The sequence below is a fragment of the Drosophila hydei genome, unplaced genomic scaffold (genome assembly GCF_003285905.1).
Source record: "Drosophila hydei strain 15085-1641.00,03,60 unplaced genomic scaffold, DhydRS2 tig00000339-arrow-arrow-pilon, whole genome shotgun sequence".
NCBI lineage: Eukaryota > Metazoa > Arthropoda > Insecta > Diptera > Drosophilidae > Drosophila > Drosophila hydei.
In genome coordinates, this window is record NW_022045712.1 from 443,425 (window position 1) to 682,500 (window position 239,076).

The 239,076-nt window shown below is 41.7% G+C and overlaps 24 protein-coding genes across 40 annotated transcripts; 12 read left to right on the forward strand and 12 right to left on the reverse strand.

Moving 5' to 3' along the window:
* Positions 1 to 54,194: 54,194 nt before the first annotated feature.
* On the forward strand, positions 54,195 to 101,431 carry LOC111596742 (paired box protein Pax-6; the record flags this gene model as incomplete). The annotated part of the gene is made up of 7 exons (XM_030224029.1): positions 54,195 to 54,342; positions 54,427 to 54,941; positions 63,885 to 63,932; positions 72,740 to 72,972; positions 98,270 to 98,444; positions 100,151 to 100,865; positions 101,278 to 101,431. Coding segments are annotated over exons 1-7 (1,902 nt in total), but the record flags the coding sequence as incomplete, so codon positions are not given.
* Positions 101,432 to 102,211: 780 nt separating this feature from the next.
* On the reverse strand, positions 102,212 to 103,506 carry LOC111596806. The gene has a single exon (XM_023311167.2). It carries the CDS (start codon positions 103,281 to 103,283, stop codon positions 102,396 to 102,398), a length of 888 nt encoding a protein of 295 aa, XP_023166935.2. The 5' UTR covers positions 103,284 to 103,506; the 3' UTR covers positions 102,212 to 102,395.
* A 930-nt stretch (positions 103,507 to 104,436) lies between these two features.
* On the reverse strand, positions 104,437 to 106,526 carry LOC111596798 (N-chimaerin). The gene is made up of 4 exons (XM_023311159.2): positions 106,308 to 106,526; positions 105,102 to 106,250; positions 104,935 to 105,040; positions 104,437 to 104,873 (listed from the first exon to the last, which is right to left on the reverse strand). The coding sequence occupies exons 1-4, from the start codon at positions 106,390 to 106,392 to the stop codon at positions 104,696 to 104,698; spliced, it is 1,518 nt and encodes a 505-aa protein (XP_023166927.1). The 5' UTR covers positions 106,393 to 106,526; the 3' UTR covers positions 104,437 to 104,695.
* Positions 106,527 to 107,052: 526 nt separating this feature from the next.
* LOC111596788 (myosin-2 essential light chain) lies at positions 107,053 to 109,794 on the reverse strand. 2 transcript variants are annotated; one of them, XM_023311141.2, is made up of 3 exons: positions 109,691 to 109,794; positions 109,566 to 109,593; positions 107,057 to 108,047 (listed from the first exon to the last, which is right to left on the reverse strand). In XM_023311141.2, the coding sequence occupies exons 1-3, from the start codon at positions 109,691 to 109,693 to the stop codon at positions 107,635 to 107,637; spliced, it is 444 nt and encodes a 147-aa protein (XP_023166909.1). In that variant the 5' UTR covers positions 109,694 to 109,794; the 3' UTR covers positions 107,057 to 107,634. The 2 variants fall into 2 exon arrangements, with proteins under 2 accessions (XP_023166908.2, XP_023166909.1); XM_023311140.2 differs by lacking the exons at positions 109,566 to 109,593; positions 109,691 to 109,794 and adding an exon at positions 108,133 to 108,219 and having other exon boundaries at positions 107,053 to 108,047.
* Positions 109,795 to 110,466: 672 nt separating this feature from the next.
* On the reverse strand, positions 110,467 to 114,623 carry LOC111596761 (protein will die slowly). 3 transcript variants are annotated; one of them, XM_023311109.2, is made up of 4 exons: positions 114,545 to 114,623; positions 111,481 to 111,786; positions 110,787 to 111,412; positions 110,467 to 110,720 (listed from the first exon to the last, which is right to left on the reverse strand). In XM_023311109.2, exons 2-4 carry the CDS (start codon positions 111,740 to 111,742, stop codon positions 110,532 to 110,534), a joined length of 1,077 nt encoding a protein of 358 aa, XP_023166877.1. In that variant the 5' UTR covers positions 111,743 to 111,786; positions 114,545 to 114,623; the 3' UTR covers positions 110,467 to 110,531. The 3 variants fall into 3 exon arrangements, with proteins under 3 accessions (XP_023166877.1, XP_023166875.1, XP_023166878.1); XM_023311107.2 differs by lacking the exon at positions 114,545 to 114,623 and adding an exon at positions 112,112 to 112,289; XM_023311110.2 differs by lacking the exon at positions 114,545 to 114,623 and adding an exon at positions 111,885 to 112,035.
* A 146-nt stretch (positions 114,624 to 114,769) lies between these two features.
* Positions 114,770 to 118,314, forward strand: LOC111596763 (alpha-tocopherol transfer protein-like). The gene is made up of 5 exons (XM_023311112.2): positions 114,770 to 114,880; positions 116,403 to 116,562; positions 116,857 to 116,938; positions 117,024 to 117,451; positions 117,512 to 118,314. Exons 1-5 carry the CDS (start codon positions 114,784 to 114,786, stop codon positions 117,630 to 117,632), a joined length of 888 nt encoding a protein of 295 aa, XP_023166880.1. The 5' UTR covers positions 114,770 to 114,783; the 3' UTR covers positions 117,633 to 118,314.
* Positions 118,315 to 118,821: 507 nt separating this feature from the next.
* On the forward strand, positions 118,822 to 121,517 carry LOC111596762 (cytochrome P450 4ae1). The gene is made up of 5 exons (XM_023311111.2): positions 118,822 to 118,902; positions 119,338 to 119,518; positions 119,581 to 120,049; positions 120,118 to 120,632; positions 120,690 to 121,517. Exons 1-5 carry the CDS (start codon positions 118,900 to 118,902, stop codon positions 121,052 to 121,054), a joined length of 1,533 nt encoding a protein of 510 aa, XP_023166879.2. The 5' UTR covers positions 118,822 to 118,899; the 3' UTR covers positions 121,055 to 121,517.
* Positions 121,518 to 123,676: 2,159 nt separating this feature from the next.
* Positions 123,677 to 137,654, reverse strand: LOC111596760 (circadian locomoter output cycles protein kaput). Of its 2 annotated transcripts, XM_023311105.2 has the most exons (9): positions 137,118 to 137,654; positions 132,785 to 133,690; positions 127,069 to 127,232; positions 126,376 to 126,733; positions 125,935 to 126,127; positions 125,075 to 125,306; positions 124,113 to 125,018; positions 123,889 to 124,028; positions 123,677 to 123,819 (listed from the first exon to the last, which is right to left on the reverse strand). In XM_023311105.2, exons 2-9 carry the CDS (start codon positions 133,672 to 133,674, stop codon positions 123,688 to 123,690), a joined length of 3,015 nt encoding a protein of 1,004 aa, XP_023166873.2. In that variant the 5' UTR covers positions 133,675 to 133,690; positions 137,118 to 137,654; the 3' UTR covers positions 123,677 to 123,687. The 2 variants fall into 2 exon arrangements, with proteins under 2 accessions (XP_023166873.2, XP_023166874.2); XM_023311106.2 differs by lacking the exons at positions 132,785 to 133,690; positions 137,118 to 137,654 and adding an exon at positions 127,417 to 127,439.
* A 6,767-nt stretch (positions 137,655 to 144,421) lies between these two features.
* Positions 144,422 to 147,597, reverse strand: LOC111596741 (protein NRDE2 homolog). The gene is made up of 3 exons (XM_023311073.2): positions 147,417 to 147,597; positions 146,698 to 147,356; positions 144,422 to 146,628 (listed from the first exon to the last, which is right to left on the reverse strand). Exons 1-3 carry the CDS (start codon positions 147,487 to 147,489, stop codon positions 144,430 to 144,432), a joined length of 2,931 nt encoding a protein of 976 aa, XP_023166841.2. The 5' UTR covers positions 147,490 to 147,597; the 3' UTR covers positions 144,422 to 144,429.
* Positions 147,598 to 148,144: 547 nt separating this feature from the next.
* On the reverse strand, positions 148,145 to 178,245 carry LOC111596756 (sn1-specific diacylglycerol lipase alpha). Of its 5 annotated transcripts, XM_030224027.1 has the most exons (14): positions 178,088 to 178,245; positions 164,698 to 164,792; positions 164,504 to 164,610; positions 164,325 to 164,429; positions 164,148 to 164,249; positions 158,472 to 158,649; positions 157,960 to 158,379; positions 156,252 to 156,918; positions 156,078 to 156,182; positions 155,869 to 155,996; positions 154,615 to 154,638; positions 153,720 to 153,852; positions 151,351 to 151,472; positions 150,293 to 150,365 (listed from the first exon to the last, which is right to left on the reverse strand). In XM_030224027.1, exons 2-14 carry the CDS (start codon positions 164,790 to 164,792, stop codon positions 150,359 to 150,361), a joined length of 2,193 nt encoding a protein of 730 aa, XP_030079887.1. In that variant the 5' UTR covers positions 178,088 to 178,245; the 3' UTR covers positions 150,293 to 150,358. The 5 variants fall into 5 exon arrangements, with proteins under 5 accessions (XP_030079884.1, XP_030079886.1, XP_023166865.2 ...); XM_030224024.1 differs by lacking the exon at positions 151,351 to 151,472 and having other exon boundaries at positions 148,145 to 150,365; XM_030224028.1 differs by lacking the exon at positions 154,615 to 154,638.
* Positions 169,283 to 170,670, forward strand: LOC111596757 (aldose 1-epimerase). The gene has a single exon (XM_023311098.2). It carries the CDS (start codon positions 169,376 to 169,378, stop codon positions 170,537 to 170,539), a length of 1,164 nt encoding a protein of 387 aa, XP_023166866.1. The 5' UTR covers positions 169,283 to 169,375; the 3' UTR covers positions 170,540 to 170,670.
* A 2,022-nt stretch (positions 178,246 to 180,267) lies between the features above and the next one.
* On the forward strand, positions 180,268 to 181,850 carry LOC111596805 (dolichyl-diphosphooligosaccharide--protein glycosyltransferase 48 kDa subunit). The gene is made up of 2 exons (XM_023311166.2): positions 180,268 to 180,462; positions 180,550 to 181,850. The coding sequence occupies exons 1-2, from the start codon at positions 180,324 to 180,326 to the stop codon at positions 181,761 to 181,763; spliced, it is 1,353 nt and encodes a 450-aa protein (XP_023166934.2). The 5' UTR covers positions 180,268 to 180,323; the 3' UTR covers positions 181,764 to 181,850.
* Positions 181,851 to 181,996: 146 nt separating this feature from the next.
* Positions 181,997 to 185,790, forward strand: LOC111596804 (run domain Beclin-1-interacting and cysteine-rich domain-containing protein). The gene is made up of 4 exons (XM_023311165.2): positions 181,997 to 182,414; positions 183,100 to 185,192; positions 185,249 to 185,402; positions 185,466 to 185,790. The coding sequence occupies exons 1-4, from the start codon at positions 182,160 to 182,162 to the stop codon at positions 185,667 to 185,669; spliced, it is 2,706 nt and encodes a 901-aa protein (XP_023166933.2). The 5' UTR covers positions 181,997 to 182,159; the 3' UTR covers positions 185,670 to 185,790.
* A 1,414-nt stretch (positions 185,791 to 187,204) lies between these two features.
* On the forward strand, positions 187,205 to 191,846 carry LOC111596802 (ubiquitin carboxyl-terminal hydrolase 7). Its single transcript, XM_030224036.1, has 3 exons — positions 187,205 to 188,789; positions 189,377 to 190,774; positions 191,035 to 191,846. Exons 1-3 carry the CDS (start codon positions 187,488 to 187,490, stop codon positions 191,782 to 191,784), a joined length of 3,450 nt encoding a protein of 1,149 aa, XP_030079896.1. The 5' UTR covers positions 187,205 to 187,487; the 3' UTR covers positions 191,785 to 191,846.
* Positions 191,847 to 193,983: 2,137 nt separating this feature from the next.
* LOC111596801 (pleiotropic regulator 1) lies at positions 193,984 to 195,570 on the reverse strand. The gene is made up of 2 exons (XM_023311161.2): positions 195,395 to 195,570; positions 193,984 to 195,328 (listed from the first exon to the last, which is right to left on the reverse strand). The coding sequence occupies exons 1-2, from the start codon at positions 195,505 to 195,507 to the stop codon at positions 194,005 to 194,007; spliced, it is 1,437 nt and encodes a 478-aa protein (XP_023166929.1). The 5' UTR covers positions 195,508 to 195,570; the 3' UTR covers positions 193,984 to 194,004.
* Positions 195,571 to 195,992: 422 nt separating this feature from the next.
* LOC111596793 (LSM12 homolog A) lies at positions 195,993 to 197,200 on the reverse strand. Of its 2 annotated transcripts, none has more exons than XM_023311152.2 (5): positions 196,964 to 197,200; positions 196,598 to 196,731; positions 196,422 to 196,538; positions 196,209 to 196,340; positions 195,993 to 196,152 (listed from the first exon to the last, which is right to left on the reverse strand). In XM_023311152.2, the coding sequence occupies exons 1-5, from the start codon at positions 197,106 to 197,108 to the stop codon at positions 196,009 to 196,011; spliced, it is 672 nt and encodes a 223-aa protein (XP_023166920.2). In that variant the 5' UTR covers positions 197,109 to 197,200; the 3' UTR covers positions 195,993 to 196,008. The 2 variants fall into 2 exon arrangements, with proteins under 2 accessions (XP_023166920.2, XP_023166919.2); XM_023311151.2 differs by having other exon boundaries at positions 196,598 to 196,740.
* A 623-nt stretch (positions 197,201 to 197,823) lies between these two features.
* On the forward strand, positions 197,824 to 198,490 carry LOC111596795 (chromatin accessibility complex protein 1). The gene has a single exon (XM_023311153.2). It carries the CDS (start codon positions 197,968 to 197,970, stop codon positions 198,361 to 198,363), a length of 396 nt encoding a protein of 131 aa, XP_023166921.1. The 5' UTR covers positions 197,824 to 197,967; the 3' UTR covers positions 198,364 to 198,490.
* Positions 198,491 to 198,767: 277 nt separating this feature from the next.
* Positions 198,768 to 202,994, reverse strand: LOC111596775 (regucalcin). Of its 3 annotated transcripts, none has more exons than XM_023311127.2 (3): positions 202,907 to 202,994; positions 199,083 to 199,801; positions 198,768 to 199,019 (listed from the first exon to the last, which is right to left on the reverse strand). In XM_023311127.2, exons 2-3 carry the CDS (start codon positions 199,799 to 199,801, stop codon positions 198,827 to 198,829), a joined length of 912 nt encoding a protein of 303 aa, XP_023166895.1. In that variant the 5' UTR covers positions 202,907 to 202,994; the 3' UTR covers positions 198,768 to 198,826. The 3 variants fall into 3 exon arrangements, with proteins under 3 accessions (XP_023166895.1, XP_023166893.1, XP_023166894.1); XM_023311125.2 differs by lacking the exon at positions 202,907 to 202,994 and adding an exon at positions 199,866 to 199,954; XM_023311126.2 differs by lacking the exon at positions 202,907 to 202,994 and adding an exon at positions 200,964 to 201,061 and having other exon boundaries at positions 198,770 to 199,019.
* Positions 202,995 to 203,350: 356 nt separating this feature from the next.
* On the forward strand, positions 203,351 to 217,556 carry LOC111596740 (zinc finger protein hangover). The gene is made up of 8 exons (XM_030224031.1): positions 203,351 to 204,035; positions 210,015 to 210,326; positions 211,338 to 211,484; positions 212,137 to 213,832; positions 214,161 to 215,146; positions 215,211 to 215,876; positions 216,148 to 217,109; positions 217,451 to 217,556. The coding sequence occupies exons 1-8, from the start codon at positions 203,805 to 203,807 to the stop codon at positions 217,554 to 217,556; spliced, it is 5,106 nt and encodes a 1,701-aa protein (XP_030079891.1). The 5' UTR covers positions 203,351 to 203,804.
* A 233-nt stretch (positions 217,557 to 217,789) lies between these two features.
* LOC115483078 (protein SHQ1 homolog) lies at positions 217,790 to 218,279 on the forward strand. The gene is made up of 2 exons (XM_030224033.1): positions 217,790 to 218,044; positions 218,155 to 218,279. Exons 1-2 carry the CDS (start codon positions 217,879 to 217,881, stop codon positions 218,175 to 218,177), a joined length of 189 nt encoding a protein of 62 aa, XP_030079893.1. The 5' UTR covers positions 217,790 to 217,878; the 3' UTR covers positions 218,178 to 218,279.
* Positions 218,280 to 220,428: 2,149 nt separating this feature from the next.
* On the reverse strand, positions 220,429 to 222,969 carry LOC111596791 (cell cycle control protein 50A). 4 transcript variants are annotated; one of them, XR_002751268.2, is made up of 7 exons: positions 222,723 to 222,969; positions 222,157 to 222,425; positions 221,895 to 222,087; positions 221,498 to 221,833; positions 221,279 to 221,444; positions 221,060 to 221,143; positions 220,429 to 220,940 (listed from the first exon to the last, which is right to left on the reverse strand). XR_002751268.2 is itself a non-coding variant. In XM_023311148.2 (6 exons), exons 1-6 carry the CDS (start codon positions 222,781 to 222,783, stop codon positions 220,892 to 220,894), a joined length of 1,071 nt encoding a protein of 356 aa, XP_023166916.1. In that variant the 5' UTR covers positions 222,784 to 222,969; the 3' UTR covers positions 220,429 to 220,891. The 4 variants fall into 4 exon arrangements, 3 of the variants coding, with proteins under 3 accessions (XP_023166916.1, XP_023166915.1, XP_023166917.1); XM_023311148.2 differs by lacking the exon at positions 221,060 to 221,143 and having other exon boundaries at positions 220,429 to 220,937; XM_023311147.2 differs by lacking the exon at positions 221,060 to 221,143.
* A 254-nt stretch (positions 222,970 to 223,223) lies between these two features.
* LOC111596774 (protein DDI1 homolog 2) lies at positions 223,224 to 226,909 on the forward strand. Its single transcript, XM_023311124.2, has 4 exons — positions 223,224 to 223,874; positions 224,946 to 225,471; positions 225,530 to 225,815; positions 225,909 to 226,909. Exons 1-4 carry the CDS (start codon positions 223,634 to 223,636, stop codon positions 226,353 to 226,355), a joined length of 1,500 nt encoding a protein of 499 aa, XP_023166892.1. The 5' UTR covers positions 223,224 to 223,633; the 3' UTR covers positions 226,356 to 226,909.
* Positions 226,910 to 227,503: 594 nt separating this feature from the next.
* Positions 227,504 to 228,863, reverse strand: LOC111596814 (eukaryotic translation initiation factor 2 subunit 1). Its single transcript, XM_023311182.2, has 2 exons — positions 228,019 to 228,863; positions 227,504 to 227,955 (listed from the first exon to the last, which is right to left on the reverse strand). Exons 1-2 carry the CDS (start codon positions 228,711 to 228,713, stop codon positions 227,622 to 227,624), a joined length of 1,029 nt encoding a protein of 342 aa, XP_023166950.2. The 5' UTR covers positions 228,714 to 228,863; the 3' UTR covers positions 227,504 to 227,621.
* Positions 228,864 to 229,280: 417 nt separating this feature from the next.
* On the forward strand, positions 229,281 to 232,827 carry LOC111596813 (eukaryotic translation initiation factor 4H). Of its 3 annotated transcripts, XM_023311181.2 has the most exons (5): positions 229,299 to 229,407; positions 230,281 to 230,586; positions 230,682 to 230,851; positions 231,854 to 232,075; positions 232,139 to 232,827. In XM_023311181.2, the coding sequence occupies exons 1-5, from the start codon at positions 229,376 to 229,378 to the stop codon at positions 232,303 to 232,305; spliced, it is 897 nt and encodes a 298-aa protein (XP_023166949.1). In that variant the 5' UTR covers positions 229,299 to 229,375; the 3' UTR covers positions 232,306 to 232,827. The 3 variants fall into 3 exon arrangements, with proteins under 3 accessions (XP_023166947.1, XP_023166948.1, XP_023166949.1); XM_023311179.2 differs by having other exon boundaries at positions 229,281 to 229,407; positions 230,682 to 230,932; positions 231,854 to 232,827; XM_023311180.2 differs by having other exon boundaries at positions 229,289 to 229,407; positions 231,854 to 232,827.
* Positions 232,828 to 239,076: the final 6,249 nt, after the last annotated feature.

Genomic DNA, 239,076 nt, shown 5'->3' on the forward strand with positions numbered 1-239,076 from the left:
TAGGGGTAATGCGAACAGCATAATCGCTTGCTATCTCGCATGCACTCACATATGCCGCCGCCTGCTATCCCACTCTGCCCTGGAAGCGCGCTCACGTACACTGTTCACACTATACGTGTGAGTCAAACGTGTGCCCGTGTGTGTGTATGTGTGTTAATTATGCGACGATTGCGCGGCCTTTACTAAATGAAATTTTAGTTTGTTTTGCGCCGCCAATTTGGCGGGCCGCACTGCAGCGGTCTCCATGCGTGTGTGCGTGTGAGTGTGTGTGCATGAGTGTGTGTGTGCCTGCCTTTTTACGTGATTTTATTTATTTTTTTGGAATTTTTGTTTTTGTTTATAATATTGGCCGACATGCAACACGGTCACTTGTGCGCCATTTGTTAGCAGGCACTGTTCACCAAATTGTTTAAACAATTCGCTAAACCTAAAGCATCCGATTGTTTATGTAATTCGATACACGATAACTGCTGCCTATCGAATTGCTCGCATTTTTGTTTATCCAACAGTGAAATGCGACTGCTCGAGTGATCAAACGATCTCTAACCAGGTTATTGGGTCAAAATAGCAGAATCACAAAAATGAAATTGTTTCGATAAAGTTTCAGAAATTCCAAGTAAAGCCTGATCGTAGCTTTCTAACTAGAAGTAATATGGAATATCTAGCAGACCACAGTACACAGTCAGAAAAACAACATGAAATCGTTGCTACGAAAGTATTATTTATTTATGATCGGAAAGAGAAATGAACTCAATTTAAGATCGCTTTGTTTATGACAAACATTTGATATAAGCACTTGAACAATTCGAGCAGAAAGTCGAGACATTCCTCCTAAAGCAATTTAACGTGCTAACCCACATGTATAGTAAATATATATATATATATATATATATATATATATATATATATATATATATATATATATATATATATTTATTATAATTGATATTTCATATATCAGCTTATATATTGTGCTTAGATACTATTGTTTGACACATTTAGTCTTCTCACTTAATTTGCATTCATTATTTCATCTATTTTTTTCGCTCTGTGTATTATGTCTTCTTTTGTTTTTCCAAAAAGCTTACTTTCGCCTTGCTTCTAAATTGCCTTTCCAGTTGCCTTCCCTCTCCTGTTACACATCCATTGCTTGCCTTTCCCGTTGTCTCGCTCCCACTCCTCCATTCTGTCACTCCTTGTCCTCCTCTCTCTTTCCCCCTTGCTGAAAGTTGGCCATGTTAATTAAGCGCTTGGCAGCGTCGCCTCGCCATATCGATTAGCTGCTGTACTTCCCTACTTGCCCCGCTGCCTCTTCGTTGTGATTAATTAGTCGCATTGCATAACAATTGCATAATCAATATGCAATTGCCATTAATTGCTTGGCTTGCAATTAGGCTACAGCTAAGCCCCGCCCCTTCCCGCACACACACTAACTCTTTTCTTCCCCTCTCCCTCTCTCACCTAACAGACTGCAATTGGCGTTTATGTAGCCAGTAGCAGAGTTTAATTAGCGCACTTTGACACGTCTCTTGAGCGCCCTCTCTCTCTCTCTCTCTCTCCCGCTATCTGTGCTATTTGAGCTGGTGCAAAGTTTTAAGCGCTTGCATTTAGCAGTTGCATTAATTGCATTAATCATACGCCGCGTTGTTCCATTGAAATTAATTTTCTTATTTTCCTCTCATTTAGTGGGCCAATTAAATATCGAGTGAGAGAAGCGAACTGTATTTTATTCATACATTGGTATGACTACATTCATATACTCATGCATTTTAACATGCACAGCTCTTCTCTGCGATTCTCACTAGTTCTGTATATGCCATTATCTATGCTTTTACTATCTTTGATTAACTTTAATTTATACTTCTCTTAAGCTCCATTTATGTATCTAAGAATTGTTTAATTATTAACAAAATTTCACTCAATTGGAATACATTTTATAGAGTTTGCTGAGAGTCTTTGATAGTTCAGAAATATTTCTTCATCTATTTTCAAATTGCAATAAAAGTTTTGTAACTTTTCTTCTTTGATTTGGGCAATCAGCAATGATTGTTGTGTTTTCTCCTAATCTCTTGGCGATTATTTTGCTTGCTGCTGTTGTTGTAATACGAATTTCAATTTCCGTTTGGCATGTCCTCAAGGACCTGTGCGCCGACTCGTATTATTTCATATTTATAATGTAATCTGCACTTCAGCCTCAAAGAGACGTCGCATAAATCACAAATGCCACTTGCGCGGCCCCCTCTGCTCCGCTCTCTCTCTCTCTCTCTCTCTTTGCGTCTTTGTGTATGTGACTATTTATAATATATATATATATATATATATAAATATATATATGTGCATGCAGATTCAGAGAGTTGGGCCCACTTCATAGGACTGTGGTCTAAAAGCCTTTTGCCTCGTCCTTTTCGCTACTCGCTGCCTTTTTTGTTGTTGTCGTTCGTCGTTCGTCGTTTTCTGTTGTTTTGTTTGATGTTCGGCATCCACTTGAAATGCATTTAAAAAGTTTTATCGCATTTGGCACACTTGAACCGCCTTTGGATAAATGTGCGCGTATGTGCTGATTGCGCCAAGGCAAATTGGAATTGGAACTCAAATTGAAATTGGTATTGAAATGTTCATTGCTTTTCATAATATTCACATTCGCATTCGACTGATCCTTTGATCCGCCGTTGGGCGTTGCTCTTGCCAACGCCCAATCCGCACGCTCAGACTGTCTCAACTCTCAACTCTCAACTGCACTCTGAACTTTACGCTAATTGAGTGCCTGACTGGCTGCTCGCAGTCTCAACTCTTGCCACTCGATTATATCGCAAATTGCCTAGATTTAGTCCGATTCGAGTTTGACTAAAATCTACACAGAATTTTATTTTTCTAAGGAGTTTGTTTATTTTTAAAAAGTTTCTATTTAACTCTCTCTCTCTCTCTCTCTCTCTCTCTCTCTCATTTCTCGCTTTAGATGTCTCTTTCTCTCTATCTCACTCTGCCTTTATCTTACACTCTTTTTCTCTTTCTCTTAATGTCTTTCTTTTTATCTTTATCTCAGTTTCTCTTCCTCATTGCCTGCTTTTCTCTCGCTTCTCCATTTTCATTCCTTCTCCTCTCTTTCTCTCTACCTTTGTCTCTCTTTCTAACTCACTGTTTTTCTCTCTCTTATAATATCTTCCTCTCCCTCTCTCCCTCTCTCTCTCTCCCTCTCTTCCTCTTACTCTCCATTACTTTCGCTTTCTCTCTCTCTTCTTATTTCTCTCATTACTCATCACTCTCTTTCTCCATTTGCAGCTTATCGAGAATTCTCTCGCTGCGCTTAGTTCGCTTTGCTTGCTCATTGCTTCAGTGGTCTTTGAGTCATTCTTTTGCGTTTCCACGCACTTCCCTTTCTAGATGTGACTTAGTCAGCTGCTGCTCTCTACCTCTCTCTGCCCCTCTCACTCTCTGGCTCGATCGATGAGGCTGCCCAGTCCCTTGAGCCGCTCATTAGGCTAAAAGCCCATTCGAATTGGCAGTGGCCAACTAATTAACGGCACTCGCTGCACGCGCTGACATCTGCACAGTTTCGGTTCCATTTTGCGATTGTTTTTGCTCACATCGAGCGCCTTCGGCTCCCCGGGGACGCCGAGTGCAATTGCAACGGCAATTGGAGACTCGCTTCGGTTTCGGTTTCAGTTTCGGTTTCGGCTTTGGCTTTGGCTCTGGCGTCGGTGGTTCGCCCGCATATTAGCCAGACGCATGGACGTCTATTTTCAACTTGGCCGCATTTCGATTACTTTTATTGCCAAAGCGACAATGCGATGCCAGCTTTTGTTGTTGCCTAGCCATAAAAGGCGCTCGACACAATTCGCCTTTGTTTGCAAATTTTTTATATTTTGATTTTGGTTTCGCCTAATGGGCGCCGCCTTGTCCAACAGGCATTTCGTCATTCGGCTAATGGAGGAAAGGCGCAATCCACAGTTGGGGCTGACACTCGCCATGTGGCTGCAGGCACTCAGACATGTTCGCACGCCAGTTGCCACAAGGTGTTGCGCCTGTGCTCTGTTAATTAACATCTGCCTGAGTCGAATATGCTTCAGCTTTTGTTATCCTAATGCATTTCAGTCTTGCCTGAGGGCAGAGTCAGTCGGCCGGCTTGCTAGCTGGTTAGTCATCAGTCAATCAATCGGATAATCAATCATAATGCAGTCTGTCTGGGTCGTAATGGCAGTCGTTGGCTAATCAGTCTATCAATCATCAATCATAATCACTTAATTAGTGGATATTCTACGCTTAGTCAGTTGGTCAATCGTCAAGCAGTCAGTCAGCTGAACATTCATTCCATCAATCTGCCATATAATCATCAGTCAGTCAGCTAACGGATACATAATCAATCATGATTCACTCTGTCAATCACTTAATCAAATAGCAGTCTATTGCCAGCTGTGTCAATCTGTCAATCAGTCAAGCAGTCAGTCAATCAGCCATGCAGTCAGTCAATCAGTCAGTCAAGCAGTCAGTTCAGCATTAGTCTGCCGTTCAGTCAGTTATTAAACAGTCAATCAGTCAAAGAGACAATCAATCAGCAGTCAATCTGTCAATCAGCCAAGCAACTCATTCAGTATAGTCTCTCATTCAATCAGTCACTCAATCATCACTTTAATAGCTTTCCATTCAATCAATTAGTCAAATTCATCATACTATCTCTGGTCAATCAGTCAGTCAGTCAATCATTCAATTTTCAGTCTTATTCTTGCACCAAGAGCAGCTTAAATAAGACAAAGAGTGCAGGCAGCTACAGTGAAGCCTCGCCTGCGTTGCATAACAAAGAACTCTACTAACTATTTTTGCTTGAAGCTCGGCCCCACACCCCATGTGCCACGCCCCTTGCTGCAGCTGCTTTGAGCCACTTGGCAATCGTTAATTTCATAATTACATGTTTCATGCACACGCTCCAAGTTACCCAAAATGGGCGACAGCCACTGAGAGTGTGTGTGTGTGTGTGTGTGAGTGTGTGTGAGTGTGTGTGAGTGTGTGTGAGTGTGTGTGAGTGGCATATAAGTGGCAGGCAGCCAGAAAAGCCAACACCATTTTGGCCATAATTTAGTTTTTGCTCGTCCATTAGCAAGCACAGTCCACAACAACAACAACAACAACAACAACAACAACAACAACAACAACAACAACAACAACAACAACAACAACAACAACAACATTGTAGTCGACGGCCTTTTGTTGCAACACGCCACTCAGTGAGAAATCAGCACCAGCCACAGCCACAGCCGAAGCCAAGTGGCCTCGACTGCACAGTGGGGGATGGGGGCGGCGGAGCTGAGTGCTGAGGGTTGAGGGCGTGGGGCCTAGGGTTTTGGCAGTGGAGCCACAGGCCACAAAACGACTCAGCCAGAAGAAGGACGAGTGGATAATTATTAATAATTATCGCATTGACGTGTTTTCGTTTTCAGTTTTATTTCGCTTCTTCTGGCCTTTGCGTGTGTGTGTGTGTGTGTGTGTGTGTGTGTGCGCGTGTGTCTGCTGCTGGTGGTGCTTCGCTTGACTTGGCCCGTTTCGCTGTAACTTAAGTGGTTTATATAATTGGTCAACTTCTGCTGTTGCTTCTGCTTCTTTGCTTTCAGCTCCTGCTTCTCTTGCACTTGGGTCTCTTGTTCCGTCTCTCCTGCCACAGACGTACCCCTGCCCCGCTCCAGTCCCGCCCCTGCCCCTCTGTCACCCCCCATTGATTGTAATTCTGTTGTTATTCTGTGATTTCTTACTGCTCAGGGGTAGCATTTACTGATTGCATCAAAGGGGTTGCTCACAGTCAGCGACAAAACTTTTCAACTTTCCTTGAGCTCCACAAAAGAAAAACATATTTTCAAATCAAATATTATATATATATATATAATATAGGAGGGAATAAGCACATTTAGTTAAATATATGAGCAGAAGTAGCTAGGCAAGGGCAGAACCTTAAGACTCAAATAGTTTTTATCGATAATTCAGTTATCCTCTGAGCTTCCCAGCTGAAACCCAAGTTGTACTCTATTTTCTGGTTATATCTAACAATTCTTGAACTATACTTAAAAGCTCCAAGATTGGGTTTTTGGTCTGTGCGATTCTCATATCAGCAAAGATTCAACATAGTTAAACTAGATGCCAAGAAAGCAGCTTGAAATGTAACTCGTAGTCAAAGTGGTTGACAAGCACTTTAACATGATGTTAATCATGTGCCAGCTGTGAATTAATTGAGGTAAAGTCTTATCAAAAGTCTAGGCAATTGACAGTCAATTAACACTTACAGTTAACATGAGCTTTGACAAGCACTTTAACATATTGTTAAGCATAGGTCAACTGTACAATCAAAACTAAAGTTGACCTTTCAAATTGAGAACTCGACATAGTTAACATGAACATTGACAGTCACTTTAACATGATGTTTAAAATTAGGAAATATCAATTTATGGTACAGTCTAATCAGCACTTGAATTGATGTCAATTGATGACTTTAACCTTAACATGCGCTTTCATTTTAAGCTTCCTTAGAGAGCACCTTAACACGAAGCTAAGCCTAGCCAACTGCCATTTACTTGCTTCTTAGACAGCCTTTGTAGATTCTAGTCAAGAGTCGACGCAAGTGCTTGGCTAGCAGATATTTGCCTTGGCTAAGACTCGCCTCTGTTTACACTCACAATTATCGGGGCAATCTTGTTGGTAGTCCTCGTCAGGCCCAGCCTTGGCCCAGGGCCATTTAAAAGCTGAAAACTCGCTCAACTCATCGTATTCATAGAGATAAAAAGCATATTTCATAGTCTTAGACACTGGCCAGCGCACAACCCCTAGCTAAGCATCCAGTGCAGCCCTTAGCTCATTAAGCATTAGTCGCATTAAGCGCTCTTTTTTCCAATTATTTCGCATTGAAATATGCAAAAACAACATTTAAATGGAATTCAAAACGCGCTTAATTCAAAATTAATCTCGAAAACCAAATGAATTGCTACATGAAAGCCGCTCCAAGGGTGGGGCCTGGGGGAGGGGGCCACATAGAATTATGGGGTTGTCTTCTTTGTGGCCAGGCAGCCATTGCGCCTAAATGAGCAGCTGCAGCACTTCAAAAGCGTCTACCAAATAGGGAAGGAGGGAGGTAGGGAGAGAGAGAGAGAGAGAGAGAGAGCGAGGTGCGTCGGGGGCTGAGGGCTGAAAGCTTTTCGCTTTCTGTTTACGCGGCGTTTTGTTGACCAGGCACGCGGCAACCGGAGGGGCATAGACAAATGCAAAAGTCAAAGAAAATGTATCTCAAGTCGTTCCTTTTAATATATATTTCATTTCAATTTCCTTTTTGCCTGCAAATCTCGCTTAATTGCGCAGTTTGCCCTGCTGTTGTTGTTGCTGGCCTCCAGATGGCGCTGCCTCACAATTATGCCATTTCAGAATTTTTCAATTAAAAACAAATGCACACACACACACACACAAACTCGAAGCCAACTGTCAATTTGAGCTTTTCATATTTATTTGTTTATCTTTTTTTCAGGATTAGCGACGAGAGCCAAAAAGTTGCAATGCAATTTAATCAATGTGACACAAAAAACAGAAAAAAAGTAGAAGTGGAAGGAGTAGTAGAAGTCAAAATAGCAGTCGAAGTAGCAGTGGAGGTAGTAGTGGAAGGAGAAGTAGAAACACAAATAAAAATAGAAGTAGAATTAGAAGCAGCAGCAGAATTAATAGCAAAAGTAAAATTAAAAGGAAAAAAATTCAAATCACATTGAACAACGAGCAAAGGGCAACGGGCAACGGAGAAACACAAAATATCGTGCGAAACCTTTTTATGGCAGCTGCGGTTTATAGCAGAGCCGAAAACTGTTGTCGCCAGATGGCGCCAGTGTGCTATGGCAAATGCTCCTGTGACAGCAGCCAACATCTTGCGGAAGTTTCGCACAGCTTTGTGCTTTGAGCTTTCCGTCGAAGCTGCCATAAGTGCGCAGCTTTTAAGGATAGGCATTTGCGTGCGGCAGAAAGCTAAAGGCAAATGATAAAAATATTCAAATAATAAAAATAATAAAATAATGATAATATAATAATTATATTACTATTATTATTATTATTATATAGTATTTAGTTATACAAATATTTTTAAAATTATTTATTTTAATTTTTTTTAGTTCTGCAAGTCAGTCCGTTCGTCGCTCTGACTGATGTTGACTGAAAGGCCTGCTCTCTCTTCGAGTTTTTCCGTGAGCTGTCAGAAGTGCGCTCTGAGCTCTATTCACAGCACGTTCAGATCTCACTTGCTCCGCTGCAAAACCTTTTCCTCTACTCTAAGTACCATTATCTTAACATTATCTGCTCGATTCTTACTTACCTCTATGCACCTTTCGCAGTCGAAGAAAGTGTACCCTGTGTTACCCCTGGTGGGTGCATACTCTCTAGCTCTCTTTCTCTCCGCCTCTCTTTCTTACTAACTTTTACACTGATTTTCCACATTTTCCGAAACTAGTTTCCTCTCAGCCCTTAAAGTGCGACAAACTAAATAAAAATTCTACAAAAATCGCATTTTTCAAATGCCAATAAAAAAGAGGAAAAAACGTTGATTCGTGATGGTTCGACTGATGGCTGCTGATGGCTATATTGGATGTATGCGTGACAGATGCCAGCACTACAACTGTCACTCACACACACACACACACACACACACACACACACACACAACGTTTTGGCATTGCAAATGAATGTCACAGAAACTGATTGAATCAACTTTATTTCAAAATGATGCCACTTAAGCTCTCTGCCTGTGTGTGTGTGTGTGTGTGCAACAGTTTTGCATGTGGCAAGCGTGTGTGTGAGTGTGTGCTGCACACAGAGACACGTAACTGTATTTTGCAGCATACTTTTTGGCAGGCGCCAACCAAATAAACTTGATAACAAGCAATTTCTCACGTCTCTTGGGCGCGCGAAGCGTGCCAGAGTTGCCAACCATCTTCGTAATGATGGCTGCCAGTGTGTGTGTGTGTGCGTGTGTGTAGCTGGCATGCCACACAATTTTGTCACAAATCAATGTGTGTGTGTGCCTTGCCCTCTCTCCTGCTGCCGGCTTCGACTTCTGCTGTTTTGACTTATCATTAGTTTAATTGGTGGCATGATGCCAGTCGTGGTGCTGCAAGCAACTCCCACCCCGACCCCGCCTGCTATCGCACATTTGATGGCATTTAATTGGATGCTGTTCGTGTTGCCAGCAGCGGCACAGCAGGTGACACGTTGCGAGCCCGTCTCGGCTGCCCGTTTGCCAGTTTAGTTTGCGTTTGTTTATTTTGACATTTGACACAATTTGCGAGCACAACACGGAGACAGAGGCGGGGAGAGAGAGCGGGAGAGAGATGGGGGGAGGTGTGTAAGGCAGGGTGGTTGCTCGCCCTGCCACCCTTGCATCGAGCTTGTTGTTTTGCTGCTGCTTTGACTTTTAATTTGTCACTAATTTGTTCATGTCTCATCAAATTTCATCGCCGTTGCCCCTCGACCCCGCTGCCACGCCCAGCCCTCAGTTGTTGTGCTCATTAACGCCTTTTAAGCCGCGCAGACAACAAATTATGCCCCAATTTGTTTGCCGGCGCTTGACCAACTTAATGAAAGTGTCAACTTTAACGAGCCTCAAATTGTTTTTTATTTTTACTTACTAATAAACAGCAACAGCAGCAGCAACAATAACAACAACAACAACAACAACTCCGTGTTGACGACTTCCTGTCCAGGCAAACATCAATGCTATTGATTGCTTCATCAACCAATGTCTGTTGCCGCCCCTTTCCACTGCCTCCTCCTTCGTCTCCTTCTCCTGCTCCTCAATTTCCCTGGCTGTTGCTTTGATTGATTGGAAAAATGATTCAATCTTGCGGCACATTTTGACATTATTTCGATTATTACGTTTACTTTGGTTAGGCCCAAAAAAATGGTAAATTGGAAGTGGGAGGAGACTTAGTTAGTAGAGCTTAAATAGGTGCAATGTTGAGTGGCAAATCAGTGTTATCGATAGCTGTTATCGGTGCACTACTAATATTTATCGTGATATAGTAATCGATAATGAAGCTACAGAAATTGCTATAGAAACAAGCTTCAGAAATTATTAATTTTTATCATATACATCGTATCGATATTTATCGATTGGCAAGAAAGTAATTATTGGCATGATATTAAGTAAGCGACTGAACAACAGTTGTACAACTGATAGGTCAGTTCAGATAGTATAAACGATACATACATATTTCTAGACAAACAGTTATCGATCTGCTATCGATATTTCTGCGGCATCTTATTGATATTTATCAACTTGTAATTAAATAATTGCTTAAAATTTGTTAATTACCCAAAAAAATGGTAGCGAGTGGATAAATTGTTATCGATAAGCTGTTATCGATTTGTAACTATAGCAAAAAACGCTAACTAACAATAATTTAATCGTGATCATGTCGTGGTCTTGGAAATAAACACTTATCGCAAATATATGTTGCTTGTGTGTTATCGATAATTGTAGACAACGGGCCAAGCAATAGAATATTAATCAAATCTGAAAGCTGCTGCGCGTCCAGCGACTCGTGCTAGAATATCCCTTAGAAACTCTCAGCTGACCTCAAAGAACTTTTGGTAATAGCCTCAAAAGAATCTATATATATTTTCTAGATCTATTGCGATATTATAACCATGCTAAAGCTAGTTTCGTTCTTCGGTCGTTGTCCTTTGTTGTGAAAAAGGATATTGCAGGAGCTGATTCGTAGAAGTGGCTGGCGACCAAAGGTTCGTCGAGCGGTTGCCTATTTAGACAATTGCTGTCAAAATATTTTTGGTAATTGATACGGAGTGGGATATATATGTATATATATATATAAATATATGTGTGTGTGTGTGTTGAGAGGAAACGCGTCAAGTTGATTAAATTGCGTAAAGAGCAGCAGAGGCTGAGGCCAGAATGGAATGACAATGGACGAGTCAAAGGGATGACTGCGGATTGCCCGTGTCATGAATCGGGCTGATCGGGCTATCAATTACAAGCGAGCAGGGTTAAGGCAAGCGGCAGGCAGGGAAGAAGGGCAGTGGAGCCAGCCTCCAATTGCGAAAAGCAGCTCCGATTCCAATTTGAAAGACCAATTCAATTGCCGTTTCCTGGCGCGAATGTCATTCGTTGTTGTTGTCCCCGTTGCTGCTGCTGCTGCTGCTGCTGTTGCTGGTGTTGCCGTTGCCGTTGTCGGTTTTAATTACGTCAAGTGACTCGCTGGCTGCCAGCCGCAATAATCAAAATGGATATCAAATGCGCCATCTTGTATTGCGAACAAAAGGGTTGTGCCTCGGAGCTCTCAATCCCTAAGTCCTTAGCCCTTGGCCCTTGGCCCTTGGCCCTTAGCGCGCCGTCGTCGTCCTATTCCGCGCTCAATTTCAAGTGACATTTCGCGTATTTTGACAGCTCGTTTGATGTGCAACGCGCAATTAGAGAGCGCAGCCAGCCAGGCAACCCCCAGCAGCCCCAACAGCCAGATGGGGAAGAGGACGAAGCAGAAGAAGTAGCAGCCAAAATGGCGGCCTCGTTAAATTTGCCAGGATATAATCATCCTTTAAGTGCTTCACTTTCTATTTTCCGTCTTCTTTTGCTTTGGCCCTGGGAGCCAACGAGCTCCCTCACAAAGACGAGCCAAACTTGGAACCGGATTCAAATTTGAATCCGAATTTGTTTTCCACTCGAGTTGAGCCACAGATGAGCACACACCCGCACACTCGCACACCCGCACACACGCACACACACGAGCTGACAGCGTTCGCCACTTGAACCTTGGCAATCGGTTCGCATCTGCCCATCAACCCCCTACCCCTACCCCACGCATTATGCAATCATTATATTTTTATGCCTATTAACGTTAAATACACCAATGAATATTTGCATTCATTTGCGCAGGTGATTTGAGCACCGAAGCGTGCCACAAAAAACTGACGAAGAAGCAGAAAAATATCTAAAATAAAAAAAATAAAATAAAAAGTATTCGACGCGATTTATTGCTCAGTCGGCCATACGCAATGAGTGTTTAATGATTCATGAGCGTGAGTCCAATTGAAGCTATGTTTATGCAAATTTCCAAACGCTCAAGTGGCGAGTGCTCAGCTAGAAGAATCAGTTAAGCTATATACAAAATATGTGACTGAATTGAACTGATTATCTCTCAAGGATAAGACCAATTCCCTAGTGATCTTAGTTGAGTCTATTACTTTGATGATGATTATGATGCGAGGACTTGGATCTGAAGACATTGCCTTACTGCACTCTGGAGCTATAGAGCTCTTCCATACGATTTAGCTGAGAGAAACGAGTCTAAGGCCAACTGCCAACTGGCAACTGGCAACTGGTTCGACCATTTATTATGCGCTCCAATTTAGTTATCCTGTCGGACGATATGTTTCTGCTGCTCCACGCGTGTCCACTGAGTCGAGTGTCTATTTGACCCACACACACACAGCAGCTGCATCTCTTTTGACTACCTTGGATGCTGGCCCGTCCAGATTGTAGCTCAATTTGTGCTACGGCCCGTAATTTGCTCATTTATTCTTGCACACTTCATTTGGCACTCCATTTTCACACTTGCCAGACACTTGGCGCAAATTGAATTCCGCACTGTGAGACGGACGGACGGACGGACGCAGGGGAATTCAATTGCAGTTCATATGAGAAAGGACTCCGGATTGAATTGATAGCGAGTGAGCAGCAAGAGACCGATATCAATAACTTTGTCTTTGTCATTGGCATCAGCATGAAAAGTATTCCTAATATTAATATCACTCTAAATATCATCTGGCATAACTTAGATTGCTGTCATGAGCATTAGAATTATCATTAGCATTGTCATTAGTACAAGCATTAGCACTAGCATTGTCATTATCAATCTCATTGAAGCTCACTGATATTCATTCTCATTATCACTAACATTTTCATTATCATTTTCATTATTATTGGAAAGTCAATGTCTTACCATCTCAACTTTTCCGACTCGAGCGCTAATTGCGCTAATTGCTTCGCGCTCTTTGCTGTCAGGCGAAAAGTCAGCCATGAAATTTTAATGACTGGTAAATTGATATGCCTTTTGAGCGAGGAACGCAAAGGTGGGCGGGGCATGCAAATGAATGCCTGAATGCCTTGTCAACCCACTAAAGGCGAACAACAAGATTTCTTATTAAGTATCAAAGGCGCACTAAGGAGCTGAACAAGCTGAACAACAGAGGACAGCGCCAGGCGTTGCGTGGGCGCTGAGATAGAAAAAAGTGTGAAAAAAAAACGATGGGCATGGGGGAAAAGAATACAAAAGGAAATAGGGGTTCGGGAAACGGCAGCGGGGTCGGGGGTAGCGCACGTCAAAAGATTATGACAATTTTCCCACCACAAATGAGCGCTAAATCTGACAGGCGACAAGGCGAAAGGAGCAGCCGCAGGACCCGGGGCCCATTGTTAGCTGCTGCTGCTGCTGTTGTTGCTGCCACTGCTGTGTGTGTGTGTGTGAGAGTGTGTTGACAAGGATTAAAGGACATCAGAGCGCGACGCAACGGCGGCGCAAGAAAATTCCTTGGAAAACTGCCGAGAAAACACAGCTCGAGAAAATGACAAAATTTATAAAAAGCCAACAGAGAAAGGCGAGAAGGGAAAAAAAATAATAATAATAAATCAGCAGAGAAACAGACAACAGAGCGAAGATACGGCAGGGACAGGGACTGGGGGAGAGCGTAGTGAGAATAAATGTAATCAATGTAACGAGAAAATAGCGAAAATTATGATTGATGTCGATTGTTTGATTGGGCTGCCAGCACTAGAGAGGCGAGTGGAGGGAGAGGTGGAAGCGGAGGTGGAGGCGGAGCAGTGGCTGAAGCTGAAGGAAAGGTCAAAATGGCGTCGCTCGAGCACAGGAAATGGCAATCAGACTCGGATTTAGTGCTTATTGAACAGTGGAACCACTGCTAGTTCTAATGAGTCAATCTGGTTCCGATTTCGTAATTATTTTCCTCTTTACTCAAATCATTGACTGCGATTTCTATCCAAGTGAAAGCCGACAAAATTAAATTTATTTACCAAGAACACATTTTTCTTACTCTTTACTGAAACCACAATTAAACTAATAAGCGAGGTGGGCCAGAGAGAGCGAGGGGCACGAGAGGTAAGTTCAAAGAACGGGAAATCGATGAGAAATATCTAATAGAATCATATAGTGTAGAGTAATAAATTTATATCTATATAAAAGCCTTTTCAAGAGTAGGGAACGGTCCGCACTTTTATGGTGTCTAAATTGTATTATCGAATCCAACTTTGTTTGCACTTTCAGATTAGAATGTGACCACTAACTAGACAAAGTTTGATTCTGATTTACATGTGTTCCTGTTTTCAGATTAGGCACATAAAAAGTCTATCTCAGCTACTAAGTCCCATAAGCCAGTTGAGTTCTCTTGTGCTAGGATGTCCATACACAGTAGACTTATACTTGGATCATGGAATATACTAAATGTACTTTACTCTGCTAAGCTTGCATAAAGATGCAGTATACTATAGTAGACTACAAGTATAAGATCACTGGTTCATTTGAACTGGTTCATTTGATCAAGTTCATTTGAACTAGTGCTGGTACTGGTTTATTCTAACTAGCTCATTTGATCAAGTTCATTTGAACAAGCTCATTTAAACTAGTTTATTTGTACTGGTTCATTGAAACTAGCTCTTCTGAATAAGCTCATTTGAATATGTTCATTTGATCAAGTTCATTTGAACTAGTTTATTTGAATAAGCTCATTTAAACTAATTAATTTGATCAAGTTCGTTTGAACTATTTCATCTGATCCAGTTCATTTAAACTAATTCATTTTAATAAGCTCATTTAAACTAGTTTATTTGTACTGGTTCATTGAAACTAGCTCGTTTGAATAAGCTCATTTGAATTTGTTTATTTGATCAAGTTCATTGGAACTAGTTCATTTGAATAAGCTCATATGAACTAGGTAATTTGATCAAGTTCGTTTGAACTATTTCATCTGATCCAGTTCATTTAAACTAGTTCATTTGAATAAGCTCATTTAAACTAGTTCAATTGTACTGGTTTATTGAAAATAGCTCTTTTAAACAAGCTCATTTGAACTGGTTCATTTGATCATTTGAACTAGTTCATTTGATCATTTGAACTAGTTCATTTGAACTATAGATCAACTCCCGATCAACTACACTTTGATATCTGATGACATAAGTCTATGTGGGCATATGTGTGTGTGACATATGCATATGAGCTAGAGATCGTCTACTGTGTTCTGTTATCAATCTATGTATAATGTGGTGTCTATGAAGACTCAATGCCACTGACATGGAAGAGCCTGCAGCTCTGAAGAGATTCGAAATTCGAATTGTAGATGTAGATTGAGAAATGATCAGAAAGTGTTTATAGGACGTGAGCCGCCCCTATATATGAAGCTGTGAGGATTTGTGATTATTGCAACTGAGCTGGTGAGCTGTGTGCAGGCACTTGAGCTGTGCAGTGTTGCCACCTGGAGCGTTGCCACTCGAGTCGCGGCTTCTGGCCGAGCCCTTGCAATCCTTCCACTCATTAGAAGAGCATTTAGGCAACAAAATCTTTTTTTTTGCACTCTCAACAGGGCGTTCGCTAAGGGTTACATGTCACAGCGACGGGGGGCGTGCCATAGCGCCATTCACACTGCTCGAAAAGGGGGCGCAGGCTAGGGGTCGAGTGGAGGGCAACGCCTGCAGCCGTCAGCCGTCAGCTTCTTTTGATCGAATTAACGACACAGCATGGCGTCTAAAATATGGCCAACTTGGCAACTTCCCGTGCTCGAAGCACTTGCTGCACCACCTGACCAGACACCCATACCCGAACCTCTGCACAACTCTGTGCCCACCCACAAGCCGGGCTCGAGTGCAGTTTATTGTTTGATTTGTGCAACAGAGAGATAGACAGAGAGAGAGAGAGAGAGAGAGAGAGTGGGAGAAGGAGAGCGCTATAAAAGGGGCCGTCAGCGAGTTTTGTGCAAGGTTCGGCCATTGTTGCTGCTCTCGGCTGCGTGGCGGTCTTCAATGGGAGCCTTTGAAATGCAAATTCCAACTCCCAATTTCCAAACTCAAAATTCAAATTAAAATAAAAACGTTTGCCATTATGGCAACTGTTTGTTCAGCGCCACTCGAGCGCTTCATTTTTCTCTTTATACTTAACCATTTTGTGCATCGTCTGCTTCTTCGGCTTTCATAATATACCCTGTAAATATTATGCAATGCTCGCCCACGTGTCTACCTAGCAGAGGAATCGACTTTCGCTTCAATTGCAATGCGAACTTCTTTAATGCACTCAAGTCTATTCAACTTTTCATGGCATGGCCTCAAGGAACTCAGGATCTGCTAGAGTTGGAGCACTGAAATTTGGTATGTGAGCTTTCTATGATATAAGCAGCCTATTTTGACAGAAATTTCCCGATGGTCTTTCATTCTACTCGAGAAAATCAGGCAAATAAGAAAGCTTGAAGCTGCTGAGGCTTTGCTTTTGGGCACAGCGCATGCAGCTAGTCGAGCATACTCTAGCACACGCTTTCCACTTGACTTTTCTCTTTGGCCTTATCTTGCTCTTGCTGCCGCCCAATTCACAGAGACACCGCATTCGCATTCGCACTTTGTCGACATCAAAAGAGATTGGTTCATGGCTGATGCATATGAAATGTGTAAGCGATGCGCCTTTTGCGCCCAGGCGCCTTTGTAATTGCGCAACTTTCTTCAGTTGCAGCAAGCCCCAAGACTTCACACAGCAACAGACGAAAATGGAAATACATAAAAAGGCCAGCCGACATTCAAAGAGACTCGACCAGAGCGAAAGCACTTACGCCTCAGTGCCAAACCTGAATGAGAAAGGGCGAGGCACAAATCACAGCCCATTAAAACACCTCAGCCAAGACCAAGACGATCTTTCCTCAACTCGCCACTAATTGCAATTAGCAAGTTATATTTACGATAAGTATTACCCATATAAACCCCTTTTATAGAGCTTCAATGAATAGATCTCTAGAGCTGTAGAGCTGTAGAGCTGTAGCTCTTCACTTCAAACTCAATGTTCGACAAATATTAGATGGGAATGATATCAGAATCTATTTCGTTTGCAGAAGAGCTTTCAAGCCTTACACATGTGTCTAAACCAATATACCCTGTTTTTAGTATAACTTCCAGGATTTCTAGAGATCTGTAAATCTTCACTCCAAACTCTATTTCCAAGTAGCGTTAGTTGAGAATGATTTCTGAAACTATTTTGTATAGAGTTTCGTTGGCTGCAGAGCTTTAAAGACTTACACATTTGCATAAAACTAATATGCTCTCTTTTAATGCAATTTCAATGAGTATAACTCTAGAAAATCTCGCGCTCTATAGACCCTCACTTCAAATATAGATGTAAATGATTTCTATAACTATTTGAAATAAAGTTTCGTTTGCAAAAGACTTTTGTAGTTCCACACATTTGCACGAAACCAATATACCCCTTTTGACACCATTTCAATGGGCAGAGTGCGTAAAGGTATACAAATTCACTGTGTTTGGCAAATCTCTTGAGTCTCCCTTCAAATTCTAACTGCCAGCTTGATGCAGATTGATACCCTGAGCTGTTCAGAGCGCTGCCAGTCCAAGGCGCAGCTGATCTAACATTTAAGACGCCTCAAACATCAAGAAATGTTTAATATAAAGTGGAATTCTTTCAGCAAATGGCCGCTGGCTGATCAAAGGCATTCGCAGTTCCATTTGGCAGTTGGCTCTCCCATGTGAGCTGCTGCTGCCATAAATGTGCAACTCCGGCTGCACGTGTCTGCCCCAAGGGGGCGTGGCAGCAGCCAAACTCCGTCAAAAGGAAAACGTCTCAAAGTGAAATGCAAAATAATTGTTTATGCTCTTTTAACAATTTGTTGAACGCGTGTGCGAAGGCAAAACGTAAGACAGACACAAGTATAAAGTATATAATGCATATATATATAACAATTATGAAGCAAACCAAGCTGAAAGGCATCCACATGCAGCGAGGGCGAGCCGAGCAAGGGGAAACCAGCAAAGGATATCCGTGTGTGTGGCAGAAGCTCTCATTCAGATGTGGCTTCTCATTATAGAGCCAACCGAGTGATATCTACTAACGCACACACACCCACACACACACATACACACAGGCACACATCGTTATCCTTAATTTATAAAAGTGTGCAGTGCGTGCTCTTCTTCTTCTGCCTCCTGTGTGTGTGCGTCGCCTACTCGAGTCCGCCTCGCCGTCATCTTGTGAATATGCATGAAACTGGAAGGAATTAAATTTCCGCCTTACCCAACACACACAAGTGTCGCAGCCCCCTCCCCCTCCCCATCTCCCCTTTCCACCTCTGTAATGAAATATAACCGAATAACGAACCAACCAGCCTCTGTCCTCCTAAAATCATTCAACTCTCAGCATTTTGCTTTAGACGCTTTGTGGCAGCGCGCCTGCTGCATAATTTGCAACTGCATTAATATGCCTCAAGCATCCTCCATGAATATAATAACACCTCCTGCCCCGCTGAAAGCCTCCATAATGCTGAAGAACTCTCAATGTATTTTCAAAAATATCTCAAAGACTTTTCAATTTAAAGTCTTCCTTATCTTTATTAAGATAAGAAACCAGAAAAACTATCTCAAAGTGGTTGACTCTTCCAGAGTTATATGATATATGTCTAGTAATATTATTATAACTTGGTTTATAGATAGAACATTTTGGTTGCATGGAAAGTTTATAAGGAAATCTGAAAGAAATTTTTAATTTCTTATTTAAGAACTGGTTCATTGAACAAGTTCTTAGAGGTAGTTCTATAGAGATAGTTTTTCATGGAAAAAGCTAAGTCTAGGGATAAGAATACCTCATAGGAAATATGTTCTTCTGCTATAAGACCATAGATAATATAGTTTATATATAGATATAAAGAGCATTCACTTGATTGAAAACCAGTCTGCCTGACTAGAAGATATCATGCTGAAAATTCACAACAGACTTAGCTAAATCGACTGAGCTCGTCGCTCTGATCAACAATATATATACATATATAATATATGGCATTAGCCATGCCCGCTTTTGCCTGTTACATGCATTTTCATAAAACCAATATGCCCTGAATTCCCATTTACAATGAGTACCGAATTTGAGATACCACACTGCTCGAGTCTCCACAGGAGCAAATCGGCTTTTATAGTTACTACTACAACTAATTATAGCTGCTAAAATAAAGGAACAATTTGAAGTTTTTCAAGTTGAAAAACTATTGAAAAAGGCCTGAAAGTTGATAAAAAGTTAATTGTTTGCAATTGGTGGCTTAGAGATTGAGATTAGCAGCTAGAGGGCGATATGAGGTAGTTGAAGTGTGCTAGTGGCTGTTGCTGTCCCACTTGAGCTGAAGGATATGCACACAGAGAGCTAGAAAGAGAGAGAGAGAGAGGGAGTGGGAGATTGGGAGCCAAGGCTTTTGCCCTTGCCTCAGGGCTATCACCTAACAACGGGAGCTGCGATAAATGGGCCACGAATTAGTTCTTTGGCTGGCAGTGGCCAAGACATCGGCGCAGGATAACAGCAACAGCAACAGCAACAGCAACAGCGGCAGCAACCACCCTTGCAAGGACGAGAACAGCCCTTCGCACCCTCCTGCGCACAGGGGCTGCAAATGGAGTAATCAGCATTTTAATAAATGCTCAGCCCTCACGGCACGAGCAACATTTTATAATGGCTTCCTCGCTCATGCCCAGGCCAGAGGCCGGGCGCAGCTGGCTATGGACAGGAAGCCAGCAGCACACAGAAAGGACGCGGCTTAAGCTAGTGCGAGTGCGAGCGAGAGAGTGCGAGGGCTGAGCGCAAATGCAATTCATAAAATGAAAATGAATGAATGAATGCCGAGAAAAAGACTTGCGAGAGAGAGAGCGAGAGAGGAAGAGCACGCGCAACAGTGCGAGCGAGACAGCGAGACCGAGAGCGAACGAACAAACGAACGAACGAACGAACGAACGAGCGAACGAGCGAGCGAGCACGAGAGCTGGCCGATTAGGCTGACAGGCAGCGTGAGCGAGAGCGCACAAATTAACTGGGAGGGGCATGCCAAACACACACACACACACAGTCACATATATGTGCATGTATGTGTTTATACGCAGTCAAGAAAAAGTCCTATCAAGGATGATTGCAAAAATCAGCAGAGAATATGAACAAAAGCGGCTGGGCGAAAACGTATATAAAAAATTAGATAAATGTGTGTGTTTGCGTGTGTGTGTGTGTGTGGATGTGTGTGTGACTGTGCTTGTTGGGGGGCACAGCCTGTGCCAGTCAGGGTTGTTGCTTGTTTAGCCGCATGGCCACTCACTGCAGGTAAGAAGAAGCAGCAGCAGCAGCAGCAGCAGCGGCAGCAGCAGCTGAAACAACCACCAGGACACTGGCGCGTGGGTGCAAAAGTGACAGCGAGAGCGCCAGGACATCCAGGACATGCCCCAAACAGCTACCCCCGCTGCTCGTGCTGCCCCTGCTGCTCCTGCTGCTCCTCCAGCTGCTGCAGCTGCTGGCCCTGTGCTACGCATAGCCCATGGCCTGCTCGCTGTGTTGACCCTGATTGGGTTTTGGTTGGTTGGCTGCCTCGACACCTCCCCGCCCCCGCAACTGCCTTGCAAGCTCTAGCTGGAGTGAGCGCCATCCGAACGGATATTAGATTGGAAATATTGACGGCATATAATGATGCTTCTGCTAGGCATCCAGCTGCGGGTGGGCCAGAGCCAAAAGGGGGAGCTTCGGTTACTGATTGCTGCTGGTTGGCATCCTCTTAATGACTCTGGTAAACAGTAAACGCGGCTCGGATTCAATTCAATTCGATTTCAATTGCATTCAATCGAATCAAATCGCAACGAATCAACAATTATGCCTGCATGTCATATGTGTGTGTGCGTGGGAGTGTGTGTGTGAGTGTGTGTTGATATTATGCGCTCTTAATGAGGCATATCACAGTCCATTTTAATGAGGCATCTCTGCGGTTTGCATGCAATTAGAATGAGCTAAGGACAGCCAACAGGCTGGCAGGCAGCCAGAGACTGAGAGAGAGAGAGAGAGAGAGAGGCAGAGATAAAGAGTCAGGGACAGAGCAAGAATTGTGGGTGAAGACCACTTAGGACAATGTTTGAATAGATGAGCAATGATTATTATTATTATATTATTTCAATTAAATATCGATAAGTTATCGATAAATATTACTTACCTGAGACAAAGACGTATAGCAGTAAAAGCAACAGAGTTGCCGAAACTGAAGTTAAATATTGAATGTGAATAAAAAGGAATTGGGAAAACAGCTTGAGCTAATTTTGATTGAATTATGGCAAAATATCGATTAAATATCGATGAGGTATACGTTGCATAGGGGAAAGAAGAAGAAAGAGTAGGAGGGAAAGAAATAGATTGAAAGAGAGAGAGAGATAAGGATAGAAGGAATTTGAGAGGGGGAAAGAGAGAAAGAAGAAAATTGTGAGAGTGAAAGAAAGATAAAGAGAATGAAAGAAAACGACTAAGATTGACCGAAAGAAACAAAGCGAAAGGGAGTAAGATAAACTATTAGAAAGATTGAGAGATAGAGATTGAGAGATGGAGAGAAATATATAGAGAAACAGAATAATAGAGGATGAAAGAGAGCGAGAGAGAGAAAATTTAAAGCCAAAGAGAAGGAGCGGGATAGAAAGAGGAAGAAGATGAATGAAAGGAATAAAGGGAGATATTGGGAGAGAAAGAACAGAGAGCGAAAGAAAATACAGAATCAAAGAGATTGTCTCTCTGGAGAGGAAGAAAGACAGAAAAATATTGAGAGAGGAAAAGACAGAGAAATATAGAGAGAAAGGATACAAAGCGAGAGGCAGAAGAGAGAGAGAGAGAGAGTGACTGAAGAAAAGACAAAGGAATAGGAAGAAAGAGAGAGAGAGAGAGAAAGAAAAAGAGAAGGTATAATGAGAGAATGAGAGAGAGAGAGAGAGAGAGAGAGAGAGAGATAAAGGCATAAGTCTTAAGTTTATCTCAATAATTCTATTTATCTACATTGATTAACGAAGCATTTTGAGAGCTGAATCATAAATTTGAAGCAGATATCGATAGTCGAATCGATATCTCATACGAAATTGATAGACAAACATTCAGCTTGACAACGAAAGTCTTTTTAAGAACATTCGCAGCATTTTGATATCGATAAGTAGATGCTCCATATATAGCTAATGCATATATATATTTATCTTGCTTATCTTATTTATCTTAGGCGCGGCTAATTGGACAAGTTGGGCGCTCAAATTGTGGACACTTGCCAAGCTTTGGTCGAGCTGATGACCTGAGGTGCCCTCCCCCCTTCACCCCCTCCACACATCTCTGCGATTTTTCCCATTTGCGTCGCCCCAGTCCATCCCCCGACACCAAGTTTTTCGCTTCATTTGCTTTGCTGATTTCGAAGTTTTTATATTTTATGCAATTTGCGTTTTCTCTTCTTCTTCTTCTTCTTCTACGTTTTGTTAATTTTGTGCAAAATTTGCGACAATTTTTTCGTCCAACTTTCATTTATTTTCCTATTTTACTTCTCCATCTTGCAAGAGTCTGTTGATTATGGCGTTGAGGGAATTGAGTTTGGGAATTATGATGCGTGAAATACGTAGATACATATAGATACCATATCGATATACATATATAGATATTCGTGTGCATGTCTGTGTCTGTGTGTGTGTGTGTGTGTGTGTGACATAAGTGGAAGCTGTGATTCGCATCCATATGCAAATCTCGTTAGTTGTTGGATTTGTCGTTAGCATCGCTCGAATGCAGCCAAAGGGCAGGCGGGCAGGTGGGCAGGCGGGGGCGGGCAGAAGGGGGACTTGCTACAAATTGAATTTCGCAACTTGGTGGCAAACACTTTTACACAATGACATATTAATTTCAAATGAAAAAGCCCCCAAAGCGCTTCCAGCGAAGTGCACTCGAGCTGCGTTGTAAAGAAACGACGTCGCTGCTGTCGATGAGTACGGCTCTGGCTACGGCTACGGCTACGGCTACGGCTACGGCTATGGCTAACGAGTTGCAGTGCTCCGTGTGGAGGTGGCTTAACTCATTTATTATACCAAGATTTGCAGTATTATGGCCACGTTTTTCGAAGATGGGCGAGCTTTGCCACCCGCGGCCACATTGAGCGCTCATCAAAAAAAAAACTGAAGGCGCAGAAGAAAACGTTTTTTTCTGCTCGGAAAATTTGCATTAAGTGAAGTAGTCATCAGTTATCAGCATCAGCATCAGCTTCAGCATCAGCATCAGCATCAACATCATCAACGTCATCATCGTCATCATCGCATTCTTTCCTCATCCACATTCGCATTGAGGCAACGCAGCAAATTTGAATTTGAATTTGAATTCAATGGATGGGCGGGCGCTCCACTCAAGTAATAGTCCGACCAACCAGCGTGACGGGGGCGTGGCTGGCTGGGGGCTGGGTATCTGGCAACTGTTGGCAGCATTGTTTGCGCGACAAAACTCAAAACTCAACCTCATTTAGTCTAGAAATATGCCAAGCCATCTTCTTGTGCCTCGGCACTTGGCATAATGGAGATAGCGCCAGCGGCCGAGGGGCGTGCCGAGGGGCGGGAATGGCAGGTAGCTATAGCTGTTAGTTTGAACGCAAAATCAGCGACATTATAATCGTCCTCATTAACGCTGCGCCGTCGTCGACGCCAGCCAGCGTCGAGCTGCGTTAATATCCTGGAAAAACCTAACCCACCTCGTCAACTCATCAACGTCATTAGCGCAAAAGCATAAAAGTAGAGAAAATATGCAAAAGGATTGGGCCAAGCACGACACGCTGAATACCCTGCAGCTGTTGCGAGCATACGACAAGAGGCTTAGAGAGAGAGCAGAAGAGGAAGAAAGTTTCTAAATGGAGCAGAGAGTGTGGAGCATAAAGTAGTCAAATATCTTGATGAAATATATTAAGGAAAGCGAGAGAGTAAAATAATAATAAAATATAGCTAGAGATAAGGAGAGTTAGATACAGAGAGACAGAGACAGAGAGAGAGAGAGAGAGAGTTGCTTGAAGAATGAATCAGATCAAGTTCTGCAAAGGGAACTTCATGCTGTGGCATATTCTGACGTCAAGTGTCTTTGGAGTTGCATGTAGATCGCGATCAAATGAAGCAGCAAGTTTTCAATTGATAATACGCTTGACTGAGTAACTACAGCCAGACGCCCAAGCACCCACACTCAAGCAGCTGTGCATTGAGAGACCCCACAGCAGCTACCTGCGACTCGATAATCCAGCAATAACCCAAAGCTGTGCCCATTCAGGCATGCAGACAATTGCACAGGCTCTGTCATCCACTCAGCCAGTCAGCCAGTCAGTCAGTCAATCAGACTCTCAATCAGTCAGTCAGTCTGTCAGTCAGTCAGTCAGTCAGTGCGCCTATCAATGCTCTCACGCAATTTTCTATTGGCAGGCAAATTGCTTTTGGCAGGAGGCGCAGGATGCGTTGACACAGCACGAATTTCTTTTTATTCCTTGTGCTTATTTTTTCTATTATTATTATTATTATTATTCTTCGTTTTGTTATTGCTTTTAAGTGCACTTGCCAAAGGGGTTGTGCAAATTATGCAGCTTAATTCGAGCTTTATTCGCCCAACTGCTTCCTCTGCTCTGGCTTCTCTCTGCCTTCCTCTCGCTGGTTCGCCCTCCATTTTTTATTTGCTCTGGGTGCAGCCAACCCCTCAGCCTGCGCCCTTTGTTGCTGCTGTTGTTGGTGCTCAAATTTCGCTAATGGCTGCCAGCCAGGACAGCCGCAGCCTCCGTAGCGCCTGCTGCTGCTGCTGCTGCTACTGCTGCGGGTTGGCTGTGCCACAGCGCGGGGCAGCGCCCAGGAAATCATTATGTTGCGCAACTGCAATGATGAATTACATTCACAATTCATCTGGTTGTTATTGTTGTTGTCCCTCGCCCTCCCTGACTGTCAATAGCAATTGAATTATTTGAGATGCTGTTAGGCAGCTTAAGTTAATGGATTGCCAGGAAATCGTACTCCTCGAGTTACTAACTCCATCATGTCATCTTATATAGACGTAATACGAGTTCAGGCATACTAAGATAGAGCACAGAATTTGATTTGAGCTTGGCTCTATGAAGCTTCTGTCACTTAATGGCAAGCATTAGAAACATCTTCAATGTGTCCTATGTGATATGGCAATGTGATCTGATATAACTCCGCTTGGCACAGAGTCTTCTAGTTATAGCTATAAGAATATGCTCACTGAGTGGACTTTTCTGAGTTGATCTTTCTTCTAATTGATCCTTTCTCTGTTCGTATCCTGCACATGGGGCAACTAGGGTAAGGACTCCTAGCTTGAGATTCCAATTGAAGAATCTGAATTGACAAGAAACGTGTAACCTAACTGTTACCAAATGCTTCACAAATATATGCTTATGGAGCTAGGATCAAGTGTTGCAATTGTAGTCCCATTGATCTCCTCCTTTGGTAGATCAAAACTGATTTATACATATATGTATATCATGTACATCATATCATGCAGCACTACTATTTTTATGAACAGGAAATTTTGACTGGATTCTTCCCTTATTCTATTCTTTAAATTTTACTCTAGACAAAAAGTAGGCATCTTTCTATTTTCCATAGGTAAAATCAACTTTTCATTTAGCACTACTATTTTTTTGAACAAGCTATGTGCGCCTTTTGGGCCTGGCTTTGAGGTAGTCATTTACTGTAGATAGAAAAAATATATTTAATCCCAGCTGTGGAGCTAGTTCTGTGGTCGAATGAGTAATGAGCTTCCACATGGATTGATCACATATGTATTGGGGCGTGGCAAATCGGTAGTTCACATCTAAAGCGCCTTCTTAACGTTACAGCTAGGATCAGCAAGGTCGAACTACTATTGACTTGCCCCATAGATATACCCATAAATAGTGGCAGCTGCATAAATATTAATTTTGCTATGCATCTGCAGGCGACTAAGGCTCTCTCAGGCAAAGTTGAACTTTTTGCCTGCTGCAGAAAGTCGCTTTCGTGCTTAAAAGTTGAAGGAATCGACGTCAGTCAATAAATAAATTCAATTTTACAATTTGATAACTGGAGTTTCGTTAGAGTGCTCGATTAGTTTGCCGAACTTGCACACGAAGGTTGATTAAATTGAGGCGAATCTACTTATTTGTCGTCTAGTGGCAGCTGCTAAATTAAGCGCGCAGACTAAGGGAGGGAATAATTCGGAATCCAAGTGCAGTATCAACAGGCAAATAGTCAACATGGCAAATAGAAATAGAAATTCGTTTAGTTGCAGCACTTGCAACACATTGGGGCAACGTTCAAGGATGCTGTCAGCAGCAGCAACAGCAGCAACAGCAGCAGCAGCAGCAGAAGCAGCCATCGCAGCCTCTGCACAATGCATATTGTTATTATGATTGCACAATAAATATGGCGCAAGCAGCGAACTTGCACCTGAGCGACCCTCGGCAGGCCGCCAGCGACGGTAGCGGGCGCCGCAAAGGGGAAGCGTGGCAAGTGCGTAAATCGTAAATCGCAAATCGCAAATCGTAAATCGCTGTCAGACATCAGTTGAAAGTTGATTCGATTTAATAACTTCTGTCAAACACACAACTAACGGCTAAACGCAAGACGCGTCGTTATACCCTGTAGATGTTACTTCTGCAATTGGGTTGATCGATTATAAAGTTGAAAGTGTATGTCAATGTCAATGATAATGATAATGATAATGATAATGATAATGATAATGATAATGATAATGATAATGATAATGATAATGATAATGATAATGATAATGATAATGATAATGATAATGATAATGATAATGATAATGATAATGATAATGATAATGATAATGATAATGATAATGATAATGATAATGATAATGATAATGATAATGATAATGATAATGATAATGATAATGATAATGATAATGATAATGATAATGATAATGATAATGATAATGATAATGATAATGATAATGATAATGATAATGATAATGATAATGATAATGATAATGATAATGATAATGATAATGATAATGATAATGATAATGATAATGATAATGATAATGATAATGATAATGATAATGATAATGATAATGATAATGATAATGATAATGATAATGATAATGATAATGATAATGATAATGATAATGATAATGATAATGATAATGATAATGATAATGATAATGATAATGATAATGATAATGATAATGATAATGATAATGATAATGATAATGATAATGATAATGATAATGATAATGATAATGATAATGATAATGATAATGATAATGATAATGATAATGATAATGATAATGATAATGATAATGATAATGATAATGATAATGATAATGATAATGATAATGATAATGATAATGATAATGATAATGATAATGATAATGATAATGATAATGATAATGATAATGATAATGATAATGATAATGATAATGATAATGATAATGATAATGATAATGATAATGATAATGATAATGATAATGATAATGATAATGATAATGATAATGATAATGATAATGATAATGATAATGATAATGATAATGATAATGATAATGATAATGATAATGATAATGATAATGATAATGATAATGATAATGATAATGATAATGATAATGATAATGATAATGATAATGATAATGATAATGATAATGATAATGATAATGATAATGATAATGATATACCAAAATTTGACGGGTAGATAAGAAAGCCATATACAGGGTATCGCAAAGGGCGCATACACCCACTGGGACTAGCCACATTTTGCTGCCATTTGTGGGCCGCATTTAACTTGGCTTCAGCACTTCGAGTGCTGCCAATATTTGCCATGTTTAGTTGCTGTTGCAACAACTTATTTATGATGAGGCAGCCAACGGGCTGGAGGCGGAGGCGGGTGCGGGGGCTGGCCTGTTGCCATTGTCGAGCAAATAGCTTTAGTTGAAAACTTGTCAAATGCAACAGAAAATTCCATTCGAGAGATATTATGAGGCGGCAATTGAACATTTCAAATCCATTTCTTAGCTGCTAAATCGCATGTGTTTACACACAAGCAGCGCGATGGCTGGCAAGAGAGCGAGGCAGCCGGGGAGAGAGATAGGCAGGGAGAGGCAGTCAGGAGTTAGGCAGTTAGGTAGAGGCACTGCTAGGCCACCTGTTGCTGCAAAATTTCCTGCTTGCTTTTCTTCTATTTGCTTTGCCCCTGCCCCTCACATAACAATTGCTGCACAATCAACAGCACTGGAAGAGCTTGATCATCAATCAGGTAAGCTGTAAGAGAGAAAAACACTTTTCCGATGAATGTTTTCCAGCTAAAGTTTTCATTTCCCTAAAACGCTCGAGCTCAAGCAGATATCTAGAGAAAGTCTCTTTCTAGCAGCGATCGGTTGCATGTGAATTTGCCATGTGCAACATCCCTGGCCGCAGCTGAACTATATGTATATAGACCCTACTCAGCCATAGCTGATAAACCGATAAAGCTGCTTCACAAACAACTTTATCACTATTTGCTATCACGATTATCACATTGACAATGATAATGATGATGAGCATTGTTGCGCGCTGATGATGAGCGCATTCATTGCCATTGCTTGCGCCACTTCAGGGGCAATGTGTCAAAAATTTCAAAATTGCTTGACATGTTTGCCATACTGCTGCTTCTCATCCACATGTCTGTCTGTCTGCCTGTCTGCCAGTCTGACTGTCTGCTTGCTGTGATGAGATGTTTACACTGCCATCCTTTTGTCCGTGGCCTGTCCTCGCTGGCGATGAGAGGCCATTGTATCTGTGAGATACGCACAGGCGCTACTCTATTTGCCGACAGATGTTGCATTTGTTATTTCACGCCCAATATAAATATATAATATATAGGTATATCTATTTTTTAGGCAAATTCGTGGAAGTGTTGACAAAAAAAAAATATATGTGTGCAGCTCAGCCAGGTGTTTAAGAGGGTGGACTTCTGTCTCAGTCTCTGTCAGCTCTCTCTCTCTCCCTCGCACTCTCTGTGTTTTGTCGTCTTCACATTTATGCAGCATAAGCAAAAATATTTTCTTTTTTCTGGCGCAAAGGCAACTCCCGCTCTGTGCGTAAAGCTGCTTGAGACTTGCTCAGAATTAATTCATTTACAAATTTCGAATTTTCTTATTTTGTGAAAAGAAAAAGTTGCAACTAAGCAATTTCCATTGGGTGCTCCAATAAAATATGCAGGTTTCTATTTGTATGCCAGCTAAGGATTACAGTTACCAAAAGGAAGCACATTCAAAGTCATTTTATCGATAAGTTCATCGCTGAGCTGCACAAGGCTGAAGAAGAAAATTTAATTTCAATTAAGTTTACTCTTTAAAGACAACGAAGAAGTCTACAGAAAATGAAAAAAAACTCGTGCTCACATGCATTTAAAGCATGAGCTATCGATAAGCGAATATTTAATATTTACAGATGATCGATATATATAACCATATATAAGCACTTACTTATACGTGCTAAGCTCCTGTGTTAGTCGATAGAAAATATCAATAAATGAGTAGTTTGACATCGACTATTACCGTCGATAAGTTATCGATAACAGATGAAAGTATGCTACATTTATATTAATTAATTAAATAGCTTTAGATAAGTTAACCCGCTCAAGCTATCGACAGTCACTTATCTCTTTTTCTGTGATACTGCGATTGCGATTAATCGATACTCGATTTCGATTCATAATATAATTTGATTGTTCTGAAAGAATTAACTATATACATTATTATAAAGCTACTTTGTTAAATATTGAAATAGTCATGATGCCAAATCATTGTCGTTATCGATTGTCACTTATCGAAATTGCTTAGGTCTTCGATAACAGTCAATTGCCTAAAATAATATTTTATTTAATTCTTACTGAGCTTATGATAAATTAGATAGCTAGAAAGATATTCCTAGTCATCGATTAATCGGTATATTTACCCATAAGAAATTATATTTATTATTAGACAGCAATGTTATCGGAATAAATATATATCGCTTGCTTATGCGCTGTCCATAAATGCAAACCGATAAGTTATCGATAACCAGGAGTTGCCAAATGCATAAATCTTGCAAATTGCCTATCGATTTGTAGCAGACTAAAGAAAAAATGAATCGATAAACCCACTCGTTATCGACCAATTGCCCAAGACGTTTCCCCGGCTCTGCGCTTGTCCGGCAACTGCTTGAGTATTGAGATAAATCCCCAACCTTGTTAAGTCAGGCAAAGGGTCGGGGCGGGGGCTCGATGCCAGACGGATGGATTAGAAGCTGGCCAAAATGTCAACACACACAAAAGCGGCCAGACAACACGAACAAAACAAACAGAGGTAGAGCAAGAGGCGGCAAAACAAGCTAAACGAACAACAAGCAACAACAACAACAACAACAACAACAACAACAACAAACGCCTTGGCACATTGTCAAGTAGAGTCCAAAGCTTTTAGCTTAAATACACTTTGGGCCAACTACTTAAACGAACTAACTGAAGCTGGCAGCAGCCGGAGGCGTAGCCCTCGCCACCGTGTGTGGGCGGGGCAGCTGTTTGTGACATATTTGCCAATGTTGTTGCTGCTGCTGCTGCTGCTGTCGCTGTCGCTGGTCAAATTGTAATTGAATTTATTGATTGTGTATCGAGAAAATTGCTAAATGCAATTTGCGAGAATCGGCTGGCAAATTTGGGGTGAGCGATGCCACGCCCACTCAAGCAATAAATGAAAATTAAATTGATCTATCAAATGAATTAGAAAAGAATAGCAAAATAAGAAGGAGGCGAAGACGCAGCAGAAGCAGAGAGCGAGACGCCGCAATCTCCTGTGCAACAGCCTCGCATGACGCATACGCAGCGTGCGCCGCTTGCTAGTCAGGCAAGCGCAATGGCCACACACACACACGAGCATACGTGAGCATACCTGTGTGTGTGTGTGTGTTCGCGCCGGCAACCCTTTCGGCTCGAAAAGCTCCGTTCACAGCCGAAAGCTGTCCTCGTTAGCAAACTTTAGCCGAGACACGAACCGCAGCTGCAGAAACAACAAAAACATTTCACAAATTTGCCGCTGCGTTCGAAAGATTTGTGATCAAGCAAAGCTAGCGCTAAGCCATCGATAGGTGTCTATCGATAACTGCATATGCTTGTTATCGATTGAACTTTCTATAAATATTTTCTTGAGCTGCAGCTTTATATATATATATATAGGTATAGATATATATATATATATATAAATAAATATGTGAACATATACGTGTAGCTTAGTTCTGTTATGTTATCGATAAATTTTCGATAGCTTAAATCATTTTTTACAATGCATTTTCATAACACTTGATCTAAGTTGACTAATAGATTTATGGAATTACATTTATGTATTATCATCATTATCATCTCTAAAATAGATTTTATGGAAATTATCAGGAGCTAACGTCCTGATTATATAAGCATTGTGTATAGTTGTTATATAGATATATATGCATAACGTTTCTTAGCTTCTATATAGAGTGCTTCTTCTGAATGTCATATATCCAGATATATATATATATATATATATATATATATAGGTGCATATATAGGTATATATGTATTTCCTTTTCTGAGCTTGTTAATGACCGTCTAGAAATTCCAAATATCTATGCTTTCTGTCTAGCACTGAGCTCTGACTTAACTTAGCTGCTATATAAGTTCAGTCTAGTTCTAGTCTTAAGCCATTTTAAATTTAATTTAATATTTTTATAGACTTATTCATAAGTTTTTGCTCAATAGTCTTGACGATATTTAGATATGAAATGTAAGCAAATTGTCTAAATAGTTTTAACTGCTAGCTAAGTTAGTCTGGTCTATGAGACTTATATAGATAAAAGACATATATAGAACAATGGAAATAGAAACTGATCAATGTCAGTAGAAATAGAAAATATAACAAAAATTTTCATTTAGATCAGATGAAATGCGGCTACAAGAGATGGACTCAATCAACAACTCTCGAAAACTATAAAAGGAGCGAAGCTGAAACACCCATGCCTCTCTAGGCGATTCTCAAAATAGTATTTTCCATAAAAATCAATAAGGGAAAACTTGTATATATTAAGTAAAATAAGCTCAGCAATCATTAATTTGTGTAGCTGAGTAATTGGGCAGAGGCAGAGTCAGAGGCTGCTCAGAGATGCAGCCAAGTGCAGTACAACAGCAGCAGGCACTTCAAAGTGCAAATGTGAGTTGTTCAGGGATTGAAATTGGATGCTAAACTGCAGTTGAAGGTGGGTGGGTCCGCTCGGGCTGGGTCGGGTCGGGTCGGGTGACAATTTGGAGGGTCGCCTGATTACTTATTTAGCATTTTTCCAATTTGGGCCGCGATGGGTCGAACACAATTGTCTATTGTGTTAAACGGAGTCGGCACTCGGCACTTGAGCTTCTAATTGCAATTCGCAAATTGTGGAACTGCCAGGGCCAGCCAGGAGCAGGAGCAGGAGCAGGAGCTAAAGTCAAACGGTTTGGCAAATGCCAACGGCCTATTATGCAATCAGCGAATGCGAATCAGTTGATGAATGCAATGAATGACGAATATGAATATTCCTATTCACACACACATATATATATATATATATATATATATATATATTCATATGTTGTTGTTTTTCACGCCACTTGCGCATTATTCAAATTCTGTGAGAGAGAAGTGTAAACAAAAGACGAGGTGCTCTATTCAAAATGGTTATATGGAAATGGAAATGGAGATGGAAATGGAAATGGAATTGGAATTGAAATTGGGATGCCCGCAAATCCTTTTATGATAATTTCTCAAGAGTGTCGTCCTTTGATCAGGCAAGTGCCTGGCGTGCAGAAAAAACTCATTCAAGCATGAATCTGAATATGATTTACAACCACACACACTCGCACACACACTCTCGCAGAAGGATTTAATAATTCGTTAAGCGAAATTAAAATTGCCATCAGGCAGTTGAGCTACAGTGGGCGGCATAGGCTGCAATGCTGCTCAAAATGTGTCAAGCCAAAAATCGATTTATCGCTCAACTGCTGTCATCGATCGCTGGACCAATGCACTGCAAGTGCAAGCTTAGAGCAGTGGCTGTCAAACTGTGACTTAGTCTCGTAGTCACAGTCTATATGATCAGACTTTTTTCATCAGAGTTTTTTCGCCATTTCCCATCAGACTGCATGAAATATAATTTTTTAGATTTTAATTTGATTCACTTAGAACTTTTTCTATTGCAGCCATAATGGATTTGGCCATATATATATCTCTATATATTCCATAGTTCCAGCTTTAAGTCTGTAAATTTTCGCTCAGCTTTTGTACACTTGTGCCACTGTTCACTGTAGTTGGCACCTGCATTGTGACTTCAATTGCGACTACCTTAAGGCTTAGCAAACGAAAAAAATTCAAAGCGAGCAGCAGTAGTCGACGTGTGTATACCCTGCCAGAGGCAAGCTTTAAGACTTGACAAGATCTTGCAGCTATCTCTTCTATATAGAGTAGCTCGCAGTAGCTGAGCTTGCTTCACGCACTTTGAGACAGCAGCTGAGGGTTGCATAAATATAAATATTTTATATTATATATAAAAAATAAATAAAATATATATATATTATATATAAAATATATTAAAACATATTTAAAATAAAATAAATAAAACTTAAATTTGCAACCAGGTTTTGCTCTTTTTCAATGCCTTTCCAGCTGAGCTAAGACCGCCTTCGACTTGGCTGCTTGCACGTTTCACACTGAGAGAAATTGCTATGTAGTGAAAGTATCTTTGAAGCTCAGCAGTTGCTTGCTCCAGAACTGATTTCTCTGCCTGATTCTATGCCCCCCACCGCCGTTGCATGCCACCTGCTCAAGCGCACTTTGTGCAACTCGTTGGCTCGTTTTTAGCTCAATTTTCGTTGGCGCTGGGACTCGACGCAGCGCTTCCAGGGGAAATCATTGCAATTAGAGCGTAATTGTTTTTACGCATTTGTCCAGCGCTGGCTCCACAACCCACCCACACACACACACAGCTCGCCCCTGCTTAGCTCGTGTCTTTTCAAGTAGAGGCGAGTGTTGGGGGAAAAAAAATACAAAAACAAAAGAAAGAAAGAGAAGCCAAGAACAGAACCCGCCAGAAATTAATTTACAACATTCATAATGTCCTTTGCTGCTACTGCTGCTGCTGCTGCTGCTGCTTCTTATACATGCGCTTAATTTCCGCGCAGTTGATGGGTGTGGCGCTGAAGGACAGCAGCGGCTGAGCACCTCCAACCACCCAACCACCCAACCACCCAACCACCTGGCTGACTGCCTGACGAATCCGCGAATTCATTTGCATAATTTTTAATACTCCATTTCGGTGCAGGTGCGTCGGCGTCGTTGCTAACGAGATGCGTGTGTAGATGTGTGTGTGTGTGTGTGTGTGTGTGTGTGTGTGTGTGTGTGTGTGTCTGTGTGTGTGTCCTCATTATTATATTCCGCCGCCTCGTCGAGCACATACGCCCGCCAGCCCGTCCCTGCCCCTGCCCCTGCCTCCTGCCAACATTTTATCCGTTTACATTTTTCTAATTTTTGTTCTTTCTTCACTCCGCTTTTTTCGCAGTGTATTTTTTTTTGGTTTTTGTGCATATTAATGCGAGCAACTTTTAACTCGTTTGCCGCCGCATCCAAATTAATGTTAAAATATGTTGATTTCCTTTGAGAGCGCGCAGTTTTGCGACGCATTTGGCAAGCATTTCTAATGAATGCCCCACATGCCGCATGCTACATGCCACACGCCACATGCCGCCCAATTACGTTTAGTTTTATGACAATATTACAAACGCCAAATAGCTACCCAAGTGCTTCACAAATATCTCAAATGTAAAATATACAAATTTCCAACGTTTTCACTCTTTATTTCTTTTAGCCTGAGCCTCTCTTAGCTAAGTAAGACTGCTGGCAAAGCACATTAAAGCTTTCAAAAAAGCTTACTACACTCTGATTATGCACTAAAATGCCAGCTAAAGCTCAAAAGCTCACTGTTTCTCTATTAGAACTGTAGAAATCACTTAAGCAGGCAGTTTACAAGGCGCTTTACCAGGCACTTTATATGCTGTAGTTGAAAAAAATAAGAAAATTTGTTGCTAGTTACTGCAATGACAAAAGTTAGCTCAAGCATATTATCAGGAACTTTACCAGGAACTTTACCTGGTACTTTACCAGGCACTTTTTGAAGCAAATATTAATGTCTAGTTCACATACTTATAACTAGTATATATTAAAAAGTACTATCACTTAAAGTAATTGTAGAGAGGCTATTTTATCAGGCACCTTATCAGGCACTTTACCAGATCCCTTACCAGGCACTGTACAAGTAGTTAGAAAAGCAATTGTCATTATTTACAGGAATTATAGAAGTCGCCTTATCAGGCACTTTATTAGGCACCTTACCAGGCACTTTACAGGGCACTTTTAGCATATAAAACACGCCCAGCTAGGCAAAAGCTGATTGAGCCCGCAATGAAGACCGCCTCAAGTTGTTGATTAATCTGAGTTGGAAGCCAGGAAGCCGTTTCCTGGCATCGTTGTTCATGGCGAAAGCTGTCAACAAATTTTCGTGAAGTCTAATTGTAAATTCGCTTGGAGCCTCATTCAGTTCACTTCGAGTTGTTGTGAATACATCTCAATTATAGTATTTCCGCTTTTGTGCTTCTCCGTCATTTTTCAATACATTTCCAATTTCTATGTATATAGATATTTATCTATCTATTGGCACATACATTCTTACGATCACAGTCATGGAACAGTTGAATTCGTTTTTGGTCTGGGCTGGCATACGCGATGCGCCTCCCGCCGAGAAGCTAACCGCTTGGCGCTGGACCAAGGCATACGCCAGCGAGATGTGCGAGTCGGCCTGGAACGTCATCGTCGATCAGAATAAATACGAAATGAGCATTGGATTATTGGCCATCACAGCATCTTGCTTCTTCATTTACACAGCCTTCAAATTACGCAGATAGGTAAGAACACACTGCTCTCTACATAGATCACTGACATACCTCCGTTCCACTCCTGCTGAAATGCCTTACAGAATCTCTCCGGTCATGCAGATGTCGAGCATCTGCGGCTCTATAGCTCTACATTAGCTGCCAATGGGAACCATCATCTTAATTTTTTTTTTGTTTGTAAATCCGACAAATGTTTTAGTAATTGTTGTTTTTTTTTTTTTAATTTGTTGTCTTCAAAATTCAAAATATACGTCAATCCTCTGCTCCAGAAGCCACGAATCTCCAATTTGCAGCCACTCGAGCTCGGCTCGTCTCTTCACTCTGTTCTTTTGCGGCTCTCCTTTTGGACGCGTTAGCCAAACAACAAGCTGTTAATAAAAAAGGTGAAAAACTGTTGTAATTGTTTTTACAGCGGCAAGCTGAGTGTGTGCGACTGTGTGTGTGTGTGTGTGAGTGTGTGTGTGAGTGTGTGTGTGTGTGTGCCGCATAATTGGTTCTGACTGCTAAATGAACCATTTACCAATTAAACGCGATTGCCAAGGAGCTGCTGCCACATGTGACTGGAACCTATAGAGCTGAAGTCCTCTTCGGCAGCTCGTTAACGGCTTGTTAGGCGAAACGCTTTAGTCACGGCTCAAGAACACAGTCTGCATACGTGTTGACAGGAAAAAACAACGCCAACTTCCAACTCAAAACTGAACACTGGAAAACAAAAAAAAAATGAGGCAGAAAAAAAAACAGAAAAAGTTGCTGAGCCATGGCTGCGGCACCTGTGCCCCAGACCCAGACCCAGAACCAGACCCAGAACTCAAACTCAAACCCGAAGTCGAACTCTAGGCTGGGAATCGATGGTGGCTCGTCTCGCGCCTTTTTGAGAAACGTGGAAATTCTCAAGTGCCTCATCGTCAGGCGTCGCTTTTCACGGCTGCCGTTGCCAATGGTTGATATGGATGAAGTATCTTGTAGATAGCGTATTGTATCTTGCAGCTTGTCTCTCTCACTACTCGTGGGTGTCTTCAGATTGACGTTAATCACACAATTAATTGGGCAATGAGAACAGCACGGAAAAAGTTAGGGAATAAGAGGAAGAGCAGAGAGCAGAGAGATGGTGTGGAAGACAAAGACAGAGGTGATAGATGGTAAATAGTAGATAAGATGGGTAAGATAATGAAGAAATAACGGAAAGAGGGAGAAGGATAATGGGAGAGATGAAAGATGAGAGGTAGATGAGAGGTAGATGATAGATGAGAGGTAGATGAGAGATAGATGAGAGATAGATGAGAGATAAATGAGAGATAGATGAGAGATAGATGAGAGATAGATGAGAGATAGATGAGAGATAGATGAGAGATAGATGAGAGATAGATGAGAGATAGATGAGAGATAGATGAGAGATAGATGAGAGATAGATGAGAGATAGATGAGAGATAGATGAGAGATAGATGAGAGATAGATGAGAGATAGATGAGAGATAGATGAGAGATAGATGAGAGATAGATGAGAGATAGATGAGAGATAGATGAGAGATAGATGAGAGATAGATGAGAGATAGATGAGAGATAGATGAGAGATAGATGAGAGATAGATGAGAGATAGATGAGAGATAGATGAGAGATAGATGAGAGATAGATGAGAGATAGATGAGAGATAGATGAGAGATAGATGAGAGATAGATGAGAGATAGATGAGAGATAGATGAGAGATAGATGAGAGATAGATGAGAGATAGATGAGAGATAGATGAGAGATAGATGAGAGATAGATGAGAGATAGATGAGAGATAGATGAGAGATAGATGAGAGATAGATGAGAGATAGATGAGAGATAGATGAGAGATAGATGAGAGATAGATGAGAGATAGATGAGAGATAGATGAGAGATAGATGGGAGATAGATGGGAAACACATAAAAGATGAGAGAGAGTTCGCTCCCTGTGATGGGTAAAGTAAGGAAACGCAAGGGATTGTAGATTGGGCTGAGAGAGAAATGAATTGAAAATTGAACTGCAATAAGAGAGAAAAGCAATGAGCGAGAGGGAGAGCGACAAATCAGAGAACAACTAAGCTGAGGGAAAGACAACTGCACAAAGCGCAATATCGATCGAAGCTTCAATAAATAAATTTATGAAATTGGAATATTCATTGAGAGTCCCGCAGGTAGCTGCTCAATAGAATGCTCTTTGCTGCCAATGGGCCTCTTGGCCGGGAACTAATTAGACGTAAAGGGATTAATTTGTCGTCGCCCAGTGCTCTCTGACTTTAGACAAAGAGAGTTTCAGCTGTCGAGTGGACTGCCCACTTGAAGAGCAGCCTCTCGCCTTGGGCTTTGTGCTCAGCGCTCAGCTAGAGGTGCAACTGTTGTTCTTGCGGCTCTGCCACTTAGCTGCAGCGCTGACCATTTGGTAGTCCGGGCAGCGAGTCACACCAATGCTAATCTGCTGGCAGGTCAGTGCGGCCGTTCGAGGAGCGCTCTATTTATTTACTTTGGCACTTCGCACTGGCTCACAGCGGATGGCAGGATTAGCACGGAAGGGCCGTGGGCGTAAATCCTGCTTACCTAGAGGGCGTGGCGAACAAAATCATTAGAACAGAGTCCGGTTGGCAGTGTTTGCTCTGCAAATAATATAATTACAAGTAATTGAGGCCATGACAATGATTCCATTTGAAGTGAGAGAGGGCGAGGAAGATCGAGCGCACACAATGGGCCGACAGCGGAATGTGTCCTGTGTCCCATGTCCTGTTCACACATCCAGCGCTGACAACTGTTGTGTAAATATTTTGACAGAAGAATGCCAAAGAATCTTCCTGTTGCCCCTTCTGCTTTATATTCCCTTCGTCTTTTCCCTTTTATGTTTTTGTCTTTTTGGCAAAACAAACGAAGTACGCAGGAAGAGCCAAACAGGAGCCAAAGGATCAATTCCCAAATGACTCACTCGAGCAGGAAGCCAACAAACGAAAGATCTGCTCGCAGAGCAAAACAATTCCGCGAGACGAACCAAATCAATGAAAGCTAACAGACCCAATAAAATCCTCTGATTGAAGCAGCTTTGCTTGACAAGAGTCTTTCCTTCCTCAACTTACAGTTATGCAAGTCTACATGGATGTCCTATGACTAGGCCCATGGGTAAGCATGAGCAATGAGTTCACTCCTATCCTTCAAGCATCTTCAGCCAATATCTACTCAATTAGACTTTATTTATCTCTATATATAACTGTATAATATATATATAGATTAGGGCACAAATGCGATTATTTCTATATCTATCTTTGTATGTAATTATTTGATCTATTATAAAAAGTCAACTTGACTGTGCTGCAAGCTGCTTTGGGATCTATTTTTAACTATTTATACGACTCTTCTATGTGATTCTCACAAACACAAGTTGAAATGCTTGGCCTTTCAGATATAGTCTTACTTTGTCTCTCTCTCTCTCTCTCTCTTTAGCTACTCATCTGTCTATCCCTCTCTCTCTCTATCGCTCTATACTACATCATTTTAACTCTCTCTTTCTCAGCTTTTCTCATTTTATTTCTCTTTCTTTCTAACTTGTTCTTTTTCTCTATATATTCCGCTCTTTGTCTAGCTTCTTTGCTCTCTATAATATACCCAGTAATGCCCTTCATAGGGCATACGCCCAATCCTCTTGGGAATGTTTAAAATTTCATTTTGAACTATTTCAAGGCATTGTTTGAATGGAGAACTTTTAGTGCATTCGTTTGCTAAGCAGCAATTGGAGCAGTGCGCACAAAACATTTGAATTTATGAAGTGTCCACAGATACACACACACACACACACACACTTAAACAACATTTGCATGAAAAGACAACTAAAATAGAAATTAAGAGAGAATTTCATAACAAAGTGCAGGGCTCAAACGAGAGGCGGAAATGAAAAGAAATTGCATAGCACTGGCAAATACCTCGTATATGAGTGCACATAGGGGATATCTCTGTGTGTGTGTTTGTGTGCTTAGACAAGTAATATACATATAATGAAAAAGTACTTCATTAAAAATCAACAACAACAACAACAACACTTCAAGTGTGTGTTGATTTCCATATAAAGCAACTGAGCAAAAAAATATAAAAAAAGCAAGAAAAAGAAAAACGAAATAGAAAACTGAGGAAATGCTAAGTACACGTAATGTAGCAGGCGCTGGGCGGAGTAAGGGGTTGGGGGTTGGGGGTTGGGGGCTGGGGGTTGCCTATGGCCTGCATAATGCAACGCCATTGTTGTAGAAAATGAGGCAACAGTTGCGCAGCGAGAGGAGTGGAGGAGCAGAGGAGCAGAGGAGCAGAGGAGGAGGCAGCAGGAGGCAGCGGCAAGGCGAACGCCTTCTAGGTAGCCAGAGGGTGTTCTGGGGGCAGCTTCATTCGCTTGCACAGCATTCAAATTAAAAATGTGTAAATGAAAAAATGAATAAATATGCATAAGGCATGGAGCGAGGGAGGCTGAGGAAGGTTGAGGCAGGGCAGAGCTCGATGCCGGGCTTGGGGCAGTGGCTGGGCTGCAGCAGCACACACATAATTGCTACATTTCGTATTAAGCAGTTTATGCCACGCCCCTGCCACGCCTCTTCGGCGCTGCCAGCAAATGGGCAACAATTGAAAATGTCGCTTTGATCTTTCATTTGGAAATTCATTTGCAGCTTTTCATTTTGTTGCTCGCATTTATTTTTCAGTTCCTCTTTGCAGGCATCCGATGAAAATAGGAAAGTCTCAGCAACTTTTCCATTTCGTTTTATTTGTTATTAGCCGTAGATGCCCAGAGCATTAGATACAAACTCTACGCCTTGGCCTAGCTAGCTCTGCTGTATCTCTGCACCATCATCTCCAGTCCGATTTCTATATGCGACTTCTTAGCCTTAGTTACGTTAAGAAGTGAAAAGTTAAGAAATAATTGAGAATAAAAATTCACAATTATTTAATAGATCTGCTCTGATTCAGCTAGAAACTCAACTGATTCCCAGCTGCCTCCTCAGCTCTCATTCGCCTACAATTATTGATTTAGATATTCCAAGACTTGGCAGCTAGAGCTCGACATTTAAGCTACTGTAGACTGCCACTTGAGATATATATATATATAATATGTATATTGTACTTTCACTAAAACTCTCTTCATTATATTCTTCTTCACTTGTGACAGTAGAGTAAAGACACAGAAGAGCAGAGAAGAGTTCGGAAGAATTTCCTAGAACAGGAAAGACGAAGAATTTTCAATTTCGATAGTAAGAAGTGAAGTGAAGTGAAGAAAGAGCAGAGAAAGAGCTGAGAAAGAGCAGAGAAAGAGTAGAGAAAGAGCAGAGAAAGAGCAGAGAAAGAGCAGAGAAAGAGCAGAGAAAGAGCAGAGAAAGAGCAGAGAAAGAGCAGAGAAAGAGCAGAGAAAGAGCAGAGAAAGAGCAGAGAAAGAGCAGAGAAAGAGCAGAGAGAAAGAGCTGATAAAGAGCAGAGAGAAGGATCAGAGAAAGAGCAGAGAAAGAGCAGATAAAAAGAACAGCGAAAGAGCAGAGAAAACACACAGACAGTGAGAGAGCTGCAAAGCGCTATTTGCTGCTAGTCAATATCGCCCTGCTATGCGATTCTCATGGCTTCCATGCATCCCTGTATACCGTCTTGGGCAAAAAGTATGCGAAATTTGATTACCTAGAAGTAAATCTATAGAAATTCTAAATACTTCACTCAACTCAAAAATGCAATCAATAACAGCGCTGTTCTATGTGATTCTCATGAATCAGGAATGCGCCTACGTTAGCCATTGAGCAAGTTATTGCTGATAAGTTAGAAGCACTACAGACTCTACAGTCCTATAGAATCCAGATACTCTCTATGTACCTATGTAGACTAAGATTGTGCTGAATGCTGTCACATCGTATTGGATTAGGAACCTTCGCACGGTCGAGGTTCGAGGTTCGTTAACGAACTATGTGCTCTGTGGCAACTGAATAATCAGACCATTGCATAATTTTAGGCGCACACGCACTGTAATTACGATTCATGGCTGGCCGAATCGCATTCGCAATCACAGCTTATAATTATGCAAAGTCACTCGGTCTCCCAGACTCGCAGTCTCTCGGTCGCTGCAGCCTCCTGCTGCACATGCAAAAAACTTGCAAGAAATAATTGAAAATTGCACAATTCTCACAAGTGGGAAACAGGACGCGAATGCTCCCCCAACTCCAGCCATTCTTTGCCCCCTGCCACGCCCAGGCCCAGGCTCAAACCCCAACATTTTCTTTCCTTTTCTCTTTATTTGGCCTGGCAGCCACCACCGCAATTAACCAGACACATGACAGCAGCAGCAGCAGCAGCAGCCACAACCACATTCATAGCCATAGCCAGCAGCCACGCCTCCTTGCCCAGCTGAACATTGCTTGGTTCTAGTCGTGCATACCCTGTAAAGTGCAGCTGTTAGCTGAGAACAGATAAGCAACTGAAGAGTGCTTAAGGGAAAGGGAAAATGAGCAACTCTATTGACACTTTTCAATGGGTATTCCCAGAGATAAAATTATAGAATGAATGAAAATTGAGACAGTTCACTTTGACTCGATAGGATCAGCTGCTGCCAGGACCTGGAGACGAGCAGAGAGAGAAAGAGAGAGAGATAGAACAATCGGAAAAGGCAGATAATAACGAACAAGTATTAGATACCAGACTATATTACCTATATAAAACAGATAGATTATTTTTCTATCTATCTCTAACTCTGACTTCTTACTCTCTCTCTATCTTCACTCTCTACATATCTCTTTTTCTCTCTGTAACTCTCTCTGTCTCAAGAGACTCTCCAGCTCTGTCTAGCTCTCTCTGTCTACTGTTTTCAATTCATAGTTCCCTTAGCTCAACTTTTGAGCCGCAGCACATCAATGCTTCACTTTGTTGTTGGGCTTTGCTTTACAGGGTATTTCACAGCTGAGCTGCTCAACGCTTTGCAAGGTATTTTTTAATTTTTTGCCGCATTTTGTGAACAAATTTCCTTTTTTTCTACTCTCATTTTTTGTCTCTTTTATTTTTTTGCTTAACGCCAACGCCCTGGCCTGAGGGACAGCAGTCACACACACACACACACACACACACACACACACACACAAATATGTGTGATAATTATTATCATGATTATTATGCACAAATTGCAAAATTCCGCGGCAGTCACACACATGTGTGTGTGCTACTGTGTGTTAGTGTTGTTGTGTGTGTGTATGTGCGCCAGTGCTGTGCATTGTTGTTACTAGCAACGAGCGGCAGCCACAAATTGCTGCGGTTTTCAGCCTGCATTTTCCTATTGTTGCACAAAATGGCGTGAGGCGCGCCCACATCTCTCAGCTCTAACGCCCCCTCACTGCCTCCACTGCCACATGTGGGCGTGGCGCTTTGTTTTACTCACTTGTCGTATTTGCATAATTGAAATGAAAATTCACACCCAGCAGCAGCAGCAGCAGCAGCAACAGTCGAGGCAGGCAGCGCGTGTAGCCAGCCAAATCAGCCTCATCATTATCATTATCATTATCATTATCATTATCATAGGGGGGGCAGAGGTGCTACGGTCGAGGCAGCTTCATTTGCACCACAAATCCTGCAGCAGCGCCCCAGCCAAGTGGAAACCCAACGAAGGACACGCAAGGCACAGCGCGAGCGACATTTAACAACTCGGCGCATTGCGTGTGCGGCGCCCCAACGCCCCGACCCCCAATCCCCCAAGCGCCTTCGCATGCTCCACTGCCTGCAATTTCTAGTTGCCAGTTTCTCATTTGCTCATATCAGAGCACACACACACACACACATGTTCACCTTATGCGAAACTTGAGCACAAAAAAACAAAGTCTTAGCTAAAGAAAATTTCTTCTGCTTCATAATAAATGCAGCTAAATAATTAATATATATGATAAATAAATAATAAATATATATAAATAATATATAAATATATACAAATATATATACCCTGTATTATATATATACGTATATATCACACCTTTTTCGGCCTCTGTCTGTAGCTGTAGAAGAATTCGCAGAACAGAAAAACTGTAAACTTTTTCCATTAAATTTAATTTAGCTATGGAACCAGTTTAGTGAACCGTGAACCAATTTAGTTCACTCTAGCATAAGACGTTCTTTTGAAAGTTCTTTATACTGTGCATTCGAGTCATTCAGCTAAGCAGCATGATCAACTGAGTCAGTGACAAAAACGAACCATTCAACTAACTAGTATATATCGTTCGTGAACTGGTTCATCAAAGTGAACTGGAATTGCCAACGACCCATATGCAACTGCCCATTGCACTGAACGAGAATTCAAAGTGAGCAGTTGAACTAGTTCATTAAAGCCAACTGAGAACAATTGAACTTGTTCATTAGAACAAAACTGGCATTGCCAGCAATGCAAATTAAATTTGTTCATTTGATCCGAGAACGAGTATTCAAAGTGAACAAATGAACTTGTTCATTGGAACAAATGAACTGGTTCATGAAAAATGAACTTGTTCATGAAAACTGAACTTTTTCATGAAAACTGAACTTGTTCATGAAAACTGAACTTGTTCATGAAAACTGAACTTGTTCATGAAAACTGAACTAGATTTCAAACCAAGGCAGTTTTAACAATTGATCTTGTTCTTTCAACGGAACTAGAACTATTTGCTGTTCAAAATGAACAATTGAACTTGTTCAGCAAACTGAGTCAGAACCAGCACTCATAGCTGTGTTGTGGAGCTGTCACTCAAGATGTTTTGGCACCGATTCAGCCTTACTTGACATGAACTTTGACATTTCGCTCGAACATCTGGCAAAAAAGTGAGCCGAAGGCAATCATTGAGCGGCGAGAGGCAAGAGGCGAGCGGCGACTGCAGTCGAGGACTTGGCATTGATGCACCGGCTTCGGCTTTGAATTGGGTAAGCATCCAGAAGGGGCGTGGCTGCGTGGCCAGCCTACCCAAAAGCGAAGGCCAAAGCAGAAAGAGTGCAGGCCAGTGCCAAGCTGTCGGCCCTTTCTTTTCCCATATTTCAATTTCGCAATTTTTTTCCTTTTTCACTTCGAATTTTTGATTAATTTTTGTTTGCAATCAAAGCAAAGCGTTTTTTATTATTGTTTGTTTTTGTTATATATATATATATTTTTTTTTTGCATTTGTTTTTGTTTTTGATGTTGTCGCGTGGAGCGGGAAATCAATTTGCGAATTTTACACCATTTGCTGGGGGCGATGCGAGCCATTTCAAAGCGACAAAGCGAGGCGAAAACTTGAAGTGAAAGCGTTAACAGCTGTAGGGGGCGGGGCAGCAGAAGGCGTAGGATTAAAAGTTGAAAAACAAATTTGGAAAAAAAAAAACAAGTTTTTCGTACTGAACAATCATGTAAGTATTAACAGAGTTGCAAATGGGATACGAACTTTCTGACTCTGAGTGGGAGATAATTTATGAGGCGAACCGTCAAGGAACAGCTGAACCCAAACGCAAAACCACAGTTTTGAATCACTTCGAAATTTTTGAATTGATTTCAAAGACTTCAATCGAAGGCAAAGCTGAGCCATTAGCTCTGAGCAGATATTGTCAATGGCTGCTGTTGAGTTATATCTGAAGATCTGAGTACTGAGCAAAATCTGATTAAGACAAGTTTAATTTAATTAATACAAATTCGGAAAGTCGCAGCCAAAATCTTCTTGTTCCCAAAACTGAAGAGGTCCGTCAGCTGCTGCCAGCAGCTGAGGAGCTAAAGACGGCAAACGAAGGAGTAGCTATGCAAGCTCCGAGGATTCGATCTGACGAGGCTCACTTTGAAGGCCACAAACAACTTTTAAAAATTACACAAAGTTTGCAATACTTTTTGAGCAGACCTCGCATATATGCAGCTCATCTTATGTACTGTACTCTACAGCTGAAAGCAATTATTATTCTACTAATAATATTATAATAAAGTAATAAATGTGCCCTCCTCTGCTTCTTCTGCTTCTTCATCTTCTTCTTCTTCTTCTTCTTGTTGAACTTTTAGACAAATCATGGCAGTTAAATATGTTAATAGGATTATCTGCACTAATTTTCAAACGTTTCAAAGAAAATTGAGCCCGGCGCAACGAAAAAAAAAAAAACAAAAAAAAAAGAAAAAAAATGATTTATCATTCGAGAACACTTGAGTGTTGGCTCAAGAGCTGACAAGGGTGTGCGTGTGTGTGTGTGTGAAGTGTGTGTGTAGCCCAAAAGCCAGACAATGAGTGAGGGAGCAGGGGATGGGGGTTGGTAATAAGGGGCGCGGGGTGGGAGTTGTAGTTGGGCTGCGTAAATTAGAAAATAAGCAAGAGCCATAAAGGCGCTACAGGCGGCTGGAAGGCGGTGTAAAAAATTAGTTAGGCCAAGCGATGGCAGAGTGAGTGAGACAGAGAGAGAGGGAGAGAGAGCTAGGAAGAGCGAAATGCACACATGCAGAGCAAAATGGCTGACTCTTGATTTACAGTTGAAGTGTAACGGAAGAAGTGCTCAGCGGGCAACTGGAAAGCTAAGCTGAGAGAGAGAGAGAGAGGGGCAAAGAGCTGCACGAGCTGTGTGTGTGTGGCTCGCTAATGATGATGGAAGTCTTGTGCCGTGTGTTAATCAAATCAAATGCCCGCCCAGCTGCGAGTTATGCAAAGCAGCTACAACAACTGCAACAACAACAGCTGAGCTCGCAGCTGGCAGTGAGTGCAAGCGGGCAGAGTAGACGGCGGTGGCGGTTGCAGCCAACCCAAAAAAAAAACACAAAAAGGGGCGCAGCTCAAAGAGCAGCCATACGAGAACTCTGAAAAAAAAAATGGGAAAAAATGGCAGGCAGCAGTGGCAGAGGCAGAGGGAGAGGGGCACGCAGCAACTTGAAGCTGCAGCAAGGCTGAGGAGGAGGCGCCGCCGTCGCCACCGTCAGCGGCAGCCACTTTCAATTGTGGCAAATTGCAGGCGTTTCCGGCTGCCATCATTACTTCAATTTATTTGCAATTGCGCGCTCTCCCTCTCCCTCTCACTCGTTTACTCGCTTGCCGACCCTGTCTAGCTTGCTCGCTCGCTCGCTCGCTCTCTTTATGTTGCTCATTGAAATTTACATTTTTTTTCTGTTGCTTCTCGTCTTTGTGGCATTTTATTTGTTAATTTTCAAATCAGAAAACTTTTCAAGTATGCGACATGACGCAAATTTGATTACTGCGCTGCATGAATAGGGGCTGAATGAGTAGGAGAAGGAGGCGGGGGACGGGGGACGGGGAGCAGCAGGAGGCGGGGTAGTTGGGCTTGTTTCAGCTTCAGCTTAAGCTTAAGGGTTGGCCAGCGCTGTGCTAATGAGCCATTGATGGACACAAAATGCTTTGATGGATTTGCATAGAGCAACATTTCAAAGGGAAGTAAAAAAACGAAAATGTCAAATTCAAATCATAACAATATACAAAATAATCCCTAAGCAATGCAGGCGGGAGGGAGACGAACTGCTGTGTCCATAGACGAATATATGTGGAGCTCGACTTTATATAGATTAAAATTGAATATATGATTTTATTTTATCATTTTGATAACGATAATAATGAAATGATCATGCGAAATGACAATGACAATGACAATGACAATGACAATGACAATGGCAATGACAATGACAATGACAATGACAATGACAATGACAATGACAATGACAATGACAATGACAATGACAATGACAATGACAATGACAATGACAATGACAATGACAATGACAATGACAATGACAATGACAATGACAATGACAATGACAATGACAATGACAATGACAATGACAATGACAATGACAATGACAATGACAATGACAATGACAATGACAATGACAATGACAATGACAATGACAATGACAATGACAATGACAATGACAATGACAATGACAATGACAATGACAATGACAATGACAATGACAATGACAATGACAATGACAATGACAATGACAATGACAATGACAATGACAATGACAATGACAATGACAATGACAATGACAATGACAATGACAATTACAATGACAATGACAATAATACTAATAAGAATACTAATAAAAATGGTTATGCTAAGCTCCAACTAATCTCCTACTAATCCGACTAATCTCCAACAACTTCAATAACAGCTAGTCCATTGTTTTGGTTTATTTTTCGTTTTATCCGATTGTAATGTTTAAGGGTTCAAAATGCCTAACAGTTTAAAGCGCAAAGCTCGTTTCATTACTAATTGGCTGTTAATTGAAGAACTATTGTATGAAAGTTTTAATTAGCTTTGCGCTGGAACAACGATTAGCCGAGACACAAACCAGCCGCAAAATTAGCCATAAACTGCACAGTGGCGCCATCTGTGCGCAATGCAAAAATCAAGTCGCAAAGCAAACACAAAAATCCAAGCCGAAGCCAATTGAATGCGGATTAAATATTTAAATTGAAAGAGCAAATGAAAGGGAAACTAATAGAAAGTAAGCTAATAAGCGACTTGCAGATACCCTGTAAGCTAAACACTTATAATTACAGCAAAAACTTGAGCAGTAGCTGAGCTGTGTGTGAGGCTTATACGAAGGACTTTTGCTGCTCGAATGGCAACAAGCTGAATCCGATCAAAAGAATCGAAATGAATTAATTTATTGCCTTTGGCCAGCGGTGGGACTCGAACTCATGTCCCCGCCGCGCTTCAAGGTGCGATGCTACGCTCAGAGATCGAGAGAGAGTTTTTCGGCTTATCTCATGGGAAATATTTCTTGATTAATTTCTAATAATTAATTACTTCGACAATTGTTAGTTTGTTCAACTCGCATTCATTCACCTTTGCAGAAATTAATTTTCTCACGTTGCGAACAATTAAATAATTGAAAAATCGAACTGAAATTTAATTATTGACGCTGGCATCAATCGAGAGCTAATACAAAATGTCCTCAATACGCTTCGTATACCCTGCATAGACAGCGCGGGGTGGGGCATATTAGTGGTCCTTGTGAGCTAGTTCACAGCAGAGAACTAAGTTGCATGCGTCAAATGGAGTGAGTGAGCGTATATAAGACTAAAGTGTGCCGATGTATCGTATATCGATATCGTATATCATATATCATATATCGTATATCGAATATCGTATATCGTATATCGTATATCGTATATCGTATATCGTATATCGTATACCGTATATCGTATATCGTATATCGTATATCGTATATCGTATATCGTATATCGTATATCGAATATCGTATATCGTATATCGTATATCGTATATCGTATATCGAATATCGTATATCGTATATCGTATATGCTAGGGCATAGTCGGCAGTCGTGCATGGCCGTGTCTTCAAGTCGTCGCGCTGTACCACTTTCGAACCGGTTCACGCCGAGAGCCACTCAGAGCGAACGGCGAACCACGCATCATTTGATTTGATTGATTATTCAATTAAATAGTTAAGCGAACACGAATTCGATTGTGATTATATATATTATTATAATTATTATTGTTATTGCTATTGTTGTCGCTGTTGTTCAGCTGGCATTGTGCGTCAAATTAAGGCCTCAACTAATCGCTGGACAGCCACAATAACAACAAAAGCAACAAATGTGTGACAAAAATATTATCGTGATTGCTATCTCGCTCACTCACTCTCGCTCTCTCCGTCTCTCTCTCTATTGAATAGTCGACTGTAAGCTACTCTACTTCGTCAAGCAAATTGCTTAGCGCATTCCAAACCTTAACAAAATTCGATTAAAACAGAAAAGGTCAAACATTTTCCATTTTCCAATTTTTGTTGACTTTTCTAAATATTTAAAATGTATTTTCCATAACTTAAAAAGTGAATTATGTCATTTGCAAAATCATCAAAAAGTCTTTAAAGACTTGCCCACACTAAATCTGAAATTATTTTATATTTTTTATATTCTTATAAAATAATTTTCACTTTTGCGCTTTCTTTAATTTTCTTTCTTAGGTTTCAAACCTGTAAGTGTAAATTGATCCACTCAGACAGCATCAGTCACATGCCCATGCACGTAGCTAATATGCCCCGCTCATGCTCAATGTTCAATGGGCTTTTATGGCTAACAACAACAGCAACAACAACAAAATGGCCGACAGCTGAGCCATCGAAGAGATCCAAAGAGATGCGTTCATTATGTGTTCAGCTGTCCAGCAGCGAAACAACTTAATTACACAACAACAACATCAACAACAACAGCAACAGCAACAAACCATTTGAACAATGGCATTTTGGCAAGTTATACAAAAGCTCTTCAAGTTTATTAATATTTTTTTCACTCTTTTGTTTAGTTCAATTTGAGAAGCATTTCTACAGGGTATTTTGGCTATCTAAGGCAGCATGTAACACTTCTATTTATAGATATATATATATAATGAGAGAGATAGCAAACTCTGTTTCTCTCTTATGCTGCTCAAACCTTACAGATACAAAAGGCAGCAGCCCATCTGAAGAGTCTTGACTATATGATCTAGCTATAGATAAGATTTATCTTTGTGAGAAGCTAGAAATTGTTATCGAAAGATTTGACACCTATTCAAATCGTGTTGCATTAAAGGAAAGGAAAGAAGTTGCTATGCGGCATAGGAGATGGAGAAAGGTTTCGGAGTCTGCTGGCAGCTACTGCGCTTTAAGTGCTAAGGTCTAAGTTTAAGTTTAAAGAAGAAGTTAAAGCTCTACTCTACTTTAATGCTGAACAAGATATGTATCAAAGGCTAAACAAATTCAGCTCAATCTTCACATAAATTATAAAATGAACAATTCATAGATGTCGCTCGATTTCACTCTCTCTTTCTCTCTCTCTCTCTTGATCTTACTCCATTTCACTCCCTCTTTATTTCACTGTCTCCATCAATCGTTCATCTCTCTCTATTTGTCTCTCTCACTCTCTTTTGATCACACTCTCTAGCTATCCCTCTCTATTTCATTTCATTTCTTTTCTAGTTTCTATTTCTTCTTTCAACTTTCTCCCTCTCTTACTTTTTCTCTCTCATTCTCTCTGTTCATTTCTGACTATATCTCATTCCAGCTCTCTTGCTCCATCTGTCTTACTCTCTTTTCATCTCCTACTTTCTCGTTCTCTCTTAATGTCTGTATGTGTCTCTCTCTCCTTATCTTACTTTTAATCTCTCTCCGTGTCCTCTTACCTCTCTCTCTCTCTCTCAGTCCCCCTCTCTCCAACTGAACTTGATTCGTTAATAATTAAGCTTTGTCGCATTGTTTGCCACAATCGCTGAGTAGTTCAAATACAACTCGAAACATAATTGACAGTCGCTCGTTTTCCTCACCTCCCCCCTTTTTTTTGGTAATTCGAAACTCGAACTTCAGCTGCTGCTGCTGCTGCTGCTGCTGCTGCTGCTTCTCCATCTGCTTCTTCTTCTTCGTTGTGTTTTTGGGCAACTTTCGCACTTGAAACGCTCCACTTGAGTGCTAAAGCGATAATTGAATCATTTGTCGGCCACTCGACTACCACACTGACAACTCGAGGCACCCTGTATGTCGGACATAGCCTTAGCCACAAAGCAACGAAGATGAACGACTATGATATACCCTGCGAACAATGGCCGAGCCACTGTCAAACTGATCAAGCTATCTCGCTCAACAGGGTATATCGTTTTGTGCTCTAAAGAGTGTATTTGTGTATACCCGCTTGCCAGTTGGCGAACAGGGTATACACAATGAAAGAATGATTTCAGGTATGTTTTGTTAAGCGCTGTGAGAATCGCACGTCAAAATATTTGCAAAACAAAGCTGCTAGTTGAAGGACAAACGGCTTAAGGACATCCACACACACACACAACACACACACTCGTACACACACGCTGGCTTGAAGTGTAGCCAAATGATCGCCAGCTGAAAGTTGTTGTTGTTGTTGTTGTTGCTGCCTAATATGAAAACTATGCCAGCATATCGAATTACCAGTTAAGCGCTTATTATCATCGTTATCATCATTATCATCATAGACATCATTATTGGGATTAGAGGAAATTCAATATTTATATTTTGACAGAAAATGAATTGTAGTTGAGATTTTCGTATTTTCTTATTGGCATTGTCCTTAATTGCAAAGTTAATTAACAATAAGCGCTTAGAAATATGGGAAAATTCGCATTAAAAATTCCTAAATCGTGAATCATGCACATTCAATATTTCCCCTTCCCCGATCTGCTTCCCACATTCCACATTCCATATTCGCTTCCAGCCAGGATCGCACAACCTGCGCAGAAAAATATCGAATTACGCCGCGACGCATTCTCGAGCTACGCAGTTAAGCGCGATCGTTGGGTCGCTCGCTCGCTCTCACGTCGCAGCCAATCTAGTGCTAGGCGCTGGCCATCTCCCTCGCACAGCTAGCCTCGGCAGACGTCTCTAGACTGCGTTGCCGCTGTCGTAGACAAAGAGTCGGCGACGACAACGACAGCAACGACGGCGACGGCGAAGTTTTGTCGTGAGAGCGCTATTCATTGTTGTTGTAATTGTAGCTTTGGCATTTCGATTGTTTAATAGACTTACGGCGAAAAAAGCTCGCGCGTGGGCTGACGTTTCAGTTGCTATAGCGGCTGCTAATGGCGCGTGTGGGCGTGAGAAAAACCGTTTGAAGCGACGCTTATTCGGTAATGACAAAAGCACCGTTGCGTTTGCCAAGTGCCTGGCAATTGTAGTTGTCACATTGCTTGCTATTTGCCATTGAATTGGAGTATGTCATGATCGGCTAGCTTGATGTTCGCTTCGCCAGCTGTGCGCCTTGTTTGAACAGTTACTTTTGGCCATTTTCATGGTGAGAGCTCTGCAACATTTTAATTAGACGGCTTTTTTAGTGTGCGGCCCACTAAACAAACAACAATAACATCAACTGCTACACGTAGTTTTTACAACTCCTGCTCAGCTCATTTTATATGTTTTGTTTTTTTTTTTCCTTTTCGGCTATAAATTGGCGTCCTTCATTGAACGAGCCGAAACTTACCGCTGCCGCAGATCCCACCCCATTAACGGCCGCAGCGACGGCAGCAGCACAGTGACAGCGACAGCGGCAGCGGCAGCGACAGCCAACACCACAAACAATACAAAATGGGCACTACGCACACACACACTCAAAAGTGCACCAACACTTGCGTAGCTCGGCGCACACACACAAGCAAAACTGGTTGAACGACTGGAAGCCTTCCAGCTAACTGGAAGTACTGTGTGCGTTAGAGCGGCTCAACTAGCCGAACGCTGGCAGGCAGCAGCTGTGCCGCTCACACACACGCAATGTTGTTGCGCACATGCGCCATGTTGGGCTTAGTCACTATGCAGGGGAAATTGCCACACTAACGCGCACGCCGTCTGACTTAATGTGTGTGAGCGGCACAGCTAGTGCTGCGGCAGTGAACAGACGCCGCCCCTGAAGCTAGCGTTGGTTTACCGTTCCGCAGCAGCGACGCGGACGGCGCAGCAGCAGCGCTGCGACGACAACGACTACAGTAGCGACAGCGTCGGCAACGTCGCTGCCAAGGATCAAGTCAGGCTAAAAAAATCCCGTTGCCGTTGCCCGTGCACGTTGCATGCCACCGTTGGATGGACCGCTCAGCGACTTTCTAGCCAGTAGGTCCCAACCACCAAAGCTGGGGCAGGCATCGACGTAGACGACGACGACGACGACTACAACAACGACGACGACGACGACGACGACGACGGCGATGGCGATGGCGACGACAAAACTCCTGCTGCACATTAAGTCAGGCAACAGTTTAACGTGGAAATTATTGCGAATTTGTTGTGTGTTTTTGCGACAGGCGACACAAGCGACAAACAAGAAAAAATAAAATCAACGCGTGACAAACGCGAGCAAATTGTCAGCAATAACAACAACAGCAACATCAACAACGACAGCAACAGCACAAATCATTTTTTTAGTGTTAAGTGCAGTTATACACGATTGTTATTGTTGCCGGCCTACAGATAGCTGTAAACACTCACACACACACACATAGACGAACAAATAACACACGAGCAGCCGGCATATTAGCTCACAGAAAGAGAGAGAGCGAACGAGAGAGAGAGAGATAGCTAAAGAGCAACAGCCAGCGCGCCAAAGAGAGCGCAAGTGGCCAAAGCTTTGAAGTACTGTTTTAATTAAAAGCAAACAAAACAAAATAAAACAAAAGCAACAACAGTCGAATACATTTGCGATTTTGCGAAGCAGTCCAAAATATTGGGAAGCGTTTCGAATTCGAATTCGAATTTGAACTCGTCACAGTTACTAATAACTAATTAAAGAGAGTAAAAGAGAGCAAGGTAGGGCGAGAGAGAGAGAGATAGAGAGCGAGCGCAATGCCGCAGCGTTCGCCATTTGCCATACAAGAGCTGCTCGGCCTGGCCGTTGCGGCAGCAGCAACTACAACAACAGCAGAAGCAACAACAACTACAAGTGCCACTAAAACAACAATTACAGCAACAACAGCTGCAGCTGCAACATGCGAAACGCCAACCGATTTAACAACGGCAACAACTGGCAACGCGCGCGAAACGCCAACGCCGCCAAAACCAACAACAACAACACCAGCTACGATAGCAACAAATACAGCGCATTACAACAACAGCAACAGTGGCAGCAACGGCAACTTGGCAGCAGCAGCAGCCGTAGCAGCAACAACAGCAACAGTAGGCAGCTTGGCTACTTTGGAGCAGCAACATTTTAGGGATCACCAGCAGCAACAACAACAACAACAGCTAACCATGGCCGCAGCCTCGCGCATGGCGTATTTCAATGCACACGCAGCTGTGGCCGCAGCCTTTATGCCCCATCAGCTGGCCGCTGCAGTGCATCATCATCATCATCCGCATTCACATCCGCATTCGCATCCGCATACACATCACCATCCGCATCATCCACATCAGCATCACACGCAGCAACAGCAGCAGCAGCCACCGCCGCCGCCGCTGCCAGCAGCAATACCAATGCCACCGCATCACCCGCTGCTGCATGCGCAGGGTAAGCGAAACACCCCAAAAAAGTCCCCACTTAAAGCCCCCCCTCAGTTGCCGCTGTTACAGTTACAGATCGAATAATCGGCAACTGGTTTTGTCACCTGCACTACACACACACATACACCAACACACAAGGCGACGAGAGCCGCTTAGTTTGCATAAAAAAGAAATTAATCAACGAGCCCATCAGACACACAGACACATAGACAACGGCTCAAGCTGCAGCTTTTGAGCCACTTCACTCCACCTTCAACTCTCCACTCAAGTTGAGCTGCTAATTGCAATGGCAATTGCTTATATATATATATGTATATAGCTCTGTGTGAGCATGTGTGGAAGAGAAGCTACAAACATAGCCACAGTGGGGCAAAACAAAATTTTAAGAGACTTAGAAATTGATCAAATAATACGAAGAAAACTGTTTCTAATTCCAAAATAAACTGAGAAGTAAGATAGAGCACGAGTCAAGATAAATACATATTTCATTATTATTACTTAATAATTATGTTAGATTTAATTATATTTATTACATTTAATTTGACTTGCAATAAAGAGCATGCACGTTTGTCTGCATGAAACGCTTGAAATGTGTATTTGAAATAGTTTGCTATCTGGTCTCACTGTAAATCACGACTTTGTCTGCGGATCAGCGACAAAAGAAACATAGCCGTATTGGACGGTTAGCGGGAGAGGCAGTGAGAGAGCGCGAGCTTAAGTCGAGCAAGTGGCAATATTACCGTAGCGAGACGGGCAGCAAAAACAACAACAAAACAGCAGCAGCAACAACAACAGCGAGCAGCAAATTGAAGCTCGCGCAACGATTGACTCTCCCACACACAAACATTCTGGCATATATGTACATACATATGCACCTATATACTTAAACACACACACATACACGACAGATAATCTGGCTGCTTGAAGTGCCAACTGTTATTGTTGCTGTGGTTGATACTGTTGTTATTGTTATTATTATTTTAATTAGCGTTGAAATGTCATCGTCATCACTTATCATGTTGTTGTTAGTGTTTCACTGTGCCAAATTGAAGTTATGCTTGTCGCTAGCCTGCACTCCAACTCTGCTCCCACAGAAACATATACAGAATGAGCAAAAATAGCGCACGCACTCTACACTCCACACTCTACACTCTACACTTTACACTCAGCTGTCTTTTCCATGCGTTCCCTTTTTTGCTCTTTCTTTCGCCAAGCTCAATTCGAATTTGTTTGTTAGAAACTTCCGGACGATGTTTCTTTTGCATTGCTTGCTTTCTCTTTTCTTTCTGCATTGTTGTTGTTTTTATTTGGTTCGCTTATTAATTGTGCATGCATGTACACATACTGGCATGTGTGTGTGTTTTTGTATGCTTATGTGTATTTATTTATCGCATATTTTCTCTGCTTTGTGCCGTGTTCGCGTAATTTGTTTAATAAATGTGAGAAAGAACTTTTGGCGCAGCTTTTGCTGTTGGTAACTGTTATTGTTGGCGCTTTTTTATTCGCGTCATCTTATTTAATTTTGCATATTGTTGCCGCTGCTGCTGCTACGTTCTGCTTTGCCAACTCTTCTTTGTGTGCGTGTGCGCGTCTGTGTGCGGTTGTGTGTGCGTGTGTGCGTGTTGTTTGTCTCGTTGATTTTTTACACTTTTGTTGATTTTTCCCATTTGCCCCTTTCGTCAATTAAAGTCGCGTCAAGTTTGAGGCCAAAAGCCCAAAACGGATTTCCTGCCACCCAAATGGCGCCTTCACACACACCACCACCAACCCTCCGTCCCCTTTTCACCCGACCTCGCTGCAAACGGTCACACTCAGCTGGGCCATTAAGTGCCTTTGATCTTTTACACAGACAGACGGAAACAAGGAAAACCAAAAACCAAAAACCAAATCGCCAAATTGGTAACACCACTAGCCATTTATCTATATACACAGTACACGCATAAACTTGCACTTGTATGCATATATATGTATACTTATATGTGTGTGAGTACTGAAATATATTTTCTTCTTTTCTTTTTTAATATTTTAATTGACAATTTTCACTTTGGCTCTTGTCGCTTTGTTGTGACAGTCGTTTTGATGTGTTTACACACACGCACAAGCACACACACACATACTCATATTATTGCAAATTGATAGCGCAAAGCTTTTGTGCCGCATTTTTAGCTTTGAAGCGCCATCTGCTGGGCATTGGCGGGGTCACGTCGCCGCATTCCTTTGGCAAATTACATTTCGGCTTAAATTAACCATTTCCATATTATTTCTTTGACTTTTTTCAATTTGTTTTTTTTTTTGGCGCTTGCAAAATATATAACTTGCGAAATATATATAACAAAAATCTATAAAGATATGGGAATATATTTAAATTAATTTATATAGTCCAATTATTGAAAAAATTAATAAAAATCATATAAAAACTAGAGTTGCAGACCAGAAACTCTTCTTTTTCTTAATTGACTTGAACATAATTCGAATTGAAGTTTTCGTTGCACAGATATAACTCGCAAGAAAATCAAACGTGATTAGTTGACCAGCACTGTGTATAGACATCCACCTTAAGTTCTTCGAAATATTGAATATTTTCTTAATAGAAATTGTATAATAGAAAGTGTATGAATTCATTCGATATACTCGTCTGTCAGCTCATAAGATAAGACTGTGTACATATCTAGATAGATCCATATCTATATGCATATATCTAGATAAAGTTGAGCAGAAATAAAGAAGAATAAACTGGTTAGCATTAGTCTTTATATATTATATTTAGGTCTAATATTTAGTTGTAAATCCATTTATATATATATATATATATATATATATATATATATATATATATATATATATATATATATTTAGTATTTTTCCTATTTAATTACCACTACTATTTTTATGAACAACTCAATTTTGTTAATTTCTCTTGCTCAAGGCCTACGGCGCACATGTGTCCCAGCTTGTTGCAAGAAAAAAAAACATCAAAATTATTGAGAAATATGTGGATACAAATATTTGTTTCAAATTGTTTTCAAAACATTGGGCTTATCAGTAAAATTTTGTGGTCCAACACTTGGTGCTCAGTCGCACTACTATTTTTATGAACAAGGCTTTATATATATATATCTATAGCTTGATTGAACTCATTGCTCAACTGTAAATTAAATCAGGCAAATGGAAATGAAAAAACGTTGTAATTGAATTGAATATGAAGTCGAGAGACTATTGTTTGCCTGGCTGTAAAGCCGAGACACACGTGTGATTAACATATTGCAATGTTGCAACAATTGAATAATTATGTAATAGATAAATGTGTTTGGCCACCTTCTGCTAATTGCTGCATGTCAATTGCTGCTGATGATGCTCTGTGAGTGAGCCAAACGCCCTGTCCGTCAGGCGACTGCCCTTTGATATTTGAGACAGTTTGCTAATAGCCTCAGGCCGCCGCCCCTGGCCCGCCTACTGCTGTCCCACTTTGTAGGCTGATAGAAATATTCTTAATTGTGCGCCGTTCGCAATGTGTGCGGTCTCCATGTGCTAGACAGAGAGAGAGAGCGAGTGAGAGCGAGCGAGAACGAGAAAGGGAGAGGAAGCGAGGGGCCAACTACCTCTAGACCCTGGCCAGACAAACTTGCTTTGACTTTGCTTTGATTTTGCTTTGACGCACATTTTCAACAGTGCTGAAAGAAACAGCACAAAGCATGTGCCACTGGTGGGCCATGCTCGACTAGGCAATACCCTGTATGCAGGCTTGCCAACAAATTTCGCAATCGGTTCGTTGTGAGATCGAAATCACACAGACACAGATTTTGACTTGGATTGTATATGAATCTAACGGCATAAGTAATGCCGAAACCAGAATACCCTCTGCCGCTGCTCTGGCTTGTGGCTGAGTTGAATGCAAATCTCATCCCGTTGCAGCCGTCCAGCCAAGTGCCCCAAACACCGCCCAGTCGCGCGAGCCAGCCCGCCCGCTGGCGCTTGCCCTGCCACGCCCTGACGCTGACTCTGTCGCATGTGCCGCATGCTGCATGCCACTTGATCGCATTGTCCGAGGTGTGAACGCCGCCGACACGAGAGTGCAATTGCTGCTGTTGTTGCAGTTGCACTTTAAAAGAATCCGCTTCCCCCACCCCCTTCCCCACTCCACCCCCCTGCCCCACTCGCACACTCAATCTGCTTCGCTTTGATTTTTTGTGAATTTCGGTTTCTTTTTTTTTTATAAATTTAAAAGTCAATTAAAGCAACTTGACAAACGAAACTGAGTGCCACTCGAGGGGTTAATTTACTGTGTGTGTGCGAGTGAGTGTGTGTGTGTGTGTGTGTGTGACTGTAAGGTTTGTCTCGCATTAAAGCGAAATTAGCCGCAATTAAATTTAATAAATGAGCAAAACTCACCAAATAAATACAAAATCTCACTAATTATATTTGTAATTACAATAATAATAGTTGTGTGTGTGTGTGTATGTGTGTGTGTGTGGTATATATATAGCACATAATCATATGCCAGATTTTCTGCAGCGTCACATGGCAATCAACAGCGAGGCGATCGTGCCCAAAAGCCAAGCGCACAGATGCGGATACAGCGAACGAGATACTTTGTACATTGCTATAGATACAGATACTTTGTTATAGATACAGCTAGATGCAGCCCATGGGACATATAAATAGTATCTTTATCTACATATAGATTGATGTACAGATAGATCTGATATAGAGATACAGATACTTGTTGTGAGTATAGATACAGATACATTGCTTAAGATATAGATGCAGATTAATATATGTTTAGTTATAGGATACAGATATATGGATACACATCTATAGAGACAGATACATTAGTATAGATACAGATCCATTGCTGAGTCATAGATACTTTCCCATAGCATCAGATACATTGCTTCAGTTACAGATACAGATACACAGCATGACTTACAGATACTTTCCCATAGCATCAGATACATTGTTATTTATAAATTGGCTCAGATATAGATACAATTCTATGAAGACAGATACTTTGCTGTAGATACAAATGGACTGCTCAAGATACAGATACAGCTGAAAGCTGACGTTGCGGTAATTTTATTTTTTTGTTTTGTTTTTTTTTTTTTTTATTTTGGCGCAAATAAACACGATTTGGCACTTGAGCCTCCTCCATGTGAGACGCTACGCGCTGGCTTTGCTTCTTCAGCGGCTCGTTTCGAATCCTCATGAATCGAATCGAATCGCATCGCATTTTAGATATTCAAATAGACTTTGAATACACAAACTGTCGAGAGTCTTGTGACTCTATCATCGAGAGTGCAACGAGCATTAGAAAGCTTCGCACTTGAATGTATCTAGGGGCATTTGTATCTGTATCCAGGAGTCTATCTATCGGATATCTGTATAAATACATGATATAGCTAGAGTATCTGCATCTGCATCTGAATCTGCATCTTTATCTGTATCTGTATCTATATCTATAAATGTATCTGTATCTGTATCTGTATCTGTATCTTTATCTGCATCTTTATCTGTATGTGTATCTGTATCTGTATCTGCATTTGTGTCTGTGTCTGTATCTATATATATATATTAAGCAGTTTCAGCTTGGTTCGAAGGGTATTTGGTATTCGTTGCTTGGACATATTTTTCTCTTTCATCATTTGGTTTGAGTTATATATTCATTTATTTTATTGTTGCTTTGTTTTATTTTTGTTTTGATTTTGATTTTGATTTTTGGCTATTTTTAGCTGCTTTCACTGCTCGATGTCGACGACTGCTAATTATGCAGCGCACATTCATTGAGATTCCGATTCAGAGTCCGATTCAGATTGAGATTCGAGTATTCATCAACAAATATTCATTTGAAGTGGACACTCAACGATTTGAGCACGTTGCCCAAACAGTTGCCGACCTGTTCGAATCGTTGTCCATGATTGATTGAATGAATGAATGCATGAGCATGTGAGTGTATTCACCTGATATTCAAAGCACTTTGCTATTTACTTAATTGATTTCACACAAAAGTACTAAAATGATGCGCATATGAATGTATTCACTCAATATTAATTTGATTCACATGCATTCATGAGTGTATTCGCATAGATCAAATTCCATGAAATAGTAATAAAATTGTAAGTGAGTGTATTCACATATATTCATGACTAAATAGCAGTCAAGTAAAGTTATTCGCTATTATTCTATTATTAACTACATGCGTGATATTCATATCATAAAAACGAATAATTCAGTTAAATGTATTCACTCCACAGAAGGTTGAATGTTTTTATGAGTGCATTCATTGTGCTCATGAGTGTATTTACATTATGGCTGCGCTTATAGTCTCGTACCCATCGAATACAATGAAGCAATGAATCCATTCATTAAATTCGAATATATTCACATATATTCATATAGGTATTCAGATGTGTATTCAATACGTAAAATTTGCGCTTAAGGAATACGATTGAATGAAGTTAACTTGAATGATTCAAATAAATGTATTCACTATATTCGAATGTATTCACATTATATTCACATTTATATTCCACACATAACTATGAGTTTAATGTGTGAGAAATTGTTTTTATATGAATAAACTAACTAAGAATATGAGTCAATTGAATGTACTCACTATATTCGAATGTATTCACATTATATTCACATTTATATTCAATGCACAACTTTGAATTTAGTGTGTGCGAAATGGTTTTAAATGCACATGCTGACTATGACTGTGAGTCAAATGAATGTATTCACTATATTTGAATGCATTCACATTACATTCACTTTGCCACTCACAATTATTAGTCTTCAAATTAGTCGCAACAACAATGAATGCTCTCACGTTGGCAATTGAAACCCGCACCTATTGCCAGCTGCTATACACTTGACCCGCTACACACACACATGCTCACACACACACACACACACACATATATATATATATATATATATATATTTATACAGAGCAAGGGCTACTTTGTTGAGCTGCCAGAGCTCACGATGCGACTTTTTGTTTTGGCTCCACTTTGGAGCGCCGGAAGGCGGTGCTGAGAGGGGGGCGTGGCAACACGCTTTGTGTGGTCGCGATTAGGAATATGTGTATGTTTGTGTGTGTGTGTGTCTGTTGCAAGTTTAGCTGTAAATTTTGCGTAAGCCGCAGCAAGCAGCGCCGCTCTGCTCGGCTCGCTTCGTGTCGACCCATATCAGCTATTGTTTAGCCTTAATCAGTTTATAAATACTTCGTCACTTGCATTTCTATAGAGCTGTGCGTTTTCACATTCAGCTCACACACACACACACACATGGAAGTACTCACAATTCCTTACAGCACAAATTTCGCGCAATATCGAATTTCACAATTTCAAAATTCTTGGTAAATCAACAAGCGGCAGTGGCAGCGACTGCTGATTGCCGTTGACATGCCACAGCGGTTACTAAGCGGCCAGAGGCGAGAGGGCATGGGGGTGGCCAAGGGACTTCGAACTTGGCGGGGCCGACGAGCTGAGGAGTCTGGCAACGAGGCGAAAGCTAATAAATGTAGTTTCCAGTTTGATGTGTGCTGATTGTTGACATCCTCCGCTTCACTCGCCGCGTTTGGTGTAGGGTTCACACACACGTGTTCGCGCGCGCACACACACACACACACATACATGCATACACTCTTGTGTATGGCTTCAGTTGAGCGCTCAACTTCCCCCTCTCTCTCTCTAAGCTCGCTTATTGTGCTTGCAGCATTTTATACTCTAACAAAGAGCTTTGCGCATTGCTCATGCATTATGTAATGCATAGCGTATATATATTCTATATAGCATATATATTCTATATATTCTTCTATATATAATATAGTTGTCGATGGCATTACCGCTAGAGAATAGAGCTCTTGAATGATGTGCTATTAAACAAAGTTCGTTTGCTTAAAGACTTTTTGTTTAGTGAAATCTTAGCCCTGTAAACCCAACTACCATATCATATGACTCGATCGCAAGTATATAGCTTATGCATATAGATATTTACAAGTCGAGCGTATTTCATATTCGCATAGGCCATGTGCGACAGCCAGCCACTGGTTTGGCCCGAGTGGTCCTTGTGCTCTGCACTGCGAGACGCAACCCCTTTCTGGGCAAGCGAACGCACAGCCGATGGACGCCTTGAAACAATCAAACATCGAGCAGAAATTAGCGCGGTTGTCTGTCAAATTTGATTGTGCTTTGATATGTCACTCCGAGCGGAGATCGCTCGCTCCGGCTCTGCCACTCTCGACATTCCGAGCTGACCTCGAGCTCGATTTGCATTTCTGCTGCAGAGCTCCGAGTTTGGTGGCACACAAGATGAAGCGCTGTCAGGGTCAGGTCGTTGGAGCCGACCGTCTTCATAGGGCTAATAAATGCGACGACTAATGAGCCAGCACAGCATACAGGAAGCAAGCGAAATCATCCGACTGCGCAATACTCTGTTTGCAGTTCGATTGTCCTGCGCATCAGTGAGTCAAAGGCTGCCTCGAAATTTCTGCCTACGACTCTCAAACAGTCTGAGACTATGAGTATGGAAAAGCGATACATTTTATCGATACATATTATCGATCCGATATCGATAAGCATATATTTGATATTACTTACCAATATACTTAATGGACAGATTATTGATATTCAAATATCGATATATTATCGATATTCAAATATCGATATATTATCGGTATTCAAATATCGAAATATTATCGATATTCAAATATCGATACATTATTGATTTCCATACATTGTCATAGTTTTCTTAAGAAATATCGATTACACAAGCGATTATCGATGACATTCAACTTCTATAACTCCTTATATTTAAGCAAATCGATAACATTCTTTTAGTTTTGGTATAAATTGATAACTGAATAACAAATCCAATAAAAATGTATCGATAATAGCTATTGATAACTATCGATAAGCTCTACTCAGTCTCTGTTTTATTCTTTTCTTCGCAGGATTTCCTCAACTGAAGAACTTCGCTGGCACTGGAACATGCTTAACGGGTAAGCGAAAGCTGAATTTAAATAGTATTAGGAAATATTAAGAGAATCGCCTAAAGGTAGGCAATGCGCGGGCTTCGAGTCGAGTCCTTGCGAAGCTTTGCCGCAAAAACTGACCCACAGAGGGCAGCCGCCATTCAAGCTTCGCCTCTCTCTCCCGCTCCAGTCTAGCTGCACGCTAATTAATGGGCATTCCGGCGCTTCATTTCACGTTGAGAGATCCTGGCGAACTCATAAATCTTCCAAATTGCTAATAAAATAAACAATTTAGCTTAAAACAAGCAGCAAAAAAACACGAAAGGAAAAAACACTCACATGTGTGTGTGTGTGTGAGTGTGTGAGTGCGTGTGTGTGTGACAGAAGTCAACTAATGAAATTTTCATTTCCATTTTCATTTTCATTTTGTTGCATTCGCAACGGGCAATAAATATTTTCAACATACGTTTTTATACGCAATTTACACGCACATACATCTCGCACACATCCTCCACACATCCTTGACGCCAGCACAGGACATCCCTGTCAGTGTGTCCCTGTGTGTGTGCTTTAACCCTTTCGGCACACACATGCCCGAAAACAAGCAAACGAAAAAACAAAAGCGAAAGAAATTGCGAGACGCACATAAACTTATCCAATAAGAGGCACAAAATCCAATTGGAACAAAGGGTTGCCAGCGCTGCTGTGTGAAAGCATGTAGTGCACTGTATAAATTGAATTGTTTGTCTTAACACATGAGCTTAACTGGAACGGGAACATCTGCGGCCAATTCGATTTGGAACAAGTTCATTCCGATACATACTTTGTTATCGATAAGCTCGATAGAGTCTACAATCGATAGATACGATAGAAATGAATATCTATAATAGTTCAGCTATAATTTAAATACCTCTTATCATAAACGAACTTTGTATAAGTAAATCGATAACTTAATAAGAATGTCGATAACAATCGATAACAATTGATGATAGCTATCAATAGCAATGTTTGATTCGTTTTTATTTAACACAGTTAAATCGATAATTATACCTAATATGAACTATCGATAACTTCGATTGTTAGGCAATAAAGTCGATAACAATCGATAATAGCTATTAAGATAGTAATGGTTAATCTTTGATACTTTTTCGCTTAGCACTGCTAAAGCAGTATCAGTAAATCGATATATTGACTAATGCGATTTATCGATAACAGCTAATCTAAGAAAATTTTAATATATGCTTTGAATGATCATTAAATCTGAGTATATCAATAACTTATTGAATACAACAATTGATAACTATCGATAACTAAGTTTATTTACTATTAATAGCTATCGATAACTTCACAAATCGTAGTTCTCCTTTGATTAGTTTAAGTTCCTGTTGCTTCAGCTGGAGCTAGCTGGTTGCTGTTGTTGTCTAGACCTGGTTAATTGCCATTTTGTGTTGCCTCGCACTTGGCTCTAATCTCTAATCTCTGGTTAGCACGAACTTTGCCACTTGCCAGCGCATTCTTGGCAATTCTGTTTTGTTTTTAATTTTTTTTTCTTGTATGCAGGCCAGAAGTGCGCTGCTTAAGTATTTTAGTAGCAGCCACTTGACGCTTGCATTCTTCACTTGCAACAACAACAGCAGCAAGATTGAAGTCGCAGCAGAGGAAGACGCAAAGAAAAGCAGCCACTTTTGAGCCATTTGCTAGCGGATAGCAAGGCGAGCCCCACACAAAGGCGTCAAGTGGGGCAATTTCCCTTGTGTCTCTATTCTTCACTTGAGTTAAGCAGCCAGAGAGAGAGAGAGAGAGAGAGAGAGAGAGAGAGAGAGAGAGCTCCACGCTCCAGCTCATCTTCACTCTTTTGTCAGCCTTGTCTTGTCTTGTCTTGTCTTGCCTGATGATGCACTTGTCCCGGCTAAGATTTTAATTGGCATTTTTTTAGAGCCCTTGCCTCGGCCCCGCGCTGCACCTTCGCCCAGCGGCTGCTTGTAACCCTTGCCTTGCTGCTCAACCCTGCTCGGCCTTGGAGCGTGCCTAAGTTTTATTTGCTGGCCATGGCGAATGCATTTGCTGAGCTGGCAGCCCACGGCCTCTGCTTTGCGCTTAATTGAAACAAACACACACAACCAACACACACCACACACACACACACACTTGGCACATGTGGAACCAATCGCATTTCGCATCACACACCAGTTGAGTGAATCTGTCAATTGCTTATGAGCTTCGCCAGCGGCAAGGGGTAAAAACGTTGACAACTTCTTGTGCTGCTGCTGCTTGCTGACAACCTGTGGCGGAGTTCGGCTTGTTTCACTAATATCATAGCTCAATTGATGCAAGAATAAACTAAAATTATGCCTTAACATTTGCACTATTATCATAATATAACAGATCTATCAGATTAGTTGTATATATTCTGGAGCAGGACAACGGGCTGACTGCCCCCATCGCCTGTTCGTCCTTCAGAGTGGCTAGCCTTTGCTCAGTCTATCTCTTTCCGTTGGCCTGTTGTGGGCACCTTCTCTAGCTTCAATCTTCCATCTCTACGTCCTTCTACAGAGGGACGACCCTTTGTCCATCTGTTGTCCGCCCTTGCTCCGTACGTCTCTACGTTCGCCCTTCTGTTCTTTGCTTCTTTCCATTCGACCGTCTGTCCTTCCGTCTTTCCGCACACCTTTCTGTCCGTCTATCTGTATTTTAGTATCTTAGCCCGTCTTCTTGTCCTCCTGTCCGCCCGTCTGTCCATCCTTATAAACTCTGTCATTTGTATAGCTGAAAAGGCTCGAGACTTCATTCAATATAGTTGCAAGTTTCAGATGCCTTTAGAAACTTGCTTCAGCCTGGGTATTCGCTAGTCAGGCACTCCCTCACTCAGAGCACTCGTAGCAATCGCTTGCTCAAGCTGCGCTCAAGTTCCAGCTGGGCTCCTGCTTGGCTTCCTTTTCGCTGCCTTGCACTACTGCCGCAGGCAGCAGCCGCAGCTTGGGCCGTGTTGTCACTGCGCTGCATGCCTCATTCGCACACGTTGACGCATCCACGTGAGGCATTTGAGCAAATGAATTAGTTGCGAATACGCAAATGTGTTCAAATTGAGCGACTGAATGTGTTAATGCATCAATTGCCTTTGCTGGCTTATTTGGCTGCTCAGCTAATGGCCCATTTGAGTTGGCAGCGTTTAGCAGATTCACTAACCAATTGCCACGCCCACGCCCATGCCCACGCCGCCCACCGCCACTCTGTGTGCTGTGCTTCATGTCCGGATGTTCAGATGTTTCGTAGCCCGCATCCGTGTTATTTCCTGCACTCGTTACCGTTTGAAGAGATTTCACTAAACCGAAACCTGAGCGCACACGACACACACACACACACACACACACACTCACATACATGGTGTTAGTAAAAAGTGAAAGAGCAAAAAGTTTAGTGCAAAAATTGCGCTCTCCTCTTGGCCCTCGCCGTTGTAAAATGCTTTGCACTTAAAGTTCGTTGGGTTCGCTGAGTCGTTGAAGCGGAAAGGTGGTTTAAAACAATTGGCAGTTGAGGTCGGGCGAGGGGCCTGCAGTCGGCAAAGGGCCAACAGCAATCACGTTAACCAACTTTGACACAAAGGCAACGGCTAAAACGCTTCAGCCGTGGGGCATGCGCCAAAGCGGGACGGCAAAGGGCTTTGAATATGATAGAGTGAGGGGTCAAAGCACATAGAGAGAGGGAGAGAAAGAGGGAGCGAGTGAGGGGGAGGGGAGGCAGCAGCAGAACAATGGCCGACGACGACGACAACGACGACGTGGTGAAGAAGACAAAGTCACACGGCAAGCAAGGAATCTAATTAACAATTTTCCATTGAGTGCGCAAATTACGACGAACACCCAAGCAGAGCAGAGCAGAGCGGAGAGAGGGAGAGGAGGAGCGGGGAGCGGCTTTAGGCTGAGCACTAAATGACGTCAGACTACAAGATTTATGCACATAGATTTTATTTTGGTCTTATTTTTGGATGCTTCGCAGTTCGCGGCAGACAACGGAGAGAGTGAGTTTGATTAGGTTCAGATGGAAACTGAATTCTATTTGATTATTCTGAAGAAGAGGGAAGAATCTCATCTAGTCTCATATAAGAAGTTTCCTTGGATAAATGTAAAAGCTGTCAGCCAAAATCACAAATAAGATTTGGTTCTTCTTTTTCTTCATTTCAATTGGTTTCCTTTGCCTCGACTAAGACTCTAAGACTAAGTTAGCTTGATTGTCCTTTTACTGTGCGACAAATCTAAGTGGCTCTATCTCCCTCTCTTCAGCCCTCTCTCTCTTCTGTCTTAGCGCTCTCTCTCTCTTTTTCTCTCCCACTTTCCTTGCCTCTCACTCTCTTCATCTTTCTTATTATCTGTATATCCTTCTATCTTTCGTATTCCCTCAGTCAATCCTACTATCTCGCTCTCTCTCTCTCTCTCTCTCTCTCTCTGTCTTCCTCTCTCTCCCCCTCTGTCTCTCTCTCTCACTCTCCCTCCCTCTCTTTCTCTCTGTTTGCCTCGCTCCTATGTCTTCCTTTGCCTCTTTTTCTGCCCCTCTTTCTTTCCCTCTCTCCCTTTACTCTCAAGCTGAGTTCATTAAGATTACCTTCCTAGGTCTTTCCCATCCCATAACAACCTAGCTGAACTTCAAGCAAGTATTTCCATACTCTGTTTATATTTTCTATATCTTTTGATGTTCTTTATATGACTTTCATTGTGATGCTACTTTGACTTTATACGCTGAAGACAATTCTCTAATTCCGTTTTAATTATTTAATAAATATATCCTTAAGCTCTACCGCTCTCCTCCCTCTCCCTCTCCCTCTCCCTCTCCCCCCTCTCTCTCTCTCTCTCTGTCTCACTTTTGCCCTATTTTATGGCTTGTATTTTTTTTTGTTTTTTGATTTCTCAAGCAAATAATTGAATTTAATTTCTAATTAGTAGAAATAAAAAAGAGCTGGCAAGAAGTCAGCAAATGCCAAATGCCACTGCCTGGGCGTGAGCAAGATAGCTAGCTAGGCAACACACACACACGCGCACACACACACACTCACACTCGCACTCACACATGCATAGAAACGCAGCCACTTTGACGCTAATGCAAATTGCAAATACTCCGCCCTCGCTTGGCGACTGCGCTGCTTGCGTCGCTGCTGCTGCTGCTGCTGCTGCCAGCGACACAGCTCAGCCACTTTATTAGCGTATTTTGCCTTGCAACTGTTTATACGGCACACACACACACACACACATAGACAGCGCGTCAGCTCACACATGAGCCACGAATTAGTCATTTTGTTGGTTACTTGATGCATGCCTCTGCCCCACTTCCACTTTTCTTGCTACCTCCCTTTCCACACACCCTCTCTCTCTCTCTCGCTCTGCCACCCACACAGACAATAAACGCACACACACACACTCGCATAGACACTGCGGCTAGCTGAGTGAACCAAAATGGCGGCCAAGCAGCAGGCACCAGGCAGCAGGCAGCCAGCAGCAGCAGCAGCAGCCAGCAGCAGCAGCTATTTCCACGCTGGCTGACATTTTTTATGCGCTTTTGAGCAAATTAGATTTCCTAATTAAATTTTCTAGTGAAATGCGCATAAATTTCATAAAATTCACTTCGTGCTGTTGGGCGTGGCACGTACCAGTCGCTCACCTCCCCCCCCCCCCCTCTCTCCCTCCCTCTCTCTCTCGTTCTTTCACTGCGCTGTCGCCTTTCATTTGCTGCGACATTTTTCGCTGTGGAATTTTCGTGTCGTCGTCTGCTTAAAGTAATTAACTAAGAAAATTTTAATTGCTAATATGTTGTGATGCATGTGCGTGTGTGTGTGTGTGTGTGTGTGTTGGCATGTGCTGCTGCTGCTCTGTCCGTGTCTGTGTCTGTGTCTATGTGTGTGTGTGTGGCATTGGCCTGCCTCGACTTTTATGTTGGCAAAACTTTCAATAATAAAGCTGGCTATATGTATATGTGTGTGTGTGTGTGTGCGTGTGCTCATTAAAAGTGCGCTGGGCCCAAGTGTAAGCAGAGAGCAAGCAAATTTAATGTTGCCTACTTTTGTGCGCGTCTAACTAACTAATTTCGCACATTTGCTCATCAACATAATTGCATAATTAGATTTGTGCAACACACAAACATAGTGTTGATTAGCGTCGGTCCACACGTTGCCATATTTATAACACTAATTGAGTGCGCATTGAACACAAGTCGAAGCCACGGGCCCATAGATCTACCGATAATTGAATCGTAATTGCTGATTAACGACTAATCCAATTGGATAATATATTGAATTAGTCAATTAATTGATTGAAAGTCGATATCCAACTGGCTGTTGACTGAAAAAGAATGAGAAATTCAAATTTAACTTGCATATGATAATTGATATTCGATGAAGAACGAAAAAGTACAGAGTAAATGTCGAATTGAGGGCAATCATTTGCTCCATAATATTGAACACAAATTGAACTATGCTTAAAGAGTGTAAATCAATTAGAAAGTATACTGAATGATAGATTGAAAGACAATATTGAACAGGCAATTGATTGAAATTGAATATAAAATTGAAATAGAAGATTTGTTCAATATTTGATATTGAAGACATTCGATAAAGTTTCAATAAGTATCGAAAATGTTTTTGCTGTTCAATATTGAAGTCATTTCAACCACTGCAAATATTAAGAAAATTATGCAAACTAGACTTAAGGAGACTAAATCAATTAGAAAGCATATTCAATGATAAATTGAAAGACAAGATTGAACAGAGACTTGATGCTGATTGAAATTGAATATGAAATTGAATATAAAATTGAACTAGAAAATTGATTGGATATTAAATACATTCAATATTGAACAAGTAATATTGAAGTAAATGTCGAATTGAAGTCAATCATTTTGCTGTTCAATATTGAATACGAATTGAACACAAATTGCAGCTTTTGCAAATATCTAGAAAATAATACAAAAGAGTTAATTGATAGATTGAAAGCCAATTTGATTGAAATTGCATAGAAAATCTTCAATCAATTATGTTCAATATGATACGAGGTTATTGCATATGGAAGCAATTATGAGCGTCGACAAAAGATGTTAATGCGAATTGAAAGACTCCACACACACACACAAATTGAACGTATTCAATGCGGATATTGTCTGTGTCCCTGTATAATTTTTTGGGCAATTGCCTTTGCCGCATTTCGTCTGTAATCCAAGATGCCACAAATCGCATTCATTACACAGCGATTCCACTTCACTACGCTGCACTCACAATTTCACGCATGTTTAGTGGAAAAACAACAACAACTTCGTTATATATATAAAAGTATATATACGTGAGAAGGATACACGTCAGCGCTTCACTTGAATAACTCAATAGCGACAGCGACAGCAACAACAATCGCATCGACTACATAAATCTGCTTCTACTTAATTTTTCATATCGAATTTCAATGCGAATTGGTTTGGAGTAAAGCGCGCACATGAGTTTGCTGCATGTTTTCAGCGTCTTTTTCATGCCCCTGCTGTGTACTTTTTTTTCGTTTTTGTTTTTTACTTTCCAAAAAAAAAAACAAGCTCTATTTGCTATTGGAGTTGTGCCTTTGTCTTGCTCGGAGCGTGTGTGTTTTTCCGGGTGCTTCAATCCGCTTCGATTTGCCTATTGAAAGGCAGCCACGAAATTTGCTGGCTTCGTCGGAGGCTCGAGGCAAGTGGCGCTGATCAGCGGCTAGACGAGATCCCCTTCAAGCAGCAAACAGTGCCTGTCAACATGCTCATCAGCATCTCATCAGGTTCATCATCATCATCATCATCATCATGATTGTCATCCTCGCAGCCGGAGTCGGCAGCCGCTTTCACTTTTCCCCAGCGCTGCGAGGGTCACGACGATGTCAAGTGGTGTCTTCCTTGAAGCAGCCTCTGAAGGAAGTGCGAAACTAGATACAATTATTAAATATTTAAAATAACACAGACAGCCACCGCCATAGTCAGTGGAAACAAAAACAAAAGAGATACAAAATCAATTCAAACCAAACTAAAGAAACACTCAAAGTCGCGCTTCAGCGACGCCTCAAACAGGGGCAGCTTGTCGCTCCCCTCCCACTCTCTCACTCTTTGTGTGTGTGTGGGAGGAATTCTTCACTGTGTAGGTCATGGGAGCAGCACTTAAAAAAGGCTGTGAACTAATTGTCACAAGGAAAGGGAAGAGGAGAGAGCGAAACAGAGGAGAAGCGACGAAGTTGAATTCGAATTGAAATCAAAATTGAACAAATTAAAGTAAAAGTTGAGCCTTGACTAAGAGAGAAATACATTCACATGCGTTAAGGAGAGAGAGAGATGGAGAGAGAAAGAAAGAGAGAGAGGGAGATAGAGAGAAATGATGATACGAAAATTGAATCTGAAATTGAAGTTGAATTGAAAGAATTTAAGCTTCCGTCTTACATTTATCATTGAAGAAAAAACATAATTTTGATTGAATTGAAAGTAATATTGAAAGGGTTTTGAATTTGATATATATTATATACAAAACTAAAATATTCTGTAATTGAAATAATCAAGTTGAAGTTGAAATTGAATATAAAATTGAGGGAGGAATACTAAAAACTTGAACTTGATTTTAAATTGAATTGAAAAAAAATGGAAAATAAATTAAAATTGAATTGAAATTAAATTGAAAAAGTTTTGAAATAGAATTGAAATTGAATTAAAATTGAAGATTGAATAGAACAGCAATTGAATTGAAAGTAAAGTTGAACTAATAAAGTTGAGCCAGAGATTCAGAGTAATAAATACATATAAATAGAATAAATTGAATGCAAATTTTATTCGATTCGATAAATACGTCATTGCAGGCTCTTTGGCTGCCAAGGACTTTGGCATGGATGGCTTGAATGGCTTCGCTGTCGGCCCCGGCCTAGGGCCCAATGGCAAAAAGAAGAAGAAGAAGCGTCGGCACAGCCGCACCATATTCACCAGCTATCAGCTGGAGAAGCTGGAGGAGGCATTCAAGGAGGCCCATTATCCCGATGTCTATGCCCGCGAGATGCTCTCACTGAAAACGGAACTGCCGGAGGATCGCATACAGGTGAGTCATACAGCACATAAGACGCGGCCAGGTAATTTGATATCGCATTCATTATGCTTAATGAATTAACGAACTAATTACATCCTGCTGGAGCGAGGTATTGCCTGTGTTGTGTTGGCAAAACATAAAGAAGCCCAGCAGAAACAGAGCAAAAAAGGATGCCATTGGGGCTCGGGATGTGTCCGCGATTGAAGGCAACGCCAGGAATTTGCATTTCCCTTTTGTCTCGTTGTCTTTGTTTGGGTTTTTGTGCGCTGATTTTTCACACCTCGCCAGAGCATTGTTATCAGTGCTACGTGCCTCGTCCTTCGTCACTTTTGCTGCTGCACTGAGCCATCCTGCCAGATCCATCCTAATAAGCAATCAAGCTCAGCAGCGGCTCAAGTGCAGCTCCAACAGTCGCTGCACACATTGAGCCGAGTCCTGCCAAAAAGCACTCTGCATAGCCGCGTCAGCCTCGCCTCGCCTTAGAGGGGGCAACGAGACGCGGCCCGTTTTGGCAGGCTTCAAAAAATCAGCTACGTTTGCGAATATATAATTAAGCATTTTAATGGCCATTATTGTTCTAGCTAAATGCCAGCGACGGCTATGCGAGCGAGATAGCGCACCAGCGCAGCGCACGAGAGAGAGAGAGAGACAGAGAGGGAGAGAGAGAGAGCGAAAGTGATTGCGTGTGCTTTCATCGAGTGAACTTGAACGCCGACAAATTGCCACCCTTAAAAAGCTAACGTGCTCTCTCTCTCTCTCTCTCTCTCTCTCTCTCTCTCTCGCTCGCTCAATGTGTTTGATTAGCACAAAAAATTATACGAAAAATACGAGGAAAAAAAAAAACGAGGCAAAAATTGTGTAATTATGGCGCAGTTACTTTAGCCATACAGCGGGCCTCTTTCCCTCTCTCTCCCTCTCTCCCGCTGCTCAACAAACAAGGCGAATTTGCCCTTTTACCCGCATCGAGTGCGCCACTCACGTAACGGGCAACGGACAACGGCAACGGCAACGGCAACGGCAACGCCAACGGCAGCGAGTATGAGCAAGGCAATGGCAATGGCAACTGGAACGGGCGAGCTACTGGCTGGCTGGCTGCTCGCTCTCCTTCCACATTGTTCGCTCTTTCTTAGGGAACCAGCTCGAGTGCCGAGGCACTTAGCACAGGCTCAGCCAAAGACTTGACTTGGAATGCGTCGACTGAAGGATGTGACGTTCATTCAGGCGCTTCTTCTATATAGTTATGTGCTGGTATTTAAGACGATTTCAGAAATAAATATCGATTGCTTGATTGATTTATGCTTTCGATATGAATTGCTTGTCAGGCCTTATAAATATCGATCACTATGCCCTTCCTATAGACAGGCAACAACTGTATTTACATATATATATATCGATATTTAAGGAAAAATCGATAACTATCCCCACATCATTTATTTGCAACTACTGCGTGTAAGTAAAAATTACCTTAATCGATTTACAGAATGTTGAAATGCATATCAAGAAGTATTTATTTGCAACCGATAACCAGGTTATGCATATAACATACATGAACCTCACTTAATTATCGTGGACCTCGATTCGATTCGATTTAGATAAAGCTAAAAAATCAATTAGTATGATATATCGATAGGCAATATATTTAAATACAAATCTGTTAAAATCACTTAGATATATAGTTATATATAATTACAGTTACTATTTAGTTGCTTGAGTTCAGCTTTATTAACTTAGTCAGCAGCAAATACTTTGTGGCAATGCCACATAACTTCACACTTAATCTCAAGCTCTGCCGCTTTCAACTCGGCTGCGTTATCCGTCTCTGTCTAACCCAGGCGCTGACGAGCCTCGAGAACATAATCCCATTGCTAATGCTCACACAGTTAGCCCATAGTTTCAGCAGCAGCAGCAACTGAAAATTGAATTTCGAGTGTGTACAATTTTCCAATTATAGACTTTGGAGTAGTATATACACGCACACACTCACACACACACACACACAGACACGTGTGAACGGGACTCTTGAAGGAGCTTTGCTTTTGGCTTGCTTGGGTCCACATGAAGCATTGCTAAAAGCGAGTCCAATTAGTAGCATTACAACTAACACTTCAATTCTGGCCCTGCCCGGCGCTCTCTCTCTCTCTCTCTCTCGCTTTCGCTCTGCTGTTTGCTCTGTCCCCCTTCCACTGTCACGCTTTCGTGCTGGGCAATAACGGCAATAGTCATCAGCAGCAACAACTGAGGCAATGGCGCCAAAGTACGGCCATTTTGTGTGTAACTGTTGTGGGTTTGCCTGCAGGAGCATGGAGCGAGAGCGAGAGCGAGAGCAAGAGAGAGGAAGAGAGCGAGAGGGAGAGGTGGGAGGCCATTGGCTCAGCAGCGTTGTCTGCCAGGCAAGGGGCGCTGGGCGGGAGCTGGCGTAAATTTGCATTTAACGTTGTTTGCGGTGCCCGCAAATAGTCAACGACTGTCAGTGTGTGTGTGTGTGTGTGTGTATTTTGCTTACAGGCATGTGCGTGTATTCCACACACACACACACGCACACACCAGCAGCTTGGCAGCTCAACAGTTAGACAGCCACAAAATACTCTAAAGACCAAACGACCGCAGCGTAGCAGCTGAGCTGAGACTACGACCCACTACGACACTCAACGCACACACACGCACACGCACACACACACAACTAGCCTGCAAATGTCATGCAAAATAACAGCACTATTTGCCTGTGTGTGTATGTGTGTGTATGTGTGTGTGGCTGCCGACAAAAAAGACTTTAGAAATTGACTTGATGGCGCCCCAAAAAAGAAACTAACAACATGAGCACATACGCACACACACACGCACACACACGTAGCAACGCCCGCTTGTCGCTTGTGTTGCATATTTTCAGGCACTTAAGCTATTTGCTTGAAATGCGCACAACAACACACAATCCACACACACACACACACACTCATATATATATACACACACACACACTCAGTTATCATGTGTGGCTGCAGCTTGGCTAGAGCCCCTCCCACAGCCGCCCACTTTTAGCAGTTGAACCCAAAAAGAAGCACTCGGTATTGATTTTAATTGAAAAATTGTTAATTTTCCATGCCAACAGCAGCAGCAGCAGCAGCCACGCCCCTAGACAACACACACACAACGGCGCCGCTCTTCAAGCTTTTTGTGTGCTGCCAATTTTACAGCTGTACATGTGTTAGTTAGAGCATGAGAACATGACTACATGAGAGTGTGCGTGTGTGCATGTGTGTTGTTGTTCTTGCTGCTGCTGCTGCTGCTGCTGCTGCTGCTGCTGCTGCTGATGTGTTCTGTGTCTGGGTAATTACACATTTGTGTGTGAATAATTTACAACCCCCCACAGGCGCTGACTAAAACTTCGTTCGCATTTGGATTTTCAGAATTTTCGCATTTTAAATTTGCATTTTAGAGCTCGAATTTAGGTTTTGGTAATTCACAAATGGAATGTGTTTTGACTTACTATCAAGGTACAAGCCTATACACACACACACAATAGATTTAAACTAGATATCAAAAGGAAATTAAAAATTCGAAATTCCATAGAATTTTCTGTATATGAAAGATATGCCCAAACACTCTCATACAAGCTACTCAAATATCAGATTATAACTATTATATTCTGCATTATCTATCTATTTTTGAAATAGAGAAAAAGATATTTAATATTAATCTAACCTCATATATCTCAATTTAAATGAAAACTTTAATTTTAAAAAACTTTTATATTAACAAAATTTAGTTGTTCATAAAAATAGTAATGTTTGCAGATACTACTATTTTGACGAATACTACTATTTTTGTGGTGTTTGCAGATACTACTATTTTGACGAATACTACTATTTTTGTAGTGTTTGCAGATACTACTATTTTTATGAACAAATCTATTTTTGAAATAGAGAAAAAGCTATTTAACATTAATCTAACATAATATATCTCAATTTAAGTAAATACTTTGGAGGCTCATCAGCTCAGTCAGCTCAAATCCTAGCCACACATTTTCACCTATTTTCCACAGTTGAAGGTGAAAAGATAAGTTGACACAGTCAATGTGATCGGCTATCGAAATCAGTAAATCAAGCAGCGCGCATTAGGTTGCTATATCAAGGATCATTGTTAATAGCTGATTAACAAAGTTGCTTAACATGAACTATACATATATAAATATATATTTGCCTATATACATATGTATATATGTATATATGTATGTGTAACTGATGTGCCATGCAATTGGCAGAGTGATCTTCAAATTGGCATGGGAGCAAACAGTTTGAATACCTTGCCAAGAGCTCGATGCTGCATTCTCGGAGCTCAGGGTCTTCTACTAATTTCAATGAGATCCGAGATGCGAGACCGAAGAAAAGGCCACAGCCTACAAGTTCTACGAAACTAATTTAGTCAAGTGGCGACGCGTCGTGGGGCCAGAACGATCAGCACTTCACAATGGCCGCATCGAGCGCTTGGCCTTAAAGTCTTCTTTTTTCTTCTCTCGATTTCTCAAAAGAAAGAAGATACATATATATATATATATATATATATATATATATATGTATGTATGTATGTATGTATAGCTACAGAAATGTGCAAGCGTCATTGGAAGTTTTGGAGTAGCTGCGGCCCGATTGGCAGCCAAGGCCCATGGGAACCAAACCAGCAGCCGAAGCACAGCCGAACAGCGTGGCGATCGCAGTGTCCAGTCGAAGTGAGAGCGAGAGAGACTGGCAGCAGGCAGTGGATCAGGCAGACTTGCGGCAGACATGTCGACTGGCCGGCCAGTCGACTGCCACTTGACGCAATGCCGTCTGCTGCGATCGACGATCTCTCCCGCTCTCCCGCTCTCCCTCTCTCCCACTCTCCCACTCTCACTCTCTCTTTCGCTCACTTGTACAGGCTGCATTTTCTCAGGCATTGGAGCTGACTGCCGACTGCTGACTGCTGATGATCGTCGATGTTGCCTGGGCGACTCGAGTACCAATTCGTTTAAAATGGTATCAGTTCCAAGAAAAATATTATTTTTTTATAATTTCTCGAGTGCGTTAATCTGTCGAGCAGTGCGGCTCGAGTGAGTGGCAACCGGCCCAGTCGACGCGTCGATCGCTGCTTGCAACGTTCGTTTTCGGTTGTGCATAATCACGACGTGGGACCTCACACCCCCATTTCAAAAAGAAGAACAGGCAGGGGCCAGACAAGGAAGGAGGGGATGGGGGGGGCACTCGCTTCACCCCTAACCCGTTCAGCAGTTGTTGCTGTTGACGAACCAAAATGAAACGTCAATTTGAAGCGTTTTTCCTGGTAATAATTAGTAGCTGAGGTGGGCATTTAAATACTTGGCGGTTGCCATCATCGTTTTCCATTTTCATTTTCGTTTTCTTCTTCTCATTTTTTGTTGCTGTTGCTGTTGCTGTTGTTGTATATTCTGCGTATTTTTGTATAAAAATACGCGCAACACAGCCAAATAATGCATATAATTGCATTTTAAGTAGTTGCTGCCTCTCGTATTGTGTTACCTACGCATATTGCCTCGTTGCCTCGTTCTACTTCGTCTCCTTCAATGGGTTGTCAACCCGGGCAGCGTGTTAATAGACCTCGCCGTAAGTGCTATTTAATTTTCCACACTTCAAAATTCACAGGAAAAAAGCCAGAAAAAATGCAACGAAAATGCGACTGCAAGTGGGTGGCTCCACTTCCAATTGGTATTACAATTCCAATTGGACATTGCTTAACAATTGAAAGCAGCTAAACTTTTGCTCCAAAGCGGCTAATAGTTGAACTCAATTTGATCGCTTGAGCTATTTGCATACCCTATAAAGCCTATACCCTGGCTTTTTGTGACTCGGCACTCAGAGGAGTATTGCTTATATTAGGCATTAACTTTCAATCCACAACTTTCTTTTTTGTCCATGAAACTGCTTCAAAGCTATATTCAGTTTCTATTTATTGAGCACAACTTTAATTTAGGCAGAATTTTGCTTAGCTAACAAATATTTTTACTAAACACAAAAGCCGTTGCTCGGCACGAGCACTGCCTAGTCGGATACTTTCTACTCTTAAAATATTTAAAATATTAGCCTTAACCTTAACCAGCTCAGAATGCTTGTGCATGGAATGGCAAAGCAAGTCAAGCCTTAAGTATAAAGTTTTATCCCTCAATCTTTATAGAGACAGAGCTAGTCAAAAGGCTGAGAATTATAGAATCAGGAGATACTTGAAGTAGCTAAACTGATAATCAGCTCACTCTTTGCACTAGTTGAAGATTAAAACTAATGCGGCAAAATATATAAAAATTAATATAATAATATTTTTATTTTATTTTATTATATTTTTTATTTTAATTTTAGTTTTATTTTATTGTATTTTATTATATTTTATTATATTTTTTATTTTAATTTTAGTTTTATTTTATTGTATTTTATTATATTTTTATTTTTATTTTTTATTATTTTTTTATTTTATTTTTATTTTTTTTTTTTAATTTTTTTATTTTATTTTTATTATTTTATTATATATTTTATTCTATTTTTTTTATTTTGTTTTATTATATTTTTTATTTTATTTTTATTTTTATTTTATTTTATTATTATTTTTTATTGTATTTTTATTTTTATTTTGTTGTATTATATTTTTATTTATTTTTTTGATTTATTATAATGAATTTTATTTATTTTTACATTTTTTATTATTTATTTTCACGCCCAAACAAAGCAAACTCTGGTCAAATGACACACAGAGCTTGACTTCGATAGCTGCAGCTATAAATATTTGCATACGAAACTTGTCAGACGCTCGTTAAGCTATCTAATACCCTTTAATAAACAATAATAACGACAACAACAAAAGTAGCAGCAGCAGCAGTTGCAACAACAACATTCAAGAGCCCAAATGGAAAGGGATTTGTTTTCTGGCCTGAGAAACACATGTAAAAGTCAATGGCAGCAATGTGTGTGTGTGTGTGTGTGTGCGGTTTGACTAAACAGCCAGGGTTGAGCCCGGGTTTCGTTTAGGGTTTAGGGCTTTGGCTGGCCTGGGGTTGGGCCTGGTAACGGAGCTAAGGGTTGCAAGTGCTTTTTGGGCAAGTGCGTAACAAGTAAATGTACATTGACAATGATAATGATGATGATAACGATGATAATGATGATGATGATGATGATGATGACACGTGTAAGTGCAGCAACATTGTCGCAATTATCCGACTGTTAGCGCAGCCTTTGTGGGGGAGTGGGCGATAGCTGACCGGCTTGTGTTGTTATTAATTTGCTGCGTTTATATCGAGAGGGGATATATCTGCGTGCGTGTGTGTGTGTGTGTGTGTGTGTGTGTGTGTGTGTGTGTGTGTGTGTGCTTGCCACCCACAGCGCAAAAACGTGACCTTCGCCTCATTTTGTTTGCCTCAAAGATAATGATTTTTTGCGCATTAAAAAAAATATTTGACAAACAGCCGCAGCAATTGGAGTTGGAGTTGGAGTTGGCATAACAAAAGCAGCTCAAGAGACACGTTTGTTGCTGTTGCTGTTGCTGTTGCTGTAGACTTATTAGCGCAAAATGAGCAGAGAGCACAGAGAGCAGACACACTCATTAGGTTCTCATCGGGCAGATTCATCAGCCGAACAAATATTTCCGACGCTGTTTCGCCATCTTTCGCTGCGGACGCTTTGAAGTGGGAAAGTAGCTTGTTAAGCACTTAACGCTTCAGCTGATGGCCCAAATGTATTTCGCTAGCCGGCTTAATAATGTGGCGGCGGCTGCCGTCATTGGCCACTGAAGTGTACTTGGCCGTTCATGTGAAAGCTGCCAGCGAAATGGCATTGCATCAATTAATCGCCAATGGAATAAAAACAGCAGTCGAAGCGGCTAATGAGGCAGGCATATCGATAGGCATAACTATCGATAACAGAGCAAGGCATTGCCATACGCACTACTTGTGGGTCCATAAAGAAAACAATGAATAATATCGATAACATTGACTTGAAGGGAAAAACAGTGTATTTGTTATCGATATATACGATAGTCCGTATGCATATATCTTACATCGATAACAACACTGCTGATACAAATATATCAACTATTCATGATCGATTTGATCGATAGGCAAACAGATAAATATTGTGTCTATATATCTTGATAAATTTTTGTATCGCTAGACACCATATGCATATATACAGAAGTTTTACTTGTGACTCGCCTGCAGATTGCTTAAAAGTATATCGATAAGTGCTATCGATAATATGTATTGCCTGCAATAAAGAATAACGATAGCTTGTATTATATATTATCAATAAATTGAGATAGTTTCCATTATTAACGATAACATTTGATGGTTAATCGATAACAGTTTTGCTTACTCAACAATTTCGATGAGAATGTGAAACATTTTTGTGGCTTCTTTGGCAGTTAACTCGCCCACAATTGACTCAACTAAAAAATAATAATTTTTGGAAATTGTTGAAACACCTTTGCCAGGTGTTGCTGTTGCTGTGAATTGAAAGCAAATCAAAACTCATCAAACAATTAGAGCAGTCGCTAACAAGCTGCTCTCGCAGCATGTGCAAAGTGCTGTCATCATCATCATTATCCACAAAATAATCGTCATCAACTGTGTAGATCGGAGCGAGCGGGGGTGGGCGGGAGAGCAGCATCGATTGGTCGAGTGAATGAGGCCTATTATCGAATTTTGAAAAGCGTAATTATCGCATGACAAATCAAACCGACGAACGCTTTATTCACTTCATGCGCTTTATTCACCTTATTTACTCCATAAATATTATCGCTCGAATGCCGACCGATCTTCGAGTCGCTTGGGAAAATGCACCCAGCGAAAATCCAAAATCAATTTTCAACACCCACAACAACAGACTCGCACACACACACACACACACACACACATTGTTGTTATTATTACACATTTCTGAATTGCTGGAGTCGAGTGCGTGAGCAGCAGCCGAAGCTGAGAAGCTGAGAAGCTGCAAGTGTTTGGACAGCCGAAAAATTAGTCATTCGACTTTTGGTAGCCACCTTGATAGATGTATGAATAGATTTCCTGTGCCGCTGACCAATTAACCAATTAAGCCAAAGACTCTGCCGCTCGCCGACCTGATGAGCTGCTGAGCCCAACAATTAGGCCAAAGACCCAGTCGAAGACCCAATTTAAATATCGCATTTGTGTGGTTGGGTGCCGTACAGTGAGCACTCAATAATGAAAGCTTGCCACAAACTCTAATCGGCTAGTTAAATTCAGTTTGATTATCGCTCCTCAGCTTTCTTTCTCAGCTGTTTTGGTGCCTCTCTCTTCAGTTAACTGTTACGCGATGTGGGCATATCCCTCTCTCTGTCTCTCTCTTTCTTTCTATCTCTGTTTGTACGGTCCTTCTCTTTCTATTTCAGTGCATCCATCTCTCTCTTTCACTCGTTCCCACTCTCTGTTTAAATCTCTCTCTCTCTCTCTCTCTCTGCCTCTCTTTCCAATATTGTCATTCGATCTTTCTCTCTCTCCCTCTCTCTCTCCCTCTCTCTCTCCCTCTCTCCCTCCCTCTCTCTCTCTCTCTCTCTGGCTGCCTTCTACGATCACTAGACACGAATTTTGTCAGCAGCCAGGCAATCAGAGAGCTCAGACATCAGCGAGGCTGCACAGCGAGCCTGCTCCGCGGGCCCCTCCGCTGCTCTCTGTCTCTCCCTCTCTCTGCTGCTGTTTTAGCAGCTGAGTTTAAGTACCCTACCTGCTTTACCTGCTGCTGGCTCAGCTCTGGTCGAGTGGCTGCTGTTTCAGTTGTTGTGTCGCTGCGTACGAATTGCTTTTGGAAATTAAGTATAACTCATTATCGCAATCAAAAAATCCTTTTGCTCTATCTGCAACCTGCAACCTCTGGCTTCCCCTCCCGCTCTGTGCAACTTCTTTGTGGCACACTTGACAAGTGCAGCAGCAGGCACATTTTGTTTATCACAGCATTTTGTGCTCTGGCTGCTGCTGTTGTTGTAGTTGTTGTTGCCTGTGTTGCACACCAATTTTCTACTCAAAACTTATGACAGCCAATTCGAGAGAACGAACGAAAATTATACAGACACTCGCCGGCTGCGGGTCGAGGGAACTTCATATTTTATGACTAGACACTTTCCTCTCTCTCTCTCTCCCTCTCTCTCTCTCTCTCTTACACACTCTTACACACTCTTGCATGCATTTAGCTGTAGCTGTCCCATCTACAAATCCAACTCCAACTCCAACTCCAACTCCAGTTCCATATTTTTTAGCTGAGCTTCACCTGCCCCTAGCCGCCTCCCCCGCCCAGCTCCGCTCGTTGAAATCAACATCAAACCTTTAATTTGATGATTCTGCAAATAATTCGTTGGGTTTCGGAGTCGTTGACGTTTTGCTGCGCACACTTCCAGCCCGCACGACCTCAAGCTCCATTGTAGTGCCCGACGGCTCTGTGGATGAATCGCAGCTGAGCTGCTTGTTGATTTTTCCACTGCAGGCGAGGCGTGAAAATATAATAACACCTTCTTTTTTCCCTTTTTTTTAATTGAATTTTGAAATACCCTAACCCAGCCCCAGCCACTGCCCCTTGCTAAAAAGTGAAAGGCCTTTGCAAATTAACCGAAATTTAAAATAGTCGCTAAATTAGACTCATCATCGGGGCAATCGGGCACGATCTCATTCACAATTGCTGCTGCTCGTTAGATTGTGACTCAGTCGCGAGTAGTGAACCGCCTCCCACACACACACGACTAGCGTTTGTTGTTTTAATGCCCATTAACAGTGGGCGAGACAGCGGCTATGCTGGCCTCAGCTTTGGCTTAATCGATATTTATCGATTTGCAGCACTTCTACAAGGCTCAAGCTGGAACGACGCTTCACAGTTTCACTTTTTGCATATCTTCAATTACAGGGTAGCTGCTGTGCGCTCAGCCAGCTGAACTAGCTTTAGCTGCTTTTTGGCCACTATTCGATTTGCCTTCTCTCTTTGTCGGTCGTTCGATTTGCCACTCAAGTGCGCCCCCAAGTTGAATGCACTGTGGAGTCGGCCATTTATGGTGCTCGATTGCGTAACCATTTATAGCAAGTGGAGGAACGCTAACGGCACTTTTCCACAGGTATAACTAATATTTATGGAGCAGACTTGGCTTATGGCAGGCAAACCCGAGAGGCAGCTAGCTAAAACTAAACTAATTGAATCAATAGATTAAGATCTTCTAAGGAAACTCATCTAAAATGGATTCCAGTTCAAGTGTTTCTCTAAAGAAATAGCCAAAAATAGATGGAGAAAAGTCTTTTCCAACACTGGCAGCTAGCAATGGCAACATTCTCACTATGGAACACATCATCATCATCATCATCATCATCATCATGTTTATTATTATTATTGCTATTAATATCATTAAGCCAACTAAACATTCAGCCGTATTGCTTTTAGCCATTTATTTAGCCTTTTTTTGTTAGCCGCAGCTAACGAATTTCCTTCCGGTCGAGCGTTGGGCGAAAACTGTTTTCCATTTGTTAGAAAAACAGCAACAACAATGACAACTTTTTGACATTTTCATTGTTGTTGTTAAAGGGGTTAGTCGCACCTGAGGGCGGCGGGCGGCTGGCGGCGGGCGTGGCAGCCGAGTAGCGTCTGTGGGCAGGCGCAGGCGAGTCTGAAAATTAGGCGCAACTGCGTGTTATGCAATTAGTGCAAATAGTTTCGAGCCCGAGCCACACTTTGATTGATGGCACAGCACTAAGTGATGTAGTCCCAAAAGGGGGCGTGCCAAGTGTCAAGGGGGCGCAGGGGTGGGGGGAGTGCTTTTGCCAGCCATTTCAGCTGTCGGCCAGAGTTGATCGATGTGACTGAGCAGTTGGCTGAGCCTGCAGGAAAGACTGATGTGAAAACTGATGAGGAGTCTAATGAGCAAGCTGAAGAGGCTAGGAGGAGGCTGCTTGCCAGTGATGAGCGACGAATGGAGGCTGATGAGGGGCAGAGGAGGAAGATGATGAGAGAGCAGAGACTAAAGGCAGTTGATAAGACTGAGAAGAAAGCTGATGAGAAGACTAAAGAGTGGCTAATGAGGATGCTGTTAAGGAGTTACTGCGGGGCTAATGCAGTGGGGAGTGAGGAGCCGACTTGGAAGAAAACTGATGAGAATCTGATGAGGGACTGATGAAAAAGTTCAGAAGGAAGTTGCTCAAGCTGATAAGAAACTGATCAGGAAGCTGATGATGGACTGATGAAAAACTTGAGGAGGAAGCTACTAAGACTAATAAGAGAGCTGATGAAGGACTGACGAAAGAATTGAGGAGGAAGTTGCTGAAGCTGATGAGAAGCCTATCATAAAACTGATGAGACTCTAAAGAGGCAGCTCACGAGATAGCTGATGAGGACGTTGTTAAAGAGCCTAGGAGAACAGTAATGATGAGCTGAGGACTGAAGAGCAACTTAAAGAGTAGACTAATCATGGGCGGAAGCAGAGGTGGCAGAGGTGGCAGAGGCAGCTGAAGAGGAAACTGATGAAAAGACTAAAGCTGAGTTAAAGGCCGCTGCTCAGCCCAGCGTAAAGTCTTTAAACTCAACCAATTTTGTGCGCTGTTCAGCTAAGCTGCACTTTCATCTATACGCGAATGCATGTGTGTGTGTGTGTGTGTGGGTGGTTGGGCGTGGGCGTATTTAGAGCATATTTCTCAATTATGGCCAAGTTGCGTTAAGTCGATGCCTAGCCACACACAATTGACATTATAAATCGCATTTCACGCTAATTTGCAACAGGGAATCAAAGCAAAAGACGCTTCGCCTCGCCTCACCTCGCCTCGCCTCACCTCGCGTCGCCTTTGCAAACTGCTGATTAGTGAAAGCAGAGGCACGGCGAGGGGGCGGCTGGGGGAGGGGAGTGGCACATAGAAAAGCAGCCGAGCCAGACAACAAAATGTGTTGCTAAAAAGCTGACTGAAAATATATTTTACAATTTGTAAGGCGGCTCCCCTGGGAGCAGCAGATGCTGCTGCATGGGGGCGGGGTAAAGGGCGGGGGCGTGTTGCAGACCAAACGAGACACTCGACAAGATTTTGACAAAATTAATTTTATAGATTAGAAAACATTGCAAGTGGTTGTTGCGGCTGTTTGCTTTGGGCCAGCTGGCTGTGGCGGGGGCGTGGCGCAATGAGCCTTGTCAGAGGCGAGGCGCTACCTGGCGCCCGTTAATTGAAGAATTGTCAGCGAATTATGGTCTGATAATGTGCCACACACAAGCGCTCAGCATGCGGCAGACGCGCACAGCAATCGACGGAAAAAACTCTGCTCAAGTTGTGCACTTTATCCAACTGTTGCAATTTGTGGGCGTGGCGCCACGCGGCGTCGTCTCTCGCTCTGGCTGCGTTTGACACTTCAATTGGTTTTGTCGCGCTTAAGCGAAAAAAAGCGAACCAGAATGCCAACGAAACAGTCAGCGACAAAATACAAATAAATCGCGAGAGCAGTGCCTGCCCGACTAGCAGATACACTGTAATTAGCAGCTGCCTGGACAGCGCATACAGCAACTAGAGTCTGTCTGCCTTGTTCGCTTGTCGCACGTTGCTCGCTGAGCCACTCTTGCATAATCGATATTTATCGATGCTGGCGATAGCGACATGCAACACTTGTAGCACTTGTAGAGCTGCCTCTCTCTCCCGCTCTCTCTCTCTCGCTTCCCATGTACCTGTATCTGTATCTTGGCTTTGCTTTCGCGCTCTTTCACTCTCCTTTGTTCTCTTTGTACTTAGCTCTCTCTCCATACTCTCCATATTCTTTTTCTTTGACCCTCTATCGCTCTCTTTTGCTCGCTGTATATTTCGCTCTGTGTTTTTCTCTCTCTCTCTCTCTCTCTTTTTCTCTCTCTCTCTCTCTCTCTCTCTCTCTCTCTCTCTCTCTCTCTCTCTCCCTCCCTCTCTCTCTCCCTCCCTCTCTCTCTCTCTGTAAGCCTTGCAGTTCCTCCGCTTCAATCATTCGTGGCACAACAAATCCAGTCTATCAATAGCTCAAAACCCATCCAGTAAACTAGCTCGATCATCTCTTAGATGCACAGTCAATTCATCTGGTTAACTCTAATCAATAAACTAGATGTTACAAGCCGCAGCACTTTATGCAGTTAACCAAAAGACGAAAATCGGTTCGAGTTCAAATCAGATGAAGAAACAGATTTCGTGCGCTCAGCTCTTGAATTGAAGTTAACTTCAGCGGTTAGGCGGATTGTGGGTGGGCGTGGCACAGAAACACGCACACACATAGAGAGAGAGAGAGAGTGAGCGAGTGAACGAGAGAGAGGCAGACGTAAATCAGACAATTTGTATCCAGCGGTGAATATAATTGAAAAATGATTGGTTTACCATCAATGAAAATGATGATGACAACGCAGTGACAAGACTCGTTATTGTTGTTGTTGCTGCTGCTGCTGCTGCTGCTGCTGCTGTTACTGTGAATTGCTGTCAATGACACGCACCTGCAGCTGTGACTTCAATTGTTGGGTCAATCGGCCATTCAGCACTCACATCCAAAAGCCGACGAGCTCTTAATAAATAATACCTCAGCATAATCGCTTTGAGGGGCATTTGGTATTTAAATGCACAGCGAGTCACTTGCTGGACGATTAGTGAATCACGAACGCGACTGTGAAGAGTCACAGCATTGAAGTCTGCATAAGATAGGCGAAGGAAGAGAGCGAGAGAGCGGGAGAGCGCCAGGGAGAGATGCTCTTAACTAGAGTTGAACCTAACTCAAGTCTAAATTCTGTTTGAGTATTTATTTGACTTGTTAAAACTTGGCAAAGGGTTGTATCCGGCTGCGTAATACTCGCTCAGTCGACTCTAGTCGGCTCAGCTATTGAGGTCTATTGAAATTTCTTGCAACTTACAGAGCAGCTCCACAGCTCTAGCCTTTGAAGCTGTGCAGCAAATGGAATATCTGTGATTGCGAAAGGTTTTGGCTTAGAGATACCCTGTACATGACTAATACAGACTCATAGATAGATATAAGGCACTTTATTCTTTAATTTTTTGAAATAGCTTAGCAAAAAACAAATCGATATATATCGATAGATCGATATCATTCAGAGAAAAGCAAAGTTTACTTTCTCGCTATGCATTAGAAGACAACTCAAGCAATTGTTGATGCGTTTACCAACACTGCAAACGTTTTCTGTGCCAATATAGTCTCAGCTTTCACTTCCAAGCTACGATCCCCTGTTTCTGTGCACTTTTAGTGCACTTACAGGGCGTATGCAATGCACAGCACGTTTACCAACACTGTTTATTTAGATGCAGCAGCGTAAGCTAAACGATTTATTTGCTAATTTCCATTTCTTCTGCGCTTTCGATACACTTCATGGCTACGGGGCAGGGCAGTTACAGTTATTAGTGCATTTACCAACACTGGAAACTGTCAACTTATCTTATAACACTTCAGACATTGGCGTTCATCAACAGAATTTCGCATTATTTTACAGCTTAGTGTTTACAGGGTATGCTTAGCCTTATGATTGTTGTCACGTTTACCAACACTGCCAGCTGAGAGCTACGCCAATACAAATGCCGCACTTTGTTGTGGCAAATCTTTCACTTAGTAAAAATCTCACACACACACAGAGAGTGTGAGGAGCAGGCGGAGAAGGGGGAGGGGCGGGACATGGTGCTGGCCCGGGCCTTAATTGATTCTGGGCGGGATCGAGCCCCACTGGCAGTCGCCATCGCAATCTGTGTCAGGATGCTATGCGTGGCAACTCGATTCGCTTTTGGCATTGGCGCACGTTCGTCTCTGGAATTTCTATTTTGCCCTTGCCGGACCGCAAGGGGCAGCCGCCGGGCTGCTTCTTCTTTTCGTTTGGGGCACTTGGCATTATTGGCATTTAGAACTTATTAACATTAAGTCGCCAGCGCGTGCTGGGGTGGCCAGGTCCTTGGCGCCTGTCGCTGCGCAAATTGCAAATTCCATCGTTAATTCTAATAAGATTATTAGTTGTCGGCATTCGGCCGCAGCCAGCCAAATGGCAGCCCGGCGACCGTTCCTTATTTTGGCAGCAATAATCGAATAATTTGACCGAAGGTCGAGCGCCGCTCGTCCTCTGTATTTTGACACCTCGAAGTCAACAGCAATCAGCGATGCCGCTCGGCGCGCCGTCCGGGGCTTTTGTGGTTGCGGCTCGTGTGAAATTCAAATAAAAATAGATAGCAAAGCCGAAAAACCCAACCACCCAGCCTCAACCACCCCCGCACTCGCTCTGCCTGTGCTCGTTAAATCCAATAAGCGTAAGTGTGCGCGGATGGTCCCCAAGGAGCTGCGACGAGTGCGAAATGAATGAAATTAGCGCACGTTAATCATAAACAAACTAAAGACCAAGCAGCACAGCCGGGGCATGGGGCATGCGTGCGTACACCCTGTAATCCCGAGCGGGACCCGAATGGGTCGCTGAGCAACCCTTTGCTCGAGGGCCGCTAAATAAAAACAAACAAATTGCAACAGTTCTCACCAAAGGCAGAGTTCGGGTAGTTGGACTAGCTGTGTGTGTGTGTGTGTGTGTGTGTGTGTGTGTGTGTGGCTACAACCTGCTGCGCTGACACGCGGCTACGAGCGACGCTCCTGCACTTGCCAATTTGTTGTTAACTACTGAACAGTGAAACCAGATCAACCAACGGACGGAAGGACGGAAGGTGCCCTGCCACAGACAATGCTCTCCATAAGTCTGAAATGGACTACGCATAATCACAATTGGCACTGCGTCTCCAGCTGTGAAAGCATGTGGCCAACAAAGCCAAACGCTGGCTCAGCTTAGTGGCCTTGCCTCAGTCGAGGGTGCTTAGCCATAGAACTTACCAGTCAAAGCATATATATAGACATGATATATGATATAGGATGATATATGTTGTGCATGGCAACATATAGACATATAGATATATAGATATATAGATATATAGATATATAGATATATAGATATATAGATATATAGATATATAGATATATAGATATATAGATATATAGATATATAGATATATAGATATATAGATATATAGATATATAGATATATAGATATATAGATATATAGACATATAGACATATAGATATATAGATATATATACCTATATACCTGTATACAGGCACACATATATAAATAGAGAAATCCAATACTTCATTCAGAGCTCGCAAAAGTTATCGATAACACGCTTTCAAGCTGAGCAAACCTTTTCGGTCTTAGCTTCAGTTCGCTAGCTCGACTTATCGATAGAACAGCTATCGATACACAGTCAAATTCTTACTCTTATTGCAACGTACCTCCACTAAGTGCTCTGTTATCGATCGGCAGCGATTCATAATCGATTCCTAATTTAGCGGCAATTAAAGTACATTAAATGGAGTCGCAGCCAAAGTCTGTGGCAAGTGGCAATAGGCACGCTGTCAAGGTCCAATGATCTAATCATTGTCAACTACGATTTACGTACTGCTCTCTGGCAATTGTTAATTGTTAATTGTTAATTGTTAATTGTTAATTGTTAATGCGTTTTTGTAAATTAAATTACTTAACGAACGAGAGAACAAACGAGCTGAGCTGACGCTGAAGGCTCATTTGGCCCCTTGAATTTGTGAATTTAACCCTCTGCTGGAACTACCCCTCGACCCGCTGCCCTGCTACACTCCACAGCGCTCTGCCTTAGGCCTCGTAATTAGAAAATCGCAAGCATTCATTAATCACGATGCATTTAAAATATCATTTCAGATTGTAATTAATAGTCCAATGGCAATGGCAGTGCCAGTGCCAGTGCCAGTGCCAATGGCAATGTCAAACAAAGGTCATTTATATCGCCAGCCGATTCCAGTCTATAGTCTATATAGAAAACTAGTTTATAGAGTCGCTGGCTGCTCGAGTGCCGCGTCGCCCAAAGTCAAGCGATTTCCAGTTCAACTTCGTTTCCATAACTGAAATGTTAAGAGAAAGAGCACGACTAGTAGATATCCTGGAATAGCTATTTTGCTTCAAGTTTAATAAAACCAAAACCTGTGATAAATCACATTTATATGTTGCATATATATACGTATATACCCTGTAATATATATTAGACTTATATATATATGTCTAGTTAATAACTAATAAATATCTTCTTGAGATATAGTACATATATCATATACACAGCGTCAGTATACCCTGTCAAATGCATTAACAATTTCATTTTCGATATATACCCTGTAATTGTAGCTCTTTGATAACATTTGCTGGCTTCTAAGCATATATATCGTATATAGATCAAATATAAACCTAGTCAAAACTACTGAAATGTCAGTTTGATGTTTTACATATACCCTGTAATTGAAGCTTATATTATTGTAGGGTATTTTTATTTATTGTAGGGTATATTTATTATTATATTGTATATATAACATAAACATACCCTATAATATATAGTGAAATGAGCTATTTATGTTTCATATACCCTGTAAATTCTGCGATAACACATTCTATCTTCTGGATACAAACACATAAATATTTCATATTTCATTCATATTCATATGGGCGAAAAAACGACGCAAAAAATGGCTAAAAAGGAAATCGCACTGAGGGAAAAACAAAAAACTCGCGAACGTTAAACTCATATGGAAGTTGAAATTGAAGTTCCAACTGCATTGTGCGTGTGGGTGGCGAGATATGGTAAAAAATGCCGCGAAATGCTTTGGCTGAATGTCAATTGAATATTGCATATAAAGTGGAGCGGGTGGGTCGCAGGGGGAAGGTGGGGGGAGGGGGAGGAGTAGGAGGAGCTGCACGTTGTCGTTATGAAATTTCCACACGCCTCAAATGCTTGACTGAGGGACGCAACGGAACGGATCGACTCTATGGCTTTCTGCCTGTCGAGTTGATGAAGTAAACCAATAAAAGCCGCATGCCACACAAGCTGAAAGCCAGGCCAAATCCGCTCACACAGTGAGGGAGACAGAGAGGGACGGAGTGGGAGAGGGAGGGCAAGCAGGCGTAGATACTCGCTGTCGCCTGCAATCGAATGCAATGTGCTGCACATGTCACCTGAAAAGAACCAACTCACACTCACACACACACGCACACACACAGCCATGCCACCTCGACCTGCCGCCACATGCTGCATGCAATTTGCACAATTTTGCAGCACGAGTGCGCAAATATTTGTACTTTGCCCAGAGGGCAGGCCCATTGAAAATCTTTGATTGGTTACCAATATTTTAATTATGGGCCACAGTGTGAGCCGCCGTCCCGCCTGACCTTTGTCCGAGTGCAGTCGACCAAGCGAATGTTCCAAATTGGTTTCACGTTCAAGTTTCAAGAGTTTTTTCTTGTTTGTTTCAACTTTCAGCTATATGGAAACTGCTTAAAGTTTATAAGCGAAATTTGTGTGAATCAATCAACTGATTAATCGTTGGATTAAACCGTCCAGCGAGCTTTGACAAATATTCATTAATAAATATTATTTATTATTACTATTATTAATATTAATATTAATATTAATATTAATATTAATATTATTATTATTAATATTATTAATATTATTATTATTATTATTATTAATATTATAATTATTATTGCTGCAATCGTAACTTCAAATAGCCAAAGTCTAGGGCAATCAAGCAGCTTTTTCATTGCTTAAAAGTTTTGTTGAGCTTTCTTATTGATTATAAAAACTCTTTGATCACGCACTATTTATAGTGAAACTTCAAGCTTAGCTGAAGCACGCAAAGCCAAGTTAAGCTTAACATTCAGTTTCAGTGAAGCAAAGTCTTCAAGCCTTACAAAGCACAAGCAGCACAAGCCATCGTAAAGCTTTTTAAATTTAATGCAACCCTTAAGCCTTAAAGGGAGAGTCGTTTAAATGGCTATAATTAAAAAATAATGCTTAATTGTATGTCATTATTGAAGAGAATTAGGTTGAAACCGCTTAACGATTGGCAAAGCTTTTTCTCTATTCTAATATATTCTAATTAGATAATTAATGCATATCATAAAGTTCATTACTAGAGAGCTTACAGCTTAAGGCAAAATGATTTGCTAGAAAAAGCTTTAAGCTTTTTAAATAAAGGCTTTCTTTAAGCAGCTTTTACCATGCACTTCTGCAATTCGAATGCTGTCAGCTTTAAGCTGGCTACAAAAGCACATATCCAACACTGAAAGAGCTTTAAGTTCGATTAGAAAACTCTTTGTCATATCCAATCAGCATTAACTGTGAACAAGCGTTATCTCAACTAATCCATATCTAAATGACGTTGTATTTACTGCTTGCCGCACGCCCCCTTTAAGGATTCGTGCTGGTTCAATAGATCAAATGCGTTTGCCTTCAGACAAGTGGGCGTGGCAGTGGGCAGTGGGCACTGGGCAGTGGGCATTGGGCAGTGTCCAGCGAAGCGCATCCAAACGATAGTGTGTCTGGCGAGCACTTGAGCAATTCGACCAAGGCTCGAGACCATCCCAAAAGCTGGCCTTGAGCTCGCGCCGAGACGAGCGGCGTCCACTGGCTGGCAAAAAAAGGGGCGTTTCGGAACGTTGCAGCCCATAAAAGTGAGCGTCGGCAAACCAAAGTTCAATAATAATAAATTTTCAATCAGCAAATTGACATTGTGATTCTCAACGTATTTGTGTGGGCGGTGGGCGATGGGTGTGGCATATGGTCAAGTAATCATTTAGCCAAAGCTGTTATCTATATTAAACTCATCTAACTGCCTAGCAAGAGTAAGCGAGAGAGAGAGAGAGAGAGAGGGCAGATCAATTGCTTTGATTTTCTCTGCTGGAAAATGATGAAAATCAAATAATTGCAAAAATAAATTTAATAAAAAATAAAATTTAATAACAATTCACAGTAATTTTGTGAAATATTTGCGAATTCTTTGCATTTCGAGTTCACTTACTTTGCGCCAGGTGGCAATGCTTCAGTGACATGCACTCGTCCGGCTGTTAGGAGCTGTTGTTAAGTGTAACTGCTGATTTAACAAGCAGATAAATTAAAAAAGGCCTTTGACACAAATGCAGAAATGAAGACTGAAAACTGAAGACTTGAAATCGAACATATATATATATATATATATATATATATATACTCTAATACAGCCGCCCACTGGTAGGCAGGGCAAATGCGAAATATATCCAAGTCTCTAATCTCTCATAATCAATGTGTTTTAGTCAAGTTGGCTAATTAGCTTTAACTTAAAGTAAAGCACAGCAGCTCTTTAAAGCATTTCTAGGCACAGCTGAATGAGTTCCAGTTGGTGTTATGCACGAATCCAATTGGAATCCAGTTGGATTGCTTACACAAAGCCAGCTTAGAGTAGGTAAAAAACGAATAGGCAGAGCAGGCAAAAGCACTGGCACTCGCTCTCTCTCTCTCTCTCTCTCTCTCTGTCTCTCTCGCACACACACACACTGTAAGGCATAGGCAACGAGTTTCCGTTTTGGGGCAAATTTATGGCATTTCCTATTTTGATTTCCGCACTCAAAATGGACGCTCGAATGAGGGACGACAGCTCGTTGGCTGCTATCATAATGAGAATTGAATTTGCATGGAAATGAACGTTGGCCAAATGGCAGGAGGCGAGCGGGCGGGCGGACGGTAGCGACGAGGCAGAGCTTGTCGCATGTTGCATGCAGCAGCGCCAAATTGCAAAATGATATAATTCAATGAGAGTTGATTAAATTATCAGTGCTCGCAGCAGCTTGTAACGAGCCAGGGGCACGGCTGGCTGAGGGGAGCTACGGGGGCAGCCTAGGAGCATTTGGTGACATGGCCAGCACAGATGCAGGCCCCACAGTAGCAGCAGCAGCAGCAGCAGCAAATTGGGTGTTGTTGCTGTTGCTGTTGCTGTTGCTTGTGTGCCTTGTTAATGAAATTTTCCGCTCCTTTGGCAGACGTTTGTTTACATGACACTGTGTGTGTGTGTGTGTGTGTGTGTGTGTGTGTTGCTGCTCTTGCTATTTATTATTGCAAATTGTTGCTGCCGCTGATGCCGATGCTGCTGCTGCTGCTGCGCCTTTTGTCTGTTGTTGCAACTGATGATGATGACGTTGACGTTGCATGATGAAATAACAAACCGGATTAATTTGATTTCGTTCGCCCCGAGCCCCAAGCAAAGGTAAGGCCAAAGGCAAAGGCAAAGGCAAAGGTAAGACGAGGCGGGGCTTTTCTGCACTGCCCAACTGCCACGCCCCAAGAACTCTTCAGTGCAACTCGTGCTGCACTCGCTGCATGTGTGCGCCTGTCTCCGTATGTGTAAATTAATTTATCAGTAGTTGGCAGCCCAGGCCATGCTGTTCCGTTCCGTTCCGTTCCGTTACGTTCCGTTCCGTTGTTATGCGAGTGGTAATCCTACAGCCAACTCGAACACCATCGATCCAATTCCCATAAGTGTTCTTCACTTAACCGAACACTGAAGGCACTTCCACGCGCAGTTCTCCACATGACTAACCCACTGATACCCTGTAAATGGAATGCATGCAGAACAAAAGTCTTATCATAATCAATCAAAGTTCTATATAATCTTAGGCAGGTTACACGACTATAAACTACCTTCAAAAAATTGTACAGCTTTCACAGTGAATAAATGGTTTTCGAGCTACTTATGAGCTGAGACTTTCAGTTGTTTCATTCCAAGTTGTTTGAGTTTCTTCAGAATACCAGATATCGATAACTCACATAGTTAATATTGCATTGAAATAGAATGAAATTCAAGTTTAAGCTTAGCTGAGATGTTTCATTCTCATGTTGTTTCATTTCATTCTGTTTCATTTTTCATAAATCTGAAAATTAAATTATGGAAACGAACTAAATAAATATTCAAGCGTGTATGAGCATAATGGAAAAGAAACCAATGACGTTCCATTCCATTTCATTCCGCTTGCAAAAGCAGCTTCAAATAAGATATTATAAAATACATTAGCTACAGCTATGCATTTACTCAGCTCTCATAGTGTTCTATTCCATTTCGTTCCACTTGCAAATCATTATAAAAGCTCGAAATATTTAGGGCAAATATATGCTTTGTTCGCCATAAAGTTACTCACAAAAAGGATTTAGCTTATGCGCTGTTCCATTCCATATCGTTTCCTTTGCACAAAATGACAGAGGATTATAGAATAGGCTTTGCTTGGCATTAAGTGCCTTACGAACTAGTTTTTACGGCACAATTAAACCCGTTGTTCCATTCCGTTGCGTTCCACTCCGGGCACTCGGCCAAAATTGCGGCTTTTCAGCCACCAAATTTACTGGGCTGCAACGAAGCGCACTGAGTGGCTGCCAGCCATTCGCTGGGCCCTGCCAATTTCTCAGCTGCCCGAAAATATGAGCCAAGTTGTCAGTTGTAGGAACCTACCACCCACTGAACCCAGCCAGCCCCTAGGCTTGCCCACCTCAATAAATCATGCGATATCTGGAAATATTCTTATATAGTTCGAATGCGTAGGCAGCTACTGGCCAAGCTGGCAGCAGCGAAAGCCAAACCACTTTATCTTCGTTTACAGTGGCTGACGCCACCCTCAGCCCCACTGAATCTGCCCCTGCTTTGCCCTCAGTTGCGATTTGTTCAATCGCTCAGCTTTCGTGGCCGTCTCTCTGTGTTTTTTTCTTATTTTCTTTTGCCTTGTCTTTGGCCCTTGCCAAAAAGAATTTCAGCAAAAATGTCGCCACATTGCTTTTGCAGCCTTTACCAACACTGGCTGAGGGTTCCCGCTCGCTCTTTGCATGCCAACCTATTTTGCATATTTTGCTTTTTATTATAAATTTTCATTTTGCTTTCTCTACTTGCCAGCCACTTCTGTCGCGTCGATTTCACTTTGCTGGGCAATCTCTTGGGCATCCCCCCGCACCCAACCCCCAACCCCCAGCCCCTCTTCGCCTTCTGGTGCGCTGCGTCTCGCACATGACTAATAGCAGAACTAAACGATTTGATGGACCAGAAAAATGATGACTTCTTTTTGGGTACACAGCGAACAGTTCTGGCTGGGGGGTTGGCTGACTTCCTGCGAGGGTTGCTAAGTCAAAGTTAAATCCTTTGCTTTGACTCTGCATACATATATATGAGAGCAGATAGACAGGGCGAGAGAGGAAGGGCGGGTGTGCTCATCGTTTGCGTGTGGCAAATCCTTTTATTGTGACAGTTGTTGTTGTCGCCCTTTTGTGATCAACATTTAATGTTTTCTTATTATTATTGTCAGGCTCTGCATGAAAATCGGTTTAATGTTTCGGAAGATAATCTAATTTGGTCACTTATATGCGAATATGTATATTATTTGCTATTATGTGTGTGTGCACGCAGCTCCCCCTCCCACGCCCTCTCGGGCCGAGGGTCCTTTACGGTCCGAGAGTGTATTAGCATTTCGAATAGATTCCATTTACATTTTTTCAATTTCAATGGGTTTTTTATTTAATAATTCGCAATTTGCATCACATTTAACAACAGCTGCAACATGGTGAGGCGCCACCGCGCCCTACAAACGGCCAATGACCAAAGACTTCAAATGCCCCCACCTACGGCACCCCACGCCATATGGCGCCTCTACTAGACCCTATCTGTAGCACTAGTTGACATAGCAATCGAGTCACACGACTCGCCTGCCAATGAAGTGGATCAACTTTGTCCTAAAGCCACTTTCTCTTAAATACAGGGTATATGCACACACTATATGCATCTCGACCTAATCATAGGGCATATGAAATGTGCTTCATTTCAAGCTAAACTCCATATATGTAACTCTAATTGGTATGCTAAGCATTGGAGTCTTAGCCTCACCAGTCTAACCTAACCTGGCCTAAACTGCAATGGTTTCCTTGAGCCTAGAGGATGTGTCCTTATTGATTTATCATTCAAGTTTGTGAACTTATTCAAACGTGGGCATTCAATTAGCAATGGGCTAGTGGCAATGCTTGCGAAAGGCAGCTGCGGTACACCTGAGCTGGAGGCAGACGCACTGACTGACTCAGAGTCCATCCGTTCGTCCTTTCAACCGTTCATCCATCCATCCATCCGTCCGTCTGTTCGTTTATCCATCCATCCATCCATCCATCCATCCGTCCGTCTGTCCGTTCATCCGTTCATCCATCCATCCATCCATCCATACGTCCATCCGTCCATAATAAAAGCTAATCCTGAATGCCACTTCCTCCTGAGGAAGTCAGAGTATGGGTCATATTTCCTATCAAATACAACCAAAACTTCCTTTATCTATGTTTCATGTGTAAGCTTGTATCATTTCTGTCTCAAACCAATCGAAACAGAAACTCGAAGCGCTAACGATCTATATCTAAGCTCAAATCTTGATCCGAAGTGACCTAACACATCTGAATTTTCTGTTGGCTTTGCAGGTTTGGTTCCAGAATCGTCGCGCCAAATGGCGCAAAACCGAGAAGGTCTGGGGCGGCAGCACGATTATGGCCGAGTATGGTCTGTACGGAGCTATGGTCAGGCACTCGCTGCCGTTGCCAGAGACGATACTCAAGTCGGCCAAGGACAACGATGCGGTGGCACCCTGGCTACTAGGTATGGAACAGAAATGTAAATGCAACAATCATATCGAACTATCTTAACTAAACAAGTCTGAATGTCCCTGCCCCGCCCCGCTCCAGTCACTGCCCCAGCCCCAGCCCCCGGCCAGGCCCTGCACTTTGTAAGTCGACGGACTTAATTGAATTTTGAGCGAGACAAAGGGCAGCAGCTCGGGGATTATAAAATGAGATATATAGTGCGTAGCGCTGAACTTCAGATGTCCTTCAATCGAAATTGTGAGCATATTTGGCGTGCATGTCCTGCCAGCCAGGACGCATCTTTGTGCCCTTACCCCCCACCCCGACGCCTCTCTCCACCCTCACCCCCTTTATCTGCGGCTCTTTATTTGTCGTCATATGTTGCGCGCATTTCTTTGGCTGCCTCGAAATGACTTTGCGGATTAGCGAGGCGCACTGAGAGTGGGGGTTGGGCGGGCTGCGGGGGTTGCGGGTGGCAGCGCCTTACCCTTAACAAGTGCTTGTCGGTGGTTGGCATTGGTTTGACTTGCGTTTTGGCCTTTTATTTGTTAATAATCGCTTAATAAATGCAAAATGCACACGCCAAGGGTGAGTCTGGCAGGGATTGGGGTGGGGGTTGGGGTTGGGGTTGGGGTTACAGCTTTAATTTGGCATTTATCGTTTATCTATTCGCATTGTGAGAACTGCAGGTTTTATTGGCACTTGGGCCGTTGCCTTCGAACAACCCCCGCCCCTGGGCAACCCTTAGCTCTGATAATGCTTTGGGTGTTTCGCAAATTAATTCCCAAGTAGCGGCGGGGCCGGACCGGGCCGCGCCTTAAGTGGCTTAACAGCTCAGCCTTGAGGTTACTCTATTTGCGTTCCGCTTGGCCCTCTCCCTTTTTTAATTAAGTATCTGTATGTCAAATTAGTTGGCAATTGATGAGAGCCCAACCAGTTAATATGCTCAAAATGCTGACAGCCAAGCGCTGATCAGATAACAACTTTCACAGAGATTCGCTGGGCATGGCCAGAGTCAGCTCTCAGCCATATGCTGCATATGCGAAACTCGAACCATCTGTTCCGGCTGTTCAGCTACGCCAACTCCCACTGGCACCGGTTGGAAACGAATGCCAAAGGCCACTCCAGCTGTAGCCGAGCTTAATCTACACTTGAAGAAGCAGCGCAGGAGACATTGAAAGCTCTCATAGATCATTACACTTAAAGCTCTCAGTTAACTAGTTCGATTCCCATTGAGCTTTTAATGTGCTTAAAGTTTACAGCAATAAATGTGATCATTAAAGCTTGTCTTGAAAGCGCCAGCAAAGCTTTAAGCTTTGTGTGAAGTTGTTATATGTGCAACTGTCTAGTCTGTAAGTGGCATATAAGAGCTAACTGTAAGCTCTCTATCTCTTTGTAGCTGCTACATCCATAACATCTCATAAGCTCGACTCTGCTGGCAAGCTTCCAGCTCAAACTCATATAGCTTTTTTTAAGTATTTTCATACGAAGCTTGCTTTAGTTGCTCTATCAGTTTTAGCTAAGCTTTCCCATGCTTTGCTTTCTGCTCTTGTCATTCATAAGCTTCTATAAAGAAGAAAAAGCTCCTTGAAAGTTCATTCTGCAAAGCTTTTATGCCCTGCTTCAACACTCACTCTTAAGCTACAAATGCTTAATAACTAAATATACTAAAAAGCTTCATCTCTCTCTCTCTCTCTCTGTCTCTCTTTCTCTCTCTCGTAGGCATGCATCGGAAATCGATTGAGGCGCAATCGACGCTGAAGGACGACTCTGGCGTCAGCGATCATGAAGACTCAGCCGGCTCCAAGTCCGTGCACTCGGATGAACTGCGCTCGCATTCGCGCGCGCTCAGCTCGTCGACGGAGTCCTTGAACGTGGTCAGTCCGGCGCCCAGCAGCTGCCCGACGAACGCCTCCAATGCGCCGCCCACGTCGACGACGCCGCATGGCAGCAGCGGCTATGCGGCAGCCTCATCGGCGGCAACCACGCCCACAGGCGCCACCACCAACAGCTCCGGATCGCCGCACATTGAGCTCAGCTCGCCATCGCCCTCGCAGCAACAGCAACTCCAGCAGCAGCAGCAACAGCAACAGCAGCAGCAGCAACTCCAACAGCAGCAACAGTTGCTCCAACAGCAGCCGCCGCCCGCACAGCTTTATGCAGTTGCCACGCCCAGCTACCATCCGCTGCTGGATGCGGCAAATGCAGCAGGCGCCGGCGCCGCAGCCTCTAGCAAGGATTTCCATATGATAATGAACACAGCCGTGGCCGCAGCTGCAGCAGCAGCTCAACATCAGCAACAGCAGCAGCAACAGCAGCAGCAGCAACAGCAGCAGCAGCAACAGCAGCAACAGCAACAGCAGCAACTGCATGCGCAGCACTTGTCAGCAGCAGCTGCTGCTGCAGCACTCATGGAGCACGATCCGGATGCGTTTAGGTAAGCTTTGGCGGATTAATCTCTGATCTTTGATATCTGATCTTTGATCTATGATCTTTGATTTTTGATCTGTGATCTTTGATCTCTGATCTCTGATCTCTGATTTCTGATTTCTGATTTCTGATCTCTGATCTCTAATCTCTAATCTCTAATCTCTAATCTCTGATCTCTGATTTCTGATCTCTGATCTCTAATCTCTAATCTCTAATCTCTAATCTCTGATCTCTGATCTCTGATCTCTGATCTCTGATCTCTGATCTCTGATCTCTGATCTCCGATCTCTGATCTCTGATTTCTGATTTCTGATTTCTGATCTCTGATCTCTAATCTCTAATCTCTAATCTCTAATCTCTGATCTCTGATCTCTGATCTCTAATCTCTAATCTCTAATCTCTCATCTCTAATCGCACAGAAACAACTCGATCGCCTGTCTGCGTGCCAAGGCGCAGGAGCACCAGGCGCGGCTGCTCAACAACGGCGGACTCTTTCTGCAGGTGCGCAGCTTTGCACAGGCTCAGGCGCAGGCACAGTGTGATATGCTCAAGGAGCGCAGCAACAACAGCAGCAGCAACAACAACAACAACAACAACAACAACAGCAACAGCAGCGGCAGCAGCAGCGCCTATCAAATGCTGCAGCTGCAGCAGACGGTGGCAACTGCTGTGGCGCCCATCAAGATGGAGCTGACCTCTGTGGGCGGCGGTAGCCACGCCCACAGCGACAATGTCTGACATGCAGCAGCAGCAGCAGCAGCAGCGGCAGCGCTGCCAGATCGCTTTCAGCAGCATTTGTAGCTGAACAAAAAAAGCAAATCAATCCAAAAAATCTGAAAGAAAAACAAAGCAAATATATAAGAAACAATTTTTTTTATAGACTTAAACTATTTATTCGTCATGCTTAATCCAAAAAAAAAAAAAAAAAAAAAAAAAAAAGAAATCAATTATTGTCATGTGTAATCCATATATGATATGATATATGAGTAAGTTTCGTTTAGCTCCTAAGTGTCACAAATGTAATATTTTTTAATAAACGCATTATCCACATGTCTGCATTTTCATTTTAATTTCCATTTACATTTTACCAATGCGAAAATTGTTCGACTCGCAAAATAGCCGTTAATGCCAGCGTTGCCAGCTGTTGTTAAGCGTTTGGCCGCTTGTGCAACTGTTATACATGACTGCATTGACACATAGATGGCGCTAATGTGCGCGCCTGCTGTGTGTCGCAGCAGCCAGCCGCTGTTAGGCAATTCGAGAAATAAATTCAACACGAACTATATATACCCTGTATAATTAGAACCATACATAGAAAGATATTAAAACAGTATTCTCTTTAATTGACGAACTTAATATGAAAACCGAAGTATTGAGCCTAGTGTCGGGGTATTTTCGCAGCAGAGAATTAGTACTGTATGAAGGTATATATAAAAATTGTAACATGGTAAAAAATTTAACCCGAAATCCGTTCGAAATCCGACACGAAACTACTACATAAGCCCACACCCGCACACAACCATACCACCACGCGCACTCACTCGTTCATAATGAGCCGCAGGAAGCGACGGTAATCGATCTGCTTTTTGGAATTGACCATGGTCCGCGTAAGGGCCGCCAGCTCGGCGACGCTGAAACGATCGCCGGTCTGATTGAGCAGCTCCAGCAGCCTTTCGGCCGTCACGTAGCCCGTATTGCGCCCATCGAGCCGTCGCAGCGCCCGTATGAAATCGTCCCGCTTCTGCATGTCCATGTGGCAGGCATTGTCGCCCAGCGCCGACAGATAGAGGCGCGCCTGCAGCAGCCTGTCGGCCAGCTCGCTGTCCTCGACGAACAAGGCCTCCATGAGTGCCACATAGTTGACATTGCCGCTCGCATCCTTCATGGTGTCGAGCAGCGCGCACGCGTCCGTCTCGTTCAGCCGCTCGGCAACAGTGGTCAGGATGCGCTGCAGCTGGGCGTAGGGCAGCATGCCCGTGCCACGCATATCGCAGCAGCTCAGCCCATTGATCATCACCTTGGCGCTGGGAATTTCGTTCGCCTGGCTCAGCTCACAGTAGATGCTCAGTACCAGCTCGAAGCTGACGCGTGTCGGCGGCTTCACCTGCGGAAAGCGCAGCAGACGCTGCACCAGGCACGCCTTCAGATGCGACTCCTTGAAGCTGACGCCCATCGCGCGCAGACACTCGGACACGTTCAGTATGTCTATGGACTGGTTGCCATTGGTTCGCACGAACAGCTGATACGTGTCGCGCAGCTTCGACACTTGCGGCAGCTGTGGCAGCAGCTCGGCACAGGTCCAGAAATGGCTTACCTTATAGGGGTGCTCGCTATGGTGACCTACGCAGCCGCCACCGGCACAGCCACAGCTGCCAGCTAACCTCCGGCCTGAGCTGCCATCAAATTTTTTGCCCGTCGTCTGCATTTTGGACAGCAATTTGTTTGCTGTTTCTATTAGCTCTTTACTTCCTCTTCTCCCACTTCCTCACCTTCTTCTTCTTGTTAGTTGCTTTTCACTGTGGCGCTTTGTGTTGTGTTTGTGTTCCTTTGTAATTTATTTCTTTTAAAAGTTTTGCTTACAAATTTTTGAGAGTTCGGAATTTTGATATCTACACGAAAGTGGAATGATCCTCGGGCTTAGCTCTGGAGCCACTTCTTCGATTTGTTAGTCAAGGCCCACTAGACGCAAAAGATGTGAAGCACAAAAGTTGCTCGAATTCGAATTCGAATTCCTTTGACTGAGCTCCTTGAGCTGAACAAACATTTAAGTTATGCAATATTTTCGAATTCGAATTCGATATCGAATTAAGTACTCGGTAGTTGAGTTAAACTTCAATAAATCTTAGTTCCAGTTATAAAGTAAATTTTTAGATTCGAAATCGAATTCGAACTCGAATTTAAATTCGTAGTCGAATTCGTTTTCAAGTGAGGCAAGAATCTTGAATACAAAATACAAAAAATAGCAATTCGAAGTTCATTTCGATTTCGAATTAAACATTTAACATTTCCTTTGACAAATTAAACAAAAATGCAGAACATTTTAAATACAAACAATAAACATTTGAAGTATATAAGAATTCGAATTCGAATTCGAATTCTGTTGCCTTGAATTCAGTCAAATTGAGTTATTAAAGAAAACTTTTCATATAGAATTGCGTTTTTCTAAGATTTTAAGACTTTAGATTAACCGGAAAAACAGTTAGTTTTAACCTAATAAAACTTAGTTCTTGGCTATATGACATCCGTTCCATATGCTTTAACATAATATTATAATATAATGATATAATTGAAACATTCGATTGGCTCGAGTTACGATTCAAAGTTTGATTTTCATTAATTCGAACTTATGGCTAACCTAGCTTAGTACAATGTATAATGTATAATGTATAATGTATAATGTATAATATAAATATATAAACATTTGATTTCTGACATCGTTTTATTGGCCTAAAAACATTTGAAAGTATATTTCCATAAGATTTGTTGGTAAATTCGTACGTTAATCCCTACAACATTCAATACTAATTCCAAAGAAGAATCAAAACTATTTTCAATGTGTGTATAAATAGTATCGTTTGGTATGCTCTACATATATATAAATATATATATATATGTGGAAGGCTTGTTAATACATATATAAGTCTATTTAGAGTCTAGATTTTTGGTGATTGCATCGAGGATGCGGCAAAATGTTGTCTCCTTTTCATGTTTTCATAAATAAATAAACGCTTAGCTAAAGTGTTAAGACTAATTAAGGATTCCAATTAGAAAGAGATGGACTGAGATATGGATATGGATATGAAAGAGACAGCGCGTGTCGGTTGCGGAAGATGTGGCTCACTGCTTCTTCGTGCTGGAGGCAAAGATCTTCTCGCAGTGTGTGATCAGCGAGGAGAGCATGAAGATCTCCTCCGTGAGATTAGTCATATGCTGGGGCGTGGCAATGAGTGTGGGCGCAAATACAGTAGCCAGATTGTGCTCATTCATCTTGTTGACGGCATAGTGCGAAGCAACGCTGCAAAAGGCAGAAAGATTGCTATGAAAGATCTATGATTGGGGCACAATATTCGTTTTACCGCTTCAGATGCTCCAGCATGTATTGCAGGCAGTTGAAATGCGCAGGCGGCAGTCGACGCACTGCTTCCGCCATGAGCTGCAGCTGTTCCGCGGGCAATGCATTGCCTGGAAGGGACATTCAAGTTATTATGATCTCCAAATTGCAACTCAGTCGCTGGCTACTTACGACCGGCAGCCATGAAGCTGGGATACGCCTGGAACGTGATCAGCGGCACGGGCAGCAGGCGCAGATACAGCTTTAAGGTGCCCGCAATGACATTGACATTGCCATAGGCCCCCTCGGACATGTCCGTCTTCTCGCCATCGCGATCCAGGGCTAGTTTCAGAGCATCGATCTCATCGGCAAAGCCGGAGACGCGGTAGATGCCCTCTTGAAGCATGCCACGCGCTTCCACCTCCTCCACACAGCGGCGCACCACAAAAGGGATGTTGCACTGATGTAGCTGCACCATGGTGGTCAGATCAGTGCCAAACACTCCCCGTATGCACTTCAGATCGGGCACACACTTTGGCGGCACCAGCTCCGAGCATTTGTTGTGCGCCATAAACCCGCACGCATCGCATTTGACGCCCTGTGCCGTGAAGCCCCACAAAAAGTTGGCACAAAACTCACACCAGTTCAGTCCCTTGAACGTGTGCACCTTGAAATTATGCGGCTTCTCATATACAAGTGGCATGGGATCTTGTTGTGGCAGCAGCTGCTGCTCCTCCTCCTCCTCCTCCTGCTGCTGCTGCTGCTGTTGCGCCTGCGGCTGACTGTCCTTAATGGACGTAATTGTGGGTGCTGCATCAGATGTGTCCACACTTGCCGATTTGCCCAGCTCATTGGAGAGCGCGCGCAGCTTGCGACGATTCAGAGTCATGTATGGACTCTGCTGGTAACAGTTTTTGGTTTGCTGATTTATCTGCTGTATAATGGGGCTGGCATATAGCTGCATATGGAAATTGATCAGGCCATCGGCGACCATCTCATGGACTGTCTCATAATGTTTGTCTTGTTCGCGCAAATGATGCCCGCTGCCCGGCTTGTGGAAGACTTTGAAGTGTTTGCAGCGTTTGTTGAAGCGCACGCTCAGCGTATAGTAGCCATCCGTTTTGGGGCTGCGCCGCACCAGGTAGCTACCATCGGTGGCATTTGCCAGTATCTGCTCCGCTTCCAGGTGTCCCATCACGCCATGATACTCGCTGCCATAGAGACGCACCGCCTGGCTATTGTCTTCGACGGCGTCGGCGGTGCTGTTGGCTGGTGGCAGAGGAAGGGTGCGCTGGCAGCGCACAGGATGCGGTGCCGGTGCGTCCAATTGTATTTTATACACTGCAATCAATTGCAGCCAATCAATAGATTGCATAGATTCAACAAATTGCAACTTACATTCGGGCTTCCAAACCTTTTGCACTGGCGAACTGGGCTCACCCCCTCCTGCCAGTGTGGCGACAACGCCAGCTATTTTCGACATGACTTAAAAAGAAGGCGCAACTAAAGTAAAATAAAACAACGCTAGGCGCTAATTAAGGAAAACCAGTTGAGCACTGTTTCAAATCCATAAAGCTTAAATCGAATGCAACATATTTGCTTTTGTTTATTTCTATACTGTGGCTTGGGCAGTGTGACCGGTAGCTGACGAATTAAAAAATACCAATAAAATACCACAGCTATATAATGCGGCTCACATTGGCTATACCAACAACTTGACAATGCATTGACTTGCTTTTATTTAATAGACACTGCCTATTATTAATATTTTTTATTTCCTCAACACATAACACAAATCACTGCATGAAATTGATTTGGAAAATTATTTTTTTTTAGCTCTAGCAAGTTCATATTTAACACTTACGGTGACCACGCCTACACAAAGCTCAATGCTACAGAACTGCATTTTCAACTTTTCTTTTCGGCTCAATAAATACTTTTAAAATTTGTATAACAAATTATTAAAAAGGCAACTAATTGTTTCATATGTTTTTAATAACTTTAAGTACGTTTCTTTTGTAAAAAGATCTACTTTCATTCGTTTCAATCATTAAATATATATTATTAAATTATTAAAAAAAAGTAAAACATGTAAAAATTTGAAATGCGCATTTAGTTCAATTATACGCTTCTCTCTCATATATATATATATATACATTTGTCTATATATATATACAGGTATCAAAATCATTAATTAAGCAATACTTGTTACGATACTCGTTAAAGACTTGAGTTCCATTACGGATGTGTGTTTGTGTGTGTATGTGTGTGTGTGTATGTGTGTGTGTGTATATATATGTGTGTATGTGAAGAAATAAAGTTAACTATTATTGAATTAGAAACTCGAACAATTTAGAATAATACGATGCGACCTCTCCGAGGATGTGCTTTACCCTGCTTGAAACAATGGTTAAATTTGTGTGCTGTGTGTGTGGTCGTCTCTTTGTCGTTGTTGTTTTATATGGAATCATATCAATTTGCCGCGAAATGCGAGAATATACAAAAAACATACAAATATGTGGCTAAGAGAGAAATTAACGTGGAATCTTGGAATTGGAGTTTTGGCGGAATGAACGGCTAGCTAACATGGCAGGTGAGTGCTCCTACTCTACTTATTTTTCATCAGTTTCTTGTTGTTGTTGTTGTTGTTGTTGTCTTTCTGATTTCTTTTCTGATTTATCTTTGTTAGTTTTTCGTGTTGCTGTCGATCATCACAGGCTATGGATTAGCCGCTCATAACCATGCGCACGAACTCCTCATAGTTGATGTTGCCCTGCTGATCCTCCATGTTAGCCAAAAGCTGTTCAACCTCCTCGTCGGTGAGCTTCTCACCGAGCGTGGTCAGCAGATGACGAAGTTCAGCGGAAGATATATAGCCGCTGGCATCCTTATCGAAATGACGCAACCCCTCAATGAAGTCGTCGGCGGTATCGCCGGAGCGCGCCTTCGATATGGCCTGATAGATGGGCAGAAAGACCTCGAACGAGATTCGCTCATCCGGTTTCAGCTGATGCGTGCACTTCTTCACGTCCGACTCGGTGGGATTTTGGCCCAATGCACGCAGGCACTCGCCCACCTGGCTCAACTGAATCTTGCCATCGCCGCGATTATCAAACAGATTGAACGCCTCCTGGAACTCTGCAAAGAGGCAAAGCAAATGTTGATTAGATAGATTCATTGTATAACATATATAACAATTTATGTATAGATGTATATATGCAACCTTCAAGTGTGGTAAAAGTGGGCTTCACGTGTGCCGTGTAATAGTACATGATGATATTTTGATATTGAAACTCAATTAATAAAGTATCTCAACTGTTTGCCTGGCTGCACAGCCTACTACTGAGTCGTTGCTGCAACAGATTGCGCAGCATGCGGCTGCAGCAGCGGCAGCAGCAGCGGCAACGTCAGAGATTGTTTCCATGCTCATTGATACCCTGCCAGAGAGTACTTAACGGATGTCTTGAAGTGCGAAACGCATACAGAAGCTGGATCGATTCCAGCTGAGTCTGATTATCATAAGTTTCGGATCGATTCTAGGTCAGCATTAGCCACAAATCACCATAAATCCTTGATCCTCTTCTCTATCTATAACAATGCCAGAGCTATAACAGACGCAGCAACAGTTGGTTAACTCTGACAGGGTTTTTGAATATCTCTCTGCTAGGGAATTTACTCTTCGTTATTCCATATTTCAGTTTTCGTTAATTTTTTGTTATTTGTTTATTTGTTTTCTGTTGTTGCTGTTGCTGTTGCTGTTGTTAACCGGCCAAAAATGGCATTAAAAACAACAACAGAATTTTGTCCATTTTAGGCAATCGTCGAGCGGCAGCAGCTGCGATGCGTCGTGCTTGACGTTAAGGTAAATCAATACGTGCAATGCGGTCAGCTGACGTCACTGCAACAGCAGCAACAACAACTTATCGCCAGGCGACAAGCAATTGAGTAGATTTTGATTAAGTTATCAGAACAGCGAAAAATTTAAACAGTGTGTTGCGTAAAGTAAAGCCCCAATGAGGAACGGAGCTGGAGGCGGCGGGGCGTGGCCAGGGCCATGTGGCGTGTGTTGACCCACAAAAGGCGCCGTAAATGGCAGCCAACATGGCCAACATGGAAATGGCCAAAAAAGTTGAGTGTTTGTTTTTGTTTTTTGTCTATTTCTCAAGCGCTGTTCAATGCAAGCGACGGCAGCTGCAGTTGCAGCTGTTGCAGTCGATGCTGAGACGAGCTCGAGGCAGTTTGTACCGTTGTCCTGGCAGACAGCCCGTCCACTAGTCTGTCAGTCAATCAAATCCTTCAAGCTGCGACATAACTGTAAATCGTTATTGCTTTGCGCGTTCGTTGTGTGAGTCATTGACGCGATCGTATGGCTGCTTTCGTTGGCCGTTTTATGTGTTTATTTTATCAATGATTCATGCGCCGCATATGAAGATGTGTAACGCACACATACACACGCACAAGCATGCATACGCAGTCCGAAAGAGACATGTTGACAACGTATACACAAATACTTGTGTCTTGCTTTGCGGTTTTTTTGCTGTTTTTTGCTGTCGGCCAAGCTTTGAGTTGGCACTTTGAACTTCTGCGCCCATTTCCAAACCAACACCCACTTACACACACGCATTCCACAGCAGACACACATACACACATACTCACCAGCCAACTGATCCTCGGTGTATGCTGCCTGTAAATATAGAAAGAAAAAAAACAAGTATTTTAAGCAAAAATTAAACAAATTATTTGATGCTTCAACAATAGCATCAACAATCGTGCCCGCTTACCATATTGATTGAAAATGTGGGTAAAACACAACACAAAACACGGATTAAATGAATGCCTAATGCACTTAAACCAAATTATTTATTGGTGATGGTGAACAGTGTTGCAAATGTAATCGGGAATGTTATCGATTCTATCGCACCGCCAACATCGGTGCTAGTTGTATTGCGCCTTATCAACACTGACTGTGTTCACTAACAAAACTAATTTTGCTTTAAAATAACTAAATGAAATTTATTTTGTTGTTCTTATTTAAAGGTATCATCATACAACAAGCAACTTTTTATACTTTCTAAAAATATACAAGAGTATATTGTTTTTTATGTCTTAAAGATTTTAGCTTCTCGCAAACTATTTCAATATAAAATCAAAATACGTGAAAAAACCGCTCATAACTGCTGGACTAAAAACTCAAATTGTTTTAATTATTTTATTTTAAATATACATTCCTTGCACGCTTGTTGCTCTTGTTAGTTTACTTGTTTCTCTTCTAATGTGTGAGTTGACTGTGTGTGTCGATTGGTACTTAAATGTAGTTGTCACTTGTGATAAAAGTATAAAAATTGAAGAATTTTTATTGATTTTTGTTTTTTTTTTTTTAACTGGCCAATACATTAGCTAATAAATATTTAAATATACATAATTGCAATCATTTAGTTGCAATTGTAACTTAGAATGTTCCTTTTTGCTGAATCGTGTTTTTCAGGTTACTTTTTTTATATAAAAAAAAAAAAGGGTCAATTAAAAATAATTAGTTTTAAAGTAAGATTATTAAAGAAATGTGTGTTGGTGTGTGTGATTGTGTATGAGTTGCTGTTACTGTTACAAAACACCGTATGCACCCTATGTGTCGGACTTCCAGAGCTTAATGGTCTTGTCGTTCTCCAACGCGGCCGATGCAATGATATTTTCTGTGGGGTGGCAGGCGGTGCAGAGAACGGTGTCTGTGTGTCCTTGCAGCTTTTGTACTACCTCTTTGCTTTGCAGATTCCATATGTAGACCATGTTATCCTCGCTGCCGCTGACAATCCACTGCAGAAATAAATACATGTTTTTACTAAATGTTACAATTGCCTTAAAAGGTAACACGTTATTTACCTTGCCGCCAGTTACAGAGAAATTGGCAAATATGCAATACTTCTCATTCTTGTGACCCGTATAGGTCTTTAGGCATTTGCCCTTGGAATAGTCCCACAGCTTCAGTGTGTTGTCGAGGGTGGCGGCCAGTATGTATTTGCCATTGGGCGAGAATTTGACAAAACTAACGGGCGGATTGTCATCATCAATCAACGTCTTCAGACACTGTCCGCTGGCCGTGTCCCAAATACGACAGAGCCCATCGTAGCTGGAGCTGACAATTAAGGAGCCATCACGATTGAAATGCACTGCCGAAACGGGATCAGAGTGAGCGGGCAGCGTCTTCAAGCATTTGCCTGTGCGCACATCCCAAATGCGGACACTTTCATCAAAGCTACCAGACACAATCAAATTCGACTGAGGATTAAAGTTACAGCAGAAGACATAATTGCTATGGCCCTTCAGCGTCTTCAGACTCTTCCCGGTGCTTAGTTCCCAAACTTTGAGCGTTTTGTCATCGCTGCCGCTGACCAACAGACGCGAATCTGAGGACCACGCGACATCACTAATGCCTAACTTGTGGCCTGAGATGGTTTTCTCAAATTTACCGTCATAAGCGCCCCAGATCTTTATGAGTTTGTCGGCAGCTACAAAACACAAATGGTCATGTAAATTATTAGAACCAAAATTTACATTTATATAAGCAGCAACTTACATGAGCTGGCAAGCCATTCGCCATTTGGGCTAAACTTTACGGCGGAGACGGCCTTGGTGTGGCCGGCAAGTGTAAATTTGAGCGTATAATTGGGCTTAACCGACATCGAGCTCTTGTTCGATGTTGTACTCGTCGATGTCGATGAGACGGAAGGTTGCAGCGTGTTTGGTCCACTGGGTGCTGTTGGCATTGGTTGCTGCTGCTGCTGTTGTTGATGCACTACGCCGGGATGACCGGTGTGAACGGCTCCTATGGGCACCATGGCGTAACTCGTTTCCGTTTTTCAACTTAAATTAATGTTGGACTCTGCAAATATGTTGGTTTATTCTCGTATTACTCTTATTTCTTATACTCAAATGCCACAACAACAATAACGATGATAATAATAATAATAACAAGCTAACCACGCGGTTTTTTTTGGTTATTTGCAATTAAATTTGTCTCTGGCGAGGAGCAATTGCCGCTCTCTTATCGGCAGAGAGTCTGCGCTGCCGTTGTCGCTGCGACTGGTTGCAATTTTTCCGTTTTTTCACCCTCTCTGCTTGCTGTTATTGTAGCGCGGCATTCTACTTCTTCTTCACGGACTGTTTTGCAAACAAAGTTTGTTATGATTCTGCCCTTTAAAAATTACCTATGGCCGATGGTGGTGGCGTTTGGGTTTAATTAATGCTGCAATTAGGTGTCTTCTTGCAGATTTTGCTTACAACACATGCAATTTGTTTGCTTTTTATTCGCCTGCTTAAATTTTGTGGCACGTGCTTCTTCTTTCTACTGTAATGCGTGCGTGAGCAAAAACATGGCGCGTACTTGACAGTTGACAGTTTACGGCTGTTCAGTGTTGAGCAGTGGCAGCGCCAGTTAGACACACTATATAGACCAAACGGACTAAAGCTGCTTGCTATAAGACGTTCGTTCAAAAAAAGGCGCGCCCAAAATATATATTTTATTTATTAACAATTAACTTATGTACGATTTCTTACACACCAATAAGTACTTTAATGTTAGTTAGCCGGGGATTCCTTTTATTAATGTCAAGAATTCAGCTTGTAAGTCAAATGTACATCATCTGTTGTCAATGTGACCAGCTTTGAGTTATGTTTTTAATACCATTGAATGAAGATCAAAATTCAAATCAAATGATTTAGCACAACAGATTCTAACTGTTACTTTGATTTGTAAAATAAATAAACAAACAGAAATTCAATGAAATGCGTTTTCTTTGGTACCTCCCATTTGCATTCATTTAGCTGGTTGTACGTTCAGTTGCAGCGTTTATACAATCACCGGTAAATTTTGCAAGGTTTGCACAATCAAAACATATATAACTACAGAATCGCACACTAATATATATTTATATATGGACATATGCATTAAAAGGCAAAAAAAAACTTAACCTGCAATTGTCATCAAAAAATTCCGAAATTGCAGATTGATAATGACGGAGGCACTTTTCCTAAATTTATAAAGAAAAATGTACAATACAATGTTTTTTTAGGTGTTCCAGGCGCATTAGAGATTCATTCAATTGGTCAGTTGAGATAACAGGTTGTAAAACAAACAATTACTTGACTTTTGCTACTGATTCTAAAAATTACGTGTTTTTCCACTCTCTTGTTTGACTTAAGACTTGTGGCATGCAGTGGAGCTTGTTTCTTTGGTTTTGGCGCACTTTTTGGTCTTAGCAAACGCGAATTTTCTCAAGTTACAAAATTCGAGTATGTGTGTGCGTGTGCGTATTTGTTGTCGGCCAAGGTCAAACCGTTTTCAATAAAAACAACAGACATATTTAACTGGTGTCATATGCGGGGTCTTTTGTAGTTGTTGTTGTTATTGTTACTGTCTTAAAGCTGCGTGCGCCTGGTTTATGACTGCATTAAATATACGAGTACGCTAAAAGTATGGAAATGCCACAAGCAACTTCATAGCTTCAATTCAGAGCGCTTCGAATACCCTTGCAATATTAGTAGCTCAGCTATTTTATTGAACTTAGCTAAGCTGGATTAACTCTTGCTCTTACATTTATAAGAACAATTATAAGCAGAATAGATATTAAAGCCATAGTAATAATAATTTACTGTTATACAGCATGGTTTATGTTTCAGACTGTAGGGCATTCACTCATCTGCATTCGCCTAAATAACTGTTCTCGTTGTTGACGCTGTAAAACTGTTGTGGGTTTTGTTTTCATTAGGCATTCTGCAAAAGTGTCGCTTTCGACTGTGGGTTATCATTGTTTCTGTTTCTGTTTCATTTGTTGTTTTGGTGTTGTCGATGTGCTGCTTCTTAATTTTTCACCTTTTTCATTTTAATACATGTCTGTGGTGTTGTTATTGTTATTGTTGCTGTCGTGTCGCCCAGTTTAGCTTGCGAAACACGTATAGCCGACGAGGCGGCAACGGGGATGGCAAAAGAAGGGAGTGGAAGCGAGACAGCAGGGGGCAGCAATGTTGGGCATAGCAAGTGGAGCGCATACGAAAATTGTTTGCCAATGTCGCGATAAAAACGCCGAAAACTAAAAAATAAACAAATAAACTAAACTCACAAGCACATACCCTCTACTTCGATATGATTAATATATCTATGATTTAATTTGAATCATTTTCGTTCACAAATGACAGCATCAAATCTGTCTGCCACAGTTTTTAGCTTTTTAGTATTATGTTGACGCGCTGAACATACCCTACGCAGTCGACTTTATAGGGTATTAAAAACGTGCACAGATTTAACATAGCAACGTTATTAAAAGAAGTTGTAGACAATCGCTGGACACACATACATGAACGCTTCATAGAACACACACTCTCTCACTCGCACACACAATCGACCTTTCAGCACATGAAACAATTGCAATTGGGTTACGTAAATAGCACAACGGACCAAACACCAAAAAAAATTCGCATGAAAAGCCAAGCCGTCTGTAATCCCGCTGCGTCAATCTCTCATACACACACATAGAAACGCATGCGCACATGCAATTGTGCTGGCAGGCAAGGAGAGAACGAGACAGAGACAGCGTGTAGATCTTGGGTCGTATGGCGAGTGCAATGCCTTAACCTAAACTTACATGCTATGTACATTCCCCTCCTCCCCACCGATGCTTTGTTTCTGTTTTTGTTTTTACTTTGCGAACAGCATTGGCAGCGACAGTGGCAGCGGCAGCGGCAGCAGCGTCGCCCGAAAAACTTCACACACAAATCAGTTGCAGTCGCGAATTAGCGGCGCATAGACGCGGTTTTTATATTCTCTCGCTTGGAGCTCATTAATTAAAGTGCCACTTTGTTGTTCTTTTGAACCAGTGTTGGAATGGTGCACATAAAGGACAACGAACAGCTGATGGCGCAGCGTGTGGCCGAACTTCAAGATTTGATTAAGGCACATCCGCAGCTGCCGCAAAATATTTGTATGTAAAGGAAAAATTAACGATCTAAAGGGAACATAAACTAAGATCAGGATCCAAAATTATAGAGTTAATTGATAGCTTGAACTTAACGGCCAATTCCGAAATGAACTTTAAGCGGAGTTACGACTCATTTAATTAGTGAATGGAACTATAGAAAATATTCCTTAAAATATATTTTCCAAAGAATCTCAAGAACAATTGAATATCTATCTTTAACAAAAGCTATTTCTAATTGGTATCTACTCAAAGGTCAGTTTGCAGTTGAGTAATATTTGATTATCGATAAGGGAAAAAAACAACTTTTAATGAAGTGCAAAGTGGAAAACAAAAAAACACATTTAATTATATGTTTACATTGCCAAGTACTTCGAGTTCCGCAACAACTTAAAGCTCAGCTTGTATCAATAAAGGAAGCAACGTTTTTAATTGAGCGCTAAGTGGACAAGATTCAAAGAATTTTAGAATGGGTTTTAGGAACCTGTTGACCTCCATCTATGATAATTCCGCAATTAATTAGCTTATTTAGGCACACTTCGAAAGAGCTGTGATCTATTTTATGGCTCAGAAATTCATATTATCCTATTCATATAAAGTCTTACCTAGGGCCAATCCTTAAAGTATTATCTATTAAATCAAAAATTGTTGCTTAGAATACTTAACTTCTTGCTTGATATCAAAACTGACTGCCATTAAAAGCAGCCATTATAATAATAATGTTTTGAACAATTCCAACTAATATCGAAAAGTTGAGCTTAAAAGTTCTTTTGTCTCTGGTAATTCCCATCAAACCGAAGGTCCATTCTGTGTGAGTCACTCACCGTGCTTATCTAGACTCAAGTCGCTAGCCATAATGAACACATAATCACATTTAAGTTTTTGATTGCCTAGCATTACGTAAACCCTCTGTCCAGATGGTATTTGTGCTTAGCACTTGGCCAGTTCAACGACGGGTCGTGCCTCGGACTTGGGCTATCATTGTGATCAGATATCTTATAACCTGTATGCTTTGTGGGTTGATGTGTGTAGAAGGCACATACGAGGGCAGTTCGAAAAATTAGCAAAGTTAGCATGAAGATAAATCAAGTTGAATTTCAGTAAAAGAATATATATACATATATATATATATATATATATATATATATATATATATATATATATATATATATATATATATATATATATATATATATATATATATATATATATATATATATATATATATATATATATCGAACATGCTTAGCCTAACGACAAGAGGCTTCAAACTCACAAATTCAAATTGGGTAAGAGTAAATTCCTGTAGAGTTTGAACGTTTACAGGGTATATGCTAGTCGGTGACTGCCGACTAGATCACTCCTTTTGTAGGCTAACTTAATAACTTGAATTGCAGCACAAAGCCAGTTGCATAACTCGCTGGCGACCACATTAACCACAACTGAGTTGCACCTTTTCTTCTCTCTCTCTCTCTCTCTCCCGCCCGGCCATTTGTGGCAACTGCAATTACCACGTAATATTGATTAGCGTCCACATTGCTGCGTCGCTTTCTGCACACGACGCGCGGCGATGTGGCTGCCGCCCAGCGTCTGCTCCAGCTGAACTACGCCATGCGCAACAAGCATCCGCAAATCTTCATCGAACGCGATCCGTTGGATGCCAGCTCCCAGCAGCTGTTGCAAGTCGCGTGAGTGCATGGCCGCCAATGCTAGAGATGGGCGCGTGTCGCCTGCATTCAATCAAGACACGAGACGAAAAACACGAAGTAAATTTCAAATAAATCATCGTTCACAAGCATCGTGTGATTCGTGTCGTGCCGTGTCACGTAGTCAGCTTGCCCCTCGTGCCATGATTGATGCACCGACATCCCAAGCTGTTCACTAGCTGCGCCCATCTCTAGCAGACGGAGCCGTTGCAACCGGTTTGCCACTTTGTGGCAATGTCTAAGCAAAGCTAATTGTGGTTTATGGGCTGCTTGCAGAGATCTGGTGCCGCTGCCCGGGCTGACGCCGGAGAACAACAAGCTGTTATTTTATCGCCTGATTGACCACGATGCGGACAAGGTAAGCAGCGGCTATACTAAATCAATTCCATTCAAACTGTAAACTTGTTGCATGCCACATGCCGCTTGCCACATATCATTGGTAGTTCAACTTTACAGCCAGCATCAAGGTCTTCTTTATGGTCGCCGATTGTCGCTTCGCAACGGAGACAGACGGCCGTCTATCCGACGGCGAGATACCCATCTTTGACATGGCCGGATACTCGCTGCGGCATCTGACCAAGACGGTGCTCAGCTCGCTGCGGGTCTACATGAAATTCGTACAGGAGGCGCATCCGGTGCGACTCAAGGAGATACATGTGCTCAACTGTCCGTCATATTTGGACAAGGTGCTGACCGTGGTCAAGCCGTTCATCAAGAGCGAGGTCTTCAAGCTGATCCATTTCCATTTGCCCGGTGCGGATACGCCCTTCAAGCACTTTCCACGCTCCATGCTGCCGGAGGAGTACGGCGGAGAGGCAGGCAAAATGTCGCAGTTGAAGCAGCACTGGATGCACTTGCTCGAACAGCAGCGGTAAGGCTAACTTGCACCTGAACTTATACACTTGGTCTGATGCAATTTTTCCCTTATCAGTGAATATTTGATGGAGTCCTCCAATTGGAAAATAAACAAATGCAAAAAGAGCAGCAGCAGCAACAACAACAACGCTTGCAACACGATGACGCACAGCCTCAAGACGCTGGAAATTGATTAACTGTAGTCTTACCCATATATCTACTTTAACTGTACATATATATACATATATACCATAGCTGGGCTTGGCTTTAGTCTCTAATAATTCTCTTAAATATAAAATTCATCCAAAATGCAAAAATACAGATAGAACTTAAAGACTGATCCATCGCGGCACCAATGGAGTCCTGAATCTGCGGATATTCTATTCTTGCCTGCATCACATTTGGTCATCTTCTTCGCCGATCCGCGGCATTTGGAAGGCATATTGCGCAGTCCAAGAAGCCGGACAAGTTGAATACAAGACTACCATTAAGCAGCGACTTGAGGCACTTGTCAAGACTCAGCGGCAGCAAATGGCCCAGAAGCTAAAGACAGAGGAAACTATACACGACGAATTGGACGTATAGAGTCATCTTGGTGAGCTGCTGTAGTCCCTGGTAAGCGGGGCGCCACTAAGCATTAAAGATATACGCGTAGAGGTGGATACATTGATGTTCGAAGGCCACGACACAGCCTTCCTTTTGCCTGAGTTAAGCGAAGTACTCGGCACGGATAACTCTACAGCAGTTAATCGTGCATGCAGTGTATTCAAGTTGGTGATAAATTTTAAATGTCAATTTATTTATACTCTTATTTTGGTTTTTGTTTTCGCCTGCTGGTTCGATAAACATCTGTTATTATTGCTCTCACTGCTGATTATTGCTATCTCAGACATTCAACGTGCATACCCTCGCTGATTTCGCTTACATAATGGGGTATTTGAAATTTATGTACAAAGAAAGTTTTCTCATAATATATTCGTTTTAATGTCTTCTGGCCTTTACTATGGAAAATAAAACGAATTTTTAATATGAATAGATACCATATGCAGAGTGACCATATATCTATATTTCCAATTAGCTATTTTATCTTGTATGCCTATCGAATTCATTAAATATCGATGTTAGTTTTAAGTTATGGCTTAATTAGCACCAATTGTTATTGTTATATGATGAGCTTGCAGATATATCGTTGACGCAATCAATATTTATGCTAATCAATTTTTCTGTTATTTGTTTCATTTCTTTGCTTACATATCGATAATTATAACAATCGAAGCAAGCTGATAGCTTACAGGGCATTACATTGTCGACTAAAAGAGTAAATACTCCTGCATTGTTATAAAACAGCTCGTAAACATATGGATTTCGTGATTAAGTATAATTATATTTCGCACAGCCAATCACAAGTCTACTAATAAAGCATGTATACAACTTTTGATTTACATTCGACTGAGGCTTGTTAAAATGGTAAGTGCGGGCTTTTTAAATAGTCATTTACATTGCTTAACTACAGTTGACAAAATTCAATAAACAATAATACAACTTGAAGTTGCAATCAAAGCATCCACTTGCCAATGCACTCACACATAGATAACTGCGAAGTTTCATTCTAAAGTCAATTACTACTGGAGTGCGGTTAGATGACTAGTGTTGGAAAGTGATAAGTTTTTGAAATATTAAAACCGTTTTTGTAACTGACGGCCTGTTTAATATTTTATTGTATTTCTTTTTAAGAAAAATATATTTATATAATATATTTTTATTTTCAAATTAGTATAGTATAGTATATAAATAAAAAATATACATTGAATAAAGATAGTTTAATATATCAAGTAGTCTATAATATTTAATTGTAGCTATACATATATATAGTTAATATAATCCCGATCCCTTTTTTTATAGTATACAAATATGTTGCTCGGATTGTTGTCGTTTGCTTTGGTAGTTGTTTGTCTGCGTTTTCTGCTACAGCTGTTAAAGAAGGAGCACAGGCACCGTCAGCTGCTGCAGCATGTGGCGCCAAATGTGTCCCAAATACCTATCATCGGAGGCGTCTGGCAAATGCGCGACTTCCAGCCGGACAGTGAGTATCAAGCTGACTGATGATGTGGTCTTGTCGTAATTGTAGTCCTTAATCCTAATTAGATCTTCATGAGAAGTTTGCGGAGTATGTGAAGCGTTACGGACGCAGCTTTGTGGCCACCACCTTTGGACGCATGGTGCTGGTAACCGCAGATCCGAAGCATGTGGATGCTTTGCTCCTAAGCAAGCAGCATCTGCGCAAGAGCATCGTCTATTTCGCCCTTGATGGCTGGCTGGGCAATGGTTTGCTACTCAGTCGGGGCGAGCATTGGCATGCCATGCGCAAGATAATAACGCCCTCGTTTCACTTCAACATTTTGGAGCAATATGTCAAGATCTTTGACAGGCAGTGCAATGTTCTAGTCAGCAAGCTAAAGCCACTGGCCGCGACGGACACCGACGACGCTCAAGCTTTTAACATTTATCCCTATATGTGTCTGACCGCCTTGGACATTATCAGCGAGGCAGCCATGGGCGTCAGTCTGGATGCCCAAGAGAATGTTGAGGCGCCAGTGGTGCAGGCTGTCAAGGAGTAAGCAGCATTAATCAATATATCAAATTTTGCAGTGTCAAATACTTATTTCTGTTTCGTGGCTGCAGCGTGACCAACATTTTGGCGACGCGTTTCATGCGGCCGCATTTGTTGCCGCCTCTGTTTTTCCGCTTGCTCTGGCCCAGTGGCTACCGCAAGCAGTGGATGGGCATTAAGTGCTTGCACGACTTCACCGATAACATCATCAAGCGACGTTGCCAATTGTTGCACACGGAAGAGCAACGGACTGCTCTGCTGGATACACTGTTGCAGGCACGCCTGGATGGCGCACCACTCACGGATGCCCAGATACGCGACGAAGTGAGCACGTTCATCTTTGCGGGCCACGATACTACCACATCCGCGGCATCCTTTTGCCTGTATCTGTTGTCGCGGCATGCGGCAGTGCAGCAGCGTTTGTACGAGGAGCTTCACTCACATTATGGCAAGGATGTGGATCGGTCTGTTGTCCATGCTGATTTCGCCGAGCTGCCCTATTTGCACTGCGTAATCAAGGAGTCTCTGCGTCTGTTTCCGCCCATACCAGCTGTGGGTCGTCTGCTGGAAAGGGATTTGCCGTTAGGTTGGTAAACGTGTTTCAATATATTTCAACTTGCATTCACATGCTGTCTCACGGCAGATGGTACGGACAAAACTGGTGCGGCACGGGTGCCAGCTGGCACGAATGTCCTTATACTGCTTTGGCAACTGCAGCGGGATGCGCAGCTGTACGTTGAGCCTTTGCGCTTCTGGCCAGAAAGGCATATGGACAATAAGATGACCGATGCTGGATCAGGCAAATTCGCTGCCAGCTATATACCCTTCAGTGCAGGTCTGCGCAACTGCATTGGCCAGCGTTTTGCGCTGCTCGAACTGAAGACAATTTTGATCAAAATGCTACAACATTTTGAGCTGTTGCCGTTGGGCGTCGACGTGAAGCCGTCAATCAAAATAGTTTTGCGTTCTGCCACGGGCGTTAATCTTGGCCTAAGAATGCGTGCTTAAGTAATATTTTAGCTAAAAATCAATATAAATATAATTTTAAATTCAGTACGTTGCAGCGATAAGTTGTTTTCGCTATTATCGATAATTGTTGCAACGATCAATTAATTGATGTGCACTAAGGCATTGCCAGCTACATTCAAAATAAGCCAATCTGTTCCCAGGCACAGATTACATTACACTCCCTCACATATATCTTACTGCTGCAGTAAGACTATTGCCAAACACGATTTTATTAAAGTTTTCATTAATATTAGCAATTAATTATTAAAAAATGCAACTATAATTGATGTGCAAATGCACTGTCAGCTGCAGTTAATATTCCAAAATAATACTAAGCTGTTCCCACGAACAGTTTAATACGAAGCACTCATAGCATGGCCAAATTAAAATAAACGAAACTGGACCCGGGCACAGTTTTTGTGCACTCTGCAAAAAAAAACTAGTTCGCTGCATATTTAAGATTTTTGTATAATTTGTTAATGCATAAGCAAAATTGTATTTTTTGTGTTATTATTTATTAATTTCTTTGTTTTGTCGTTTTTTGTATTTTTTTGTGGCGTTTAATAAACACAAGTATTTACCATTTTGTAGATAGTTAACTTGCTTTGCCCTAAAAGTGTTCACACGTGTCCGTAACATTTAATGGATCTACTTAGCTATAAATTATAATGCACACGAGCATTGTATTATGTATGTATATATATATATATACATTTATAAATTTATATATAGGTACACAAGTTTATTTCACTATTTATTTAGTCTAATAGTAAATTGAATTCCAAAAAAAAGACTAAATAAAAACGAAAAGCAAAAAATGTTATAAAACAAATGCATAACAAACATTTAACAATTGTGTTTACTTATTTTCTATATATGTGTATAGCATAGTTATATATATATATACATATATATATATATATATATATATATATATATATATATATATATATTGTTGTAAATTGTACTTGGCGCTTGTTTCATTGTTGCCCAGCTTAACAACAACAACAGCAATTGAGGTTATATATGAACAAAAAACCGTTATTGAATTCAGTTTGCGCTCCAAACATTTTCACAGTGTAAGACTAAAACATTTATTCACCTATGCACATAACAAAAACTGTAACTTTTTTTTTATTTAGTTTGTTTTTTTTTTGTGTTTTTTTTTTGTTTGAGGTTTAAGATTGAAATAGAGATGCTATCTACCGTGCTATCTCCATCTCTCTCTCTCTTTCTTTCTCTCTCTCTCTCTCTAGTTCTCGCTCTCGCTCTCTATTGTAGAGTATAAAACATTTAAAACATTTATGCATATATTTATATGTATATATATAAGTAGTATATATGGTTGGTAAAACGTAGATTTTCATTTAACTATGCCATTTGAATTAGAACAATTTAAGTAATATTATCTCTATGTATATATACATATTTATATATATATATATAGACGTATATATTTATACATATGTATATACACACATAGTTATAGTATGCTAATGCTAACATTAATTGGTAACAGTCTTGTATCACGTTTAGTTTGTAGTTTGCCAATGCCATGGCAAAAGTATATATAGATATATATATATATATATATATATATATATATATATATTTAGTTATTTATATCATTTTATAGCTAATAATTGTATTCTGTGTGTGTGACTATAAATTTACTTTAAATTAACACACTTCCTTGCACTATATATTTTACTATTTTCTTATGTGTATACATATACATTTATATATATATATATATATATATAAATATATATATATATATATAAATATATATATATATATATATAAATATATATATATATATATATATTTATATAGTGCAGCCTACATATACAAATTACATTAAAAAAAAAACAGTTATATAAAAAAGTTATTAAAGTTATCAAGAAAAAATAAGAAGAAACAAAAAGTAAGAAGAAATCAACCCAGTCCAGGACTCTTTTCTTTTCTAAAATAGGTTTTTGTTGCATGCTCACTCATTAGTTCGATTCCACTTATAACTATATATATATATATATATATATATATATATATATATACATATATATATATATATATATATATATACATATATATATATATATATATATATATATATATATATATATATATATATATATTCTGTTTGTAAATAGGTTTGTGTTCGCAATTTGAAGTACATTAATGTGCCTTTGTCTTACCCTTGTAGAGTTTGTCAAATAGCCTACAAATATATACATAAGAATATATATATTCCTGATCAATATGATCAGCTAACTCGATACAACATTGAATGGATTCAATCGGTCTTTGGCTCCAAGTTGATTCAGAAATCGGTTCAAAAGTCAACGAAACCGTCTCAAAATCTGACAACTATATGGAAGCCAAAGAACCACAAAGTACTCTATCATTTGTCTACAAGGGTATTCAAGCTTCGGTGGGCCGAAGAAAGCGTTTTCTTCTAGCTAGTTTGTAACATTTGTAAGAGTAGCTCGACTAAAGTTTCATTTGCATTTGAGTCAAGCTTCAACTTGCTGCTTATCACATCAGCTGAAACCCTCAATTTGTATATATATATATATTTATGTATATATATATATAAATATAGGTATATCTATAGGTATATATGGCCCCGTTTAGGGTATGCCGCTGCTGGTGCTGCCCTGGCTATCGGATTCCGTTTTCGTTGCATTCGCCTTGCTCTGCAGCTGCTCTTCGTATTCGCTCTTGATGTTCACATAGAGCTTTCTCTGCTTCTGATGCTCCTCCTGTGGCGACACGAGAACAGACTTTAGCTAGCGGTTCGTTTCGGCTTTGATTGTGTGGCATCAACTTACCAGGATCTCGTCGATGCGCTGGTTGGCATGCGGCAGCTCGTATCGATTGCTCTGATCCCGCAGCTGGGCCGCCACATTCAGCTGCTGATGCAGGTTCCGTTCGATCTGCTCCAGCGAATTGCTCAGCACGTGCTCAATGTCTATTGAAATCAATAAATTTTACATTTTAGTCTTATTATTGGACACTTGCCATATATAACAATTCAACACTGTGCCGTGCTCACCTGTGCTTGGCATGAAGCGTCGCTTGGCCTGCCTTATATCCGTCTCCTGGGCATCTGTTGGTCCCGCTACGCTGCTGCTGCTGCGCTTTAAAGAAACGGATGTGCTGCTGATGACCGTTTCGGGAGTGGGCGGACTCTGGCAGTAGTCACAGTCGCCTTCACCCAAGCAACTGCAGCTGTCGAGCAGCGTCGACGCGGATCCGGACTTGGAGCTGGGCGACTTGACAGTCGTTGTGGCATGGAGGCCACGCAAATGCTTGGCAGCTGTTACATTGACCACGCTGACACTTTTCGATATTGAGGACTTCACCGACGCCGTCTCAGGCGGCACCAATGCCAGTGGAGGTGTCTTTGAGCTGCCCATGCTATTGCCAGCACTCAGGCGTGCCTGCGACATGGAATTAGCATCAAGGAAGTTATGGTGTGAATGCCCATGCCGTTGATGATGATGGGGAAGCGAGTGCTGCTGTGATTCTGGATAGCTTAAGGCAGCCAGGCCATCTTCGACATCGTCGCCGTCGTCCTCGTCGCCATCATCATTAGCATCGTCGTCATCATCATCTGCGTCTAACTGCTCGCTGTCATGTTCCGTTCCGCTGCTTTGTAAATTCTGTATAAGACAGAGCACCGCCTTCTCCAGCTGAGCCGGGTGCTCGGATGCGGGCACATCGACCGTCGACTGTGGAATTTGTGTATTGATGATTACTGAGAATTTCTTCTTCATCTCCTGCACACGTCGCTTGCCCTCCTCATCGTCCAACAGCGTGTTGACGCAGACAAACGAATGCACTTTGTTGGTCTCTTTGTCAATCTCCAGATATCCTTTGGATTGAAGATAAATAATGTTGCCGTTGCGTGTGAAGAGCCGATACGTTGACTCGCCATACGAGCTGTTGCAGTCGTACACTGCAAGAAATTGCTAATTAGTCTAAACAGTCGCCCATGCACAGTCGCTGACTCACTTTGGCGTAGGGCAACAATCACCCAACGAACATCGTCGTTGTGCATAAAGGTGAAGGGATTCAGGTTGCGCACCTCATCCGTCATATACCCGGCCACGATGCCGATCCTTTGATCGCAATCTATAATGCGGCCATCGATCAAATGCCGTGTACGATACTCCAGAGTGTTCGCATCAAACAAACGATTAACGATCTTTGGTGGCCTTATAATTCGCGCACAAGCTGTCAGCACCTGCAGAAAATAAGTATACATATACATATATAGCTCTATTTGCATCTGTTAAATCAGGTCCATTGCTGATTTAGTTAATTTGCTTATGAGCGACTCGTATTGGTCAGCTATGCAGCTGAAGTTTAATCGTTTCCAAACAGTAACTGAATAGCTCAATAGAACTAATTGCACATTAAACAGTTCTATAGAACTTAACTCTGATCAACAGCTGCACAACTGTTCACAAACAGTTGAGCAAAACGTCTCATTCATAACCGTTTCAGTAGCTAGCTGAGCAAATAGTAACGTTCATAACCGATTTAACTGCAGCGTTCATAGAACAATTATTGATACATGCAAGTCAGATTCGCTCATGAACAATTCGTTGTGATCAGTTTTTCGCTCATTTGTCAATTGCTGAACTACTACGTTTCGTTAAAGTGCGATTGAACAAAACGTCTCATTCACGCCCGTTTGAATAACTGCACAAAGAGCAACTGATTTCATAGAACACTGCAATAGTTCAGTAGTTCATTTTAATGACCCGTTCAGTCGAACTTATTGTTGTATAAATAAATGTATACATATGTATGTACATATATATATTCACATAACTATCTGTCTATTTAGAGAAAGTCTGGGCACTTACAATATCATTGCCGCTAATTGTGTGTAGCGGTATGGCATCGTCACGGCCACGCGTGCGTCTTATTAACTGCAGGCTGGAGCTGAACGTATTGGAGCGTACGCCGCGTGGCGCCTCGTCGCTCCGCCGGAAGCAGCCGTCGATTTTCACCACCTCATAGGCGGTCGGTTCTGAGCGGGGGCCAGCGCGCGCCATACTGTGTGAAACGCAAAACAGATAAAAATAAGATGAAATTAAAAGGAAATTGCAAATGGATCACGAAAGACCCAACGAAATAGCATTGCTTGTGCTGCCAATTTGGTTAGATTTAACCTTTTTATTATAGCATAAGCCATAGGTTTTATATAATTTACAGTGCTGCCCATGGGATAAAAAGTAGTAGGTATGTTTGAAGCTGACTGCAATTCTTTAGACTTATCCGTTAATCAGTTAAAAAGAGCTTACCGCACTCGAAAGCTGCGTCGATCATCGCGCAACTTGCGATCTATGTAATCCTCCTCGGACTTGCTCCGCTGTCTTGGCTCACCGTCGGCGTCCGTTGGCTCCGCGTGCGCATCGAAGAGATTCTCGAGCTCTGTGGGTATGAGCTGCTGCTTGAGCATTTCGTGGTCCTCGGGGTGTGTTATCTGCAGTATGCTTTGGCCATACAGATCCGTCTGGCAATGTCCCAAATGCTGTTCGATACTAGACGATATTAACACTATTTGGCCATGGCAGGTGAGCGTGAGAAAGAAGCTATCCAGCATGCCCATTAGCGTGTCGGTCACCTGCGGCCGCTGTTGATGCAGCGTTTTGCCAAAAACTAATCACAAAAACAAAAAAAAAAAATAAAAATTATTATGTATGTATTTTAAATTTATATTTGTCTATTGTAAGTTTAATGGTTTTTTCGGCAGTCTGGCAGCACTTAAGGCACAAGCAATCTGCTAGTTCAGTTAGGCAACTTTTGAATTGCTTAACGGGACTAGCAGCCAGCAAGACAGGCGAATTTAATTTGCCAGTCCGTTAAGAACAAGAGAATTGACTGTGCGTTACACAAAACTGAGCTGCAGCTGCAGTGCGTGTTCATTTACTATATATTTATATGTATATGTGTGTATATATGTATAGCTAGGTATATATACATAGTGCACTTACCGTATTTAAGGCGGAGTCCGTGCGCGGCGAAACGTAGCACAGCCGTCTTGTCGACACGTCGCGGTGACTCTGCCACATGCGCCACCATAGTGGACAGCTCCTGTATGGAGCCATTTAGCTTGTCCCTTCGATTCTTTTCCGCTCGGTTGCGTGCCTCACGTCCGCTGCAAAATGGAGACAGCCGGAAATGCAGGGATTAGCTAGTGAATAATGTACCATTTGCAATACACTTAAATAAATAGATATGAAACGCAATAAAAAATTTCGTGGGATGGGGGCGTAGAGTGGGGTAAAGCGCACTGCTAACAGACAGACATAGCTAATGTAATTGTTTGTTTATGTACATACCTATACATACATACAAAAACACACATTTAGTGACATGACACGGCAGTCTAATCACACACACACACACACACACACACGCAGGGAAAGGCAGACATGACTTAACGCTACTGCAGCGGAATGTTAGAATGACAAACAGCTCAATAGCTGTCAATAATAATCAGCTGAAATGGGCCTCGACAATGCAGCTGACGTCGTTGTCGCCGTAGCTTTTGCCGTCGCTGTCGCTGTCGCTGTTAGCGTCAGCGATCCAAGCGTTAAGCCGAACATGGCGTGAACTTCCTTTTGCCGCAATTAACACCCACACCGCGCAAGCACAGTTTAACCTGCTAAGCGATCAGTTGAGCTTGTTCTCACTCTCTCACTCTCTCTCGCTCTCTGGGACAATCGCTCTCTGAGGCAATCGCTCTCTTGAGCATTGCTTACTCTGCGCCTTTTCGGCTCCCAATCTAAGTATGAATAACTCATATGGGAATATGAGCACTTTGTGTTCGATTAGTAATGGCTGCCGTAATAGCTGTTGGTGTTGTTGTTACTATTGCCATCCCCGTCCACTGATGTAATTTATTTTAAAACGCAATTGAAAAAGAAAGAAAAATAATAATGCAAGTTCGCAATAGGCGCACAAAGCGTTGAGTGCGAAATGAAAGAAGCAGCAGCAGTGGCAACAACAACAACAACAACAGCAGCACCAGCAGCAGCAACCAACAACAACAGCAACAACCAACAACGCAAACAACAATATCAAGCACATGCTAAATTGAAAAGGCGCAAAAACTATGTATCCAACTATGTAACGAATATATTTACACACACAGAAGCATAAGCACAAGCACTCACTCACACACACACATACATGCTTGTGCCTGCTGCAGCTGAATGTTTTCCATTACCCTGTGCTTTCAGCTATGCATACTGCTGGGTATACATTTTTGTATAAGTATCATAACATAATTGCTAATTATCTTTTAAGTTTCGAAGTAAATTAAATTCTATATATAACTCAAGAAGAATCGAGTCTTAGTCGTTAATAAAAGGCTCGCCATCCAATGCCAAATACAAATAAATAAAACCTGCAGACAATATTGCAAAACGAATCAAATTCTCAAATGGATAGGACTAATGCATTTCCATGACTGTATAAACAAAGCGCAATCTAAACAAACGATATATGATAAACGCATTATTAAACCAAATAGTGTCCACACTCAGGTCTTATGGCGCAGGGTATCCTCGATATAGAGATTGCGAACGTATATACATATACTCGCTCATATACAAATGGCTGCCAAATGCAACATTGTTGCAAAATTAAGCGCAAATATCAATTAACAAGTTACACTTGAAGTAATACCCTAGCCAAAACATTACAAAGCGTATGCCCTGTGCCAACAAACCAAACACAGGGTGTGTACAGAAAAGGCTGACAGCGATTGGGCTTCCAATATGAAAATGTAAACGGTAAACTATTGTTAAATAGAGTTAAGGAAAGAGGGAAAGAGAGAGAGAGAGAAAGAGGGGTGTTAAGGGCGTGGCGCTCTAGGTGTTGCCCTTGAGACGTTCACTTTGTTTTCAATGGGCCCAGACCAAATGGTCAGACGAGGAAGTGCAAGGTCTTGACGCCACTCGACGCGCCAACTTTGTAGCTGATTGTGAGTACGGTCTCTATCAATGTTCCCATAAATACATACATACATCTGTGTGTGTATACATATACCCTTGCGTATAGCTGTGTGTAATAGGCATTTGTTTATTTAACATGTTGCATTTGCAGTTACTCAACCCACCGCCCTTACAGCCAGCGTCCCGTTTCACAATGGCGCTGCCTGTTGCTTATACTCTGGCTCGCTCTCTCTCTCTCTCTCTATCTTTCATTCGGTGCTTCGTTCGATTGTTCTCGTCGGTCTGGTTATTTGTTTTGAATGCGCAACATTGTAACGGTAGTGTAGTGTGATAGGCGGCGCCGTCGACGTTGTCTCGATTACTGTACTTGCCATGCATTCTCGTTCGCTCGCTCACATTTCCTCTCTGCTTCTCGCTCTTGCACACTATCGTAGCCGTGACCTTGACGCCGTGCAGAAACAAACTGAATGCAATCGAACGGATTTCTTTGTGTCAAATACAAATATCAACTGGGCAGTACCCTGTAAAAGCAGTTCGATTACCGATGTATATAGTTAATGATCTAATAACAATCTATACTTATGGAATAGTATATATAGTATAGTTTATTAGTAGAGAAAAGTACTACTATGTACTATTACCATATAAAGTCGAACTTTCGAGGATCGCTTTTCATTTTGTCAGTTCGAACATGGCCTTTAGTTACAGGGTATCTATACAAATATTGACAGTAATAGATTGTTTTAATGCGTAACAAAGTGAAGTGCCTATCGTTCAGTTATTGCAGTTACATTTTAAAACAAAACTTATAAATCGCTATTAATAATTTACAATCGCCAACGATTGAGTGTTGTATCTATCATACATGCATACATACTCCTATCGCCCTCTTTATGCGTTGCGCCTCTATTTGCTTGTAGCGTATACGTAATATTATTGAATACCCCAATTACTTGAAATAGTCATCAGCTAAGCAGTTCCAATTGCGTGAAAAACCATTTACAGCAGCTTGTGAAATCGCAATTGAAAATTGATGAGTATTTAAAACATGCATATGCATGCATACATACATATAAATATGGGAGTGTATGAGTGGGCATTGCCAATTCAATTCCGGAGAATTGGCAACTGCCGGAAATTGAATTCAACATTTTTTCTTTAGGCCCAGTCAACGATTTGTTTCGTTTTCAGTTTCAGTGAACACTTTTTAGATTTTGAACGGAGAGTTTTACGTAGGAAATATTATGTGGAGTAAATGCGCACTATCTGGAAAAAGCATTAAATGTTGCAGAATGAAACCTAGCAGAAAGTGGAAAGGGAATGGCACGTTAAGAGTTATAGGAAGATCTTTAGTTTAAAAATCTTCACTTGAAAGATATTCAGTTAAAAGATCTTGCATTGAAATATCTTCAGTTCAAAGAACTTCAGATAAAAGATCTTTAATTGCAATATCTTTAGCTAAGTTTTAACTTAACTTCCGAGTAAAGATAATATGTTAAGTTAATGTAAAACTAGCTATAAATGTTGTAAACATTTTAGTTGACTGGATGAAAGGCAACTGGAAATTATTAAATCCACGCGCTGTCCACTTTTATGCATGAAATTGAACAAAGTCTGCTCTAGGCCAAGCTTAAAAAGTAAGCTGCGAAAGAGCCGTCATCAAGCAGTCAATCAATCAGTACTTCATATGAATGAATCTGATAATATTTAATTATTTATGAAATAAATACGTATACGTAATATCATTGCCAATTCATATTCAGCCAACAATTATTGGTGTTTAACGAGCGGTTCGTGGCAGCATTTAAAAAAGCTATTATATTAAAAAATTCTAGTTCTAGTTCTCTGTAAATTTGATATATACGCGCTTGCGAAGTGAAAGGAGTATATAGGTTTTGTGCACTATTCGTTGCATTATAGAAATACGAACAGAATATCTTGCAAAGTTGATGAGCTGAAGCTGAGCTAAGGCAGAGCCTCACTTGAGACTAGTCAAAAACGGATTCTGAACTGTTGTTGAACGAGTGAACGAGTATTAAGCCGTCAGTAGCGGTCGAGTGCAACATTGTTGCTTGTATTATGTACATAAGGAAATGAATTTTGTATTTAGTAGCGTATATTGTTTCTCCTTCGTTCTCCCTCTATCATTCTATCTTTCTCTCTCTCTGTGTGTAAGTTGCTGCCAATCAAATTGGCTGGCTGCTGACTTCTTTGTTGTTGTTGGCCCATTGAGTTGATGGCCCGTGTGGTCAGCGTCGCTTGTAGCTGTGACCCAATGCACGTGTGGCATAAATTTCACTAGCTAGTGAAAAAAACAAGAAGGCAACAAAGAGCAAACAACAACAACAAATGCAACTCATGACTGCAGTCAGAGTTTATTAGTCGAGCTTGTTAGCAGCAGCTGGGCATGGCCTAGACGTTGTTTGTTTATCTTTTTTCCACTCATGTTTTGCCTATGCTTTGCCTTCTTCTTCTACTACTACTTGTTGTTGTTGTTGTTGTTGTTGCCAATGACCCACTGAGCAAATTGCTGTCTCTGCTGCTTGCAATGTGTGTGACGAAAATAAATGTGCAAATTTCATGAAAAACAAACAATTTGATAAAAATATAAAAAAAAAACGCCACAGGATGAATTATCAAAGGACCAGAATGGCGCAGGGGAGGGGGAGGGGTGGAGGAGGGGTTGGCCATTGCCAAACGGCAGCAATCGAGTCCAATCAGAGCCAACAGACGCACAGCGGGTCAGCAGCTCAACAAATGTGGCCAAATTGGCTGCACGGGCCATAAAAAGCTGAACAGCGTGCGTTGGCGAATGATTTGCTTGCTGCGGCGCTAGTTGGCGCGAGGAGGGGGCGCGGAACGGATTGGGCCGGGGACACTTGTTTCCGCTGTTTGTGAGCTAAGAAAATTGGCCAAGCAAATGGAAGCGAGTGTGAGTGTAGAAAGCAAGAAAAATAGATTTTTATCAGCTTTCAAGTGGCTAGAGCTCCCACTCTTCATATACATATATACATAACATATATACATAATATATATCTATCTGTATAACAAGGCCACAAGTGGAATTTGACTTGACATAGCTTCTATATACATTATAAATGCAAAAAGTCTTCGAATATACTTAGCAAAGTTAAGCTAAATCGAAGGCTTGCCATATAGAACTCACACAGATAAGTAGAAATCGATTATGACCGATAACTATACTCTATGGCTAGCAGCGATAAGAACTAAACTATTTTGGTAAACAAACTGTTGAGGATTCAGTTCTTAGTAGCTTCACTGCATTCTTTTAAACATATAGCCACTCTTTTGGGTTATCGATAAATATCGATTTGTTAAAAGTTCATGTGGGTTTTGAAGATTTCGAGAATATTTGACAATTGTGCATGCATATGCAATATATATATATATATATATGCCTGGCAACACGAATCGATTAATCGATAAATATCTAAGTGCAATTTGTTTGCATATATTTGAAAAAACGATAAGAACATTTGTGAGCGCATTCTATAAAAACATTCTGACTGAGAATATACAGAAAAAGAAATTGATCTCAATTTTCAAATGCAGCATCGATAAATATCGATATATCCATTCATGTCATAGCTCGAATATTATAGGAGCAAAGTGCTATCAGACAATAGCTGTACATTCATATCACAACACATATCTAAAGTATTAATATTTAATCGAAAATCGATAAATATCGAATGCAAAGTAAGTAATATACTCATGGTACACTTACCTATTCGAGAGATGAAACATTTCCATCATCGTCTCGTGCGTATGCGGGTGATGCGCATGCTGGTGATGCGGATGCGTGTGTGGATGTGGAAGTGCATGCGGATGCGGATGCGGATGCGAAGGTGGGTGCGGATGCGTATGCGAATGATGCAGCGGCGCATGATGATGATGGTGATGGCCATGTGGCAACATGCCATGTGCCACAGCTGTCGCATACGAAGCCGCCCCCAGCGGCACGCCACAGCCCGCATATCGTCCGTAGGCGTGGCCAGCGCCTGGGTTGCCATACGATGCATTCGGATACCACATATTGGGATACATATTGGCCGAGGATGTGCTCGGCGATGGCGGCGGCGGCAACGCCAGCGCCTGGGAATGTCCATAGGCCGCATGCTGTCGCCCGCTGCCACCGGCTGAGCTGCTGTTGCTGCTGCTATTGCTAGCACCGCCACCGCCGCCACCTGGACCTGGTCCAGTTCCCGGCGATGGATAACTGTATTGAAAGCTGGAGTTGGAAGGCGGCCGCAGCATTATGTCGCTATTCGATGGCGTCGGCGATTGATAATAGCTGTTCGAGGCACTGCCACTGGCCGCATAATCCGAATCCGTATAGCTATCATCCAGCTCCAGGTCCTCCTGCAGCTGCGTCTCGGGTGTGGCTGCCTCCTCAGCTGGCGACCAGGCGGACACAAATCCCCGCTGCTGCTGCTGCTGTTGCTGAGGATCAGCCTCTGGCTGCTGCTGCTGCTCCTGCGGATCGTCAAAGTAGGGAATGTCTGTTTTGAGATCTTCAACGTCCGCCTGCGCCGCCTGATCGCTGCTGGGATGCTCCGAGCTTGACCTGGTCGCCGTCTTCGCTGGACGCTTTAGGTACGCGTCGAGGGCGCTCATTTTGATGACCGGGGCGCTGCAGGTGAGACAACAGCACAGATCAGTTGAGGTCATAGTTATAGGGAGATAAGAGTATATATATAGCGACAGAGACGGAGAGAGAGAGGATTACAGCGAGAGTGAGGCGTGAAAGAGAGGTCAAGGGATTGAATTATAACAATTTGATATAACAAGTTGTTAAGCTTTTATTGCTCATGTTCGACAACGATTTAATTGATGATACCCTGTAATATGCCTGCTGTCTAGAGAGTTTAATTGACTTAGACAAATCATAATATTCTTCTAATTTGCTACTTTACTTCAGTTACATATTTATGAAGGTTAGGCAACTCCTAAGGCTTAAAGTTTAGAGCATGGCTCGTGCAGAGTTGCCAGACTTTTATAATCAAACAGTCTGGCAGCACCTTTGCAATAGTCCACTTAATAGAGATTAAAATTCTATTGCATATATCACACAAAAAGATATACTGCGAACGAGCCCAATAAAAACTGAGCTCTAAGAGTTGCCAGACTTTCACAAAGTCAGCAGTGTGGCACTCAAACTACTTATAACATTCAACATTCTGTGTCAATTGTTGTTTTCCAGCTCTGTATAATTTCAGGCATTTTTGAATTAACAAAAAGAGCGTTGCCAGACCTTCATAAAGTCAACAGTCAAATAATATATAATGTTAAACATTGAGTTTTAACTGTTGGTTTGCAGTTCTGTATAATCTCAATGAGCTTAGAATTAGCAAACAGTTACAAAGCGTTGCCATATTTTCGCAAGTAACCCAGTGTAGCAGCATGCTGCTACAGGGTATCTTAACGATATCAACTTTTTATAGTTTTGCCTTATCGAAAACAATTTAATTTTGTTGTTTCATAATTTATTTGATTGCTCTTGTTGCGTGTCATGTAGTAAATAAATTCATATTTTCTATTATTTTCCGTAGACAAAAATTTTTCATTTTTTTTTTAAATTTTTTGTTTTTTAAATATTTTTTTTATTTTCGTTTGTCGGTTTTCTTTGTAAATCTATTTTCGTGCAAGGTTTTGGATTCAAAATAGATTTAAGAGGAAGCATATCCATATCTTTGGGTATAGCTGACTAACGGATGCACTGGCAACTGCTAAAAGTTAAGATGAGATCATTTTTTGTATTTTATACTAATATTATTTTTAACAATATTTAATTTAAGTCTTAATAATAATAAAAATAATAGATTTAAATGTCATATTTTCGAATTGTTTTTTTACTTTTACAGGATATCTGCTAGTCGGTCAGTTGTGTTATTAGCTCATTTGCATACATAATACTTAGGCTCATAAAATGCTAAAAGCGATAAACAGAAGGCTTCATGTGTCATAGACATATTTCTTGAATATATTTCTATATACCAATATATATATATATATATATATATATATATAATAAATATATGTAAGATTTATAGTATATTAGCAAGTGCTACCTATAAATAATGAGCATACCACAAAACACACACAAGACACATATATATAGACATATATATATATAGACATACATCTATATATTTATTTATGTTATATATATCCATATGATATCTTTGAACTATATTTATATATTTACTATTCTATTCGATTGTTGTTGTTGTTAGATTTTCTTTGACAATTGGGCAAGCTCCACGGAAATTCCCAGCCAAAAAAAGAATTTTATTGACGGATTACTAAACGGATCGTGTATCATGTGTATGTTTAAGGCGTATAGCTATGCCGGTTGGAGAAGGGGTCAATCAACCTGAGTGGAAAAATATTTTTAAGAACAAGGTTTATTTTTGCTCTTCTTTTTATTTTGTTTTCTTTCACTATTATTGACAAAAAAATAAAAACAAAACAAAACGAAAATATTTTATTTATATTCTTCAATTGTTTTGTTCCATCTCCCTCTCTCTCGCTCCCTCTAAATTCCATTTTATTGATATTTTTATGATATTCTTTACAGATGTATAAATATATGTATATACAAACATATTTCTTTATTTTCCCCAAATTTATTTTATCTTCAAGTCCTGCTTATAATTCCCGAGCAGTTTAATCCCTATGTATAGAAGCTTATACATTTGACAGATAGTTATTTATTATTGAAAGTCTGGCAACTCTTCCTTTGCAACCGCTTAGATCTTATATAAATTATCTAGAAATAAATCTTCTATAGATATAATATAGCCCACTATCATAATGACAACAATCGAAGTCGACATAAAAGTATGCTTTATTTTATTTATGATTACAGACAATAAAAAATGTCCAATAAATAAAGATGCCTTCAAAATATTTTTTACATTAAAATGTGCAAATATTATTATAACGGCATTTGCAATTTCAGTCCAGGTCCAGGCAAAAGATAGAGCGGGGCGCATTGTGTATGCCTGAGTGAATAGGAATGCGGGTCAATTGCCTTACATTACCTCAGCTGCCCTTACCATTATCTCTATCGCTGTCTCTGTCTCGCCGCCCTTTCTACGCATGTAAAATTCGCAAATTGTGCCCATCATCAATCAGCAAGAAGTCTGCTTCGCATTTTTTTATGAGCTGTGCGAGCTTTTAGTTCATTTGCATTGCAATTATCCATATATGGTACATATAAGCTCACGCACACACATATTGTATGTAAATGTGTGCGACAATTATAATCTTTATACGCGTGAACACAGACGTTTTGATAAGCCTCAGACGCTGGCTTCTTTTTTCTTATTTTCTGTTTCTTTTTTTTTGGCAACCCACACTCTTTATCTATCACATTCGCTCTCTGGGAGATAAGTAAGTGTAACCATAACGATCCCCAAAAACAGACGCCCACCAGGTGCTGTTGTTGTTTGTTGTTAGAGGCTTAAGCCGCAGCAGACGTTGCCAGACTGACAGCAGATTTACACTCACGCACAATGCGTGCAAACTGGAGGCGAGAGGAGGTAGCCGACCGACTCAACCACGAGTGAGCGAGCCAGCAGCAGGTTGTGAGTGTGCATATGTGTGTGTGTGAGTGAAAGGCAGACGGCATAAAATATTTAATATTTATGTAGGTTAGGAGTCGCAGCAACAAAGACAACCAGTAACAAGGGCAACCCCAACAATGCTTGACACATGAACATACATACATAGATACACAAATATGCATACAAACGAAGCCAAAATCAAATTGCAATCGACAAGCGACTGCACAATACTCTGTTATCTGCCTAATAAGAAGCAGTTAATAACAAATGTAGAAATGTGATATGAAGTGGAGTTTCAGTACTATTATTATTATTGTTATTTTTATATCCACTGATATAAATAATAATAAGTTAATAATAATAAAATAATATATATAATTATCATTGTATGAATTTCTAGCCCTTACCATTTATCATTGACAAAACGTTACTTAGTTTGTATAGTCTACTTTTCGCATTCTGTAGTGTATAAAAATCAATTTTACTTACATGTTTTGTGCTGTTTCTTATTTTTCTGCATGAAGTGCGCGTCGACTGTTTGCTATTGTTACTGTTTTTTCTTTCTCCTTCTTCTTTTTTCTTTCTTTTTTCTGTGGCTGCTGCTGTTAAGCTTTGGCTTTGGCGCTAGCCCCGACGCACACACTCTTTACGTGTTCCTTTTTTCTCCTTTTGCTTACTTTTCGTGTTTGTTGCGCACGCCGCAAATTTGTTTATTTCCTTTTTACCTTTTGCACTTGCTGTTGTTTTTGTTGACTGCGCGGTTGCTTTTAGTTTGTAACGGGTTTAATGTGCTTCAGTTGAGTTTTTGTTTGTTTTGTTTTGTTTGGTCAGTTTGTACTTTATTTCTTTTGGTGGCTTGTTCTTGGTTCTTGTTGTTACGTATGTACATATATATTTAACATGAATGCGATTGGGGATGTGTACACATAAAAAATATGTAAACTTTTAAGTTATTCTGTTAAGTTTTTTGTATATTTTTTTTCACATAGAAATGCATGCAGTACTTTTTGTTGCTGTGTTATTGAAACTTTGTATATATATTTTTGTATTTATTTTGTATTTTTAAATTATTTTTTGGTATTTATTTGGTTGGTTTTGTTGTAGTTGTTTTAAAATGTATTTTATTGTTGCAGCTGCTGCTATTTTCGTTAAGTTGGGACTTTTGCATTTGTTGTATTTAAAACAAAAAAAAATTGTTTTCTTTCCTTTTTTTTTATCTATATATGTATTTTTGTTTGTTAATATTTGTACAGCCGTTGCGGTGCGGAGGTAATTGTTGTTGTTGCTTTGTCGCACTGTTTTCTGCAAGTGTACATTGTTGTTGTTGCTGCTGCTGCTCCTGTTACATTAGCTCATTGTGAACTCTAAGCACACACAAAAAAAAAGAAAACAAAAAACTTGTTAAACAATTTTTTAAACTATATGTATATTTGCCCAAGCAAAAAAAAAAAAAATGAAACATACACAAAATTCACATAAAAAATCGCGCACTTTGTGCTCGGTTTAGGTTGTTGTTGGTCTTGGTGCGCTTTGTCTAAAAGCATTTAAATAGATTTTTAATTTATTTTAAATTACACTTTTCATGTTTTTTTTGTTTTTAACTATTTTTTTATGGCTTTATTTAAATTTTGGGTCGCATTTGATTTTGTTTTCGTTTCTGTTGTTGTTGCTAATTAAAAAAAAATATTTAAACATATAGCTAATCATTTTGTTTTTGTTTCTTTGTTTTTGCCTGTGTTGTCACCTGTTGCTGTTGTTCTTATTGTTGTTGTTGTTGCCGCTTCAAGTAACAACAACACATAAACAAAAAAAAAGAGCTTTAGTCAAATGGAAACCGGTCGAAGCTGCGTCTTCGCTTGTTCATTTAGCACGAAAGCTTGAAACCTGCGAGAGAGGGTGGGTGGGTGGTTGGCCGGCTGTTTGAGCGTATAAGATAGACTGCAAATGAGCATGAGGATGGAAGAGTGCGGGCGTGTTCTGCCTCAAAGCTTTCGACTTCGAGTTTGACTTCGAAATTTGTGGACTTAAGCAGACATTTTTATAAAGCACATGCACTTTCATGTGTGAGTAAGTGTGTGTGTGCTGTTCAAATCAAATAAGAGAAGTATAAGAGCATGAAGCATGAATCGTAACAATACGTGTGTGTTGTTGCTCATTCTTGTTGTTGTTCGCACACCCCAAAAGGCAAAGACGACAAAAAGCTCACACGCACACCCAGACCAAGGCTCACGCACAACAGGGACATGAAATATAGATGTCTAAGCAATCCAGAAGGTGGGAGTGGGCTTGATAAACAACTAGTACTGTGGAGCTGTGGGCAAATTTCTAGTACACATTGCAAAACAAACACGCAAAAGAAAATTAATGAGCAGCACCGGTAGCAGCGGCAGCAAAGGAACAAGCAGCGTCGACAGCGGCGGCAGTCACAGTGACAGTGACACTGGCCTGGGTCAATCACCTGGGTCGCAGTCGCAGTTACGAGCAATAATAGCAACAACAATAACAACGGCAAACTTAAACATTTTGTTGTTACGCGCGCTCTCCCACTCTCCCGCTCACCGCCCGCCGCTCTTCAGCCTGCCTGGCTGCTCATTTTATTTGCATTGCGCGAGCACGAACATAACAAAAACAAAAGCCTTAAGAGCCAGCGAGCAAAAGGCACAGCAATTGCTAGACGGAGACGCAGATTATCAAAAAGAACAGCAACAATAACAACAGCAACAACATTAGCGCAAGTTGCCGTGAGCGCAAAACAATAAATAAATTATATAATATGCTAGCTTGTTCTCGTTTATTCTTTATTCTCGCCGTTTGCCAATGCTTCCAATACAACGTTTCCCCGCCCCTCCTTCTATTTCTCTCTTTCCCTCTCGCCGCAGCTAACCCAAACACTCCTGTGCGCGCCGTTTGTTTACTTCTGTTTTCGTTCTAACGGTAAGGCAGTTAATTACAGAGCGCATACAAAATTGAGCGAATTACGTATACGCCAACAGCAACTACGACAACAACCAACACACACGTACAATTATATATGCATGGGTGTGTGTGTGTGTATGTGTGACGACTAGTTTATAAATAGAGCTAAAGATGTGACAATTTTTTCAGAGCGCATGATTGAATACCAAAGTATAACTGATAAACACACAGCTGTGAACTGTGTTAGCTTCTCTGCGTCTCATCACAGACTGCCCACCCACACCAACACCCATTCATGGTAAAGGACAAGGTGCAAGCAACGTCCTTGGAAAAATCGTTTAGAAAATTGCGCGCCGTTTTTGCTGTTCTTTTATTAATCTTTTTTTTGGTTGGTCGAACCGCTGCGTTGCCAATAGTGCTGCCTCTGTTGCTCACGCTCTTTAACTTGTATGAGCTCTCTGCTGCTGCTGTGACTGCCTCGACCTGGCCTAACCACTAACTGTAGCGACGACAGCGACGCCAACGGTAGCTGCTGCTAGCAATTCGCCGTCGCCATCGCCATCGCCGTCGCCGTCACCGTTTCCAAACCAAAAATAGCTTTGCACTCGCACTTCGCCACATCGAGAGCAAGGGGAGAGAGAGATATATAGAACCACGTACATACGTCCGCTGGCATGTATGTATGTATGTCTCTAAGTAGCTGCTATTACTCAATTTAGCACGTCTATTGTTATGATTGTTGTTGCTACTGCAGCTACTGCATAATATTGTTTTCGTTATTAATTGTTTACATATCGCTTGCTTGCACTTCGCTGTGTAGCTCACACTGCGTATGGGTAATTCGTGCAGCAAATTTAAGGGAACACTTGTTGTTGCTGCCGCTCTCTGTCACACTCACTCTCCCGTTCGCTCTTTGCCATTGCCACTGCTTCTGCCTCTGCCTTTGCCTTTGCCTTTGCTCTCTGCTGTTGACTTGTAGATCAGATTGCGAAAGCTCAGTTCATTTGAGTGATGCTGATAGTGATAATAACAGTGATGCAAACAGCCAGCTGAGTGCGCATTTGAGTAAGCGAGAGAGTACATCGATGAGCGCATTTTGTCTGAGCTTGCACTTAAGCGCAACTTGCTTGCTTATCTGCGCTTACATTTACAGACTATGCCCGCCCTGTCTGCTCTGCCTGGCGCTGTGTGTAAGTATTTTGAGGGAGGTAAGAAATTTCGTATTGTGCTTTTAACAGCACTAACAATCGCAGCAGCTGCTGCTGCCACTGCACTGGTATTGGTTAGCACTTGCTGTATGCGTGTACAAGCTTCTCTCTCTCTCTCTCTGTTTTGTATGCGAGGCGTAAGGCGTAAGGCGTAAGGCGAGGCGACGGCGACGGTGACGACGACAACGACAACGACGTAGCAGCTGCAGCGGCGGCGGCGGCGACGGCGGCAGATGCGACGTCAGCAATAATTTTGTCGTGCTCGAGGAGACAACAAATAATATTATAAAAACTCATGTTTATGTGAGTGTGTGTGTGTATCGGCATGTGTGTTGAATATTTTGCAACAAATTCCCAAAGTTAATTATTATGAAAATTAATAACTTTTAAAGCGTGCGCGCTGCGTCGCAGTCGCCGCTGGCTTGAAAGCTGCCGTCGCCAATACTTTGACATGCGTTCGAATCGAAGATGTTTAGGAAGAAGAAGAATAAGCAGAAAGCACCATTCAAAAACAAAAAAACTAGCAACAACAACGGCAAATCGAACGAAAATGAAATAAAATAAGAAATATACGAGCAGCACATACACACTCTCACACACACACGCACAGCTACAAAAACGAAAAATAAAACCTTGAAATGAACAACAACAACAACAAATATAATAAAAACCGAAAAACTTTATTAGACTTTTAATGAGTGCGTTTTGCTCACTGTGGTTGTTGTTGTTATTATTATTGTTGTTATTGTTGTTTGTTTATTTGTTGTTGCTGTTATTATTGTTATTGTTGTTGTTATTGGCTATTGCTTACGGTTTATTGTTTTTAATCTCTTGTTTCTTTGCTGTTGTTGTTCTTTCGCTTTGATATTTTGATTGATTTGGCGGCATAAATAAATAAATAAATAAAAAATACTTGTAAGAAAACAAAAAAAAAACAATATTTATATAGAAATGTATATATAGAAATATATATAAATAAATTGTTAGCAAAATTAAAAGCAATTCGAAAATACGAGACGAAAGCAAATAAACAAAAAAAAAAAAAAAAAATGAAAAAAAAACTAAAAAAAAAAGAAACTGGAAATTCATTAATATGTTAATTTTTGGCTTGTCTGTGCCATACAAAAATTAACAACCACACACACGCACACACGAATTCATACACACGCACAGGCGCACATGGGCACGTACAAGCCACATATACAAATACATACATATGTATGAATATATATACTTATGCATATGTATGTTTCTGAATGTTGTTGTTTCTCTTTCTACGCTATAAGATGGAACAGAAAGAACATTTGTTGCAGCCGCTCTCAAATTAATTTGGCTGCCGCTAGATGGCGCCGTTTTCAGCTGATTATCACACCCACCTCGCCCCCACGCAGCAGATACACAGGTGCACACAAGAAACAAAAACAAACATGGATTTTTGATCTCTGTTCGAAAATACGTTGCACGTCATTAAGTTTGATACCGATTTCGGGTCGAATTATAATTTTGATTTCGATTCCGATGCCAAAACAACACAAAAAAAAGGAAAAATAATAAAGTAACGGCAACGACGACAACGGCGGCGGCGACGACAATCGGAACGCAGAAAACAGAAACTGAAACACAACAATTGAAGCTGAAGCTGAAGCGAAGCCAGCAGCTATCGAACAAGCGAGCGAGCGGGCAAACGAGCGACGAGCGAGCGAGCGTACGTTCGACGTCCGAACAAACCGCTACAGAAACAGAAATTAATTATATTGAAATCACAAACTAAACTAATCAGCCAAAGCAACCCAAGCAGCTAGGCCGCTGCCGCGAGCGAGCTTCAGCAGATAGAGAGAGTACGAGCTAGAGAGTGTGGAGGGAGAGCAAGCGAGCGGGCGAACGTCAAGCAATGCAAAGCACTTTGAAGAGAGCGCAAAGTGGCAGCTAAACAACGTGAGAGTGATAGCGCGAGTGCAGAGAGAAAGAGAGAGAGAGAGAGCGCAAGAGAGACAGAGAAATTAACGTTTGGTTAAGCCTTGCCTAAAAGGATAACAACAAAAAAAACACGCACATAAAGACACGCACACGACAAGACTTTCATTTCGAAGCTCATTTATCCATGTTAATTTTTTATTTTATTTTTCTTTTCCATTTATTGTTTCTATTTTATTTTTTTGTATAACAACAACTACGCCGCGGTAAAGTGGGAGAGCGATACGGCGGTGGAGGTGAGCTTTTGCGACGGCAGAGCAGCGTACGCGCTAACGTCGCTGTTCAGGCGGCAACGGCGAAGCTCGAAGCCGCTACCCGCACACTTACACAACAGGCTAGACGGGACGTGCAGCAATCACGCACGCACACGCACACACGCATATACATTTGAATATCTATGTATATGCACTAAATATTTATAGAGACATGTATTGAGAGCATTAACTGCATCAGATGCCCTGTTGAGATGTGTCTCTACCTGCGGGTTAATTTTAATGCGTCGCCGTTACTTCGCGCTTCTGCTAAACAGAAAAAAAAAAAACAATTGAACTGATTGCGCGGCGACCATCTGCGACGGCAACGTCTTTGGACTTGGACTGCTGTCAAGCGACTAGCGACGACTGCCTATTGACTCGACAGGCGACAACAGCGAACCAATTGGCATTGGCATTGGCGGCGCATTATTCCAAGCCCACTTTTGGGCCAGGATATCATACAGCTGAGACAATTTGGCCAAGAGCTCATTCGCAAGAAGCTTTCGGCGATGCTTTTGTTTTTGTTTTTGTCTTTTTTTGTTTGTTTTATTTGTTTTGAGCGCAAGCTTTAAGAGCTTTGCCTGCATGTCGTATACGCAATATTTTTTAATTTGGCTCTCGCTGCCGCGCGCGCACTCTTATACGAAAATTTGAAGGGTGGCTAGGAGTTTGCGTGTAGCTGCAGCTGTTGGCGCATTATTTTGAATTTAAAATATATGCATTACTTAAAGACTTAATCGCAGCCACTTTCATGCCAAATTAAATTGCCAACAAATATTTAGAACATGTAAGTTTCAAATTAGTGGTGGACAGTTCGTTAAAATACTCAAGTTGGTAAAGCTGCATACCAAATTCATAACAATTCTCAGCACAAACAATTTAAATGAAAATATTGATTGCTGATCAACAATATTTTAAGGTGTTAACAGTCTACTTAAAAATAAACTTACATTCAGTATAACTCTGATATCAATACATAAAATAGAATATCCTCTAAAGTATGCTATATATTCGACCATTTGTTGTACATTTCCTTAAATAAAATAAATATAAATTCTTTTCTTGGTCGTCGTACAATTTGTTGTTTTCATATGATGAGTCTAATATTTCTAACATTTAATTATTCCATTCGACCATCTTTATTTACAGAGCTGAAAAAGCTTCCACGATCCACATTTATTTAGTCAATTCAATTACTAAAGCTTTTTTGCGACATATTTAGTATTTTTCTTGTACTTAAAGCTTTGTGATTATTAAATATACTAAACAGCCAAAGCTTATCGATCATCGAAATACTTTAAGGTTCCTTTTCCAGCTTTGTATTTTAGTTCCATTCAATCTTGGTCACACCGAATTGCAATAAACTGTTTTTTGATTTAAACTACGAAAGTAAAACTTTAAATAAATTTTATTTTATTATATTACAATTGTACAATTTCTGTGCAGTTGCTATGCCTCGCGCAACACGTTGAGCTCCTCGGGCAAAGCGTAAATGCGCAGCTGCTTCTCAGTCATCACATCCTGAAGATTGCCTACTTCCTGCGGCACATACGTAACCCCATCCATGTAGAGCGCCTTGTCCCAAGGACATTCGTCCAGGGCCATTAGCAGACAGCGTTTGCTACTCTCAAAACTGGTACGTTCCGTAGACAGACAGCGTAAATAGAGTCGCCAATACAAGGAGTTGCGACGCAGAATCGCATATTGTTCGGCTTCCTCCACAGAGCGATGCGAATTGCTGGGCAGAAAAGTCTCGAATATGCTCAGCATGCGATTGTGCTGCAGCTGCTGCTGCTGTTTTTGTTCGAGATCCAGTTCCAGATCGCCGCACGTGTTCGTGTGCTGGACGAAACGGCAATGCGCTGCGATGATCAAGTGCAGCAGAGCCAGGATGCCCGCCTTGCTATGGACAAGGCGTGAGCGCAGCTTGTACCACGGCAAGGTGGCCAGTGTAGACCAGCGTTGCAGCAGTGACAGATTGCGCGGAAACTCTTGCAGCGACTGCTCCAGCATTCGGATCAGCTGCTGACCACGCGTCCTGCCGGGCAACTGAAGCAGCAGCAGTTGCAGCTCGCGCAGCTGTTCCCGCAGATGACGACAGCGTGTCCGCTCCAGCTGTGCCGGCTCCAATGCAAATAGTGGCTGGCGTAGCAGCTGCTCCAGCAGTTCAAGGGCTGCATTCGATTCATTTAGCAGGCACAGCAACAGACAATGCGAGCGGAGCAGCAGAAGCAAACGATTTGGCAAGAAGTAATCCTCGAGGGGCATGGCTGACGCAGCTCGAGCAGCCTGCTCGCTCGCTGTAGCCAAGGCAGCCTCCAAAAGCTGGCCGCTGTGCTGGATCAGTTCATTCTGTTCCATTTCGATCGACTCCTGGCTGCAGTTCGAGTTTTTGCCCAACGCTAAGCAGCTGAGTAAATGAAGCGCCTGCTGCGGTTGCTGTTGGGCCACCAGCAGCTCGGCACGCACCACAGCCGCTTGCAACAGTTCGACGTCTTGGTAATCCGATGAGGCAGCCAATATACGATCAAAGATGCCAGCGCTCCGCTGCAGTTGCTCCGGATTGGCCGCAGCCTCGTGCTCGGTAATGGCCATCTCGGTGTAGAGACTGGTGAGGTCCCGATTGGCGGGCTGACTGAGTAGCTGCCGCATGCGTTGCCTGGCCAGGCGCCAATGCTCCGCTGTCAGATTGCCGCCCAGCTTGAGCAGCAGCAGACGCAGTCGCTCAAAGCGAAACCATAGCAAAAGAAATACCAGACGCTTCGATCTATCTTGCAAGGCGTCGCTGCACTTGAGCAGGAGCTGAGCGAGGCAGTCCTCATAGAGCTCATGGCCGATGGCATGCGGCATATAGGTGGGACTAACCGACAGCTCCTTGGCCATCTGCAGCATGGCTTGGCTGTAATCCTTGCCAGCGTTGTGCACTGGCAGCGCATAACTGAATCGTTCGCCCAGTCCAGCGTGCAGCATTTCGATGGCCTCCGAATCACCAATCTGATCGAGACGCGCGCACAGACGCTCTGCCAGGCAATCGGTGCGCACGAATGGCAGCTTGGTCAGCTGCACGGTGAGCAGCAGCAACTGCATCGTATTGTCCACGGATTTCAATGGGTAAATGTAGTGGCAGACGTCATCCGTGTAGATGCAGCGCTGCGAATCGAGTCTCGCCTCCAGGTCCTGCTCCATTTGATCACGTCGCAGCTGTGGATAGGGCAGAAAATTGTAGGCCTGCCGCAGACGCTCGATGCGTGTCCAAATCTCGGGCATCGGCATGCCAGAGCGCAGCACGAGCTCCTCATAGTCAACGAGTGGCGCCTCCTTTGCCGCGCACGCCTCAAAGCAATCGAAGCTCAAGCTGTGGAAATTCAATTCCAGCGCCAGCTTCAGCAGCGCAAACATTTGACCACAATTCGCCGATTGGCGCATGAAGAGCACACAGTTGTGGAAGAGCTTCAGCATCAGCTCGTCCGTGTGGTGGTGCTTGTCCTTCGAGTCCAGGTGCATACGTCGCATGCATTGCTCATAGATGTGCAGCACGTCCGGCACATTGCAGCGCGCCATCGTGCCCTGCGTGGTCATGATCAGGGCCGTCCACAGGGTGTACTCGTACGGTGTGCGTTCCAGCAGCTGCTCGATCTTGGTGGCCACCTGGAAGGGAAGTATGTTTGTTGATCAATAAGTTTGGCTAACAAGTTTGTCATCTGTCAGCTCGCCCACCTGACTATCTGGATATGTTGCGCTGGCCGTGTCCACGTAGAGCTTCAGCAGCTGCTCGTTGCCCGCATGATGCTCCAGCGCTGTTTCGAGCTTGTGGAGCTGCTGTTCCGCGACGGCCAGGCGATTGCTCTTGGAGACATTCTGACCGAGCAGCTGATGCAACTCGATCCAGTTGTTAAGTTGTTGCGGCTCGTTGGCCACCAAGCTTTGCAGCTCTTGAATGCGCTGAGTTTTTTCCGCAGCCTCTGCGGCAGTCAGCTTTGGCTCCGCCTTCTGCTGCAGGTACTTGCTTAGGCACGGGCGTTTCTTCATCTTGCGTTGTTTTGAACGCCAGCCATTTGGATCTGCCAAGCGGCGCAGTTTGATTGAGTACTTGGGTCGAGTCAGAGGTGGCAGCGTCTCCCATTTAAGGTGTCGTTTATTGGCCGACTTGTCCACGTAGTATTCCACACTGCCATCGAATTCGAGGGAACGCTTCACAATTGCCTCTTTGGGGGAGCATCGGCTCGAGTTGGCAAGGGAATCGGAATCATTATCGGATTCGGGTTTGGATTTGGAGTCTGAATCGGAGTCGGACTCGGGTTCACTTTCCAGATTAATCACAGGTTGGGCAGGCAGATCATAGCTCTGATTGCTCTGCCACTTAACAGTAGTATTGGCTGTACAAAGAAATAAATTAATAGCTATAATTAATAAAAAAATAAAAAAAATCACATTACCTGATGTTTCCAACTTCTCCACATTTCGATTTACTTTTTGTTTACCATCGTCATATGCCGGAAAGAGTGACATGTTTGCTTTGAATCAATGTTAAAATTACTCACAAAATAACTTATATCATTTTAATATTAATATTAAATATACAAAACATTGAATTCGAATAAGTTTGGAGAGACCATTTGTTTAATTCCAAAAATACTAAAATTGAAATACTCAGCATCGCTTGCGCACAGCTGTTATTTTCTTATATCGAAAAGTTGTCGATAGTTCACAAAAATCAAACAATCACCGCCTGCACGAATTTACCGCGAATGCACTATCGGCAATATTAAATTGCTTGTGTTTAATCAATCATGCAATAAAACTTAGCTTAGTCGCGAATTTACCCAGAGCATTAAGCAATTCATTTTTTTAGGGTTTAATTGATCCACTCATTGAATTGAGCAATCGATAGGAAGTATTTTTATTGGTATTTTTACATTAGTGCATTGGTTGATTATGAAATTATCGATATTTTGTGCGATGTGCGATTTTGTATACGATCGTTATTAAGTAAATAAATAAAGAAGTGCCGATTACGCTGCTGATATTAAATCGATTAATTTTCGAAAGCCTTTTGTATTTTTGTAACGTTTTTTATTTAAAACATTTTATTAAAACTTTCTTTTTGCATTGAGCACAAAAAATATATGTATATTGCATTTATTCAATGTTAAACGCTGTGTTTACACGCTATATATTGTTGGTATGTATGCGAAATTGTAATTTCATTTAGTTTTGCTTTCTATTCTGGTTTTCATTTCATTTGGTGCACATCGCAAATAAATGGAATAATCTTTTGGTTTCGGTTCCGGTTTCAGTTGCGGTTGCGTTTGCGGTTGCGGTTGCGGTTGCTTAGGTACTGCATTCAACTACACTTACATACATATATATACTTTTTAAACATTACTTTCGCTATTTTCTATTCCTTTCTTGGCAGTTGCTGCCGCCGCCGCTGCTGCCGCTGCCGCTGCCGACGCCGCCGCCGCAGCGACGCGAGTGCGGGAGTATTTGCTAATGGACGTGGGAAAGGCGACGGTCGCAGCAGCTGCGTCCACATCGGCACCGGCAATGCGTATGTTGTTGCCAACGGGATACACACAGCAGCCGCGTCGCTGCTTGCGGGTCGAGGGCGAGCCGCTGTTGCTCCTATCACCGATTTGTACTAGAATGGGAAGATCCTCGCTGCGCGCGAATACAAACTCCTCGGAGGACAGGCGCTTGCGCACGCGTCCACCAACCACATCGGGCTTCTTGCTGCCGCCGTTGCTTATGGGCGAGGGCGATGCTGGCGCCACAATGGCCGGCGTCTCCGGCTGAGCAGCGCCGCCAAAGACGGGAAAGTGTGACTCCAGCACGCCAGGACGTATAATTATCTCATTGAGCGCATGTCCGCCATTCAGCTTCAGCGGCTCCTGTTGCCGACTGGGCGTGGCAAACTGTTCCAGCGACGCTTGCGAGTTGGCGCTATAGAAGCTGCTGTTGGTGTCCGTGGAGCCAACTGTTGCCATTGCCGTTGCCTGTCCCTGTGCCTGTGCCTGTTCCGTCGCTGTTGTTGTCGCCTCCGCCTTGGCGCACTGCTGATGATCATGCTCCGAGCGCGTGCAGCAATCGCGTCCATCCCACCGACAAGGACAGTGGGGGCATAGACGCAGGCAATGCTCGTCGGCCAGGATGTTGCTGTCACTGAACGTGAGCTTTTTGACGGGCGACGTGCGCACGTCCTCATCCAGCTGGTCGGCCGACTTGGAGCTGGCGGCGCACGGCACGGTCGCCGGCAGCTGTAGCCGATGCAGGCTGTGCGCCGACTCGAAGCTATCGTCGCTGGAGTTAGAGTCCAGGCCCAGACTGTGCTTGTACTGCAGCTGCTGATGAGCGCCGGGCTCGGGGAAGATGCGCGGGAACGTGACAAAGACACGACCCAGCCGCTTGTACTGGTCCAGATTGCGCGTGTCCTCGGCACAGCCGGACAAATTCTCAGTGAACTTTGGCGCACGGCGCATCACCTTGGGCGTATGCAGCTGCGACTCGAATATGTCCTCCAGCGGCACCTTGGGCACTCCGGCAGCAGCCACGCCCATGTGCTGCAGGTAGCGCTCAACGCTGTTGGCCAAACTGATCGGCACGCTGCTGCGCGAAGACACGCTCGAGATTTCGGACAGCGTCTCGGGACTGGCCAACGGGGCCAGGCCATACCAGTCGTCGTGCAGCAAGTCCACCGCCTGGCCGGCCAAGGAGGCGCGACGCAGCGCTTGCGTCAGTGGCAGGGATCGAGGCTTACGCTCCGAGTGCTGCCTCGCCAGCGGCTGCAGTTCCAATAGCGGCGGAGGCGTCGGTGCCATGTCGAACGCGACCGCGCGCAGCCGTGGCGCCTCGCCAGCCTCGGCGTTGACGAGCACCGTTGGCGTTTCGCTGAGCATGGAGCAGGGACTCTTGCGCATGGTCATCGTTGTGATGCTGTCGTCGAGGACGCTTGATATGTCATATGGAGTGGTTGTGGAGCTGAGCTGGCTGCGTCCAAAGATGCTGCCCGCTATGGACGAGGCTTTGCTGCCAGCCAACGGCTGTGCGGCCGTTCGCTGCTCCAGCTGATGCTGCAGATTGGTGAACGATGTCTCCAGGCAGAGTTTGTGCTGGGCCGTTGGCGTGAGCATGATGCAGTTGCTCAAATTCGAATAGGAACTGTCCGCTGGACGTTTGCAATGCGCCGTTGTTTCGCCGTGCACAGCGACCAGCTCCTGGTGTACTAAGCTGGCGGCGCCAGCAAATGGCCGATCCATCGGATCCTGGTCCGCGTCCTGGCCGTCCCGCTGATGGGTCTGCTGATCGGGGTCCTGATCCATGGACGTGGTAGAGAATGCATTCGAGGTCTGGCGCTGGGGCTTGCGTGGGCCGCTAGTCGTTACAACCTGCCAGTGTTGGGTAACGAGAGAAAGCAAATGTTAAAGCGGCTCGAGCAGTGCACAAACATAACGGCTTCTCGCATGTAAGTATGTGTGTGTGTATATAGCAGTTAGAGCAGAGATCTACATATACAGTGGCACAGTTACATACACACGACGACTATTAATAGCTACACATGTATGTATGTACAGTATAAAGGAAATGTTTTTGTTGCTTTTTTTCTTGCTTTTTTTGTGAATGAGCGAAAGCGCGTGCGTGCGTGAGTGGAGTCAGAGCGAGCGAGAGAGAGAGAGAGAGAGAGAGAGACTGTGTGAAAGCTGAAGTTAAGTGAATTAGCTTTTTGGAGTATGAGAACAGTTGGGTTCATTGGAGATTTAACACATCTACTTTAGTATGTACATATGTTTGCATGTGTGTATGTAGACGAGAAGAGTTAACAGTCTTCAATTGGATAAGTGTGACGAGTACCAGGATTTGTGATCTGACAAGGATGGACGGTTGTTGCTGGTGACACTGTGGACTATGTGCACATGACGCATGACGCATGACACAAGACACAATTGCGATGGTAGTACATACAAGTATTGAGAGTACAATTACATTTAGACAGTTTTTGGAGAGGCAATGAAACAAAAATTGTATAAAACTTGTTTGGTTAGGTAGGATCAAGACATATAACATATATATATATATATATATATATATATATACATATATACATATATATATATGTACATATATATAGATGCAGTTATATATAGATATATATATATATAAATATATACACATATATGTATGTATAGTTATGCATATATATATTTATAAAGAGACAGAGAGAGAGAGAGAGAGAGAGAGAAAGAGAGAGATAGAGACTTGTATTGATTGATTTCTTATTTTTTTGTTTTTTTTTTTAGTTTTTTTTTTAACGAGAGCAAAATGGAAAGTTTTTTTAAAGAACATAGTCTTTTTTTAAGTAGTTGGCAGCTGTACCTGGTATCGGTATTTTGTGTTGTCGAAGTTGTTGTTGTTGTTGTTGTTGTTGTTATTGTCGTGTTATCTTTACATTTACGAGCAGTACATGCCTTTACGTTACGATCTCTACAAGACACGACCTGTACGCCCACATCGCATATCGTTTCGCGTTTATCGTTATCGTTACCGTTATCGGAATGACCGTTACATATGTAGCACAGTTGAACATATCGTGTTAACAACAAACAAACAAACAAAAATAAATAATTAAATTCATTTGTTAAAGATTTTGCATGGGTTTTGATTGGTATTTTGTGATTTGTCGAGATGTCAAGTTTCAAGTTTCAAGTTTCAAGTATCAAGTTTCAAGATATGCGCATCGAGCGAGCTAACTAGCCCCACTTAGTCTTGGTTCCGCCTGACAGCCTGCCTATACCTGAACGCGGGCTTCACTCTACTTCACGTTACACAGCACTAGCAGAAAAAACAATAAGAAAAAAAGAAAAATACGTGAGTGTAATTAACTAATTAACTATCGCACTTGCTGGCACACAAAGCTTTACAACAAACAAACATTCCCATGCAGCATTTTGTGTTCCACAACTCGAGTCGTCTGTTTAGATGTGTGTCAAGAATTTGAGGTGCCCCAGATTCCGTCGTGTTGTCTCCACTTGTTGCAAATCATACGAAACATAAAGAAACGAATCGAAATCGAATGATATACGTGTATAAAGACCCATGTTTGCGACTTTCTAGTTATACAGAATTTTGCGTTCTATAGCATAGCTCTATCACTTTAGGTCTTTCCAGCGTTAAGGTTTCTCATGCGGTAAACTTAGCCTTTACTTCTGTTTTATTTCACTTCTCATAAATCTGGCTCTGTCCCATTGCTTTTTGGTCTATGGAATTTGCTGTTAACCCATGCTATATTTCCTATATTTATTTTCCCCTCTTCTTGCTCCTTTACTTTGGGTTTTGGTTTCGGCTAGTCGCTCTCTCTCTAAACAGACTATATAACGGTTACTCAAACGGTGTCTTTCGGAGAGGCAGACAGATAGAGAGAGAGAGAGAGAGAGAGAGAGAGCAAACATAGTGAGAGCGGGATAGAGAGAGAGAGAGATAGAGACATACAGACAGAGAGAGATGCAGACACAGAGAAACAGACAAGGAGATAGAGAAAGACAGACAAAGAGAGAGAAAACTAAATAAGGGATTGCATCGATTAATTTCCTCTTTTATATTTTCCCCATATCGTTTCTTTTCTTTACATAACAGAAGCTCAAGACTTTAGTTAAGAATATTTAGCAATTCGTGGCTTTAGGCCCCCTTTGGGAATACTATTCCATAGTTACTATTGCTTCGTATATATCTACTATTCCAGGTATCTCCATGATAACATTACAATGAAGCTTAAAGCTTTTCTAGCGGCTTTTAACGATTTTTCGTTACTTTACTTAAGCAGTAAGTACTCGTTACACGTTACTCGTTACAGCTTACTGGTTACCCATTTGAAAGAAAAATACGTTTGCTTTTGAAACATTGTGTACATATTTAGTGAACTATGTATATAAATATAAACATAAATACATTGAAATAAGAGAAACAAAAAAAAGTGTGTAAAAAAACAGTAAAATAAAATGCAAATTACAAAATACAAAGTTGAACTTAATATAGCTTGGCTTAGGCAATAAATAAATAAGAAGTTGCGACAAATAAATTATGACGACTAACTAAGTAACTAACTAACTAGTGGCTAGATCAGTGAGAATATATATCGTATATATAAAGAGATATTCATATGTGTCGTTCGAAACGAAAATTCAATAAATAAATATACATAAACAATTGGAACATAAACATGAATAAGCGCTTAACTAATGTTTAAAGTGTTGTTTTGGCTTTTGTTGTTGTTGTTGTTGTTGTTGTTGTTGTTGCAAGCGTGTGGCAATGGGCGTTTCTTGCTGGCGTAGTAGGCAAAAGTGTGGCGGGGGCGAACTGGTTGGATGGGGCGGCGCGTGGTCAGGTGTGTGTTGTGTTGAACGCTCGACACCTTAACGTTACACTTAATATATAGTACGGTAACACACTCACACACACATATATATATGTATGTGTGTGTGTGGGTGCGTGTGTGTGTGTTTCTGCCGCGTTGGCTAAACTAAATCATTGTGCGCTAAATATGCTAGAAACTATAAACTAGATATATGATTGCTAAAGCAAACGACGAGAAGTTGTACAAGTACGAGCATCATCATCATCATGATCATCATCATCATCTTCATCATCATCATCAGCAGCAGCAGCAGCATTGCCATTGTCATTGCTGTTCAACTGGCTGTGGAACAACTATTGACCGATGTACGTTCGTCATCAACCTCCGCAATTACCTTCTTGAGCGCGGCGAGCACCTTGTCGGGCATATGATCCTGCAGCATGACAGGCGATATGAGCACCTCATCGAAATCGGTTGAGTCGGCCCAGATCGCCTGATAGACGGGCTCGCGACTCTTGAGCACATTCCTGTAAGACACGTAAGGGCATAACAAGTCGCTAAGCAGATCAGAACAAATATCAAATGTTATTGGAACTAAAGTTTGTGTTAAATATGTAAATATGTACTAAATATTAACTACAGACAAAGAAATCAAAAGTTAACAGTTCTCAAATAAATATATATATATATTATCGACTTGAAGGAATCGAAATAATATGCTAACTACAATTCAACATTCGACTAGAGCTAATTATGAATACAGTTCAAACTAGAGAAAGAGAGAGAGAGAGTCAGGCAGAGAAACGAATAGGTTGAGAGAGAGACAGTAAGAGATAGTCACACAGAGAGAGAGAGAGAGAGAGAGGGAGTGAAGGATTGGGTCGGGTTTATTAAATTGATATTCCATGCTATAAAACATAAATCGTTTATATGAATGAACCAAGAAAACGAACGAGCAAGTTTTACTCGCTGCTTTTTGCGACGAGAACGAAGCACGAGGAACGAGAACGAGAACGAGATCGAGCAGGGGGTTTCGGGTAAGAGGTACCAATGGATCGCAATGTATAACATGCAGCGACTCATGCAATTGGCAAAACAATAAGAACTTCGGAAATCAAATCTATCTAAAGCTAATCTCCAAAAAAAAAAAACAAGAACAAACAAACGGAAAACAAACATATGAGAGAGCGAGAAAGAGAACAGGAGAGTAAGAGAAAGAAGAGAAGGGAGCTCTTCTCTTGCATTTCATTTTCGTTTTCATTTCATGATCGTCTGTGCAATGGGCCTACCTCCAACCACTGTCGTATTTTTGCCTGAAAATAATTGTAAATAATTATATTGAATTGAATTGAATTGAACGAATATTAGATTGATTGTTTGGTATTTGCGTATCTTGTCGGGGGAGCTGGTGGACAAAACAAAACGAATAACAGTTTCAAAAAACCCGCTAGAGCGCACAGTGGGCAACACACGACAAACACCTGGCAAATTTGCTGCTAACTGATTCGAATGCTTTTGAAAGAGCTTTTGCCCTGTTGACGCACTTCCAGCCTGTATTTATAAATGCTGCGAACTAGTTCCACAAGCTGAGCCCTCTAAGCTGCGAGCTAATTTCAGCTGCAAGCCTAAAATTATCAAACTAGTTCCAAAAAGTTAACGAACGGACTCCAAATGTAAACTTTAATATGACAAACTAACTGCACAAAGCGCACTAGTTCTAGCAAATGAACTGGCTCGAATTTTAAGCCCAAATGTGGTGAACTAGTTCCAAAAAGCTAATTCTTTGACGAACAAACTAGTTCGAGTTGTAAGCCCAGATGTGTCAATTCTATTTCACAATATGAACCAGCTCAAAAAAAAATGAACTAGTTCAAATTGCAAGCCTAACTGAAACTGAAACTAAATTCTTTGTCTAAATGTGGCAAACTAGTTCCTCAAAAATGAACTAGTTCTAAAATGCGAACCGGTTCGAATTGCAAGCCTAACTGTGGCGACCAAACAGGATACCCTGCCTATAACTGGCAAATTTTGAAGAACTGGCTCCAAAAAACGAACCGGTTCGAAATGCAAGCCAAAATGTGGCGAACTAGTTCACCAAACTGAATTCTCTGACGAGCAAACTGGTGCGAATGTGGCCAACTAGTTCCACAAAATGAACCAGTTCTAGGCTATATATTTTTACAAGTATATTTAAGCTTCGACCCAATTTCAAATTTACAATTTGCTTCGATTCGGCTCCACTGTGCGATGCATCGCACCTGTTTGAGTCAAGATACCGGACAACTCTGACGTCATGCGCCTATGAATCAGACTCCAAGCTGAATGCCAATGCTGACTTAGAGATAGCTGATAATTCAGACACACACACACAGACATATATATATATATATATATACATATATATGCATATATACATATATAGACTGCGATCAATCAAGCGTATCTCGCGTCGGTTGTGAAATCATAAAAAATAAAAGCAAATTGAGATTCAAAATCAAATTCAAGATTAGGAATTGGGGAACGTATTGTTGCCGTTTACTCACTCATCGGGCTTGGGATGATGCCGCACAATATGAATAATGCGGCCGGGCGGATATAAGGGCTGATGCAGAGTTAAAGCTATTGAGCTGTCCGTCGGATGCGCGCTGGTCGAGCGTGCTGTGCCGCGCTCCTAAAGAGTGAGAGAGAGAGAGAGAGAGAGGGAGAGAGCGAGTGTTAAGATATGGCACATATGAAATGAGATTTGATCTACCTCCTGGTACTGATTGATGTGCGTGTCCTGGCCGGACATGTTGACCACAGAGGTTGGCTCCGGACCACAGCCACAGCAGATGACCGAGCACGAAATGGTCTTCCACTACGAACAAGCAATAGATACAGCTAAAAATATATATATATATATAGAAAGAGAGAGAGCTAGACATACCTTGGGATCGACGCTGCGCTGTATGGCATTGATGAGATCTGCGCGCAGCGCCTCCATTTGATTGAGGCCGATGCGCGGCACCACATCCTTGCCGAGCACCACGGACGTAATAAACGATTTGGAGTACTCCACGGCTGGCATGCTGAGCAGTCCGCCGGGCGGCGAATAGCTAAAGCATTGCAGTGTCGGATGATCGGGCTTGAGCAGAATGGCCAAGATGGCCGCAGTGCCGGCGCCGAGCGAGTGCCCGACCAGCACCAGATCGAAAGTGTGAGTCAAGCGATCCGCATTGCGTTGCAGCGCACGCTCAATGAGATTCTCCTGCTGCAGCTTGTTCCGTATGTAGATGGCTGCCTGGACCATGCCCTTGTGGCCAAGCCAATCGTCGCGCGGCGGCTGCAGCGGCAACACCTCGCCCTCAGCATTCAGATCGGTCAGTATGTCCTTCATGCTGAGCGTGCCGCGTATGCTGATCACAATCTTCTTCTGCGTGTAGTCCACGGCCACAAAGAACGGCGTCTCGCCCACATCCACATGGTACGTGGCATAGACGATATCAATGTCGCCCAGCTGCAGAGTCTTCTTCAGCGCCGCATAGTTGCAGTAGCAGCAATTGTCCTGGATCACCTGACTGTCGTCTCCACTGCCGCAACAGCAGCCAAAGCATCTGCCAATTATACAAGCATTTTTCATGATTTATTGTATTATCTCTCCAGGCCCGACCTATGCGAACTATAATCTACGACTGCCCTAAGGCACATCTGTGTTTACTTTACGGGAAATGTAAACAAAACACATCTGTCGTCATCAGTAGAGATACTGTGTAATGAGTCATACTTAAGGCTATGAGAATCACATAGAAAGGCGAAATTACAAAGAGAGGGGGGGGAGGGAGGTGGGAGGCCAAGTGGATAAAGATATAGAATATATGAATAGAGAGTGGGACAGAAAAGACGAGAGTGAAGAGAGACAGCCAGAGAAAGAAGGAAAGAAGGGATTGGACTGACAGAGAGAAAGAGAGAGAGAGAGAGAGAGAGAGAGAGAGAGAAAGAGAGAGAGAGGTAGAGAGAGAGAGAGAGAGAGAGAGAGAGAGAGAGAGAGAGAAAGAGAAAGAGAGAGGGGGAGGAGAGAGAGAGAGAGAGAGAGGAGGAGATATAGAGGAAAGATAGAGAGATAGAGAGAGATAGATAGAGAGAGAGAGAGAGAGAGAGAGAGAGCGAGAGAGGCAGACAGAGAAAGACGTAGGTAGAGAGAGAGAGAGAGAGAGAGAGAGAGAGAGATACAGAGGCAGACAGAGAAAGACGTAGGTAGAGAGAGAGAGAGAAAATGGGAGATTAAGAAAGCGAGAGAGAAAAATAAGGTACAGTAGAGACAAAAAGAAAAGAGAAGAGAAAACGAAAAATAAATATTGAGAGATAGGAAATATAGAAGGAAGATATAGGAAAGGAGAGAGGCAGAAAAGCAAACCAAAGTGAGAGCTTATAAGTTTGAAGAGAGAAAAGCAAAAGAAAGTCAAATCATGATTACAATTAGTGGTGTCCACAAAGGACAAATCGCATAGAAGGGCACTTTCAGGAGTTTCATGGCCAGTGCATGGCAAGGTATGCAGCTCACTCCATCTGCAGATGGGGGCGTATGACCCAGTTAGTTATGCATGCATGACATATGATAATAATAGACTGAACGCTGTCCATATGTCCATACTCACTTGAGCTCGGGCACCAGATGCCACATTTTGCTGCGGTTGATGATGACGTACATGGGCCAGCCGTAGGCGCCCTGGGCAAAGTACATGTAGTGTATGACCGTTTGAAAGAAATCATAGTTTTTGGCATCGTTGAGTGCTAGGAACTGTGTGTGCTCCGTGATGGGCACACCGCTGAGGAACTCATATGTTCCATTCTTGCGCTGCCTGACAATTGCCTCGCGCTCCAGTCGCTGGAATTTACGCAACAGAACCAAGCCGGCGACCACATCCGACGGCACCACATCGAGTTCGCGAAAAAAATCGCTCAGTAGCCGCGCTATATCCGTAAACGAGTTGCGATTGCGCTCCGACGAGCCCATGCAGCAGAACAATAGACGACAGCGATGATCCCAGCTGTCCTGATATGCGCGCATCACTTTGCTGCAAATGGTCGAGCATGGAAGATATGAAGATATATAGATATATATATATAGTTATAGATATATAGATATATAGATATATCTAACGCTTACCGTTGCCGCCAGTTGCGATTCATGCTGTTGCTTCGCTTGTAGTTGAATCGCGATTCAGTCTCTCGCATGGAGCGCTGGTATTTCTTCATCTTGACCCAGGATCGACCGGCTGCATCGAATGTGCACCAGATGGTTATAAGCGTAATAAACACCAACGTCCAGTTGCATATGATGATGGCTGTGCGGCAGAGAGAGAGAGAGAGAGAGATAGAGAATGGTAAAACTTTTTAATTAAACATTTCAAAAAATTATTGCTTTAACCATTTAGAAAAAGCTTTTTCTTGACTGATTATTTTTTTTTTTTTTTTTCGTTTTTATTTCTTTATTTTGTTGCAGCTTATTGTCTTAGACTCTATAGCGCATTTAGCTCTAAACCTTAACTAATGGGAGGGCAGATATGCCAATTATTCTGCACTTGTAGCTACTATCTTAATTAGTTCTAATATTGTCTAGAGGATGCAATCTCTTCAGTCTTCGCCTATTGTTGTTTATAGCCAGGTTGCTTGCGAGATGGTTAGGATGCGCTGCAAGTCTGTCCGCGTATCTTGAACTGTGTCGCCCAATGAGTTCAGCAACTGTGGGAATTGCTAAATCCCTATGTAAGACTGAGTTTCTTACAAACCAGCTGGCTCCAGTCCATCTGCGTAGTGCTTTATTCTGCAGGGTCTGAATTTTGTTCCTTGTAGTCTTCGCCGAGGAGCCCCATAGAGAGATACCATATACGAAGGTTGGGACAACTATTGCCTTGTAGATGGCGGCCTTGCTGCTGTAAGACAACTTGCTTGAAGCTCTCAGCATCCAGTCGAGGGTTTTTAGCTTGCTTTTGCATTTTGAGGTTACTTGACTTATGTGCGCTTTAAAAGTCAGCCTTCTGTCAAGAGTGATACCAAGGTACTTTACTTTTGAGGCTTTGGGAATAGTGGGCCCCAATGCAACGCTTGGGCAATCTCCTCTTCTAGTGGCGAAGGTAGTATGTACAGACTTTTGTGCATTAATGGTGATACACCACCGTTTTGCCCAGCGTCCGAAAGAGTCCAGATATTTTTGTAGTGAGTCTGAAGCTTCTTGCGCAGATACGTGACGTGATAAGATGGCGGTGTCATCTGCATAGGTCGCTATGAGTACTGCATCTGTACTTCCTATATTTGGCTCGGGAGTTGGCATATCTCCTGTGAATAAAGTATAAAGTGTTGGGCCTAGAACACTACCCTGTGGTACTCCAGCCATAATTGGTCTAGTCAAGGATACTGTTTGCCCCCTTGACACTTGGAAGGTTCTTCCAATAAGGTATGAGGATAGCAACGCGAAAAATGGGGCTGGAAGGGTGGTCCTCACTTTCTGCAGCAGTCCCAGGTGCCAAACTCGATCAAACGCCTGTTTGATGTCTAAAAAGACGGCAGAGCAGTACATCTTTTCTTCAAAGGCTCCAAGGATATGGTGCACAACTCTGTGAACCTGTTCCGGTGTTCCATGCTGTCTCCTGAAGCCAAACTGATGGTTTGGAATGGCCTCCTGGCGTCCCAGATGTGTCAGTACTCGTTCCAGAAATATTCTTTCGAATATTTTGGAGAGTACTGGCAACAGGCTAATTGGTCTGTACGACTCAATTTCTCCCACGGGTTTGCCAGGCTTAGGAATCATCACAATCACGGCGCGCTTCCAGCAGGCTGGAAAGTGCCGGATGCGGAGCATGGCGTTGTACACCATAGTTATGTAGTCTATGGTGGAGTCAGGCAGTGCTCTAAGGACTCTGCCGTTTATTAGATCATATCCAGGGGATTTTTTTTGCCTTCACTCTTCTGATGTGTTCAAGAACCTCTTCTTTTGTACATCCAGTTATCTGGTCTTCAGCTGGGAGGGGCGAGAGAACGATGTCTTCTGTTGCTTCGATTTCTGAGGCCTCTGCGGTAATCACCGGCGTGAATTGGTCTTGAAGGTGGTTTGCAAAAGCCTCAGCTTGAGCTTCGTCTCCAATGTGCCAGGAACCAGAAATGCTCCGAATGGGATGACGTCGTATTGGCTGCCGTTTGAGCTTTCTTGTAAATTTCCATAATTGAAACTCTGCGTCAGTGGGCGATTCAGCTCGTACCAGCGCATCGCTGATACACCTCTTTTGAAGCAGGGCGAGAGCAGCTTTAAGATGCCTCGTGGCTTCGTTGTACATGGATTTGGCATCAGGCGTGCGTAATCTTAACCAGCGTCTCCTGGCCCATCTTTTGTGTATTAGTAGGTGTTGGGCCTCCAAGGTGAGGGGGATGTTGTACGGAGACTGTTGTCTTGTTTGGCAAGATGGTGGGGCGGCTTGGTGCGCAGCTTTGACTATTTCTTCCTGCAGTTTGTTTGCTGCGTAGTCCACGTCTTCAGGAGTGTTAAGTTCCATTTCTATGTGCAAAGAGTAATGGAGCTCGCGCCTAAAGACTCCTAAATCTGATCCTGCTGGCAGTAGTTGTTTCCTAATGGGCAAGGGCTGTGGCTGCGCGTGGATTGTGACTATTAGTGGCAGGTGGTCAGAGGATAGGTCCAAGGATTCTTCAATGGTCAATTGCCGGTCACAGATGCCTTTGTAGACAGCGAAGTCGATTGCCGAGGGCCTGTGTCCATTAATTGGGTAACGGGTGGGGGCTCCAGTCGCCAATATGCTGAATTGTAAGTTTTGAATCGCCTCAAATATGACTTCTCCGCGACGATTCGCACTATTGCTTCCCCAAAATGGGTGCCATCCATTCCAGTCGCCGCCGATGAGGGTCTTATTCAACCTTTGGCCTAGAACCTGTTCCATGTGATGATCACACAGACCAGTGTTTGGCGGAAGATAAATTGACGCAACTTCGATCGCTCCAATAGACGTAGGCAGGGTGATGGCTGAGACCTGCATTGTTGCGTTGCAAATTGGCAGTAAAGGTGTATGCGGTATTGTTGCTCGTATGAGGATTGAGGATCCACCAAAGCAGTTTGCTCCTTCACCATGAGCCTGATAGTGTTCGTATCCGAAAATTTGTGTAGTGGGGCACTCATGAGTTTCTGTTATTAACATTATATCTATGTTTTCTTGTGAGAGAAACGCAGCCAGTTCCTGAGTCTTGTTTCTCAGGCCATTGGCGTTCCAGATACCCACACGTAAAGCCATTATTTGTAGGCAAGCTTGGTTATGATGGCCATTAAACTGTTTAGCATGGTTGCTTGTTGGGATTGTACTTCTCGCATCGCTTTGAGCTCGGCATTAATTGCGTCAAACTGACGTTGTTGTTGCTGAAGCATTTCAGTGAACAAAGTGTCACTTGTGGTATTCTTATTTGACGGTCCACCTCTAGCGGCCTGTGCGTAAGAAACACCACTAATAGGCGTTGCAAAGCTCGTGGCTTGGGTAATGCTCCGGGGCCTTGTAATTTCGGAAGCAGTACTCGGACCCGTAGACGGTGTTTGTGTGGGACTCCTTTTTTGTGCTGGGGATTGCAATTTGCGCAACCGCTTGTATACTTGGCAGCCCTTATAGTTGGCTGGGTGCTGTAACTCACAGTGCACACAAGTTGGTGCCTGGTCCTTTTCGCGGGTGCAGTCTTTGGATGCGTGTTTCCCGGCGCAACGCACACATCTGGGAGCTTTGTGGCAGTAGCGTTGTGTGTGTCCAAATTCTTGACAGCGATGGCATTGTGTCAGGTCGTTGTATCTTCTTGGCAGTTCCACTGTGCAGCGTTGCCTGCAGACAACTCGAATGTCCAAAATTTCTTTGTTGTTGGGGGCCTGAGCCACGTCAACAAAAAATATATTTAGCGGTGTTTTGTCCATACGGCTCAGTGGGTTGTGCACATTTGTAATTGTGTGGCCTTTGGTTTCCAATTCCTTTTTAATTAGTGTTGTATCAGTGCTGGAGTGAAGCCCTTTGAACACGACTCTATATGGTTTGTCCTCCTTAAGCTGGTAGCAGTGGAACTCCAATTCCAGCTTAGTAAAGTGGTCTATAACTCTGCGATAGTCCTCACTGCATTGGGTTAATACACCTATGTTATTCTTCTTTGGCTTAATTACGTATGATTTAGCATCAATTACTTTATCTATTATCTGTTGAAGTAGGGCCACAGACTTGATGTTTGGACACCATATGGGGGGCGGACGAGGTTTCGGTGTAGTTTGCTGGTCGGTCAATACTGGGGCTTCTGGAGCTACAGGTGATTCGCTGTAGTCTTCATCTTCTTCTACGAGCAGTGAAAATCGATTTTCTGATATTAATGCTGCATTGCTGGTGCTTGGTTCGTCGAAGATGAGCCTTTTCTTGATGGTTTTTGGTGAATTTGGCTGTTTACGTTTCGTGTTTTTGTTGTTAGTGATGCCTTGCACGGAGGCGATATCTATTTTTGAGTTTATTGGCATGATGGAGGCTTGCCTATTTGCCATCACAACGTTAAGCTGGGCTTGCATTTCTGCATTTACCTTTACAGCTGTAGCGAGGTTATTGACATTAGATGTCATCGCGGATTGTGCTTTTGAGTGCAGGCGCACTCGCGCCAAGCGACGAAATTTCGTAAATTGCAATTAAAGCAATTGAGTTACGCGGAAGCAAGCGATAAGAAAACGCTGCGTGTGCGGTTTTTGTTGCTGTTGCGTTGAAGAATGCACCGCAAAGTTCTATTTTTAGAACTCTGCAGCAGTAGAGCTTAAGCGAAGGCTGTTCGAATTCACGTCTTTACAGGTCGAACGACTGATCGCGATTGACTGATTATTATTTTGGTTTTTTTTTTTTTTTGTTTCCTTTTTCAGCTCTCAGCGTACTAATTAAAAGTTGTTAATGAAACCAAAAGATTCTAACAATTGCCATAAAAAAACAAAAACAGCAAAATTTATATCAAGCTGAAGCCATAAACAAAGTTTTCAAAACTATTAGAAATTTTAATTAAAAGTTCATTTCAAAGAGAGAACAAGAAGTTTGTTATCAATTTTGGTTGTTCATTTGAACTAGTTCAGTTATCATATTTAATATAATAACTTGTCGAGAATAAGTTTAGTTTCTATTTGCATAAGAGCTCATATAGAACTAGTTCATTTGAATGTCTTATCTGAAACTAGTTCATTTTCTATACGATAGATAGTTCGCTTTCCATATTAAGTATAAACTGGAACTAGTTTAGTTTAGTTTCTATTGACATGATAGCTCACCTTGAACTAGTTCATTTTAACAACTTAAATACAACTAGTTCGCTCTCTTTATAGGATATATATATATATATAAATATATATATATATATATGGAACTAGTTCAAATTTTATTTCAATTCGATAGGTCTTCTGGAACTAGTTCAATTTTTACATACAATTTACCTATAACAAATTCAGATTAAATATACTTGATAACTCACCTAGAACTAGTTCAAATGAATATCATATCAAGAACTAGTTCATTTTCAATATACAAGATAACTATTTTAAAACTGATTCAATTCAATCTATTATATGTATATGCAACTGGCTTTTTAGAACAAGTTCATTTATATAACTTATTTAGAACTAGTTCAGTTCTATATATAAGATAACTGAAACTAGTTCATTTTCTATATAATAGATAACTCATCTTTAACTAGATCACTTTCTATATTAAATATGTAATTCAACTACAAGTTCACGTTCTATATACCAAAGAACTTACCTGGAACCAGTTCAGCTTCTAATGACCAGTTAACTCACCTATAAAGATCTTTTTGGCCTCATCGATGGGCGCTTCCATATAAAAATGGGACAGCCAAATGGAGCCCAATATTAGCCATGAAATATCAAATAATATCACCACTAGAAGATATGAGTTGAGGCAGTTTAAGTATGGATAGGTATATATATATATATGATGTATACAGTGTTACTTACAACTTTTGAGATATATCCATATATTGATCGATGTACGCGCCTCGGAGTCCAAAATGCTGCCGCGCATCGAGATCACACAAATTCCTATTTCTACGCATATTGAAACTGTTGAGCAAACACAAATACACGGACAAGTTAGGGCATTACGATCTAGTGAGTCGTCTGTTGGTTATACTTACAAAACAGAATTAACAAGTAGCCTATTAGATGATAGAATAATAGCTTAACACTTAAAACACTTGTGTCATATTCAAATAAAACTAACGAGACGGCCACAAGTACAAAACTGAAATGAACATCAACACATTTGCAACAATTAGCATCGATATCTGTATCTGAATATATGTGTATATATATATATGGTAACACTCACCATATAAAGTGAAGCGCCAAGAGAAATGCACCGGGCACTACCAGATCATCAGAGCCCACAGACCAGCGACGCCTGAAGACCACAAGTCCAGGCATCTGCAATACAGAAAGCATATAATAAATATAAAAATAGCAAATAAAGATGAGTGCACGACTAGAAGATACCCGGAACCTTGAGCAAAGCTGCTACTCAGACACATAAACCCATTCTCAATGGGTTCAGGGCATATTAATGACCTTCAGCATTATCACTTCAATTCTGTAAATCAGTCAAGTGAAGAAACTTTCCAAAAGTTAGCTAAGCGCAAATTAATTACAGAGAATTTCTCGATTATTCTTAAATTCTTAGCTTTACTGCTTAAGCTCTTTAGTTCGCAGTCAAATTGAATTTTATGTAACCCTAGTAACTAAGGCGTAATATATATTATACACATTCCTTGCCTGCAATGGCCCACTCGTCGCTTAGTCTCCCATATCCGTCACACTTTCAGTCCCACTGCCCCCTCATTCCCAGTGAAATTCCTATTCCCATTCCCAATCTCAATCTTATTCTTAGTTCTACTTGGAATGTCTTTGTATATGCAACTGTGCAGCTATGCAGCTATGCAGCTACGCAGTTGTTGACGGCAACACCTCGAAGCTCGAGCCTCGGCCCCTTGCACCTCGCACCTCGCCCTCTGCCCCTAGAACTCGACTCGCAACAGCAGCTTGGACAGCTTGAAGTTGTTGCTGCTGCTGCTACTAAATCGCACAATACAACAAAATACAAAATAATAAAAGGGAATGAAAAATATAAAACCAATACGAATGAGCTCGCCCGGGAGCTACTCTTTAAATGTGTAAGTATAAGTATAAGTATAAGTGTAAGTATAAGTATAAGTTGAAGTAGAAGTATAAGTATAAGTTGAAGTAGAAGTAGAAGTAGAAGTAGAAGTAGAAGTAGAAGTAGAAGTAGAAGTAGAAGTAGAAGTAGAAGTAGAAGTAGAAGTAGAAGTAGAAGTAGAAGTAGAAGTAGAAGTAGAAGTAGAAGTAGAAGTAGAAGTAGAAGTAGAAGTAGAAGTAGAAGTAGAAGTAGAAGTAGAAGTAGAAGTAGAAGTAGAAGTAGAAGTAGAAGTAGAAGTAGAAGTAGAAGTAGAAGTAGAAGTAGAAGTAGAAGTAGAAGTAGAAGTAGAAGTAGAAGTAGAAGTAGAAGTAGAAGTAGAAGTAGAAGTAGAAGTAGAAGTAGAAGTAGAAGTAGAAGTAGAAGTTGAAGTAGAAGTTGAAGTAGAAGTTGAAGTAGAAGTAGAAGTAGAAGTAGAAGTAGAAGTAGAAGTAGAAGTAGAAGTAGAAGTTGAAGTAGAAGTTGAAGTAGAAGTTGAAGTAGAAGTAGAAGTAGAAGTAGAAGTAGAAGTAGAAGTAGAAGACTAAGTAGAAGTAGAAGTAGAAGAAGAAGAAGTAGAAGTAGAAGACTAAGTAGAAGACTAAGTAGAACCAGAAGACTAAGTATAAGCAGAAGACAAAATATAAGTTATAGGATAAATATAAATATTACTAGGGATAAATATCAAGTAAACATAAATATATAACTAAAGGTTAGCAAATAGGTATATCAGTATAAATATAAGTACAGTATAAGAATAGGTATAGGTATACGTATATGTATATTTAATATGTAATGCATTTATATATAGATACATATATATTTATGCATACCTAACTCTAAATACCCCGAACATATAGGTGCTACAGGGTACTCGAACTATGTTGAACAAACTTGAAAACATAATCGTCCTAAGTAGAGGAAATGGGGGAGTGTAACGAACATATGCATACGAAAACTCTTGCATTACAACATTCCCAGTATGGGGACGACGATGTCTGTCTTTAAGGTTGCGACCCATCTGCGTATACGTGATATCTTTGTAAGCAAGTTGTTACTAGAAGGCTTACATGCCCATTTGAATAACGCCTGGTACAACCTAATCGCTACTGACTCAAAAAATAACTGCACATTCATATATTTTGCATATTCCACAGGTCTATTAGGCATAATTAGTTGTATGGCTAATGATTTCGTAGATTTACGAGCGTACTTTGTCTGTCCATATATACACTATGGCGTATTATATTCAGTCATGTGTGATAAGTACTACGCGTATGACTAAAACACTGATATATTAATAGATCGAAATGGAAGCGGACCTTGAACGCTGATTGTTTTTATTTTTGTCCAAACAGTAGAACATGTGTAAAATAGACTCGAGACTACAGCAAAAAAGCTATTTACATCTGTATATCTATAGAAGATTTGCGAATTACGATTCTATATGCATCATTATAAATATATACATATATATATATATATATATATATAAATTTCTCCATGAAATTAATGTAGTTAAGTCTAAAAATAAGTATAAGTATAAGTATAAGTATAAGTATAAGTTTAATTATAAGTATAAGTATAAGTATAAGTATAAGTATAAGTATAAGTATAAGTATAAGTATAAGTATAAGTTTAATTATAAGTATAAGTATAAGTATAAGTATAAGTATAAGTATAAGTATAAGTATAAGTATAAGTATAAGTATAAGTATAAGTATAAGTATAAGTATAAGTATAAGTATAAGTATAAGTATAAGTATAAGTATAAGTATAAGTATAAGTATAAGTATAAGTATAAGTATAAGTATAAGTATAAGTATAAGTATAAGTATAAGTATAAGTATAAGTATAAGTATAAGTATAAGTATAAGTATAAGTATAAGTATAAGTATAAGTTTAATTATAAGTATAAGTATAAGTATAAGTATAAGTTTAATTATAAGTATAAGTATAAGTATAAGTATAAGTATAAGTATAAGTATAAGTATAAGTATAAGTATAAGTATAAGTATAAGTATAAGTATAAGTATAAGTATAAGTATAAGTATAAGTATAAGTATAAGTATAAGTATAAGTATAAGTATAAGTATAAGTATAAGTATAAGTATAAGTATAAGTATAAGTATAAGTATAAGTATAAGTATAAGTATAAGTATAAGTATAAGTATAGGTATAAGTATAAGTATAAGTATAAGTATAAGTATAAGTATAAGTATAAGTATAAGTATAAGTGTAAGCATAAGTATAAGTATTATTATAAGTATAAGTATAAGTATAAGTATAAGTATAAGTATAAGTATAAGTATAAGTATAAGTATAAGTATAATTATAAGTATAAGTATCACATATATTCATTGCAATTTGACAGATAATTGAATTTTACTCAGTCTCAGTTTATTATTTAACATGAACTTTGACAGTTATTTGGTATGCGAATATATATATTTTCATATATATATATATATATATATATATATATATATATATATATTAATTGAAGTCGGACTAAAGTCTCAAATACTTTCGGCATGAGCTTTATCAAGAAGATAGCAAAGCTTTTATTGGAATAGCATTTGGTATGCGAATATATAGACACATCTGTATATAAATCGAATTTCGATTTTTATCGCAAACGATTAGTTTGATCGATAAGCGTTATACCTAGTTTTCATCGATAAGTTGTATTATAACTGCAGCTAAGTCTAGGCTGGTATAGATTGACAGAGCCCAAGGTTGCATATGCGTATATCAAGGTTTTAGCGGTTGTAACGCGTCGCGTCGAGCTGTAACTAGTATCGGAACTGGAGCAGCTGTTGCCACTGTAGTCTTCGACATTGGCCCAGTTAATAGATAGGGCGGGTTCGTTCTCTTCTTCGCCTTTGTTTTCCACGCGATATTTGCCGCAGGACTTCAAATTATGATATTCCAGCTAGCCGGAGCCCGAGGGCCACGACTTGCACTTAATTGAGTTCGCAATTTGGATTTAAGCGTCGCAATTAATGGCAATTACATGGATTTGAATATATATATATATATATCGACCATATACCACCATGCATTGGACTTATGAATAATTCAGTCATGGCTTTAACGAATGCATATTAATAATTCCAGTCACGGTTATTGGCAAAATAATTAAATGTGTCCCGGTCGATGATTAAATAGACCAACCTCATGGCCCCAACATTGTAAATCATACCTAAAGTACATCGATATATAAATATATAAATATTAAGCTCGTATATTATAGAGATCAGTTTCCGATTATATTAGCTGTCCATTGTCTACGCAATCTGTTGATAAGATAACGATAACTTTCTGGATGCAATTTACTGTTATCTGTATTGCTGAGAAGCCAATGAACCCAATAATCTCGCAGTCATAAACGTAAACTATCTATCGCACTAAACGGGCAAATTAGTCAAATAATGTTATATCATAATTGTGGCAGATTAGTTCAAATATTAAAATAGATAACATTTCCTATATCGCAGCTATTTATAGCTATCGATTGCTGCTGTCGTACTTCATTAACACAATTTTTGTCAGCTTGCCTGATTGGCATCGATGGTGTGGGTATATGATAGTCAAGCAGTCCCGACGACACTTGCAATTATTATGCAATTCAATCTCTTTTTTATAAACTTTAAACACCTTGAAGCTGTTTAAGCAACTTTCGCTAATTTCATCATCCATAGCTGATAACTCAAAAGTCAAAATTTGATTGTTCAATATAAAAATCAAATTTCAAATGAAACTTTAAAAGAAATTCGAAATTGTTCAAATTTGTTGTTTGGGAAAAAATTTCGAAATTATGGTGAAAATCGTAGAGGATATCTTTGGCATTGCAATCAATCCATTCACCGAGAGGGCTCAGGTGGTGCGACGCTATACGATTAGCAATTCGAATCACTTGTCCGTGAAGATCATTCAGTTGGGCGCAACGATACAGAGCATCAGCTGCGTGGATGCCTACCATAAAGTGGATGATGTTGTCTTGGGCTTCAACGACGTGGCCGGCTATGAGGCGAACCGCAGTCGACACTTCGGCTGCATGCTCGGACGCGTAGCCGACTGTGTGGCCAATGCGGAGTTCATGATGGATAGGCGGAAGGTGAGGCTAGCGCGAAACTTAAACAATCATCATGTCGATGGCGGTTTCATTGGCTTCGATCGCATCATTTGGGACTTGCATATGATACTGCCCGATGGCATTACGCTCAGTCATAAGTCCGCAAACGAGCACGAGGGCTATCCGGGCAATCTAATGGTGCTGCTCCATTTCACGATGGACGACGACAATCGGTTCTACATGCGGATCGAGGCGCGCACCGATCAGACGACGCCCGTCAATATCACCAATCATTGCTATTTCAATTTGGCCGGACAGAAGGCGGGCCGCAAGGGCATACTGGAGCATCGGCTGGTGATAGCCGCAGATGATATCATTGAGACGAACGAGGACGCGCTGCCGACGGGCCGATTCAAGCAAGTAAACGACACCGTTTACGATATGCGTGTGCCGGCCTTCATTGGCGATCGTTTGCGACAGTTCGAGAACAAATCGTTGCCCGGGTTCGATGTGTGCTATGCCATCGACAAGGATTTCGATGCGAATATCTTGCATTTCGTTGGGCGTTTCCTGCATCCCGAATCGGGCCGCTATATGGAGATACACAGCAATCAGCCGGGCATGCGCTTTGAGACAGCCAACAAGTTTCCAGACGATATGCGGGACGAGGAGCCCATTATGGGCAAAAACTGTGCTCGATACTATCAGTACTCCGGTTTTAGTGTGCAGCTGGAAAAGTTTCCCGATACAATGAATAATCTCGATTTTCCCACTGCCTTCATAATGCCAAGTGAACTGTACTTTCATGAGACCGTCTATACGTTCGGTGTGCAGGAGTCGTGGAAATGCTGCGCTACGCCCGAAGAACTCGAAGAACTTGGGCCTGATCTCGTTCGATATACCTAGCAGCCAAATCGATTGTTTTTCTGGGTAGTTATGGCTAAATTTTCAATTTGCAATGTATTTTACTATATCTTTATGTATCTTTAATTATGCTGTATATACGTAATATATACATATTCAATAATCGATAACAATTATCGATCAGCATGTTTTGCACGCTCCTTACCAAACTTCTGAAGCAGCTATTGAAGACTTCACATGCAGGCAGAACTGAGCTCTATGCCTTGGCCCCTTACAGTTAACAGTTATGTTATCGATCATCAGTTTTTGCTCGCCTTTCTCTCAAAGCTTCTTTAAACCTTTACGATTAACTTTTATTGTATTGAGTTGTACAACTCAACTGCCGCAGTAGCTTCAATTTCAATAACTCTGTGAGGTATGAAACACCTTGCGGTCATATAACAATTCATTGTTTCACAATCGACCTACATTATTTCTTTATCGCTGTCATTAGCGTTATTTTTCATATGTGGAAGTTGAATCATTCAAGCGGATATCTCATGAACCGAGTATATATAGCTGAGTGTTAAATTTTGTATTACTTTCTGCACAACGAAACGTAATTAGTTTTTAAGCTCCCTTCATATGAAGACATCATAATTATGCATAACGTTTGAATAGAATTTTTTACATTCATAGAGTTTTTCCACCTTCTACTGCTGCTGCTGTTACTAATACTACTACTTCTTATTCGAGTAGTGCTTCGCAGCGCTGGCCTTTCGGGTTAATTGCACAGCTCACACATTCTGGGGCACAACTTGAAGGGTGCTCGCACAATGCCTAATGTTTTTTTGGGGTCGTTCAACGAGAGTCTGATGGGCCTTCTGGTACACAGTTACAGCATTTGCATAACGTGCTCCAAACCAATTAAAAGAAAAAAAAAGAAGAAACAAAATCAAGTAAAAACGTTTCAGTCGAGCGCAAACGACTGCACAATGCTCGCTCCTGAGCCGCATACAGCTGAACACGTGAGACTCCTCTAAGTGGACTGAGTGCCCGACTAGAAGATACCTTTACTCTGGTTCTTTGGACTGCTGAAAACCCCTCCATATGTAGATATATCAATGTACATTTATTTACTTTTGTAAGGTTAAAAAAACTGCAGTTTAATATCGATTTAAATCGATCGTTTGTACATGTAAAAAGTTATCGATTATTTTCAATAAAGTATAGGAAGTCCAAGAACAAGCAGTAGATCTAAATCGGGAATTACATATCCTATCTGTGCATTAGCTACATTCTAATCAAAACCAATTTTTGATCCTCCTGGAGGGATGACATGGAGGTCCTATGTGAGGGTAGCTATATATATAGATTTCATATGGTACGTTTCTTTCTCACAATATTTAATACCCGGCTTCTGACGTCCACAGACGTCATAAAGGCTTACCACTTTAAGAACTAACGAAGCCAAATATACTCCCGTGAAATCAATGTGGACGCGTATGAAAAAGGGAAATGCTAACGAAATGCCAAAGCAGGCAAATGTGTGCGCTTGTCGAGTCTGGGCGGTGGCGCTATGGCATCTATGTAGTTATATATACTCTATGGAGGATATCCTTTAAGGAAGGTAAACAAAGTGCAGCTCAACGAGCTGGCTAATGTGTGTGGGGGGTGGATGTGTGTGTGTGTGTGGCGCCCTTTGTCTGCAATGGTATTATTTGCATTCATATTAGTTTCTTTGTTGGTCGCAAATTAGAGTATCGCATATTTCATAAGGCGGGCGCTGGGCTATAAACGATTCGACAAACACCTTTCCAACTTGGCTGTGAGCGCGCTTTATTAACGAACGGGCTTGCATCCGGAATTCCAATTTATATCTTAAGCTTGAACGGAAGAATTGGCTTCATTGTTGTGGAAATCCAAGTTAACGAACCGATTCTCAAACACGGGTCTATTTCCCTTAATACACACGTTCAAGGTGTAAATTGGAAATGTTGACTTACGTACCTATATGCAGCTTTATATAGGATGACTTAATCAAGCATTCTCTGTTTCTTTCCCGCTCTCTCTCGTTCTTTCTCTGTCTCTTTCCTTCGCTCTCTCGGTATCGCTCTCTCTCTCACTTTTTTTCTTTATTTCACTCTTTTAATTTTTCCTTCTCTCAATCTCTCTTCCTCCCAATCTTTCTTTCTTTGTCTCTTTGTTTTCTCTTCACTCTCTTCCCTCTTTTCACTCTCGTCACTCTCTTTACTCTCATCCCTCTCTTCACTCTCTTCAGTCTCTCTCTCTCTGTCTAAGATCATGTTTTTATTGATTTGAATAACGAATTCTGCTGTGACAATAGCACCCTTTAGTTAACTCATCTGCCTGTCACATGCTCTGATAAATGTGATTTCTGGCTAATAGAAAGTGCTGTACCTGCACGCTTCAGTGTGCTATACCATATCATAATTGGCTTATTCAATCAATTCATTTAGTCTGATTAGATCGGCACACTGATATTTTGCACTATTTGAACTTTGACTTTTGACCATGACCTAGATAGGAAATGCTGTTAGAGCTTGTGAAAGCATTCCGATTAGATGGTTTCAATATGGATTGACAGCTTCTAAGGCAACAAATCGACATTTTGTTGACTTAATCAAGTCAAACAAAGGCGGACGTTATAAAACTGAGCTGAGCTGAGCTGAGCTGAGCTTCGTCTTAATGTAATGTCCACACACACACGCACACATACACACATACACTTAATTTATAAAAGTGTGTGTGGTTGAATGTGGCGTCATAAAAACAATGGCATCACCACATCACAGCAGCGCGTCGAGCGGAAACCAGCTAAAAGGCCACGCAGTGAAAGCCAGATACAGGCAGATAGAGATAATGAAGCTTTGCCACCGAGACCGAGCGCAAAAGTTACGCCAACAACAACAACAAAAAGGAAAACTTTATGGTCATGCCTTGGTGACAAGTCGATGTTGCCGTAGTTTTTTTTTTTTTTTTTTTGTTTCTTTCATGACGCCAATGATGGAGGCAATGATACTATAAAATAAAGTATTGCATATGCCAAGGCTAAATACGTTTTCACAAAAGTTAAGTTGAACAAGAAGAAGAAAAAGAAGGGGCAAACAAAACTATGAACGAGGGTTAACCCACACATATCGCCAATCCAAGCGACTCAACAGTTTGAAATCGAAATTTACGCGAAATTTAAATAAAATTTGAGAAATTCATATGATACCAATTTCGATATAGCGGACTATTGCGGTAACAAACTATAATATTTATTTCTTAAGTATATTAATATTATAATATTACGAGTCCTCACTGACTTATCGAACTGACCTCGCGCAAACTGTGTGATAAATTTGCGCTGCAAGCAAAGCTGCTAAATACTCTACACACAACTCGCTCTCTCTCTTCTTTCTCCCTCTCTCACACGTTGCTCTTTAGTTTATGAATGCAATTTGATTTGTTTTTGGGTCAACGAATGTTGCTCATTTGACATTTTTCACTGATTTCAAATCGGAATACGATATATGTATATGCATGCATATGTACGTATATACATACATATGTATGTATGCATGCACATGTGTCTATCCTAAGTGCTTATGCGTGTGCGTGTGATTGTGTGTGTCTGTTAATGTGTGTATTTATAAATGTGTGAAAGTTTATCCTGACGCCTTGGCTATTCCCGGCCCCAGGCTAGGCAATAATATATGTGTATATGTAGGTGTGTGCGTGGGCGTGGGCGTGTGCGTGGGCATGTGTGAGTAACAGCTTTGGCTAACAATTTTAATTTCTTGACTGCTTTTATAGCATTTTGGTATTCGTTCTATTTAATGGAATGTGGCAGAAGCAGACCGAGTAAGAAAACCAAAATAGGAATCATGCAAGGAATGCGACTAATGTGTGTGTGCGTGTGTGTGTGTGTGTGTGTGTGTTTTTGTGTGTGCGTGTGCTTGGATATAATTCTGAAGTGAAATCCCACAAAACAATAACAACACTAAGACGCTTCCGTGTCCTTGTTTCTGTGTGTGCCAGAGTGCCAAAAACAAATGGGAAGAAGAAAGGCAAAACAAAGTCCAGCAAAGCATAACAGCCAACCACAGCACCACAACCAACTCTAATACACTGCACAACAGGATGTTAAATCGTAAATTAAAAATAAAAAATATATATAATCAATTATGTATTATATTCAATCTTTTTTAAGCACATTCGAATGAAAAAACATGAATTTGATTTACAACAAATTATCTTAAAAATATATATATATTTAATATATAATTATTAAATTATTTTTTCTATATATTTAAAAAATACAAATTAAATACATTTTCATAAGCTTGGTGTACAGTTCCAAAAATTGAAATATGAATCATGTATATATTTTTTTATTGCAATTAAAAATCCAATAAAAAAGCCTAAATTTTCTCCCAAGAAAAGCCGAACGAATAAAAAATATTTTCAGTGTAATAAATAAACATGACGAACGGGAGACGAACGAAGAAGAAAAAATTCCAGCGCTTCTTATTCTCATTATGCGTTTGCAAACAAAAACAAAAGAAATGCAAAGCTCTTAGAGCCGAAGCTGAAGACTTATGCCTTGATTGTTTGCAGCTTATGTACGTGGCATTACCCTTTAATGCAGATTAATAAGCGGCTACACACACATTCACAATTTGTAAACAAAACGCGTATGTACATAAATAGTTGTTGAACTTTCATTATTTTTATGTTGGTTCGAATTCGCTTTCGGTATGCGAAATTTGGGATAATTTTGCGATCGCATATCTCATAATTGTTGTTTGTTGTCGTCTTAAACCGACACCGATACCGATACCGTGTAATCAAGAGCTCGAAGCACTTTTAAGTTATCTAAAAATCTGAAATGATACAAGTTCAGTACATATAATATAACAATAAACAACTAATATATTACTATGCAGACTATAGGGTAGCTGTAAGTCGACTACTTCTGACCAGCGTCATGCTACTGGTTTCGTTTTTTGTTTGACGAAGATACATAAAAATGTATAGAAATGTATGGGTGTATATACTATACTATATATATATTTATACATAAATATCTATGTATATTTCTATGTATATATGTATGTATGTTTGCATGTTTACATACTTGTAGAAAGATAGCAATAGAGACGCCAGCGTTGACGTGTTGAGTGGCGCAATTTGTATTTCTTGTGCCCGCAGAGGCTACATGCTCCAAATTTCAAGTGTTGCACAATTTGCAATTGTTTGGCCAAACAATTTTCAAACAACAACAGCGACAGCAACAATAATAATAACGAAAGCCAGAAATATTATAACACAACATTGGAACATAAAACACAGCGTTCGGAAGACAGCTAGGAACAAGATTAGTGAGTGAACGACAGAGAGAGAATGAGCAAACGGGCCATTGGTGGTGAGTTTACAAAGTTGATGGCACCACCGTTCAAAAAGTATTACACTTACAAACGCACCTTTCTGCAGCGCTGGCGCATCCCCATGCTTTTCGCCCAGAAAGCGCGTAGAATGCCAGACCCAAAAAAAAAAAAAAGAAACAGCCATAGACACGTTTGAATTGAGAACACTCAACTAAAAGCTACCCTATACACAACTTTTTATATTAAAAATATATATAAATATTAGTTCACATTGATTGTATGTTTGATGCTTACAGCTTCGTTTTTGACTGTTGCTGTCGTTGCGAAATTTGAATATATATAAAATATGCAATCTACTGCTCTATGTTATATGCATATGACAAGCCCATTTTACTTCGAACATTTAAAGGATATTTTAAATGAAAACAACAACAACAGTAATGCCTTCACAAACAAAATCCGCTACACTCGCCGCATGGTCGCCGCAGGGACGAGAGAAGTGACGACGACTTTGTCGTTGTCGACGCTTGGCAGCTTTGACATTTGCATAGAAATACATGTGTAAAATATACGTGTATGTGTCTGTGTCTGTGTCTGTGTGTATAGAGTTTGCCAATAGATGTAAAGTAAAGGCAAAAGCATGACGACGGTCGAGTAGAGGAGGAAAAAAAACCGAGCATCAGCATCCCCGCCGGTAAAAAATATCCTTCGAAGTTTTAGCAAAAGTTGGGGTTGTCAGACTGTCGGCGTGCGTAACTGTATATGCGTTTGTATGTGTATTTGTATAGAAACATCGTCATCATTGCCGTCCCCAAAAATAACTAACCCCCAAATCGCGCGGTCTGGCTACTGTTAGCGGCCTTTGGAATACTCTTTTTCTCTCCATACGGCTGAAGCGACCCTCGTTCATACGAAAGCTCACAGCGTAGCATAGCCAGTCACCCGCTCGCCCATTCAATTGTCAGCTGCCGCGTCAGCCATTTATCTATTTTTAGCACTTTTTGGCGTATGTTATACGCTTTATTTTATGTACATATGTATGTATGCATGTATGTACATATGTACATACATATATTCTTTCTTCGGTTTAATTACCACCTTCGCTTGTTAATTGCAATGTGTCGCTATTTAGATCGACGTTAATTCTTTTAACAATTTACACAATTATTTGTGGGTCAACTGGACTGCATTTCAACTACAATCCCTGATGAGATGTGCTTTAAGTATAAATGTATGTGCATATGTAAACAATATGCCAAGTCTTTCGAATAAATTCGCAAAAAATACTACAAATTGTTGACAACAAAATTTTAGTTTCGAACAGCATTTGAAGGTCAGAGTTGCATTTGACAATTTATACACTTTCCAGAGCTTATCATAATTTTGTGATCAATTCTGGAGTTCGTGGAATTTATTTTTTGAATGATTTTATTTAATTTACATATTTCTTGTGATATACATTCAATTCATGGAAATTACTTTAAGCTGTATTTAATTTTAGCTTTATGCATAACTGTTAAGCTTCTGGTATTCTTTCCAATTGTGAATCTAATGCATTTTAATGCATCCTTTGCATAGACGTGATTTGAATATGTAAATAATATACTAAGCATGTGGCTACGAGTTGCTGCTTTAGTCTGCATGTACTCAATTTTGGGTTTCATCTCTCTCATGTTTACTATGCATTGTCTACCATTTTGACGAAACTACAAACTAAACAGTAAATGTTGCCAGAGCCGTTGTTATCATACACATACATGCATATGTATATGTGGAGATACTGTCATGAGCGTTTTCTGCTAAAGTAGATGCTCCCTATAAAGATATTTTTAAAGAAGTGGGAGACAATATGTAAACATAAAAATATAAGATAAATCTATTTATCTGGGATGATTATTTATCTGGGAGGATTATAAGATAAATATTTATATACACATACGTATGTATGTATATTTTCTAAACCTGAATGATTATTTTTTAATTATTATATTTTTATTTTCCAATAATATATTTAAGAAATTAGCCCCAGCAGTATGTAGAGCTTTACTGTACTCAATCATGTCGTATACTGATTCATACGTATACCGTTTACCAGTTAAAGAATAAGATCACCAAGGAAGCTTTCACTGTACTTCCATGTACCTAAATACAAATACATAATCATGCACTCACATACACATCTGCATAAGAATTCAATATAAGAGTCAATTCATACCGCAATTCGTTGCCAGCGCCCCGCTGGCTGCCGCCGACGCGGTACAGCGGGTCAATGTTGTAATTGCGCTTCTTCTTCGTGTTCTTCGTCTTCTTGGAGTATGTGATTGACAAAAAAAAATTTCGGCTGCCGATTCTTGATATTCGTGTTTCACTTTGTTTTTTACTTTTTTTTGTCTTCACTAATTCTATTGGTCTAATTGCTCAGCTACTCTGGTAGCACATCACTGCACAAAAAACAAAAATAAAAAGAAATGTAAATGTAGCGATTGTTGTTGTTGTTGCTGCTTGTATTTATTATGTATTCGTGTTACAATTTAACAACAAACAGACAGACACACACACACACACATAAGATAGCAAAGAGCGCAGTATTGGTAAGATTTCACTTTTGCGCTGCCGCTACTTCTGCTGCTGCTGCTGTGGACTGCACGCATGAAATGAACTTTCACGCCGACCGCAAAGCTGGCAACCAACTGACGGCCTTGTCCTGCTATATGCCGGTGCTGGCGTCGCGTCGTCGTCAACGTCTGCGTTAGCGTCAGCGTCGATGACCGGTAAAGCAGCCTCTCTCCAATTGCATTCTCTTACGTTCTGCTGCTGTGGCTGCGACTGCGGCTGCTGCTGGCGTTCCCGCTGATGTTGCTGTTGAATTTTTTTGGTCGATCGATAAATTTCAATCGCGCTCTACTAACACCGTTATAAAAAAAACCAAAAACAAAAGCAATTGGCACTTGCACTTTTGTTTTCGATACTGCTTCGCATACTACACGGTTTCTGTCTTGCTCTCGCACATGATGTATATATGTATACATATGTATGTACTATGTAGATACATATAACGGTAGAGCGCTGCATATGCATTAATTACCATTCATTTAGCAACCACTGCACTTTTTTGAAGGCAAGCTGAAAGACGAGGCAGACAGAGAGCGTGAGTATTTGACTTTCAATTATAGTCGACAGCCGCTTGTTACGCTATTTCCAATTTAATTTGATTATTTTGGTATCTATGTATCTATGTACATACATATAGAGAGATGCCGCCGACGCCACAAACACCACCACCATCACCACCAAATGCCACCACCAACAACCGCAGAAGCTGAAACAGAAGCCGAAGCAGAGGCAGCCACAACAGCAACAGCAGCAGCAGCATCATCAATATCGGAGAGCAACAATACATAGTTAGTACATCAAGCGGTTAAGCATCTGCAGAATTTAGTGTAAACAAGAATTTTAATTGCTTGATACTGACTTTATTTCTTTCGTTCTCTTTCTATTTATTTGCTTTCGATTGCCGCAGCGGCCCAATTTGCACTTGTTTTCATTCTTGTACTTCTTGTTTTTGCTGCGTTTTATGGATTTGCACACACGTTTGTTTATAGGCGAATGATGTTGTTGTCGATGTTGTTGGTGTTCATGCTGCTGGCCAAATGCTGTGCGCTCTTAAAGCTCTGCATGTTTTAATATATATATGTAAGTAAATGTGCTGCTGGCTGGCTGACTGATGCTACGCTCACAATTTTCACGATTGTTAACCATATATTTTTAATAACACTGGACAAAAAACAAAAAAAAAAAACAAATCTCGCTCGCGCACGCAGCGGCGTTGTCAATGGTATAACTGTAAACAAAAAGAGCGGCGTACTACAGCGTCCGCGCGCGACGCCAGCTTTTTGCAACTGAAACTTAGTTCGAATTTGCGAACAAGCGCTTTCCAATTAGATATACTCCGAAAGCTAAAAACCATAAGCTCATCCATCAGTGGAGCTTTTGATTCTAATGAACAACTTATAGCGTTGCCACACCGTTAATTTACGACGATTTTTTGAATTAGTAATTTTATTCACATATAACAAAAAAAAAAATAAACAATAATAAATGCACATATTTTCAACAAGAAACAGCACTGATTTGTATTCATAGTAATATATATGGTCAATTTTCAATTATTGTGAATATATTGCTGTTTTTACGGTTTCGTTAAGGTTCTAATAAGTTTACATGATTATTCTGTTTTTATTATTTATTAAAAAATGACAACATTTAGCTTAGTAGTAGAATATAAAATTGGATTAAAGATATAAAATTCACTGGTACATTGTCAGGTGATAGAATATCGATTAATCAGCAGACAACACTGATGAGAACATCGACATATCGATATTTAGATGCTTTTATTTAACATTGTCCATCGGCAGTGAAAATTGACACTCGAGTCGGCTTTTTTCAAAATGTGGAAACTTCTATTAATTGCTATTTTGGCAATAAATAATTGCAATGCTGTGCTGGAGACTGATGCCAATACCCTGGTATTGCTAGACAATTTGGCCATACGTGAAACGCATTCAATTTTCTTCAAAACACTGCAAGGTAACCGGCATACACACATACATGCATACATATGCACGAGCTATGACGTGTACAACATTTATTTTCTTTCATACGTTTTCCTCACAGATCGTGGCTTTAAATTGACCTATAAGTTAGCTGATGACTCTGGGTTGTTGTTATCTCGCTATGGCGAATATTTGTACAAAAACTTGATTATATTTGCGCCCAGCGTGGAGGAATTCGGCGGCGACATTAGCGTCGAGCGACTCGCCCAGTTTGTCGACGATGGCGGCAACGTTTTGGTTGCGGGCAGCGAGAAATCTGGTGATGCGCTGCGTGAGTTCGCCTCGGAATGCGGATTCGAGCTGGATGAAGAGAAAGCTGCGGTCATCGATCATCTGCACTACGATGTCAGCGATGCGGGCGACCACACAACGATTCTGACCTCTGCCCTCAATCTTATCGATGCTGCCACCGTGGTTGGCAGTGATAACCGTAAAGCGGATGCAGCTCCACTGCTCTATCGCGGCACCGGACTCATTGCTGACAAGGAGAATCCATTAGTGTTGAAACTCCTAACGGCCGAGAGCAGCGCCTACAGCTACAATCCGGAGTCGAGCGTCTCTGACTATCCACATGCTGTGGGCCGTAACACATTGCTGATTGCCGCTCTGCAGGCGCGCAACAATGCACGCGTCGTGTTCTCTGGTTCACTGCAATTCTTTGCCGACGAAACCTTCACCATGGCCGTGCAGTATGCACAGAACGGCGCCTTCCACAAGCAGGCGGGTAACCGCGCTGTCGCCGAATCCATCAGTAAGTGGGTGTTTGGAGAGAGCGGCCGACTGCGTGTAGCCTCTGTGCGCCACAACAAGGTGGGCGAGAGCAATCCCCCAGAGCAGGCGTACACCATTACGGATCCCGTTGTCTATACAATTGCCATCGAAGAGCTGGTTCAGGGCACTTGGCAGTCATTCAAAGCAAATGATATTCAGCTCGAGTTTGTACGCATCGATCCGTTTGTGCGCACCTTCCTTAAGCAGACGAAAGGCGGCAGCTACGAGGCCCGCTTCAAGATACCGGATGTCTATGGCGTCTATCAGTTTAAGGTCGACTACAATCGCGTTGGCTACACGCACCTGTACAACACCACACAGGTGTCGGTGCGTCCATTGGAGCACACACAATACGAGCGATTCATACCGAGCGCATTTCCCTATTACACCAGCGCCTTCTCCATGATGATTGGCGTCTTTGTGTTCTCATTTGTCTTCTTGCATTTCAAAGAGGAGGCCACCGGCGCGGGAAAATCTAGCAAGGACGACAAGAAAACCCAATAGATCTAGTATTATATGAACAATCTTTTCGTATATGCATCTAAATGTGAACTGAGTGTGCATATATTTCAATAAAATCGCAACAATTTGTAACAATTTGAATTCTGCATATACCATTTAGATGATACAGGCATTAAAAGCTTTCATTTGAAATGACCGCCTAGTGATGGAAGCAACACTGAATAAAGAAAATAGAAAATACCATCTCTAGTGCTGCCACCTGTCATTATCTGGGCAAATTGCCAACAGCTGCTTTTCGATATTGTTCGATATGCGATACCGATTGTTTGCAAACTCAGTGCATAAAAGTGCAAGATCCCAATGCACTGAAAAACATTAATACAAATATGAGTGAACGTACTCCGTTAAGCAACCGCAGCCGTAACAACAATAAGGGAAATGTCCAGTGGAACGCCAGTGCAACCATCGGCTGTGCCGCCAGTTTGGAGCTGTGACACGCACAGGCGCAGTCATAATCAACAACGCGAACTAAAGCAACAACAACTTCTAGTTTTCACACTGCAAACGGAACTGCGACGAGCCACCAATCATTGGTTTCAGGCCAAAACCGATGAACGCTTCCAGCTGCTGGTACAGACATGCGTCCACATCCTGCAGCACGGCTTGCTGCAGCCAACGGCTATCGGCACGCTGGTAAGTGCGACTCAGACCCAGACTGAACTCAGCTTCTGATAAGCGCAGCGTTCACAACGCCCTAGACTTTCGAGAAGAAGAAGATGCAGAGGAACAAAGGGAAGCGAGAGTCGCAGTCGAAATACCCTAGCTCAACAACAAAAACAAATGCAGAAACACTAACTAACAGCAATTTGTTGCTCTCACCAGGGAGATGCCCAACAACAAAAAGTTACTCTATTTATTCAGTTATTATTAACATATTACTCATAGTAATTAATGGAACTATAATACTAGGTATTGATTAAGAAACCACATTTCGAGCTGTGAAGAATATCTTCTCATGTGTGAGTACTTCAGAAGGAAAGAAAGTTTTGTTGACTTATGATTTCTATAAGCTCAGCTCAGGTGCGAGCAAAAGTAAGAAGAGCAAAGCTGAAACAAGTCTAGGCGGGAGTGCTCGACTAGGAGATACCCCGAGCACTGCGTTTGAGTTTCAATATTGAATAACTGCATTTTCTTCATGTAATGCGATTCAGCTCGTCGTTCTCATCAAACATATATACTTTATGTGTTCCGTCACGTCTCCCCCTAGCACTAACACACATCAAATTTAGCCCGAATCTCTTCTGTATACATTATGTGACATTGAACACTTTTCGAGCCACCCTCGCTAAGCGGAATTTCTCTTGTTTCTCATTTGCAGCGCCTAGTTGAAGATTTTGAGTTCCTGCGCCTCGCAGAGCATCGACAGCAGCCGCCAGCAGCTTCAGCTGCCGGCACGCCTGCTCCAGGATCAACTACGAATGCTGCATTTAATGTGTCAGAGTTTCTGTCGCATTGGGTGGCCAGCTGCCTGCGCTCGCGCTGCTTGTCGCGCTGTGTGCAGGCGCTGGTGGCAGACAAGGAGCTGTTGGACTGCTACTATCAGCGGGAGGTGGCCTTTCTGCGGCACAGCGGCTGTGCGGCTGCGCTGTTTGTGTGTCTGACGGCCGTTGAGCTGGATCAGAGCAGCTTGCTCAGCCAGCTGGAGCCGGTTGTTGGCAAACGACGTCATCGACGCACCAGCTCGCAGCCCAATTTCACTTTGACGCACCGTTTGCATGTGGTGCAGGAGGAGGAGCAACTGCAGCTGCAACAGCAGCAGCAGCAGCAGCACCAGGCGCAGCAGCAGCAACAGCGCCAGCAACAACAGTTGCACCCAATTCCGGCATCCACGCAGCTATTGCGTCGCTTCAAGAGCTTGCCCTGCCTGTATCAGAGCGATAGCAGCTTGGATCGATTGGCGAGCACACTGACTGGGCTGCCCCTGGCTGCAGCGCGTCCTCGCTGCCAGACCTACAACAATAGCCCAAACGTTCCATTGAGCGGCTGTAGCATAAGCACGGCCAGCAGCAGTTGCAGTCAGGTGGCGTCGCCAGTGCCGCGTCGCATACAGCTAATCAACTGCGATGACATCAAGATCTGGACGGATCAGACGAGCAGCGCCAGTCAAACCACTAGCAATCCATCACCACCCGCGCCTGTGCCCGCCCCGAAGCGCGGCAGTCCCCTGAATAGCTTTCTGGGCAATCTGTTTGGCTCGCCGCCCGTCTACACCAGCTGGTATAACAAGAGTCGCGGCGCCACGAGCGACGAGGCGGGCTGCGTGCTGAATGGCTTCTTGGCCATCAACGGACGCAAGCTGGACATGCGCCAGCGTCAATCGCTGTTCGAGGGCGTCAGCATGCTCGACTACAACAATTGCCAAGCAGCGAACACGGCGGCGACAACCACTGAGCCACTGGACATTGTTGGCGGTCAGCCAGGTCAGCAGCAGCAGCACAGCGCCAGCTGCAGCACCACCACATCCTGCAGCCTGAGCAGCGAGAGCCAGTGCAGCAGCAGCAACAAAATGGACAATCAAAGCTTGGCCGCCTTCCTGCAAATGTCACGCAATGCGCACAACAACACCGAGCTGGAAAAGGAGAATGCACACTTTCGCATCTCGGAGGCGTGCATTGCGGCCATCGAGCATGTGAAATGGAGTCGACGCGGCCAGCCGATGACGTGTGCCAGCGGCAGCAGCAGCAGCGGCATTGCCACCGAAGCGGATGCCTTGCTGATGCCCTATGTGGAGCAGCACGGCACGAATGGCGATAGCCAGAGCAACATCAATAACAACAACAACAACAACAACAACAGCGCTGAGGCAGTTGGTCTGCAGTTGATCTCACGCTTCAATGACAAGCAGCTGCCGAAGCTGGCAGACTTGAAGTGGCTCGTCTCGGAGCAGGATGCGCCGCAGCAGCTGCTGCCAATGCCAAAGCTAACAGAGGAGCAACAACAACAGCGCCAGCAGGAGCTCATGGGCGAGACAAGTCTGACGCGCGGCACCAAAACCTGGGCGCCGCCGCGCCAACAAATCATCTTCACGGAACACCCAGCGGCGAGTCGGTCGCAGCTGCTGAGCCGACAGAATTATCGCTGCGCCGGCTGTGGCATGCAGGTGACACGACAGTATCAACAATATTTCCGCTATTGCAACTATTTGGGCAAATACCTGTGCACCGGCTGCCATCGCAATCAGTTGTCGGCCATTCCGGCCAAGATACTGCAGTCGTGGGACTTTCGTTGCTATGCGGTTAGCTCGTTTGCCTATCGCCTCATCGAGCAGATGTACACATTCCCGCTGTTCCATGTGCCCGACCTGAATGCTCAGCTGTATGTGAAGCAGACGCTTTTGGCCAGGGCGCGACGACGTCGCCAGCAGCTCAAATATGTCCACAACTTCATATCCGCCTGTCGCTTTGCCAGCAAGTAAGTGGGCCAAGCACTCAGCTTTTATCTCTTTCTAATTGGTATTCAATGTGCAGGGAGCAGGCGCTGTTCGATGCTGTGCCGGCGCACATAACCAACGATCCGGATATGTGGTCCATGTGCGACTTTGTCGATGTGCAAAACAAAAGCCTGTGTCGCTCCATCGAGGATTTGATAGAGCTCAACGAGCAGCATGTCTTCAGCTGTGTGGTAAACTTGCATTGCATCAGCTTCGTTCACCTGCTTAACTCCGCCCACTCTTTTGTCTTTTAGCTCTGCACGGGTCGCGCCTTTGTCTGCGAGCTATGCAAGAGTCGCCAGCTCATCTATCCCTGGCAGCGTAAGGTGCATCGTTGTGGCCAGTGTGGTGCATGCGTTCATGCCAACTGCTGGAAGTATAGCTCAGGTGGCATTTGTTTGCGCTGTGACCGGCTCCATGGGCGACAACAACAACAGCCACAGCCGCAGCAGGACTAAAGTGTAGCCAAATATTCATCACTTTTTTATGTGTATTGTATATAATCGTGTATATTATGGAATCTATTAGCAAATGTACCTCAAGTAAAAGATGACCGATTCTTAAGTTGATTTTTATAAATTATACAAACTATTTATTTTATCACATTAACTATTGTATTTATTTTAATAGCAAAAGCTGTGATTCTCTCGGTGAACTCATTTACTAATTGGAATTATATGTGTATAACCCAATTGGAGACTTTAAAACTACTAATTTGAATACGCATTCAATAAGTAAAAATCAAAACGAATTTAACAATTCAATTTAAATGAAATTTATGAACTATATGTAAAGTATGTTAAAATGTTTTATTTTTTAACTAAGCATCACATATGCCAATTGGAAATACATATAAATTTAAATTAGTTATTTATCGCTTTTGAAATGCAAAGAGGATAATATAAATTTATCGGCTGCGTACACGCAATATAGAACTATCGGTGTATTGTCGTGATATTTATCGATAATCTTGCAGCTGGCAGCTAGTTTTGACATAACAGCGTCAAAATATTTTCCTTTTGAGTTTGCAGTGCCCGTTCGAGTAGAGCATTAACATTTGCTTGCTAGATAAAAGTTAAAATTTTGCACCTTTCCTTTAATGAATCGGAAACGCAAATGCAGTGCCGAGCAAAATACGTCACAAGTGTTGTTCATATAAATTAAACAGTTTTGACAAAATTTATGTTTTCGACTTTTTTTTGCTATCAAAAAAAAAAAAAAGAGCGTCGTGCAACACACACTGCCGATGAAGAGAACGCCATAAATTGAAGTGTAGGTTGGAAAGAAAAATACGAAGAAAATTTGCAAGTTTTTTCTTGACGGTTGGCGCTTGCGTTCGAGTTCGAGCCTACAGCTGCCTGCCATCAACCAGCCTGCGGCCAAAGCCAAAATATACACCATATACTTTCTGACATCTTTAAAGGCAAGTAAGAAAAAAAATATACATTGCATTTGTGTGTGGAAGCTAAGTTGATTTGATGCCTGCCTGCACGACTGACCGCCCGCCCGTCCGTCGACAAGCATGGGGGTAAATGTGTACAGCGGTGGGTTTGATGCGTGCGTGCGTGCGAATGTGTGAGTGTTTGCTTGCGCGTATGTGTGTGTGTGTGTTGGGACAAAAGCGATGCGGCGCACTTCATTTTGGCGTGAGCAAATTCTACACATTCGTATATATATGTATTTAATTGCATAAAAGAAGCATAGGTGCAAAAAGAAGAGATATAAAACACATAAGTATGTGCAAATGCATAAATGCATTGACAAAATGACAAATATAAAAAAAAATTTGCAAGCTTGTGACCAACAGTTTTACATACATATATGCATGCACACACACTGACACAGACATATATATATATATACATAAATATATATATTTTTATATGTGGGCATGTGTAGGTGTGTGCATACATATGTGCATGCGTATGTGTCAGTATGTTTATTTATCGATGTTTCTCCTTCTCCTGTTACCCATTTTCCATTGAATTTTCAGATAACTCAGGCGGCTGCTGCAACCAACATTAAGCGCAACGCAATCGAAATCGAAATCGAATGTCAACACGATAACTAAGAAGGAAAAAAACGGAAAAAGAAAATATAGAAAAAAGAATCTGTCAAAAATAAATCAATCTATCCACTACCAATAACCATAATTATTGAAAAGCACTTGAAGAAGGACAAAATAGCGAGAACGGCGGCAACAGCAGAAACGGCAGCAGCAGCAGCGGCGGCGTTTGCAGTAGCCGAATAACAGCAAAATTCAAGTGCCGAATAAGATGGACATTGAAACAGATCAGTCTATCGAAGCAATGGATACCCAGGATACCCAAGAGGTCGAGATAATCACAAGCGACCTACAACAGCAACAGCAACAACAGCAGCAACAGCAACAACAGCAGCAACAGCAGACAAACTCGCCGCCACAATTGCCAAAGTTTAAAAATCTGATACATCCACAGCAGCAGCAGCAGCAACAGCAGCAGCAGCAACAACAACAACAGCAGCAGCCGCAGCTACCCAGTGAGAACGGCAACGTGCCGCCACAGCAATTACTAGCGGAGAGCAGCTCCACATCGTTCGGCAACGAACAAGAGATGCCAATGGACGACGAAACTAAAGAGGATCAATTCCGTTCGGAGACAACATTCTCCTATACTGTGGAGAATGTGGGACAGATTAAGCAACAGCATCTATCGCAGCCCGTCTATGTGCGTATGCTGCCATGGAAGATAATGGTCATACCGAACGATCGTGCTCTTGGCTTCTTTCTGCAATGCAACGGGGAGAACGATTCGCCGACCTGGTCGTGCAATGCGATTGCCGAGCTGCGGCTGAAGTGCCACAAGCCGGATGCGCCGCCGTTTACGCGCGCTCGTATTAAGCATTTATTCTATTCAAAGGAGAACGACTATGGCTATTCAAATTTCATCACCTGGCAGGAGCTGCAGGATCCAGATAAATATTATGTGCATAATGGCAGCATTACGCTTGAGGTCCATGTCATTGCCGATGCCCCGCACGGCGTCCTATGGGACTCCAAGAAGCATACGGGCTATGTGGGCCTGAAGAACCAGGGCGCCACTTGCTATATGAATTCGCTGCTCCAGACGCTATATTTCACAAATTCCCTACGCTTGGCCGTTTACCGTATACCAACCGAGGCCGACGATAGCACCAAATCGGTGGGCTTATCGCTGCAGCGAGTCTTCCACGAATTGCAGTTCGGCGATCGCCCGGTCGGCACCAAGAAGCTAACCAAATCCTTTGGCTGGGAGACACTCGATTCGTTCATGCAGCACGATGTACAAGAATTTCTGCGTGTTCTGCTCGACAAGCTCGAGTCGAAAATGAAGGGCACCTGCCTGGAGGGCACCATACCCGGTTTATTCGAGGGCAAAATGTCATCGTACATTAAATGCACAAATGTCGATTACAATAGCACACGCTACGAGACCTTCTACGATATTCAGCTAAATATCAAAGACAAGAAGAACATCTTCGACTCATTTCAGGACTATGTCGCCTCCGAGACACTCGAGGGTGACAACAAATACGATGCCGGGGTCCATGGTCTCCAGGTAAGTGCAATTTGTGCACCCGATTGGCTGCTACGATGGCACTCTCCTCAGTTCAGCTCTTGTTGTACACAAACAAATATGTAATATGAAATCCACAAACAGTCTCTTGCCATCCACATCAGCTGTCATACAGCTACTGTGTGGAACGTGGTGTTTGTATATGCTCTGTGGATCGTAGTGTTCAAAAAAGACTTGGGAATTGCATCGATTGATGAAATTCGCAGCGAGTGAATAATTAGCCAAGACTCATTCTGATAACAGCTCCAGTTAATCCTGGATGTCAATTGCTAATAGACTCAATTTATTTTTAATATTAAATTATGCTTCGTTAAGTTCCACAACGTGGCAATGCACTGTGTGGATCGTATATTATCATTTACCGTCCACATGAAATAAGGCCACACAGATGAGCTAAATTGTTGATATCAGACTAAAATGTAAAACTATTATATTTCCAAATCAGAATCAAATTCGAACTGTGCTCTGAGGCAGTATTGTTATCGTATCATAAACCTAGATGCAATATAAACATAGTTTTTTTTTTTTTATAAATATTTATCTGCTTTCTTTTTCTTTGTTTGATGCAGGAGGCAAGCAAGGGCGTCATATTCACATCATTCCCGCCGGTGCTGCATTTGCATTTGATGCGTTTCCAATACGATCCAATTACTGATAGTTCGATCAAGTACAATGATCGTTTCGAATTCTATGAGCAAATCAATTTGGATCGATATCTGGCGGACCGTGAGAAAACGCCAGCCGATTATGTGCTGCACGCTGTGTTGGTCCATTCCGGCGACAATCATGGCGGGCATTATGTGGTCTTTATCAATCCAAAGGCCGACGGACGATGGTTTAAGTTTGATGACGATGTGGTTTCCAGTTGCCGCAAGCAGGAGGCCATCGATCAGAACTATGGCGGCATGGATGATGAGATCTCGTTTCATGCCAAATGCAGCAATGCGTACATGCTGGTCTATATACGTCAATCGGAGCTGGATCGCGTCCTGGGCGATATACCCGAGAATGAGATATCGAGCGATCTAGTGGAACGACTCGATTTGGAGAAACGCATTGAAATGGCACGACGCAAGGAGCGCAGTGAGGCCAATCTCTACGTGCCGATTCACGTTATACTCGAGGAATACTTTGAGTCTCAGCAAAAGCGACGGCTATTTGATCTGGAGAAGACTCACCAGCGACCCTTTAAGCTAAAGCAAAACCAAACCGTCAATGAAATGGTCGAGATGCTGGTGAAGGCATTCGGCGTGCCGCGCGATCGCATGCGCATGTGGAACATGTGCACAGCCCAAACACAAAAGTTCCTGCACTTTGATTTCGAGGCGGAAGCTACACGCACCATCGAACAGATACCCACATCGCAGAAGCCCTGGGTCATATTCCTTGAGCTGGCACCGCCCGACAGCAGCGTACCATTGCTGCCGTTCAATCCCAAGACGGATGTGCTACTATTCCTCAAGTATTATGATGCGCGCAACAAGCGCCTCAATTACATTGGCTGCACACAACAGCCGCTAAGTCGTCGGCTCAGCGAACTGGTGCCAGAGATCAATCGCAAGCTCGGCTTCGAACTGGACACTGAGCTGACCGTATTCGATGAGTATGCCGATAAGAAGATAGCCAATATAAATGAGCCCATCGAGAATGTGCTCTATATGCCGCAGGATCATTTGCAGGGGCCCATTTTGATATTTGAGCGAGAGAATGTTGATGTTAAATTGGATTTGCCCACCGTTGAGGACTACTTTTTGGATCTGGTCTATCGCATCGAAATCATTTTCAGCGACAAGTGTAATCCCAACGAGCCGGACTTTACGCTCGAACTATCGAATCGTTACAACTACGATCAATTGACCAATGCCGTCGCCGAACGTCTCAACACGGATCCACAGAAGCTGCAGTTCTTCATGTGCAACAACAACTACAAGGAAACCGCCGGCAATGCTGTGCCCTACACCTACAAGGTGCGTCTTAGTTAGCGCGATATTGACTTGATCTGTACACTTTGTCTGAACATTCAGTCAAGTCTCTGTGTGCCAGGACGACAGTCCTGTTGCCTTTTTATTCACCTATTTCTAAACTGAAATGTTCAAATGATGTCGGCAGAGCTTTTGTCATTGTCAGTTGATTTGCTTCGGCAGTCAGGAGTCGAACTGATCTCGAGCTATAATTTCCAATTTACAATTATTATAATATAATTGACGACGAATTTGTATATTTGCAGGGTACCATCAAGGATCTATTGTCGTATACAAAGCAGAGCACGCCGAAGAGAATTTTCTATCAGAGACTTTCCCTGAGCATACACGAGCTGGATAACAAGAAGCTGTTCAAGTGCATTTGGGTTTCCAATGACCTGAAGGAGGAGAAGGAGCTGGTGCTGTATCCGAATAAGAATGATACGGTGAAGGGACTGCTCGACGAGGCGGCCAAGACAATTACATTTGCCGAGAATAGCCGCAAGAAGCTGCGCCTGATGAAAGTGGGCAATCACAAGATTGTCAGCATCTGCAAGGATGATATACCGCTGGAGACGCTGATGAAGACCAACGAGTCAATAACAACAACGCAGGGCACACAGAAAATATACCGCATCGAGGAAATACCAGCTGAGGAGTCGCAGCTGGCCGAGAACGAGCTGCTCATACCGGTGGCGCACTATAGCAAAGAATTGTACAATTCGTTTGGGGTGCCATTTTTAACAAAGGCGCGACATGGCGAGCCATACGGTGCGCTCAAGCAGCGCATCCAGAAGCGACTCAATGTGCCGGACAAGGAGTGGGAGAACTATAAGTTCGCTGTTATCACAATGGGTCACACTATCGATGTGAACGATAATACAACAATTGATCTGGAGGCCTATCGTACATGGACTGGCACTCAGTTGCCGTTCTTTGGACTGGATCACATCAACAAATCGCGCAAGCGCAGCTCACTCAATTTCTCCGAGAAGGCAATCAAAATCTACAACTAAATTATCAAACAACAACCAACCACAATAACAAAACAAAAGAAAGAAAAAAAAAACAAAACAAACAAAAACAAACAACAATAATAATAACAACAACTACTACAACAACAACTTCAGCGTATGTTCGTGTACTAGTGTGTGTGTGTGTGTGTGTGTGTGTGTGTGTGTGTGTGTCTTTGCCTAAGTGTACGTGTGCGTGTCTTTGCCTAAGTGTATGTGTGTTTGTCTCGTGTTCCATCTAAATTAGTTTGGTCGCTGGTGTCAAAGCCGAATGCTTCCATAACTCTTAAACAACTATAGAAACAGCAGCAGCAACAACAACAACAACAACAATAGCTTCCACAGCATCAGCCCAAGAAGCGCCATTTTCACGATCCGATATTGGCATTTGTAGCGAAAGCTCTATATACATATATATTTATGCAGCAGAGAAGTTACGACAGTTCGTTATCAACATCTGATCTAAGTCAGTTAATATAATTGAGTTTGTTTCACGTTCAGCGTTTGCCTGTCTGAACAATTAGATATGCTTATATATATATATAGACGTATTTGCTTACTATATATAATTATACAGAATATATGTATATTCGCTGTGTGCCAGTCAACTCTTCCAGCTGACCAAGCCAATCCAACCTCCCGCCACCTGCCCTTTTCCAGCGCCTCAACAATTTGTAATCGAACTGTCAACGGACTCCCCGGAGTGGAACATGTTCAAGTCCGATGTCAATGTTCTACACACACAAAGGCATACATATATAAGCACACACACACACACACGCATGCATATATTCATTTAAGCTTTGGCTATGCATGATTAAAGTGGAATTTAAATTCCATTTATGTATAGGCAGTTGTATGTGTGCGTTGAAATATATATCTTTTTTTGTTTTTTTTTTTTTAATATTACAGTTATTTAAAATATATAAATATAAAGAGAAAAAAGCGCCAAAATCCTTAAAAGATTTTTGGCATTACTGTAAATAACCGTTGCAGTTATGCCCTCAAGCCGGGGAGACACTTACACACACACAGGCAGACAGACACTCATACACACACAGACACACACACACGCAATATATATATATATTTAATTAATGTCCCTTGCCGCCATTAGAAAGTTAAAGCAGGGACTTTGCTGTTGTGGCATCATGTAGAAAGAGACAGAGAGAGAGAGCGAGCGAGAAAAAGAGTGTGTTATTGTGTAGCGAGGAGTTATGAAAGATATATATATATATATATATATATATATATATATATATATATATATATATATATATGCATACATATATGTAATGATAATTGATGCATATAAACTATTACCTACCATATAACGAACACAGCGAACGTTAATGAAAGATGAGAAGTGAAGAGAAAAAAAAACAAACGAAAAACAAAAGATGTTGATAAAAATCAAAAAAAAAAAAAAAAAAAAAACAAAAGATTTGTTTCAAACAACAATTATTTGTGATTTTAATACATGAAATGATAAAGATAATGCTAATGATAACGTTTATGCAGATGATGACTAGAGAGCCCTACCTATAATAATATTAATCATAAAATACTATAATACAAAACAAAAATAAAGAAACAATTTAAATTAACAGTTAGTGCTTTTACTTTGTTAACGATAGCAAAAATATAAAACAAAAACAAAACAAGAGAAATTTAAAGAAACAGGAAATATTTTAACATCATACAAAATACAAAAACAAAAAAGAAAATTATATATATATAAAGAATTGCATAAATATATATATATATTTAAAGATATACGCTATTATTATTTATGCAGAAGATAATTAAAATTATTTATGTGTAAAAAAAAAGTTAAAAACAAACGTGAAAAAAAAACAAATAAAATACCAACTATTTAAGGTAATGATTTTGTTATTCAAGTACATCCGAGGAAGCTGTCAAATTTAAAAAAAATCAAAGTCCGATGCATAAATATATGTCGTGGGGACAAGATGAACTGGTCATACTTTTACTGTTACTTTCTTTCCCTGCGCAAAGCACTAAAGTGAGCTAGTCGGGAGTGTCCGACTAGGAAATGCTCAGACCCCTTCGCAGAGCTGCTATTCCCATCATTCTACATAAAGAGCAAAACACATGGAGCACACGCTCCATGAAATTTAGACAAAATTACGTAGTAGCTGCACGTGAGTGTAGCCGTACTGTATTTATTTTACTTGATTCATGAACTAGATGCTAGATCTCTTAGAATTTACGACGTTTGAGCAGCTCTGGCCGCCAGTTGATCGGATGCGTTTCCTCGGTGGCCTCGTCATCCTCCTTGTACACCTTGATGGTCTTGTCCGCCTCGGCGGTGATGAGACGTGTGCCCGATTGATCGAAGCATAGGGCGAATATGCCCGCCTCGCTGTCCATGGAGCCAGGCTGGACGGGCGCTTGGAAGCGCTGGAAATTGTAGCCGGTACGCCAGTCCCAGAAGAACATGGTGCCATTGTCGCCGCCAGAGACTAGCACACCATCCGAATTGGCCGCCATGCAATTCACAATGGCCGTATGTCCCGATATGTTCTGCACAAAGTTGCCCTCGGGACAGCGCCACTGTTTGATATTATCCGGCGAGGCGGAGGCGAACATGTAGAGCGATGGATGGAGAACAATGCTGCGCACGGACTTCTTATGGTTGGTCAGCGTACAGACGCTCTTGCCGGCAGCCAGATCCCACAGGCGGACGGTGGAATCATGTGAGCCGGTTATGATCTGAGGATTGGTAGCTTGGGCCACAACGCTGGCCACAGTGTTCGTGTGGCCCGTCAATGTGTGCACATTTGCCTTGGTGCGCATATCCCAGATGCGTGCTGTTGAGTCACGCCCAGATGTGGCGAGTACATCAATGGTGGGATGCAGAGCCAATGAATAGACTGCAGACAGATGGCCATGATAGTGTCTGATAACTTTGTTGTACTCCAGATCCCAACACTTGACCTGACGATCCTCACCACAGCTGAATAGATACGGATGCTTTGCGCTGACTGCTACACCGCGCACGGTGCTCACATGGCCGGTAAGGGAGAGCTTCAGTTTACCGCTGGCCAGGTCCCAAATCTTGATGACACGATCACCGGCGCCGGTAGCAAACCACTCGTTGCCCGGCTCAACAGCTATGCAACGCACCCAGCCCAAGTGCCCAGAGATTACGCGCGACAGTTTCCATGGTGCATGCCACTTGGGCTTAGGTATGCTGGGTGCTTTCTTTGGTATTAGCTGCACATTGCTAGCTCCACTGCCGCTGCTGCTCGGCATTGAGGCACGCACCAACGAGGTGCTCCCAATTAAAGGTGTTTTGTCCTTGTCGCGATTATACCTAACCATGCTCCCGCCGTCTGCGCCGGTTGCACTTAAATCCGATCCGGCTGCAGCCAGACCGGTGCTGCCATCTGTGATGGCCAGTGGTTTGTCAATACTGCCGTTTTGTATTGCGGACATCTTTTTATCGTCCATCGATTTGATGGCGCGGTCAATAACCAATCCATACGTATCCCTTGCTTTAATCGAACGACTCCGCATCACGCTGCAAGAAAAAAATTTGCGAATAATTATTGACGCGTGTGTCAATTTTGTGACCAATTCTACTTACAAACGCTCGTCAATATCCGGCAAGTTGCCCTGATTTGATACAAACACATCATGTGTGCGTTTAAGAGATCTAAATATAAGCGTATGCACGCTGTGCTTTTGTACATCTTCCATGTTTCTGTCTGTTTATTTAAACGAAACACAAACATAAACGAATTATTTGCAATTCACACTGATGCGACGATAGTATTTGCCATTCAAACAAAAAACAATTGTTATCGATTGCCGCATAGCAATGTTAGTATTTTTCCCCATTAAGTGATCATTTTCATGTGTCTTATGGGCTTCGCTTTTTCGTGAATATATATACTCCCTATTTTATAACTATTTTTTGTTGATTTTATAAATTCTGCAATTTGTTACGTCACACTAACGTACTGATCATTGGCATGTAAATTGTAACCAATCGATTAGATATCGGTATAGTTGTCATCGAACATTTCGTTTTGTTAACTCCTGTTTGCTAAATTTAAATTTTTTTCTTATTGAAATAAAAACAAAACAGGCCTTAAGACCAATATGCTAGCGTTAAGCGTTACGCAACCCCCAAACCAATTACAATGCAATTTTTCATCCATTTTTGAAGCAAATATGTTTTTTTTTTCTTTTTTATTTTTAGTTAGCGGGAACCGGTGATCCTGAAGCTGCGTTACTCGATGATAAGGATGAGGAAGTGGGCGAAACAGATGCCGACGAAGAGCTGGCACCATGTGCATTTTCCTGAACCGCCGAAGGTCTCGTGGTGAAGAACTGATTTATCTGAAATTCATGACAATATTTTAAAAGCCAAAATCACATTTTTTTGGTGGTCTTACAATTCGTTTAATGTATGTGCACGACTTGTCGTTGTCCGAACTGGATACAACATTGTCCACCCTATATGGCGGCGATACGGTAACTTCGTTTAAAATTTGTATGTTTGGTCCTTGCCACGAAACTTCATTGTACTACCATAAGATATCAAAATGGAATAGTATAAATTTTAGACAGATGCTTTGCTATATAAGCTATATGTATAGCCCACTCACCCCAAGTTGTTTGGCTATCGCTCGATAGAGCTCTTGTGCTTCTGCTGTAACATCCGCATTTTTGGACTTGAGATAATCTTGCCGTCTTTCTACTGTTTTACGAAGGCGCATTTTAACCTGAAAAAAATCAGTTGAAAATGAATACCAAATTCAACTAATATGGACTTTATGCATACCTGTTCAAGGTTCAGCTTTTGAGGGTCATCGATGAAGTTTCCATTGCATTCCTTAATTACCTGCACGTTACTGCACAACGATAAGTTCATCACATAAACATCACTCAGTTCACCTGAAGCTTTCGAGTGGCATTCTGTTCGAACAAATGGGAGAAAGAAGGGAAGGAAGCAGGGTGGCGATGTAAGGTGACCAACTAGAATATTCGCTTAATACATTTTATATATGCAAATTTAAGTGTATATATATATATGTATATATATATATATATATATATATATATTATATAAAAAAAAATAAAAATAAAAAAATTTAAAAACTTTCACTTTTACACATCAAGAGGGAATATTTGTTTTAAAAAAGGATACGCAATATAAGCATTTTTGTGTTATGATCGAACGCGAGAACCTCCCCCTCGACTTCCTCCTTGAAGCAGGTCGTACAGATCACTGTGGAACCGATACTGAAGCAATCGTTCACTGCATTTCCAACGTCGGCTGTGGCAGCGGCCATTTTTAATTGTCGCTGTCGCTGCAACTCGAACAACTTCCGATATGATATTGACAACAGACGATAGATGTGTATATAAATATATATATATATATGTATTTATATATATTTGTATACTATATGGATCGGAGTGGTGTATTTAAAACGCAGGATGTAAATGTATGCTCTCAATGCTTTTGTTGTTGTTGCCTTGCTAAGAGACAAGCCTTATTGTAGCCGCTGCTAGCAATTGTTTACACAACAGGCGAGGGTATTTCAAATATATCTAAGTGCGCCTAATTCTTTTTGTTTATAACAAACATATGTTTTGCTCCACTGCCTGTGTTCAGCTTTGTTGTAACGTTGTGGTTGCGGTTGTGTTGCACTTCCTTGCCGCGGAATCGCTTCGCTTTCACATTCACGTTTCGGTGTCGGTCGGAGTTGCCTTTGCCTGTTTTTTTTTTATCGGTTTTGTTTCTTCGACTACGTGTTTTGAGCTAGTTGTACGCAATGGTATTGCGTGCGTTGCCTAAAATAATATGCTCTGCCAGCAGCGCAAGCGATTTATGCACTTTAAATACGTATATCGTGGTTTTATAATTGAGAAGTAACAATAAAAATATGCTGCGTACGAAAAAATTTATTGGTCAACACACGAAACAACAGCCAAAAAGGAGGCAGAAAAGAAATCGCAGTGTTGCTTATACAAACAGAGTTGTACTACATTCTGCAAAATTCACCTATCGATAGCAGCCAAACTCGATAGCGACTGATGTCGATAGTTTCAGTTGTAATAAACAAAAAGCCGGGTTCCTTGCGTTTAGCGCCAAAAAAGTTGTGATCTGTTAAAACAAGTAACAATTTGTTTATATATATATATAAAATGGTTGATTCAGACAATACCCAGCTACAGCACAAGGCAAGCGCAGATACATTTCTGCCCCTTAGCCGGGTACGGACCATAATGAAGAGCTCAATGGACACTGGCCTAATAACCAACGAAGTGCTATTTCTTATGACCAAGTGCACCGAGCTATTTGTGCAGCACCTGGCCCGTGAGGCATACACGACTTCGTGTGCCAAACAAAATAGTGACACACTCAAATACGAACACTTATCGCAGCTGGTTAACAAGAGCAAAAATCTCGAGTTCCTTTTACAAATTGTTCCCGAAAAAATACGCGTGCACGAATTCCAAGAGATGTTGCGTCTCAACCGTTCCAATGCCAGCGATGAGGATGAGGAAACGTGCTCTGAATCCGAGTCGGAGGATGAATAGAGAATAGCAACACACTACCAATTAAATGCTTAGAGTAACTTTTATTTGTAAGCCTACATTCATAGCATAAACACTTTTTATACAAACTCACCATATAATTCTGTAATAAACGTCAAATGTCTATAAACTTGAAGATAATCTAATGATGGTTACCTTAATGCTCATCTAGCTGTTTTTGTTCTGACCGTCAATTGACGCAAGGTTATAAAGCAATCGTTTTTCTATAGCAATGCCAAGTCAAGGACTGATAAATCGGCTGGGTTAACCCGCCAATGTCATATTCTGAAGTTAAGTTAAACACTTGGTTTTCTATATCAATAATGTAGATGGCACACACACATGCACATGCTCATCTTTATACAAATGTATATAATTGCACTCGATATTTTAAAAAAGAGTATAATTCAGTAATAATTGAGTAGGTTTCATACAAAAAAAAGAGAATAATTATATGAATATGTTATTAGATCTTCAGGCTGACTCCTGGATAGCCCTTGGCATTGAGACCTGTCACCTTGTAGGTGGTGCCAGCCGGAGTGGGTTGATCGAACTTGGCAGCGGTGGTCACATAAAGAATGTCCAGATTGGGCCCACCGAAGGCGACCGACGTTATCTGCTTGGTGGGCAGATTAATCTCCAGCAGGACCTTGCCCGTGCTGTAACGGCAATGCAATTGAATGCGTATGATTGGGATAAGTGGAACAGCAGGTTTAACTTACCTGGGGTTGACTTTGTAGATGGTGGCGCCATTGAATGTGGCCACATAGATGTTGCCCTCAGTATCGATTGTCATGCCATCGGGCAAGAGATGATCCTTGGGGCTGGTCTTACGCAAATTGTAGATAACCTTGGGATTGCTGGCGACTCCAGTGTCAAAATTATAGTCGTACGACTTGACCTCGTAATCGGTGGTATCAATGTAGTAGAACTTTTTGGCCTTCTCATCCCAGGCCAGCCCATTGGAGATGCCGACATCGCTCTTCACCAGCGTGACGTTGCCGCCCGCCTCCCATCGGTACAATTCGCCATGGCGGTGCGTGAACTCGTCACCAATGTAGCGCATGGTGCCGGCGAAGAGGCGACCACGTGGATCGGTTTTGGCATCGTTCAAGCGATTCGCCTCAAAATCTGGCTGCACCTCAAACAGAGTGCGCACTACCTTGGCCACCGGCGAGATACCGTCCCAGTTGACAATAACGACACGGCGGCCACAGCCGACGGCAAACTCCTGGGCATTGCCCTCGACGGGAAGCACAAAACCAGCCAAAGTCTCGCCCTCAATTTGAGTTCTATAGGTCTTATTCTGTTTGTAATCATAGCGCAAAAGGCTGCCTGCCTCCAAGTCCACGTAGTACAGACTCTGTCTGGCCACATCCCAGTGGGGTCCCTCGCCTAGACCGGCATACGAATCGGGTAGTGGCTCCACTTTGTAAGACATCTGCGAAATAAAATGTCAGAATCAACGGTAAATATTGCGACACAGCTGAGAACATTCAAATTACCGTTGGAATGCACAGTGTGACTAAAAAAGTAAATGTGACTAATGGGGTTAATTTTGACTGCATGTTTGAATTTTGCTGCTTAATGCTGGCAGTTGTAACTGTTCACTGAAGCAGCTGCCGGCAGCTACAAGTGTTTTTATTAGCCAAGACACAAACAGCAAGCAACAACAACAACAGGCGCAAGTATTAATTCCAGTTTGAGTTTGTTGATTTTTATTTCTTCACAGCTGCTGTGACGCCATGCCCTTCACCTGGTCGGGTCGCAGGCCGAGATTTTCAACTTCGTCAGCTGCGTTTGTTGTTATTAATGCTGCTGCTGCTTGCAATTAATTGCCATCCATTGTGCTGTTGTTGTTGTTGTTGTTGTTGCTGTTGCTGCTGTTATTGAACTTGTCTGCCCAAAATCGTGATCCGTTTACGGTAATCACAGCAAAACTCTTCGCACACATACATACACGATGAGTGTACGCACCAGAAAAGGAGAGCATGCAAACGTATGAATGGTATCGATCATAACTAAGAAACGATTTAAAGATGGCGACTCAAGGATAATGCCACCAATGCGTACACAGACAATCACAGTGGAGCATAACTTGTTGATTTGTTAGCAAATTATTTTTAAAATATGTTCTATTAATCACTTGTGGTTGGCATTTTAGCACATTTAATTGGCTATTGAATAGTAATAAAAAGTATATGTACAAGCAGTTGAAGGGTAAAGCTTATTCAGTGAGGTGTAAAGACTCGTAAATTGAAAGTCACCTTACAAAAAAAGGGGGCTTGAGAACTGGTTAAACACACTTATAGATTGTATTTAAAAGCGATTAGACAACGCTTTTCCTAATGGGCATATTTGTGAAATTGCAATCTGATTTTAATCAAAAGCAATCAAACAAAATAAAAATGTTGATACGTGATTAATTTTAATATTGGCTGCCAGTGACACAGCACATTTGAAACACTTTTTCCTTCGAAAACTATTTTCAATATACCAATATCAACTTTAAAATTTATACAACAATTAAAAAAAATCACAACTTTCTCCATTGGTGTATTTGGCAGGACTTGAGTTTCTTCTCTTTCACTCATCGTACATACCTTTAGAATGTGTTCTTTAATTTGAATTTTACGGTTAATCAACGGCTAGACCAATAGGACACAACGCGTACAAACAGTTGGCGCGAACTGAAGTTTATGTCGCCGGCTATGAATCTTTTTATAGCCAAATCTGGGAACAGTAGCAGCCGGTGTATGCGTGATATACATCCATATATACATACATAAATGAACACACACACACACACTTGTTGAGATTGATAAGCGTCGAGTGTGAAGCCAAATGATGATAAGACATACTCAAGCTCAAATACTTACACATGCACACACATATACATATATATTTATTATATATATGCTAATAAGTATATCTATAAAGGAATGAAGAACAAGGAATTGCTAGAATCACAATCAGTATTTGTAAATTTTTCCACTGTAGGATGATATATGGACAAGTGGGTGTGGCACCAGGCACTTATGGTATAGTTTTATACACTGTACAGTGTAACCTGGTTTGTTTGTACATTCTTTGATCATGGCATTAGGATATTTGACTTTAAAGTTGTTAAAGTTTCTAAATACTGCCGACATATTTTGTTCAAAGCTGGGCTTTACTGTACTTGCAATACAATTGCGAAAAGAATTTTATGGCAGTTTCTTATTTAATTCGTATTTTTTCGCTGTGTGGGCGCTTTTGATAAGTTGAAAATGCGCTTGCTTAAATGAATATGAATATAATGTTGTTTGGCACACATATCATATATAGAGGCGGACATATGTATGAGATTTATCTGCGCTTTCCGGTCCGCAAACATGCGATAAATTGCATTGAGCGCTGTTTATGCCAAGCGAATCATTTGCGGCCCACTGTGCGCGTTGAAAAAAGGATGCTAAATCGGCCGATGGGTCTGAAGACCGGGCATTATTTATGCGAACGATCTTTGCCCTTTTGGACAGCCGGGTGGTACTATATAGACCTTATCTCTCATAGTCGGCAAATGACTTGTCAAATATTTTATTTGATTCTCAATTTAAATGGTTTTTTTAATTAATTTGCAACATGATTTATGGGCATATTATTATGACTGTTCTGTGACAATCATAAACTCGACATTACCGATACATGTGGACAATCAAATTTATTAATGTTATTAATAAACTTTCTAATCTTATGAGAATATTTTAAGCTCAAAGTCTTAAATAGAAAGGATGACAATAATATGAAAAATAAAAAAAAAAAACGTTTATCATAATTAATACATTTTCCACATTTCTTGCAATTTATAATAAATTCGAACAGCAACCAATCAATCGATCGATCTATAGCTTATTAAATAGCCTGGCAGCTAGCCAAGCTAAAATATGTTACAAATATATTTTGTAATTATTATAATATATTTAAGGAGATAGGGATATGGAGCTTTATGAGAATTATTATGACAACAATCGTATACATGTGTAACGTATGTATGTGTACACGCTTTACGTTACGTATTAATATCATATGTACTAAGTGGTATATTTTTCATACTTATCACACGTTATCGTAGTTATCGATATCGCATGTCGTTTGATGAGTGCAGTATAAAAAAAACTGTAATGCAATTGTTCTAATTAAACCGAAACTATGTTTTTATTAGGATTGGATAGTGCAAATCATGAATAATCTGTTTTGAGGGTAGAGCCAACAAATTTTTCAGCTAGCCCAATATGGAATTGTTTAAGTATCAAAGGACATACATAAATTTAACATATGTATATAATATTAAACATTTTTATATTATAACCAGAATTTAAAAATGAATGATCAAGGTTAAAATCATAAAGACTTAATTCAATAATTTACACAGCTTGCTTCTCATGGGATATAGTGTATTAAACAGTTGGATAAGCCGACAACAACGTACGTACTTTTCGTGTTATGGCTTTGTCCTATTGCTTGCATTCAACACTGTTTTCCGTGCTATGTACGTTATTGTTTTTACCTGTTTAATTCTTATCGCTTTGAATCAATAAAAATCAAATTGAAGGCAATTACGAAAACTGAGTATATGTCAATAATTAAAACAAAACAAAAAACCAAAACACACGCACACTAGCGAAGCGTGTGGAAAGCAAATTAAGCGATAGAATGAAACAGCTGATCATACTCGATAACTAACAACATCATCTCTGCTTTTAAGGATTGTATTTAGTATTGATATCGACATTTGCAAATTTTTGTTTAAGCCATATGCAGGCAGCGCAATTTCTTATCAATTGCAATTTAATTAGCACAAAAAAATATTTTACCAAGAATTAATTTACAGAGTTTCAATCACATTTTATTATCGATTATTTTCGATTGCTGTTAGTTAACATGGACTCTTGTGCAGTAACAGGAGGATAACATTCGTCATCGATATGACTTCAGTGTCATCGATTGTTCTTGGAGCAATTATCATTTGTTGTTGTTTCGTCGCAAGGTTCGGACGTGTAGTCTTCTGAGGTGTACATTGGAAGTCGTTCGGCTCTGCGTTCATTTAATTTTTTTTTCTGTGTAATTTTGTTTTGCATACTGAAACGCAGGCGGACATACGACCACGACGGAGTCGTTTTGACTAACCGATACCGATACCAATGCCCGTGCCCAGGCATTAGCAGATGTGAAATGTGACGACACGACGAAAAAGTGTCCGCAATCGCGCAGCCGAGGCGACAAAAACCATTTTGCAAAAAAGAAAATAAAATTAAAAGAAATACAAAAAAAGTGAGAGGAATCGGCAGCGACGCTCACGCGTTGCGCCCCCATTCAAAATAAAAGTGAAAACGTGCAAAATACACAACGAAAAGCAAAGCAAGAAAGAACAGCAGCAACAATCAGATATTAATTTTAATCATAAAATGTGCGACGCTGTCGCCACTACTACAACGACAACATCAATCCCAGCAGCAGGATCAGGATCAGGAGGTGCTGCTGGCGATACCACATTGACAGCAATGGAGGAGCGTACGCGACAAAGTTGCTGTCGCCTGTGCATTGCGCCCGCCAGCGAATGCATTTCGATCATTAACAGTTATGCGGCCGATAAGGAACCGCTGGCCACTAAAATACACAACTGCGTAAATATCAAGGTGAGTAAACCAAATGTTGCCAACCGAATCAAGTTGTTGCCAGCGGCATACGTAATACACTCATCCACACATTGACAACGACATCGCCATCGATTCGATTTCTACCTGCTGCTGCTGCCGCCGCCAGTGTGCTCCTATAATGCGAAACCGTTATACACACTGATGACACCCATTCCCCTGCTGCTCGGAGCTGGAGCAAACGGCCGGCAGGCAGCCACACCCGAGCTTTGCTGATAGGTAATCTACTCCTGCTCTTGCTAAATGGCGTTTCCTGTCTGTGAGTGTGTAATCGATAACACTTCTAATATCGACAACTTCACCTAGCTCTACTGCCTGTTCGCTGGCCAAAAAAAAAATATATAGCAAGAAAGTGAGGTTAAATGCGAAACCAAAAGTAAAATATGCCTCATCAGACGCGAGCTGCTGCTGCTGGCTGGCCCCATTTGATTGTGCAAGCACTGGCGATGACGACAACGACGACGAGACCGAGCCAAACGTTGTTTCGTTCGTTGCCAGCTGCAGCAGCAGCATTCTCTTCTACCCAATACAATCCAATCTCCACCGCTTTACCCCTGCCCTGTTCCCTGTCTCAATGGCACTTGCCCGTGAGCAACATCATCATCATTGGAAATGGAAACGGAATCGAGCATTCGCATTTGTGCTTGTCCATGCCATGCCGTGTGCTCCGGCTCTGTACCGTCTGCCTCTGGCTTTGCTTGAAGTGCCAAGTCACGATGCCCGACGACGACGACGGCAACGACGACGCGACGGCCATCGCCGTTTATTGGTATTGGTGTAACTTTGTCGTTGTGGTTGTCGCTGGCGTTGCCTGTGGCTGGCTCGCTGGCTGCTGTTGCTGCCGCTTGTTTGCTTGCTTGCTTGGCTGGTTTGTCGCTCGCTGCTCGATTGCCGACGTTAACGTCGTTGTCGTCGTCGTCGGCGTCATCGTCATCATCGGCATTTCGTGTGCTACGTTGGCATGAAACTGAACAGAAACCAAACCATGAGCAGCTGGCGTGGTTGGGATTCAATGCTGGTCATTCCTATTCCCGTACATGCAAAGCATTGAGGTTAGAGTTGGCCGGCAAAAGCAAAAGCATACAATTAATAATAACAACAAACTATGTCCATTGTTTATTATTTACACATTTTTGTTGCTGTTGCTGCTGGTTGTGCTTGTACTGCTTCTTCTTATTTTCCCCATTCCCCGTTTTAAATGTGTTTGCCGCTAAGCTCAACACTAGAGATGAGTCAAGTGCGTGCCCGCACACTTAAAAACGAAAAGCGAAACTTATCGAAAGTTAATTAAAAGTTGGGCTATTTGAGCTTGCTCACGTATGTACTATTTCGATAAATGCAATAAAAAGGAACAAAAACTAATAATTATGGCAGACATGTGAAATATCATTCGTGCAATATTGAAATTTTGTATCTTCGACCATCACTAAGCAGAACGAAAGGCACGGCACGGCACGAAAAAGCAGCACAAAATGTAGAGAGCAATGAGCGGCAGCGGCGCCCGAACGGCCATTCAACGGCAACAAATTTTTCGAGGCCGTCACCATCGACGAGATTGAGAGCGGCGTGCCCAGAGAGGGCAGGAAGAGACGTTCGTGTGTATGTGTATGTGTCGATGTGATGTGTGTATGAGTCTGTGTGTGGAGCTTGGGTCGCGCTTGGTTCGTTTCATATCGGCTGTGGTTGCCGCTGAGACTCTGACTGCCGCTGTTGCTGCTGCTGTGCCTGCCCAGCGCCAGAGCAATTACGTATAATTTTTGTGCTCGCCTCGTTTCCATGGAATTCGCCGCCATTGTACAACGACGCTGGCGATTCTGGCTTTGGCTCCGCATGGCAGAGCTGCGGCTGCTGCCCAGTTCCAAGTCTCGATTAATATCAGCAGTATCAGACCAAGCCCAGCGAGCGTCCAGTCTATTTCCGTTTCGCTCTCATCTTGCCCGCCCCCTTGCCTTAAAGATGACTCTCTCGCTCTCCCTCTCTGTCTCTCTTTCACTCCCTCTCTCCATGAGCACTCTCATGCTTGCGCGCGCGCTCTTGTTGTGTCCTTCACTGGCTTCCATTTGTGACTCCTCGCTGGGCTCATGATATCCGGTGCAGGCACCTCTGGGGCAAAGCAGCCGCACAAAGGAGAACCGATAAAAAATATATATTCAAGTAAAGAGGAAAATGGGAATGAAAAGAAAGACGGCGAATGAAACTGCCTTTTGGATTTGTGGGCTTCGCTAGCGACGCTTTGTTGCCTGGTGCTCTCGGGTCGGTTATTGATTCTTGCAGGCAGACACAAGGCACACAGCTGAGCCAGCAGGCAGCCCGATGAGCGAGCAAGCAAGCAGGCAGGCAGGCAACCATTCAGGCGAACCCAGAGCCAGAGTCGCCCTCGTCATCCACTTTTCGTTCAACACAAAATGGTTGCCTGCTGCTCAGCATAGCTCGCCGCAACGCAGCAACGACGATGACTCTCTGGACTGCGCCCCCGGCAACGACATCATCATCTACGTCGGCGTCGTCGTCGTCGCAGTCGTTGTCGTTGTCGACACGTTGCTGATGCGTGTGCTTGGTGCTTGGCGCTGGCACTAGGTTGCTCTTTGGTTTCGCTTTGGCTCGATTTCATGGTGAATACACCAGCAGCAACAGCAGCAGCTCAACCAATACACACACACACACACACTTTCAAATATTTCCACACAAGCGACCATTTGGTTGGCGTCATCGCTGTGCGGTTCGCTTGTTATCTGGAGGCGGACCACATGTACACACACATACACACACACGCACAAAGCACAGAGTAGAACAGCAGAGGGCAGGGCAGATACAAACGTATGTACGTATATGTTTTTTTCGGTCGCTCTGTTCAAGCAGATTAACCTGGGCATAGGAGTTGCAGTTGTTACCAGTTGTCTGCATCGAATTTCGGATACACATCATCCATGCCCATGCAAGTCAAGTTCAGGTGGAAGCAAAACAAAAAACTTTCTCTGATCAGAAGCGCTCGGGTGAAAAGGTTGGCATGGGCATAGCCATGGCCATTAGTTGGAGTGGGAGAAAGAGAAAGATGACACTGATAAAAAGAAGCCTTTGCCTTTCCATTCATCCATTTCAAGCATATTGCAAATCGATAACCAGACGATTTATCGATGCATCTGTTAGCGACAAATGCACTTGACTGATGTTTGCAATCGCCTTTGTTGTTGTTGTTATTGCAATTGTTGTTATTCTGCTTTTGTGTAATTCAATACGGCAACAACAACCGGTAAAGATCTGCACACGGCTTGCTAATGCTTAGGGTTACTTTTGTTGGAAAGGACACGCACACACACATGCACGCACAAACAAACACACATATACATACATACATACTCAGCTGACAACGAATAAGGGCACAAAGGCAAATACGGCAATGAAGTAAAATACAAACGATAACAAGAACCCAAAACTTGTTCAGCTCCCGAGATCATGCGGCGTTGCTGGACAGGCTGTGCCCGAGCGACGTTTTAATTCTGGGCAGCATCTTCTCAGCTTGGTGTTGCCGTCATGGCTTTGCAGCGCGCAGATGATGATGATTGTTGCACCTGGTGGCCAACAACACACAGCAGCAACAGCAGCTGCTGGCAACTGTGGCAGCTGCTTCTGCATCTTGTTTGTATTGATGGATGAAAGATTTCCTTTTCAACTTTCTAAAACGCCTGCTGCCAAAACGATTTGTGCCTTTTGGCTGATATGCAGCCCAAGCACATTTGCTGCAAATAATTTCACGAATCAAAAACCCTTTTTAAAAAAAGAAACAAACTAAATATAACAAGAATCCGTTATATATTACTCAAAATCGTAATTGCTAAGACATCAGTTAGTGCTCAGATTAAATACCAAAAAAATATCGTTTTACGTAGCTAAATACCAAATAAGCTACGTAATTATTAAATTCGCTTACAGCTTTCTTCTTATTTTTTAGTCGACGATTGCTAAAGCCGCGTTTTTTTTTCGAATTTAATTGTAATGAACATTTACCGCTAACAACAAAAGCCATCAAAGACAACGAGAGTAATATTAATAATGTCTATTAAAGCCATCACCCCTTAGACCCTTAGGGCAAAGACTTTTGGTGGTGTTCCTGCTTCAGTGCCACTTGAGAAAGAGATGTGCCCAACAGGATGTTGTGTGCGGGCAGCTAGGTATGGGTAACAAGGTGAATGAACAACATATTATCGAAACCCTTCAAAACCGAAGTGTGGCGGGGGAGCTCGGTAGGACGAGCATTGCAGGACTCAAGTGGGTACATAAGGCATTTGTATATAAACGTATGTGCTTGCGTATTTATGCATGTACATATATACAAATGTACATGTGTATTGCATATATGGCCAAGAAGTACAACACGTTCGCTGTGGAGTGGAAATGTGAGGCGGCATGGGTGCGAGTTGTTTGTTTTTACGCATTACAAAAACAAATGAAGATGCAAAAAGAAGCAGTTACAAGAACTCGTGTGTGTGTATGCGTAATGCAGAAACAAATACATACATATGTCTGTATGTACTTTACAAACGCATTTGATTATTCCAAGCTGTCAAATGCATTTACCGGCTAAACAGCAACAATCAACGATTATTTGCGCTTCTGTTTTGGTTTTTGTTTTCGTATTTTATTTATTTAAATTTGGCAATGGCCACTTGTTATCGATACTTTAAAAATGCGATAGTTAATTATTGCGATGTTGTCGCAAGCGTAACATATCGCATGAATACAATTATATATCTTCAATTAATTATTATAATTCAATTTCGAATTAAAAACGTCAATTAAATTATACTTTTCAAAATTGTTTAGTATATCAATATATAATGAATACAATTTGGTTTAAGGGTTCCAGATATTTGAATTTGTCGCAATTTACAATCGCATCCACAACTTATTACAACTTAATCATAAGATCATATATATGTACGTAAATATACGCATATGTATGTATTTATAAAATCGTGGTCTACATGCGCATTCCATGCTCTTTCTTCCGCAAACACCTACAATATGATATTAATATATATTTATAATTAAGTCTTATTTCCATTCCATATACTTTTAATTGAAAAGCCAAAATGGTCCCATGCTACAGACAATTAAAAACATATTATGTACGCAACACAGCAGCAAGCTAAAAGAGCCACAACAATTCGATGTTCATGTGCCTAATTTGCATCAGTCAAGTTATACATAGCCAAATACATAATAATGTATATACATGCATACCACTGTGTTTACATGATTGTATATATATATATATATGTGGATATCAATACATACGCACTTACATACACAAAGCGCTATCAGGCGAAAGGACATGGGACACGCATTTGAAATGCAATCTTGTTTATGTGTGTAAGTGTGTGTGCGTATGTGGTCTGCAGCAATACTGAATTTTGCATATAATTATATGCAGGTCATTGACATTAAGAGACGTACTTAAAGGCATTGTAGGTTTACCGCTGCTTTAGCAACCGCCTGAAATGCTACTGTCATAGACGAAGAAAATCCAAACCGTTTCAACTTAGTCAAAGGTGTGAGAGAATTATTTTAGGATGCGGGGTTGACAATGCCGATGACTTCGCATCCCCAATGCATTACAATAATGCGTGCCTATACTAGTTATGCCATACTGAAAATAAGCAAATTTACTGAGATAGAGATACAAATTATTTACTGTAAATATTGGGCTTAGCAATAGCTTTTGGGAGCTGTCATGTGACCGCATTAATACTGAATAAATGGGCTAAAAATTACAGAATAAATAAATGAGCTAAAGATGGACAAAAATGGCAATCAGCTTTTTTTGAACACATTTTCAAAAGTAACGGTAATTTTGTTTCATAAATTAAAGTAAAGTTAGTTAAATTTTTAAATATTGAAATATATACTTTTTTTGTTAGAATAATGCATTCTAATGTAATTTAAATATATATATATTTTTAGATCACGCCATTGGATCGTCTATCGCTGCATATTTGCCATGCCTGCATCAGCTATTTGAACTCTTGGCAGAGCTTTAAGAATCGCTGCCTCAGCTCACAGTCCAAGCAACGCCAATGGCTGGACAGCGATAAAAGCAAGCAGCAGACGCTTTTGGGATATTTGGATTTGAACAAAACGGAGAATGGCAGCTCCATTGAACAGCACCAGCACGAATCGAATATTGATTCAGCAGCGATTGCAGCTGAAAAGGCGTCCGCCAACATTTTGGATGGCATACCTTCGTTGAAGAAACGCAAATCGTTAACAGTTTATGTGAGTCCCAAGCAACAGCTACAACAGCAACAACAACAACAGCTACAACAGCAACAGCAGCAACAACAGCAACAGCAGCCAGTGCAGCATGCAGCAAGAGCATCGAGCGCGGCGGCGGAATCACAGCAAACGCTGCAGACCCTTTTATTGCAGGTGCCCTCAACAGCAGCATTGGCAACGACGTCAACACAGCAGCAGCAACAGCAACAGCAACAGCAACAGCGCAAATATCAACAGCAACAGCAGCAACGTGTCAAGCAACAACATTACCACCAGCACCATCAACAAAGTCATCAACAACAGCATCAGCGCTTGAGTCGAATTCGTCAGCCAAGACGTCAGCAACAAGCGACAATGTCTGGTCAGCGAATGGTAAAATTTAAGCCGAAATTGTATTTGCCACTAGATATATCGGTGCCACCGCTGTTGCCGACGCCTTCACAGCAGTCCGACACTGTTGCTGCTAGTGCTAAGTTGGCGCCGTTGCCTTTGCCGTTGCCGCTGCCGCTTGATTTTAGTCAGAATCAGTGTCAGAATCCGAATCCGAATGCGAGTCAGAGTCAGCAGAAACATGGCAGCGTGTTGCCGTTGCCATTGCCGCCGTCGACGCCGCTGTTGCCGCCGCTGCCAGCTGCAACAATGACCAGCAACGCCGCTGTCTCTAGCTCGGCCTCTGTCTCAGCTACAACCGTAGCCGCAGCCGCAGTCACGACTCCTCTGCTCATGCCGGTGACGCTACAGAGCGCTGCTCAGCAGCTGCGCTTTTTCAGGCGCTATTCCTATAATGTAATTGTATCGTGCATTCGCAAGCGTGTCCAAAAGTCACATACACAACCAACTCCCTCAACCTCACCAGATGCATCAGCCAGTGCATATTTTCTGTTCTACAAATTGCACAGAATGTTATATATTTATCTATATATACAAATATTTTTATATACATATATATTGAATTAGCTTCCATAACTGTGGGCAACTTAACAACGTATCGCGTGTGTGTTTCGTTTACAGCCGCTGCCCGTCGTACCGATCAAGGATGAGCCCATTGACGATACGGACGATGACTTCCAAATGAAGTGTATAGACGAGTCCGATGATATGATGGATCCCACAATGTTCCTAGAGCGCTCCGAGCATGAGGGCGATGTTCCACTAATGGTAAGCATTGGTATATCGAATTTAAATATTAAAAACAAATATGAATTTCATACATATGTATATATACTTGAAAAAGCAACGGTTAAAGTATAATGGCTGCTTACCTTCCGCTAAACAATTAAAAACGCACTAATTTAGACTTACTTAAAATACCAAAATACCAGAAAAAATCAAAATCTCATTGGAAACTGAATCACTTTTTATGCGAAAAAGCATCCAAATCCCAATAACAAAATTACATGAAATTATAACGCTCAAACTAATATATATATATGTATTCTTGACACCTTAAAGTTATACCATTTAATATTTAAACAATTACAAGACAAATGTTGAAACGTTAAACAGAAGCAATCAAAGCAATAAAATCTGCGGCAACTCGGTAATTGTCGATTAATTTCGAAGTGTGGACCCAGAGTCAAGATTGGGGGGCAATTAAAAATAATAGCGAAACTCAATCAACTAGGCCTAAGAATTATTGGGCAAATACTTAAATTTTAAACCGTATTTGAAACTGGAGTCGATGCCAGAAATGATTCACGCATGCAAAGCAAAATAAATAAATTATATGTATGTATGTCAGTTGGATAATCTCAATTTTCCATCTTTCTCTCCCTCTCTCTCTTTCTGTTTTTCTCTTTTTGCATAACAGACCTCCGACTATGATTACACGGCGCAACACGGCGTGACGGCGGTTGCGGCGGCGGCATCGCTGCCCGCAAGCGCGGTTGCAAACGTGGCCGCCGCTGGCGACTCAAAGGTGGCCAGCTGTCGGGCCTGCAGCTTGCAGTTCTCGACGCGCGCCAATGCCCGACGCCACGAACGCAATCTGCATCCGAATCTGTTTCAATTGTCGACAGATTCACCAAATAATACGCCCATCACAAAACCAACGCCGGCTTTAGCCGCCGCTCTGGAAATTCAACGTGCCGCAGCGGCGGCAGCAGCCACCGCGGAAGCAACCAAAGCCGCCGCCGGTGGCAACATATCAGCGCAAAAGTATCGCCAGGTGGTAATGAATACGTTCATCAAATGCGAAAATGGCGGCTTCGACTACGACAATCCGGAACAGTATCAGCAGCTGCTCACACGCGACAAGGTGGAGTTCATACAAGAGAACAATGAGTTTCTGGAGCAATACCAGACGATGACGTGTCGCTGCTGCAATAAGTACTTCAACACCTACAAGAACTTTATGGCGCATGTGCGCAAAAAGTATCCGCTGCTGCCGCGCAATCTGTGCTTCAACTGCCTGAAGATGAACGACTCGAAGGCGCTGTTCATATCGCATCTGAAGAAGCGCAACTGCATCAATTTGTATCGCGTTCTCAACGCTTTGCGCTTGAAGCAGCCAAACTTTTCGCATGCCAGCGCATCTGGAGCGGCTGTCTCCGCCGATTTGAGCATTGGCCAGGCAGCGGCACACGAAACATCAACGGAGCGGCCCGAGAAGCTGCGTGCCAAGGAGCTGTTGGTGAACAAACTGTATGAGTGCAAGCTGTGCCCGAAGGGTTTTCGCACCAAGCACGAGTTCCGCACGCATGTGTACGACAAGCATGCGGATGTGCAACGCAAGGATAACAATTCGATACAGTGCAGCTTCTGTGAACTGGACTTTGCCGATCCCGTCGATCGTCGTCGCCACTACAACAATATGGACTGCATTGTGCGGTTGCGCTGCATGACCTGCGATGCCAAGCTGGAGACGCATCAGCGCTTCCTCGATCACGTCTACCAGGATCACTTGGGCGGTGTGAGCAGCGATAATGCATCTACAGCTAACAGCGGCATGGATCATTCGCCCGGTAAACGCAGCCTGCTAGGCGCCTTGGGGATTGGTGTGAGTCAGTCATCGAATGATGAGTCACGCAGCAGCATTCATAACAATAACAATGCAGTGGAATCGGCCTTCACCTCAACACCGAAACCAGCTGGAACAGCGGGCGGCGCAGCTGCAACAGCGATCAGTGGCGGCTCCACGTCGGGCAGCCGCGATGCACCCAAATCGCAGTATTTCTCCCGCATGCCACAGGTGTGCCCCATTTGTGGCCAACAGTACAACAACTACAACAACGTGCTGCGTCACATGGAGTCGAAGCATCCCAACAAACTGCCCGAGACATACAAATGTGTGCGCTGCGGCCTGGGCTATCCGCGAATCTCCTATCTGCGCGAGCACATGATCAATGTGCACGGCGTGGACAAGAATCGGCATTCGGGCGGCTTTGAATACATTGTGAATGCCGATGCAGTTAAATTGGCGGATGGCAGCACGCCGAACGTCTATACCGGGCGATATGATTATGTGATGAAGGATCTGATGTCAATAACAAATGGTGGGACACTCGGTAATTTTTTGTTTGGCGACCCCCCATCAAACCCATCAACCTAGTGTGAAGTCCTGTGCCAATGTCCCTGTCATCCAACAACATGCTTTCTCTCACATGTTTATATATATATATATATAGGCAATGCCCATAGATAAAGTCAATTGAAATCTAGATAAGTCAATCGCCTCTCTATGCGATTCTTGTAATTGCTGAACTCTCTTTAAATGTAAAGTGAATATTTGTATTGTTCAGGCATTGCTTATATATATGTATATATCTATAGGTCTATATAGCTCACTGCTTAAGCAGCTTCTAAATTCATGCACTGTTCTCTCTCCCTTGACAGATGATGAGGAGGAGGAAAGCGGAAGCGTTGCCAAAAAGATGCGACTCGACGACAGCAGCAACAATAGCAGCATCAACATGAGCATTGCCAATCAGCAGAAGGAGTGTCTCATCTGCAATGCGGTGTTTAGCAACAACATTGGCTTGTCGAATCATATGCGCTCGCATTATACAGCCTCGACGGCGACCAATGCGGCGCTGGCGGCTGCCAATCGCATGACGCCCAAATCTTTGACAATTACTGCAGCTCCGTCATTGGACACGACTGCGGCGTCGTCGTCGTCCACCAGCATGGCAGCAGCAAATGCGGCGCCGGCGGCAGCAGCAGCAACCCCAACAACAGTCGTCACAGCTGGTGGCAGCTTGCCACCAGCGATGGTGCATCAGACGCCACAGGAACAGGCCGTGTTCCGGCGCAGCTTGGATCAGGCAGCCGATCGCCGCTTTCGACGCATGCGCTGTCGCATCTGCCAGCGCAGATTCAGTTCGAAGAAATCATATCGCTATCATATGCTCACCGACCATCAGGTGCAGAACGTGCAGTTCATCAAGTGCAAGCTGTGCAATGCCGAGTTTGCCTATGAGAAGGGCCTCAAGGTGCATCTGTTCAAGGTGCACGGACGGGCCATAAAGGACGAGATGATTATCAAGCAGTTCGAGTGCGATATCTGTTCGATTGTGTACAGCTCCGAGCTGGAGCTGCAACAGCACAAGCGCAGCGTTCACAAATCCCAAATGGGCGCCAACGATGCGTCCAAGTCATCAACCAAATCATCTACCGCTACCTCAGCTGCTGACCTGATCGACGCATCGGGCACGGCTGTGGCCGCCCTGCCACTCTACTGGTACCAGTGCAAGTACTGCCCATCCAACTTCAATACCAACAAGAAACTGGCCATACACATCAATTCGCACGACGAGTTCGATTCGAACGATTATTCGTGCAAGGATTGCGGCAATGTCTACAGCGGACGCAAGAGCCTCTGGGTGAGTATGCCACACTGTGGATGCGCTGTTTTAGTTTCATTGGCTAATCAATTGCAATTTGTAGGTGCATCGGTATAAGAAGCATCCGCAGGTACCAGATCCGGCTGAGTGCACGCTGTGCCGCAAGATGTTCTTTGATCGCCAGATGCTGGAGAATCATACGCCCACCTGCAATCGGAAGCCCATCACTGCCACCGGCGCCCATCAGCAGGATCAGCAGCAACAGCACCAGCACCAGCAGCAGCAACAACACCAGCAGCAACAGCTGCAAATGCAACAACATCGCGCCATATTCAAGCATAAAACGGGCGATGATGACGAGGAGGAGGAGGACGATCAGCTTTTGCTGCTGGACGATGGTGCCGTTGGCAGCGATAGCAACGGCGGCAATGTGATCCATGCAGCGGCCACAAGCAGCAGCAATCCAAATACGATAAATGCGAGCACAATGAAGATACGCATACCGGAGGTGGCGTGCACCATTTGTGGTGCTCGATTCACTGACCAGGAGATGTTCACCAAGCACATACAGAAGCACGAACAGGATCTGTATGTGGACAATCCACTGGCGGCCATGTTCGACGATGGCCCAGCCGATGCTGGCCAATTTCAGGTGGAGCGGCAGAACGAGAATGGGGAATATGCGTGCGATTTGTGCACCAAGACGTTCCCCCAGGTGATTGCGCTCAAGGTGCATCGCAAGTGGCATTTCAGAGGTGATAGCAAGCAGGTGAGCTTTTTGGGCTTGTGCAGCGAGGTGAAATCTGTGTGGATGGATCCCCCATGTCGTGTGGATCCATTCGTGTGTGTAAATTATTAACCTTTGTTGTTTGTTGCCTCCGCACCAGTCGCAAAAAATAAACAAAAAAATATAGATATGTTCATACGATAGGGAAAAGCAAATACAAATTGCTGAATTTAGATGAATTTGAGGGCACCACCGCTTCGGGTGGTGCAGTTTTGTGTGGTTGTACTAATTTGTTTTATATTTATATATTTAGAATCCCATCATCGACGGCGAAGCGACAACGCTGAACAACAGCAGCAGCAACAACAACAACAACAATTCGCTGAGCTCCTCGTTGATGCTGCGCGAGCTACATGCAGTGGGTCTGATGCCCAACCAGCAGCAGCACCAGAAACAACTGCAACAACAGCAGCAACAACAACAGCAACGGAACAACACATCGAGCAGCTCGAGCAAGTCGATGAAGCGAAAACGTGAACTTAAATGCGAATATTGCGCCTCCACATTCATTAGCAACAACAACCTGCGACGCCACATGTACGAGCTGCACAAGCACGAGGTCAGCAATCTCCCAGAGCCGCCAGTTATAGAAGTGGATGAGCCGCTAACGTGTCGTCGCTGCGGCGATATACGCTTCGATACCAAAGAGCTGTGGATCGAGCATAAGCTGGCGGACGCCAAAGTGGTTCGTCCGTTCTGTCCATTCCAATGGGGCTGTGATCTGTGCGGCGAGTACTTGTCGCGCAAAGAGAAGCTCATCAATCACATTAACAATCATCTCAAAGAGGATGTGATAGTGCCCGTGGCAACATTGGCGGCTGCCACCAAGGCGGCGCCACCAGTTTCCGTGCTGCCCAACAAGAATGCAACAGCAAAAACGGCAGCTGGAACAGCAACAACAGCAGCAGGAACAGCAACAGCAACGGGAGTTGGAGCAAAGGGCATAATTAGAGCGGCGGCACCAGCTGGAAAAGTTAATAAGAGTAAACAACTGGAGGAGCTGACAATGAAGGTGGCAACAAAACAGCAGCAACAGCAACAGCAGCAGCAGCAGTCGGCAAATGATGATAATGCTGAGCAAGATGATGAGGCGGACGATAGTGATATGGATGATGATGATAGCGATAGTGGCGATGGGGATAGCACAAGTGCTGATGATGATGATGAGGACGACGACGATGATGACGATGAGGGCGAAGTTGACGACGACGACGATGATGATGATGATGAAGATGTGGATGGAGCTGTTGTCGAACAACAATTGCTGCAACAAAAACAACAACAACAGCAGCAGCAACAACAACAACAACAAAGTCAGCCCCTCAATAGCAACAACAGCAGCCACAGCAATAGCGTAGTTGCAAACGATGATGACGATGACCTCATTGAGGAAGTCATCGAGGAAGATGGCATTGTCGAGGAGTTAGACGACGATGATGACGACGATGAGGATGACGACGGCGACGACGATGGTCATACAACCGATGAGCATCAACAGCTGACAGCCAATGCAAAGCAGCAGACGAGACGCCTCAACTTTGACTACTCGCGCTCAGACAGCGCCAAGCTGAACGGCAATGGGAAAGTGACGCCGCAGCAGCAGCAGCAGCAGCAGCTGGCAAAGTCAAAGGGACAGCCGGCGGCGGTGCTGGTCATGCATAGTTCCGAGGAGGACGAGGATGAGGATGGTGTTGGTGTTGGTCATGTCGATGATGATGATGAGGATGAGGAGGGCGTAGGTGAAGCGATGACCATTGATGATATTATTGAAGAAGATGATGGGGAGGATGATGACGATGTGGTTGGTGTCGGTGGCGGTGTTGTTGAGGATGATGATGATGACGATGATGATGTTGAGGAAGATTTGGATGAGGATGACGACGATGATGATGATGATGACGACGACGATGATGACGACGACGACGACGACGATGATGATGGCGTCAATATTGGCAACAACAATCGTCGTCGCGGCGGTGCTGTGATGGTCAGCGGCATCAGCATTGGCGACGGTGAGGCTGATGATGGTGTTGCTGATGCTGATGGCGATGGTGATGGTGATGGGGATGGTGATGCTGATGGTGATGTGGATGCTGATGCTACATCATCATCTGAGAGCGAGTCAACGACAACAACATCGCATTCAATTGGTGAGCGGCGTAAAAAATCAGTAGTTAAATCAGCGGCACATGGCGCTGCCACTGATCAGTCTAATTCCACCTATACGTGTGATCTATGTCAACTTTGTTTCGATTCTCAGGAGCAACTGCAGTCACATATTAAAAGCCATTTTCTGAATGGGCCGTCGGCGGGTGGCAGCAGCGGCAGCAGCGCCAGCAACAGCGGCAATTGCAGAAGAATCGGTGTCAGCGCTGGCAGCAGCAGCAGCGGCAGGACCCACAACAATAATAATAATAATAATAATAATAATAATAATAATAATAATAATAATAACAATAATAATAACAATAATAATAACAATAACAGCAAAAGCAAAACCAAAAAGTCCGGCTTGGATGCAACGAAAGGTGACAATGCTGCTGCTGCTGCAACAACAGCAGCAACGACAACAGCAGCAGCAACAACAACAACAACAACATCAACGACAACAGCAACAGTTGCCGCTGAAGCAGCTGCAGCAACAGCAGCTGCAGACACAGCCAGCAGCTTGAACTGAGCTTGAAAAACAATGTACAAAAAGCAAAACACAACAAAGACCACATCGCACACATCCGCAACGCATTCCATTGTCGAACACACACACACACGCCCACACACATACACACGCACAGTCACACACACAGTCATGCATATGTATAAAAGGAGAGCTGTGTGTGAGTGTGTGTTAAACACAATTTTTTTTCTCTTGTAGTTGATATAAATCATATTGCCTGCAAAATGTACCCACACACAAACACACACACATACGCACACACGCACACGCAGACAAATTAAGCTTACATATTTGATATGATATAATACCATAGTACATATATCCATATATATATATATATATATATATAAACCTTTTTTTTACATGTTAAATTAGTTGGTATCGCAGACAACAAACAGACGCAAAAGCGTCTCCAGTTTTGAGTTTTAGTTAGTTAAGCAGGATATATATATATATATATATATATATATATATCCATCTAACTATATATATATATAAACATACGTAAATAAGTATATAGAGAATGAATACAAATATTTAAGAGGTTAATAAGAAATTAGAAATTGTCAGGCGAGAAATTACGGCGACGACGACGCACCAAAGCAAACACAACAAAAGCGAGAAGGCAAAATAATAATAAAAAAAACAACAACAACCACAAAACAAAATGAAAAAAGTAAAAGCTAACATTCAATTTAGCTGTTAACGTTTAACAATTATTTTATTTTATTAAAATTATTTTTTTTTTTTTGTTTTATTTCTGCACTTTGCCTGCCGTTGGGTTTCGGAAACCGATCTTAAGTTTAAACTTTCGTTTTAGAATTTCACGGATTTGAAATATATTCAAGGCATATTCAAGTTTATAAAATCATTTGCACGTCTGTTCGGACAGTAAATCTTCATTAATATATATATATATATTTTTTTTTTCTTTTTTTCTTTTTGTATCTTTCGGCAAACTCTTTGGACTCGCATAGTTTAAGCTAAGCATCTTTAATTTCCAGCAGAAATGCCTTATATATTTATCTATATCATTTTTATTATTTAAATTCATGTAATTTATCATTTTATTTAAAAGAAGAAAAAAATGTTTCATTGCCATAGATTGATGAAGGATTGAAGGCAATGGATAAATTTCATTTGGCTATGCAAAGTAAAAAGTTGATCTATGTAAAGATTCGAACGCATTTTGTAATATGAAAAGTAAATTTGTTTGCCATAAACACACACCCACATACCCATACACAGATACACAGCATTAGCAATTTGCCCCCCATTCATTAAACATTTAGTATGTAATGTGTATATTAATTATTTATATTTAATGATGCATTTTACAAATGATTCGTTTCCATGCTTCATTATTCAAATCATATTCGTCGTATAGAGAAAAAACAAAAACAAAACGAAAAAAAAAAACAAAAACAAATGAAGATAAATAGTGCATACTGCATATGTTAATTACGCTTACGAATTAATTAATTATGGCGATTTGCAAAACATACCTTTTACTTGTAAAACTAATTTAAGGTTTATGTATGTAATTGGAAAAACTAGTTTAAAGCCCAGATTACACATTAAATAAAAAGACAACATGAATGAAACAACTGCATTTATTATATTGATATTATAGTTTATATTATTGAATAAATATTGCTCATATCGTTGTCAACATTTGAAAAAATTTCGCTGCGCGCCAACTTTCGATAACAGTGCTCTGACAGAGGAATTTATCGATTTATCCAACATTGCTAAAAGAATTTCCCCCATGCTCGTGCGTTAACGGCAGCAAATGAAATGAAAGAAACTTCTTTGTTTGCACACTTTTAATAAAATATCAATACACATTTATAATATATATTTATATATATTTGAATAGTGCCAGCTTAAAATGGTTGCCATACAAAACACATTTGTTAATGCCCACTGCTAAATGACGGCATGGGCACTAATAGTCTAAGGTTGAACTTTCTGTGTTTTCTTTTGTTAATATTTCTTTGTGAGGCATTTTTGCTATTTGGTCTTGTTGGGGCAATAGTCTAATACTTAAGAAGGCATTATTACACGAAACATTAACAAACACATTATATGTAATTAAAAGTGCAAAAACAAAGTAAGCATTACAATATGGTAACAAAAAAAGCAACACAGCCAACGACGCCGTACAGTGTTGTAAATACTAATAGAAACTAATTGTGTATTCTGTTACAAAAACATTCATAAGTTATTATGCTTAAAGAAGATACTATAGCTAAATATATGTGGTGCCCAGTCGCAAGAGGAGCTTTGCCAAAAAGTACTATCATAATCGAATCCAATGCCTCTACGAGTATTGCGTATGTGGATTGACGCTTATCATTTCCATGTTGCTGCTAGAAGGGTGACAAAGGAAGCAACAGAAGTTGATTAGTTATATTTTTAAATGCAAAGCTTGTAATCATTTAACTGGCGCTGATAAGCCGGTGAAAAAATGGTAATACTTATCGCGCACCAACTGCTCGTTAAATTCGACAGCCATTTAGATATTTTTGCTTTGATGGAACTTGAGCCTTTTGAGCTTCAAATGAACTCAACGCTATATGATGAAGGTGGGAAATGGAAAGTATGTAGGCATGTATGTATGTAGTTGTGTATTGATAATGGTTAGTGAGATTTCGGAGGTTTGTCCGGATTTGATAAGGATGAGCCGTCAATCGTTGGGCCAACTTACCTCCGGCTGCACCGCATATGAATAAATAGCAGGGCCACTCCAAGTGTCACACAAATGGCCCCCACAACAATATAGGCAATGCCTAAGAATGGATTTTTACCGCCAAGTACAGAGGTTGTCGATAGAATCATACGCTTGGTGCCACCAAACGATACCACGGGATAACCTGTAATTATATCATGTACTAATGCATACGCATCTAGATGCTTCGCCACTTACTGTAATTCACTGTTAGCGTATATTGGCCAGCTTTCAGCCCATTCGAATAACTATTGTTTGTTTGGTCCAAGCGACGGTAGAGTTTACGAAAACTGGGCAAGGCGGCAGTGCGCATCCATACGATTAAATCCTCATTTTGGAAACCATTGTTGGCTTCATTTTCCGTGTCCAATTCATCGACACTTTTCGTCCAGAATATGGGCTGTGCAAATGGTTTCAGTGCGGTTGCCAGGTCTCCGGGCGGATTACGGAACTTCACGCGCTTATCCGACGGCCATGCAATGCCCGTGTTTAACAATTTTATTTTTGAGCTGCCTTGGCTCAATGTCAAGGTATCTATAAATAAAAAAAATAACTTATGTTATCAAGGACAATGTTTTTAAATATGTTAGATTACCATTAAATAGAGAATTGGCAATGGCCCCGCAAGGCGCAATCGGTTTTCCGTCATCCGCATAGGCAAAAGGTGTGCAGTCCGAACTGGGCGTTAGGGATAGATGGCCCAACAGCTGTTCATCGTCGCGCGATTTCACATAGCGTCGATGATTCTGATAGTAGTTGGTTAGGCCATAATACATGTAAACATTGCCCTATAGTAATTGACAAGCAAAAGGTTATTCATGAATAATATATACAGGCAATTTCGTTTGGATACTTGCAATAAAATCTTCAGTCAGATTGAAGGGTATCTCGCACAGACACTGGCCTTTTATTGTGCCCTCCAAGAAATCAGCGCAGGTTATATTGTTGCCCACCTGCATGCATCTGGTGTAATCGATGATGAGTTCATTGGATGAGTTAGAAAAGTGCAGCAGCACCACGCCAATGGGAATGAATAAGACACCAATGATAAAGAAGGTGGGCAGAACTGTGCGTGCGGTCAGCACTGGCTGCCAGGCGGGCAGGCGTTGTTGCTTAAAGGCTGAATCTGTAAAATAAACATGTTAAGTTAGTGTGATTCATGTTTGTACGTGTGATGGAGCTGTGGGTGGGTGTGAAAGGCTCGCCTTTAAAAATCGATCACACATTCAATAAGCACTCGTTTTTAGTATTAGTCACTGTTTTGAACTTTCTTATCAAAGACATACGCACGCACGCACGAGTAAATTACTAAGGTAGGTAGGCAGGGCGCAAGGTGCTCCAACAGCAAAGGCAACAGCAACAACAACTTGTTACTTGAGTGTAGCTGTATTGTGTGTATTGTGTATATCTATTCAATTTTCACCTGAAGGTCGTTTTGACTTTGTGGCTGCATTTTCTTCATTTCCCACATTTTGCGTTGACATGGCGTCTTGTTCACAGTGTTAACGACCACCGATGCGTCAATATTTTAGGATTACGAACTTGAAACTAGACCACTCGTCGCAAATTCGCTCACCCAAATACGTAAATAATACAAAAAATTTCGCGTTTTTGTGCTGCTTATCGATATACCTATATCGATAAGAAAGCCCAAATAAATACTATTGCAATGTTGCGCGCATATTAACACTGGCATATTAATAATAATTATTTTGAAAGCATTTATCACCATAATTTAAGTTTTTCAACCAAAGGAAAACATTTATTAAAATAACCTATTTACTAATCTTAAACATATTGTTTCTGAATTAGTAAAAGTGGATTCTACTTTGGTATCGGTTCATCGGCTAGATTGCAGTTGGCTATGGAAAATTTGTCAATAAATATTTTTATTGTGTCTCTTTGTGATTGTTGTTTTATATATTATAACTTTTTTGTTTATTTTGTTTTTTTTTTTGCCAAAATTAATTATGTACTCGTTTGTTGGCTAATCAGCGAACTTTCCAGCACTGAAAATAACATCGCATGCATTGATATATCGGAATCGTTGGTGTATATGTGTATACCCCATACCTAGCGGCAGCGGCGTTTTCGTTGTGTCAAAACAACAAAGCATAGGCAACAAAAAACGAATCAACGAACAAGAAGAAAAAAAAACGGCGAAGAACGTAAAGCCAACAACGAAATTCATACGCATTTATTAATTTGCGCTGTACTAACACGCATATGCGGCAGCCGCAACATATAACTTTTGCCCAGGGATCATCAGCACTTGACACTGTGTTCAAAAACATTGTGATTTGATAAACAACATAAGCGAACGCCGCCAACGCGATGAAAATCACCGTCACCACCACCGATGATAAGCTTTTCTTTCTAGATGTTGCCGAAGATTTAGAGCTGGAAAATCTGAAGGCACTCTGCGCCATGGAAATTGGTTCTGAAGTTACCCAAATTATGGTACTCTTCAATGGCCGCGAGTTGACCAACGATAAGCATACGCTTCAGCAGTTCGGTGTGCGCGACGGTGACTGCATAATGCTGCAGCGACGTAGAAGCAATGCCAATCGTACAGGTGAGTTAGAATCATCAACCCTCAGGTCCAATTTCAACTCTGACTAACAAGATGCGCGCGTTGCGTTAAACAGTTAAAGTGGGTCATTGCACGCGCTCTAGGCCAGTGCTCCTGGTCAGCGCTGCATTATTGAAATCACTATGTGTGTGTGTGTGAATTGTTTTTGGAATATAAGAATCTTTAATTTAAAAATAAATGTGTTTTTTTTTTGTCTTTACACATTACTCAGTCTATACTATATAAAATTATTGTGTTGAGCTTTTTTGCACATTCCAAAATTAAAAGACAAGAAACTGCAAACGCAGCACAGCTAAATTCACACACATGCACATATATACACACAGTCACACACGCTTGCATGCATGCCTGGACATGCATGTGCACATGTAAATGTAAATGTTGATCTGATTTTGATAATTCACTTGCACCGCTATTATCGATATGCATTTAAACATAGATAATCGAATGCACACACAGGCACGCACACACGCTCACATATCTAGCTGCAGACGTTTCGCATGACCCCATGCGCGTTTGGCCTTGTCTAACATGCGCGTACATATGCATAAGTGTGTATGTAAGTATGTGTACATACATTGTCCGAATACTTAACTTTTTTTGTGTTTGCGTGGGCGCGCGCAATTTGCAATCTTTTTTGAATTATCTGTTGCTTGTGTTTTAATTTTTTACTTTGGTTTTTTTTTGCCTGCACCTGAAGCGTAGGCGTTTTTTGCATACGTATACATAGACTGGGGCATATTGTTTTCTTTTATAGGGTCGTAAAAATTTTTCTGAATTGTTTATTTCTGTAATTGCAATGGTTCGATTTCATTGGTAAAATCATATTTATTTTTATGAATCAGGAAAAATATGCAGAAATGAACAATCGTATTTAAATATATATAGTATGTATGACCAATGCATATATATATATATATATATATATATATATATATATATATATATATATATATATATATATATATATATATATATATAAATATCTTAGACTGAATCGGTCGAAACAAATGTTAAGCTATAATTGATCAATCTTTTCGATTGTTTTTTTAGGTGCCAATAATCCATCGATCACCCATTTGGATTTTAGCAGCATTGCTGTGCCCGGGACGAGTACAACAGGTGGCAGTCCGCCCACACAGGTCGCTGGAGCGACCGGGAGTACGCTCAGTATGCAGCAGCAATTGCAACAGCATTTAGAGCAGCAGCAACAGCAGCAACATCTCTCCGATGTGCCCATGACAGATGATTTCAATGTTAACTTTGACGATGATCCGGCGACGGTGCGTCAAATGTTTTTGTCCAGTCCAGAGACATTGGCTTTGCTCCGCCAGTACAATACCCGTCTGGCTGAGGCCTTGGACTCGGGTGATTCGGAAACGTTTGCGAGAGTGCTGCGTGAGCATATAGCAGAGCGCAAGCGTCGCAATGAGCAACGCATGCGCATGCTCAGCGCGGATCCATTTGACGAGGAGACACAGCGGCTCATTGCCGAGGAGATCAAGCAGAAAAATATCCAGGATAATATGGCTGCGGCGATTGAATACAATCCGGAAATTTTTGGCACAGTCACAATGCTGTGAGTCCCGTTTTACTTGTATTTATCTATTTGTATTTATTTTCCAATATTATTATAGCTACATTAACTGCAAGGTGAACGGAACGCCCGTCAAGGCGTTCGTTGACTCTGGCGCACAGACGACAATCATGAGCAAGGGCTGTGCGGAGCGTTGTCATGTGAATCGTCTCATCGATACGCGCTGGAATGGCATTGCCAAGGGTGTTGGAACACAGCCCATTCTGGGTCGCATCCATATGGTCCAGTTGCAGATTGAGAATGATCATTTGACGTCCAGTTTTACGGTGTTGGGCCAACAGCCCATGGACATGCTCTTGGGCCTGGACATGCTCAAGCGGCATCAGGTGAGTCATGTGGCTCTAGTCGCTCGACAACTGTGCTCTCTCTTTCCCTCTCGTTCTATATATATATATCTTTCTCTCTCTTTTTGATTGCAGTGCCTTATTGACTTGCAACGAAATTTGTTGATCATTGGCACCACTGGTACCACAACACCGTTTTTACCCGAAAGCGAGTTGCCCGCCTGTGCTCGCCTCACTGGTAATCCAGAGGATAGCGAGCAGCAGGCTATCGACAAGGCCATTGAGCAGAGCAAGCGGGAAGGCGGCGGTGCCAGCACCAGCAGAAGTGCCACAGCTACTGCCACAGCCACTGCCACGGCTACTACCAGCACTGGCAGCGGCGCCACCTTTGATATAAGCAATATTAACTCAATACAGCCGTTGGATAGTTTTACGGAACAGGATGTTAGTGAATTGATGCAATTGGGCTATCCGCGAGGCGATGTGCTCACCGTGTTGAGGCTGTGCAATGGCAACAAGGCCGTTGCCAGCTCAATGCTCCTTAGCCGCAATGCCGCCGCTGGCGGCGGTGCACTTAGCTGAACGTTGGTTCCCTGGCGTCAGCAACTGCTCCTATTTTACTGCTCTGGGATCAATCAAAACCATTTTGCAATACTGGAACCACCACCACCACTACGAACTCAATCCGATATAACTTAACATCTTTTGCGAATTCGAATTAAGAGTTCATTTTCTCAAACTAAAATCAATTTTATGAACTTTTTACATCTCTTTGTACAATAGCTAATTAATCGAGGAATTGCGATGATTTATAATTTCTTATCAATTTTATTTAGACCTAATAACCAGAATGGAATGGGCCCTGCAACCAAAAACCTTTTTTGGAACGTATTGCAAACTAAGCCTACAAATAGATTTATATACAGACCCTGTAATACACAGACACACACACACATACACACACACACACATACACACATACAAGTGCACACTTTTTACACATCTAGGTACATATAGTAATATATGTATATATTCATATATACACGATTTGAGCTAGTATTAAGACTATAATCATATAATGTATGTGAGAAGTGGAATGGTTAAATAAAGTGAATTGTTTTTGGATTGGATTGGAATGAAAAGGCTGAACATTTTGAATGTCGGCTTCCGTGATTGGTAGGATATATCTCTATGTTCAGATAGCTGCGCCTGGAACCTAAAAAGCTCTAATGTGCGAGTGAGCATTGTAGCTTCAGCGAGGTGATTCATCACATTCTTGATCGATGAGCTCATTATCGTAGCGTTTGAGCTAGGAAATGAAACGAACCAGTTAACATAATCCTTTTTCTATGACTATAAAGTCCTTTGGCTGATTATTTGTTTCAAGTCTGTGAAAAACTAATTGGAAGCAGCGGCTTGTGTGGTTGTTGGACAATTTGTTTTAAATTTTATTTATTTATAAATGTATAAGCCATAGGCACGTACATACATGTGCACATATATATATATATATAGACATTCTAGTTAGCAGTCTGCCGCGCCAGCGATGCATTGTAAAAAGGAATTGATCATTGGCGCACAACTGTGTTGCAATGAATGTGCCACCTGCTTCGGAACTTTGTGTACTATTGTTGATTTTTAAGGTGTATAGGTTCACAGAGATACCCACACACACACACACACACACACGCACGCGTGTTCATATATACATGTATAGATATAAATATATTATACATATACGTATAATGTACATTATAATTTATTAATTGTTCTTTTCTTTCTTTTTTTTTAATGCTGGGTGTTGTTGCTTTAGGTCGAATTGGGTTCTTTCTATAATTTTCTTTTCATCTACTCTTCTTCGTCGTCGTCATCATCATCGCCATCGTTGGCGCGCAAGGAAGTGTTTTTGTGGTTAAACTCCTTTTCGGGATCAAATTGCATACCCTCCTGATCGGCAGCATCCTCTTCATCATCATCGCCAGCCACTTGCGCATTCTCAGCCTCGGCACGCTCCAGACGACGCGCCAGATCGGCCTCGTCAATGGCCGTAACCAGTTTGGGTGCCATGATTACCTTAAACTCGCCTTCAAACTCAATTATCTTGGCGCGTATACTCTCAATGGCCACCTCCAGGGCCTTAAGTCCGTCTGTCTTCTTTGTGGTGGCAGTGGTCATTACATAGCTGTTGGACGATATCAGAAAGTAATCAGTGTAAGCAACTTTGTTAAGATCACACTTGACTTACAGCGGTGGCGCTATGAGATTAATTCGAATGGGCAGCTCTTCTGTGCTCAGCTCCAGACCTTTGCTGAGCGAAGCTTTGACTGCATCGATACCCTCGTAGCCGTAGCATGAGCATTCAATATCCGCGCGTATTTTAACTGTTGGCGAAACAAGTTTACGTTTGATGTTGCTAAGTAGCACCTCCTTGGTCTCGGCATCCAGATTGCATTCATCGAAGACAGATGCGTCGGTCACCGATTGCTTAAAGATGTCATATGCGACCGTTTTGCTGTTGTATTTCTTTTCGAAATACCAGGCCGTCTTCTGGTAGAGTTCCTCAAGCTTCTCGCTGCTATCGTAGCCCAAAATATCAGCCACATGACGCAACAGGGAGTTAATTGCCTTTGCTTTTGCAAATCTCTCGGTGCATTTCTCCACATCTTCTGGTGAGACACGACGCTTGGAGAGATCAATGTAGCCTTTTTCCTTATCTACACGAATGACAACCACTGGCTCCGTTTTGCCCACGCGGATCAATTTGTTGATGGATCGAATACGACGACGAGACAACTCCGACAGCAAGATCATGCCCTCAATGTTGTTGTACTCTAGTAAATGGACGTAAGCGCCCATTTCGGCAATTGAGAGCACGTTTACCATGACGACATCTTCAATCTCCGGATATTTTTCGTTGTAGAAACGCGACGTTAATGCCATTTTTAATGCGTTTGAGTGCTTATTGTATTCAGATTGATTATAAGTGCAAACTGAAGAGAAAATGCCAACAAAATTGCAGCAAAAACGTGTACAATTCGGCCGAAACAAGGCGTAAGAAGAAGCAGGCGAGCGGCAACAGTGCTGTATAATGTCAAATGGGGCGAGTTTCTAACGGCGAATTTGCATCGATATATCGATAGAAATTGTACCTTTCATCTGTCAGCTTGTCAATCAGACAAATATATGTGATGCGCATTATTTGTATCATTTAAAATATCAAGGTTTTAAGATAAATCATAATATAATGTTATAAAGAGATGTTAAGGCAAGCCAATGATGTTGATTTTTTTTTTGCCGTGTTAAGTGTTGAGAAATGCAAATGGTACCTTCGGCGAATTGGCAAGTGTTGCTTGTAAATGCACCCGGGTGTTATTTCAAACTACAAGAATTGTCTTTTATTGTGAAGCCTTCGAAAAATTGATTCATTTTATGTTAATATATTGAAGCAATTTTATAAAAATGTTAGCAATTTGAACTAGTGGGTGTTTTCCCCAGCGCCTCCAGCATTAAGTGTGTACACACTGGAGCGCGTGCACACGGCGACAATCTTGGTAGTCAGTCTGCGGATTGCAGCGAATTCGCTCATTTGAAAAAAATAAAACATGGCTGGAAGAGGTGGTTATGAACACGCTAGGTAAATATTATTAAATAATTAAAGAACTGTGCTGGCCAGCTCGCCGAAATTGTGTTAAATTGGTGCAAGTGCGTTCGCCGTGTATGTATCAGCAAGTGCAAAAGTGATCCAATGTATAATAATGCACGCGGTTTAAGCAAAAGTCAAGCAACACGCACACACACGAAACAAACACACTCACGCACACACAAACCCTAAAAATGTATATGCATACATACGTGCGGCGGGTGTGTGTGTGTGTGTGTGTACGCGCAAGTGTGCGTGTTTTTTTTCTTCTACATTTCTTTTTCATTGCTATTTTTTTTTCGGGCGATTTGCTGCGCTGTCGCCCGTTGGCCGACGTCGCTGTCGACGCCGACGTCGGCGGTACGCGATTTGCCTTTGGCGTTTAACTACCAAAGTAGAAGCTGGGCCAACGTCAGCGCCAGCGCCAACTATAGCGACAGCGCCAGCGTCAGCGCCGCCTTCGATAGTTACGGAAAACTTTAAATAGATGGCCAGATTCATAGGCGAATTTCTGCAGCTTTTTGCCGCAAAATAATTGAAAGCGCGCGCCTTTTTTTCGGTGTGTTTTTGTTTTTATTACAGTATTGTCTCCTTTTATTTACCAAGCCGCACCGCTTGGTCCGCTTTGTTATTGTTGATGTTTGCTTGTAATTCGAGCGGCAACTGTTTTTGTTTTATTGCAATGCGTTCGGTTTCGGCTCCGGTTCGGTCACACGTGCGTCGACGTCGCGACGCAGCCGGACCGGCACATATTGTTGTTGTGGTTGCTGGCTGTTTTTCTTATTTTTTTAAATTCTTTTTCTTTTTTTTTTACTGTATATCGCCTACTAACCGCTATTTTCGTGTTTATGTCTTATTTCATTTTAGAGGTGGCTTTGGAGGAGAGCGTCATGTGAAGCAATTGCCAACGGAACCGCCTTTTATTGCGTACGTGGGCAAATTGCCACAGGGTCTCGTACAGGGCGATGTTATGAAAATATTTAATGATTTCGAGGTGAAACACGTGCGACTAGTAAAGGATCGCGAAACGGATCAGTTCAAGGGTTTTTGCTATGTGGAGTTCGAGACACTTGATAACTTGGAGCGAGCTCTTGAATGCGATGGACGAATCAAATTGGATGATCTTTCGGACCCGCTGAAGATAGATATAGCAGATCGCAAGAAAAATGATCGGTAAGTTCCAAGTCCATCACATAATAGATAATATAAAGATATTTATATATACATATATACGTTTGATCTAATCTCTGATATCTTGTTATATATAGCCCGGGTGGCGGCAATGGCGGCGGCATGAATCGCGATGGTCGGGATGGGTTCCAAAAGCGCGGACCACCGCGTCAGGGCGGCACCAGTCAATCGTATAGCCGAGGCGGCCCTGGCACCGGCGGTGGTCGTGAGGCCGGCGGCGGCTCTGGTAATCGCGGCGATAGTAGAGGTTCGTACAATGATAATTATGGTGGTCACAGTGATAGAAGTCGTGGCGGCGCCAGCTCCGGCATGAATAGAGGATACAATGGTAAAGCATTTTTATCTGCCACGCAAGTGCAACCTACTACAACCTCCAACCAATACGTAGATGCATATTCGTAGTCCTCAACCAAAATGTACCAACAAAATTGTAGTTGATTGCAAATTTGCCAAATTCGAATTCGCATGGACAACAAAACAAACAGTTTAAAACAAACAAACAAAACAAAACAAACCCAGATACAAACCACATGCTAAGCGTGACATTTGATGCGGTATTCAACATCTGCATATTCCCACCTCTTATCTATCTCTTCGACTATCCCATGCACACATTTTGTTTGCCTAGCCTTAGTAAAAACCCTTTTTGTTTTTCTGGCTTTTCCGATTTATAGTTTTCTTAAAAATTATGCTGGAATTGTTGGTTGTCAGCCAAAGCGAAAACCGAAATATTACAGACATTAGTTTATTGTTTAATTTTTTTAATATTCATTTGCTTTCGTATACTTTGCTTCTTTTTATTTCGCTTTATTTTTTGGGCGTTGTCCGTCTTCCATTGCCCTAAACTTGGCTGTATGCCGGAGCGTCTTTACCTTTTTACCTTTTACCCTTGCGTTTGCTTCTTTTTGTTCTGTATGTAAACCTTATTTGAAAATTTCTTGCATCTAGTATATTTATTTATTTATTGCGTAGTCGGACTCTCCTTATTATGATTTGAAAATGATTTTGTATGCAAATTGTAGCACGCTTCAAATTAGTAGTAATTAAATAAACTCAGCTCGCATGCTGCTTGATTCGTACCATGGCTCAATTCGTAGTGTAATACTAGGCTATATAGACGGCCCGTATCACAATAATTAATTGATGCCAGCATATAATTATAATAATAATAATAATAGATAACAAATAGTATATATGCAGATATATATATATTGCTATGGTGTATTTAATATGTTAATGTTATTTGCAGATCGCCCGGCTAATCGCGGCCGTTATGGTAACTTTAACAATGACGAGAGATTCGATCGCAATCAGGATCGGGATCGTGGGCAGCGCGAGGGCAGTTATGGAAATCAGTCGCGCGATGGCGATCGATACAACAATTTCAGCCGGCATCGTGATCGTGAGCGCACCCACTACAATCCCAACCAGCAGCAGGAACGTCCCAGCGGCGTTGCAATGGGCGCCATCGGTAACAATTCAATTATGCCTGGACCAAATTCCAAGATTGCTGATACTGAATTTCACATTGCAGATGATACGGAGCGGCCACGCCTGCAGCTAAAGCCGCGAACTATTGCGGCGCCTATCAATGCGGTGGCCGAAACCAAACAATCGGCATCCATTTTTGGCAATGCCAAGCCGCGGGAGGAGAAACTGAAGGAGCTGCAACAGAATGTCAATCACAATGGCGATAACTAGGCGGCTCTGAAATCTTTAAATATGCCTAAATGATATTTAAACAAAGTAAAAAGCAAAAAACATAAAGCAAAAGAAAATAAGAGACAAGTTAATGGAAATGATAGAGGCATATATCATTGGTGTGAGAGAGCGGCGTGCATATATATGAAGAGAAGCGGAAGAGGAGATGGAAGCAAAAGCAAAAACAATACAAAATATAATTAATAACTATGCTATATATACTATGCTATATATATATATTATATAAAAAGCTATGTACTATGCAAACAATACACATAAACAACATACTTGGCTGGCGCCCTCCCCTGTCAGCCAAAACAACAAAGCAACTTAACAAACAACAAAACAACCAAGAAAAAGGAAACAAACAAATGGAATCACAGCAAAGCAAACAATACGACAAAATAACTTTCTAACTTCATGAGTGTTCGTTGGAACAACAGCAACAGAAACCACAACAACAACAACAACAACTGCAATGGAAAGTCTTTAAATGTTAGTCTGTAAGCAGCGGTAAAGTTAGAGCCGTGCATATAGCTATACGATGTACAGTATAGCTCAGATATGCGCGCTGCTATTTGTTAGTTAAGTAATGCATATGTAAACCAACAAAACAAAATATAAAAAACGTTCTACCAATTAAGCAAAAAACAAAAGAAAACAAAAAACAGCAAAAACTAAGAAAAAAATGAAAAACGACAAAAAACAAAACAAAACAAACTAAATTTTGACAAGCGTTCAGCGTTAGCAAGCAGGCAAGGCAATTTATACAGTTTATATAGCAAAAATACAAGAAAATACTAAAAAAACGAAAAATATTTAACAAAAAATATAAAAAAAATGAAGAAAAGAAAAACGGACCGCAGTGAAATATAAAACACCAACTACGTACGTATTACAAAAACAAAATCCATAACAGCAAACGAAACAACAAATTTATATATATATATATATATATATATATAAAACACAACTTCACACATACACCCACATTATATTATAATATATATATATATATATATATATATATATATATAACTATGTAATCCAAGCAAAAGTCGTAAGTCGCGAATTCAATATATGACCACAGTTCTGTTCTTTTTTCTATCTCTCTCTTGTTTGTAATATTTTGTCTATAATTTTTAAAAATTAAACATTTTGTTGATCAATTTTCGTAATATTGTTGTCGGCTTCAATTGGCAAAAAGAAAAGAAAATGCAAAAACATGGACATGGACAGAGGGGAGGGACACGGCAGCGGCGGAGGCGGCGGCGACGGCGGCGGCTTTGATAAACAATACATTTTTTTTCCGTGTAGATAATTTAATAACGCAGGGCAAGCATATATATTAAGCGAAAGATATCAATTAATATTATATATATGTATACATATATATATATATATATATATATATATATATATATATATATATATATATATATATATATGAAGAATTATATATGTATATATCTTTTTTTTTGACTCGACAATTTTCAAATTATACTCTCAAATGTTTTCCCTTAAAACTTGTTTTTTTTGTATATTTTTTAAAACATGTCCAAAAAAATAAAGTCGAAATCATTTAAAAATCAACTACATCAATAAATGTTTTCACATAGTTTTTGATTGAGTTTTTAAAATTATATTTTAAATGAAGTAAATAGCAAAATTTTTGAAACGTAACAAATATTCTTATGCAAAATGTTGCCGACATATTCTGTTGCAAAATCTAAATTGAATTCAAATTTAAGTTTTATTCATTTTGTATTTGAAAGCAAAACGAAAAGAAACACAAAAAAAATGTAGCATAAAAACAAATGTGGGAAAAATTAATGGAAAATATTGAGTAAAAGCAGTTCGCCAACGCAACTACTGAGCACGCTAGCTATATATATATACATATATATATATATATATATGTGTGTGTAACGTAAACTTTTTATAATTTTAGCTCTAATATTAAACAAAGTCAAAGATTTACCTACTATAAAGCGTAGACAAAACAAGTAGCAGCGGGCAAATAAGCAAAAGAAGAAGCAGAAGAAGAAATTAAAAATAAAAATTAATATTTGTATTTAATTAACATTTAAAGTCCCCTCCAGAACGCAAGCAACGTAAAGTTTACATTTATTTAAATTAACAATAAAAATATACTTATCCGAAGTTTGTATGTAATTAAGAACTTTGATATATGCATTTTAAATGACGCCCAGTACGAAAATCTATGGAAAATTGAAAAAACTATAAAAAAAACAAAAAAAAAAACAACTGAAAACTTAATAATAAAAATAAACAAAAAACTTTAAAAGAATTTATACAAAGCAAACAAAAATAGCCGTTAAATTATGTCTTAATAAATATGAAAATGAATATAAATATATATATGTATATTATATATATATATATATATATATATATATATATATATATATATATATAAATATATATATATATATATATATATATATATATACATTTATATATATAGCACTATTTATATATATGTATTTAGGTTCAAGCTATTCGCATATACAATACAAAGTTTAGCAATTAATAATCTTAGCAAGGCAACAACAATTTCTATAAATTATTAAATTAACAAAAAATAAGTACTACAAACTAAAATAGTAAACAACAATAACTAAATATATAGTTTCATAATCGAAAATCTTAAAGCAAGTCAAACACGCGCATCTTTCTACTCACGGATATCAGATCGACAAAACATAATTTAACAATTCTTCACGAAATATATATATGTTGTATTATATATATATATTTTTTTTTGTTATTTGAACTTTTCGTACGATATATATATATATATATATATATATAAATATATATAAATTGTTTCTGTTTTCTTGCTCCATATTTCGCCTTTACTCGATTTCGTCTGGCGCCCGCCCAACTCCATGTGAAAGTTCTGGCCGATGCCAGTGCTGGAAACCTACGCACAATATCGATAACAAACTGTTATATCGGAATTTCAAATTTCCCACAATGAGCTAGAGAAGATCCCATGATATTTATATTTATATTTAATTGCACATAATCAACCCAGGCGACTGAGGCAGCTGCATTAGTTGACCGCTATATAAATTTCTTTTGGGTCGTGATATGCGTGACTAAGTGATGACGTCACGCGCTCATCACAAGCACTAAAGGCTTATGTAAATTTACACACTACATACATACTTACACACACACACATATTTATATATACAAGCGCTTGTATGTATATATGTATGTGTGTGTTAGTCTCTATGCGTTGGTCAGTCTCATTTTATAACGGGGCCAATTGGAATGTAAGCCAAGCCCGCACACACACACACAGCTACTACACATATAAACAGGACACTTGGCAACTCTGGAAGGTGCTTGGCGCGGCGCTGTCTCTGCTGCTGCATGATGTCATCGATGCAGCACAGGCTGCCAATTACGACACACACGCGCACACACACATCAATGCATACATGCATGCGTAAAGAAGGATAAGTGCGTGAATAGCCAGCACATACATACATACATACATCAGTATATTTTTATACACCCATACAGTCATGCAAGAATGTATGCCAACAGTGAATGGCTAATGCATGTGTGAGTGTATGTGTGTGTGATATATTTGGTTTGTCTTTTTGATGAATTTTTCAGCACTTGTCAGGTTTTTTTTTGTTTTTGCTTTTGGCTTGTGTGTTTTATTTACCGTTATCAGCGCGGGCGTAATGACGCCATTATAAGGTCGAAATATAGCGGCAGCTACAACAAACAAAAGGCCAGTCGAGAATATTAGACTATGCTTGGGCAGCGTGTGTGTGAGTGTGTGCGAGTGTGTGTGCCCGCATAATTAATTGGCATTTAATTTGCATTTAAGCGTTGCTTATGAAAATCAATGGCAGCAACCCGCAGGCAATTCTCGCTCCGTTATCCTTCCCAGCGACTTTTCGGCTTTGTACCATTATTTGCAGCTGTCAAGCTCATAAACCAGCTTAGAAAAAGATCTGTTTGTTTTTATTTATGACTAACAATATATGAAATAAATTACACTTGCATTAATTTTACTTAATTTCAAATTGCAAACCAAAAATTGTTTGCTTCTCATTGAATTTGAATTGTTTTTCTTTGTTTAGTCTTTTAATTGTTCTTTTTTATGTCCTTGACATGCTTTCCCAAAACGTCCTTAATGAGGTACAAATACAATTTAAGTAAATCATTTCCATTTCGTTCCCAATTGGGGCTATGCGTATTCCGAAACAGTACCAAAAATGATTAAATATTTCCGAAATATTTCTTAGTTTGTTAACTAATATTGTTCACTAATACTGTACCATTGTTTAATAATGTACCTACTTAAGTACCTTTGCATATATAAGCTACAAATTATGGTACACTTTACTATTGCTTTAATGGTCATAAGAAAGTACCAACTTGGGTACAATTTAACTCTGTTACTCAGTATATTTGTAGGTACAAATTTGATAATTTTCCTATTCCCTTGCATAAGTAAACTATCGTATTTGGTACATTGTATATCAGTTTGGTGTACCTTTGCCAACCACTAGCAGTTTATAATTAAATATACAACTTTTGGTACACTTAACAGCATCACAGTGTACGCTTGTATATAAAAGTACCTATGTTGGTACATATACATTAGTAGCAACTTTACCTATTTAAGAATACTTTGTATTATGTGGAAGTTAGCGAAACAAAATAGGTACAATTCACTATTTTGTTAAGAGGACCATTCGCATTTGTATCTATTTCGTTAAGTGTACCATGGCCAACCAGTAACTGTAGCTGCTTTGGTACATTTAATTTCTGTGCTACGACAAAGTGTACCATTGCCTGTTCTTGCTGTTGACTTGTTGTGAGGCTCTTGTGGATGGCATGTGGAACGTAAGTGGCAATTTGCATGGCAAGAATTTAGGCGGCTGTACCGTGCATCGCCCGCAGCGCATTGCAGTTAACCCCGAAAAACAATGAAGCAAATGGCATCAGCAGTCACACACACACACACGCACACAGAGAGAGACACACACAGAGACACACACTTTGCATGTTGTGCTCCATTTAGAGGCTGTTTTGGCTGAGTGCCTGCCAAAAAATCAGTCAACTGCATGCAGCAAGCAGTTGAGCAAATCGCGTGCCGTACATTTCATCCAAGCCACCCAGGCCCAGGACCAGTCCCAGCCCCAGCCCAGGCCAGACTTGGCGCTGGTGCAGCTGCACTGGCACATGTTGCTTGCTGATGGGGCCCGCAAAATGATGTCTGCCTCACAAATTGACTGTGGCAGAGAGTTGAGCGTCAAGCGTTTGGCTTTGTGGCATTTCGATGATTTCTGCTAACACCAAGCACCCAAACCACCCAAACCACCCAACCACCCAACCATCCAACCACTCTCTTCACATTTTTTGTGGACTTTAATCGCGTGCTTGCTGCACATTTTAACGCTCGTTGTCGGGCATCGTTGTTCCTATTGTTGCTGTTGTTGTTGCTGGTTGCCAAAGCAACGCAATGAAACACGGAGCGAAATGCAAAGCAAACACAAAATACAAAAAATAGAAGAAAATTTCTATAAAACAGCAAAACACATAGAAATGGCTCTAGGGTAATTGGCTAAAGCTCAGGGTTGGGGTGACTGCACCAGCAGCAGCAGCAGCCGCAGCTGCAGGGTTGCGGCTGTGAGAGAAAGCAAAAGGGAGCGGGTGCGTTGGGGCGTTGGAGTCGTGCTTAGGATTAATGCGCATTGGCAAATTGCTTCAAGCGTGGATTTTGACCGCTCAATGTGACCACTGAGTGTATGAATGTGTGCGTGTGTGTGTGTGTGTGTGTGAATGCATCAGCTTAGCTTATTCTTAAATTTCCAGTGTCTGGCATCTTAAATAAAAGCGTTTCTGTTATAGCAGATATAGTATTTCCCGATCTGAAGCGACCTAAGTCGAGCGTACCAAGGATTTAATATTCCAAGAACGGTTGGACAGACGGACGGATAGAAAGATAGGCGGACGGACAGGTGGACGGTCAGACAGCTTGACAGACGGATGTTCAGACAGCTGGATAGACTGATGGACAGGCGGATGGGCAGCCGGACGGATGGAAAGATAGACGGACGGACGGACGCCTGGACAGACGGAAGGACGAATGGAAAGATAGACGGACGGACAGGTGGATGAGCAGACTGATGGACAGACGGACGGATGAAAAGATAGACGGTCGGATAGCTGACAGCTGAACAGAGGGACGGATGGATGGAATGATAGACTTTGGGGCAGCAGAATGTAAAGACAGCTGGACAGACTGATGGACTGACGGACGGATGAATGGAAAGATAGACTTAGGGGCAGCCAGACGGATGGAAAGACAGACGGACGGACAGGTGACTATGCAGACAACTGGAGAGACGGACGGACAGACGGACGGACAGGCGAACGGGTAGATAGCTGCACGGAGGAATAGACAGACGGAGGGAGCAATGGACAGGCTGAAAGACAAATGGACGGACAGACGGAGAGGCCGACGTCTGTGCATTGCACGAAACCAATATACTCTGCTCATGTCGTGAACGAGTATAAGTACCTGAGCTTTAATTTCACGATTGGCTTAGCCAGTCAACACATGCCGTATTGCCGTATTGCCGTATTGCTGGCTTCCATGAATCGTCAATCGATTTGGCTAATTGCTAGTGACCTGGAGTGGGTTGATTTGTGGCTTGACTAAGCTGGAAACAGCCCTAATGAGCTGTCATTAGTCATTGCTTATAATGAATT

What these genes read in the sequence shown, in the direction of transcription:
- LOC111596791 (XM_023311147.2), bottom strand. Translation starts at nt 222,783, where the DNA reads ATGTCAACGCAAAATGTGGGAAATGAAGAAAATGCAGCCACAAAGTCA. An exon ending in AAAGTCAAAACGACCTTCAG is followed by an intron (nt 222,426 to 222,722) that starts GTGAAAATTGAA and finishes TTTATTTTACAG; the next exon opens with ATTCAGCCTTTAAGCAACAA. An exon ending in TGCCAATTCTCTATTTAATG is followed by an intron (nt 221,834 to 221,894) that starts GTAATCTAACAT and finishes TTTTATTTATAG; the next exon opens with ATACCTTGACATTGAGCCAA.
- LOC111596775 (XM_023311125.2), bottom strand. Translation starts at nt 199,928, where the DNA reads ATGCAGTCAAAATTAACCCCATTAGTCACATTTACTTTTTTAGTCACA. An exon ending in TCACACTGTGCATTCCAACG is followed by an intron (nt 199,802 to 199,865) that starts GTAATTTGAATG and finishes TTTATTTCGCAG; the next exon opens with ATGTCTTACAAAGTGGAGCC. An exon ending in ATCTACAAAGTCAACCCCAG is followed by an intron (nt 199,020 to 199,082) that starts GTAAGTTAAACC and finishes TTGCCGTTACAG; the next exon opens with CACGGGCAAGGTCCTGCTGG.
- LOC111596761 (XM_023311109.2), bottom strand. Translation starts at nt 111,742, where the DNA reads ATGGTGCCCATAGGAGCCGTTCACACCGGTCATCCCGGCGTAGTGCAT. An exon ending in CGAATGGCTTGCCAGCTCAT is followed by an intron (nt 111,413 to 111,480) that starts GTAAGTTGCTGC and finishes TGTGTTTTGTAG; the next exon opens with CTGCCGACAAACTCATAAAG. An exon ending in TCTCTGTAACTGGCGGCAAG is followed by an intron (nt 110,721 to 110,786) that starts GTAAATAACGTG and finishes TTATTTCTGCAG; the next exon opens with TGGATTGTCAGCGGCAGCGA.
- LOC111596741 (XM_023311073.2), bottom strand. Translation starts at nt 147,489, where the DNA reads ATGTCACTCTTTCCGGCATATGACGATGGTAAACAAAAAGTAAATCGA. An exon ending in GGAGAAGTTGGAAACATCAG is followed by an intron (nt 147,357 to 147,416) that starts GTAATGTGATTT and finishes TTCTTTGTACAG; the next exon opens with CCAATACTACTGTTAAGTGG. An exon ending in CAACATATCCAGATAGTCAG is followed by an intron (nt 146,629 to 146,697) that starts GTGGGCGAGCTG and finishes CTTCCCTTCCAG; the next exon opens with GTGGCCACCAAGATCGAGCA.
- LOC111596788 (XM_023311140.2), bottom strand. Translation starts at nt 108,181, where the DNA reads ATGTACTATTACACGGCACACGTGAAGCCCACTTTTACCACACTTGAA. An exon ending in CACTTTTACCACACTTGAAG is followed by an intron (nt 108,048 to 108,132) that starts GTTGCATATATA and finishes GCCTCTTTGCAG; the next exon opens with AGTTCCAGGAGGCGTTCAAT.
- LOC111596740 (XM_030224031.1), top strand. Translation starts at nt 203,805, where the DNA reads ATGTGCGACGCTGTCGCCACTACTACAACGACAACATCAATCCCAGCA. An exon ending in GCAAATCGTTAACAGTTTAT is followed by an intron (nt 210,327 to 211,337) that starts GTGAGTCCCAAG and finishes TTTCGTTTACAG; the next exon opens with CCGCTGCCCGTCGTACCGAT. An exon ending in GAAGTTGACGACGACGACGA is followed by an intron (nt 217,110 to 217,450) that starts TGATGATGATGA and finishes ACTCGCGCTCAG; the next exon opens with ACAGCGCCAAGCTGAACGGC.
- LOC111596806 (XM_023311167.2), bottom strand. Translation starts at nt 103,283, where the DNA reads ATGCAGACGACGGGCAAAAAATTTGATGGCAGCTCAGGCCGGAGGTTA.
- LOC111596814 (XM_023311182.2), bottom strand. Translation starts at nt 228,713, where the DNA reads ATGGCATTAACGTCGCGTTTCTACAACGAAAAATATCCGGAGATTGAA. An exon ending in AATCTCATAGCGCCACCGCT is followed by an intron (nt 227,956 to 228,018) that starts GTAAGTCAAGTG and finishes ATCGTCCAACAG; the next exon opens with CTATGTAATGACCACTGCCA.
- LOC111596813 (XM_023311179.2), top strand. Translation starts at nt 229,376, where the DNA reads ATGGCTGGAAGAGGTGGTTATGAACACGCTAG. An exon ending in GGTGGTTATGAACACGCTAG is followed by an intron (nt 229,408 to 230,280) that starts GTAAATATTATT and finishes ATTTCATTTTAG; the next exon opens with AGGTGGCTTTGGAGGAGAGC. An exon ending in CATGAATAGAGGATACAATG is followed by an intron (nt 230,933 to 231,853) that starts GTAAAGCATTTT and finishes TGTTATTTGCAG; the next exon opens with ATCGCCCGGCTAATCGCGGC.
- LOC111596805 (XM_023311166.2), top strand. Translation starts at nt 180,324, where the DNA reads ATGTGGAAACTTCTATTAATTGCTATTTTGGCAATAAATAATTGCAAT. An exon ending in TTTCTTCAAAACACTGCAAG is followed by an intron (nt 180,463 to 180,549) that starts GTAACCGGCATA and finishes TTTTCCTCACAG; the next exon opens with ATCGTGGCTTTAAATTGACC.
- LOC111596757 (XM_023311098.2), top strand. Translation starts at nt 169,376, where the DNA reads ATGGTGAAAATCGTAGAGGATATCTTTGGCATTGCAATCAATCCATTC.
- LOC111596756 (XM_030224024.1), bottom strand. Translation starts at nt 164,792, where the DNA reads ATGCCTGGACTTGTGGTCTTCAGGCGTCGCTGGTCTGTGGGCTCTGAT. An exon ending in CTACTTGTTAATTCTGTTTT is followed by an intron (nt 164,430 to 164,503) that starts GTAAGTATAACC and finishes TTTGCTCAACAG; the next exon opens with TTTCAATATGCGTAGAAATA. An exon ending in AGCGCAGCGTCGATCCCAAG is followed by an intron (nt 156,183 to 156,251) that starts GTATGTCTAGCT and finishes GCTTGTTCGTAG; the next exon opens with TGGAAGACCATTTCGTGCTC.
- LOC111596802 (XM_030224036.1), top strand. Translation starts at nt 187,488, where the DNA reads ATGGACATTGAAACAGATCAGTCTATCGAAGCAATGGATACCCAGGAT. An exon ending in CCGGGGTCCATGGTCTCCAG is followed by an intron (nt 188,790 to 189,376) that starts GTAAGTGCAATT and finishes TGTTTGATGCAG; the next exon opens with GAGGCAAGCAAGGGCGTCAT. An exon ending in CTGTGCCCTACACCTACAAG is followed by an intron (nt 190,775 to 191,034) that starts GTGCGTCTTAGT and finishes GTATATTTGCAG; the next exon opens with GGTACCATCAAGGATCTATT.
- LOC111596774 (XM_023311124.2), top strand. Translation starts at nt 223,634, where the DNA reads ATGAAAATCACCGTCACCACCACCGATGATAAGCTTTTCTTTCTAGAT. An exon ending in TTTGGCACAGTCACAATGCT is followed by an intron (nt 225,472 to 225,529) that starts GTGAGTCCCGTT and finishes ATATTATTATAG; the next exon opens with CTACATTAACTGCAAGGTGA. An exon ending in ACATGCTCAAGCGGCATCAG is followed by an intron (nt 225,816 to 225,908) that starts GTGAGTCATGTG and finishes TTTTGATTGCAG; the next exon opens with TGCCTTATTGACTTGCAACG.
- LOC111596763 (XM_023311112.2), top strand. Translation starts at nt 114,784, where the DNA reads ATGGTGCACATAAAGGACAACGAACAGCTGATGGCGCAGCGTGTGGCC. An exon ending in CAGCAGCTGTTGCAAGTCGC is followed by an intron (nt 116,563 to 116,856) that starts GTGAGTGCATGG and finishes GGCTGCTTGCAG; the next exon opens with AGATCTGGTGCCGCTGCCCG. An exon ending in CACTTGCTCGAACAGCAGCG is followed by an intron (nt 117,452 to 117,511) that starts GTAAGGCTAACT and finishes TTCCCTTATCAG; the next exon opens with TGAATATTTGATGGAGTCCT.
- LOC111596804 (XM_023311165.2), top strand. Translation starts at nt 182,160, where the DNA reads ATGTCCAGTGGAACGCCAGTGCAACCATCGGCTGTGCCGCCAGTTTGG. An exon ending in CAACGGCTATCGGCACGCTG is followed by an intron (nt 182,415 to 183,099) that starts GTAAGTGCGACT and finishes TCTCATTTGCAG; the next exon opens with CGCCTAGTTGAAGATTTTGA. An exon ending in GCCTGTCGCTTTGCCAGCAA is followed by an intron (nt 185,193 to 185,248) that starts GTAAGTGGGCCA and finishes TTCAATGTGCAG; the next exon opens with GGAGCAGGCGCTGTTCGATG.
- LOC115483078 (XM_030224033.1), top strand. Translation starts at nt 217,879, where the DNA reads ATGGTCAGCGGCATCAGCATTGGCGACGGTGAGGCTGATGATGGTGTT. An exon ending in AACAACATCGCATTCAATTG is followed by an intron (nt 218,045 to 218,154) that starts GTGAGCGGCGTA and finishes TTCGATTCTCAG; the next exon opens with GAGCAACTGCAGTCACATAT.
- LOC111596801 (XM_023311161.2), bottom strand. Translation starts at nt 195,507, where the DNA reads ATGGAAGATGTACAAAAGCACAGCGTGCATACGCTTATATTTAGATCT. An exon ending in CCGGATATTGACGAGCGTTT is followed by an intron (nt 195,329 to 195,394) that starts GTAAGTAGAATT and finishes TTTTTCTTGCAG; the next exon opens with CGTGATGCGGAGTCGTTCGA.
- LOC111596798 (XM_023311159.2), bottom strand. Translation starts at nt 106,392, where the DNA reads ATGTCGAAAATAGCTGGCGTTGTCGCCACACTGGCAGGAGGGGGTGAG. An exon ending in AAAGGTTTGGAAGCCCGAAT is followed by an intron (nt 106,251 to 106,307) that starts GTAAGTTGCAAT and finishes AATTGATTGCAG; the next exon opens with TGTATAAAATACAATTGGAC. An exon ending in CAGCTTCATGGCTGCCGGTC is followed by an intron (nt 105,041 to 105,101) that starts GTAAGTAGCCAG and finishes TGTCCCTTCCAG; the next exon opens with GCAATGCATTGCCCGCGGAA.
- LOC111596795 (XM_023311153.2), top strand. Translation starts at nt 197,968, where the DNA reads ATGGTTGATTCAGACAATACCCAGCTACAGCACAAGGCAAGCGCAGAT.
- LOC111596762 (XM_023311111.2), top strand. An exon ending in GTGGTGCAGGCTGTCAAGGA is followed by an intron (nt 120,050 to 120,117) that starts GTAAGCAGCATT and finishes TCGTGGCTGCAG; the next exon opens with CGTGACCAACATTTTGGCGA. An exon ending in GGAAAGGGATTTGCCGTTAG is followed by an intron (nt 120,633 to 120,689) that starts GTTGGTAAACGT and finishes GTCTCACGGCAG; the next exon opens with ATGGTACGGACAAAACTGGT.
- LOC111596793 (XM_023311151.2), bottom strand. Translation starts at nt 197,108, where the DNA reads ATGGCCGCTGCCACAGCCGACGTTGGAAATGCAGTGAACGATTGCTTC. An exon ending in CACAAAAATGCTTATATTGC is followed by an intron (nt 196,741 to 196,963) that starts GTATCCTTTTTT and finishes TTCTCCCATTTG; the next exon opens with TTCGAACAGAATGCCACTCG. An exon ending in CGATAGCCAAACAACTTGGG is followed by an intron (nt 196,341 to 196,421) that starts GTGAGTGGGCTA and finishes ATCTTATGGTAG; the next exon opens with TACAATGAAGTTTCGTGGCA.
- LOC111596760 (XM_023311105.2), bottom strand. Translation starts at nt 133,674, where the DNA reads ATGAGCGCCCTCGACGCGTACCTAAAGCGTCCAGCGAAGACGGCGACC. An exon ending in ACGCTTCATGCCAAGCACAG is followed by an intron (nt 124,029 to 124,112) that starts GTGAGCACGGCA and finishes TGATTTCAATAG; the next exon opens with ACATTGAGCACGTGCTGAGC. An exon ending in AGCGCATCGACGAGATCCTG is followed by an intron (nt 123,820 to 123,888) that starts GTAAGTTGATGC and finishes GTGTCGCCACAG; the next exon opens with GAGGAGCATCAGAAGCAGAG.